Source organism: Pogona vitticeps, chromosome 3 (genome assembly GCF_051106095.1).
Source record: "Pogona vitticeps strain Pit_001003342236 chromosome 3, PviZW2.1, whole genome shotgun sequence".
Classification (NCBI taxonomy): Eukaryota; Metazoa; Chordata; class Lepidosauria; order Squamata; family Agamidae; genus Pogona; species Pogona vitticeps.
In genome coordinates this window covers 91,140,790-91,429,147 of record NC_135785.1, presented here as the reverse complement: position 1 = coordinate 91,429,147, position 288,358 = coordinate 91,140,790, and the positions used below count along the sequence as shown (strand labels likewise).

The following is a 288,358-nucleotide window of genomic DNA, read 5'->3' as shown; positions in this document are numbered from 1 at the left end:
TGTTCCCAGCGGTGTTTTGTGGCTGGTTGTATCATTCCCCTCTAGCTGGATAGGGCTGATGAATTCGGTTGTTCTGGCTACTTGGAAGTTGCTGTTGTGGGTTATTTTTCACAATATGAATTTTGTGCCCAGAAGAAGGTGCTGGAATGTTGTTCTGGGGGCATTTTGTGGTTGGCTCCATCAGCCCTCTCTAGGTGGATGGGTCTGGTGAATTTGATTAGGCTGTCCTACTCCATTCCAGGCTGTTTTTCACATGATTGATTTTTTTTTTTTTTTTTGCCCAGAATGGACAGGAATGTTGTTCCTTCAGGTGATTTGAGGCTTGTCGTCAATCTGTCTCATCTAGTCACATGTGTATTGTGAATTTGGTTGGGTTATCCTACTCAGAAGTTATAGTTCCAGGCTACTGTGTTCTTTCCCGGTGGGTTTGGGGGCCAATAAAGGGTTAATGAACAAACAATATTCATTGGGTCTGAGGTATAAAATATTGTTTTGATGTTTGTCCAGCACATCCCACTGTGTCTGGCATTAATTTTTATCAAGAGGACCCCATTCCGGCCTCTTCCATTCCAACTTTTAACTAGTCCTGTTTTATTTGAAGAAGTTGAACGAGTTTAAATTAAAAGGCATTACAAGCTATAATATTCAATGTTACTGCAAGAGAGAGGATCGCTTGCCATGTTCTGGATGGTTATCTACATGTATATTAGCTCAGTAGCAAGTAGAGGTGGATAGGAATGTCGTTTCAGCTCATTTTTATTTTTTAAAAAATCAGACAAATGTGCAAATTCATTCATGCTCAAAATGGAAATAATTTGAGAAATTTAACTGGTGAGAATGGGAGAAAGAGAAATAATCAGATTGATCCTTCCAGGCCCAAAGATTTGAATGATTCATTCTTTGAAGGCTGGGTTTCTCTGGTCAGCAGGTACAATATGGCCCATTTCCATGATGAATTTAGCTGCACTTTTTGAACCTATCCTGTCCCAATTGGGGAAGAATTTTCTTTCTACACATTTGAAGAACTTGAAACTTGAAACAAAATGTACACTAAGGTTAAAAAGACTGCGAGGTTAAAAAATAAAAATAAAACCCTGAATGTAAGAGAAAACAAAACTGACACCCTATAACAGGAGTAGCAGCATACTGTAACACTGAAATTGCCACTGAAATTGCAACTGCCACTGTCTAAGATGAAATTTGGGTTATATTTGGAGGAGAAATATCTGTAGAAATGCCAGAGATTTTAATGAAATACCAATACAATTCCTAATTGATTTTAACTACATTTAAAAATTATAAACATGAAGGGATTACAATAAAATTGATGGTACCCAGTGTTGTACAATGGACACAGTGACAGACTAGGATTCTTGAGGCCAGGGTTTGAATTCGCTTTTGGCCATGGAAACTCACTGGGCAAGTGAAACTGGTAAAAAGACTCCTTTAAATATCTCACTTGAAAGCCCTATTATGGTCACTATGAATCAGTTCCAACTTGATGGCACATAACTAACTGCTATAATAAAATTAACAGTGGTTGTTGTGGGTTTTCTGGGCTGTTTGGCCGTGTTCTTAAGGTTTTTCTTCCTAACGTTTTGCCAGTCTCTGTGGCCGGCATCTTCAGAGGATAGGAGTTAGAACTCTCTGCTCTGACTCCTGCCTCTGAAGATGCCGGCCACAGAGACTGCCGAAACGTTAGGAAGAAAAACCTTAAGAAAACATCCAAACAGCCCGGAAAACCCACAACAACCATCAGATCCTGGACGTGAAAGCCTTCGAGAATACAAAATTAACGGTATTTCTCACCATGCAGAGGAAAGGGACTGAGTATTGCCAATTGCCACTAATTTTCATCTAAGCAAAATTTCAAGAAGTATTTTGGCCATTATGTTCAGGGAACACATCTGTACAAATTTTAAAGGAAGTTGTTTTAAAGTAAGATATTTGTATGTTTCAAACATCTCTTGCCTATATATTAGTGGAGGTTGATCCGTTTGGGAAAAAGTGGGTTGCTACTTCACCTCAACACCAGGTGGCTCTCAGCCAATCCCCAACCCCCATTCTGTCTCCTTCCCAGAGAGAGAGGGTCACAGCTGCACCCTGTGTGTCCTTCCTGCTGTGGCTAAATGTTTGCTTGTCTGTATGTGTATGCACGTGTGTGTGACTTATTTGCCCCTAGCTCTGCCTCTCACTGTTGGCTGTGCTCACATGCTCAAAAAAGGCCCCATCCATCACTGCTTCGTGACTTCTTCTGCATCTATGCTCTGGACTATGCAAATTACAACCAGACTCTAGATTGCATCCTGGTAACCACCTCTTAAGATTCAAGAAATAAGGGCTGACCCAGGTGTTTCACTAGGCTGCTTCTGGGACATTTTAGAACCATTCTGGCATTGTCGTTTTCATGTGTGATGCAATGTGACACAGCATGACTGCCGAAGCTGATGGATACCAGCCAGCTTTCACCTTTTCCAGCAATAACAGATGCTGCCACAGCCAGGTACGATCAATTACTTGGGAGTCAGGACATGCTACATAGCCTGTGAAATCACAGATCAGGAAGGGGGAGGTTGGGTGGGAGGAGAAAACATGCAAACAAAGAAAAACTATTGAACTTTTTTCCACACAACACTGTCATGAAATGTATGTTATTCTGCTTGCACCCTACTCTCCCTCTACGAAACGCAGGGCAAACTTCCATGAGTTGCTCTGCCAGATTCTTACCCAAGGAAAAGCATTATGTGAAGCAGTTGAATGATCGGGCTGTTGTTCACATGTCCTACACCTTCATATGTAAAGCAAGTGGGGCCTTGCTTGAACAGGCGAAGTTCATCCAAGAAGGTTTGGTTTGAAAAATTCCTTTCTGTACTACAACACCCAGAATGAGTTGTAATTTTAAAAAAAGTCACTTTATTGTGTTCTGAGAGAGGGTGCCCACTGCTCTCCATGATTTTTATTTTCATAAGTACTCCAGGTACTTTCCTCTCTTCTCAGATCTGAGGGGAAAAACTAAGGGGAGTTAAATCATAAGAAGGCAAAGTTTGTCGATTTTTCCTACTTAATTTTCCATTTATTTATTTATTTATTTATTTATTTATTTACTTACTTACTTACTTACTTACTTACTTACTTACTTACTTACTTACTTACTTACTTACTTACTTATATTTCACTATTACAGATCTCATACTTCACTCCTTTTTTGTATGTGGAAAAACACATGGCCCAGTCAATTCTACTTCAGCTTTTAACTTTAACAAATTCATTCTTATTTTATTATTTCAAAGCACAAAAAAAGGTAAATGTTAGGCTATGGACAGGGGAAAGGGAGGGGCACCTCTCCCATAAACCTTTTTGGGAGTCTTCTTCCATCTGGTTATGAGCTAGCAATGAAAACAGAGGAAGAAGATGAGTTTGACAATACCTAAAGGAAGATGAATCAGCATAAAAAGCCATCGAGTTGGTAATAACTTTGAAGATCATCTAGTTTAGCCCTGCTAGTGCAGGAAATGTACTGCTACAACATCTTTGATCAGGTCTGGCCCAAGAAGTATTGCAGTCAGAGGCAAAGGACCACATTCAACCACCTCTTATCCATTACATGCATGCACAGAACAAGCTGCTCTGGCAGTAGAGTGTTACTTTAATGATGATAATGGGGCAGTGTCCTCCATTACGCCTGAGGGCAGTAGGTTAGCTTAGGGGGCCAGGCCAGAGCACATAGCACACACAACTCTGCCTCAGTCCATAGCTCTTCCCCCCAGTGAGGGTTCAGGAGGAAGCTGCTCTCCCATTACCTGCCACACTCAGCAGCTGCTTCACTGTGCTTAATGGTAAGGCCAGCCAGCCCTGTTCAATACAAGCCCTTTGTTTAAAAACCTGTGATGAAGAATAATCCATCACCACTCAAGGAAATTTGTTCCCTTCCTGAACAATTCATGCCATCAGGAAATTCTTCCTGGTATTTAGTCAAAATCCAGTGTCTTATGATTTGATCCCCTTGCTATAGGTTCTAACGTTTGGAGCAAAATAGAACAAATTTGCTCCATTACCTGCACATCTACCACCTCAGTTTGAAGATGACTGTCATACTGTGTCTTAACTATCTGTTGTGCAGACCAAATATACCCAGGGATTATCTTGATGGGCAATAGCTCCACTCTGGCTGAAAGCTGTTGGTCATGGTTCTTACTGGGGATTACCGAGGTTTGTAGCTTCACTGTATTATAGAAGGCACATTTTTAAAAACACTTATTTCTAGAAGAAGCATTCATACATCTTTATATGTCAAGTTTCCTAGTGGAGATTAACTTGGTGTAAAGAGCTAATTAAGGTAGCCTCTGATTGGTAGCCTCTGATAGAGAAATGAATTTCCCTTGGAAAGTGTCATAGTACTATACAGTATCTCCCCAACCATCCTAAACCAGCCTTTCAGCTGGAAATAAGAAAGCATGGAGAAGCAGGGGAAAGGCACTGATCATTCTGGATCAGGGCATTGTGTCACGTGGATGAAAAGTTTAATACTAAAACCAATCGAGCAGAACCCAGTTCTTTCAGAGCAGCTTTTGTCCTGTGTTTATATGTTCTTAATTTCTTTCAACCTCAGTTTCTTTTTGCATACAGGGTTTAATCTCCATGTTTGGATAAGAATGACCTTCCTTTCCTGGTGTTTACACTGGGCTGAAGAGTGTTCTTTCTCTTCTCCCTTTAGCTGTAGGACAGATGACAGAGTTAGTCCTGAGAGAGCAACTGATGTAATAGGAAAGGATCCCCAGACATGAATCCCAATCTCAATCCCCATCCCTACTTTGACACCTGTAACAGGAACATAGAAACCAGTATGGTCTGGATGTGTACATTCATTATGAAAATGCTTCTATTGATCTTCTCAACCTACTTGGACAATATTCACCTCATGTGCCAAAAAATAATAATTAATTAATTAAAATTGCAGGGAGCTTCAGAGTAGTTTTAGTATCACCTGAGAAAATGCTTGGCAAACCATTGGAAAACATTCTTTCTTTTTGTTGGCAAACCCAACAATGTTGGTCTCATTGCTGTCTTACAGGTAGTGTTGTAATGCGCTTGTATGCTAGACGTCAAGACTGATAATGAAAAGACACACTACCACCACTACTGATGTTTGACTGTGTAGGTGAGCCTCAAAGCATAACAAGAACAGATGGTTTTCTTGGCAATGCTCATCGTTATCCTCAGAACAGGGAGAAGCGGATCAAAAAGAATGAGGAGAGGAAGAAAGACTACACAAGCACACACAAAAATCTCAAGATTGAAAGAAAGTGAGGGAATATTAGGGAAAGTGAGGCAAATACTTCAGGCCAGCAAATCTGATGAAAAATGGCCCTCCAGCCTTTCCATTTGAGCCCCCAAATTTTCCCAGAGTCCCCCCCCCCAATCTTTATCAAGCATGCAGCTGTGCCACTGGAAAAACATTTGCACAGTGTTGGAAATTGATATTGACTCAAAAGAAATTGGATCTAATAGTAAGGCATCAGGGTTTATCTATCAGTTTCAACTGCACAGACCTTTTCCCCCAACTGCATTATTTAAAAAAACAGCTTTTTTGGAAGACAAGAGGTGTGCCTGTCCAGTTTGCTAGGATTCAAAGAGTTGCAAAAATATTTCCTTATTGAAGGACAATCTAAGTTACTGTGCTTCTTGGCTAGAAACCATTCCTGAATCCGGACTTTGGGCTGTTTCAAAATGAAAGTAGTGTTCTGAACCTGTACACAAAGCCAATTTTTCTGTTTCATGAACATAGAATAGGTCCTTGTTGCTGACTCTCCAAAATGCAGTGTCCATTTCAGCCACTTGGCAGCAGCTAGCAAACCCTGGGTATATAGTTTCCTTCTTCTAGAGACCTTTCATGCCAACAACTTTCCTAAAATTGTACATACTAAACAGGATGCTTCTAGCAAGGCTGGCTGCACTTCTCATCAGAAAGCATCAATGACTGAGTATGTCACAAGCAGACAATGACACTGGAGAGTGCTTTGCTTTCTTTCTGCCGGACGGACCATGCCGAAACATCTGTTTATCCTCTTAAACACATTTGTAATTGTCTTCAAGAAAGGAGGGCCAAAAAAGGCATCTCTAAATTAAGTTAATGCTGATATTCACCTCTTGGAAGAGGGAATTGCCTAGGAATATAAAAGAAAAGCCAGACTTAAGTTTTCCATTTAGAAACTGACTTGTCGTTTCTAAATGTTGCTGGTGCAGCAGCAACAGCAACAATTGACTGGATACTAGTTTATGCTTGCAGATATTTCTTTATATCCATCAAAAAAATCCAGCTGATGGTAAAGACACAGCTGGATAACCCTGGGCAATTTTTAGCTGATGAAGTGTAAACATGGATAATTTCAATGATTCGTCGTATGGGCTTTCCCCCCTGCAGCTGATCTTAATGAAAACTAACATTCAACACTTTTCTGACATCTTTCACATTTTACCAACCATCTTCCTGGATAAGAAGACATTCTCAACATGGGTTGTAGCCAGATTGTTACAGGATCATGACATGGAGGTGAGAATAGGAGCATTTTTTTTTTGTTGTAAGCTGCTCAAAGTAATGGCAGGCCTCTAAGTGGGCAGGGTAGATATTTAAAAAATAAAGAAATAAACATATCGGTCAGTGTCTTGTTTGATTTGCCACAGAAAGAACAGAAATGGTGCTAGTTGTTTTCTCCATTGTTCATGGTGTGCCCAGATGTGTACTGGTTGTACAACTGATTTTGGAGAAGACGCTTTCGAGTCAGCAGATCGTTCTCACCTTAGCTGAATTCACCAAAGCATCTGGAAGGGGGAACTTCTCCATACAGTGCCTGATTGCCATCCTCAACAATACCCATTATATCCCTCTCATTCCAAACCACCTGATGTGAAGTTGTTCTGCCAGGCTGAGATGCCAACCCTAACAGGAACTCACTACATACTTCCCTGTCCAGTAAATGTTGCTGTGGCCAAACATCTGTACCAGTTTGACTGGACCTGCAAGCAAACCAGAAGGAACACTAGCACAGAATCATGCTACACCAGATCCCTCCTGACGTACTTTAGTGAAGAGTGCCACCTCCCCGCTGCTTGCACTCTTTCCGGTGAAAACCCCACCTCCTCTGCCGCTGCAGCTGCCTCAATCCCTAAGGAATGAATTGCAAATTCCTTAGCCAGCAGCCCCATTCTTTTCAACCCTGCCCTCAAGAGAGCAGTGAATTGTAAACAGGATAGTGAAATCCTATTCTCATGAATAAAAAGGAAGTGCCCACCAGCCAGGCGGACCTGCAAAAATGTCTCCGTAGCTTGGACTGGGCTCGACATCTGGTTAGTTGCCCTGCCTGAACACCGAAAATGGTCCATCTTTGACTTGCAGAGGAGTACTCTCATATGGTCCTCCACAGGGAAACATCCTGCACCTATAAAGCCCTAGTTGTTCCTCTCACTCCATTTTGAGTTTACAACCACCTCAGTCACCTTCAACACCCCAAAGTATCAAAAGGTGAAAACCACCTTAGAAAGGAATGCTTCAAAAGCTCTCCTCAAGGACTCTGAATGACTCCACCGAATAATGTATCTGTAATGGGTCTGCAGTGATCAGCCATAAACTCTGCATTCGTGATCTTTCTTATATTACAAAAACAATTAGCTGAAACCAAACCCTTTAAAAACATGGATTTGTGCCTTCTACATAAAGAACAGAGAAGCAGATGAAGCTCTAGGTTAGCTGGGAAAGCAAGATTTTGGAGCATTGCCCTACTCCAAAGTACATGGGTGTCACTCTGGATTGTACCCTGACCTTAAAAAAAAATTGTCTGAACTCCAGAAATAACATGCTTAGGAAACTCGCTGGGTCAGACTGAGGTGGAAACCCACAAACAATAAGAGTAATAGCTTTGTCCCTGTGCTACTCCACAGCAGAATATGCTAGAGCCGTATGGTATAACTCAGCACATGTCAAACAAGTGGATGAAGCTCTTAATGATTCATGCAGAATTATTACTGGCTGCCGGAAACCTACACCCATTGAAAAAGCCTATTATTTGGTTGATACTGCCCACCCAGAAGTACATTGTGAGATGCTAACAAATAATAACTGAAATAAGCTAATACATCACCAAGCCATCCACTTCATGGGCACTCCCTAGACAGCAGCTGAAGTCAATGAAAAGTTTTCTGCACACATCTCAAGCTCTAAATATGAAGAGGCTCAGCTAAACCTATGGAGAACAAAAACAACACATGTTGCTGAATGGATGAATACTGAAGAGTGCTCCCCATCAGGACAAGACTCTAGCTGGGCCATCTGAAAGTCACTTAATAGCCTTTGAAGTGAAGTAAGAAGATCAAAGAATAATCAAATAAAATGGGGCTACAAATACAGGACAAATTTTCTACGACTATGGAGAACTTGAATCAATTCAGCACTTGTGTGCATGCAATTTATGTCCCATCATGTGTACAAAAGAAGATCTAGCAAATGGCTGAGATAATGCTATTGAAGTAACCCAGTTCTGATCAAAAATAGTTGAATTATCTTTAATTTAATTAATTAATTAATTTAAATTAAATTTCTTTAAAATTTTACCTATACTTCATATACATTTAGAATATTCCATTGTGCAATACTCTGATAAGAAAGAAAGAAGAGAGAGAGAGAGAGAGAGAGAGAGAAAGAAAGAAAGAAAGAAAGAAAGAAAGAAAGAAAGAAAGAAAGAAAGAAAGAAAGAAAGAAAGAAAGAAAGAAAGAAAGAAAGAAAGAAAGAAAGAAAGAAAGAAAGAAAGAAAGAAAGAAAGAAAGAAAAACATGTATGGAGAAATACATTACCAGCCTTCCAAAACATTTTGCTTCCTGTGTGAGCAAAATGTTTGCTGGTTTACCACCTGGTTGTCACACTGGAACAAAACCTGCTTATCCCTAAAGTCCTCTGTCTAAATAGATATTACCACCAAGATGCTAAAGAATTCAAGAATGTCAAGTAAAGCAAAGTGTGCTGCTTATATACCGCCCCATAGTGCTTCAAACACTCTCTGGGCGGTTTACAAGTTAATTATGCAGGCTACACATTGCCCCCCCCCCCCAGCAAGCTGGGTACTCATTTTACCGACCTCGGAAGGATGGAAGGCTGAGTCAACCTTGAGCCGGCTACCTGGGATTGAACCCCAGGTCATGAGCACAGTTTTGGCTGCAGTACAGCAGTTTAACCACTCGCCATGAGGCGTGTCCAAATTCACCCATTCTGTGGTGGCACAATAAAACTTGCTCTACAAAACTGCTACAGAACTTCAGCGTAGGTTTTGATGAGATACAAAAGTTTGGGTCTGTAGCAAACACGTTTCTGGAAATACCGTGGCTTCAAAAATGTACCACAGAACTATATCTCAGACAATCTGAGGCAACTCAGAGCTTCTTCACATGGTGTGAAGCACCAGAAGCAAGGCAGTGTTTTTCATACCATGTTTAATGTGGGAAACAGAAAATGTGGAGGGTAAACATGCAGTCACTCAGGGAGCATACACTAGGCTGACATACTTCTCTTCACATTTTACTTGGCCATTTCAACAGGAGTCAGTGAAACAGGAGCATATCTACAGTGGCACATAAAGTGTGACTTAGCCCTGGGAATCATGAGCTTCCAGTTACACACCACATTGCTGACTGAGTAGATAGTACAAGGGATGGGGAGGGAGCAGGGAGAACACCTAGGCTTAACAGATACGAGTTCTGATGATATATTCAGGCCAAATCTGTTTGCAGCCACAGGTTGGTGAACAATCTGAAAACCATTTTACTTTGACCTCAGAAAAATCAGCCAGCATTTGCAACATCATTGGTCAGGAAGTATATATAACAGGAGTCTTCGTTAAGCATTAAACCAGGCTTGTCCAACCTGTGGCCCGAGGTCCGCATGCGGCCCAGGTCAGCTCGTAATGCGGCCCAGTGCAATTTTTTATTTTTAAAGAAATTCCAACGTTTCAAGTTATACACTGCCGGCGCTTGCGGCCGGAATGTGGTCGGGGCATGTCACAACAGTAGAGGGGGAGAGAGGGAGGGAGGGAGGGAGGGAAGGAAGGAAGGAAGGAAGGAGTGGGAGGGGAGGGGAGGGGAGGGGAGGGGAAAAGGGGTTGCGTGACTGCATTGCGCCGTTCTCCCGGCCCCATAAAGCTGCTGGAGTTGAAGCTGGCAGCCTCTGCTGTCTGAGATTGCAGCTGTCGGTAAGCGTGCTTGGAGCGGGGCTGCAGAGGACAGCTAGGGCTGCCCCCCCCATGTGGCCCAAACCAAATTTTCATCTTCTAATGTGGCCCAGGGAAGGTGAAAGGTTGGACACCCCTGCGTTAAACAGAGAGGGATAATATGTGGCCAATGAGTCACATGTGGCCCTCCAGAACCCCTGCCCCCAACACCCTAAACTTCCTACTGATTTTTTTAATGGCTCAAAACATTTCCTTGTGCCTTTGAGGTGATGTGGGAGATTTCTAGTATAAATTTGTTTGTTTTGTTTATTTGATTACTACCACTGGGACTCCCCATACACTCAAATTTTATTGTTTTAAAATATTATTGGCCACTAGAGGGCGCAAGGAAGTTTTTTCAGCTAAAAAAAAAATCATTTTTGTGAGAAAGAAATTCAGAATAAGGATGGTGGAAGCAACCCTCCAAGGTCCAGGGATGGGTGTGTGGGCCTGATGTCTGGAGACTGACCTCTCTGAGCTAGATTCACAACAGTAATCCATAGCTGTTACTGCCTTGCTTCTTTAGTCAGTCAGATACTAGATAAAGCCAATACACACTCAAATCTTTTTTGAAGTGCATGTGAATTTGACATACATTGAACTATGGAGAAGCTGAAGCATTGTTGAGCAAATATTATTGCATATTCCAATTTATTTGGGTCATTTTTCTTTTGATCCCTCAAGAAGCAATCTTGCAGGCAGCACTTAACCCACTGGCCATTCTAGCAGGAAGGGGGGTTGTGCTTGTGAACCCCAGTTCAAGTCTAGCCCATTTAAAAGAACGCACAAGTCTTAGCAAAGTTCATGTTCATAAACAATCTTTTTTTTATCAGCATATATCTTCATTTCAATTTTTCCCTGACATTTCGAGGAAAAAAGCAATTTCCTCACTCAGGGGTATAGCAGAGTTTGTCTTGCCTTGCCTTAAATATCACAGGTTATTTGTTTGCTTTGCTGAAGCTATCACTCCACAGCAGAAAAGTTTTCCTTCCCCAGTGGGGGGAAAAAGTAGCATTCTGGATTGTGTAGAGAGCTTCCATGCCTTCAGGAGGTCCTCCACTTTGGATTGCTACTCTCCATGTAAGGAGAACAGTAGTGGAAGGGCAGGGCTATGTAACACACACACACACTCTCACACACACACCCTTGTCTTTACTTCTACTTGATTAAAATGCCTCAAGAGAGACCCAGAGTCTCTAGGGAATAAGGTATAGAAATCAAGTTAATCAAAAGCTCTTTACTTAAAAGGGATGTCACTCCGAGCGCATCCAGACTGACAGCGCAAACCCCCCAGTGCTGCTGCTTAATATAATAATTCCTGGCTTGTAAACACAAACCTCAACAGCTCATAATATTTGCTTGAATTCAGAGACAACATTATGACCTCCAAACTCTTCTCATGTTAAGGTTGTTCTCCCTATGTCTTCCTCCGACTCTTACCTATTCATTTACCCACCCACCCCTACACCTCACACAGTTCTGGCACTTGACTAGTGCTGTCGCTGTGGACCAGGCACCAGAAGCACTAGGATGTACTGTATATAACAATTGCAGCCATTGTACTGCTGATCATCAGTAGCACACAGGAAAAGACATCTCCCAGGGCTCCAGGGGCCTGGTTCACAGGTATAGTAATATACTATGCACTGAATGGTGGTGTTTCAAGGGTCCTTGTCTCCTTCTTCCATTCCCCTGACACCACCACCAGAAAAGGGGATGAGAGGCAGTTTGAAGGGAGTCAATCAAGTAGCTGAGAGTGAATGAGTTTGGGGACTGACAGTGAGAGTGGTGAGATCAAACACCATCCTGCTTCTGATTAGGGCTTGAGCAAGTACTTTTTTTCAAAAGCAGTTCATTTCTCTTATTGTTATAGTGTTTGGAAAGTTAACTTCTGTCCTTCCTCATTACCATGATGAAAAATTAATTTGTTGCATTACTTATTGCACTCTTTTTTCCTTTGTTGTTCTTTTTTGTTACTTTTTGAGTAGTTTAGGATCGGGGGAAAAGAGGGCATGGGCCTTGAAAAATTATTCTCAAAGTGCCTCTAAGAAGGCTTTTCAATACATTTTCAAGATAACTTTCTGAAAACAACTGAGGGTGCAGCCGTGCAGTGAGAAAGGATCGGAAACAATCCCTCTTAAAGCAGCCTTTCCGTTTCCAGAGAAATCACTCCAGCCTCCAAAAAAGAGTAGCTGAAGAGTAGCTTGAGCACAGATCAGGGTCAAGCTGAAGCGCTATTGTCTGTACGTCATGTGGTTACAGGTAAAATCGCTCACATTGGACCGCAACACAAGGAATCCGAATCGCAACCAATTTCTCTGATCACACCCTGAGAAACATGATTTCATTCCACCCTACTCATTATTCTTGCTTTTTTGAAATGTTTCTGGTGGCACCATCAGGCTGAAATGGTGAGGTGGGGCTGGCCATGGAGGGATTTGGAATTTGGTTATTCCCCCCTTTTTTTAGTGCAAAGAAAATTATGGCAAGATCTCTCTACCCTCCCTCCCTTGGAAAAGGAAAAGAGACCAGTCACTCTAGATGGGTGCAGCACTGCCCTGATTAAAAGGCTGGGGGAAAATCTTGTCACTTCAAGCCTTCCTTCTTTTAAAGATATGGTGTGGAGCTACATCTCTGGACATCTATCTCTAGAGAGCAGAAAATGGAGGAGGGAGGGAAACTAAGAGAAGAAGAACAGGGAGGAAGTAGAGGCCTCAATTGCCCCAAGGCACGGGGAAGAAGTAGCAGGTATGGGGCATGCTGTGTGCAGACACCGATGGTTAAAAGGTATATTTTTATTTTCCAATGGCTTGAGGCTATTAGAGGGAGAACTAGGAAGGGTAGGGTACTGCTTGCCTCCCCACGCAACAGGCCCTGTCACCCACTAATGCTGTTACGGCTGTCACCTGCTGTTCCTAACTGTCAGTGGTGGTACTGGCCTTATGTAGGCCTCCTGACTGAAAGTCAGATCATTCTGGCATGATGTAGGAGATGGGATGGGTGAGTTAATGCAGCAGGAGATCATCCCTAATGAAACTTTACTATTCTCATTATTCATTGGAGAAAATGGGGATTTATCTGATAAAGAGTCGGTGGTGATCCTTGTAGGACCTGCAAGAACTGAAATTGCCCAAATTTGTGGAAACACCCAAGAAGTTTCTTTCTGAAGATACTTGGATAGGATTTGGGCAATAGCACTGATGGAAAAACTGACTACTCATGTTAGACTGCTTCAAAGAGAAATAAATGAAGATAATTTCATTAAAACTGGGCACCCTTTGTTGTTTTGTTTGTTTGTTTTCCCTAGAATTAAATAGAAAGGATGCCATTTTGAGATGTCGGCTGTAATACTGGTCTTCTGCCTTTTAAGCTTGATAGAATGTAAAGGACTATAGAAATGGATTGTATAATTCATAGAGATAAATTTGTTGCTGTGTATGTGATTGTATGGGTAATTGGGTTATGGGTCTTGTATTATAATCCCTATTATTGTTTGTGTTATTTCAAAAAAGTTTTTTTTTAAAATGAGGGTGTTGGCCAGGCAGCAACATTTTTCCAAGGGGACACATGGACCACAACTTGTTTGAGGGAGGTGGCTCCGTTTTCCAGGCCCACTGTTGAGCCTGATTGCATCAGCAACATTAACAAAAATGGTACACATTTGACTGCCACATATTTCACGACTTCCCACTATATATACTTCGCTTCCAGATTGTTTCAGCAAAAGCTTGTGTTTTGCAAAACAAGCACACAGCATCCTACAAATGGTCTCAAACAAAGATTCAAGCCTATTTGTGGATAGCACTCCTCCTCTCTCACAGAGTTTTGTCGAAGTTCTTAAATGTCAGGGAGAATTAGTGTCGTAGTGTCGACATACTTATTACTTGTTCTGCTAAGTTGTTTTAAACTAGTCCCTTAGCCTGGGATCAGACAACATCTTGCTTCAGTTTCAAGCTGTGTACCTCATGTATTTTAATGTTTATTAAGAGGTGATATTGGAATTTACTGGGCCCAGACCATAGTTCTGAGAGGAGAAAACACAGAGAAATGGCAATGATAGAAAGGCTGGACAAAGGACCCAGGGAGGAAAAAAACAATGAAAAGGAAAATGCTTGCTTCAACCTTAAGCTGAAGTTTTAGAAGGTGTACAAAATAAAAAGGCTGCTATTAACAAAGATAGCTCAGTCATAATACCTAGCATTTATAGAGCATTTTTCCTGAATTACTTGAGTTATTTTGGGTAGGATCCATGTGTGATTTTTCCAATAGAAGAGTTTTTTCTGTAGAAGACTGTTCCGCTACTGGAGAAAGACTCTTTGTACCCAATCTATTATTTTACTATTATTTTTGCTTTCCACACTGTGACTTCATAGCTTGGAGAGTTATATTTTAACCTTTCTAGTTAATTGTTGCAGAGATAAAAAGTAATTTATAGTTTCTTGTTGGGAGGTCTAAAAAATAACGTACAGCATTGCCCCTAAGGTTAGTCATTACTCCTCTGTGGGTTTTTTTGGGGTGTGTGTGCTTTATTTTGATGAAAAAGCGATGGATCTGAATACATTCATTCAAACTGAATGAAGTAGATTTGAAATATCTTTGAAAGGAGCACTGTAGATACAAGGGCTTGTCTATATAGCTGAGGGGGCAATTACATTGGCCATTTACCCTTCCAATTTGCATCAGATCGGACTCCTGTGAATTCCAATTAAAACCCAATGATTGCATGACATAAAGCTCTATGTGGGGAAGCTCATTGTGGAATTGTGCCTTTTTAGTGGGTGATTTGAATGTGCTCTGATCAGGTTCAGATCGCCTTTTCCCACTTTCTGCCCAGTGTGATCACCTGAACCAAAGACAAAGGGGCATTCCCAGAGCTATGAATTCCTCTCATCTGAGCAACTCTTGTTCACAAATAAGCTTTCTTAGGGAGGCAGGGGAGCTTTAAAGGCAATACTGGAATATCATATTGCTAGATTGTTATATGGCTTTTATTATATTATTTCTTATTATGATTGTGCATTTTAATGTGAACTGCCCAAAGTAATGCTGTGGCACTAAAGGGAGTGGTAAGTAAGGAAGTAAGGAAGGAAGGAAGGAAGGAAGGAAGGAAGGAAGGAAGGAAGGAAATTCAGAAAAAGTAAATAAAAAGGAGGTGAAAATTGCCAATGAGCACCTTGTCAAAGGCACCTTCTGCTATGCAAACACAGTTCTCTGCCCCCTCCCCCTGCTAATTTCTGCAAATTGTTTGATATCTGGATGGCTACAGCAAAGTCATCTGTGTCATTTGAGGGGGATGAGACTGCATCAGAGTGGATCCAATCATTATCTTTCCCGCTATGTCACTCTGCCCTGACACTTATACCAGAAACTCTCAAGCTCATTGTATACTTGGTTAGCTACAGTGCAACACTAGTTCTATAAAGTCCTTCTCAACCAGCCTTTTACCACTTGGTGGTTTGTAGCCTGAATGAGGGGAAGACTTCCCTTCACCATTTTGGTCATGAATTTGGTCTAAAGTGCCTATGACTTGAGCACACAGTGCTGAAACAGTGATCTGCCATTCTTGTGTGTCATGCCTTCTGTTCTGTACAGACCACTATTCTTTCTTTCTCTTCCAGCCTGCTACACTCTAATTTTTGACTTCTTCAGGTTCCAGTGACATCTTCTATTCCATCTTGATCCAAGTTATACCTGCAGTTGCAGCTTCCTCTTTAACCTACTGTGAGGTTCAAGCAGATGGCCTGGATATGCCAGAGTGGGAGGAACCTTTTGTATAAAAATTGCTCATCCAGAAATTGACTTTAATTTTAAAAGTCCTCAATATTTGTATGAGGGAACATCATATAATGCTGGGCAATTAAAAGGGTAGTGCTCAGTTTCATCACACAAAAGAAAGAAACCACTCAAGACTTCTCTTCTTTCTTCTTTGCTTTAGAGAGTGTCACAACAACAGCTAAGATGATCCCTGGAATTTCTCCAACACCTGGAGAAACCAAGAAACAAAAAGGTACCCAGGGCTTTACATTGCTTCTCTCCTCCAGGAAGAGTTAAGAAGAAAAGAGTTTCTATCTAATGCATCCCTTCCCTTCTTGTGTAATTGAATTATCCCCATATCTCATTACCCATGAAATGCATTAGACATTTTGTCAACAATGGAAGAGAAAATATACTGCATTGCATAACTAAGTAGTCTGTGCCATAGAGGACACACAAGAATTGCTGCAACTCTGTAGGTCACAACAAAGACGTTGGCTTTATTTTTTTTTTCCTCTTTCAATTTTGGCATTAGAAAAATGTCTAATTTTAGTTCTAGAAGGATCTGAGAGGCCATTCTCTACCCCACCTTCCTGCTCATTGTAGGAGTTTCACAAACACACTGTCTCTGGCAGACATCTCGCCAGTCCCTGCTTAAATATTTTCAAGAGAGCCCATGGACTCCCAAGGTAATCTGTTTAATTGCTGTTCATTAGGCATCCTTCAGTCTCGAAAGACTATGGTAACGTGCTCTGTATGGAGGACTTGGAACAGCGTCTGGTGTGGCTGAGAAGTCCAATTCGAGAGTGACAATCCCTTCCACACTGAAGACAAATCCAATCTGTTCCCTATCCTTGCAATTTCCACCAGTTAGGTCTGGTCCAGCTTTCTGGAGCAATAGAATACATGCCTGCTTGATTATCTAAAAGCACCTCTTCAGATATTTGAAGATGATCATGAAGTTTCCTCTTAAATGTCTCTACTTCAGGATAAAGAAACCCAATTCCTTCAACCATTCCTTGCAAGACTTGTAGTTTCTAAGCAATAGCTGTGTTAGTCTGGGCAAGGATATCGGGGGGGGGGACAAAACGATATAAAAACAAACAAGCCAATGTGCCACAATCTCTCTCTCTCTCTCTCTCTCTCTCTCTCTCTTTCAGGTGTCACAAGACTTGGTTTCTAGACCCATTATGGTCTTGCTCATCCTTCTGGACACACTCCTCTTTAGTGATGTCCATCTTAAAACATGACATCCCAGAACTACACTCAGCATGTAGAGGACAGTTGCTCATGATTTGCTGGTCACCACATTTCTGTGACTGAAACCTAAGATTTAATTAGCTTCTTTAGCATCCACATTGCACTGCTGACTCATAATCAACCATGATGCCTACGCAAAGAATTAGCTAGTGTGAGAAATTGTGGATACTGATGAAAAGTGTTTGTAAATCCCTTTCATTAGAATCATGTTTTTAAAACAATGTGTATATTGGATCTTACTGAAACAATGCTTTATGGCAAGATTTTTCAGCATTACTGAGTTGAAGGAATTTAGAGCTTTTCCAAATGGAATATTTGTTCTCCATGATGTGTCTGAGATGTCCCTGATGAGATCTGTTTTCCTCCAACTGTCCATATGGTATAAAGTTTGGCTCACTAACAACAATGACATGATCCTTGGCCTTCTGTGCTTTTTGCATCTCCTAAGACGGCATGGTTTATTTTTTATTTTGGTTCATTTTGGGGGAGAGGGAGGGTTTAGCACTATGGAGCTTCCCAAGAGAAGTTCTTTTCCCAGCCACAGAACCCAGGTCAGAAGCTTTCATTAATTTTATTGTAAATATTCTGCCCTTCTTCCCCCTGCCAAAAACAAAATAAATACTCTAGAAGGGATGTGCCAGCAGAAATAGCCCATGTGTGGCAGGGAAGAGTGAAATGATCATGGGATGCTGAGGTCTGTTCATGGGAAGGAAGAATGAAAAGAAGAGAACAGGAGAGTAAGATAGGTAGAGAATTGTAGTGAGCCCTACAAAGAAAGAACAACAAGAAAGTGAGGCAGGACCTGTAGACAGGTAAAAAGCAGTGGCATCCAGCAGAGAAGACAGGAAGCCAACAAAAGCAGCTGGGAACAAGCAAATCCCAATAAATCCCAGAATTCCTTGACATGAAGGACAAACCGTGGCTGACATCCTATTGCATAGTTATACGTACTTATCTCGACATTACACACACAGTAACTCCAATTACACCAAGGCAGAAGTGCTGTTCATGAAGTGCTTCCACAGGTGTATTGTGCAATTGGCCACAATAGGAATTGTGTGACCAATTGCACAATTGAACTGTGCAATCCTTTTTGCTGGACACAGCACCTGGCACATTGACACAGGCATGACATTACATTGCACCCAGGATTCTAGCCTGGGAGAAAAGTGTGAAGAACTTCAACCCATCTAGAAGAGCTTTAATAGAAGTGTGTGACATGTAGGTTCTCATTATTTACCCACCACTTTCAGACAAGAATTAGCTGCAGCAACAGCAGCATAATCGTTACCTCACCTTTGCAGGAGTATGAATTAAGCCAACAGACAGTTTGAGATTGAGAGTGGGGAGACAGATATTGAGAGAGAATGAATCAAAGTTAAGTTTTGTATTGATTGGGGATGTATAAATCTGGCCTTCAGTCCTCACAGAGAGCTTTTCTAACTAAATAAATCCATTCCTGGTTAATCACAGGAGTATCTCAGGTTTTTCTCAAAATGCAGTAATTGTGAAAAGGTGACTAGGACAACAAGATACATTACAGGGTATCCTATCTCTTGTGACCTTCTTATTGAAGGACACCATTCTGTATGGTTATTGGTTTATTACCCTTTGTAGTGACTAAAGCTGATACAAACAGGAGCTGGAAATGATGAATCATTGTTTGAATGCTCTGAGTCCAGAAAGCAAGAGGAGGAATCCTCCTCATTCTTCCCACTTGAACGGCGGCTCCTTGAACAAGCAGACAGACCGTTTCTGAGCTTGCACAAGGAGGTACTAGTGAATAAGTCCTTGTGCAATCCGGGACACTATCCAACAACTGCCGCAATAGCCAAAGTGCAAGCAGAAGAAAAGGACTGTGCCCTAGGTGCTTAATTAATCCAGCAGAATCTCAGTGAATGAAAGTTGTTAGCAATAAACATCTTAAGATAGATAACTTTTCCCAAATACTGATATATATACACTAACAGGTTACAGTCAGTTCACACTCAGCTCAGCCCTCATTATGTGGGTGGTTTGGCTCCCCATAAGGTTTTTTCCTCCTAAATTTTAATTTCTGTGACCTTGGAATTTGCCTAAATCTTTCAGTAATTCCACATTATGTAGAGGTGGTGCTGTTTTGGGGTACAAGATTTACACCAGGCAAATAAGTGTATTTATTTATTTACTTACAGTATTTTTTTAGCCGCACCATTACCAGTGGCTTCTGGGCGGCCAGAAGTTTACCAGTGCTTTCAGTTGAACTGCATATACGATACAAATATAATATGTTGTGTTTTTACAAAGCATTACAGGGGTGTTCTTTCTCTCCAAATGGTAACAGCAACAACAGGAATAAACCATGCACAACATTCCATGACTGCTGAGCATGCTCAGTTCTTGATGGATTGTTTGGGGAGATTTGCCTCCTCAGTTTGTTTTTTATGGGCTGGGAGACATAGTTTAGAAAAGTAAATTCTTGGACTATAGTTCCCCAAATCCCCAGCTAAGATGGCACATTATTATCCAGAAATATTAATTATTTCAAGCTTTCAAAATTCAGGTATCTCCCTCTTGTTCTACACCTCACTTTGCTTTCATTGGCATGGCCTACGTGCACAATTGAAAGGAGTAATTGTAACAATCTGACTTTGTCTTCTACTGTGCTGTTCGTTTGACCCTTTTTAGTATTTGTATTCTTACTGTTTTTAGCTTTTAATATTGTATTTTAATGATGTAGGCTTCCTTGGATCATTCTTAAGGAGAAAAATGGGGTAAAAATGTTTTAAATAAAAATAAATAAATTACAAGCAAGATACTGAAAGGCTGTCAAGTAGTAGCTCTGCCATCTTGCTGCCTTTGTACTTTTAAAAAAATAGGCACCAACTTCCTTTCAAGTCAACAGTTAAGGTAGACAGGGAGAGATTTTAGGCTTTTCAGAACTATATAATCCTATGATCCTCCAATGGGAGCCAGCGCCAAAACAGGAGCTTAACAATTGAGCCAGATGCAATAAACTGATTGGGGGCAAAGGGGAACAGCTCTTGCACTCCATGAGTTCTCCACAGGGATGGCCTGCATGTGCAACAAGCTCAGGAAAGGTCTGAGATTCTAGATGTTGCTGGACTGCAGTTCCCATCATCCATAGGAGGTGGCTATGCTGGCGAGGGTTGATAACAGTTGCAATCCAAGATGGTACGGAAGGCCCTGTATATAAAAGTACACACAGCCGAATCGCTACAGATGAGGGATTCTTGAATTAGAAGGAAAGATATAAACTGCTTTGGTGTAGACAGTTCCTTGCTGATATACTGCAATTCATCTAGACATTCACCGGCAGCTCCCAATCAACCTCCTTTCCACTCTTGATTGAAGGCCAACACACACATTATGCGGGCAAGCCTAGATTTGCCACTGCGTTAGTAAAGAGCCATAACCAGTCTCTCTTCTCTTTCCTCTGTGCCCAAATGACACAAAACTGTAGTATGTGACCTTTGCCCATTACACTCTAGCACATTCCAGGCAACATATGTAAACTGCCCTTAGACGTTCCTTTTATCAGATCTCTTCTTAATGCTATAGTACTTAGTTTCTTGAAGTGGAATTGAGGGAGGTTTATGACAAACTGGTGCATCATCTTTTTACGAGCGGTATCTACAGCTAAGTAACTTTCCACTGCTTTCAGTGGCCATGCCTTGCATATGGATTCGCCTGCCACCCTGCATCTCCATTTGGCAAACCCGGGAACACCTATGAAGCTGAGCTTCTTCACAGAAAGCTAGCATGGAGAGAAAGCTACAGTCTCAAATGTGCTGTGCTTGTGGGCATTTTATCTGCACTTTGGCACTCCTTGCCAAAAAAAAGAAGGCAGCAGACTTTGTCAAATAAGGCAGTTCAAAAGAATCAGGGCATGCTTCTCTCGCAACTCAGTTTATTAGTCAGGCGAGGAGAAATGATGTTGTGGATGTACAAAACAGCACTTCCCCCTGGTCCATCTTAGCTTTCTTCTCTGCAAAAAGGTTTTGTTTTTTTAAAAAAAGTCTAAACAAGTGCTTTTGAAAAAAAATCATTTGGGTGAAATCAAACAGGCATTTTGGTGTACATACATCTTGTCCTTCATATTATAGAAAGTGATGGAAGAGAGAGGAGGGTCCGTGGGTTATAATTACTGTAAGGGTAGTAATTTTGATATCTTTTATTATCAGGGTGCCCAGATGTAAAATGGAACTCTGTAATATTTATAGTATGTCATTTCTTATAATAAGCAGTCTGATGTGACAAATGGAGAGAGGATCAAAGGTTTCAATTAAGGGAGGCATGCCATACTCTGTTTTTAATCCTCCGCCACTACAGGGCACATTGAAGTTAGCTCTTTGTCATATTTGCCATGTTTAGCTAATTTCTGTAAGATATTTAACAAGCACACAGGTGAAATCCATCTACTGAGCTATTGTTAAGTTATTAATAGGGATGTGCACTAGCACCACAACTCTTATTCAGAAATCTGATGCAGAATTTTGAATTAACAGTGTGAGACCTTGTTACTTGACAGAGCGTCTCTCCCTCAGATTGTCTACCCAGGCCACAGATAAACATAAACATAAACAAACATAAACAGATGTTCTCTTTGCGGGTAGCCACCCTGAGAGAGGCTCGGAAAACGACCACCAGGTCGTTACGCTATGGAATGTGTTGCTTCCAGATACACACAAGCCCCCTCCCTCTTGTCCTTCCAAAAACCATACTGTTCAAAGAGGCCTTTGGAAACACCTTATCCCTGTAACATCTTCATGGCCCATGTACTGAGCTGATATTGATTTCGATTTGCTGTCCAGGTTTCCATCTTTCGGGGGGAGACACCTTGGGTTTTTAATATTTCTTGGATCTCTATGTCTTTGTTTATTTGTTTGGAAGCCGCCTAGAGTGGTTGCAAGACCAGATAGGTGGGATATAAATAAAATAAATAAAATTTGTGGGTAGTATTGGGTTGTGGGATTTTAATTGTTGTTAGCCACCCAGAGTGGTGCCCCAGCACTAGATGGGCACAATATAGTTGTTCTGAATTCTAAATTTGAAGTCCTATTAATTAATTAATTAATTATTAATTAATTAATAGCCCTTCAAATTCAGAATTCAGAACTTTAAACATTTGGAATGTTGAGACATTTGGAACTCTGTTACAGTGAATATTATATGGTAATTATTTTCCCCTTTAAAAAGGCGTAAACAAATAAACCACTTTTAAAGGATTTCCCTCTGTCCTTTGACACCTTCCTAGTAATTGTGCCAAACTAAACGAGTCCACGCCAATGTGCCTAGGTATTAGGAAATGTTTGTAACAGGCATACTGATTGAACCCTGAAGAGAGAGAATGCCAGCAGGAAATGCCAGCCACATTGGGGAAGCAGAGCCACATCGGCAAATACACAGTTTCCAACACCACCACCCTGCTGCTCCAGTCTGCCTGTTGGAGTGCATGTTCCTAACAAGGATTGCTAACTAAAAATCACTACTAGTTCCAGTAATTGGTGAGCCAAGTGCAGCTGGAGGGACAGGAGTATCCCATGCTTCTGAAATGGTGCCCACCTGAGTCCCCTCAGTCTCCTCCTCCTTTGCGTCGAAGGAGTTGATTCCCACCAATCATTATGCTGTTATGCACAGGAAATATTTGCTGGGAATGGGGGCTGAGGATATGCCCTTCTTTGAATCTGATGAAACTGCATGGCATTGATATGAAAGGAAATATCTGGTGCTCTTAATAAATCTCTTTACTCACAAAAGCAGCAGAATTATTGTGTCCAAGCGGAGAATGGCAGTCTGAGTGCTGATGCCATCTTTGTCCTTCTCTGGCCCATCAACTCTTTCGGAAAAAAATCTGCCTTCTTCACCACCATTTTTCTGGGACCTTGTCTTGGCTTCCCTGGCCAAATTGCACAAAGATGTCACTGGAACATGTCTGAGTTTCACACCAATGTGTTCCATCTTGAATCAGAGGCTTCTCTGCCACCTCCTTGGCAGATACACACATACCTTGTATTGCCGCCTGCTGCTCTTTCATAGTGCCAGTGCTGATCAAGGCAGCTGGGTGACAGATTTTGCTTTGGGGGACTTATCATAGCAGTTGTGGGCTTTCCCGCTCTTCTCAATAGAAGCTGCCGCAGTGGGTGCAGGCAGCATCCCTGCAGTCTTCCCCAAGTGCCTACTTTTTCTGCCACACCCACGTTGCATACTGCCTGCAGAATCTACCCCAAGAGGAACAAAATCTGATTTTGCTGCAGCGGCATAAACACAAACATTTCCAAAGAAAATCACACATGCACATACAGAGACACAAAATCTATTAACTTGATATAAAACTAATAATAAATAAACAAACTTAATATATCTCTTTAAGTTTCATTTCTCAAGAAATCATTCCAGGATGGTTGAGAAGCAGGTTTCAGTTTCACTTCTTCCTCTAACAAGCAGAAACCAAGCCTTTTGCTTTCTTACCTATAGAAGTAAATGGGATTCTGAATACTGTATTAGGAATTATTGTTGCAGATATTCAGAACTATCAAATTCTGAACCACTGCAAAAGCTTTCCAGTTTGTGTGCCTGTTGAGTCTGCTGAGTCACCTGACCACTATCTTCCCACTCATGTGAAAGGCATTGTAATTCTGATTTTAAATCATTTCTAATTTGGCACATTTACATATAGATCAGGACAACCAGTGTGCTATAGTGGAGAAAGAGAGATGGACTAGGACTCAGGAGTTCTTAGATGCTGTCTTGTCATCTCTGACTTATGGGGAAGCTATGAATGAGTGACTTCCAAAAGGTCGTTTTTTCCGTGTTATCTTCCTTGATTGGGTTCAAATCTGCTTCTCTTGGCTATGGAAACTCACTGAGAAAACCATTCCTTCAATGTCCCACATGCTTTGAAAACCCTATTAGGGCTGTCATATGCCAGATTCAACTTGACGGCACATCACAACAATGTATAAATTAGTATATACTGATTAACATGCAGGAATAAGGCCTTTGATATGGGAAATCTGTCATTCTTCCATCAGCTCTGGACTCAGGGAAGAGTCTCTGGCAAAATTATAGTTCTGTTTTAAAATAGAAATAAATACCCTAACTCATAGGAATGTCATGCAGACAAATACAATCTATATGTTACTCATTAGAAAGATCCCTTATTAGCTGCCCACTTTCAAAATTCATTCTAGGAGAGTAAGCACTTTTGTTAATATGGTACTGTGTGTAGGCAGTCAGACTGACAACACATCCCAAAATGATCAGCAATCTGAGCACTGAGTAAAGGGTTTCAATGACTTTGGCTGATAATTCACTACAACACAGGCTAGAATCATCCTGCCACCAATATCCAGTTTCATCAAATACATGATGCCGTAGGAATCAATGGTAACAAAACAGAACTTTGTGGTAGATGTTGTAGGTTTGTGCTCAAAAAAGACAACCGAGTCTTTCAGAATAATCAATGGGTATTCACTGATACAGCTACACACACCAGGTTGCTTGGCACCCACGAAATACAGAAATGTGAGCTATTAATTTGGTATTACTAGTGTGCTGACAGTCTTGTCGAAAGACTCCATAGGAAAGAATCTTTCAACTCCTTGGATGAAGTTGGCAAAACTTTGAACTAGAATGGTGTGTGTGTGTGTGTGTGTGTGTGTGTGTGTGTGTGTGTGTGTGTGTGTGTGTGTGTGTGTGTGTGTGTGTGTGTGTGTGTGTGTGTGCGCGCGCGCGCGCGTGCATGTGTGTGTGTCTGTGTTTGTATGGGAATAAAAAAAGGCATTGGCTCTTTTTGTTGTTGTTTAGTCGTTAAGTCGTGTCCGACTCTTCGTGACCCCATGGACCAGAGCACGCCAGGCCCGCCTGTCTTCCACTGCCTCCCGGAGTTGTGTCAAATTCATGTTGGTAGCTTCCATGACACTGTCCAGCCATCTCATCCTCTGTCGTCCCCTTCCCCAAATGGAAAATATGTAATACCTTAATAATGTCCACTTGGAGAATCAGAATATGGCACATAGACTCAAAGGAGAAACACACTTGTGGGTTAGATTACCAAAAAGAATATATTTACAAACAACATTTTTCGATGGCTGGCCCTCCTTTATTAATTACAACCATAATCAAACCGTTTTCCCCCAATGGATTCATGCAACTATCTTTGCTGCGATGTTTCTATCAGCGGTGCTCATCCTTACAATGTATGCATTCTGATTTGTCCATGTATTGTTGTCAATAACACTTTGTTTTGATGGATTGTTAGTTTGCACAATTCAGTACAATAATTATTTATGATTTTACTTTTTAATATTTCCTTTTTAAAGGACGGGGAAATGTGTGGCCATCCTGATGTTATTGCACTCAACCATCATTCCTCACAGTTGTTTTTACTGGCTAGGCCTGATAAGATTTGCAGTCCAACAACTTCCAGAGAATTGAACTGGGGTGACTCATTAATGCTTTGTGATTTATTAGAGGTGTGCAGGAGTACAGGACCAATCAAAAATAACATTCCATAAACCACGATTCAGGACCATATTTGGCAAAGTGATTGCAGACAGTACGTATGGGCTTGGTCCCTGCCAAACTGAGAGAAGATCAGACAAGATCTAATTTCTGACTTTAAAAGCATTCTTACCATCACGCTCATGAACATGTTTTGCTACAGTTTCTGTAGCAGTTTGATAGTTATTTTTCAAATTCCTTCCATTGCTTCCTCAAAAGAAAATGATTCCTACTACAATGTTTTCTGTTTAAATTTCAACTTGGTCCATCCTATCATTTAGAAGATATGCAACCTTAAAGACGCTTATTTTACACAGAACATTCTTCACAAAATCTGACTACATATGCAAAATCCGAAGCATGTCATTGGCCACACTTCTTACCAGTACTTCAGGAAATTAAAGAGTCTCATTGAAGTGAATAAGGCTTACTTCTGGGGAAAATGGTAGGTTGGGACTTCAGTCTTTCCAGATGCACTAGTGCCTTTGAACAAATAAACACAGAAAGTGCAGCCATGGAGTGGGGAGGGAAGGAGAAGAGGAGTGGTAGAAAGATATAAAGGAGGCAGGGAGAGAAAGGGAGAGATGGCACAGAGAGATGTGACAGGGTGGTGCCAGAGAGAGAGAGAGAGAGCAGTGAGGATGGAGAGAAGCTGTAGAAATGCAAAAAAGAGATGTGACAGAGAGAGAGCGAGAACCCATGTAGCAGGGAGAGGAAACACAGAGAGGGAAAGTGGGGGGAAAGAGATCCCATGGTAAGAAGAGAGGAGGGAGAAAGAGGAACCTCCTTCTCTCAGCTGAGTACTAGTATCGCCAGAACTTGGCTTGGTAGCTGCTGCTCTGTTCTCAGTTTTGAATCTGAAAAGCCACCAATGAGCCAAACACGAGGTGATGATTCATAAATTTCTGTATATTGGAGGAGATTAGGGGCATGTTTCACATTACTTGCTGCTCCATGAGTCCTGTCATGGAACAGTAAATAGGGACTCAGAAAGGTGAGTCCACTTAAGGCATCAAAGTTGTACCCTTTACATTCAGAAAGGCGCAGAGGGTGCAATTTTGACACCTTAAGTGGTCATAAATTCTGCCACTCCACTCCCAAAGGTCCAAGTAATGTCCCAGTAGATATACATTTGCAAAGAAAGACCTACAATGCACATTTCCAAGTGATTATAAACAAACATTCATATCTCTTCCCCCTCCCTGCCAAACTAGATGTCTTGTGCCCCACTGTTCTGTATAAAGGAACATTTGACCAGAATACTACAGGAAAGAGGAACAGTACAGTGTGGAGGACAGAATGTCAGAGTAAGAATCGGGTGACCTGGTTTCAAATCCCTACTTGGTGAGGGAAACTCATAGAGAGGCTGCAGTAATAAACCACCCCTTGAGCATCTCTTATCCCTGGAAAACTCTACTGGGTTGCCGTAAGTGATTTAATGACACATGACAACAGCACTGCTACAAGAAATGAACCTGACTCGTACATCCCTGTCTTCTGATACCTGAAACTACCATGCCCTGGGTTGCGTGGGATGGAAATACTTGGAATTGATGCTGCCTCTTAAGGGAATAGCAATTCTGTCCACCACCAAAGGCATGCATTTGAGTGCACACACTCTAACTGAAAGCCACATCTTTTCTAGTCATGTGGATAGTTTCGTGCCCCAAGCAATAAATAGCTAGAGCGCTGTTGAAAAATTGTTGCTTGTGAAAAGTGGTTAACTGATGAAAAAAGGAGTCAGGTTTTGCAATTTTTTTTTGTTCAGTGGCTGTAAATGGCAGTGAGCACAAGAGGGGATCCTGCAGACTATCCTGATTATTAACATTGGTGTCATTAATATTCAGGCTTAGCCTTTTTTCTGCTGGCCATATGGGCTTGATATTGCAAGGCAATGTCAGGCCATTTCCTTAAGTTTTGAATTGTGGATACAGAAACAATATCCCACATTCACAAATTGGAGTCATTTTTGTTTTGTTTTGTTTTGGAAGGGGTGAGTACAATGCAGAAGCCAATCCCCTCCTAGGTGAGAGAGAAACAGAAACAATTCATGTATGACCGGGAACTGGGGGAATGGGGGTGGGGGAATTAAGACTGAGACTGGAGTCTTCAGAATGGACCACACATTTCACATGCAAAAGATACATGGCCCAAGCTCCCCCATCTTCAGTTAGTTCCAAAAAATATTCCCACTTGAAGCCCAAGAGTCTCTGCCTCTTGGGAGCCCGAATCCAACTGATATTCATGGAAGGCTTGCTGAAGCTAATTGTAGCTAAACAATAAGGTGTGATATTTGTGCAACTAAATGATAAGTTGCAACATTTCAGTTCTACAATTAGCTGCATAACCAGTCTGTGTCTCTGTCACATGCCTGGTTAGGCAACTAATTGTGCAACTGAAGTGTGTTCTAGCATGTTGTTGGTTACATGCAATCTGCTGCAGCAAGTTACACAAGCCCCAACAGGATTCTGACTAGCGTGGAAAGGGAACCTCTTGCCTTTAGTATAAGGTAATTCCCTATGTCACTAAAATGGCACCAACTACCTGTAACTTTTTAAAGAAAAGATATTGTCCAGTATCCTGTGATATGACTCCAAATGCACAACAGGGGTGACATCAGGGCAGATTGCTGCTATGTAAATAGCTCCTTTTTATTTTGGGATGCATGTAACTATCACTGCACACTAATCCCTTGTATCTCAAAACTGTAAGAGGGACTCTTTAACTAGCAACAGTCTGCCTTGGCCAGAGACTTACTCCCATTGTTCAAGTAGAGCTATGCAACAGGATTCTGGCCATTGTTAATAACAAACATTTTAAACTATCAGTTGCACGATTAATCAGAGGCAGCTGATTAATAAAGTAATAAATTAAAGTATTTCCCATTTAATTAAATAAACGTTGCAGATCGAAAACAAATAAATTTTTCAATCAGTGGGCCAAAGTTCAACCGGTGGGGGCGGGGTTCTCATGTTTACAATAGTATCCAGTTATTCCAATCAGTTAAAATGCTGAGATGAACATAGAGGTGGGGGGCAAGCTAAGCACAGAAGAGGGAAGAGAGAATTCAAAATGTATTCTCTACCTCTCCCCACATACCTCTTGCACTGTGTGTGTGTGTGTGTCTGAGTGAGAGACAGAAAGACAGAGTGACAGAGAGAGAGAGACCCAGATATATCTACATTGTTGATTTCAAAAGAAGTAAAGATTTTGTTCCAAAATGCTTGGTGAATTCTTCTTCCTGTTCAAAGCTTCCTTAGACCCAAACATTAAACGGTCTGTTAGAGATTTGCTGGCACTTTTCAAGCTCTGACAGCCCTGTTTTTATTTCAATTGCCTTTAAGCCACTTCATGAGATTTTCATATATAAATATGGAAATATGCAAAGTCTTTAGATTTATAGGATCTGACATTGTGGTTAAAATGAATCCCAAATGATTTGGTCTCTTCCTTACTTATTCATTCCCTTTCCCTTCCACGGGGCATCCCTATTCTTCACTCAATAGCAACCCCTGCTGGTGGCTAAGGAACAGAACGTCCCACTAAGATTCCCCCTCCCCTTTGATTTGTCATTTATTCTACTGGAGAATTTATTCCAAATAAGTCTTGTTGATGGCATGCTGCATTTGACCTACCAGTATTTGACAAAGAAATCTCAGCACTGGAACTATGCAGGGAATTTTACATATGCTAAAAAAATTAGCATCGGAATTAGCATCGAAGCTACCAACATGAATTTGACCAAACTCCGGGAACCAGTGGAAGACAGGAGGGCCTGGTGTGCTCTGTCCATGGGGTCACAAAGAGTCAGGCACGACTTAACAACTAAATAACAACAACAAGGAAATTAGTCATCCAGTCCATTTTTTAAAAATTTCCTTTACCATTTTCTTCCATCTCTTGTTCTGCATGCCTGCCACAAAGTGTTGGACGGGGAAATAATTGCACAGATTCTTCTTCTTCTTCTTTTTCTCCATGGAGTGGCCTTCATTCTATGTCCATATACATTTTTTGCTTTTGTATAATTCTGATTCCACGAAGAGTTAACAGAAACATACATGATGTCATTCCATGACACTAGTCCATAATGTTGTTCCATGATGTTTACCCAAGAAGACTCTGAGGTAGACTTGACCCTGGCAAGCTGCTCTGTGTCAGGATAGCAGCAGATGCTAGCAGCAGAAATGAAATGTTAAAGAACAGATCTACACGGCATATTGTGTATCTTCAGAAATATGCACCCATCTCCCTGAGTAGTGGAAGATACTGCACCATTTGCAACAGTGAAGCAAGGTCCAATTTTCACTCAGATAGACTTTTTTTAGGCAGAACAGTAGAAGGCTAGCATTTTATCATTCACCTCAGGCAGCAAAATATCTTGGGTAGGTGTTATAACTTGTTCAAGTAGCTTTGACAAACCCAGATGGTGTCCTCAGGATGGGATAAGAACAGTATTGGGGCAAATTATTTTGAAAAGGCAAACCAGACTCAGTCAGAGATAAGAAACATTTGAGGTTTTTTTGAACCTGAGAAAAACCTACATGTTTCCAATCTGTGGCCTTGGCTCAGTTGTTTTACTTAGTCCACCAAGCTGGGGTTGTAATCCAGATATGTTATAGTCCCCCACAACTGGAGCTCAATAGGGTAGGACAGGCTGAACTAACCAATCCAACTCAATAATATTATTGACTTCATTATATGTTGAATCAATCACTTGAGGGGGAAAACCCATCCATGCCCACCCCATATCATCACCACAAAACTGGCTCTGCTAATGTTCTGTTTGTGGGGCGCATGTTTTTGGCAGGCATGTATTTAGACAGCCCAAGGGCACTGACCCTTCCCTGGGGCTTGTGCTTCAGCTTACATTGTGCTCCCTTGTCCTTCCCACCCTCCCTGGAGTCATGTGAGACCCTCTTTATTGAAATATCTTCTAGAATGGAATTGACAGCAGTGAAAGAGAAGCTGCAGGTGCCATCAAAGGCAAGGGCAGGCTGACATTGGTCACCCAGACCAGCTTTATAAAAAGAGAGAGAGAGAGAGAGAGAGAGGTGAATACTTTTCATGGGGAAGGTGTTCAGTGTGCTACATGAGAGGATGAAGCTGTAGAGTGGTAAATTCCCAATGACACAAATATGCAGCACTCTTGTAAGTTCAGATTTGGGAAGTCAAAATGTCCTCTGTCCTTTTTAGTCACTCATTGTCATCCAGCTCAAATAAAAACATGCACACAGAGCTCCTCTTGGTTCCCAAAGGTGCTTTTCATCTTGTTGAACTTGCCGTAACCCCAATCCCCTCAGTGTCTTCCCCTCCATTTATAGGTTGGAGTGGAGGTTCCGTCAACACAGCTGACAGTCAACATTTCCAGAAACTCAGACAGAACAGACCCAGCATCCATCTCGAGTACGAAAAAGCCACATGTTGGTGTGAAGTGCATACCTGTGTCAAGCAGAATGGTAGCAGTTACTATATTTTCCGGTGAGTCATCTCTTCTCTTGATATGTCCAAAGTATGTCAGCATCACTCTAGTTATTTTAGCTTCTAGTGAGAGTTTAGGACCACTTATACCCTTTTTCCCCGAAAATAAGACCTAACCTGAGAATAAGCTTTAATAGGATTTTTCAGGATGCTCGTAATATAAGCCTTACCCCCAAAATAAGCCCTAGTTAAGTGAAACCCCACCCTCCACCATTGTGCTGCAACCAGAAGAAGATGACATGATTGAATAAATGTAGATTGTTGTAAATGAAAAAAAATCTAATGAAAATAAGCTCTACAGCATTTTTTGGAGCAAAAATTAATCTAAGACCCTGTCTTATTTTTAGGGAAACATGGTATCACATTCTGTTTCAAATGACTCAATGTTTTTCTTGTCACAGCGAACATGTTCTTTTATTTTTCATTTTGAGTTCATTCAGGACGTGCCTCTTTTATTTTTACATTACTGATGTACTGGTCCTCTTGGTTTACGTAAAACAGAAAGTCTCTTTCAGGCTTCCCATTTGTGTTTTCCCATTCAGGTTTTCTGTTTTCCCTTAAAAACTGCTCCAAAAAAGCAGAGACAAGGCAACAGAGAATCAATCTACTCTAAAAGTAGGTAATAGTACATGAGAATGCAAAATCATAACAAAATCTCTGCAGGCACCTGTTTATACAGAAAATCTCTGGCAATGCTCACCTCCACACCAGCACTGACCAACACCAGCAGCCACACAAAGTTGCTCGTCCAGCCAAGATACTCAACCACCCCAAATCCTACATAAAAAGCAAAAAATATTTCACTCATCCATCAATCAGTTCAAAAAGCAGTAGCAAAAGTAATCCAACAAAGAAAAGGAGCAACAATAACAAAAACATACACACAAAAAACACACAAAAACCAAAGGGGAGGTCAAAAACACAATCCCAATTAAGCATGCTGATACAGGCAGGCTGCCTGGCAGCAACAAAACTAATCCAAAGAAATTTAGGGGAAGGGAATCCTCCAAAAATCCAGAACAAGAGCAAAAGACAAAAAGGGAAAAGATCCAAGATGGAGGCACAGCAGGAAAGCAGCAATCCAAAATAAAAATAAAAAATCTCAATAAATTGATAGACAAAAGATGAAGCACTAAAAGTTACAGAAAAGAGGAAGCATGGAAAAAAGAGGAACTTTCATGTATCCCCTTACAAAATTATGAGTCATTTGTGTTTAAGAGGCTGTTTTCAAGCAAGCACAAAAAGAACAAAAATTATGAAGACCAAAAAGATGTAATTTAGACATGAAAGGCAGATTCCTATTCCTAGATCAGTCAAATGATTGATGGCCACCATAAATCATAGTGAGTAGAACTGACTGTAGGATAACATCAGTGTGGAACAAAGCCAATTCAAAGTGAGGTCAATGCTTTCATCAGTTACAGGGATAACACCAGACAACCCTGGATCAAATTGCAAATCCGGCGATGTCCCAGTGCAACCATATTTTTTCTGCGGGACAATATCACTGACAACAAAATATATGAATGCACAGAGAAGCAGTTCGCTTCCAAAGCCTTTTGAAGTCATGCCCACATGAAAAGTGGATGTGGCATGTGTCTCATTGTGCTAGACAGCACCATAAAAGAGAACCTTCAGTTTGGCCATTCCAAAACAATCCAGGTTTCTCATTTTCCTTCTGTGTTGGCTTCATCCTGGATTGACAGGAACACGGTATTAAATTGCAACTAAGTTGCACCTTAAATATCAGAAAACAAACAAGTCTGCATCTTTAATATTTTCTCAAAATCACACATGGATATCTTCTTCTCTTTGCCTCACTTCTCCCTTAATCCGTTTACCCCAATATTACCACTTGCTTTTCTGATTAATTTTGTCTGAATTAGGGTAGAGGATTGATGGTGCTTTAAAAAACACCAAGGTGGAACAAGTTACAGCTGCATACTCTTTTGCAGTTGCACAGCTGTTCATGACAGAGATATGACAGAGATTGACACCTGACAGCCCTCCAGGATGCCCTGATTTCAAGGAGTCCAAAAATGAAAGTAGTGCGGAAGTACAGGGAATATATAGGGGAAGAGCAGAGGTTGCTACTTGTACATATATGAAGTGCATTAAACCTCTGTTCCTCCTTCCTCTTTGACCACAGATCTACTGGACATATCTACTCAATTTCAGATAATCACACACTAGACCTCAACCCTGTACACTCTGGCTTCATTACTGTACTGGGCAGGACTGTGAAAAACCATCTGGCTTAGAAATGTGATACAGACAACACTGAGCTAGAGGGACCGATAGTCAATAGTTCAAGGTAGCTTTTGGTGTCCCAAAAAGAGCCATTAAAATGATAAAGGAATAAGACACCTTCCTTATGAGGCCAGGCTACTGTTCTGACGATATTTTGTTTGGGGGAAAATGACAGCCAAGAGAACTTTTAAAATTATAAATAGTGTGGGGAGCAACATTTTTCTTTCAAGAGACAGAAGGCTCTCATTAGTTATACACACACAACTGTAAAATCTCTTCTAGATAAGGACAAACTGGCCAAGAGTGTTTTGCATTCTACCTCATAGCCCTCCCACATAGCACCAGTTGTCCCATGATGTTGATTTACAGTTGGTTCAGGAAATTTTAAAAAAGAAAGCACTTTTCCACACAACACGTCATCGCCTATGAAATGCGACACTAGACAAGGTGTTGATGTTCACCAGCTTAGATATAAATGGAATGAGCCTGATGCATGGAGGTACACTGGTTGACTGCTAGGGATATCCATGTAAACAGAACTCCATGGATACAGAGGAACAAGATACTTCAAGATACAAGTTGCATTATCTGGGGATTTTTTTTCTTTCTTTCATCCATCTCGAACTTATTGAAAATTGACTTCATTAGCTTGAGGCTGAGGTGGTCGCGGATGATGGAGAACAAGAGACACTATTGGTTCACTTGTCCTTATCTATTCTGATGCATTTGACTCTTATAAATATAATTAATAGGTCCCTCTTGTCTTTAAGAAAGAGCTATTCCTGAGCTATCAGTTTGGGTCCTATTGGTTCCTCTTAATAGAGTCACAAAGCGTGTGCTCTGTTAACACACTGTATTCTGCAAGATATGCGTCCACGGCACTTGCTCCCCACCTCTTCTCCATTTCCTTCCAACCTTTTACGCCATTTCTTCTTCCACTTTATTCCTCAACATGAATCATTCTATTATTAACTTGTGACACCATTAGCTTCTGCTGTCACCGGAGCTGACAGTTCAAAGGCCCCTGAGAGCTCTCTGCAAAGACACAATAAATGAGATCTCTTAATTAACACCTCCCTTAACTAAATAAATTAATTTTATGCAGCTGATATGTCATCTTCACAATTTGAGGGTGACTGAGTACGCTGTCTGGCTTCAGGTTCCTCTACCTCACCGCACACTGTCGCTTGTAAGCATATCACAGGCTTTTGGGTTGGCCAGGTTTCAAACACAAAGGATGGCTGGGCTGGGCTGCTCTACCCTATGGCAGCCCTTCTCCTTAGCCTCCTTGAAAGTGGGAAGCACTTTGTCTGAAGCATTCCCTCTGAACAGCAGCTGCTGTTTTCTTCACTGTCACTCTACTTGCATTTCAGTTTGAGAGGCTGAGTAATGTAGTATAGAACTACCCAGGGAAAATCATTCACTCAACATAGAGAACTGCTATGAGAAATGGGGAGAGAGGCAAGAGAAGAGCCATCATAAGAATAAGTTCATTGACAATTAAGAGACAAGGGTGGGTGGTACTGATGATGATGATGGTGATGGTAATGATGGTGATGCACCATCCAGTCAATTCTGACTTATGGTGACCCCTTTCAGGGTTTCCTATGTACAAAGTGCTCTGAACGTCTACCATTTCTTTCTTCTGGAGCTGCCTTGGAATTGTGCAGCTTGCCCAAGGCAACAGAGCCTGGCTGTTCTCCTGAGAGGCTACACAACTCAAATCTTAGAGACAGAAGGTGTCTGTTGGTTCATATGGGGGGGGGGGAGGGAGGACTTCATCACACTGGGCAACACAGAGCAGAGAGTGATGGGTAGGCCAGGTTGCTTTGTTTAAAGCAAGTTCCAAAAGGGGGCAGCAGAGTTAGCTCAGACAGAATATGCTTGTGAGGGTTATGAGTATGGTTTTTAAATGGATTGTTGACTGCCTTTTGGTGTTCCTTATGTTTTTTGTGTGGCGTTTCCTTGGTCTTTTTCAATATTTGTATACTCAGTGTTGTTAGCTTAAATACAGTATTGTCTTTGAATAATGCAAGCTGCCTTGGGTCCTTTTACGGTGAATGGCAGGATAAAAATATTTTAAATAAATAATGAAATATATTATTTTGTTCTCCAGATGTAGCTGGACTTCAAATTCCTTTGTCTCTGATAATCAATTGCACTGGCTCAGGGTGATAAGGACTGTAGATCAGTGACACTGTAGGACACAAGGTTAGGAAAGATTGGTTTTCTTAGGTATATGTAACATCACTGTCTTTAACATTGGGTTTTCTGTGTGCAGGTAAGTGTGGGATGAAACAGTTTAGTAACATAAGCTATGGAAGTGACTATAATGGGGAAAGGGGCAAGAAATACTATGGGTTTTGGGTAGGATGACTTGCATTTGTTTCAACTGACCACATGATACAAAGGTAAATCGGTACAGAGTTCCTCCCCCCTCATCCATAGTTTTTTCTTCCACCCCTGGAGCTTCTATTTAAAACAAACAAAAAAAGCATATCCATCCAATCAGGTATGTGATTGTGTGAGCCACAAGCTGCAAACAAGGCTTTCCTTTCTCTCCTAGTGTGGTCAGTTACCTAAATTCACTGGTGCGACTTCACAGTGAATGAATGCAAGTGAATTCACATTTCCCTCACTTCCTAGTTGCATCCTCAGTAGATGACCTCTCTGCTTGAGATGTGTTTTTGTTTTGTTCATTTTTTCATAAACTGACTACAGTTTTTTTTGTTCTCTCTCAGTATGAATCCTAATAAATCTAGGTGCAAACAACAGTTTCTTAACTAAATTCCATGTTTTATTTCCAAGAGCTTTATGAGATACCTTTTGTCCAGGAAGACAGTTCCAGTGTTTAGGCTCTATTTTGGCATAGTATTGTAAAGGTGAAATGAAAGGCAACAAGTGTATAAAAAACACAACAAATGTAAACTGCAACAAGAATGTGCAAAGCCTATGACGTATCAACTAAGCATAATGCAGTCTGCTTTTCACAATGACCAACCAAGACTCCTGAAACTTTAACAAGGTAAGAAAGATAGAAATCACCCCTCGCCATTGCTTGCCCTTAGAATGAGGATGGCTCATGGAACATGCAAGGGGTGTGCATCATTCCATCCTTTTAAAGGAACGGTCCCTTCCTCTGATCATGAGCCATCTATGCTCTGGCATCTAGAATTCAAACTTCTTGCACTTAAATAGAGAGGATGTAGAATGCACACTTTACTTTCAGAAGGCTCCAGGTTTAACCTCAGGTATTCCTGGGGGGTTATTACCAATATGCCCAGATGAAGTGGCCATCATACAGCCTTGTTCTCAACTTGCTGAGACAGCAAGTGTTGCTAAGTGAAATATTGTAATCCTGCATAGCTAGCTATGGCTCTTTGCTGTTGGACTTTACTTTGCCCCACTGACCCCAGGTTCAACCCTAGACATTTCTCGGGGGTTGTTACTCTGTTGGACTTGGCTGTGCCATTGCCCTTCTGGTATATAACACTGCTTTGGACTGTCCTTCTTGAGATTAATTTGATTTTTAATTCCACCCTGGATACTGCTGGTTTTGGCTCTCAGTTAATCGAATGGGGCCATCAACAGAAATACATGCCTCGGCACCTAGAAGGATCCAGAACTAGTTTTCTAAGGAGGAGCCCTAAAACATGGCACATATTTAGCAGATATAATGTTTGCAGTTCATTTCCTCTTTTTTTTTTCTTTTCTGTCTGAAAAACCTGAGGAAACATATCAGAGAATGAATCTTGCATGACATCTTCGGAGGTGTGCTTCCAGCCAAAGACTTATTTCTACTGTGCCCCAGCCCCATATTATGAGATATTCCGGAAGATTTTTCAGCTAAAGAAAAATATAGGATGATTTTTTTAAAAAAAAAATTGACATGGCTTTCTACAGACAGTACAAGTCAATGATTAACAGAATAATTAAAATTGTGACTGACATTTTGAAAAGCTGATAGAAAACAACAAAATAAATGCAATCTAAAATGGACAGTTCAAAGTTACATTTATTTAAAAACCCCTTTCTTCTAATTTTTACAGTGAACTATATCATCATTTAAAATGGTAATGGTCAAAATTCTACTGGGATTTTACACTGGCATAATGCAGCTCATAAAAATATCAGTCGCAAATTGTTAAGAAATTTGTGTGGGCATTTTACTGGTGTGTACCAAGTTACTTGACTTGGCATGCAACTGCAGATGCCTATACTAATGTCTTATCCTGTGGCAATTCACTGCTGAAATTTACACCAATTGCTTTATGCTCGAGTGATAACTATATTAGGACCCTCTTATCCATGGGATCAGTTTCCACTGATTCATTTATCCATGATCTGAAAATATTAAAAATATTAAAAGAAAAATTCCATAAAGAAAAATTCCATATATATATATATATATAATATATTTGGCTCCTTGAACTCTTACTGACATTTCCAAGCTTGATAGAAGAGAATACAAGGCCTTGGCTATCGTTTTATATCTTTATATATATATTATAAAATATTAAAAATATTAAAAGAAAAATTCCATATATATATCTCCACGGGGTGTTTGTGCTTTGAACTGATTCTCCCACAGATAAGAAGGTCCAATTGGAATAGGATTTGGGTCACCAATGATAACACTATAGTGTCAGTGCAAGAAAAGAAAGACCGTGTGAAGGTTTCTATGCATTAGATTTCTTTGCTCTGTGTGATCAGAACAGCAGACAATGTTATTGATTATGAGGAGGTTGAGTCCCCTTAAATACATTCAGAGCAAACACAGATAGAATTCTGCTCCCCCATGGGACAGGGAGAACATGTTCTGTCTTGAGGCTGGCACACTACCATTGTTCAGGAGCCACATGTCAGTTACTGGGGTTGCCAGTAACATGTTACATGATCCTCCCATTCACACAGCTCCATCCACACATTCCCAACCATTCACACCCACTCCTCCATAAGAACACCAGGGCGTAAGGAGAAAAAGATCAGTGAGGATGAAGAAGATAGTGGTGAGGCAGGGAATAGAAGAAGAAAAACAGCTGAAAGAAAGAGAAAGAGGACTGGGATGGGTGGGGATAAGGGGGTTTCTAACTCTCATGCAGTTTCCGTACTTTTAGTTAAACATAATTGCCAACTTTTTTGGTATGTTTTAGAACACCTCCAACTTCCTTCCCCATATCCCCTCCTTTTTCTGCTCTTTCTATATCAGTTATTTGTTGACCAATCATCTGTTGATCTCCTGAAGAAGGAACACATGGGGGGGAATTGATAGCGGTTTGTATTCTACAAAGGAGCAACCAACTTTGGGATGTTTGTATGTCAAAATCACCTTCAAAATACTGAGCAAGAGGGTTGGGGAAGGTCAGTTTGCAGCTCATTCTTTGAAGCTTCTATTGGCTCCTTGAACTCTTACTGACATTTCCAAGCTTGATAGAAGAGAATACAAGGCCTTGGCCTATCTTTTTCTAAGCTGACTTAAAGAGGGAGCCTTGAAAAGTTAACTAATAAACCCTATCAGAAAGCCATGGATCTAAAATAATGGCGACACAAGCACTTTTGAATGTGCTTCCATTTGAAAATACTGTAAATAAATAAACCAATGGGCCACATTTAAATGTAGCGCAATTATAAACCTTAACTTTTTTTTTTTAAAAAAGGGCAATTGAGTTTAAATCGAAGCCTCTCTAAAAAATGAATCAATTTTCCCTTTTTTGTTGTTTTTAAAAGTGAGAGCCTCTCTGCGTCATGTCTTCCTAAGCAGAAGTGCCCAAGGGCATGAAATAAATAGAAAATTGGTAAGATCTGCCACTGCCAGCTCTACTGTTTGGAGGAGCCTTAAGGAAGAGTAAAATTATTTGAAGTCTCCCTCCAGAATTCCATACTAGTAAATTAGGGCACAGATCCAGCTCAAATTCAGCATAGGTCTTGTAACCTGGTGGTTTCAAAGGGGTAATTAAGCACATTGCTGCTTAACTGCAGCTGACCCATGCCCTCCTTAGTGAAACGAACTACACGTACAGTGTTGTTATTTTCCATAAAGCTAGGTTAGACAGTTGCTACTCATGTGCTTTTGAATGGGAAGGGACTCAGGAAATAAGGAAAACCTGTTTTGATACAAACGTTTTCAAATTGGGTTCCTGCTGGTTTCCGTGGGTGACATTGCCACAACCATCCAAGCACAAACAATTACAGTATTGTGTTGCAGGAGTCAGCAGGGGCAGAAGCAGAAAGCTGTGAATGCATTTTCTATCCCAAATGACTTCACCTGCATTTACATCATGACTACCCTGTCCAATCTCAAGTGCCTTTCTATGGAAGATGCTGCCAGAGGGAACTGCCACTTTCACAGGTGTGCTTAGTTGGGACATAGGGGAGGGCCTTCTCTGTTGCTACTCCCAGACTCTGGAACTCCCTTCCACAGGAAGCCAGGCTGTCCTGCGAGCAGGCAAAGATCTTTCTCTTCAGGCAGGTTTTCCCTTAATAACTGGTGGTCTGAGAGGGGTTTTAAATGGATTGTTGCGCTCTCTTGTTTTAAATGTGTTTTAGCATTGATTTAATTACCATTTGTAATGTAATACTTGTTTAATTATTTTTTAAATATGTGTATACCTACTGTTCTTAGCTTTTAGATATTATCTTTTTAATGATATAAGCCGCCTTGAGGATTTTTTTAAAGGAGAAAGGCAGGGTAAAAGTATTTAAAATACATAAATGAATGACTACATATTGGTAGGGATCCAATATGGTGAGGATCCTGTTCAACATGTACTTGTGCATGGAGCTGCAGCAGTAGAAGCTGGCTGAGTGATCTGATGAGGTGTTAACCAACCATTCCCACCAACAGCACCCATTTCCTTTGCCTCTTTTTAACTTTTTTTTAATTTTTCCCCAAGTGACATTGCACTGATCTGTTGCAGCACTACTCTTGGAATGCATATTAAAAAGGGAGAAAAACACTGTGGGGAGATGACAGGCACTCAGTTGGGGGAGACTGATATGCCCGCAGGTGCCTCTTTGCATTGGATCAGGGAGTCCCACAGGGCAGAAAACAAAGAAAAGCAGTTGCAATGAATTGGAGCAAAACTAAACTGCATCCACTAGCTGAACAAAAAGAAGGGAATTCCCCACTGGTCTTCCCCACACTTAGCTTTATGTCATGTAGTCACCAATGTTTAATTTGATTTCATCTGTGCCAAATCCAACATATATTATGGGGTGAATGGCTAACATAGTCACCCCATCAGCCTCCAAGATTCAGTTTGAGATTGAACTTCTTAAATTGCAATCTTATGCGCCTACTAGGAACAAGACCAACTGAATTCAGCACAGCTTCCTCATGTATAGGAACAGAGGAGATTTTGTTTGGTTTTATTTCTAATGTTAATCTACCTTATACAGACCTCCTGAACCTCAATAACAAATGAAACTCAGAGCATGACCAGACAGGCATTAGTCCTGTATTTCTTGTGATTCATTTTGGTAAGAACGAGGTTCGCAGCTTGGGCGTCTGTCTGGACCCAGATCTCACCATGGAAACTCAGGTGACCTCTGTGGTCCGGGCAGCCCATTTCCATCTTCAGAGGATTGCGCAGCTGCATCCCTATCTAGATGTGCGGACACTCACAATGCTGATTCATGCCCTCATAATCTCAAGAATAACTACTGCAGTGCTCTCTACGTGGGGCTACCTTTGAGGTTGATGTGGAGACTACAACTGGTTCAGAATTTGGTGGCCAGATTAATAGCAGGGGTGAAGAAATTTCAGCACATCTCCCCCATTCTGGCCGCGCTTCATCAGCTGCAAGTTCGTTTCTGCACCAACTTCAAAGTTATGATGATAACATTCAAAGCCCTAAACGATTTAGGACCTCTGTATCTATCAGAATGCCTGCTCCCAGCCAGATCTGTCCCTAATGCCCATTCTTCACAGGCAGGGTGATTGAGGGCCTTGACCCCGAAGGAGGCCCAGAGGGAAAGAACAAGAAGCCGGGGCCTTCTCAGTGGTCGCCCCTCACCTGTAGAACAATCTGCCCATGGAGATATTCCTGGCACCCTCATTGGACGGGTTTAAGCGAGCATTGAAAACGTGGCTCTTCCGTCAGGCTTTCCCTGAGCCTTAAGTTCCTGATATATCTGCTTCCCTTTTATCATCCTTTTTGCCATCATTTCATCATCCTTTCTACATCTTTATAGCCATATGTTTTAATTTATCCTATTAGTTATTGTTGATTGTTTGTATTATTTTATTCTTAATGTATTTTAATATTGTGTTGTTTGTCTTGTTGTTGTTAGCCGCCAAGAGTGGCCTGACTGTCAGATGGTGCAGGGTATAAACAAACAAACAAACAAACAAACAAACAAACAAAAAAGAAAGAAAGAAAGAAAGAAAGAAAGAAAGAAAGAAAGAAAGAAAGAAAGAAAGAAAGAAAGAAAGAAAGAAAGAAAGAAAGAAAGAAAGAAAGAAAGAAAGAAAGAACATAAGAATGTAACATAATAACATAAGAAGAGCCCTGCTGGATCAGGCCAAGGGCCAATCTAGTCCAGTTTCCTGTATCTCACAGTGGCCCCACCAGATGCCTCTTGGAGCACACGGGACAACTAGATACCTGTCTCCTGATACCACTCCCCTGCATCTGGCATTTTGAAGAACCTTCCTGTTAAGCCTGGAGATTATACATCCCCATCATGGCTTGTAACCTACGATGGATCTTTCCTCCAGAAATTTGTTCAATCCTCTTTTCAAGGCATCTAGGCCAGATGCCATCACCATATCCTGTGACAAGACGTTCCACAGACTAACAACACACTGGGTAAAGAAATTTTATACATCTCAGTCATGTCCCCCTCAGGTGCCTTTTGTCTAGACTAAAGAGCCCCAAATGCTGTAGCCTTTCCTCATAAGGGAGGTGCCCCAGCCCAGTCATCATTTTAGTCGCCCTCTTCTTTCCAGTTCCACTATGACCTTTTTGATGTGCGGCAACCATAACTGGATGCAGTACTCCAGGTGCAGTCTTACTGGTGTGTTGTCTCATGATCAAACAAGTAAATCTAATCATTTTATTTGAGTAACTGCTGCATTTTGTTAACTTGTCATTGTGCCTTTCTTGTTGCTGGTTTTCCTCTCATTTTTTTAAAAGCTCAAAATTCTATTGTGTGAATCATTTTTAGTCCTTGAAGAATATTGTTTGGCATGTCTTGGGAACATAGATCAAAACATATACAATGTGATACAGTGTTAAATAAAAGCATTATTAAAACAGATTAAAATGCATATGAATATCTATCTATCTATCTATCTATCTATCTATCTATCTATCTATCTATCTATCTATCTATCTATCTATCTATCTATCTATCTATCTATCTATCTATCTATCTATCTATCTATCTATCTGGGAAAGTATGTAATAATTAAATGTATGTGTCCATGAAAATACCATATAGAAGTACATTATGGGAATATTGCTTGAAAAATTACATACAAAACTGCATATATCAGAAGACCCATGAATGAAAATGTAATTTTAAAAAAATGCAAAATTAAGTGGAACCAAGATGAAATGAACTTGCAAGTGGAAAAAAACGAGAGACTGAAAAGAATCAAAATTAACAGAACGAAAAAGGAAAGGGTCAGTGTGGTCCTGAAGATTACACAAATGTAAGAGTAGGCAATATCCATGAAGGGGATGTGCTTAAAGCCTGAGGAAGTGGATTTCATCCCCTTCAGCTTGTTCTTTGTTTTCTTTTTCATGGTCCAATGAAAAGTATCACCTACTCTTGTGCTGGTGCAAAATTAACAGGTTCATTTCTCTCCACTTCTGCATAGCTATGCACACGATTGTACTCTTTATTCCATTTCACAACCATGTAAAAATGGGGAAGCCTGGATTCCTCTCCTTCCTCTTTCAGTCTCACTTTTATTCACTGAAAGATTATTTACTCTCTCTATTCACTGTATATTTTTGAGACATCAGCCTATTTCAGTGATGGGAGAAGTGGAGGACGTGACAGTATATGTTTGCGCTAAATTAATACACCTTTGCTAAATCAAACACAACTCATCCACCCACCCCAAAAATAAGCCCCACAGCATGGCTTGTTAAGTTTTAATACCACACAGTGCAATTAAATACTAAGCACATGCCATCTGCTTCACTCTGTGAAAATGAACCAGGAGCAGCACACCTCGGATAGCCTTTGTTTCTATGGAACCGCTTTAAGACTATTTCTTTGTTTTCCTGCCAGTAAAGGATGAAGAACAGGAACGTGGGTTGCTAAAAGGCCTGGCTTCCACCTGACTGTCGGCAAAACATCTTGTGTGGTGTGCCGACCTGAAGCTCCAGAGAACAGGGAGCTTGTTCTTGTCCGTTAGCCTGCAGTCATGTGAAAAAGCCATGCTATATGGGCAGCTTTTTGCCTGCACATGCTGCTGTTCTTGTCCAACCACTGCCAAGCAGAGAAGCCCTTCAAGCTGGAAACAAAAATGTAGAGAGACCGTGAAGCGTGAAGACAGATGCATATTGGAAAAGCAGCCATCTTTGTACAACACACCCCATCACTGAGGCTTATGCCATTGGGAGTCTTTTCCATGGAAAGGAAAATGGTTTGCTTTCTTTCCAAGGTCGTCTTCTGTGAGGTTTCCTTTCCCCAGAGAACTGCAGTATCTAAAGAATCTTGTCTACAAATAATCTTCATAGTAACAGTTGCATGCCTGTCCAGTTGGTGGCTTGCTGTTCTCTTCCCCTGGGAATTTTCTGGGACCACCACACAGCTTGCCCAAGGCTCCATGGGCTGGGTCTTCTGACAGGTGCTCCAACCTACTGAGCTCTCTAACCAGTAGAAATCACACATATGGGGGGTTATAAAACAAGGTTTTCCATATCCCAGTTCTACAGTTTGCATATTATGCAAATATACACATTATGCAATTTGTGCGTAATGTCATTTGCCTGCTATGCAAATTAAGCACAGGAATTGTTGCACTGTTTTCTACCACTAGTTTTCATCCTTGGCACCACTTAGAGAGATAAAAGAGTATAGTCCAACGGTTAGAGTACTGATCGGGGAAACCCAAGGCCAAATCCTTGCTCAGTCAGTCACAAAGCTTGTCATGTGACCTTAGGCCAACCGCTGCCTCTCTGCAACTGCATCAGCAAAGTGCATGGCAGCTTTACATCACCCCCGCTCTCCACTGATCCAGAATCTTATGAGTGACTAAACAGGAGATAAACTACCTTCCTAGATCACTGTAAAGATCAACGGGGACTCTCATGATGCAGAACATTTCAACACAGGTATTCTCTTCCGTGGACTGTGCTCTTTTTTGACATTGATTTTTGTTGACGGGGGGGGGGGGAGAGACAGAGCAATAAAGACCCCATGAGTGACACAATGTACATCTGATTTCCAAGAGAAATGCCGGAGCAAGTGTAGGCAAACAGCAGGACTCTGAAGAAGAAGAAACAATGCTCAGTTTCCTTCTGAGACAGAGAGTAAATATTTTATTATAACTAAAAAACTTGCTTTGACTTGAGCCTTCATGAAGATTCTGATTTTGTTGACACAGACTCATATGGCTGCTCTCCCCACAAAAAAATGTTTGAGAAGCATCCCTTTGCGTAACTATATATACAGACACTCAAAACACTGTCTCAAAATGAGGACCCATCCAATGTGGCAGACCAGGCCTTCCCCTAATATGCTGTTTCCACTGCTATTCAGTTTAAATTCTTTATACAATCTCACTAGTTGCTAGGTGGTTTTTTTTTTTTTTTTTTTTTTTGTGCTGCTAAGGGTTGCACTGCCCTGAATGGGGAGGCAACAGGATTATAGATTTTTTTAGAATGGAAAAGTTACTTTTTTCACTATAGCACCCACAATTTCCCAGCCAGCATGGCCAGTGGCCATGCTTGTTGGAGATTCTAGTACTTGTAGTCCAATAAAGAAACTTTTTCTGGACCCCCATATCTGAGGGGGGAGTAGTTCCAACCCCACCATGGATGCTGAAAAATGCAGATTATAGCAAATGCTATTTTAATAGCGAACACTATTACACAATACAGTCTCAGATTTCCTCTAGGGGCCAGGTCTGGTAACTTCATCTTTAAAAATACATACAGTATTTCTAGGATTTTTCTTTTAATGTTTTTAATATTTTCAGACTATAGCTAAATGAATTAGCAGATACTGATCCCATGGATAAGGGCATTCCAATTAACAGAAAAGTCCTTTACACGTTCAAGAGTATCTCTTGTAAGAACTTAACAGAACAGAATACCTGACTAACCAATACAAAGAGCCATAGCGGGCAAGTAAATGAGGAATTGGTCCTTCCAAAAGGATGCTAAGATTTACTTATTGTTTCTAGAAGCCTAGCATTCACAGCAAGCAGAAGCTAAATCAACTCAGCAAGTGCCTAACTATCGTAAGCATCCCAAGCTCCCAGAAATCTATTGGATATAAAATCAAACTTCTTTTTTTCTGGAAGCGTTGGGACAACAGAAAGAGGTGTATATTAGGATACCTAAGAAACAAGATGCATAATAAGAGAACTGAGAAAAGCAATGGGAAGCAATGATTATGACAGCTCTTGGTGCTGGCATAGAAAATCTTCCTCTCTCTTTTTTTTTTAATTTTTAATAACCCGGAATAGCATAAACAACGATCCCAAACCCATCCACACCTTTCTTATACACCCGAACAATAACCCTTTGGGGGTAATAAGTGGGGTTGACACTACAGCATATAGTACAGATCTTAAAAGGTCAAATCAGATACAGAAGAGAGAAAAGGTGGGGTCAGAGGGCTTATGGCAGGTGACTACTAGATAGCAGCTTTCATATTTAGAAATGGTTTCATATTCAGAAATAAATGGGAAGGGTTTTCTTCTCCGTTACAAGGCTTGCACCAGCAGGATCTTGTACGTACCACAGCTCTCCAAGATGGCAGATGGGATTACCCTGCCCCTTCGGTAGTTGCTTAGACGGGGGGGGGGGGGGGGAGACAAAATAGAATAACTCTACAGATGTTGTGGGACTGCAGCTCTTAGCATTCCCCACTGCTTGGTATGCTGGTCAGGGCCAAAGGAGGTTGCACTCCAACATCCTCTGTGACGTCAGTGTCTCTCCACTCTTTGCGAAGATGAATCCCTTCAACAATATCGAGTCAACAAAAAGTATACCCATCAGGCAACAGAAATAGAAAAGTTGCCCATTTTATTGTCTTATGGGGGAAAAAACACACACACATTGGCTTACAAAGAATGAAAGACAAGATTCATAATCAGAAGTTCCCTTTCAACTTCCACCTGAATTTTCCACGGTCTGATGAAACTTCTAGATGATGGTGATGAGAATGATATTATCTGTGTAAATTCAGCTGAACAGATGAAATAGTCGCCTTGTCTGGAAGGGCTTCCCATCTAACAGTAACACTTTTAATCATCTGTTCTTTGGTTTCAATAATTCTGAGGACAATTGTAGAGATGGGTGAGAATACAGTTTGATTTTTGTTTTTGATGAAACCTATCTAACAGTTACAAACATCTTCATAAATTTGATTTCCACAAACCTCTGAGTATGGGAGAAAACAGAAATGGAAATTTCCTATACCCAGGCAGCCAAGAGTTTTAAGTGTTTTGCTCTTAAGAGTGAGACTTTGAATTCCTAGATATTGAACCATATTGGCAAGGTTGAATTATGGCTACCTTTCATCACTTTAACAGCTATACAGCAGACAGATGCAACATGATCCCCTTCATGCTGTGAATAGATGTACCTGTTGGATTTGATCAATACAAACCATGTAGGATTTCTTTGGGTTCACTTTGACTTTATCATTCCCAGATTTGCAGATGTCTTTATACAATTGAGGACAATAACTTAAGGGTTTTTTCCCCCCAAAACAAACAGGCAAACAAAAGAATGTGGAAAAAGTGAAAGTGAAATGGACAGTTTCTTTCATCCCTAGAGAATCCAAATATTTTCCTAAAAAAGTAGAAATTTGAGATGGGAACCTCAAGAGATGTGGCTGCATAGAGAGACTTTGGGTGGCCATTGGAGGCATAAAGAGGAAATGAAGAGAATTGGTTCTGAACTTAGAAGATATTTGGACAGAATGATTCTAAGGGACAAACAATGCATGAAAACAACAAAGCTCCTCAATCCAGATAGGGGCCACTCTGGCATGAAAAAGTCGTAGCATTTTTCCCACAGTAACTTTATCCTGACAAAACTGGCATATCTGATGCTACTGTGTGCTATTGTGTAAAAGAGAGAGAAAACACATTAATACAGTATGTGTGTTTTTAACTTCCAGGAATTATAACAGACCATTCAGGGCAGCGATTTTCATGAATAAAATGTGTTCGACAAGGGAAGATTAAACCCCCTCCTTCTATGACACAGGACTCTGATTTTGACTTGTGAAGTACATTTTTCTTGTGTAAACCCTATACAAATGTATTTAATTAAATAGCTATTAGTTGACTAAAATTCAGAAACTGATATCAGCTGAGACTTTTAATGGAGTGACATTAATGTAGTATATTAACTCTATTGATGAATTATTGATGGGGCAGAGAATGCCAACACGTACAAAAAACCAAAACAGTGATCCACAGACCAGGAACATGCAGTATAAATCCCAATCCGAAAGAAAAGAGACAGTAAAGGTTGCAGCAAGGAATATTGAAGGAATATTGCATTAATTTTCCATGCAAGGAAACTGGAATTCAAAGTATTACGGCAAGGCTCTGTACATATATGTAGCAAGAAATGCCAGTTACCAAAATGGGATTCAGAAAAGAAGAGGAATGAGAGATCATGTTCCAAATATGCATTAGATACTGGAGCATGCCAAAGAATTTCCGACGAATATCTGAGGAAGTGGACTTGGAAATGTATGAGGAATGGACTTGTCCATGAAAGCTAACATTAGAATATAGTAGTCAGCCTTTACAGCGCCATGTTTTTGCCTTTTTTGTTTTTTATTTTTCTCTTGTTTTTGTCTGAGAAGAAAATCAGTTTTTTTAATAACTTTAAACAACGTTAGAACTGCAGAGCTGGAAGGGACCCTGTGGATCTCTGAGTCCAGCCCCTGTCAAGGAGGTAGAGTGGGAAATGGAACTGTCTAAATCACTGAGCTATCCAGCAGTTTTTTTAAGGTTACTGTATAGTAAAAGCTTTGACTGAACTCATAGATGGATGAAAAGTTATGGATCATTCTTTTAAAAGGGTGTGTACCACAATATTTGATGGTGCCAATGTGCAACCATTAATCTGGACAAGACACTACTATTAGGGCAGGAGATGGAGAAACAAGATGGCTTCCAAAAGGCAAAAGTGCTGTATCAGACAAGGATGTGTTTTGTCCCTCTATCCATTCCCTCTATTCACAAAACATATGTTGTCATTGTTCCAACATATTTACCACTCCACAGCACTAGAGGATTCTCTGGATGGTTTACAACATAATTATGCAAACAACAACTTGTCCCCCAGCAAGTATTTCACGAACCTCAGAAGAATGGAAGGCCAAGTCAACCATGAACAAATTAGAAAACAAATGAAAAACTAGCAACTACTTCAGCATAATTAAATCAAAGAATTTAAATTATAATTATTACAAAACAATACAAACACAATTATTATAATATTTAAATACAATGATAGTAATTGATAATTGATTATAATAAATTGATAATTTATTATTATTAATTTGTTATGAAAGGTTTAATGACAAGATTTTTGCAGCACATCCCATAAGTTAGAGATCTAGAGGTCTCAAAAGTGCAAACATTTTTTATGTGTGAACTTTGGGTTGGTCTCATAAAAATATTATTCTGATAGGGATTTGGCATTTTTCTGTAGCCAATGCTTTTCATCCTTGCAATGCACAAGATGAAGGTAATAATACTTCTGATTTATATTATGTTTTCAATAACAGGTGAGCTTCTGCATGCTGGTAGCCATGCTTCAGTTTGGTCAATGGCTCAAAGACCATATCCAAAGAGGCAAGATGAGGGTGGGGTGAAAACCAGCAGAACCCCCCCCCCGCCCCGATGATTTAAGATGTCACCACATTACTGCCTGAAAATAGCAATGACTTGAAATGACCACTGGTGGTTACAAAACAAAGTGTAAAATCAGGATTACATCTGAACAGAAGACAAAAATCACATCTATGGAGTAGTTACATAAATGTTATGTTGACAATGAAGGAATCAAAATTGTTCGGGAATTTTCTGTCCCTTGGTTTAATTGTCAGTCCAGGTGGAGACTGCAGTCAAAATATTTGAAGAAGATTAATAATTAGAAGGGCAGCTATGCAAGAACTGGAGAAGGTCCTCTAGGGTAAAGATGTGCCACAAGAAATCAAGTCTAAGATTTGTTGCAGAGTTTTAAATTTCTGGTTAAATTCCATTAGCTGCATGGCAGAAGTGCAGAGGCCCATAGAGTAGAATAGCTTTAAGTTCCCCAGATTAGTCCACCCAGTCTTCTCATGAACTGGCACTTACAGCCTCAATAACTCACTCTGAGGCATTTGTAAGAAGAAAGAATAAAAGTTTCCATTACTTACAACTGAACAGATCAAACACCAAACTGACAAACATGACTGCTTTCAACAGACAGACCTCGACAAACTATTGCTTCCAACAGATTAAAGAGAGGGGGAAAGGCAGGGCAGAGAGGCTGGGCTCTCTTTGAATTAAGAGGCAAGGAAGGAACAATTGCTTTGTGCTGAATAGACTGACAGCCCAGAAAGGTCTCTCCCAGCCAAACCTACTAAAGGCAGCACACAAGGTTGCAAAAACTCAAGATTAATATGCATATCTATGAAAGCAGCCCTTTCATGGATTGCTGACTTGTTGTAGCAAAGGGGCTTGAGTAATTCAGGGAAGCTATGGGCTATGCCATGTAGGGACATCAAAGACGGACAGGTCATAGTGGAGAGTTCTGACTAAACGCAATCCACCTGGAATAGGAACTGGCAATGCCACTCCAGTATCTTTGCCAAGAAAACTCAATGGACAGAAACAAAAGGCTAAAAGATATGATGCTAGAGGATGGGCCCCTCAGGTTGGAAGGCGTCCAACATGCTACTGAGGAAGTGCGGAGGACAAGGACAAGTAGCTCCACAGCTAATGAAGTGGCTGGGCCAAAGCCAAAAGGATGCTCAGCGGTGGACATGCCTGGAAGTGAAAGGAAAGTCCAATGCTGCAAAGAAAAATACTTCATAGGAACCTGGAATGTAAGATCTATGAATCTCAGGAAGCTGGGTGTGGTCAAACGGAAGATGGCAAGAATAAACATTGACATCCTGGGCGTCAGTGAACTAAAGTGGACGGGAATAGGTGAATTCAGTTCAGATGATTATCGTATCTACTATTGTGGGCAAGAATCCCATAGAAAAAATGGAGTAGCCCTTATAGTAAAGAAAAGAGTGGGAAAAGTTGTACTGGCATATAATCTCAAAAAAGATAGAATGATTTCAATACGAATCCAAGGCAGACCTTTCAACATCACAGTAATCCAAGTTTATGCACCAACCACCAATGCTGAAGAGGCTGAAATAGACCAATTCTATGAAGACCTACAACACCTTCTAGAACTGACACCAAAGAAAGATGCTCTTCTCATGCTAGGGGACTGGAATGCTAAAGTGGGGAGCCAAGAGATAAAAGGAACAATAGGGAAGTTTGGCCTTGGAGTTCAGAACGAAGCAGGGCAAAGGCTAATAGAGTTTTGTCAAGAGAACAAGCTGGTCATCACAAACACTCTTTTCCAACAACATGAGGCAACTCTGCACATGGACATCACCAGATAGGCAATACCGAGATCTGTTCAAGAAAATTGGAGATATTAAAGGAAGATTTTGTGCAAAGATGGACATGATAAAGGACAAAAATGGAAGAGACCTAACAAAAGCAAAAGGCATCAAGAAGATGTGGCAAGAATACACAGAGGAGTTATACCAGAAAGATCTGGATGTCCCAGACAACCCAGATAGTGTGGTTTCTGACTTTGAGCCAGACATTTTGGAAAGTGAAGTCAAATGGGCCTTAGAAAGCATGGCTAACAACAAGGCCAGTGGAGGTGATGGCATTCCAGTTGAACTCTTTAAAATCTTAAAAGATGATGCTGTTAAGGTGCTACACTCAATATACCATCATGTTTGGAAACAGTGGCCAGAGGATTGGAAAAGATCAGTCTACATCCCAATCCCAAAGAAGGGCAGTGCCAAAGAATGCTCCAACTACCATACAATTGCACTCATTTCACACGCTAGTAAGGTTATTCTCAAAATCCTACAAGGTAGGCTTCAGCAGTATGTGGACCGAGAACTCCTAGAAGTACAAGCTGGGTTTCGAAGGGACAGAAGAACTAGAGACCAAATTACCAACATGTGCTGGATTATAGAGAAAGCCAGAGAGTTCCAGAAAAACATTTACTTCTGCTTCATTGACTGTGCAAAAGCCTTTGATTGTGTCGACCACAACAAACTATGGCAAATTCTAAAGAAATGGGAGGGCCTGACCACCTTATCTACCTCCTGAGAAATGTATATGTGGGACAGGAAGCAACAGTTAGAACTGGATATGGAACAACTGATTGGTTCAAAATCAGGAAAGAAGTACAACAAGGTTGTATATTGTCTCCCTGCTTATTTAATTTATATGCAGAATTCATCATGCAAAAGACAAGACTGGAGGAATTCCAAGCCGGAATTAAGATTGCCAGAAGAAATATCAACAACCTCAGATATGCAGAAGATACCACTCTGATGTCAGAAAGTGAAGAGGAATTTAAAACCTCTTAATGAGGGTGGAAGAGGAGACACAAAAATGGTCTGAAGCTCAACATCAAAAAAATTAAGATCATGGCCACTGGCCCCATCAACTCCTGGCAAATAGAAGGAGAAGATATGGAGGCAGTGACAGAGTTTACCTTCTTGGGCTCCATGATCACTGCAGATGATGACAGCAGTCACAAAATTAAAAGATGCCTGCTTCTTGGGAGGAAAGTGACAAGAAACCTAGACAGCATCTTAAAAAGCAGAGACATCACCTTGCCAACAAAGGTCTGCATAGGCAAAGCTATCGTTTTTCCAGTAGTGATGTATGGAAGTGAAAGCTGGACCATAAAGAAGGCTGGTCGCCAAAGAATTGGTGCTTTTTAGTTGTGGTGCTGGAGGAGACTCTTGAGAGTCCCCTGGACTGCAAGGAGAACAAACCTATCCGTTCTGAAGAAAACTGACCCTGAGTGCTCACTGGAAGGACAGATCATGAAGCTGAGGCTCCAATACTTTGGCCATCTCATGAGAAGAGAAGACTCCCTGGAAAAGACCCTGATGTTGGGAAAGAGTGAAGGCGAGAGGAGAAGGGGGCGACAAAGGATGAGATGGTTGGACAATGTCATTGAAGCGACCAACATGAATTTGACCCAACTCCAGGAGGCAGTGGAATACAGGAGGGCTTGTCATGCTCTGGTCCATGGGGTCACGAAGAGTTGGACACAACTAAGCAACAACAACAAAAATGAAAGCAGAGCAGTGACAAAAGTTCACAGGGGGGGAAATCGATTCATTCAATATCTCAAAAGAGAGCTTAAAGCAAACCATGGACTGCCAGAAAGACAAATAAATGGGTTCAAGATCAAATCGAGTCTGGATTCTCACTTGAAGGTAAAGTGACCAAACTGAGGTTGTCATAATTTAGAATGAAGCACTCAGAAGAAAAAGAATGACTCACAGGGCTGCCAGAGTGGCTGCATTCCATTCCTTGAGAATGTGAAGGCCAAAACCTGAGACTTGGATAGACCATTGCAATGTCACAAAGGCAAGATAGGCCAGGGTTGGGAAGGGAAGTTCTTTGCCTCCCAGACTTTGCACCACTGCTGGTATAGCGTTTGTAGCAAGAAGGCTGGTGAGTCACAAAGCTGCCACTTCTCTCCCTGTCTCGCTCCTGATGACACAATGCACCCCAAAAGACAAAGCAGTGTGGTGTAACGGGGGGGGGGGAGAAAACTAATGAGTGCATTGGGATCCTCTTTCAGGTCCATGGGGCTTTATTTTTAATTGAGTTTTGAGGACACAATGAATTTTGCAAAGACTAGACTTTTTAAATGAGGTAACAAAAGTAACCATAATAGGAATACAATACACAGCTCACACTACAGTTCCATGCACCCATGAAATGACATAGCATGAGTCGCTTGTGGAAAAATCCTACAGAGTTAGTTTAATTCCAACATCAAGGCATTCTTGTCTCCCAGAGTCTTCTTTTGTACGTAAAATGATCCAGGGCACAAAAAAATGTAGTGTCAGGAAGAAGGAAAGAAGAACCAACAGGCTAAAATAAAATCCAGAAATTGCTACAATTACCCAAGGCCAGGAGAAGGAATTTACCTCTCCTGTGTAAAGTCGGTGAGCAGAAGGTGGAGAAAGCCCAGAATTTCCCAGGCAGCCTGGCCACCAGGCTTCACAGCTCTAGTGAGAACTGAGCCATAGGCTGTTCAAGATGGGTTTTTAATGTTGAGATTTTGATAAGAATATGTATTAAATATAAATGTTGTATAGTTGAAAGTAAAGGGGCTGATTTTACCTGAGTCATTGCACTGATTGTATTCAGGTGTGCTTACCAAGGTTCGAGACTTAATGTTGTACAGCTGTGGTATATGATGAAACTTTGTGTAACTGGAAAATGAAGTAATGTATTTTCTGATTGGTCCCAGAACCATACACAAGTCATGTGTAGAGGGGACATTTTATGTGCTGTAAGTTAGATCTTTTTTTTCTTATGCTATGTGTTGTATCATGTCATGTTGTGCTGCCAGATAAATGTCTATTCTCTCTGTAGATATATTAATAGACTAAGTTGATATTTTACTCTCTCAGCATCATAGTGTCTATGCAAACTAATATCTCCTTACTCTGCTAATGTTATGAAAATACACATTTAACCAAAATTCTCAACATTTAAAACTTCAGTATAAACATTACAGACCATTAATGGTGACTTCCCCCTTCCCGTTTGTTTCCCATTTCATTGGAATGTGGGCATCCTATCAGTTTTTAAATAATCTGGTCATAAATCTTACATTTGTAATTTAAAGCTATACATTGGGACTGCACTTTTCTACCAACGGCACGTGGGGGGGATGCACCCTTCAGTGACATCTTATTCACTGAGCAATTTCAGAAACAGATTGTTTGCTTCGTATTCAAACACACAGACAAGTGAACATAATTGTGTAGCACTCATTCCTTCCCCAGCTATTTAATTTAGTGCATGAGGCGAGACTATGGGGGCCACTCACCCCAGAAATAATGGATGCATCTTTCTCTGGAGGCAGCTCTCTATGGGGAACCTATCACAGTGCCTGGCTGTGGTTATTCATTAATATAAGATGCCCTGGTTAAGAAATTTCAGCCTACGAAAGAATCACTGAAGGACTTCCTCAGGAATCATAAGTAGGTCTCCCATCTAAAGCATTTATTTGAAAAATGATGAACTGGTAGTTTTGTTCTAGGTGAGAAAATCACAGAACATAGGGCTGCATAAATACGTTCAAAGTCCAAAAGAACGCATTCCACGTTTTTACTGTTAAAACTCACTCATTTCCCCACATGGTTCTTAATTCACAGAAATCAGTTGGAAATGTGAATAGCTGTTGCTATCCATACTGAAAACTACAAGAACAATACACTTCTTAAAATACTGCTATAATAGCACTAGTCGTGATAGTAGTAGGGACGTGGTAGCGCTGTGGGTTAAATCGCAGAAGCCTCTGTGCTGCAAGGTCAAAAGACCAGCCGTCGTACGATCAAATCCACGCAACTGAGTGAGCCCCCGTCACCTGTTCCAGCTCCTGACAACCTAGCAGTTCGAAAGCATGTAAAAAATGTGAGTAGATAAATAGGTACCACCTCAGTGGAAAGGTAAACGGCATTCCATGTCTAGTTGCGCTGGCCACGTGACCACAGAAACTGTCTTGGGTCAAACACTGGCTCTATGGCTTGGAAACGGGGATGAGCATCGCCCCCTAGAGTCAGACATGACTTGACTAAATGTCAAGGGGAACCTTTACCTTTACCTAGTGATAGTAGTAATAAGAAACAAGAAGAACTACATGCCATCATGTTGTAGTTCTGGAGGACGTAGCCGTGTTATTCTGTGCAAGCATTTCAGGCAAAATCCAAAAAAGACAAAACCATGTGGCACCTTAAAGACTATTACATCAAGTTGATTCTGACTTATGGCAAGCCTTAGAACATCTAGAAATTGTGGCATTTTGGGACTATGCAGCTTGCCCAAGGCTCCGCATGCTGGATCTCCTCCTGAAAGGCACAATAGGGTTGGGGATCAAACTCTGCATCCAACTACCAATTCACTGAACTATTCAGCCTAAACAACTAATTAAAAAACAGAATAAAGAAGCTTTATTTGCCACAGGCAGCAAAATGCCCTGGGCTGCCTGTGGCAAATCAGCAAGCAGATGTGGCTGACTTTGAATACTGTGCACCTTAATGGAAGGGGAGAGCCATCCAGGTGCATAGTATCCAAAGCAAGTCAAGTTTTGTTTCTTTTCTTTTTTTACTATGTAGCAAAAAAATTCCTTAAGCACATCCCTTACATCAAAATTACAATTAAAAAAAGTACGTATCAATTTCCTGCCCTTTCAGGGCCCCCAAAATCTGTTGCCTAAACCAGCATCCTCATTATGTCTTATGGCAGGGCCAATCCCAGCCAGCTCTCCTCTGTGTAGAAAAACAAGGTGCAGTTACTGTACATCTTACTTCTATTGGCAGTGCATGCAAAGGTACACACATGGAGGGAGAAATGCATGGAAAATAGAGGTGTGCGCTCTAAAGCACTGTATAGTGTACAGTGGTTAATACAGTATAGTCCCGTTATATTTTCTTAGCATATCTTTGCATAGAAAACAGGATTTTTAAAAACTATGAACTAGTAGTGGTTAGTTCACAGAAGAGAGTAAATGAATAAAGCTGATAGCAGGCAGATTGCCCAAGCCCCTCCTAATTGGCGAGATGTGTGAGGGTGGCCATTTCTCCTTCTTTACAGGGGATCATCCTCTGTTTGAAGGTGCCTTTTCTTTGAAAGGCTGGCCTTTCCAGTCTAGTTTAAAGACAAGGAACCTCATTATGCAAGCAGACAAGGATCCTTGCAGTTTTCCATCCATAGTTACCTGTCATTGGCACCCTACAGCCTGACTGGGGGGCAGTACTTTACCCTGCCCTTTTGGGTGAGATGCCCCCTTTGGCACAGATGCCAGGTGCCCTTCCCACCTGGGCAGTAGACTGAGCAAGCACATAGTTCTCCTGGTTACGACATGATGCTGATATGAACTGTGTTTCTATTCACATTATTGTAATTATTTTTTTAAGCTCACATTCTATATGTACAAAACTGCAGAGAATAGATGAAAAACAATGTGTCTGTGTGCCCTACCTTTCTTCTAATAATCATCTGCTTGAAGACAGCTACTGTTTATAGCTATAATTTCTGAAGTTGTGTTACACTTTTACATTAGTCCATGCAAATGTTATGAAAATCCACATCCTCTTTTGTCCTCTTTTGTGGCAATTTTGAAGTGGCCCATGATTAAAAGGAAAGCACTGGATGAAAATGAGAACAAACATTTTTCTTCTACAGTTTCTCTATCAGCGTGGTAGAGCCCTCCCAATGATCGGAGTTGTATGCCCATGACCAACTCCAGAAAATTATCGACTGCATAGTCTCTGCTATCTCTCCTCAAGAGTGCGGGAGATAAAGTTAGCTCAGTTCCAAGCAAAGGGTTGGGAAAGTGGCAGAACATATTGCTGAATTGAATTATGTGTGGCTTTGGAATCCTTTTAAACAAATCCCACCTAGCTGCCCTCACTGAAAAGAAACAGACAGATGCAAGGGACTTTTATGAAAGTCTTCGTTTGCATAATAACACTTGGAGGAAGAGGAAATCATGCTTCTTTCAAAACCAGAAGCTTTTGGCACCCTCTTGCAGATGCTGCTAAAAGATTTTTTTTTTAAAAAGCCATTTAGGCAGAGATTAGCACCACAATCTCCTACAGCCGGGATGGTCACCTCGGCCTCTGCCTGAACTCAAACTGTTTATTCACAGCAGTAGCTCCGGAGAAGTGGCAGCAAAAGAGGCAATAAAAGGTGCTGAAAATGAAGTTTTGCTTTCTCAAGAAAGGGAAATTCGAAAATGGCTGAGCACTGATCAATACCCCCGGCACTGCTAAACTTCAAAGATGCAGGGCTGGCTGTGGAAAGTTTTGTCCTATTATAGAATCAATACCGAAAGCTCTAAGAGAAGAGGTGTGGGGCTGGAGTGGTCGCGATGGTTTTCTAACTCTCCTCCCTTATCATTTGGCCTCTTCAATGAGCAAAGACATAAACTGGGAAAAGTGCAGAGATGTTGGCAAGTATTTGGGTCTGAGTCCCAAGCCTCCACAGAAAAAAGAGAGGAGTGGGTGGGTTGCATCCAAGTCACCAGGAAAAAAAAACAGAGTCAGGTCCAAGTCCATTCACAGGTGCAATTTAAAGTCTGACTTGTCAGTGAGTCCCTGAAAATCTGAACTCCAGATGGTACTAGGCCTACTATTTGGCCCAGTGTGAGAGGAAACCACAACAGCAGATCTCAAGTACCGCAAACTGGCAACAAATCATTGGTTATTAACTTAATTTCTAATTTCTTTTCTTTTTTAACTGCTAGGGAATGGGAAATGGAAGTTTTTAGTTTCCTATGTGCACCAAAAAGCTTGGAGGGCCTTAGAAAGAACTTGGGAATGTTACTTTTTTAGACTACAACTCCCACCCAGCATGGACTGTGAGTATTCTAGCCTACAAAACTAACTTATCTGAATGCTTGCTTTGGGCACTACACATCCTGTCTTGGCAGGAGAAGGGGGCACAGTACCCTTGGGTGCTCTACCTCCGGCAGTAAAAATTCTGTGTTTATGGCATTTGGTGCCTCGAAAGCTTAAACTGACACACAAGCTAGAATGGCTGGTTGTTAGTTAAAGGTAAAGGTGAAGGTTCACCTTGACGTATTCGCAAAGGCTTTCACAGCTGGGATCTAATGGTTGTTGTGGGTTTTTCGGGCTCTTTGGCTGTGTTCTGAAGGGAAGAACAACCTTCAGAACACAGACAAAGAGCCCGAAAAACCCACAACAACCGTTCCCCTTGACATTTAGTCCAGTCATGTCCGACTCTAGGGCGCGGTGCTCATCCCTGTTTCCAAGCCACAGAGCCAGCGTTTGTCCGTAGACAGTTTCCGTGGTCACGTGGCCAGCGTGACTAGACACGGAACACCATTTCCTTACCACCGAGGTGGTACCTATTTATCTACTCGTATTTGCATGATTTCGAACTGCTAGGTTGGCAGGAGCTGGGACAAGCGGCGGGAGCTCACTCTGTCACGTGGATTCGATCTTACGACTTCAGGTCTTCTTGATACGGGAGGATATTGAAACCAAGTTTTAACAGGGCCAGACATGCTATTGCCATTATATGCACCAATATAATACATTTCTCTATGTGTATTTCTCTATGTACCAATATAGGTCATGCATTTCTCTTGTATTTCTTTATACATATGTAATCAACACGACTCTCTAGTATTTCTCTGACATTTTATTCCATTGATGTATTTTCTTATTGCTCACATTTCTTACACTCTCCAGATGCCTTAAACATTTGATTCTGTTTCAACTTTGCCTCAACCCAGACCCAGGAACAACAAAGACCATTCACACCTAGAGAGATAGCAATATCTGAGAGCATTTATGGCCCATCCATAGCCCAGCCAAGAAAACAAAGGGACTCCTTATTCAACCCAAACCTGCCATTTGCCAGTAATGGATGACTCAGATGGCTTGGCATTGGAATGTTGAGGGCAGGAAGGCCGAAGATAAAGGTTGTAACAAGTACCCATGAAACACCCTCCTTGAACGGCATTCTGAAACCCAGGAAGAAACATACATAAACATATCAATAAGATAACAGAATAGCTACCCTTATTCCCAGACTTTAAGGCGCATCCCTGGTATGAGATCAAAGCATAAAATGTATATTTTCCTTTAGCCAATGGGTCAACTAGATGGATATCTCAAATCCAATCAGGGTCATGATCCAAAAGTTGGGGTACTGATGACCAATAGAAATTTAGTGTTTTATTGCTCTTTGTTTGTATCATTATAAAATGTACATACATACATATCATCGGAATCATTCTCTGATTTTAAGGGAAGACCCAGCTGATATTTCCTCTTAATAAATTGGCTTCTGGATCAGCTGCGTGCATCTTAGCCTGTTGTCCTCCCTGGAAATTTAGAACCCAAAATTACCAGGTAACATTCTCAACTTGCAGCACAGAGGCTTCTGCGGTTGAACCCGCAGCAGCACCACGTCCCAATTGAGTTGTTAGTTTCGGTGGCACAAAGGCTAGGTTTCTGCATATTTGGTCAATGTGTCCATCTATTTTGAAATTAGGCACAGATCATTAAAATGATGGAAAAATATAACGAGGGTAGAAGTACCAGCACAGTTAGTGATGATATTGTTAGGGAACATAGAATCTAGGTCCAGTGTGGTGCAACAGGTAGAGTATGAGACTAGAACTCAGGAGACCTGGGTTCAGAGGCAGCACCTGGACGAGGCAGGGCAGGGAAACTGTGTGTGTGTGTGTGTTCTGAGTGGGCCCCTCCCAGTGGAGGTGGGCCTGGGAGTCACCAAACACCTGTTTTTCTGAAAGATGAACTGACATGAACCACTGAATCAGTGGTTTGTGCACATCTCAAGAGTTTACACAGAGAACACGGATTGTTTCCACAAGTCCACACTGGTCCCTCAATTCAATACATTTTGATCTGCACCACAGCCAACAGCCCCCCTTCCTTTGATCCCACTCTCTACTGATATCCAGCTCTCCTTTTATAGTTCATTATAAAGCCAGAGGCCTATTTAAAGTATTGTACAGCACTAGGGGGAAAAGAGAGAATTCCAAAGTTCTCCATAATATATAAACACATACACACATACCGCAGAAACATATTAATCTGCTATAGTTAGAGTGTTTCTATTTCACATTGACTTTATCTCTTTTTTCCATGCAGAGGTGGTTTAGCACTAAACTAATACATTAGTAAGTTGATCCAGCACAAAACTTTGCAATTAAAAAATAATAATATGCTTTGGGGCAACCAGTGAGAAAGATTGAAAGGGCAGGTGTTCCCACTGTCCAAAACATTGTACCCAATTTATGTCACCAGAACACCACAGTCCTTATGGAGAACTGTTTCCCATGGGGAAAACACTGTCTGAATCACTCTGGCTTGAAAAAAAGCAAAAGCCCCCAAAGGCAGTGGAAAAAAAACTTTGCTTCGGAATCCAAAATGGCCAGGCTGGTTTGCATTAGCCTTTGCAGCATGCTATGAGTTTTTAAAAATTCAAATGCAACCCGAAAAACCCACAACAACCATTAGATCCCGGCCGTGAAAGCCTTCGTGAATACATCAAATGCAACCGTTTGACTCCCACAACATATCCTGTACTGTTCACCCATGTAGCTGTCTGAATCACTCTGGCTTGAAAAAAAGCAAAAGCCCCCAAAGGCAGTGGAAAAAAAACTTTGCTTCGGAATCCAAAATGGCCAGGCTGGTTTGCATTAGCCTTTGCAGCATGCTATGAGTTTTTAAAAATTCAAATGCAACCCGAAAAACCCACAACAACCATTAGATCCCGGCCGTGAAAGCCTTCGCGAATACATCAAATGCAACCGTTTGACTCCCACAACATATCCTGTACTGTTCACCCATGTAGCTGCAGCATTAGACACCACCAGTCTCATCGTCTTCCAAAGCGTCTTTGATTGCCTTAAGCAAAAGAGCAAGAATGCAAGGAGGTTCACTTCTCTCCAAAGTTTACCATGAAAATTAACATGGCATCTCTTCCCCTTCAAGCAAGAAAATGCAGGTGATGCTGAATGAAGAGAAGGAAAGGGGCCTTTGGCTGAAGGAGCAGGATTTCATCCTGGTTTGAAGTAATCCAGATTGGAAACATTGCAGATCAAAGCAGCAAGTGTGCTTTTGGAGGGCCTGCCTTCCTCTCCCACCTCACCCCCACAAAGACCAGAGACAGGTCTTCAAAATGCAATGCTGTTGATGAAATGGCCTCTTGTGCTTTTCCCCCATGGGAGCGGTTGGAAAGGCTGCGAAGCCCCACTCAAGAGTCCCAAAGGTGAGGCTACAGAATACTTTCTGACAGAGAAAAGGCTCCAAACTGTGACTTTTCCCCTGTCAGTCTCGCCTCCACATGATCACATTTATATTTAGCCGTGTTATGAAGTACTTTAAGATGGGTAGGGCAAAGGTGACAGAAGGGAGAGTGTGAAAAGGAAGATACATGCACAGAGTACAGCTCAGGTTCTCAGACTGCCAATTTGAGGAGAAAAGAGAGCTGTGTTACTTTTTTGTCTTCCCTTCTGTCACTCTGGAAGAACAAAGGCTGCATCCTGGCTCCTGGGTATAATTTTTCAGCTTGAGAAAACAGGCACACAGGAGCACCTCACTCATCAGAAGCAACTGGTTCTTATTTCAAAGTGGGCAACGAATCCGCCACTCCAGATATTAGTCTGACCTTTCTAGGAACTATCCACGGTGCTGAACCTATTTCAAGGATAGAGTACGGTTCAGATGTAAACCTGGAATAGCTTCACCATCTTTATAGATGGTGATTGTCATTATCAGCACCTGTATAGCAGCACTCAATGTACAGTATATTGAGGGTCACCACTTAGACATGATAGGGTTGAATTCAGACTTAATCAATGTCGGATAGACTCAATGAAATCAATGAGACTTACTTTATTAATCTTTAATCCAAATTTAAAATAATTATTACTAAGACTGGATGAAACCCATATTGCATTTTGGATAGTATAGCATTCTACAGAAATGAAATGTGAGGGGGTGCAGGTGTGCACTTTGAGCTAGCCATCTGGCACCAGCAAGCAGGAAGAGTGTGAGTTGCCTCAGGATCAGGCCAGCTGGTGGGAGTCCTTGGAGCTACAGGAGAGACAGCATCCTGAAGAGAGAGCTGGAGGAGGCAGGGTCAAAGGGAGTAAAGGAGCAGAACTGGGAAAGAAAGGGGTCACTGCCTTTCTGGAAAGAAGAGGACATGGGAGAGGATAACAGAACCTGTCTACCCTTCCCAGTTTTATTGGTTTGTGACAGAACCCAGGCACTAAGGCTATATTGACCTGGACACTGCTGCAGCTCTGGAAAAGTAAATGAGGGAAGGGACCAGGAGAGGCAAGCTGCAGAGATTGAGTTCTTGTGGTCATTTATACAAGTCTTCTCTTTAAAAAGAAGAGTGTCCTCTATCTATGATCTCCCCCCTTCCTGCTTTTTAGGTGTGTGTGGGGGGGTTGGATTCCAGTGAGATTAACTGGGTTCCCAAATTGACAAGTAGTTCAGAGACTGTAACTTGACCCTATGGGACTGAGGGGGAAAAAGCAGAGGGAACTGCTGCTATAACTCTAATAAAAACTGATACGAGTGAAGAAGATGAGCTGGCGTCCATGTATGTAGTTATTAACAGGGAACCCTGGCTCTGCCAGTTGAGGTTGTTGTGCTTCTCTTTTTTTTAAAAAAAAAAGAATGTACCACTATGTATAAAGAAACAAAAGCAGTAAAGGAAAATATATATTCTCTCTCTCTCATTCTGTCATCAGGTCACATCTGACTGATGCCAAACCTATGAATTCGTGACTTCCAAAACATCCTGTCATTAACTGCCTTACCCAGTTTTTGAGAAGTAAAGGCCATGGCTTTACTGAGTCTACCCATCTTATTTTAGGTCTTCCACTTTTCCTGATACCTTCAGCTTTTTGTAACATTCTTGTCTTCATGAAGGAATCAGAAGACATTCTTAAGAGTAAGGATGATGAAAGTTTTGATCTTGGTTTAATGTTGACCTTGACTACATGGAGGAAATCAGTTGACTTGAAATATGGTGCTAGAGGAGAGTTTGGGATGCCAATGGGACAAGTAAGCAGGTCTACCTGCCCCACTGTATTCTTTTAAGTATTTCCTTTTTTATTATAATAGTTTGAATATATTTATTATCTTTTAATGGTTTTTAGGGTGGCATTGGTTTGTTGATTTTATGATTTCATAGTTCGATCTGCTTTTTTTTTAAAAAAAACAGGTTTTCAAGCTATCTTGATTGCTATTTTTTAAAATGAAAAACTAAAGAAATGTAAAGAAATAATAACAGTCATACTCAATCAAGCCTAAGCTCTCATTCCACAATGAAATGACTAAGACTATCGCACACTGAGGCTCCAGTACTTTGGCCATCTCATGAGAAGAAAAGACTCCTTGGAAAAAAACTTCATGTTAGGAAAGTGTGAAGGCAAGATGAGAAGGGGATGACAGAGGACGAGATGGTTGGATAGTATCATTGAAGCTACCAACATGAATTTGACACAACTCAGGGAGGCAGTGGAAGATAGGCGGGCCTGGCGTGCTCTGGTCCATGGGGTCACGAAGAGTCGGACACGACTAAACGACTAAACGAACGAACGAAACGATCGTACACTGGGCATTTTATATAACAGGACTCTTTCAATATTGAGATATATATATAAGCATTCCATTCTGTATGCTTCTTTATTTATTTGCTTTTCCACTGCTATTTTCTGAATGCACACTTTCCTCTTCTCTTCGATCATCTGCTTGGTTCTGCATCTCGCTCAGCTGCACTCGAGAATTTACCCTGAAGTCACTCATAGACTGAACACTCAACAGCCATTCAAATTCACGAAGCCCTTGATATTTCTGTGCTGTAAATTCAAGCTCAAAATTATTTCCAGGTGTACATGTTCTGTGATCACTCATGAAAGAGCAGACATTCTTTCTGTTAAGCACCTCCACCCATTTCAACTCTGTTATTTTAAATTGCAATCAACCAAGTGGAGGCACAGGGGAATGCCTCCTTCTGAGTCTATATACCCCATTGCTCTTTCACGGTGCTGGGAGAAATTTGCATGATCACGATGTACCAAAGAAGGCTCATGGATCGTTCACTGAAGGCAGGGCAACTAAATGTACAAGCCCAGAACTTGGGGAAGTTTCTTTTTCAGGATGGCAGCCCCCAGAATCCCCCAGCCACATTGGCCAGTAATTTTTCCAAGGCCTGACTTTGCTTCATTTTTGTTCATTTAGGTGAATATTTTTCAAACTAGCTTTTCTGTTTCAAATTCCTTTCCTGCCTCCTTTTCCCACTGGAAACAGCAGGTCTTCCCGTCCCTGTCTGCCACTCCCCTTGGCATATATCATCACTCTCATTGAATTCATTAAGGAAACATATTGTTTGCCATCAAATGCCATGATCTGCAAAACACACAGAGAGAGGGAGGGAGGGAGAGGGGGGGGGAGAGAGAGGCCACATTACCAACAAAAGGACAATAGTGCAAATCCACATAAAATTTCCTAGACAGACAGACAGAGAGAGAGAGAGAGAGAGAGAGAGAGACAGACAGACAGACAGTCAGACAGGCTGTTTGTTCCCCACTTTCTCCAGATAAACCATTCATCCCTCATGACTTTGTTTCACTATGATAAGAAATAAATCAACAGCTGCAGGGATGTTTTGAAAAAAAATTCATGAGTTCTCTATAAAAGACTACCCTTTGGAAGATCTGCCCTTTGTGCCTTTGAGATATAAAGTAGTATATGGGAAAGTATTGATATTGAAGCAGCACACTGGATTGAAGGGTACCATCCTGCCTATTGAAAAATCTATATTCTATTTCTCAGCTTGGCTGGTTGTATGTAGATGCAATATGTTTGTTTGTTTACATTTTTAAAGCTCCTCCATCCTGCTCTTCTATTGCCTAGGTACTACTGAAAGAGGCTTCCAAAAATTTCATAGCACACAAACAAGCATACAAATAGCACAGTTAAATGCAATAAAAATACAGCAGAAGCAGAGACCACACACACACACATACACTTTTCAATAAAACCTGAGGACTTAGGGAGGTAAAACCCTACTGCAAAAGAAAGCCAACAATGCTTCATACAGCAAGATCTTCCAAACTGCTGATTTGTTGTTATGTGCTATCCACTTCCAACATATGGTAATGGAATGAGTTAGTGACTTCCAAAAGGTCCTCTTAGTAACAGCCCTGCTCTGGTCTTGCAAACTAACAGCCATGGTTTCCTTTACTGAGTCAATCCATACAGTCTTGATACAGCCACAGCAAAGGACCTGCCTCTCGTCATCATCAGCTGCACTTCCACATTGTGTGGGGCACAGAGAAGGACCTGCTCCTCTCATCTTAGGGATGGGGCAGGTTGGTATGAGAAGGAGCAAATTATAGATCCCTGATTCTGAAGGGAACTACATTGCATGGAGACCCTCCATAGGAAGAAGCTCTTCTCTTCAGAGCTTTGACCTCAACAGGGGAAAGAGAACAAGAGTGTGGATCAAAGTACAGTATTCATTCATATCCTCCTTCCGTGTGTGTGCTCAGACAAATTTGAAAGAACAGCAAGTATTATCCTCCAAGTCTCTGAATCACAACTCTGAAATGCGCCATCCCATCCCTGCTCTACATATTCTCACATCTCAAAGTGTAGGCACACCTCCACTGAGTTCTGACTCTGGGATCTTGTATAGCAATGGGGAAAGTCACATTCTGGAATATGAGGAATTTTGAAAGAGCTCACTTTGGAGTTCTATGTACTTTTGTTGGCTAGTTAGCAATCTTGATGTAAATTTCAAGGTATGGGAGGAAGGGCCTGTGACAAACCCAGACCTACTGGAGGATGCCACAGTTTTACTAAGCTGCCACCAACCATTCCCTATAAGAAGTCACACAGACCAGGGATGGATTTTTAACAAATAAAAGAACAAGGTTTATTTACATAACACACAGGGAAAATAAAATGATCAAATGAATAAGATACAGTAACGTGGCTTAGTCTCAATCATACATACACTAGTTTGGTTCACACAGAACGCATTTAACTAAAGCACAGACCCTGAACCTATCAGTTCTGGCTAACCCTACAGACACCTGAACCTATCAGGTTGGTACTGACTGACACACAGTAGTACCCTGTCTGACACACAGACTCCCACTCAAGCTTCTTCTCTCAGCTCTTCTCCCAGCTTCTCTTGAACTTCTCCACACAAGCTTCACATATATATACAGTACAGCCCCTCCTCCTGATGTCCCGCCTTCCACTCCCCATAGGCTGGAACTTTCCCTCCAAACCCATGACAGACAGGTAACATCAGTGCTGTATGTAACACCTCCCCTCTTTATAAGTTGTTTTGTAGGGGGAAAGCTAAGGTGCTTTTCACCAAAAAACAACCTGGTTAAAACACACAAAAACAGTTATACAATACAATACCATACTTACTTATACTTACACTCTAGGTTCCACATCTTAATTAGGCATTTAAACATGAACATCTACAATACATCAAGTTACCTTTATTCATACAAACCAATCATGTTTAATAAACACGTACATTTAACTTTTTGTCATCAAAATATATACATAGTCCATGTTTCTTTCGCCGTCTTCATTCTTCAGGTCTTCTTGACAAGGCGTCAGCAACACAGTTCACTGACCCTCTGACCACCTTCACTTCAAAGTCATAGTCTTGCAGGTTTAAAGCCCACCTCATAAGTTTACTATTGTGGGTTTTCATTGTCTTTAACCATTGCAGTGGTGAATGGTCAGTGCACAGAATAAAATGTCTTCCCCAGATGTAAGGCTTGGCCTTCTGGATCGCATAGACTATGGCCAGGCACTCCTTTTCCACGGTTGCCAAATGTCTCTCACCTTTTTGAAGTTTCCTACTCAGGTAGGACACTGGATGCTGGTCACCATTTTCATCCTCCTGGCAAAGAACTGCTCCTACCCCGCTGTTAGACGCATCGGTGTAGATGATGAACTCCCGGTCGAAGTCTGGAGCACGCAGCACTGGATAGTTGATGAGGGCCTCCTTCAACCTCTGGAACGCCTCCTCACAGTCGCTGGTCCACGGGATGCGGTCATCAGTCTTCTTCCTCGTCAGATCGGTCAGCGGAGCCGCAATCTCGCTAAACCTCGGGATGAACTTCCTGTAGTAGCCCACCAACCCAAGAAATGATTTGACCTTTTTCTTGGTGTTGGGTCTGGGCCAATCACGAACTGCTTCTATCTTGGCCTCTAGGGGTTTTATCACTCCTCCCCTTACTATGTGACCCAAGTATTTTATTTCTGGGCTACCCAGCTGCAGTTTGTTCTCTTTGCAGGGCCTGGGCCAAAGCACTCCCTCCCCTGGGTTAAAGTGCCTCTCCCTGCCTTCCTGGTCATCCCAAGCTTTCTTTCTGACCTTTTGAGCTTGCAGGGTCTCTGCTGCTAGCTCTAGGTTTCTCTTTAGGTCATTCCTTAAAGAGTCTATATATGTCACCACATCTTGTGGGTCATCCTGGGTGATCTGCTCCCAATTTTGTTTGATCAAATCAAGTGGACCTTTCACCCTTCTCCCAAACAAAAGTTCAAATGGACTGAACCCGGTACTGGCTTGTGGCACTGATCGATAAGCAAACAAAAGGGATTGCAGCTTCTGGTCCCAATTGTTTGGATTCTCTGCCAAGTAAGCCCTAATCATGCGCATCAGAGTCCCATTGAACTTCTCCGTTAACCCATTACTTTCAGGGTGATAGGCAGTGGTTTCCTTGTGTTTAATTCCACAGATTTGCTATAACCGTTTCATGAGCTTCGATGTAAACGACGCGCCCAAATCTGTGATTATTTCTGAGGCGAATCCCATCCTGGACATATACCCCACCAAGGCATCTGCCACTGTGTTAGTTTCAATGTTAGTCAAGGGTATGGCTTCAGGGTACCTCGTGGCATGGTCCACAATGGTGAGAATGAACCTGTTCCCCCTCTTTGTGGCCTTGGGCAAAGGTCCCACAATATCCACCCCTATGCATTTGAACGGAGTGTCAATCACAGGCAAAGGGCACAACTTTGCTTTGGTCCTGTCACGGTTATTCCCCTGCCTCTGACACACATCACATTGTTTACAGAACTCCTTGATCTGCTTCCCTATTTCAGGCCAGTAAAAATTCTGTGTGATTCTCTGCTGTGTTTTGTTCACCCCTAAGTGCGCAGCAAACATGTCAGAGTGCCCTCTTTGTAAGATCATGGGGCGATACTTTTCAGGTACCACTAGCTGACTTCTGACCCCATCTCCCCCTTTTGAGATATTCCTCAGGGTCTCTCTATATAAAATTCCCTTTTTCTCTCGAAATCTCACTGGGGTTTCAGGTGTTAGCTGGGCGTCTGTCACCTGTTCAAAACACTTTTGGAGAGTGGCGTCTGCCTTTTGCTCTTGGCCAAATCTGCTGTCCGTGGTCAAGGTTTCCACTACAGCCTCGGAACTCCCCTCTGCTTCCGTCTCGGGCTCTCCAATACCCCCCTGAACTGTCCCCGTGGTAGCTTGTGAGCGTGTAATCACTAGCACCCGTTTCACATGTTCAGCCAGGTCATTTCCCACGAGCACGGCTGCTGGCAGAGTCGATGAAATCGCTAGCCGCCAAACTCCCCTCCAGCCTTGGAAGTTCACAGGTACCTCAGCTACTGGCAGTGAGATCACCTGCCCCTCAATTCCTGCCACCTTCAGGCTCTCATTTGGGATTATATACTTCCCAGGAATAATGTCTGGATGGCACAGGGTCACCTGGGAACAAGTATCCCTTAGCCCCCTATACTGATGGTCACGTATTCCTACGTCCACCCCTGCGGTTTCAAACAACTGCGAATCTGTTCTCACTAGTAAGCAGCGCTTGACCTCCACAAGAGGACCATTTTCCCCAGCCTGATCAGCAGATGTAACTGTTCCAGATTGAGTAGCCATGGCAACAGGCTCCCTCAGTGACAAGGAGCTTTGCTCTTTCTGGACACAGAACACAGCTTTTGGCTTGGTTCCACTCAAATCATGAGGCACATTTCCTTTTAGCTGCTTTAATTTCTCACACTCTGAGATTAGATGGCCCTTTCCCTGACAGAAATAACATTTTCTGCTGTACTTGGAGTCTTTCTCCTCTGGTTTTGGTTTTCCCTCCAAAATCTGGTTCCTGGACTGGCTCTGCCCAGAGGTTTTATCAACAAAATGGCCGCCCATTTTTGGCGGGCTCTGAACTAACCCTTTGGAGTACTTAGGGTCCCATGTTTCCCTCATGTTTTCTTCAGAATAATTCAGGTTTTGATGTTGTGCCTTAACCTGTGTGCCTTCTTTTGGTTTCTTTTCTAGCTGCAATTTCTTCTCTTTTATTCTCAAATCCAGCTCCTTTTGCTTAGCCTCAAACTCAGCCCTGATCTGTAAAATTTCTTCCTCAGCCCTAGCTTTTATCTCTTTTACTTTTTCTTCAGTCTTATCTCTGATTTCTTTTAATTTAATGTCTTTTTGCTGATTATATTTTTCAAGATCTTGCTCACTTTGTCTGACCTGAGCCTCATACTTTTCTCTTTCCGAAATTTCTTCAACTGATAAATTGTTATTTTTCTTATTTAGGAATGTTAATTTTAATTGTGCCATTCTAATTCTGTGTTTCAGTTCCATCTCTTTCATCCTCATGGCCATTCCCCTTTCCTTGGCATCTGCCTCTGCCTGACTGATTTCAGATCTTTCTCTTAAGTCTAATTCCCTCATCCTCAGTTCATGCTGTTGGGCTAGGAGCATTTTTCTGAGTTCTGAGGTCAGTTCTCCCGTGCTCTCATCTTGCACCGAGCCAAATTCCTCCTCAGAACCTTGGTCTACCTGTGGGTCTCTTACTTCACCCATTTCTGCCATTTGGCTTCGAGTCAAGGGCATAATCCCCCCCCAGAACAGGCTGCCTTCAAAAGTCAAGCCTCAAAATAAAGCGACCACTTTTTTTTTCTTTTGCCTCAGAACCAGCCTTCTATAGATTGCTGCTGTTCTTCAGCACTAACTTGCAACTGTTGCCAGCCAGAGTCTACCCCCCTCTGCTAGGCCTCTCAGCAGACAAGCTAGATCACTGCTGCTTCCCTCAGCTTTGCCTCAGCGTTTTCCCGCCAAAACAGGCTGCCTCAGAGCTCCCTAATCTAGTCCCCAATCTGAGTTGGCACGTTCTTCTACTAGCGTACCTCCCCGTGAGGTAAGCCTAGAAGATTACCTACGCGCTCTCAGATTGTCCCTGACTAGACCCCCCTTGCTCTGGGCACATTTGCCAAGGCTTTGCTGTACCACTGGACAACTGGACCATTCGTATCCCACCGCTGCCACCAATCAATGTGACAAACCCAGACCTACTGGAGGATGCCACAGTTTTACTAAGCTGCCACCAACCATTCCCTATAAGAAGTCACACAGACCAGGGATGGATTTTTAACAAATAAAAGGACAAGGTTTATTTACATAACACACAGGGAAAATAAAATGATCGAATGAATAAGATACAGTAACGTGGCTTAGTCTCAATCATACATACACTAGTTTGGTTCACACAGAACGCATTTAACTAAAGCACAGACCCTGAACCTATCAGTTCTGGCTAACCCTACAGACACCTGAACCTATCAGGTTGGTACTGACTGACACACAGTAGTACCCTGTCTGACACACAGACTCCCACTCAAGCTTCTTCTCTCAGCTCTTCTCCCAGCTTCTCTTGAACTTCTCCACACAAGCTTCACATATATATACAGTACAGCCCCTCCTCCTGATGTCCCGCCTTCCACTCCCCATAGGCTGGAACTTTCCCTCCAAACCCATGACAGACAGGTAACATCAGTGCTGTATGTAACAGGGCCTACGTCACAGACTAACTTGTTTGCTTGCTTGTTTGCATGCTAATTAATCAGAGGGATTTGTTGTTGCCGTGCTAGATAAACTCCACCCTTGCTTCTTCCCTCCTCCTCCTCCCCACGTGTTTTGAGAGACTCCATTTTTGTCCCAGACCCTTTTTCACCTTGATGCTAGATCTCCAGGCTGGATCTCTGAACCCTGGAGATCCTCCCAGCCACATGGGCTGCGGAAACAAACCTTGTTTTTACTATTTTCCTTTCTATCAACTTTAAGCCTAATGAGTGCCTGCTTTAGAAAAGGATGTTTATGTAAGTAAAATACACAGACCTTTTATACTTAAAGATCACCTCCTGAGTCTTATTTTCTAAAGTGCTAGGCTTTGGTGAGGGTGGATACCAAGAACAATTGGGTAAAGAAGGGGACTTCTACAGCTACAGTGGTGCCCCGCTTGACGCTTACCCCGCATGACTTTGAAATCACTTTATGATGATTTTTTTGCGATCGCTATTGCGGTCGCAAAACAATGGTTCCAATGGGGTGTTTTCGCTTGACGTCGATTAGGAGTCTGCTTCGCGAACCATTTAGGTCTTCCACTTTTCCTAAACAACGATTTTTTCAGTTCTGCAAAATGGCTTCCCTTCGTAAAATGGCTTCCCTCCCTTCCCAAAATGGCTGTTTTCTGGACTCCTGCTTCGGAAGACAGTGATTTTAAACAGCTGATCGGTGGTTCTCTATGGGCAATCTTCGCTGGACGATGAAGTATTTCCCCATTGGAACGCATTGACCGGTTTTCAATGCATTCCAATGTTTGTTTGTTTTTCGCTTGACAATGATTTCGCTTAACAGCGATTTTCCTGGAACGGATTATTGTCGTCAAGTGGGGCACCACTGTAATTATAACCTAAAGGAGCTGGCCTTTTACTGTGCATTTTACTGGAACTTAAGCAAGTTCCCAGAATTCTCAATACATTTCATATGACTTAGTGTAAGCAAGTTTAAGTGGGGAGTGCTCATTTGTGCCCTTATTGGAATAAATTCCTCTATACAACAGGTGTTTGTTCCCCTGTTTCTCTCTCTCTCTCTTTCCATCTCCTTACAGCTTCCATACATTTCCATTCTATTACCAATGAACTGTTCTGCCATATGACCGCCAATGGCTGAAATATGGTTGCCATAACTTAAACATTTCTGACTTTTCTCAGAGTCTTGAGGCTCCCGGTTAATCCCTTTTATTATCAGGAACTTGTGGAGCCATGGGACCAGAAGAGGAAGTCTTTAATTACCAAAAATGACTGTCACTGCTACAAACAATCCTGAGCTAGACTGGTCAATAGCATCATCTTGAGCCATTAGATGCTAGGTAGACTGGTAGAACCCCTTACCTCTGAACTGAGGTCTACCCGTTAGTTCTACCAACAAAATCAAAGGTGGGAAAAACAAAGAAAGTTACCTGAGTCACATAACTAGTTGTCCATCTACTAAATACTTTCTTTAATGCAAACAGTGGTGAGCAAAATCATCAGCAAGCCAAACAAAAAGCCACCTTAGAGTTAAAATCTGTTCAAAGTTGTGTTTGGGAAAAGGAGAAAACCTGACAGTTCTCCTTGGTCCTGGTGAATCTTATTTCAAAGCAATCTGCGTAGTGATTTGTGGAAGAGCTGTTGCTAATAACAACAACAAAAGGGGTTGTCATGTTGGTTTTGAGACAACAAAGATGCTCTGTAATTTTTCTTCTCTGCATTTCTTTTCCTAAAGTGAGCAATTTGTGTTAGAGAGTGTGACGGAACACACAAGCATGCAGAGCATCAGGTACGGAAAACTCTAAAAGTAATTGTAACAGGCTTCACGAGAAAATGGAAGACGCTCTATGGAAACAAACCTTTTACCCAGAGAAAACTTATTAACAGCAATTGTGAAAATACAGAGGCCTGTGCTAGTGTAATATTTTCTATTAAATAAGACAGTTTGTCATTACAAGCTGTTTGATTCTCTTCTGAATTGTAAGTAGGAGGAGGCTGTCCATTCAGTTTTGTTCTTTCACAATGAGTGCAATGCCAGTGCAAGCAATCCACTAGAGGGAAGGGACTAGTTGACAAACACTGCCCTTAAACGGGCCAGGCTTATATGGGCATGAAGGGCAGGGCTGGCATGCCACAGGGCTCCCTCAACCTTCCCTTCCTTTGATCCCCAAGGATCTTCTCGGGGGAGGTAAAGGCTGAATTCAATCATGAATCTCCTGCTGGCTTTGGTAAAGGGGGAAGCAAAGATGGATGGCCTGCCTGGGGTGGCAGAGGGACACATTAAAAATGGGAACTATGATTTCCTGGGTGATTGATTTAGCTAATTAGTGTGAGTCTTTAAGTTGAATACAGAGTGACAGTATGGGGGCTGGGAGAAAGACAAGTACCTGGCTTTTTTGTGTATGCATGTGGGGTTTTTTTTTAAAGGCATGAAATGTTACTAGAGGACATTTTATAGTGGTTTCACCTCATTTCCTTTCTCCTAGATGTTGCACTCCTTTACTACTCAGGCTGCGACTACATGGTCAAATACTGCGGGATTTGCTCTTACAAAGAACGTGAATTTGAAGTATTTTTTTTACTGACCACATGATGGAAAGTCTGATTCGAATGGATCCAACTGTTTTTGCTCCCAAAGCAGCATTTTTATTTTGTGGAGGGGGGGGGGGGCTTCTACTTTTGCAAGCCAGGACAATTCAAATAGACTTTGTCCCCCGTGTGGTTTGTTGTGGCATGTTCTTATGGAAATGGGGGGAAAGTGTGTGGGTGGTTTTCAATAATGTACGCAGTTGGTGCATGATGTTCACACTCAGGGAAACATCCCCCTACCTTCTTCCCTCTGCCCCAATTGTCATGTGATTTTTTAAAAAAAAATCAAAAATTTACTACATATGTGAGATGAGTGCTAGATGATCCTATCATCTTATTGGTAGGTCATCATCATTATTATTTCCCATATTTACTCCCCCGTCAATTCCCCATCAGACTGGATAGCCTCACTGGCTCATTGCTTGGTTTTGGCCAAGGCTACATACACGAAGTAATCATCCTGACTTTCTGGGATGAGGCTTCAGGCAGACTCTGGAAAGCTACATCAACTGCATTCTCCTGCTCCGGTACTCATGTCGCAGTAGACTAATGGCCAATATATGCCCCTGCAGAGCCCACCAGGCCCAAGGAGCTTGTCCTGGGGGTCCTTCAAGCAGCATAGGCTGAGCCGGGGACACACCACACCTTATCACTTCAAGGTGAGGCATCCACAGCCACTTAGACAAAGCACCAGACCTCAGAGCCAGACCTTGTTGGCAGAGTACACTGAGAGGTCACCTGTTCTGCCAACATTTCAGCCTGGATACCTCTGGCGAGAGCAGCCGCCACCACTTTGTACTACTTTCTGCAGGGACAGCGGGGGCCATAATCCTGGGGCTGCTCACCTCTCATTCAAAGGCATCAGGAGAGCTCAAGGTGCAGCCAAAGATACTGAAAGTGAAAGTTGAAGCTACCGGAAACCTGTGGTTCTTTGTCCAATAATTCAGCTGCTTTTCCTGGCAGGGAAAGTAAAGCCGCTCCGTCTCACTCACACTTTGCTATATCTTGAAGTCAGGTCTTTTCAATATATAGGACAGGTTGCGTTTGCTTTGCCACCAAATCAGCTACATTCTTCACTTTGATGGCAAATAAATAGGCACTTGGCTTAATATGACAGCATTTCTCTTGTGAACTCCCTACTCACATCCCCCACATCAGCTGGAAGCCTGCAGGGGCTGGCATTCTCTCGGAAAAAACACACAGTTGGCTATTTTTCATCTTGGCATATTACCACTCCAAGCCCAATCCACTAGTTTTTAGCTTCTGAAATGATATGTGCTTATAATTGGGGCCTATATGTAGGTCAACACCAACTCTTGGGTCCCGGGAGCAAGGGGGAATGTTGCTTGAGCAATAAAGCACTCCACCAACCTCTGCTACCCCTCCCCTGCCCAATCTTCCCCAGCTTCACGTTGACAACCTGTTTGGATTCAGCAGCGCAATTGTGATGCAGGGACAACGTTTTCCAGCCTGGCATCTGCAAGGCTGTGAAACCCTCCAAACTGCACAGGTTTGTTTGTCAGACAGAAGCATAAAAACAGCAGCAGTCTGTCTTGCTGATTTTTTTGAGTGTTGTTGTTATTGTTGTTTAATGAGGGGAAGATGAAATTGTTTCTCCAGTTTTACCAGGGAGTCCAAAACAACTTGCCTCAAAGTTATGCCGAGGTAGTACTTCAATTGTGAGTCATGATTTTATAGGAAACTCACCCTCCCCAAAATGCAACAACAACAAAAAAATCCACACACACAGACACACACACACACACACAAAACAAAAAAACAAAACAAAACCACAGACTCAAAAAAAAAAAGCTTTGCAAAATTAAGAGTGGCCTGCTGCAGTAGATGAAAAGGGCTCCATCTTTCTTTGGAATTGTTAGAGTTTCCTGAACTCCTTCCTGACTAGATTTTTATTCGAATATATTTACACGGGTTGACCTGCATCTCCTTATCTTGTACTGTAGGAGCACGTCCTGTGCAGCAGTTCTAGAATAACTCTTTATCCATCTAAATGGAAATATCCAGCCATAACCACTTACGTAAGCATCCACCAAAAAAAGGAGAGGAATTTAATAGTCAAAATAGAGGACAAATGAGAATACAGATCTATACACCGCTTGGATGTTCATTGGCATGTGTAGATTCAAACTCAGGAGTAATTATTATAATGTACAGAGAAATGCGGTATATCGAACACTGGCGATGAAAACTGACCACATAGCAGAAGTGCATTCCTCTGCTCTTCAGGTGCTAAATTATTGCTAAGCAACTCCAAGCTCTGCTCTTCCTTTCTTCATATAGGTCTTTTTAAAACTAAACTGCACTTCAAATATAAGTACTCACACATATGGTGGGGGGCATGTGTGTAAGTATGTATAATACTGTATATGTATATAGCATGGTACACACATATAGAAACATATATACACACTTATAAGCATGAACAACAAACAGAAGTATTTAAACAAAATGTTTCAGCTTCTGCCATCTTCAGCTGTTCTAATAAAAGTACCGACATACACATACAATTGTACATAGTTACCAGAGCAACTGAAGGTGGCGGCTGAAATGTTTTGCTTCTGTTTGTTAGTCACTCATATATCCTCAGTATATGATTTTCATATCTGTGCTCTGAAGATCTAAAATGATCATGCATTCATTTTCAGTTGCTTAGGATGCTATTTGAAAAATCACGGTTATTGGTGGAAAACCTTCAGAATACTACATTTGAGGGGGAAAGTTCAAGATACGGGAGAAAAGTAAGTAGACCAACATAATATTCCCATACTGGGTTCTTCCCCCATTCTCCAGACTATGTAAAACATTATTTTGTCAATGCTTCATGTGATTTCCCAGCTGCACTAGTTACAGCTGACATTCTGAACCAGTAGATCTGAAACACACAACTTGATAATGAGATCACAAGATGGAATAAGTACTGCTACTCAATGGCAGAAGAAAGCAAGGAGGTGAAGATACTCAACAAAATCATTTTCAGTAGCATTCCCATGCTGCTAAAGTGTATTGTTTGTCTATAAGAGTAAGAAGGCTGCTTAAACCAGGTTGCCATTTGGAACCAAACTGTTGTGCTCTTAGAATAATTCTGGAAGTTAAATGCTCTAGCCGTAAAGATTTTGGACCTTCTTTGATCCCATGTAAAAAGAACTATTATTAATGAATGAAAACATGTACTGCCAAATACATCTTCCTCATGCTACTTGCCACGTCTAACCTAAGACATGTGGCTGCTTTGAGACCAAAGGTAAGATGCCATTGCATCTGTTTCATAGATAGAAGGCAACTGGAGGGGTGGATGAATGTTATTTCTACACTAGTGATGGGATAGAGACCTAGAGTACAGATGAAGGCAGACTAATTCAAGGGTGGTCTGTGCTCTGTCCTCCAAGAGAGGAGGGGGGACAATGAGAAGAACAGCATGGTGTTCCCATTGCTGCCCATGTCCCCGTCCCCACCCCCAAGCATCCACCATCTGAGATACTCTTCCTAATGGTAGGACTGGCCCTGCCTCCTGCAGGCCTGTTCTTATGATCCAAGATATTTATGATGATGGTGCTGGAACTGCTGGACCAGCTGCTGCTCACCACTCCTAAATTAAAAGGATGGCTTGTTTCTCTCGAAGCTTTTTAAAAGGACTTTCATCTTGTTTTCCCAGCAGTTGTTGTTTGGGTGTGATCCAAAGCAGAACATAGACTTGAGCAACTGTGCTTTCAGCATCTCAGTTCTTTTCGACATTGTAAACCTGTCTTGTAAAAAGAAAATTAAAGGCCCGAGTGCCAATCCTGAAATTCTTGTTCTGGACAGCTTTTCAACTACGAACAGATCACAAAGCAGGCAGAGAAGAAGGGGGGGAGAGGGAGGACAGCCAGCACTGAATTCCTTTATATAAATCTGTTGATGGCATTTTATCATTTCCTGACAGTCTTCTATAAAAACCACTCAGCTGCATTTACAAATTATAAAATTAGTTTTATGAGAAAGATCCAGCTAATGGTGTAACTAAATCTAGTGAGCAGCGAGATTAGATGCTTCTTCCATCCACAGTAAGAAATTTATTAGGTAACCTGCCGGGGAAGGCAAAGAAGAGTGGCGAGGGAGGCAAAGAAACAAAGAAGTCATTCCTTGTTTAGAGCCTTCTGGCACTTCTCCAAGGGACTCAGCAATGTGCCAGCCAGCGACTGGAAACCTTCTTTGCAGTGATGATGCATGACTGGATGGCTTAGGAATGCTGTTGTTGTTTAGTTATTAAGTCATGTCTGACTCTTCGTGACCCCAAGGACCAGAGCACACCAGGCCCTCCTGTCTTCCACTGCCTCACGGAGTTGGGTCAAATTCATGTTGGTTGCTTTGATGACACTGTCCCAGCATCTCGTCCTCTGTCATCCCCTTTTCCTCTTGCCTTCACATTTTCCCAACATTAGGGTCTTCTCCAGGGAGTCTTCTCTTCTCATGAGATGGTCAAAGTATTGGAGCCTCAGCTTCAGGATCTGTCCTTCCAGTCAGCACTCAGGGTTGATTTCCTTCAGAATGGATAAGTTTAATCTCTTTGCAGTCCAGGGGACTCTCAAGAGTCTCCTCCAGCACCACAATTGAAAAACATCAATTCTTTGGCAGTCAGACTTCTTTATGGTCCAGCCCTCACTCCATATTTTTAAAAATTTCTTGTCTTTTGACTGAGTGAGATATTTCCTGCCACTCTTGACAAGAGGTGTTGCATGTATGTATGTAATTTCATTTTAATACTGTCCATCTGGCTGAAGGCCACTGTGGGTGGTTTACAATAAATACAAACAACATAATTAAAATACAATTTAATTATAATACATACAATGTAATATCATCCATCCATCCATCCATCCATCCATCCATCCATCCATCCATCCATCCATCCATCCATCCATCCATCCATCCATCCATCCATCCATCCATCCATCCATCCATCCATCCATCCATCCATCCATACATCCATACATACATACATACATACATACATACATAAGGTAAAGGTTCCCCTTGACATTTAGTCCAGTCATGTCCAACTCTAGGGAGTGGTGGTCATCCCCGTTTCCAAGCCATAGAGCCAGCATTTGTCCAAAGACAGTTTCCGTGGTCACGTGGCCAGCATGACTAGACACAGAATGCCGTTACCTTCCCACCGAGGTGATATCTATTTATCTACTCACATTTTTACATGCTTTCAAACTGCTAGGTTGGCAGGAGCTGGGACAAGTTTAATTTCCATTGTTAATATAGATAGTGTATACCAGTGGTCCTCAACCTTGGGCCTCCAGATGTTTTTGGACTTCAACTCCCAGAAATCCTGGCCAGAAGAGGTGGTGGTGAAGGCTTCTGGGAGTTGTAGTCCAAGAACATCTGGAGGCCCAAGGTTGGGGACCACTGGTGTATACTATTATAATACAGTATGCCTGTTTGTATGCATTTGTTACAAATTAGGACTTCGGTGGCACACACACCCCTTTCCAAACCACCACCACCACCTGGACACATGCCCACAGATCTCAGCAAGTTTCTGGTATTTCATTTCCAATGGCAGACCCCCAACTCAGCTCTGATTCTCTTCTGCCTACCCTATAGGCTTCCGGGTCTCAATATTCTCTCCATCTTCTCAGTCCATTCACAAGGTTTCCCCACCTGACCCCTTTGGCAAAGACAACTTTCCATGCTAAAAAAAAAGCTAGGCAAGAGAACAGGGCTGAGAAACCATTAACCAGTCTTGACCTTCAACTCGCAAATAATCCAGCCAGCACAGCCTGGCCAAAGTGCTAAGGTAGTGCTAAGGTAGTCGGAGTCTGGGAGTCTGAAAGTCCTACACACTGCTCATAGAGGCTTATGAAAGGGCATATGCAGAGCTGATGTTCCATCTCTGCTCACTTGGCATGGAGCTTCAGTTCCAAGAGAATAAAACTGGAGCCACATCTTTCCCTTTGTGCAGCACTGCAGAGCCTTTCTAGAATAAGGGCCTAAAACTCACAAAGGTAGCCTCCACCTCCAGATTACATTCCAAGGCAGCCATTGTTCCAGAGAGAACTCTCTCCATGGTGGCAAAGAACCCAACTGACAGAGTGGATCTGGATGGGTGCTTGGAAAAAAGAAACAGGAATATGAGAGCTCCTGCTGAACAACACACTTTTTTGGGGACTGGGAAAAACAATACGGAGAACACCCTTATGAAAGCAAAATAGGATATGCTTATTTCTTTGTTCCATCAAAGCTTGGTCTTTTCAGTAGCATTTTTCTCATGGTTACTTTAGGATGGAGGTGGAAAAATAAAACTGTGTAATGCATCAAGGCCTTAAGAGGCTGATAAGCAGCAGACAGCTAGGTACAGGAGAGAGCTTCTCCTGATTTAATTAAAGTCTTAAAAGATATACCAAAAAAACCAAAATATATTCAACCCATCAGTGTGATTTAAAAGAGAGGGAGGGAGCGAGAGAGAGACTGCAAGTTTCCATCTACTCACCTGCCTGCCTCATGAATCTCCGTGCTGGAAAAAGGGAGAGCAAAGATGTGGCCTCCTTTCATTTAATTCTTCAAACCAGCAATTTTCTTGCAAGCACTACAGTTTTACTGCTCCCTGGAAACGTTAATGGGAGCGATGCCTGAGCAGCGAGAGGAGGAAATGCTTCAAAGCCATGCCAAGGCCAAGGTGCAGCAAAGCCCAGAGAGGTAACTGAAGACACGCTGTTCATCAGAGGACAAGGTTTGTGTTCTGATCTAAAGCTTCAGAGATGGAAGAGATTATGGGAAAGCGCTTTGTTCACTCCGGCATGACTTGGGAGTGGAGACATACAAGTTCTAGCCCAGTCTGAAGTGCGAGATTGAGGCAGAAGCTTTTCAAATAAATCCCTTCTAAACATTTGTTTGGCTAGATGTCTCGTTCAGCAGTTCAGTCTTCAGGCTTGAAAGATGCTGGCTCTCTTAACGCTCACATGGGAACAAATAATTGCATAAGACAAATGATGAAAAAGTTGGAAGAGGAAGAGATCCCCCCCTGGCCCCGCTTTTGTAATCCCAAAAGGCAACAGACACTACGATGTGAATTATAGATGCAGTGCTGAGCATACTTAGAAGAAATTGGGTGATACTTTAATCACAGAAAGCCGTGATATCTCTGCATCTTGCATTTAGTGTACTTTAGATTTTGATTGGCCTTTCGAAGGTAAACAAAGGCTTAATTTGCAAGTCTAACTAGTGAAGCATGCACCTCTGAGAAGGTCTTATGGGAAAGAAGATGGGTTAATTGTAGGTAATGTTCTATTCTTCTTAACGTCCAATTTGTTTGACTGCCATGAAGTCTATAATGCAGAAGCTCTTTCTTGTCTAGTTTTCAGCATAAAATAAAATTCAATGGGAAGGCAAGTAGGTCAGGTAATCCAAAGTGTCTGTGTGCCTTCTATGTGAACAAGTGTCAACAGTGTTGTATCTATAAGCTGGCTGGATAGCTCAGTGGTTTAGCTATCTGGCTGCAGAACCAAAGGTTCAGAATTCGATTCCCCATTGTACCTCCTGCAATAGCAGCCAGCTTGTGTAATTATGGCTGCACAGTCTCAGGGCACCCCCAGTGGAAGGGAATGATCAGCCACTTCTGTATATTCTCTACCTCAAAAACCATGGAACGTGTTGTCATAACTTGGAACTGACTTTATTACATGCAATACGCACATGTATTTGTGTCAGTTCAAAATTCAAATGATTTGAACTTTGATGAGATTCATGAACAGCAAATGACTGATTAGGGCTATAGGAATTGGCCACATTACAGGACTGACTCAAGGTTGGTTTGTTGGTTGGTTTGTGCTTCCTCAGGTGTCCGTTCCTTTCCATGTACAGAAGCTGACAAGGCAGGCCGTTGAATCTTTCTACAACACTGGCCATTGGACATTGCCTCTGTTACTTACAAGGGCAACAGATTAGTTGAGGAGGCCAGGGCAAACCACAGAGCGCATAGAGTCCCGCACGCCAACATCCAGATGCCTCCATTTTTTCACACAGTGTCACTCTGCCTAATGGTGGAGCCAAGACAGCCCTACTTGGTTCCTGATGAATTCTTTTTTTAAAAAAAGTAAAGAAAGGAACAGAGCTTGTCATGTGTCTCACAGACTACTGCCAACCACCCACAATACCTATATTGCTGGACATTTCTTTGTTTGTTTGTTTGTCTGTTTGTTTGTTTCACTTCTACCTGCCCATATAGACCAAAGGTCTACTCTTGTGCTAGCCTTAATTTAAATAGCATTTCCATGTATCTCTGTGTGCTTATATACTAAAGTAAGCTGGGGTGGGTGGACCACAATAGTACTAGTAATTTAAGTCACTATTTGGCAGGATATGCAAAGAGATTCATATAAGCTAATTTTTAAAGCATTGCCTGACCATTTGGAGATAAAATTTCATTGCAAAAGATCACAAGACACCTGCAATCAATTCATAAATAGCTAAGTAAATTATTCAGTGCAAATTGTTCACTCAGTCTTAACACGGTTTGTTTACCTTTTTGTTTTCAAACAAGTGGCTTTTTTCCCCCATATCTGTAGAGGTGTAAGTGGGACAGGTCAGGATGTGTTAAATATTATTTATTTCTCTTCTATGACTCCCAAGCCCGTTTTTATGCAAAAGCAAGTTCCCTGAGTCATAATTACTCCCCAGATAGGTGCATTCCAGGCCAACCCTAGGATTATTTACACTGACATGAATCCCACAGAGCTGAATTAGATTTACTCCATAGTGGCAGTGCAGCCTTATAGCCCAAACTTCTGCATGTTTATACAAAAGTAAAGACTTACGTGTTTTACCTACACTTTTCTTTCTTTAGATCAATGTCATCCCCTCTGGTGTCCTGAAGAAAGATCAGCTCACAGCTCCAGTCTGCCCTGATCAGTAAGCCCTTTGCTACACTGGCCAGGGATGATGGAAAGTGTAGTACAACACATTTGGAAGGCACCAGGCTTGGAAAGCCTGTTTCAGACAAATCTAGAAGTGCTCATTTTGACTTTTTGCAATATTCTCACATGTTCTTTAAACTGTTATGATTGTTTCCCTCAAACTACTCAAAGTCTAAACTCAACCTAATCTCTAAAGCCATAGGTATTTGAAAGACCCTTTCTTTTCATTTCCCTCCTCTCTTACCCTTCTCTCTGCTCTGTAATTCTATCCAAGTAGGAAAATGCAATGTGTAAAAGAACCCTCCAGCACTATACAATTATAAAATCCATCTGCAATGCAGTCATTATCACAAATCTGTTTATAGCATGCTTTTAGGTGTCAATTTGGGTAACAAAATGAATCACACTCTATTTCATGTCACTGCAATATGGTGGGGCCCTAGCAGTTTTAATCACAAGGAGGAAAAATGGCTTTGATTTTGCAAGACCCCAGCAGGGAACTGGACAAGAAAGGAGATTCTCCTCTTTCGGTTTGGATTCATTGTGCCCTGTATGCAGTGTTGGAGAACAACCATTTACTTCTCTACACACAGCAGTTAATACATCCACCACAGAGCTTTTCCAGCACCAGCTCTATAAATTGTTGGCCGATCTCTTGCTCTCTGTTGGAAGGACATGGCCCTTGCACCAGCTGGGAAGGACAAAATCTGCCTTGGTCTGAGGCTTGCTGCCACCTAGGGGTCAAACTGAGAGAACTAGGCCTGTACTGTATCAATTAACAGACAAAATTGGAGACCATAACCGAGATCAGAAGAACTCAGCGGGAGTCAAATTACATTATGTGGTGGTTGTGGCCACATGTCTCCTCTGGGAGAGGGAACTCTCCTCTCATTTTTTTACAAAGTCCATAAATGGTGTAATGATAGCAGCAGTAACCTTAAGAAGCTGAGAAGGAAGAGGATTGGCTGTAGCGACTACAGCAGTACTATACAAATATCAGTACCATCACCTCTTCTGCCAGAGGTTGGGCATCATCATGGCTTAACTCTTTTGGTATGTGGCGGGTTTATTAAGTGACAGGGTGTTGTATCAAAACTGGTCCCCCAAGGCATTTCAAGCCAGCAGGTTCTTCTCCTTCCTGCGCTTATTGCCTATTTATTTTTACATTGAATGATCTGTATTTTTCATTTTGCACTATGTGACCTAAGTACAGTATTTTATTTTTCTGCATTTTCTGAGCTTTATGAGTTTCAGGTTTTTGTTTATTCATATATTCCACCACACATTTATTGATCTATCTATATCATAATGTGTAAAGGAATATTATAGCAGTCGTGGTAATCCAGAATCTAGACAGGCTGACTGAGATATTTTCAGAGCTGTAGTCCAATAAAATAAAATATAATAAATTGCCCTAAGCTCTGATTCTTCTAAGGTCACTGTGAGCTGGGATAGACTGAGGAATTTCCAGCCGCCACTTTGAACCAGGGCACATCCACTATGGCTGCACTTCAGGACTGAAGAGCCCCACAGCCCAGACCCCTCACTGAACATCCACAGAGTAGCAACTTATGCCTGCAGTGACAAGCAGGCCCCACTTCATCGCCTTCTAGGGTCCACCAGACCTGGCTGTTCACAGGAAGGAAGGAAGGAAGGAAGGAAGGAAGGAAGGAAGGAAGGAAGGAAGGAAGGAAGGAAGGAAGGAAGGAAGGAAGGAAGGAAGGAAGGAAGGAAGGAAGGAAAGGCAGCTGTTACAATTCCTTGCCTCCTTTTGCTGCTGGTTTCAAGGGGATCTCATTTGTTTCAGGGCTTCAGCAACCTCAAAAACTACACTTCCCATCATGCCTTGCTTCTCGGGACCTCCACTTAAGATCAGCAATCAAAGAAGAGTGAGGTGCTTAGTGAGTAGAGTGGCTGCCTTTCTTTTCTCTCTTGTGGTGCATGCTGCTGGAGATTTTCCTTTCCTTTTTGAGAATCCAGAGGTTTGCAGTGAAGGTGGTTGATCATGGATCGGGGATGGGGTGGGGGATGCTACAGGGCACTTTACGTCCTGAGGCAGATGGGTGAGCTTGGACTGTGTGGTTGGCTGCCTTTATCTCAACCCTTTAAAGGAGGATCAGCAGAGGACAGGGCAATCGCTGTGATTTGCCTGCTAAATTTGCCACATGCTGAAATGTTTTTGAGTTGGTCTGAAAGATAAGGCAAGATCAAAAGAAGGATAGAATGGATAAGAGGTTAGAAGCACTCCATGGCCAGTAACTGCAAATTAGAGAGGCTGAAGTTCACGTACTGATTTGATATGACAAGTTAGATCTGTGTCTGTATAGTTATAACACAGATATAAAGCATTGTATCACTAAAACTGGAAGAACTATTATAATAACCATTGGAGAGAAACAGAAGAAAACCGCAGCAACAAGGAAAAACAAGAGATCCATGTGATTCAAGAAATCAAAGGGAAATTCAGAGTAAGGATGCTGAAAGAACAATAGCCAAAAATATGATCTGATCAGAAAAAAAATAAAGATGGGAACAATGTGTTGAAGACCTTTACAAAAGAGATACAAGGACGACAGATTCCTTTGAAGAAGAATCCCTTGATGAAGGAACTGTAATTTTAGAATGTGAACTGAAAGCTGCTCTCAAGAAATTGGAGGAAATAAATGTTAAGGAATAGATGGAATACCGATAGAGATATTCCAAGCTGCAGGGACTGAGGGTGTAAAGAGATGGACATTAACAGAAAAGGAAGGTAAATGCTACTTTTGCAAATCCCTGCAAGGACAGGATGATTGAGTAAATGGTCATGGTAAAATAATCAATATATACTCTTTGTTAATAATTTAGCTGGCATAAGGAATTTAGAGAAGTCTTGAGAAATTATAAAATGGAAGTACAAATAAAGAAGGTACCCTATTGTACTGACAAAAATATTGAGTAGGCCTAGATAATAATGAAGAAACTTTATGGGTCAGTTAGAATGACTGAAGGGAGGTTAAGGAAAGGGAACATATACCAAATAAGGATAGAAATGAATAAGAGTCTGGGGTCTAGGTAAAGAGAGGAATGGGAGATGGAAACAGGAGCAAGACTTCACATGATCAATTTAGGCACACTGGATAGGCTGTACACCTTAGACTACCTACCAATGAGGAAACAAAGGAGGGACCATATGGCTAGGAATAGAGAATAAATATCATGCTACCTGTATTGATGGGTGTGCCTGTTCATTTAAGTCACCCACTATTGCAAAATGTTTTTAATAAATAAGAGCTGCTTGTATTCATGGTCGTCTGGTTGCTGCATTAGGTAACAAGGGTGTGAGGATTTCTCATAGCATTTAACCCACTGTTTGTTCCACTGCAGGAAAAAGCTGGTTCATACCTTTCTCTGGCAACCACACAATGTAATCATTGGGACAAATGAAACAATTGCAAGAACATTCCTACCATAACTTTCTTGGGCCATGTTCAAGGCCTTCTATGGCATCTTGGTTAATTTCCAGCACATGTGATCATTGGAAATGTACCAAAGTGAGCCTTGTGGTTGTCAAATTCCCTGCTGCTGTCAATTTGCTATATTGTGAAGTGGCTTAAGAAGAGAGCTACTTCAATATATTGGCAAATTAAACATTTCCTTTGCACCTCGACAGAGGAAGTGAAAACTTTTTTAAAGAATGTAATAGAGCACTGCTGCAACACTTATATATTTTTTAAAAAAATAGAAAAAATAGAAAAGTTCCTCCCAAAAGTGGAAGGAGACAGCAGGGGGGCAACCAGGGGCATTCCACACACACACCCCATTTTTCCCCACTTGCCTTTAAGGTCCAGTTGAGAACCTGTCCACCGACCAATCCAAACAACTCCAATTGAGCCCTGAATCTATTAAAATCCTAACAAGAATATGCCAAACACTGTTGGGGGGGTGGGAATGGGCATTCACTGTATACACCAATCTCACAGAAATGTAGTGCCAATGACTGCAAATTACATGACCATCATATTAATTTCTCATGTAAGCAAAGTGGCATTCAAGATTTTACAACAAATAGTTTTATCAATGGTTGTTGTAGCCTGAAACAACCTGAAAAACCATCGGATCCTGGCTGTGAAAGCCTTCAAGAATACATTAAAATGAGAAATGTTAAATCATCTGTATTATAGTATTCCCAATTACTGGTTGAAATTCTGTTGCACATGAGTAATGGGGATGACTTCAGCAGCACATTCCACTGATTAAAGGCAATTTCTGGGTGCACACAACTTGTCCACAATACAGCAAAGTCACATGTACTCCAATATCACTGCTGTTGGCACATCTCCATTACACATGATCACTTATACAACAAGATTTTAGCCACATTGTTGAAAGCTAGACAATGAAGAATATGACAGGAGAAGGATCGATTCATTTGAAATATATTGCTAGAGTAGAGTTTTGCAGATACCATGGACTGCCAGACTGCCTTAAAGATGAATAAGTGGTTCTAAATCAAATCAAGCCTGAACTCTTAGAAGCTAAAATTACAAAACGGAGCCTGTTCTACTTTGGGCATAATCATGAGAAGACACTGGAAAAGACAGTAATGGCAGAAAAGTAGAAGGAACAAGAGGAGGACCTAAAATGGGATGTACTGACTCAGTACAGGAAACATAGCACTTAGTTTACAAGACCTGAACAATGCTATTCATGATATGATTTTTGATGGTCATTAATTCCTAGCGTATGCATAAATTTATCCAGCTGGCTAGATAGTTCAGTGGTTTAGGGCAGGGAGTTCAATTCCCCACTGTGCCTCCTAGGAGAAGAGCCAGCCTATGTGGCCTTGGGCAAGCTGAATAGTCCCAGGGTGCCCCCAGAAGAAGAGAATGGTAAACCACTTCTGTACCATACCTGGAAAACCCTGTAAAGGGTCACCATAAGTCAGAATTGATTTGACAGCACATGGTGATGGTGGTGATTATGCATAAGTTTGAAGCAGCTGGACAGCACGTAACAACAACTTAACATCAACATTCATTATAAAAGTTTTGTATCAGGGGAAGATTAAGCTGAAAAGCCTGGAAAGAGTCACTGGCTGGAATAAGGTAGTAGGGATTTCAAATCTTGAAGGACACCATACTTTAAAGTAGGCTGCTACCTTCCCCGTATGAGCAAAGACCTACAAGAAGAAATTCTACAAGAATACATTTTCCATTTAATTCAGTGTTTGGCACCATATCCTATAGGATGTATGGCTCTTCAAATGTCACTGTCTAGCATAATACTAGGAAATATCCAGGGCACTGCTCAGCAGAATAAGCAGAAGGATCCCAAGAAGCAGTGGGGCTAACTTATAGCACCGTGAAGTAAGGGAGATAATAACACACGTGGTCATCTAAAGTAGACATTCTCCTGCCAACTAGAATGTAGAGCAAAAGTGCTGTATTTATTGAAGGTGTAACTTTAAAAAAAATCCATCCAAGTGGATGGGAGGACCAATTTTGCCAGTTTCCTCAGCAACTTGTCCCAAAGCAAAATGCTTATTCTGCTTAGTTCACAAATCTACAGACAACTTGGTGGGGGGAGGGCTATATTTTTAATGTTAACATCTAAATAAAATATATTAAGGGCCGAGTCCCAAATCTCTCTGCTCTTAATCCACTCTTTCCCCTTGCAAATAGTGTAGAGATATAGATGGGGCCCTATATAGAATCCATGCTTTGCCTTTCTAGACGCATTTTTAAGTTACTGCCTCCTTTTTGTTAATCCTACTTTAAATAAAGCTGGTGTGTAATCCCCTGGTAGCCAGGTGCATCAAACAGCACAATGGATTATGATGCAGCAAAATGTGAACCACAGAGATAACTGCCACCGTTAATTTTCCGGCTTCTCTGTGCAAACCTCACACTTGACCCTTCTGTTCACAATGATGACTATTTCCTGTGCTTCTGTGTGCTCAAGCAATTAGAATGCTGTCTGCCCAAGAGGAAATTATTTGGGGGTTGAACAGAAGAGACCCCAAAGTAAGTCTATAGAGTAATGCACGTCTTTACTTCTGGCTTTGCAGAAGATCTACAACAGGAAAGATGGCTCTGCATTTCCCATGCCACTAGTCCCCTCCATATACTTTGCATTCCAGAGACTCTCTTTTAAACAGGGAATTTGTTCCATTTTAGATCTTGTTGAATACCAGAGGAAAGGGGGGGGAGTGGGGCCTTCTACATAAATTATTCAGTGAAAAGTTGTCATTTCCTCCCCCTTGAGGAACAGACGGGATGAATAAGATTTGATCCATCTTACAAGCAGCTTGAACGCTACAAACATTTCTTTCTCTCCCTCAAACACATTATTTGACAAATCTCAACATCGCTCATCCAATAATGTATTCACAGAATACAGTTTGACCTGCTCTGTTCTGCATCAGAATTAGACTGTGAGGTTTTCACAAGCCCCTGTGAATAAATACCCTGAACTACCTTCCATGTTTCCCTTGTGACCCAGTTTTTTTTAAAAGCCAATTATAAATTGTGAAGTTACAACAGAATACCTGCAGCTGCTGGGCCTTCCACAACGACAGTGACTGTATAGTAGGAGAGGGGGAATAATAGGGAGGAGCCCCTTTGTCCTTTATTCTGTACTTGAGAACACAAAAAAGGAAAGAGAATGATACCTGGCATTTCTCTTCTAAATATGCACACAGAAGAGTCCAAACCCATAGCTGTCCTGCCACACAGAACCATGGAAAGCGATGCATTGCAGCCCTTTATGGACTGAACCCACCCCTTCAAACTAAAGGTGCTGATATGCTTCTCAACAGAGGTTCCATGCATGCAGAAATCTAGCACACAAGTGCAATGAGTTCTAGCTTAGCAGTTCCCCTGCCATGTTACTTTTTTGCCTATGTGATTTGAAGAAAGAGGTGCTTTTTAAATATATGTTTGTTTTCGAAATACAATTTCCTTGAGTGAACAGTTCCAGAGCTTCATGACCTTGCTGAGCATATACATGATCATTATGATTCCTTGTCATAATAATCTGTGCCAAGAATGTGCTTGTCCTTGAAGAGAAAAATGAATATGCATAATGGGAGGAGTTTTAAAGTAATGCTGATACCATGCCAGCCTGTGGCATGATATAGCTGAGACAGGGCCCAGGGCTAGCCAACATGTTGTCAGAAGCACCTTCATTGCCTTAATGAAGACACCGTGGCCTCTCTCTTGTTGCTGAACAATCCCTTACCATCAGCCATGTTGGCTAGAAGATCTGGGAGATGAAGTCCAAAACATCTGGAGGAGTACATTTGCCACCTCTGGTTTATGTTTTGGTTGAGAAAATAGGTTCTAACTAACATTCCCTCATGAGGGATGTGGTAGCACTGCGGGTTAAACCGCAGAAGCTTCTGTGTTGCAAGGTCAGAAAACCAGCCGTCATAAGATTGAATCCACATGACGAAGTGATCTCCTGTCGCTTGTCCCAGCTCCTGCCAACCTAGCAGTTCGAAAGCATGTAAATACGAATAGGTAAATAGGTACCACCTCAATGGAAAGGTAACGGCATTCCATGTCTAGTTACCATTCCATGTCTAGCCGCGTGACCATGGAAACTGTCTACACACAAACGCTGGCTCTACGGCTTGAAGATGGGGATGAGCACCGTGCCCTAGAGTCGGACACGACTGGACTAAATGTCAAGGGGAACCTTTACCTGTACCTAACATTCCCTCTAATTTTCAGCCTTAGTGGGTTGGGGCTCTGCCCCTTGCACACACATTTTCACCCCCGCACGATTTCATCTTTGCTCACACACAACTCTGACCTCCCGCACCGGGTTCTGTCGCAACTAGAACCAAAGGGACTGGAAATGATAGCTGTTCACAGAGGAGGAATCATAGAATCCTCATAGGGTTGGAAGGGACCTTGGAGGTATTCTAGTCCAACCCCCTGCCCAAGGCAGGAAACCTCATACCATCCCGGACCTCATATCAGGAGGAACTCTGTGCAGAGGGAGGCCGAGATGCAGGCATGCACCTTAGAGGGAACCTTGTTTCTAACATATCCTGCACAGCAAAAAGAGTTTTGAGACTTATGACTTCGCCTGTGGGAGCAGTGCTAGGACAGAAAGGGAATGGAATAATCTGTCTTATGAAAACAGGGATACAAGAAATGCTTTTCTCTTTTACAGGGCCTTATTGATATTCATATGAGATTTTAAAAGTATTTCGCTCTCTACAATAGCTTTTCATTGTCCATCATTTAATATAAGTGTGTGCTCTCAAGTCAATTCTGATCAAGTCAATTCTAGGAAGAGAGTACTCAGAAATGGTTACCCTTCCTTTCTTTTGGGGGATACTGAACCTGTGCAGCTTGCCCGAGGCCACACAGGCTGGCTCTTCTGGGATGCACAGTGGGGACTGAACTCTGCAGCCATAAACCTAACTCACTGAGTCTCCTATTGCTGCACTCACAACTTTTTTGTTTCCTTCCCCCCCCCCCCCAGAAAAGCTGAAGCAGCATCATTAAAGATAAAACATCTCTATAAAATCTGCTCACATTTGAAATTTCTCACATTTTTCTATGCATATTTTTCAAATGTGCAGATCCCCACCCCCATGAATTTCCAGCTGTTCATGAATGCGTGAGAAATGCAAAGTGTAAACTACATTTACAATCCATCCTACAGGCAGTCCTGGAAATGTGAATTGAGGTGAGCCTGTTGAATCTCAGGGCCAAAGTATACATTCAGAGAATTCTGTTTCTAGAAGGAATGTTCTCTCAAGAGGTGAAAAAGAAGTAATTGTGAAAATTCATTTTTTTTTTTAAAGGAGAAGCATTTGTGTGACCTGAATTATTTCTGGAACGTAGAAGGTAGCAGAAATCCTGCTCGTGCTAGTTCCATGTAGTGTCAAAAGAACTTACAAGAACACTGCAGAACTTACATAACCAGAAGGATTTAAGCCCATTACGACTTCCAGTTCTCTAATTCTAGTCATATACAACAAAGCAACTTGCCAAGGAGAAAACATAACAACAGAAGAGAGACATTCCTCTGAACATGCAGCTTGGCCCTCAGACTCAATTTGGATTCCTCACACAGCCCCAATCATCCTCAGCTTTACTGTTGTTGCACACATGCACGCACACGCACACACATCACTTCATCAGGTGGAGTGGAGTTGTAGGAGGAGAGTGACTCTCCTTTAATTTCCTTTCAGAGCTATGCTGCTGGTGGCCTTTTTACCAAAACACTATTGGCTTTCTAATTTCACTGTTAGGATTTGGATCTGGCCGCTGTGCCAGCAACAGAGTCTGAGGGCCAAACTATCATTTGGTGAATGAAACTGACAGTAGTAGTTCATTAGGCTCCATAGAGGGTGCCTCTCGAAAAACAAACACACAAACAAAACTAGCAGTCTCCTAGTGCACTGGTTCTTAACCTTGGGTTACTCAGGAGTTTTGGACTGCAACTCCCAGAAGCCTTCACCACCAGCTGTCCTGATTGGGGTTTCTGGGAGTTGCAGTTCAAAAGCATCCGAGTAACAAAGGTTAAGAACCACTGTCCTAGTGCTTTGCAGTTGCCATGGAGCTTAGAAAGCTCCACCAAGGTCCTTCTCCATGCTCTAGCTACAAACAACAGGTGAGGATCCTGAAACTCCTCTGGTAAGTTGGATTTGTCAGCTAAAGCTACCAGAATTCAAGCTGAGGAAACTCCTGTAGAATTTTGGAAGCTGTTGTGTAGAAAACCCTGAAAATTCCATGCCTACCAATTACTCTGTGTGTCCTCACAAAAGCCTATAGAGCTAGCTTCCATACTGTATTTGCACTTTATAAACCTTTGTCCTGCTGCACCACCTATAAATGGATTGTTACTCTGTTTAGAGAAGCTGACAGAGGGAAAATATAAAGCAGGAAGTGACCTCAGAGGAAGAGAGAAGAATGAGACCTAAGAGGACCAGTTTGCACATGCAACTATAAAGGACAAAGGGAGGACACTCAGTTCTCTGTTGATCCACATCACCCTGCCACCTTCCTTTCAAGGTTCTTGGCACATGTATCGGTGCCAATACATTAGGCTTAGGAGAAAGGAGAGGATGGAATGACACTATTCCATTCGGAACAGAAATCAGCGAGCTCCCTGCCAAAGGAACAGGGGTGGATCTCTTCCTATTTCATGTAGGTTTCCCATACATTCATCCATATCTCTGCTGCATCCCAATTAATCTGCAATTTGTTTGTCTACATGAAACACCCATCATGTGGAAATCTGTCATCTAAATACGTACCTGTTTCTGAAAGCATTTTTCTCACAGAGTTTGCTTTTCTCAAATTATGCATATATGAGTGCATTTCTTCTTGAATTATGCCCTTTATAAACATACCGTCACATTTTCTTGTGCTCAGAGTACTTTGCAACATTTAGAGAACTGCAAAAGAAGGTGTATCTTTTTATTAGAGGTGAAAATCAGGTTGCTTCGTTTTGAGATGTGGACCAAGAAAGTCCTCATATCATGCCTACACTGAATCATACTAGGAGAAGAATAATTATTTATATGACGTTTTCCCTAAATGCTTCTGACACTTCTCACTAAGTTATGATCATTCATATATCCCAACCCTACACATTTATGCAAAATTTAGCCTCTCTGCACTTCGCTCTAAAAGACCAGCGAACAAAGTGTATCCTTTCCAATCCTGTTGGACTGCAACACCCAGCAGCCCTAGCCAGCGCAGCCAATAGTGAAGAATGCATGTGGTTGCAATCCAAACACATCTGCAAATTTGTACTTTACTGACCCAAGTGTAAGATGAATCAGGATTGTGATCCAACAACAACGTCCCGCGCCCCCCCACACCCAAAATTAAGCCATACTTAACAAATGGTTAATCGTTTGAATAGCTCGCAATACACGGGTGACAAAAATGCTGAAAATCAGCTACATGTACATGTGCATGTATATGTATACGTATATGTATATGTACATGTACATATACATATACATATAAATATACATATACATATACATATACATATACATATACATATACATATGCATATATAGGTTGCATTTGGAACTATCTGTGCAGCTGGGAGTCCAGAGGAGAGAGTTAGCAAAACAACCGTGGCGATTAAGAAGGCTTTCGTCAACATGCGGGGGAGAGAAAGTGCTGTTAAAAAGGCTTTGCAGAACTCTACCCAGCCCAAGCCTGGCTATGGTTTATTAAGATTCAATGAGCCAAGGGTTTATTAAGCAACATGTTCAATCTCTGAATCTACAAGCATCATCAAATTTCATTGGAACAAAATATCACCGGCAGATGCCAAGGGCACATTACAGTTTTGAGCAACGTCTTTAGGTTCCAAATTAACCTTTTCACAGCTGCCAGGCAACGGCAGAGAGGCTGTTTTTTAGTGGCTCACATTTGCCTCCTGTGCGCTTCTGTGCGCAAGGACCCTTGAAAATAGCTGTGAGTCTGCGGCAGCGGCTTTCACAGCAATTGTTCACAAGTTTCTGGCTGACCAGAGATTGATTTTACTGCTCTGGGCTAGGCTTAGGAGAAAGGAGAGGATGGAATGACATGGGGTATCAAGGCATTCTCTGGGATCTTTTGCTCTTGAGTGACAAATTGACACGTCCAGTTGACAGGTCCATCAGTGACTAGCAGTGGCCTGCAGGTATGGAGCTTCAGTGCAGCTGCTGTGACAGTGTCCACACCAAGCTTCTAAACTGTACAAACCAAGTTATGGGAAGTTAAGCTGGTAACATTGTCCCAACACAGTCACCTTCCTTCTAAGCTGTTGCTTTTTATAGTGGTCCTATCAAAAAGAACACACACACACACACACACAACACACACACACACACACACACACACACACACATATCCATTGCATTTTGTGTGCTTTTGTGTGTTTTTAAATTTTTCAAGGAGTGTCTCCTTTTGTGGGATTTGATTAAACACCCTGCCTGAAGAAGTGTTCTAGAAAGCATGAAAGCTTGCTGATAGCTTTGTAATATTTTGGTTAATCCTGATTGGGAATGTCCTATCATTTAGTGGGCTTGGGTCTTTCTTTTTTCTTAGAAAAGCACAGCTACCTTTTTCCCCCCAATGCCTTGGAACATGAACACAGAAACATAAGAAATGCCTTGCCAGAAGAGACCGAAGACCAACCTAGACCAACATTCTGTTTGCACAGTTGCCAGACAATTGCCTATAGGAAGCTGACCAGCAGTTTGTTGTGTGTGGTTCAAAGCACTTCCAGCTTATGATGACACTATGAATTAATGACTCCCAAAAGGTCCAATAATTAACAGGTCTGCCCAGTTTTTGTAAACTAAGGTCATGATTTCCTTTACTGGGTCAATCCATTCCATGTTAGGACTTCCTCTTTTCCTATTTCTTTCCAGTTTTGCTAGTATTATTGTCTTTTCCAGCGGGTCTAGCTTTCTCATAGTATATTCAAAGGACGATAACCTTAATGTAATTATTTTAGCTTCTATGGACAGGCGAGGATTGGTAGGTCTAAAACCCATTTGTTTGTCTTTCTGGTGGTCGACTGTATCCATAAAGCATTTGTCTGACTACTTTGCCTACTGGAAACCATTTGTTTTTCCATAATTTATCTTAAGCTCAAGCTTTCTGTCTAGAGTACAAGTTGTACACCCAGGCAATCAAATATTGTAGCAAGTCCATTTCTATTAGAATGACCCAACACTTTTCATCATATACACGGTCAAAGAGGTTGCTGTAATTTATAAAGTAGTTTATAAAGCACAGATAGATTTCCTTCTGAAATGATTTGGTATGCATTGGTAGCTCATTTGGATTTGCAATATGATATCTAGTAGCTCTTGGTTTTTTGATTCCATCTCTCATACCACATACAATAAATATTGTTAAATTTTGAACATCAGTTTCCTTCCATGCACAATTAATGTGATAGATCTCTAGTTACTGCAGAGTTTGCTCTCTTTTCTTTGGGACTGGAAAGTATAGTGAGTTTTTCCAATCTGTGGACAATTATTCTGTTTTTCCATTTCCTGTGTTACTGTATTTCCATATTTGTCCACCAGCAGAACATATGCGCAACAAACACTCTCCCACCCGTGCTTTTCACTGGTAGAGTTTCAGAGGGATACTGCTTTCAATCCTAGAGGTGCTGTGTATTAAACATGACTAGTAGTCATTAATGATCTTATCCTTCACTAGAATTTTTATTATTGTTTAAGTTGGTAGCCATGTGTTGCCTGAAGTCTCTCACTGTTCATCTTGGGTGGATGACCCTAGGATGAGAGAGGGAAGAAAACATCTCCTTTCATTACCACATGCATAATCTTATATATCCCTGTGATATATCCCTTACTCTACTGTCCCTCTCAAGCAACACATTGCAACCATTCCTTGCCAGGGCTCACTGTAGTCCTGCTTTTTGTTTTTCTGAGGTATGGTGCCAATAGCTAAGGTGCAGCTTCACCATCAACAGCTAGATCACATTATCCAAATATAGGTGCGCTGCCGAAAATGAGTTCTCATTTTTGCTAGCATAAAGACTGCCATGTTGCTTGCTTCCATCGCCCAGGCAATCAATATAGTTTTACTAGGCCTCACAACTGAACCGATTAACTACAACAAGATTGTATTTCAACTTTTTTGTCTGTGGAGATAATCTGTTACTGTTAGGGTTCCCCTCTCCTCAGTGTCTCTAAGTGAAGCCTACACTCTGCCTTGCTCCTAGAGAGATCGGTCCAGTTAAGTCCCTCCACCTCCCCACACATTCCTTTTAAAGAATACCTGTGAATTGGGGACAACAGATTATGCCACACCACCTTTTCTGCAGAGTTCCCCCATCTGTTTTGCTCTATACAGTGGGGTCTTGACTTGAGAACTTAATCCGTATTGGAAGGCGGTTCTCAAGTCAAAAAGTTCTCAAGTCAAATCTGCATTTCCCATAGGAATGCATTGAGAACCATTTGATCCGTATCTGCTCTTTTCCGTCCATAGAAACTAATGGGAAGCTTCTATTCCGCCTTCGACCACTAGAGGGGGATATTTTGTTTCTTTTTTTCTTAGGTCAAGAAAGGTTCAGGGAAGGCAGGGAAAATACAGTCCAGGCAGTACAGTACCAGGGAGTCTGAAGACTGTCTCCCAATCCACTCTCTAAACACTGGGAGGAGTGAGGAAGCAGACAGGCACCCTTTTCACTGGCCAACAGTGAACTGAAAGTTCACTTTTTGCACTTTCCCTGCCTCCCACGTGGGTTTTTTTCAGTTCTTAACTCAAATCTAAGTACTTAAGTCAAGTCAATATTTTCCTATGAGAGCGGTTCTTAAGTCAAAATGTTCTTAACTCAAGCCGTTCTTAAGTCAAGACCCCATTGTATTCAGCCTGAGAAAGAGTTGTGAAGAACCCCAAATCTTGGTTACAACCATGGACATTTGCTTCAGTATGAGATTTCCATTTGCTCGGACACATCATTACAATTTGGTGGCATTTTTGTTGATTCTGAAAAAAGATAACCTAATAGTGACTTATTTATTTATTTAATTTTTGCATCTTCTATGATGATAATAATCACGTGCCATCAAGTCAGTTTTGATGTGATGACTCTTTTCAGGGTTTTACAGGTAAAGAATACTCAGAAGTGGTTTACCATTCCCTTCTTCTGAGGGCGCCTTGGAACTGTGCAGCTTGCCCAAGGCCACACAGGCTGGCTCTGCTCACAAGAGGCACAGTGTAGAACCATTGTCTCCACAGCTAGATAACTGAACCACTCAGCAACCAGCCAGAGATCTTCTATGATAGTGTATTTAAAATGTTGATTAAAATATTGCTCCAGCCTCAGATCTGTCATCTAATTCATTGGGGTACTTTTTCAACTGATTCAGAGATTTTTTTTTTCATCAATTAATCTGACTGATTAATAGATGAAATATCAGGGACTGAGAAGCTGGCTGCAGAAAATTTCAGGACAGCATTACAGGGTTTTGTGGGAAATTTTAGCCACCAAGGGAAGCAGGAAAAAAAAAAAACAAATTAAAGCTGGCTCGCCAAAGGGATCTTATGTTCTGTTGAAGCTTCAGTGAATGTGTACCAAATCCAGCAGACACCTCTGTATACAAGCTACTTCCTCCCCTGCCATCTATGGAGTACCAAGACCTATATTAAAAACAAAACAAAACAAGGCCTCTCAGGTACCTTCCTTGGTGCTATCCCACATTTAATTGCTTTTTTCCCAGAGCTCAGGAACTCATAATATATTTTATCTTCCCTCGAACAATATTGTGTTTTCCTTTTCTGCCTTCTCTTCCCTATGTGCTTCCTGAACTAACTCTGCTCCCTTTCCTCAGAAAACAAAAACCAATCTACAGATAATGTGAAACATAAATATTTCCTCTCCTGACATCTCTCCAGCATTCAGAAGCAATAAGAATTTGTTCACTTCCTCTGCAGAAAGAGGAAACATCACAATTCCCGGGTTTCAGTTGCTCAAAGTCAAACACAGCTTCCCATATGATTCTACTGTATAATCAACTGTAGGTCACTTTCATCTAAGTAAATAAAATATGGGGAGTAGGTATTAAATACACCTTGATATATGACAGTTAACATTTTTCTTCACTTTGTAGTGACACAGCAGGATGTTCCTGTCCTCTTGAACCATTTATTTATTTGCCTGTTAAACATTATATAGCTCTTTGCTTTGTGCTCTTTTTAAGAACAATGTTTTGTTTTAATCAATGTTATTTGCATTTAAGATATTTTATGATTTTTTAAAAAAAAAGATTATTAATCTTGTGCACCTCTGTAGGCAGAGCTACCTAATAGATATTAAAATGAGAACGAAAATCAAAATATATTCCCTGAAGATAGGAAGTTTGCCTGGGATCACTCCAAGAAAAGCAATATGTGGGTCAGGAAGGGGCCTTCCTGATGTTTCTAGACTGCTGTTCCCAGCATTCCTCACCATTGGCAATGCTGGCTAGGATTGATGGAAGTTGTAGTCCAACTGTATCTGAAGACCACATATCTGATCCTCATCTCCCTACATAACTGAAGACACATACATGTAGAAAGCCAATTTTCCTTGAACTTTTTAAATTATTATTCTTAACATATGTGGAAGCCAGCTATGTCAGATATACAGGCATGGATTTATTATTAATAATGCTCAGGGTCTAACCTATACTACATTAATCCCAATAAATAGAGCACAGGGGACCAATATAAACGCGTAACACTACCTAGATAAGAGCAAGCATTGTCTGCCTTATGCCAGACTTTGGAAAGTTACATTTAAAAACAAATCAGTAACAATTAAAATTGCAAGATCACCAAAGTAATTAGTTCCATTTCCTATTTTTACATGCCATTGTACTATGGATTTCTGGTTCTTGATTTGTTATTTATCATACATATTCATAGATCATAAGAGAGAAATCTGGCTCTCCCCTCTCTTGGCATATGTACAGTGTGACTCCACACTTCCTTTGTGCTTTTTACCATCATTCCCTGTGCTCAGTAAATATATATATTATAGTCCAAGGCTGGCATGCTTCTGCAGAGTTTTTCTCCTCTTCTGACAAACAAATCACTGGGTGACTGAAATGACCACTTGAGTATCCTTTCACAAAAACAAATGGTCTAGCAGACAGTAATCAATTCTGTGTCTCCATGTTATTACAGCTAGAACTGACCCCTGGAAATTAACCTGTCTTTTGGGAAATGTCCTTCAGCTAGAAGTAAGCAAGACTTGCAAGAGCAGAAAATTTGACCCTACGCAGTTCAAAACAGGATCGTAAATACTCTCCAACCTCACAAAATGAAGATCTGATCTTTTAGCGTTTAGCCATATGGTCGAGACTTGCCTACGATATTTGCTGCCAGAGGCAGAACAAGAAATGCTGCTACCACCACCGTCTCCAAGTTAAGAAGGGTAGGATCCAAGGCAACCCAATTATTTGTGCCCCTGAAGTGAAATATCCCCTTCTTTCTAGGCAGTAAAACCAAACTAATTAAGAACTGGTTATCATTTCAGGACACTCTTACAACTGTGGCCTGCTCAATACCTGTCTGTAGGCTTAATGACCAAGGTGGGCCTGTGCACAGTACGTGAATACACATCTTGCTCCATAGATTTCCAAGCTTCTGAATAAACATGTCTGAATCTGAAATGGCAGGAAGAGATGCAACTCAGTGAAATGTCCCTGCTTGTATTCTGAATGCAACATATTCAAGTCCCTGACATTGCCAGATGTATCTGACTACACTTCAGAATGAGTGTGCCTAAAAATTTAAAGAGTTGCTAAGGATGAGGTGATATGATGCTAGGACTGTCTTTTCCAATCTGAAGCCCTCCATCTCTAAACGGTTTAGGACCTCGATACTTGGTGGAACGCCTTCTCCCACCAAGATCTACCCGTGTCACTCGTGCGAGCCAGGAGGTGAGGCTGAGGGGCCTGACGCCGAGAGAGGCCCGGAAGGAAAAGACCAGAAATCGGGCCTTCTCGGCGGTGGCTCCTCGCCTCTGGAACAACTTACCTCCTGAGATTCGCGCGGCTCCCTCGCTGGGCATTTTTAAGAAACAATTTAAAACATTGATGTATAGGCAGGCCTTCCCAACAGATAACCCCTGACGATCTTCTCTTTCTTTATATCTTTCTTTGATTTTTACCTTTGTCTAGCTGTAATGTTTTTAAAATTATACTGTTGTTTTTTATTGTAAGCCGCCTAGAGTGGTCTAATAAGACCAGATAGGCGGGATAGAAATTAAATTAAATAAATAAATAAATAAATAAATAAATAAATAAATAAATAAATAAATAAATAAATAAATAAATAAATAAATAGTTTCAAACTACATCTCTCCCCTTCCTTACTGTGGCTAAGCTGCCTGAGGAAGATGGAGGTTGTAGCAAAAGTAACTCCGAGAATTGTTTTGAATTAAAACTGGACGACAATTTCAGTTTACAGTCCATAAGATGACATGGTGTGTTAGCATCTTAATAACAATTGTTTACTTCAAATACTTAATCTTTGCCCAAATATGTTGAACATTTTGGGAATGCAAACTGGTTTTTATTCCTCCCAGTGTATTATGATTGTCTATGTAGTTTAATGACTGCTTTTCTATTGGGAAAGAAAGAAGGCTCCAGAATTCTTTTAAAAAATGATTTCTTTAAAATGCAGGTGGAATTTATAAAGTGAAATGCTCAAAGCCCTCCATTCAGATTGTCAGTAATCTTTACAACCCTACAGGATTAAGCCACTACTTTTAATGCCATTTTACAGATAAGAGGCTGAAGTCAATGAGTCTAGAAGACCTCCCAGTGAGTTCAAGGCCTGGGTGAGGTTTGAGCCAGGAATTTCTGAGCTAAGACTAGGCCACTTGTTTTTCCTCCAGACAGGAACACAGAAGTCTGCCTTACACCAATCCACATTCTATGTTAAGATCTGCATGTTTCCATTTCTGAAAATATATTGTACCGGCCCCAAGAGATCTGTTCTTTCTGTCATGCCTGAATGGCATCTGTCTACCTTCCACTAGGTCCATCTTCCTTAGTAAAGAAATCTAAAGCACCTTCCCAGAAACAGGGAGCCTGAAAGCAGGTGGATCAACTTCACACATGATGGCAATGAACACAAGCATTGCAGCTTGATGGATCCCTGTTAGCTGCATCCTTCTGCCTAGCAGAACAATCAGAATTTGTGTTCTTTTGGATTTACTCATTTATTCCCTTTAAATAATAAACTAGCAGTGAGGCAGAGGAAACAGATCTATTTATGTCATTTACTGTCAAAAATATTTATGCGGCTAACACATAACCTTTTGAGAATCTCAGCACTGCTTTTATGTGGATCCAGCAAAAACTGACAGATTGATTTCTCCTTCCCCAAAAGATCATTAGAAATGAGACATCTCAGTTTTACTAGTCTTTAAAAACAGAGTAAGCTTGAATTTCAGAAAAACACAGCTTGCGAAATGTATGTGATGTTTGCTGTTCCTAACTTCCACCACCTACACTTTCATCCACAAAGCTTCACAGCTATGAAAAACCTTGGGAAGTTACCACCAATTCAGCTGTTTCAAACATAAGAAATAAACTTGTTTGCTTCTTTGATATTTTCACTTCTGTACTATCTCATTGGTGTTACCACTGCCCAGGCAGTTCATAACATACAATGAAATCCTACAATGAAAGACCATGGAATAAATGCGATAAAAATATAATAAATCCAATCATAAGCTAAAGCAATGAACCTACCTGTAAATATACAAATTAAAGCCCAATTGTGTATATCAGGTCAATAGTAATACTAATAAAAGGTAGCTTTATCTAATTCTGTCATAAAAACAGAGAGGGTTAGTGCCTGGTGAATCTCTGTAGCGTGTTTATTCCAGAGGGAAAGGGCCATATCCAAGAAAGCTTGGTTCATAGTATTGGCATTTTTGGCCTCCTTGAGTGTTATAATACTTAATGTCAAGGACTGTGAGAAGTGTGTTTAACAGATAGCTATTCTGTGGGAGAGCCATTCTACCAATTATCTAGGTCCTAAACTGTTAAGGGATGTGGTGGCGCTGTGAGTTAAACCGCAGAAGCCTCTGTGCTGCAAGGTCAGAAGATCAGCAGTCATAAGATCGAATCCATGCGATGGAGTGAGCTCCCATCGCTTGTCCCAGCTCCTGCCAACCTAGCAGTTTGAAAGCATGTAAAAATGCAAGTAGATAAATAGGTACCACCATGGTGGGAAGGTAATGGTGTTCTGTGTCTAGTCGCACTGGCCATGTGACCACAGAAACTGTCTACATACAAATGCTGGCTCTATGACTTGGAAATGGGGATGTGCACCACCCCTAGAGTCGGACACGACTGGACTAAATGTCAAGGGGAACCTTTACCTTTACCTAAACTGTTAAGGGTTTTATAGGTTATGACCAGCACCTTAAACTGAGCAGGGAAACTAACAGGGAGCCAACGAAGGCATTCCAAGACTGGGGATATACGTTCAGATCTGCTGGTATCTGTCAATCTGGCTACTGCATTTTGAACCTGCTGAAGTTTCTGTTCTGACTTCGAGGGTAGCCCTACATAGAGAGCATTACAGCAGTCTATTTTAGAAATTACTAAGGCATGACCCTCTGTGGTTGTTAGGCATTTCTTATCCAAGCAGGGGCACAGCTGGAAAATCAATCAAAGTTGATAGAAGGCACTCTTGGCCACAGCAGATATTTCCACCTTCGTAGAGAGAACTGGGTTCAAGAGTACCTCCAAGCTGCAAACTGGATCTATCAGCAAGACTGTAACCCCATCAAGGCCATGTAAATATCCCTCTAACTGATCTGATGACCCTACTTACAGTTGGATCTCCATCTTACTTGTATTCAGTTTCAGTTTATTGGCCCTCACACAGTCCATTATTGACACCATGCAGTACTCAAAGACCTGCACAGCATTACCCACAGAGGAAAAGGAGATATAGAATTGTGTGCCAATAGCGTATCAATGGCAACAAAACTCCAGATCTCCGTATAACTTCTCCCAGTAGCTTCAAATAAGTATTAAAAAGCATTGGGGAAACAGCTGATCCCTGCAGGACCCCAGAACACAAGAAGGGCTGGACACACCTCCCTGAGTTGTACCATTTGGGATCTGTTCTCAAGGAAGGACTCTGCCCACCTAAAAGTTGAACCTCCAAATTCTTAAATCCTCTTCTAGAAAGAACCCTGATATTATCTCAGTGTTTAATCTGGTATTTGCACATCAAAGTAGGTTTGTCTGGTCAGTGGTGAAAAACTTTAGTAATACAGTTTAAAAAGTAGAATTCAACTGATGTTAAAAGAACTCAGAGTTAAATGGCGCTGATATGCAACACATCTCAAATGGGCTAAAAGCCCCAAAACATGAAAATATGGGGAAAATATTCAAATACATGTGTATAGCTACACATTTAGGTGATAATGCTACCATTTAAATAGAATTTTTCTTTGAAGAAGACTAAGTGTAGAAGGGAGCATAGGGAGTACATGACCAATGGGGCTGTTCTATTCATTGCCTGGGTGCCAAATTTGGACAAGCAACTTCAAGGCTCCTACTGTTCCCTCCTTCTTGCGGTTTTGGTCAGGGGATGTTTGAAAATAGTGCAAGACATTATATCTACGGCTACAAGTGAAGAGCCTCGTGGCGCAGTGGTTAAAACGCTGTACTGCAGCTAAAACTGTGCTCACGAGCTGGGGTTCAAATCCCAGGTAGCTGGCTCAAGGTTGACTCAGCCTTCCATCCTTCCGAGGTCGGTAAAATGAGTACCCAACTTGCTGGGGGGGGGCAATGTGTAGCCTGTATAATTAAATTGTAAACCGCCCGGAGAGTGCTTGTAGCGCTATGGTGTGGTATATAAGTCCAATAAATAAATAAATAAATAAATAAATAAATAAATAAATAAATAAATAAATAAATAAATAAATAAATAAATAAATAAATAAATAAATAAGAAGGTATTTGCAGAAATTGCCCTAATGGGTGGAAGAGCTCATAGGAGCCTTCTGGAACCCTTCTTGTAACATTTAGTTAAGACATCCTAGTTTTCTTGAGAAGGTACAAACTGGCTAAGGAAACAGAAGCCACCATATTTTCCTGCTGCACTTTGGCCCTTTCTCTGACTGTGGTCCTCACAAAGGCATTATATTGATGAGGCCCCTTCCTTAGCTTGTGAATGGGTCTCAAAATGTCGTGTGTATGAAATTCCAGCGCATGTGGCTAAAACAAGGCCGACTGAATGTTTCTTTCAATGGCACCATGGTTTTCTTTTTCTCCCTTGTTTTTCATGGGGATTAAATGGAAATCTGGGCAAGGAGAGAAGGTGCCCTCCCGTTCAATCCTAGAATTCCTTGCTCTGAAGATACTTTTGCTCTGCCATCTTTTGCCTGCAGCGATGATAAAGACACTGATTAAATTTTTAAAAGAAAATGTCTTTGAACTAGCCAAGAGATGGAACTGTGGGGGAATACATTATTTAAAGGAGTAAGGCTGTATGATTTCCAGATTTGCAGTAGTCCTGTGAGTCTGTGTCTGTACAATATACCTCACAATAATCAAGGAACCAAGATGAGCCCCATGCTCTACTACATATGCTGGAAAAAGCCATTTATTGCATCCCCTAATTGTAGATTTAACTACAGCCCCCCTTTTCACTGCAAAGCAAGAAATTCTGCAGGAAAATGTGTTTATCTTACCCCATTCATCCCAGGCCTGAATAGACTTCCAGTATAAAAATGTATATAACACAGTGCAAGTAAAATGATGCAGCTGCAAATGGCCAAACATCAGCTCAACAGCCTGAGACAGAGGCTTTGTGTGGGGAAGTGGCTGACAATGATAGATTCCTGTACCTGTTTGTGCAACTCTTTGTTTGAATGTTAGACTTCTGATTGACATTCCATCTCCCGGTAGGTGTTGCACAAGTAATTTGGGTTGTATAACCCGGTAAATCAAAGGAAAGTGAATCTTGATGTGTTTTAAATGGTTGATAAACCAGGCCAGGATCTAACCAATGTGGACAAGGACAACTACTCACACATCTTCAAAACAGACAGCGAAACAAGGTATTAACTTCTACAAATCGGGCATATACTGATTTGTAAATATAGGCAAAGGTAATTGTGCTGATGAAACTGACATGGGCTGAAATCCAGTAGTAAGCTGCAACTAGAAATGGACATGAACTGCCAGTTCAGTGGTTCATGTCAGTTTGTCCTTCTGATAAACAGGTGTTTGGTGCTTCCCAGGCCCACCTCCTCCTGCGGGTGCCTAATTGGAAACAGAGTGCTGGCTTCCCTGCCTCGCCTCCTCCAGGCACTGCCCCTGATTGGGTGCCTGCCAGAGGAGGTGGGGCTGGGAAGTGCCGAACACCTGTTCATTTAAAGGACAAACCAGCACTGAATTGGTGGGTTCATGCCCATCTCTAGTCACTAGAATAAGCCTATTGAATTGGTGGGGATTTGGTGAATTAAACACTTGCACAACTTCTATTGATTCAGTGAGCCTTCTCTAGTTATGACTTACTACTGGATTTCAGCCTCTTGCCAGTGAAAGCATATTACAAGCAATCACACACTCATATTGACCCAATCACAACCCTTAGGTATGTTCTGGGGGTCTGGAAAGCCCTCTGGAGAAAGAGTATGAAGGAATGCAGGCGCAGGGTGGAGGAGAGACAGTTTTGTAGCATTAGGAGTTGAAGACTGGCACACAGTTGGATGGTGATACAGACTTAGAAATAATTACTAGGGCTGTGCGGCACACACACACCACCTCCAGTTCAGTTCAGAACCTAATTCAGGGCTTCAGAATGAATCCCAATTTCATCCAGAGCAATTTGTGTCCCATCCATTTGTTTTGTGCCCTGGTTTGAATCCGAACTGCCTGCCTGATTCATCTTCTGTCCAGATGCTCTTGCTGCTGTTGCTGCTGCTATCTGCTGTCAAAGACACTTCTGACTTATGGTGACCCTATGAATGAGTGATTTCCAGAATGTCCTGTCCTTACCTGCCCTGCTCAGCTCCTGTAAACTCAAGCCTATGGCTTCCTGGGGGGCGGGGGGAGTCAGTTCATCTACTATTTGGTCTTCCTCTTTTCCTGCTGCCTTCAACCTTTGACAGCATTATTCTGCATTATTCTTACTCTCTGCCAAATTTGGGGCAGTTTGGGCAAAGGGTTTTTGATTTTTAAAATGTAAAATTGTTTTCCCTCCATGGAGAATCACACAAACTTTAAACATCCTCTGATTTAAATCAGATCAAATAACTTCACACTTGTCGAAAACAGTCCTGGCAATTGCTTTGTGTTTTGGTGAGAAGTCATTCCATTGCTTGGTGTCACTTTATGAATGGAAGTGAGCAAAAGGTGTGGACCATTGTGACTGCTGCCATTGGTGTTGTCAATATTCAGACTGCCCTTTGTTATGTAAAGCTTGGCATCCTTTTTCCTGCTGGCAATGCAGGCACAATATTGTGGAAGCAATATCCAGCCATTTCCTGGTGTTTTGAATTATGAATATAGAAGCACAATATCCCACATTTATAAACTGGGTTTTTAAAATAATGACTATCTGTCAAGGCTGAAAGCCCCTAAGGCATATTGCCCTGCAGACTGGAATTTAATTCCTCACTTGATTCATCCTCACATAGTAAAAAAGAAACCTTCAGAAAAGTTTTCCTCAGTAGACATTGTCTTGAGATGCTCAGTTCTCTTTTCCTCTGCTTCCAAAGAAAATTTGCACTCAACTCCTGCCTGCAGGCCAGTGTCCCTTGAGGACTTTCAGCCTTGACATATAGCCACACTATAGTGACCACACAACTCAGTTGTCAAAGGACATGACCTTTTCTTCCTTTTTTTCCTTCCTTTTTGGCATATTTCTGTAAAACACTCAGGACTGGAAAATGCAGTAACGGCCACTTTGCTACACAAATTCACAGAAGTACTAATGTTGGATGGGTTGATTTTATCCTTGAGCTTGATCATCTTGTTGGGTTTGCTTTGAGTCTGCACTTAGCTTCAGAAGAAGGGGAAAGATGCTAGAAACTGGAACTTTATGTAAATTACATTTTATGCAAATTTAAAACATGCAAATTTGCACCACAGTCTCACTCAAGAAGCAAGACCTCTCAGGGAGGTGGGCAGTAGTTGAGAACCTGCACAGGGTTATAATCTTGCCAATGGCCAGGTTTCATCACATCCTTAGCCTGCAGATGATTGATGTAGATTTAAGTCTCTCCACTAAAGCAAAGCGTGCGGCTTATATGCCGCCCCATAGTGCTTCAAGCACTCTCTGGGCGGTTTATAAGTTAATTACGCAGGCTACACATTGCCCCCCCACCAGCGAGCTGGGTATCATTTTACCAACCTCAGAAGGACAGAAGGCTGAGTCAACCTTGAGCCGCTACCTGGGATTGAACCCCAGGTCGTGAGCACAGTTTTGGCTGCAGTACAGCAATTTAACCACTGCGCCACTACAAGGAAGGAAGTACTTGCTTGTTGCCTGATACTCATTTGAAAATGCTTTGCAACTTTTTCTGGGAAGTAAGTTGTCACCAGAGAACTCAGATTCACTGCTATTTCTATGTTTATTAGAAACCCCAATGTCTCTGGAAAAGATAACACATGAAAGATTGGAGAGCCAACTGCTGAGACAAATAATCATAAGATGTCTTCCTTTGGTGCAGAACAGATGGGTTACTGAAACTCCGTCATTGCCTGCCTTCAGCTCTGTTGTCTGTGCTTTTGCACATCCCTAACAGAGTGTACTTAGAGGGCTAGCATTCTGCTGCATCTGTACTTCCTGGAGAATTAAACCCATATGACCAGCATTCCAGCGCAGAAGGAAACTTCCTGGATGAGACCTCGTCCTTGAAGAATTAAATAATTCTCTTTTTTAAAATGCTGGTTTAACAAACAGAAACAATATTTGCAACCCAACTTGTGTGTGTGTGTGTGTGTGTGTGTGTGTGTGTGTGTGTGTGTCTTTATAAGCCGCACAGCCACTTCTTGTATGCCCATAGAAAATGGTCAGCTTTCCTCCTCCTAATAAAATGTGGCTATTTGGCTTCCTGCATTCTCCCCTCCACTTCTTAGCCAACCATCGTCCCCTTTTGGGAACAAACACATGCCCTGTCTGTCTCTCTGTTTGGCCCTTTCTTCCCTTCTATATCCAGGATATTTCTGTCTGTCTCTCTGTTTGGCCCTTTCTTCCCTTCTATATCCAGGGTATTTCCCAGAATTAACTAACTAGTTGCTGGTCTGCTTCATGGTTTACATATCTAACTATCTTTCCAATATTTCTCAAAGATAGCGTTTCTCAACCTTGCGTCCCCAGACATTTTTGGAGTACAGCCCCCAGAAATCCTGGCCAAAACAGCTAGTAGTGAAGGCATCTGGGAGTTTTAGTTCAAGAACATCTGAGGACCCATGGTTGGAAACCATTGCTCTAAAGAAATGCATACAATGGTGCCTCGCGTTACGATTGCTTCGTTTAACGACGAAATCGCATTACAATGAACTTTTAAACGATGTTTCCTATGGGGGAATTACGCTTTGCAATGATCGGTTCCCTGCTTCGGGAACCAATTCATCACAAAACAGCGATTTTCCAACAGCTGATCGGCGGTTTCAAAATGGCCACCGCGTAAATAAAATGGCTCCCCGCTGTGTTTAGGGATGGATTCCTCGCAAGACAGGCAGCGAAAATGGCCGCCCTATGGAGGATCTTCAATGGACAGTGAGTTTTAAGCCCATTGAAACGCATTAAACAGGTTTTAATGCGTTTCTATGGACTTTTTAATTTCGCTTTACGATGTTATCGTTCTACAGCGATTTCACTGGAATGAATTAACATCGTAATGCGAGGCACCACTGTATCTGGCTATTCTTATACAGTACTTGGATCTTGGCTTGCCAGAAATTTCCAGTTGTAGAGAAGGAGCCCAAGGCCATACGTAATGCTTATTCTCCACTGTAACTAATCTTGTTTATAGGTCAGGGACTGTCAACAAATATTGTTTATCTCTGTACAGAGCTTGGAAATAACTACTTATAATTAGTATAGTTATCTGTAAACCTTTTTTTGGAACAAGGGTGTAACTAAGTTATGTTTTTACTGTAAAGTAACATGTGGTTACCCAGTTGCTTTTTGGTGTAATCAAGAACATCAAGTTAATTTCAAAAGTTACTTTTAAACAACATTTAAGACATTTTGAATGTATTTTGACAGGGGTTTTTTTTTTCAGTTTTATGCTATTTTCTTGTCCTAAGTGGCAAAAGAGGCATTATTTTCTTTAATGTTCTATATTGCAAAAGTTGTTTTAACAGGATTGGCCACAAGTGTGAAAGGGGGAACATTTCCATGTGTGCAACTTTTCATTTAGGTTTGGTTTCAGTTTTAAAAGATGACAACAACCTGGCTGCGTCATAGAAATGACTACCACAATAGGTTCCTGCTTTAAAATAGTACATTATGATCCCTATATCCACAGGGTTTTGGTTCCAAGTCCTCCCCCCCCCCCCCGGTGGATACCAAAATCTACAGATGATAGCAAACTCTCTATATGGCCTAGTCTGTTGGGCCCAGGACTCTAGCTGTACCTGTAAGGATAATAACTGAGGTGGCTGGGGGGTGGTGACACTCTGCAAAGGAGAGGGAGTCACCTCAAAAAGGTAGGAGACTATTTATTTATTTATTTAAAATATTTTTAAGGGCCCCCTTAAACTTTCTGCTCTAACCATTTGCCATCGGGTCAGTCAGAGATACCAGGACGTTTACTCAGCCCTTCATAGATTGCTGCATCTGGCCAGGGGCAGCATTCAGTTTTGTCAGTCACCAGTTGTGCAGGTCAGTGTAAAACTGTATGTAGAATAAATTCCTATGAAAAGGTATAGGAAGGAGTTTGTTGTTGTTGTTGTTGTTGTTGTTGGTGGTGGTGGTGGTGGTGGTGATGGTGGTTTTTAAAGAGGAAATCAATAAGTCTCCATGGGTTAGCAGCACTAGTGCATTCGCCTCTTCTTCTATGTCCTCATTTCAGACTTTAACTTTCAATTCAGAGCCAGAAAGGCACTTCATAAATTAGTGTCACCTTGATTATTTTCAAACTTTAAAAGAACATCTACAAAACAGCAGGGTGCTGTTATCATTCCTCCAGAGCCGCTCCTCAGTGCAACCTCTACTAATTTTTGTTCAGAGTTTCTGAATATGCTTTTCATTCCCATAAATCGGATTGGGTTGAAATGGCAGGATACAAAAAGTACAGTGGACTTATTAAAATGCCACTGGCAGCTAAAGGAATGTATTATTTATACATGTGCGAGCGCGCGGAGAAGGGTTCAATACATATACTAGGTGTTTGCCTCATATTCCTTTTTCTGAAGTTATGTTAAAGTGGGAAAAAAAACATTTTTATGGGCAACCCAAACTGCGTTAATAATAATAATAATAATAATAATAATAATAATAATAATAATAATAATAATAATAATAATAATAATAATAATAATAATAATAATAATAATAATAATAATAATAATGCATTATTGCATTTGTAAAGCTAGGGACAAAAAGCTGTGGGTTGTGCTTTAGACAGGGTTAATTACTTGGTGGTGGGTGGGATTTATTGCTTTCTATGGAAGAATGTATTGCTTTGAAAAGACATAGATAGCCATGTTGTCGCAACTGAGGATCAAACTGTACATTACCAAAAAAGAGAGACCCACTGCTAATAACTGCACACCATCAAGTGAATTCTGACTTATGACTATTCCTTCTCAAGATTTTCTAGTACTCAGAGGGTTGGTTTTTTTTTTCTTTACCAATCCTTTCTTCTATGGCTGCTCTGGGCCTCTGTAGTCCACACAGTCCACAAGTCCACACAGGCTGGCCCTTTTCCCAGAAGGCACACTGGAGAATTGAACTCCTGGCCCCTGGCTCCCTAGCCAGGTGCTCCAACTCTCTACACATAGCGATTGCAGCAGGCTGGATTGGGCTATATAGGGTCACTAGGAAGACCAGTATGCCATTTGGAGAGATCCTCGCATCCAAATGGCATATGGACCTCAAGTGATCTTATTTGGTCCACAGTAGCCTGCTGTTGATTTGCCAACATCAGCTGAAGTGAAGAGAGCCACTTTACAATAATGGCAAATTAAACACTTCCACAGCTCTGTGGAGGGCTCTGTGGAGCGGCTGAGGAAGTGGGAAGGGAGGGAAACTTAAGTGTGTATGAGAGCAGCAAATATGGGCTTCACCACTAATAACTGTGCTCAGTTTGCTGTCCTCTGAAGATGCCGGCCACAGAGATTGGTGAAACGTTAGGAAGAACCACCTTCAGAACACGGCCAAGAAGCCCGAAAAACCCACAACAACCATTAGATCCCGGCCGTGAAAGCCTTCGCGAATACAAGTTTCATTAGTTTTAAAGAAAATTGTATTTATGTATGTAATAATAATAATTTTTTAAAAAAACTAACCCAAGGGCAAAGTGATTGTGAGGGGGAAAGGACTCCCAGTAAGCTGGAAATGAAAACAGCTAAGCTACAAAGCCCAATGAAAGAACAGTTTATCTGATCAAAAACAAACATTCTACTTTCCAGGAAACAGGATTCAAAGGTGATAGACACAAGTCATATGCAGATTATGCCCCAAATTCTGTTGGTGGAAACTGTGGGCAATTGTGCCAATGTTTGCACTTTCCCAGTGGCACAACTGGTCTTATGATCAATTGCACAGTCAGGGGAGAAACCATTGCCTGCTGTAAGCCAACTCCCACCACGTGCAGAGTTGCCCTTACATGATCACGCAAGTCAGTATGATTCTGGCCAATATGTTTAAGGAGGATTTCTTCCTCCCCCCCTCTTCTTTGATGAGAACACCACCCAAAAGACCTAATGTGGAGAACACAGGTAGGCACCTTGTCATCTTGCAGATGCTGAGTGTCTAAAACTCCCATCATCTACAATCACTGACTAAAGCTGATTGGAGCCAAAGTCCCACAACCTCCGGAAGGCCATTGGTTCCCTTGGTTGTTATGTGCCATAAGTTGAAACTGACTTATAGTGGCCTTAATAGGGCTTTCAAGGTAAGTGAGATATTCAAGGAATGGTTTTGCCAGTTTCACTCCTCCTGTGAGTTTCCATGGCTGAGCAGGGATTCGAACCAAGGCCTCCTGAGTCCTAGCCTGTCACTCTAACCCATTATAACACATTGGGTATCCCTATTGGTTCCCTGTGCTGGTACAAAATAAGCAGCCCTATCCACGAAGCAGCATTAACAGGGAGAGCCCTGGCACCAAGACTATAGACACTACAGATTGAGTTGGTTTGCCTCTCTGGCTGGACATTTGTGTTTCCATTCTCTTCCATCCCACCATCTAATCAATGTCACTTCAAAGACTCATCTTGCAGTTTCCACTCCCCCACCCCTCCACTCCCAAAGGGTTCTTCTGAGTTTTGTGACCTTCCATGTCAAGAATTAGAAATGTGCCACTCACCGGCTCTCTGTTCGGAAAATAAACAAGTTGTGTGCCTGCCTGCTTCTCACCCGCTCCGGTGGGTGAGCACATCTGACTTCTCAGGTGACCTCAGGGGACACCCTGCTGGCCTGTGACATCCCAACGGAGAGCTTCAATCTCCTTTCCACCAAAAGCATCCTCCACTTCAGAAACACACAAAAGTAGATCTCTAAACCTGGAGGGGCAACCAAGTCTGGAACATGTCACAATCTTCTCCATAAATGTGACACAAAGCAACTTGCGGGCAAAATTAGCACAACTGGGAGAATTTCGCTCTGTCTCGTCAGTGTAATGAAATGTGATATGTGCTGCCAAATGCTGTGGCTTGGATAAGTTTGGACCAGGCGGCAGCAGCCGTACCCTTTAGACAAGTGACTTTCCTTTCCACATTTTAAAATAACCTTTGGATGAAGTTATGCCTGATAAAAGGAAAGAGGCTGAATCTCCATCTCTGAAAATGAATGTATTTTTCTCTTCTTTCTCTCCGCACTGTTTCCATTGCCAATCAATAAAATTAAATGTGCTCAAAGCCATTTACAGTCTACCATTAACATACATGGTTTACAGCAAATCAGAACACAAGGTATAAGAGCAGCAGCAATGTAACAGGACTAGGATGATGTTCCTGTGTTTTGAATCTGGACTTGTTCTTTGGGGCAAGAGAGGCTGAACTATTCCCAGGGGAACCATCAGACTTTTCTATCCATTTTGCTACCCCTGTTTTATCAAGTTACTGTTACTACAACGCCACCTTTCTCTTTCTAATTATCTGTCTCAATGAAACATACTTGTTGTGTTTGAAAATCAGAAATCACACCACAGTACTATAGTAAATAGTATTGCCCTGTACATTCAACATGGGGGGAGGGAATTAAGTCAGTCCAAAGTGAAGAGCAATGCTTTCTTGGTCATTCACATAAATGAGTGCAATGTAACGAACTGAATAGTGTCACAACACTGGGCAACAAGTAAGATTTAGCTACATACTAATATGATGGAAACTGCTGGGGGGCATCCCCTGCTCAGGTCACATTCTACTTAAGGTGATACTGATTTTCACCTTACAACTATGTTGTGTAAGATTATTGTTTGTGTTAGGAACAATTGAGTGCTATGTAAATGGTAGGTTACATTATTAAATTCAACTAGTACAAAGAGGCAGCATTTTGAAATATACCAAAGACCATGAAACAAAAGCATAAGACAATGAGAAAAGCCATCATCGATCAAACTGAAGACCCATCTAGGTCAGCATTCTGTTCCCATAATGGCCAACCAAATATGAATGGAAAGCCCACACACAGCACATAAGTACAACTGCACACTCTCATTCATGTTTTCCAACGAGTGCTATACAGAGACATATTGCTTTCAACAATGGAGGTAATACATTACAGTCATTCTGACTGGTAGAAATGTATCTATACTACCATGATAGTTTTGATACCACTTCAACGGCCAGTGGTTTCATGCCATAATATTTCAGTGTGTATTTTGATGAGATACTTGGAAGGCAGTTTTAGTGCTGAACTACATCACTAACGCTCTCTGACAATTTCCAGTAATTTCACGAACTACGAATCCCCATAATGCAGTAGAATGCAGCCATGACAGTTAAAATGGCTGTAGCGGACTGCTGTGTCTGTGCAGTGTAGCTATACACTAGTAGTTGTTGATAACCTTATTCTCCATAATTTATTTAATAAGGCTGCAGCTGCAAATACAGTGCAAACTATTTTGTGCTAAAAACTAGAATCAGTTAAAAGCATAGCAGACCAACTGTCTGTTAGTATTGAAAAGTGGAGGCAATCGAATGCATCTACTCTGAAGTAAGTCCCATTCATTTCATTGGTGATTATCCCCAGTAGCTTAACATGACCACTATGCAGGTTGCAGGTGTTTTTCTGTTCAAATATAACATCTGTATTCATTCTGAGGCATCCACTTAAACACTGTCGAACAGCCTCACCACCTAGAATGCAATTAAATGTGCATTGAGTGGAAAGATCTGAAGAGGTCTCTGCAGACACACTCAGATGATCATGATTACAGAGTTCATCTGGAGCCCAACCCTATCATGATCCCCACTCACAGGAGATGGGTAAGAGCATTCAGCAGAACATGATCACAAAGTCCTCTTCAGACCTTTGCATTGGATGAGTCAAAATCTGACTGGCTCCAAAGAGGCAGGAATGATTGGGGATGGGGCTGATGCTCATCCTCACTTCGAATCTGGCCTTACACAAATTCAAGCCAATATCTGAATAGGGCTATTTGTACACATTACAACACCCTGACATGCCTCTTTCGGGAAGGAATTGTAGTGTGATTATGCCACTACTGGGGGTGGGGACTCACTCTAACCACTTTGACCTTTGACATCATAAGGGGACTATGACGATCGCCCCATGTCACACATGCCATTCATAGTCATGAGCTGATTTGCATGAGTCTATGAGGGGGTAGGAGAAGTAGAGTCAGCAGCTATATGAAGGTTTGGCAGGAGAAGAAGGAGTCAGATAGAGATTGGGATGAGATCCAGATAGAGATAGGAACTGGTTAGTCAGAGAGAGAAGGAACAGATACTAAGAGAGATAAAGCTGGTTAAGAAAGTAGGTAGAGAAGGTGGTAATATTGCAAGAGAAAAGTATTACTGAGAGGGAACAAATACTAAGAGTGATACTAACAGATACAAATGGATGGAACGTGAGAAAGTCACCTCTCTAGATCAAATGAAAAATGTGACTGGGTTAGAACAATTTTATTCTATTTTGCCTGGGGAATTGCGTTATTTAGTTAAAGGAAAAGCTCGTAAAATTTATTAAAAGCAAGTAAATATGCAGATTGCATCAGCAAGATAAGAGACCCCAAGTTTTCTGAGGTAAAAATTGGTAGAAAAGTGTGGGACGACAGGAGGAGAGGGGCCGCACCCAGTAGAGATTACCTCAGAAGTGCCCAAGCTTCTGGAAGCCATTTTGGAGACAGACCCTCATATCCAGAGCACTATCATCTGAAATCTAATATTCCTGAGGGAAAAGTTAATAAGGCCCTTTGTTTTGAACCCAAGGCCAGTAAACAGTGTTATATGTGTGGCGAGAAAGGTCATTTTTGGGCTCAGTGTGAGACTCAAAAAACTAGGGATTGTAATCAGCATAAAGGTGGAGATTCTAGTCCCCCTAAGAAGGTGTTTGTGTACAGCATCATGGAACAGCTAAGAATGCAGCTGTTGAAGCTAGTGGAGCTGTTGCCATAGCAACACAAGTAACAGAAGTGTCAGAGAGCCATGATCTTCCTTTGGCTAGGGTTGTCCAGTGCTTTCTTGTAGAAAGAAAATCTACGCAGCTCAGGATATGTTATTTATGTTGATAATAATAAGTATCTAGCACTCAAAGATTCTTGTTCACAAGTTACAGTATGTCACCCTGATATAGTCCCTAAGGAAAATATGCTAGACAATGAAAATATTTCTATTAAAGGGGTTGGTTTTGAAGTAGTGGTGCTGCCCATGGCAAAAATACCAATGAGATATAAGGGATGGTCAGGAATTTGGAAGATGGCCATATCTGATCAGATTCCTGCCTCATGTTTAATAGGCCAGGATTTAGCAGAGCGTGTACGGAGTGTTTTTGTGACAACTTGCTCTCAGGAAAGGCAAATTGAAGCCACTGAGGAAAATGATGGAAATCTTCTTGAAATAAGAGAAGAGAGAGAAACAGCTGATCTGGTTACTATGAGAAACCCTAATAATCCATCTTTCATACAAGAAGAACAAAAGGAAGATTGTACCTTAAGTGAATACTTTGCGCAAGTTAAGGAAATTCCACTGACCCCTGAAAATCTGGAACGATGTCCCAGTTCAGAGGAAAACCCTGAGACAGCAGAAATGGTTGAGGTGGTCATATTGGAGAATCGTAATAATACTTCCCGTACTGATGAGCAGAAGGAAGATAGTACTTTAAATGATTGTATTACAAAAGCTAATGAGAGTCCCATTCCACTGACTCCTGAACACCCAGAGAAGTTTATAGGTGTTAACCTGATATATAGAGAGGTTTTATCAACACCTCATAGAAGTGGTGATGGACATCACAAACAATTGTCCCTGTAGAATATAGGGAAGAGGCCTTAGAGGTAACAGAGCCAAGCTTTGGGGGTACTCAGGGAAAGGAGAAAGGCTTGTGTGAGGAAAAGGCCCAAGAAAAAGCATTCTGTCCTGAGGACAAAGTGGTGTGGCTGAGACCCATAGAGGGGAGTAAATTGCTTTTGGCAGGGTCAGAACCTATAGATTTGTTTCAGCAGAAAAGGAGGGCCAAGGAGTCTAGTCGCTCTGCAGCTGCAATAGCACTTAAAACCCTGCAATGCAAACCCCTACCTAAGAAACAAAATATTAAAGATATAGAACACGATTATGAAAATCTCATTGCATCTAAAATAAACCAAGTGTTTGAGATTGCACTTGAAAGAAACATGCGTGTGGATTTGGGGGTGACCCATGATAGTGGTCCCCCACATATGGAGAACTTCGCACCAGATGTACCTGTGGGTGAATTTGTTGTTGAGAAGGTGTAAGCTGTTTGTATTCAGAAGACAAGTGTTCTGACAAACGTGATTTATACTGTGGATTGAGGTGCCACTGGTGGCAGCGAGAGAAAAAAGCGATAGGAGCCATTGTGAGGGCAAAACACGCAGATGCCACAAGGGTGAACACCACAGGGACATAATCCAGAGCACAGATGATGCCAATGTTCCTTACATTTAGCAGATGATGCCAATGTTCCTTACATTTCTCATGTTTTAGCACCAACATTTCAAATATTATGCTGAACTTCTTCATGCACACCTTCAGGAAAAACTCAGCACAAAATTCTTTTATGCAAACTTCCTTTGATGTCTGCTGGCTATTAGCCCTATTCAGGGGTTACAGTTTCCTGACTCTTCCCCTTTGTCATTATTTTGTTCACACTTCCAATATTAAGTCTCAACAGCACAGCCGCCTCCTTATCAACCCTTGGTATCATCTGGGTTCCTGCTAACATATAAACCTTCCACAAAGGGCTATATTTTGGACTCTGCATATCCCAGTTTAAGTAGGCATGCAGGAAAGGGAACATGCTAGCCCTATCCTCCTGCATCATCCATTTCATCATAGAAGTTGGCAACCAAGAGCCAGTATGGATCTAGGTTTTCCATGTAATCAATTTGTCCATTGTACATTTAGCTATTTTATTTATGTATCATCCATCTAAACAATGGTTACTCTAGGCAGTTTACAACAATTGTAGACATAAAATAATATCATCAATGCATTAACTAATCAAGAACCCTGAGAGTTGGGCTAGCATGTTCCTCTCTTTGCATGTTTATTTAATCTTGAATAGATCGTACCTAAATAGACATCTTTACTGTTTAAAGAGGGTTGCTGATCTATCTATCTATCTATCTATCTATCTATCTATCTATCTATCTATCTATCTATCTATCTATCTATCTATCTATCTATCTATCTATCTATCTATCTATCTATCTATCTATCTATCTATCTATCTATCTATCTATCTATCTATCTATCATAATATTTTGTAGAAAAACTAGTCCACAATGCCTGAATGAAGACTTTGAAGCAAAGCTACCTAAGAAAAATATGTTCTAATCCACTGGTTCTTAACCTTGGGTTACTCAGGAGTTTTGGACTGCAACTCCCAGAAGCTGTCACCCCCAGCTGTCCTGACTAGGGTTTCTGGGAGTAGTAGTTCAAAAGCATCCGAGTAACAAAGGTTAAGAACCACTGTTCTAATCAATTTGCTTTGGGACCATGTCGTCTTTACCAAAGACTGAATTTCCCCTAAAGTTGGAGGGCGAAAGAGCACTTTGCCGTGCGATTGAAAGTCACGCTGTGCTATGCGGGAGAAACCACAGCCATAAACCATGGGGCTTGATTCACATATTTTGGGGTATAGGGTTCTACATTATTGCAAGCATTTATTCACTGTGGGACAGTTCTGAATGTGAACAGAGCAACGCAAAATTTTGAGATCTAACCAGAACTGAGGTAAGGTTAAAGGAGACAGTTTGAAGATATACATGTACACCCTGGCAGCAAACTTCATATTTATGTCATGAGGGGGGACATCATGAGGCAAGAATCCACAAAAGACATTGTTAATATGATCTCATAAAAGTCTTTCTTAAGGAAGCTGTCTTTGCAAATATCTTGGACTAGCTGAAGGATTTGCGTGGCTCAGCTTCAGGGGACTTTGGGAGCATAATTAAAATGAAATGTTGATGCCTGTGTTTGCACATTGAAGTACTGATATATAGGTACATAAATCATTATATGAATGCACAGTTCCGTACGATGATTTACTGTTCCCAAATGCTGCGTGTTCGGTAATAGGGCTGTGCAGTCAAAAGACCGATAGTCTTCTATCACTGTGAAACAAGGGAGTGGAATGAGGATGAATTACAACCAACAAATGCACAGGGAATGTTGCATCTTGTATTTGGTGCTGCATGTCTTCCTCTTTATTGGTGCTTCCAAGGAATAATGGTCAACGTTTGTTCATATCCCTGACCCTTATGGTCTGGACATTCCCACTGTTTTTTATGTTGCTCTCATTACAGCTAAGGATTGTTGGAACCCATTCTTTCATCTGCCTAAGTAAGGCTAGATATAACATTGTCCTTGAGTCACAAACAGCTCCTGCTGAGTTTTGAGGTCCCAGCTCCCCCACGCTGCCCACACATTTTGGACAGAGTTGAAGAGCCACACCTCTTTAAAAGATGGTGTGCAGAATCATGTGCCTTGCATTTTTCGCAGAAGTTACACTTAATTGATTAATTAAATTGATTAATTGATTAATTAATCAATCAATTTGATTTATGAACCACCCATCTGGCTGAAGCATGATTTAGCTTAAAAAGTACTGTAATGTGTGTCCTTGTGCACAAGGATGGATACTTTAAGGTACAGAGGGCTGCTGTTGTCATGACTGCAACAGGAAATTCAGTAGCATGGATGGAAACCATATGGCATTACTGCAGCATATAGGGTAGAGCATCTGGTTGGTTTGGTCAACAGCAATGCATGGCCCTTATCCCAGGATGGAGACCAAAAATGCACTTTGGACAAAAGTCAGTAAGTGGGTGCATTTGAAGCAATATTGTTTGGCTCTTGGACCAAAGCTTGTGGTACAACCACTTGGAAGGAGGGGTGGACTCTTGAAGACAACAGTATGTTATCTCTATCTCCCTCTGAACCTTTTGGATTAAACCCCATTGAAAATACCAACAGGATACGTATGTCTTATTACACGGTAACAAGAGGAAAACAATCTCCCTGCAATGAAGCATCTAAAGTAGTGGCGTTATGCAAGCTGGGGCATCCCAGGGATTCATGTTCCAGGTCTTTAGCATTTTCGGAACCCTCTGGAAGTCCCTGCAATTTTATGAGTCCTAGTTGCCTTCTGAAAACATACGTATCTCCACTACCAGCCAAGGTGCTGGAGAAGCCGCTAGCAAACATGAAAGTTAGCAGCGTCCCTACTGTGGTCTCTCTATAGATAGAGGTCAGGAACTTTCCTTTGGTATTAGGCCTGAATTCCCATTTGGGAGAGGTTTGTGGGGATGCATACCAACAGTAGGTGGTGCTAAGGGGAGAGACAGGACCAAAGCAAAAGAGAGTGGAGTTAGATGATTATTTTCCCAGCAATCAATTACAGTTGACTATATGCATATGTACTCAGGAGTAAGATGCAGTGTAACATCTTCCCAGATTATAAGCAACACCTTCTATGAACATCTTCCCTGGTGATGAACTACTATTCCATGTCTGGGCTTTCAGTAACATTTAATCTCCGATCCCTGATTGTAGGCAACAGCAGAAGAAGCTGCAAGCTAGATGGAGGCTCTTTGTAAGCCAGACTTTCCCCATATCTTCTCTCTCTCTTATTCTTTGTTGACTGGCAGGAGATGGGCACAAATCAGATTTGGCCCAGCATCCTCTTATTGCTCTATAATAAAGAAAAATAGATCAATTCAGAGAAACCATAGAGGGAAAAACTGTTATTCATCTATCAGAAGGGAGAATTTTAAAAGCTTGATCTTCTTCTCCCATGGAACTATAGTGGAATAGAAAAGTGTGTACTTTAGTTGTTCTTACTGAACCTGGCAAACCTGGTTACAAGGAAAAGATCAAAGACACAATTCCTTCCTAACCTAAAAGAAATGTCGTAGTCTCTCATGTTATCACTGAAAATGATTTGGAAAATAAAGGTATGGAGAACCAAGTAGGGGCACATAAGCAGCCAGTGGCAGGCATGACAGAGAGAGGAAATAATACCCCCATTCTCACACAATTTTTTTGTTAATTGGGCATTAGCCCAGTGCAGGACTCAGGCAAAAAAAAATGTAACATCTGATAATAGAGGAGACAAGAGAACATTCACAAGAACCTTAATTGCCTCATTAAAACGCAACCTGAGCTGGTTGTACAGAAGTAACTGAAGGAATCCTCATCCTAAATTTCAAACTCTGAAAGAGATGCAAAGCAGACAATACAGAGTTGTTCCTATGGGACAGAAATTCAGAACTTTTCCATTCTCAATTAGCTGCAGAACTGCAGAAGCCTCTGTGCTGCAAGGTCAGAAGACCAGCAGTCATAAGATCCAATCCATGTGACAGAGTGAGTCCCCATCACTTGTCCCAGCTCATGCCGACCTAGCAGTTCGAAAACATGTAAGCATGCAAGTAGATAAATAGGTACCACGTCGATGGGAAGGTAACTGGGTGCCTAACTGTTGATTAGGTAATGTGTCTAGTCACGCTGGCCACGTTATATTCAACCGAAATCTGGCTTCCTTTAACTTGAGCCCATTGTTGCGTGTCCTGCATTCTGGGATGATCGAGAACAAATCCTGCCCCTCCTCTGTATGACAGCCTTTCAAGTATTTGAAAAGTGGTACTGTATCTCCCCTCAGTCTTCTTTTCTCAAGGCTAAACATGCCCAATTCTTTCTGTCTTTCCCAATAAGGCTTGGTTTCCAGCCCCCTGATCATCTTTGTTGCTCTCCTCTGAAACTGTTCCAATTTGTTGGCATCCTTCTTGAAGTGTGATGTCCAGAACTGGACACAGTACTCAAGATGAGGCCTAACCAGTGCTGAATAGAGGGGTGCTAGTTGTTGTTGTTGTTTAGTCATTAAGTTGTGACCGACTCTTCGTGACCCCATGGACCAGGCCCTCCTGTCTTCCACTGCCTCCTGGAGTTTGGTCAAATTCATGTTGGTAGCTTCGATGACACTGTCCAACCATCTCATCCTCTGTCGTCCCCTTCTCCTCTTGCCTTCACACTTTCCCAATATCAGCGTCTTTTCCAGGGAGTCTTTTCTTCTCATGAGATGGCCAAAGTATTGGAGCCTCAGCTTCAGGATCTGTCCTTCCAATGAGCACTCGGGCTTGATTTCCTTCAAAATGGATAGGTTTGTTCTCCTTCCAGTCCAGGGGACTCTCAAGAGTCTCCTCCAGTACCACAATTGAAAAGCACCAATTCTTTGGTCGTCAGCCTTCTTTATGGTCCATCTCTCACTTCCAAACATCACTACTGGAAAAACCATAGCTTTGACTATGCGGACCTTTGTCAGCAAGGTGATGTATCTGGTTTTTAAGATGGTGTCTAGGTTTGTCATCGCTTTCCTCCCAAGAAACAGGCGTCTTTTAATTTCTTGGCTGCTGTCCCCATCTGCAGTGATCATGGAGCCCAAGAAAGTAAAATCTGTGACTGCCCCCATATCTTCCCCTTCTATTTGCCAGGAGGTGATGGGACCAGTGACCATGATCTTAGTTTTTTTTATGTTGAGCTTCAGACCATTTTTTGCTCCCTCCTCTTTCACCCTCATTAAGAGGTTCTTTAATTCCTCCTCTCTGCTACCAGAGTGGTATCATCTGCATAACAGCAATCTTAATTCCAGCTTGGGTATCATCCAGTCCAGCATGATGCATTCTGCATATAAGTTAAATAAGCAGGGAGACAATATACAGCCTTATCTGTTGATGTAAGTTAGCAGAGTTTTGTCCCAGTCCAGGCAGTCCAGTTGAATCACACAGACAAAGACAGCTTCTTCCTTCACCAAGTGTATTTTCAATATATACAGTACAGAAGTACAGCAGTACAAACCAGCAGCATGACAGCATGACATTCATAGAAGAGATTTGTACATCTTCTCCACAGTCCACGCAGTTATACACATGCACAGCCAATCAGTGTGGACATTGCATCATCCCAGACTGCATGATTCAGCATTTTGCACACCTGTAAAGTATGGCTGCTGATTACCATAGGCCTTGCTCTGCCTCAGTGTGAAAATATCCTTGACACCCCTCCTAATTTACAAGCAGAACGTACTCCTGACTCCTCAGTTAGTTCTTTGTGTCTTTGCCTCAGCAGTGGATGTGGCAGCGGAACTTTGCTTCCTTGATTTCCATCCCACCAATGTCTCAGCAAACTTTATTGTGAAACTGAAATTGATTTCCTGTCAGCTATCACTATCTACATAAGCCTTTAATTTTAATTCACTAGCGAGTTGTATTACCAAACATGTGTCAAGAGTACCTATATTCCCAATTGACTTGTATTTTTCTTTTGTAGACCCATTTGCTCTCAATTGTTTTGTGTTCTGGTGGCAATGTGCTTTCTGTAAATACTCCATGGTTATCCATGGATTGTAACTCTTTTTTCATGGCTTGTTGGCATTTCAGTTTGTCTGTCTCAGGCAGAAGCAACATCTCTTCATAATTCTTAGATTCATGGAACACGTAACAAACTCTTATTTCCCCCACACCAAACCTCGATGGAGGTACTCCTTTGTTCGATCTTTCTAACCTTTTGGGAATCTCTGGTTCTTCTTTACCAGGCTGACTCTCTGCCTCACTACATTAACCATCCACCTCCTCTGAGCTGCTGGGACTTGAGCTTCCTTCAGCCTCTTGCTTTGGAACCACCTCGATTTCCTGATATTTTTCACCATTGTTTATGGGTATGAACACTTCTGAGTTTGCATGAACCTTGTCCCAATTTTTGTGTTCACAGAAATTGGCTGATCTGGAAATAACCACATTCCTATTTCCATCTAAGGATCTATATGATTTAGACCAGTGGTCAGGGAACAGGGGTAAGTTACCCCAAATAGGGTAAAAATGAAAATCCTGGAGGTAATGAGCAGAGCGCTACCCCCCCCTACCCTCTGCAGCCAAACCTCGAACTGGAAGCCACCTCTCCCTCCTTAATTGGTTGCGGCACTTGTGGCATTGTAAATCTTCGGTTCTTTTAGAGATCAGAGATAAGGCTGCTTGATTGGTTACAACTGTAGAAGGAAAGTTTCTGGAGTTACCAGATCAAAGCCCATGTCATCTGGATGGTGGGAAAGTACCAAACACATTGTAGAACCCAGTATTTTCACCATTATTTTTGCCATGTCTGGAAGAGGCATTGTATTCTTTGTGACACTATCCTATGTATTGGGCTCCAGAAGAAGGTCTGGTTCATGCCAAAAGGTTTGCAAAAACTCCACATTCATGCCAGGGAACCAGGCATTTATGTGCACTTTAAATATATTATTAAATAACCCAAAAATCAAAAGATGAAAGGGCATAACTTGCTAGATCTTTTTCCACTGAACAATACAAAGTTATTAGTAACACAGCGAAGGGATTTGCTTTCTAAAACATGTATTGATTGTTTACCTCAGGCCTATCCCTTTAAAAAGCATTTCACATACCATTACAGCAAAATGTCTTCAGAAACCACCTAGATTTACTATTTAATCAGAAAGAAATAACAGCAGAAGAAGTCTGTGGGAAATTAAACATACCCAAACATTAAGACAGACAGTAAGTGATGTATATTGCCCAATGAAACTTTACAGTTTGTGACGGATAGCTGTAGCTAGATGTGTGATTTACAAGTCTGCATTAAGAGGCTGAATCTCCATCTAAATCCTATAAATAATGTGCATTGGTAACGCTAAGGAACATTTTTCTGCCAGCTTCTAAGCACATTAGGTAAATATTTTGTGGCAAAATAAATATAACCTGGGAGAAGGGCCGGCTGAAGACAGCTCGCAGCTTGAGATGGAACAGCAAATGGCACCCCCTGGGCTCCCAAGTCAAGGTGCATAGCGCTCAATGCCAGCCAAGTTACTTTGGCACATGAAGCAGGAAATCTCTCAAGCACTTTTCTCCATCTCTGACATACATATAGAAAATTAAATCGCTAGCAATTATTGTCCTTTCATGACACTGGAAGGAGCCACCTCTTTCTACCTAATGGAAGATCAATTCAGCACTCTGCCTGGGTTTGGAGATGCTATGTAAGGAAAGGAGGTGGTTTAACAATATTACGCTTGGCTCAAGAAAGAAACGAGAGACAGTGTGATGTAGTCGATAAAGTGCCACAATAAGACTCAGGATTCAAATCCCTGTTCAGCCAACTTGTTAGTGGGTGGCAATGGTGAATCACTCCTTGAGCATGTACAGAGATCAAAACTTACATTAGGACCATCATTAGTTAGAAGTTACTTAGCAGCTGGTAACAAGAAGGAAGAAACTGGTAATGGCCTGGTACTGAGAAACAGAAAACAAAGAGCAGTGGAACACAAGTAAAAGCTTTGCCATTCCTGTGATAGACTCTTCATGGGACAGAACCAGGAAAAATTATTTTTTCATAGAAATGCCTGCTGGTTGAAATGCCCTTTAGTTGATGTTGGCACTGTTGTCCAAGAAAAGTAACTTTTATGCACTCCGGATAAGATGGAGAACTATCCTAGCAAGCCAGATAAGAAATGGTATGTACGTGCCAACTGTGCTTATTTACTTATGAGGAACAATCCCTATTTTCTGCTCTGTCTCTGGTAAATCAGTGTCTCTATTTCTGCTATTTAGTGATGACAAAAAATGGAATATGGGAAGCTGTCTTGTATTGAGTCAGACAAGTTGTATGTGCAGCTGACTATTGCCCGAAATGAGAAGCCTTACAGAAATATTTTAATAAATAATATAAATAATAATACAATAACTGGCAGTGCCTCTCCAAGGCTGCACATATTCCTACAAAAATAAGCATTGCCAGGAGAGTTGCATGCAAAACATGCATATCAGGGAAAATATATTCAAAAATGCATTTGTTAGAAAGAGCAGAATATGAAAATAAATGAATTTGCAGACTGATGCAGAAATTGGAGGAAATGGATTTATGATCGAATTATGTGCAAAGCTGACATAAACCAGATACAGACAATGTTGCCTCTGCCTGGTTACAACATACCATGCAGGTTTACTCAGAAGTAAGTACCATTGTGTTCAGTACAGCTTACTACCAAGCCCCGCTGGACCCCACTATGGGCTGCATGAGCAGCCATACCCTGGACTTCAAAATCCTCATTAGGAATTTCTTGGCTTGAGTCTTGTTTCTGCTGTTACTTCCCTTGGTGGCCTCAGACAAGTCATCCTATCATGGAATCAGGGCTGCCACCTGTGGTGTGGAAATAATCTTATCCTATCTTAGATTTTCCAGTGGCACAAATGTCTGGTCAGACCAACCCCGTGCCGAAATCCAAAGTGAAACTTTTGACCTGAGTAGCTGCCAGGGGCTGATGCTGGACACTAGTTCTACCAGTGAAAGATATTCCATCCCTTCTGGTCTACCTTTGTGCTCTTTTTCTTCCTTTCCAGTCAGAAAATGCCTAATTTGGGTTGCTCTCTTCTTCTTCTTCTTCTTCTTCTTCTTCTTCTTCTTCTTCTTCTTCTTCTTCTTCTTCTTCTCACCTCTTACCCCTTTATAGTGAGGGTAGCAGAAACCCAGTGCATGCGAATAAAACACGCCTAGTTCAAACCCTAACAGTATTTTGAATTGGGGATGCTTTGTTACATAGTTTGATGTTCAGTAACAAAACATGTTGCACAGGAAAATATGTTTGCCCAGGATATGCCAGCAACAGTCACGCCATTTTGATTCTTGATCTGGATTCCTGCACTGAGCAGAGGGTTGGGCTCAATGGCCTTATAGACCCCTTCGGAGTGTATGATTCTATGATTTAAACAAAGGGGGAGGATTTGTTGTTGTCAGCAACTCATGCTGGTATCTGAGAGAAGTAAAATATCTTACCCAAGAAAAAAAGAAACTGCTTTCAGATGAACTTGGATTTTTACTATATTTCATTGTAGAAATGTGAAATCTCCAGAATTCTTCAAGAATTCTCCAGGTAGAATCCTGGGAGTTGCAATGCAAAAGCCTGATACTGTTGTACATGTAGTCCATATTTAACATTTATGTCAAAAATTGACAGGCTGTGTCAATATTGATGTTGTTGGACTACAACTTCCATCCTTTCCTATTGCTGGATGAAAACAATGTCGAATTTGCTAAAGATCCTACAGAACATATTAACCAGGCTTGACTGCTGCCTCTCCCTGCTGGTTGGAGAAAACTAGAATAGTCAGCCACCTGGTGACTGAAGATATTACTGCAGGCTATAAATGTATAATACGTAATTGCTTTACATTAATTAATCAATTTTTTTAAAAAAACTAAATAACCTTAAGGTGCAGGCTCCAGAGTCCCCTCAATATCCATGTCAACTTTCAAATATTGTAGTTCCATGCACATGGAACTACACATTTTTAAAAGTCAGACTTCAGTAGTTACCATGAGAAGGAAGACTGCTGTGTTTGTTTGTCTACAGACACAGTAATGACATGTTCGTTGCAATAAGAAACCCTTTCCCACCTCAGGGGTCCTCTGGATTTTCTACTTCACAGTTCTTGCAGTTGTGCACTGCTGGTAAACCCAACTTCCACAGCCACTTTCACAAGGTGCTGTGAGATGTCAAATCTCTCCTCCTCCTTGAAATTCAAGGAGGAGAAATTCAATAGGATGCACTGAATTTCAAGGAGGAGGAGAGATTTGACATCTCACAGCACCTTTGTGCCATTATGTCCCCAGTCTTATATATATGTAGTCTTATATATAAGACTGGGGTGGCAGTGGAAACAAGGAGAAGGGGATATATACATCTATGAATGATCCTGTCCTGCACTGAAAGCATTTGCTGCAAATGAGCCTTAAGGTCTAGGAGTTATATCCCAAGTGGGTTCTGCTAAACAAGTGGAGAAGTCGATTTTTACTCTGGGAAACCAGTAATTCACATATCAATGAATATTGATCTTCTTTCTTGTCCTAGGAGGACATTCTCCAATTACTTACAAAAGAGGTGAACCATACATTATTTATCCACCACCTAAAAGGTTTGTTGTCCATTTCCTTCCTGAAGCTATGCACAGAAGCTATGTTGAAATCAATGAGATTTAAGTTACCCATGACTGAACTCCTATTGATTTCAGTGGATATATCATACCTTTAAGTAAATCTGGATCCAATTCACAGAGATGGGCACGAATCTCAGTTCCCTTCCCATGCCTCCCATTTACCAGCCAGCATGCATTCCTCTACTTCTCCTCTTCAGTCGTTCAACCAGTGTCGGGCAGCAGCATGGGCTTCCCACCTCCTTGGCTGATCACCTAAACAGACAAGGAGGCAGAACAGGCAACCCCATGTTCCTGCTAGAGATGAGTTGAGCAGCCAAAGTGAAAGAGAAGAGGAGTATGTTTCAACTGGTGAGTGGGTCATCGACAGGGGAGAAAGCCTACATCCACGCCATCCAAAAGTAAGGCAGACCTTGGTGTGTTGTGTCATGAGATGTACAGAGGTTGTAAGTGCATTTACCTCAATGTATTGGCAGCTTTCCCATGATGAAACCTGATAAATTGAAAGTGAATTCACCTAAGAGGCCTCGGCAGATCTCTGCTCTGAATGCCTTATTCATAGATGTTTCAGTCTGTACCCTTAACATGATTTGAGCTCTCCAATAGGAAGCTATAGTCTTCCTATTGAAAAGTCAAACTGTCCTTTATCTTCTTCAACCAAGTCCTTGTTTTCTTCTGTTATACAGCCAAACCCCTTCCAATGCTTCCTTAGAACAAACATCTGATAGGAAGCAAAACAGAAGCACATTCAAATTTTTCACTCCCAGCTGGAAATGTAGAGGAGATTCCTAGACTACTACTACTACTACTACTACTACTACTACTACTACTACTACTACTACTACTACTACTACTACTACTACTACTACTACTATTATTATTATTATTATTATTATTATTATTATTATTATTATTATTATTATTATTATTATTATTATTATTATTATTATTATTATTATTTATTGTATTAATACCCCACCTATCTACCCTATTGCCATATATTATTCCCTTTCTGGTTTTGGAATCAGAGAGCTAATGAAGATGGATAAACCCACCCACACAGTTGGCCTCTTGGTGCTAATGAAAAGTATTTAATGGTCAGGTGCTGTCATTAGGACAAGTGATTAATTAGCAAAGGAAGGACTCCGATGACATCATTTACTAATGGCAGAAATTCAAACAAGCCGGGTAGCCTATGTATACAAAGTGATATAGCTTCAGAACTCACCTTCCGCTCCAGCAGGAGATGCCACCCTTAAACAGACATTACTGGCCCTTCTTTGAAAGGGATGTGTATCCAAAACAAATTTCTGCCTTCATTGATATTAAGTTGAGCCTTTGGTCTGGAGAACCATATGGTGAGAAATCTGACCAAAAAATCTAAGAAAGATAGAAGGGCCTCAAGAAGACTTGGCAGTGGATGTGAGCAAACCACTGTGGAAGAGGTGTGTGGTTTCAGATGAGCCTTTCTAGCATATTTGCTTTTGTGATAGAATCATAGAATCATAGAGTTGGAAGGGGCCTATAAGGCCATCAAGTCCAATATCCTGCTCAATGCAGGAATACAAATCAAAGCCAATCTGTCTGATTGTTATCTAGTTTTCTCTTGAATGCCTTCAGTACTGGAGCACTCACCTCCTGCCGTGGTAATTCATTCCATTATTGTATTGCTCTAACAGTTAGGGATTTGTTCATGATATTCTGTCTATATCTGGCTTTCTGTAGCCTGAGCCCATTATTATGTGTCCTTGTCATGAGTTCTGCCGAAGAAGATCTGGAATCTGAGGGGTTAATTACAACTGAGAAGAATGCTAGGCAATCAGAATCACAGGCAGCTGAATCACCACCAGATTCTCCTCCCCCAGTAGCCAGAGTAAGGGACAAGCTTCAGCAAGAACCCATGACACGGAGATCCGAAGCCTTCATGAATGCTTCGCATAAGAACATCAGGTTGACCAGCCCTGAGTATTAGCAGGATGAGGTGTTTAGATGGATGCTGGTTGCTATAAAATCTGCACCCAGACACTGGCAAGCTTGTGGAAGCAACAAGTCAAATCTTTGGCTCGCATCCATGCTCCTGACTACCTTGAACCTTGTTCTCTGGATCCTTGGCTTTTGACTCTGACTCTGGACTATGTTGTGTGATTTGGCTTTGGACCCTGACCTTGGATTATGGTTTGTGATTTGGCATTTTGATATTGGCTCTGCATTCTCTGAACCTCTGATATTGGACTGGCTTATCAGACTCTGCTGTTGAAACCCCCGGGAACATGACAGTCCTGTACGCGGAGATGTTTGAAAACAGATCCTGCCCTTCCTCTGTATGACTACCTTTCAGGTTTTTGAAGAGTGTTCTCATATCTCCCCTCAGCCTTCTTTTCTCAAGGTTAAACATGCCCAGTTCTTTCAGTCTATCCTTATGGCTTTTGGTTTCCAGTCTCCTGATCATCCTTGTTGCCCTCCTCTGAACTTGTTCCAATTTGTTGGCATCCTTTTTAAAGTCTGGTGCCCAGAACTGGACACAGGATGGAAAACACAATATGAAAGTAAAAAAGGGATGGCAGAGCTTGGACAAACTGAATTTGTTTTTTTAAACTACAACTCTCAAGAATCCCCAAGTCAGCCATGCTGGCTAGAGACTTCTGGGCACTACAGCCCACAAGGTAACTTTCCCAAGCATTGAGAGAAGTTGTTTTCAAGTCAAAAGTACATGGGAGATTTGGATTATTCCTCGAGGTAGTACACTTCTCCCTGGGCAATTCCAAATGGTTGCAATGCAACCCACAGGTTATTAATTTTCCTGGAGTGAAAACATGTAGAAGTGTGCCATGGGTTGCAGCCAAAGACATCAGTTCAGAACACTGCATGGATAACAGTTCTGAAAACTGGCTTGCTTAAAACATGTCATTTTATGATGGTTCATCAATGTCTCAGCTGATTTCTCACTAAACTGCATTTTAATTGGATGGGTGTTGTCATTTCCTAGTGATGTGTTTTTAATCTAATGTTTTTATTCCTTTGCGTGTTCAGTCTATTAATTTTAGTGAGACATTGTCGTATTATCTATATTTTATTGTTGGCTGCCTTGAGCATTGTTTGTACTCAAAAGGTAGGACATAAATTTAATTAATAAATAAGGATGAATCATTGGGGAATTGCCTGTTGTCTTCAGAAGAGGTAAACTGGAGGAATGAAACATTAAATCAGGAGTAGAGGAACCTTTTGTCTCTCCAGATGTTTTGCATTTCAACTCCCAGAAACTCCCTCCAGCACAGAGAGTGTTGGGGGTTTCTGACAGATACAGTCCAAGATGTCTAAAGGGACAAAAGTTTTCTGTTGAGGTAGTGGACAGCAGCACCTCAAAATTCCTTCTGATGCACTACAGGTACCATACATATTTGACACAGTCAACATAAATGGAACCAGGCACTAGAAAGCCACTTATTGGCTGCAGTTGTGGCTCAGGTGCAGTCCATTGGGATACACGGACAACCACGTCTCCCTTTCACATTCCACACATTTGCCAGAGCGAAATGCCTGCAGATCTGTGGTTCTATATAAAGCATAAACTAGTCTCATACTTGGTGTTCACTAGAACTTGGAAATGTTCCTTTCTGGAATATAACTCCAATTTCATGGGGAAAGTGGATCTCCTCCTGGTTTTCATTCCTAATGTTATCTGAGCTCTCCAAGGTTCTGAACCCTCAATAGATTCAACAACTTGGATAGTCTCCTCCTTTAAAGTTTGGAGAAAAACCCTGAGCCAATTCAATTTCCCTGTGACATTGGGCTCACCACCTTCCCTGCCAGCATAGCCACATAAAGAAAAGGGGAGGCCTCCCATCACTGTGACAGATTCACAGAGAAAGAATTTCAGAAGATGCAGCTTGCATGATAATAATAGTGAATTCTAGCCAGCAGTCATGGGAGGAAGGCTGGTAGTTGAACGGGTACTATCAGAAAATCCAGTGATTTTTTTAAACAGCTGCTTTCTTGATATTTAAAGGAAGCCTCAAGTACAATTGGAAAGAGCTCTCTCCTGAGTAATCAAGCAAACACAAAATAAAATCCAGAATCCATATGGACTTACTGAAAGGTTTACTGTTCTGCTGAACTGCTGGCTTTTAAAGTGCTGGTGATGCATATCTTATTAAAAACCACTGTTTAAGACTTTTAAGGTGGCGTTGGCCCCAGCATATCCGGCCAATGGCTTGCTTCCCCCCCCCCCCATGAATGATGCTACTATTCTATAAATCAAGTTGGGCATTTTTGGCCTCTGGGTATTTGTGGCTTGCAGCTCTTATAAATCTTAGTGTAGCCACTAACAAGGGGTAATGGGAATTGTAATCTACCAATATCTGGTGGACTACAACTTTCTACTTTGCTATACGTACTCACCTGAGATCAAGGAAATTTAATTCTGTCAGTTTCAGTTTCTTTGGCAGTCAAATAACACATTAAGGGAAATGCATATTCCCCATCGTGATGCTTCCTGTTTAGCTTTTTCTGCATCACACAATTTCTTCAGAGCCCCATGTCTGAGCAATCAGACTTGCAAATGAGGCCCACATTTGCCTCCTGATAACCAATCACAAAACCAATGATCAGAATTCTACTAGTGTTCACATAATAAATGAATAACTTGCTAGAGCTAATTGCAGCTAATTGAGGAGATACTGGGATGACTCTCAGTTGTACAGTCAGGCATGTGACCAGACATGTATGTGAGGCATCCTCCAGCACCTCATAGATTATGGTACATTTACCATTGTAAATTAACCAGCCGCAAGTGGACTGAGGTAAGCTCATGCTAGGGAAAAAAAACAGAATGTGCTGACAGTAGTGTCCAGTTTAAGCTTTGCTCTCTCTTGCTCTCTCTCGCTCTCTTTTTTAATGTAAAGTCATTTTATCCAAAATGAGATATTTTTTTTTCCAAGTACAAAGTTAGGTTCTTTCCCAGAGAATATTCCATGGCTATTAACTGTGGTAGGGAAAAGCCATTGTCAGAGTCAATGGATCTAAACCTGATTTGTACCCCCAGGTGGGCCCAATCCAGACCCACCCACCATGTTGCCTGTGGAGGTGGTGTAGTTTACTCATAAACACACAGACACATGGATTCCCCCAGATTGTTCCCCTTCTGCAGCTCAAACTGCAGAGCTGGTTTGGAGTGGTGGGCATCTCTTCCCATTCTCCAGACAGCCCTGCTCAGGAATCACCTGGTTTTGAATGAGTGGGAGAATATTGATCATTATTACCAACCTTGGGGTGTTTCAGATTATGCTAATTAACCACACTTTATTTTGTTAAGAAGTGCAATAACAGGAAGTTTTGCAATGATTCACTGATGTGTATTGTTGATGTGCATTATGTGCTTGCATGAAATGATGATAACATTTACCATATGACAAATACTTTCCAGGATTCAAAGCAATTCTCCTTAGTTATCTGACTGACATTTCCTTGTAACAGTTCTATCAGTCTTATAACGGTATTATTTCACTATTGCAAAAGAGTTGGTTTGTCTAAACCTACTACTGTATGCTTATGGCTCAAGGGGGATCTAAGCCAACGATCTAACTCACTGACAACTCAGTTTTTTTGGCTGCTGTTGTGCCCCTCTTTTCCTGAGAGTAATTTGAGGAAGGAAGGAAGTTTAAAACTTCTTAAACACACTTATGTTGAGACCAAATATATAGCAGATTGTTCTATTACTAGGGTGCCACTGCAGTGAAGGCCATCAGAAAGCAATCTATAAGGCGTGGTCTGGACAACAGTGCCTCCAACAGGACCAATGAATACAGTACAATTGACTTCTTGGTTAGAGCATCATAAAACTGCACAGTCAGAGCCAAACTTAATATCATGCAAGAGTCCTTTAATTCAGATCTCCTGTGTTTAGCTTTGGTTTGCTTGAAAGAATCCTCAGCAATGAAGGAGAGTGGTGTAGACAAATAAGATCAAGTCTTGGGAAGCTGGGAAGGATAATTAAATCACACACACACAGACACTTCCTCCAGTTACATGGTTGCAAGTGGGCTGGTTTGTCTAAACAGAACCTACTATATTTATGGCCCAAGAGGGAACCCAAAGCTTATACTAAGTCTGAATTTTAAAAAGTTACTTTTTTTTGGACTATAACTTCCAGAATTCCCTCTACCCAATTTGAGAATTATAGCTCAAAAGGTATTTTTAGAAGCTCTTTTGTTTACCCCTTAAGGGCGACACAGATATCAAATGGGTGCCTACAAACAACATTTGCTTTAAAATAACAATTTTCGGGGATGTATTCTTTGACCTCAGAACTCAGTAAAGGGAGACAGTTTTAACCTACTGTTTTCACAGTACTGTACTATATGCCCACTGTAATTAGTATCATGATCCAATTTGGGAGGGAGCCAACTTCAGCTGTAATTAAGTATATTATTTTAATGCATGCAAACTGACAAAGTTGTTGAAATTTAGTAGTAAAGTGACAACTAGAGAAGGCCCATTGAATCAGTGGGGATTTGGTAAGAACTCCTCCTTAATGTTCACTGATTCAATCAATCTCTTTTAGTTGCAAGTTACTACTGGTTTTCAGCTATTGTGTTGCAGTGGTGCATGCCATGAGCATGAAGTATACAAATATTTTACTGTGTAGCTTTGCTCCCTTCCCCATCCACTGGAAAAATTCCGGCAATGCCCTTAGCTAAGATTAAAATTTTGTTTCTGTTTTAATTATGCCTCGTATCCTAATTCTGGCTCCCTTCCATAACATAGCTTGTCAGCTAGATTTGATTTGTTGCTTGTTTGACTACGCAACAGTCGTGGGACACACAGCCCCAGTGCGAATAATTGACTTCAATTACTGTGATGCACCTCTGCTGGATTCTCCTTGGTCTTGGATTGGCAAACAGTAAACCAGGAATAGGGAACAGATGCTGTTGGACTATAGTTCCTAATGTCCCTCACAATGCTGTGCACAGTACAGCTGATGGGACTTATAGTCCAACAAAATTTGGAGGGCCATGTGATCCCCACCTCTCAGTAAACACTGGGAAGTATTTTCCCTCCCCTCTGCTTTTTTGTATATTGGTTTTTCTTCCCCTCTAGGGAACTGAATCTTGTTCATCCTGCTTATGAAACAAACCTTTCTGCAAATGGTATATAATTTACAGAGCTTGTGCAAGGAGATCTCCAGGCACTCCTTGCACAAGCAGAATCTCCAGTGGCTTCAACCAGCATGCTTGCAATCTGTGTCTGCACAATGGAGAGTGGGTAAAGAAATGCTAGCAGACCTTTACCTTCTGCTGATGGCCCTCTGGACTCCACTCAATATCTGTACAAAGAGAGAGAGAGAGAGAGAGACTTAAAAAGGGTTTAGACACCCCTATGTTCTTCTTCATTGAAGGATACTTCCTTCTTGGTTGAAGGACTAGATAACATGGATTCAATGCTTGGGTGAACATTTTGCAGAGAACTTTGAGCCCATTACTTTTTTGGCTGAAATGCCCTTTTACATAACATTGCAACAGCCTGACATCTCACACCATCTTTACTGCAGGAGTTACATGGTGTCATAGCCAGACCACAGTGTTTCTGGGCTATTCACAGCAGGCAGGTAGAACCTCGAAGACACTGAGTGCTGAGCAAATCAGAGCATCGCACAGCCTATTCTTACCTACTGGGCTCAGAATCAAGGTAGCTCATTCATATGTTTGTCCATGCTTTTGCAAGTATACTTTCTGCCAGTCACCAAATTTGTTTCGCCTTCAAGGGCCTGTAGTATGTTTTGGGGAGACGCTGATGCTTCTAGAGTACATACTTGTTCGTTTCATAATGACAAAGTAGACTCAAGTGTCTCACTAAACAAGGCTGATACTATCATTAGTCAGAATGAGGGCAGAACTGCATATTATAGGTAGTATATCATTTCAGCTGGAATCATGTGAATGTCCAAAAACATGACTCCAGCAAACTGTTGTGTCTCAGAAAGTAAACTTGTAAGCAAAACCATGCTTCCTTGCTGAAGGCCAGTCACAAAGTGAAACAAGCTAATTTGCAAATTAGAGGAGGTGTGGACACTTGCTGTAACAATCAGACATCTTTCTGCATGCAGGGAAATCCCTCTTGTAATGCTATGTTCTCTGTAATGTATAGTTTGACCTTCCAGCAATAGCCTTGGGCAGCAAATGATGGGGCCAAAGGTAGTAGGCCCCGGCTGTTCTTCCTGAGCCCCCTGACTAAGAATGTCCACATGATCTTTTGGGGTGGGAGAGGGCTGCATAGTTGTGTGTTAGCATAAATTGCATGCACAGTACATACCACTACAGCACAATGGTCCTGCCACTGTCCATTAAAATAATAAGATTGCAGCTCCTGGGAAAGGCATCTCTGCACCCCTCCCACCAGCAGACACCCATGTCCCTGGCTGTTCCCTCTTGGAAGACGGACCTATGTGTGCTCTGAAGGATGTCCACCAGCCTTTAAATTAGCCAACCTCTCTTAGGTGGGTAGAGGAATCTGCCCTATTTCCAGCAATGACCTTTCAAACACAACTCTAGTCAGCTTCTGTACATGAAGTGGAGAATCACTAGAAAAATTCTGATATTTTTTCCAAAAGGCAACTTGCATATATATGATCTTTGAATGAGAACTTCTGTTTCTTCATTCTATTTTTCCTTCAGGCCAAAAACACTTTGATTTCAGAAAATAATAAGAAATCAGATTTATAAGATACTTATCCAAGAATGTTATGAACCCCCTTCAATTGCTGAAGTTTATTATCTTTCTGATTGCTGGACAGATAAGCTAGTAGATATTTAATAGATAAGGCAAACAATATATCATGACATCAATTCAACACCCAACACTGTGAATACTTTGATGAAGGGCCTGGGCTATGAAAACAGGTTGTCATCCAAAAGCAACTTTTTGTGCTGTCGTTTCACTTCAGATTCCTAGGTGAGTTAATAACACTGAACATCAATTTTATAGTTTACCTTTTTATTTGAAAACTCTCTGTGACTAATGGTAGCCAGCCCATACTCATTGACAGATCGCCCCCCAATCTTAAAGAACTATTAACACATGGCAGGCCACACAGCACCAAAATGAAGAAAGGAACAAGACCCTTCTAAATACCCAGATGCCAACTACATTTGCTCATCTACTCTGGCAGCAGTGTTAAAGGCCACAACAAAGTCACCCACAACAACTCAATGGCTCACTTACATCTTCCTCTCCTAATGTGTTTTATGCCATCTTTTGCCAGCAGTGCCCCTCAGCATTCCATAGCAGTGAAACAGGTGAACCTCTGTGCAAGCAAATCATCATTAGAGATGGGCACAAACCTTCAGTTCAGTGCCACACCCATACAGGTGTTGTGCAGTGGCCACATACTTCCCTCTCCTGCCTCCTCTGTGCACTTGCCCATTCCCCAGGTGATGCACACTTCCTTCCTTGCCTCCTCTGGGTGATGCCCATTCACCATTAGCAGCTGTGCTTCCCTTCTCCGCCTCTTCCAACACTCAGACAAGGAGGCAGGGCAGGGATCCCGGCAGCACTGCCTTGGAGATAGCAGCTACTGGAGGAAGCAGAGGAGGGAAACATGGCCTTGAGCGGTGAGTGGGCAGTCGTGTGGAGGAGGAAGGGAGGGAAGCACATATCACCCAGGGAATGGGCGAGCGTGCAGAGGAGGCAAGAGGGAGAAGTGCATGGCGCCCACACAACACCTGTATGGGCATGGTGCTGAACCATCTCTAATTATTATTATTATCATCTTAGAAATGTAGAGCTGGAAGGGACCCTATGGATCATTGGGTCCAGCCCATAAAGGAGGCACAGTGGGGAATCAAACCCTGGCCTACTAATCTGATGCCAAAAATATAAGTCACAGAAGCCAGTTCCAGAACATTGTAATCTCCCAGAATACTGTGTTACAGAATTCAACATAACTGTTGTAGTGAAAAGAAATTAAAAAGAGTTGATGGGTTAGTGTGGTCAATATTTCTATATTTTATGTTTCTTGTTGTAAACTGCCCAGAATAGTGGCCTTCAATAAGATGGGCAGTGTTACATACAGCACTGATGGTACCTGTCTGTCATGGGTTTGGAGGGAAAGTTCCATCCTATGGGGAGTGGAAGGCGGGACATCAGGGGGAGGAGCTGTACTGTATATATACTTGGAGCTTGTGTGGAGAGTGAGGAGTTGGAGTCTGTGTGTCAGACTGAGTACAACTGTGTGTCAGTTAGTACATACCTGATAGGTTCAGGTTTCTTTATAGGCAGCCAGAACTGATAGGTTCAGGGTCTGTGCTTTACTTTAAAGTGTTCTGTGTGAACCAAACTGTTATATGTATATGGTTGGGACTATGCCACGTTACATTATCTTATTTACCTGATCATTTTATTTACCCTGTTTGTTATTTAAATAAACCTTGTTCTTTTGTTTGTTAAAATCCATTCCTGGTCTGTGTGACTTCTTATAGGGAATGGTTGGTGGCAGCATAATTATAAGGTGGCACACTCCAGTAGGTCTGGGGTTGCCACATTGATTGGTGTCCAGCGTGTGGGATATGACTGGTCCAGTTGTCCAGTGGTCCAGCAAAACCTTGGCAAGTGTGCCCAGAGCAAGGGGGGTCTAGTCAGGGACAATCTGAGAGCGCGTAGGTAATCTTCTAGGCTTACCTCACGGGGAGGTACGCTAGTGGAAGAACGTGCCAACTCAGATTGGGGAGACTAGATTAGGGAGCTCTGAGGCAACCCGTTTTGGCGGGAAAAGGCTGAGGCAAAGCTGTGTGAAGTAACAGTGATCTAGCCTGTCTGCTGAGAGGCCTAGCAGAGGGGGTGGATTCTGCCTGGCAACAGTAGCAAGTTAGTGCTGAAGGAACAGCAGCAATCTATAGAAGGCTGTTCCTGAGGCAAAAGGAAAAAAGTCGTCGCTTTATTTTGAGGCTTGACTTTTGAAGGCAGCCTGTTCTGGGGGGATTATGCCCTTGACTCGAAGCCAAATGGCAGAAATGGGGGAAGTAAGGGACCCACAGGTAGACCAAGGTTCTGAGGAGGAATTTGGCTCAGTGCAGGATGAGAGCACGGGAGAACAGAACCCAGAACTCAGAAAAATGGTCCTAGCCCAACAGCATGAACTGAGGATGAGGGAAATAGAAAGGGAAGAGAAACAAAGGCAATTTGAAATGGAGGAAAGGGAAAGGGAGAGGCAAAGACAATTTGAATTGGAGAGAGAGAAAATGGCGTTTGAGCTGAAGAAGCTGGAGATAATGAGTAGAAATAGTAATAACAATAATAATGAGGGGAACCCAGGGAATGGGGAAGGCGGCCTGTCTAAAACTGACCTGAAGAAATTCCCTGTGTACCACAAGGGAGATTGCCCTGAGGTGTTCTTTTCCCTCGTGGAAAGAGCGTTTGTGGACTTCTCAGTAAGGGAAACTGAGAAGATGACTATTATGCGATCTTTGATCAGTGGCAGCCTGGCAGAAGTCTATGCAGAGATGCCAGTGGAGCTGTTGAAGGATTTCGCTGAGTTTAAAAAACTGGTGTTTGCCAGACATGGGATAAATGCGGAACAGCTGAGGCAAAGATTCAGGTCACTCACAAAGAAACCAGAGCAGACTTTTACCCAAGTGGGGGCCCAACTGGTGAGGTTGCTAGAGAAATGGCTGTCTCAGGAGGGGACAGAGACCTTCCAGCAGCTCAAAGACCTGATAGCGCTGGAACAGTTTTATTCAGTCCTGCATGGGGAACTGAAGTTCCAGGTGAGGGAGAGGAAACCGAAATCTGTGACGGAAGCGGCAGAGATCGCAGATTTTATTTACCAAATAAGAAAGCCCTTAGGTGCTGAGGGGAAATCTGTAGGTAAACCCAAAGAAACCTACAGCAAGTACTCTCAGGGACCAGGGAAAAACCAGCAAGGGGGAGGGGCCCATGTTGAAGGGAAGCCCTCAGACATGAAACCACAAAGACCTCAGATTTTGGAGGGAAAACCAAAACCAGATGAGAAAGACTCAAAATACAGCAGAAAATGTTATTTCTGTCAAGGAAAGGGCCATCTAATCTCAGAGTGTGAGAAATTAAAACAGCTAAAGGGAAATTTGCCTCATGATTTGAGTGGAACCAAGCCAAAAGCTGTGTTCTGTGTCCAGAAAGAGCAAAGCTCCTTGCCACTGAGGGAGCCTGTTGCCATGGCTACTCAATCTGGAACAGTTACATCTGCTGATCAGGCTGGGGAAAATGGTCCTCTTGTGGAGGTCAAGCGCTGCTTACTAGTGAGAACAGATTCACAATTGTTTGAGACCGCAGGGGTGGACGTAGGAATACTTGACCATCAGTATAGGGGGCTGAGGGATACTTGTTCCCAGGTGACCCTAGGCCATCCAGACATTATTCCTAGGGAGTATATAATCCCAAATGAGAGCTTGAAGGTGGCAGGGATTGAGGGACAGGTGATCTCACTGCCAGTAGCTGAGGTACCTGTGAACTTTCAAGGCTGGAGGGGAGTTTGGCGGCTAGCGATTTCATCGACTCTGCCAGCAGCCGTGCTCGTGGGAAATGACCTGGCTGAACATGTGAAACGGGTGCTAGTGATTACACGCTCACAAGCTACCACGGGGACAGTTCAGGGGGGTACTGACGAGCCCAAGGCTGGAGCAGATGAGGATAGTCCCGAAGCTGTGGTAGAAACCTTAACCACAGACAGCAAATTTGGCCAAGAGCAAAAGGCAGACGCCACTCTCCGAAAGTGTTTTGAAAAGGTGACAGACACCCCGCTAACACCTGAAACCCCAGCGAGATTTCGCGAGAAAAAGGGAATTTTATATAGAGAGACCCTGAGGAATATCTCAAAAGGGGGAGATGGGATCAGAAGTCAGCTAGTGGTACCTGAAAAGTATCGCCCCATGATCTTACAAAGGGGGCACTCTGACATGTTTGCTGCGCACTTAGGGGTGAACAAAACACAGCAGAGAATCACACAAAATTTTTACTGGCCCGAAATAGGGAAGCAGATCAAGGAGTTCTGTAAACAATGTGATGTGTGTCAGAGGCAGGGGAATAACCGTGACAGGACCAAAGCGAAGTTGTGCCCTTTGCCTGTGATTGACACCCCGTTCAAATGTATAGGAGTGGATATTGTGGGACCTTTGCCCAAGGCCACAAAGAGGGGGAACAGGTTCATTCTCACCATTGTGGACCATGCCACGAGGTACCCCGAAGCCATTCCCTTGACTAACATTGAAACTAACACAGTGGCAGATGCCTTGGTGGGGTATATGTCCAGGATGGGATTTGCCTCAGAAATAATCACAGATTTGGGCACATCGTTTACATCAAAGCTCATGAAACGGTTATGGCAAATCTGTGGAATTAAACACAAGGAAACCACTGCCTATCACCCCGAAAGTAATGGGTTAACGGAGAAGTTCAATGGGACTCTGATGCGCATGATTAGGGCTTACTTGGCAGAGAATCCAAACAATTGGGACCAGAAGCTGCAATCCCTTTTGTTTGCTTATCGATCAGTGCCACAAGCCAGTACCGGGTTCAGTCCATTTGAACTTTTGTTTGGGAGAAGGGTGAAAGGTCCACTTGATTTAATCAAACAAAATTGGGAACAGATCACCCAGGATGACCCACAAGAGGTTGTGACATATATAGACACTTTAATGACTGACCTGAAGAGAAACCTAGAGCTAGCAGCAGAGAACCTGCAAGCTCAGAAGGTTAGACAGAAAACCTGGTATGACCAGAAAACCAGGGAGAGGCACTTTAACCCAGGGGAGGAAGTGCTTTGGCCTAGGCCCTGCAAAGAGAACAAACTGCAGCTGGGTAGCCCAGAAATAAAATGCTTGGGTCACATAGTAGGGGGAGGAGTGATCAAACCCCTAGAGGCCAAGATAGAAGCCGTTCGTGATTGGCCCAGACCCAACACCAAGAAAAAAGTCAAATCATTTCTTGGGTTGGTGGGCTACTACAGAAAGTTCATCCAGAGGTTTAGCGAGATGGCGACTCCGCTGACCGATCTGATGCGGAAGAAGACTGATGACCGCATCCCGTGGACCAGCGACTGTGAGGAGGCGTTCCGGAGGTTGAAGGAGGCGCTCATCAATTATCCAGTGCTGCGTGCTCCCGACTTCGACCGGGAGTTCATCATCTACACCGATGCGTCTAACAGCGGGGTAGGAGCAGTTCTTTGCCAGGAAGATGAAAATGGTGACCAGCATCCAGTGTCCTACCTGAGTAGGAAACTCCAGAAAGGTGAGAGACATTTGGCAACCGTGGAGAAGGAGTGCTTGGCCATAGTATACGCGATTCAGAAGGCCAAACCTTACATCTGGGGAAGACATTTTGTTCTGTGTACTGACCACTCACCACTGCAGTGGTTAAAGACAATGAAAACCCACAATAGTAAACTTATGAGGTGGGCTTTAAACCTGCAAGATTTTGACTTTGAAGTGAAGGTGGTCAGAGGGTCAATGAACTGTGTTGCTGACGCCTTGTCAAGAAGACCCGAAGAGTGAAGACGGCGAAGAAATATGGACTATGTATATTTTGGTGACCAAAAGTTAATTGTACCTGTTTATTGATCAGTCTTGGTTTGTATTAATAAAGGTAACTTAATGTATTGTAAATATGAATGTTTAAATGTATAAATGATATGTTTAACCTAGAGTGTAAGTATGGGATTGTGTTATTGTATAACTGTTTTTGTGTGTTTTGATCCTGGTTGTTTTTTGGAGAAAAGCACTTTAGCTTTTCCCCTGCAAAACAACTTATAAAGAGGGGAGGTGTTACATACAGCACTGATGGTACCTGTCTGTCATGGGTTTGGAGGGAAAGTTCCATCCTATGGGGAGTGGAAGGCGGGACATCAGGGGGAGGAGCTGTACTGTATATATACTTGGAGCTTGTGTGGAGAGTGAGGAGTTGGAGTCTGTGTGTCAGACTGAGTACAACTGTGTGTCAGTTAGTACATACCTGATAGGTTCAGGTTTCTTGATAGGTAGCCAGAACTGATAGGTTCAGGGTCTGTGCTTTACTTTAAAGTGTTCTGTGTGAACCAAACTGTTATATGTATATGGTTGGGACTATGCCACGTTACATTATCTTATTTACCTGATCATTTTATTTACCCTGTTTGTTATTTAAATAAACCTTGTTCTTTTGTTTGTTAAAATCCATTCCTGGTCTGTGTGACTTCTTATAGGGAATGGTTGGTGGCAGCATAATTATAAGGTGGCACACTCCAGTAGGTCTGGGGTTGCCACAGGCAGTATAGTGATCTATAAATAAATAAACAAATAAACAAACATTCAAGAGAGAGATACGAAGTGGCTATACCACAAATTCTAGTGTACACCAAAAGGACTAAATAAGGACTAAAGTTTCTCAGCACACAATGGTTGAAATACTGTTTCTTGGTGCAGTGTTGCACTAGAAGAGGTCCACTGAATCAGTGGGAATTCATTGAGTCAATTGATCACAGTTACAGTAGGCCCATTTGAATCAATGGAACTTACGGAGGAGTTTACTCACCAAATCACTACTGACACAATGGGTCTATTCCAGCGTGATTTACTACTCTAAGCAACAGGGTTTTGGTCAATATATATTAATACAGTATTCTAAATTTATTCTACAGTTTTGGGTAGAGCTATAACTATAAAGTTATTTTTCTCTAATAAAACTGTAACCTCAGCACTCTTCCTGCAAACCATTTGTTTGCCGATAACAAAGCGTCTGTTTAATCAGCAGTTTGACTGATCACTCCTGGTGTTAACAATCCAACTGTCATTTTGAAATTCCATTACCAACATACTCTCTTCTCTCCATCTCACATGGTTCCCCATTCTTCTATCATGTTCTCTGTGTATCTCATCTTGTGACCTAACACCTACGTTCAAATTGTGTGAGGAAATGGATTGAAATCCACAAAAGCTCGCCCTGAAATAACTCTGTTGAGATTCCACTTTTTTGTTGTTTTTTGTTTTATCTCTGAATTATACCTATGAATCCACAATTGACAAATTTTCCCACAGCTATTTCCTGACCTCTGGTGGCAGAAGGAAAGCATGGCAATGTTGAACATCAATGGTGGAGGCAAGTCTGTTCAGCTTGTCATCCATCAAGCCAAATATAGCCTAACCGAAGATTAGGAAACATTGCTTTTGTTGTTGTTGTTGTTGTTGTTGTTGTTGTTGTTGTTGTTGTTGTTGTTGTTGTTGTTGTTGTTGTTGTTGTTGTTGTTGTTGTTGTTGTTGTTGTTACTAAACTTCAAAGAATTTTCCACACAAGGTATCTGCTGGATGGTGATCAAGCACTGGGTCTACCGTTCTTGATTACCACCAGTCCACTCCTACAACCTCAGAAGTAGCAAAATCAAGAAGACTTTAGTCCTAGACAATGGGCTGCACTCGCCATAGCAAGCTGGGGTGACAAAATCTGGAGACATGCGATGGAGAATCCCATTTATTCCATATTGGAGGGCTTGCTTCATATGTAACATTCTAATAAGTCCACTGACCATGTTTTGCATAAACATATATTACATATAACTACATCTGTGTCACATGCAACGCATCCTACATAATATAATATAAAAACTGGACTGCACACCTTTTAGAAAACTAAGACATTGGGGTTGGCTGGGTGTTCCAAACATTTCACAGCTAGTAAACCAAACCAGATAGGTGGGGTATTAAATAAATAAATAAATAAATAAATAAATAAATAAATAAATAAATAAATAAATAAATAAATAAATAAATAAATAAATAAATAAATAAACCAAACCAAACCAAACCAAACCAAACCAAACCAAACCAAACCAAACCAAACCAAAAAACTAAGATTTAAAATATTGATTCACACTTCATCAGGTTTGTGGGGTTTTTTATCATGTTGGGCACAAAATATACATGTGGAAACAAGGGTATCCTGGGAAGGGGGTATGGAAGAATCTGGATAAACACATCCAGTCATGAGTGTATTTATTATTTTAATGTGTTCGGACACATGTACTGTGTTGTAGGGACATGGTAGCACTGCAGGTTAAACCGCAGAAGCCTCTGTGCTGCAAGGTCAGAAGACCAGCAGTTGTAAGATCAAATCCATGAGTGAGCTCCCATCACTTGTCCCAGCTCCTGCCAAACTAGCAGTTCGAAAGCATGTAAAAATACGAGTAGATAGATAGGTACCACCTCGGTGGGAAGGTAACAGCGTTCCATGTCTAGTTACGCTGGTCATGTGACCACGGAAACTGTCTACAGACAAACGCTGGCTCTACGACTTGGAGATGGGGATGAACCCTAGAGTCAGACACGACTGGACTAAATGTCAAGGGGAACCTTTACCTTTACCTTACTGCATTGTAGTGGTGCACAACAATGTAGTGGGAAGCATGCTACCCAAGCACTAGGTAGCCCTCCGACTGCCCCCAAAACTTCCTGCAGACATTCTTGGCTGGAAAGCTGACAGATGTGCAATTAGAGAGGGGGCCTAGATAGAGTCCGCATGGATCGTGACAATGGATTTTTAAACCCCATTAGTGTGCAGAAATTCTTGCAAGCATTTGAGAATGATTGTGAACAAGGGTGGGGCGGACAGTGTTTGAGATGTACCAGTTTTGAAAGCATGAGTTTGATGGAACAGGACTGTTTGGTAGAGAACAACTGCTCACTTCAGTGGAAAAAGTGCTGCTGCTATAAGGTCCAAATAAGAAACAAAACATCTTCTGCATTCTTTTCCTTTTTTTCTCCTTTTGTTCAGTTCCCCCCCTCCTTCCAGTGTGGAATATTTCAGGGGCATTTGTGCAGTGACCGTTTAAAAACTTGTATTTCCCAATTCACTCGCTGGGTAACTTCAAGCCTTTGTACTTACTGTAAATTAAGATCATTACTTTGGCCAAACTGGATAATCTGTCTTGCTGAGGCAGTTCCACAATGTTTTTTTCCACAAATGTACAACTACATAAATTATGTTCCTGTAATCAACACAGGCCAGCGGGAAGTCTGGCCGTAAAATACCACTGTTGTGTTTTGTCTAAACGGCGGAAAAGGAATAAGAAAAGAAAAGAAAATACATTCTATTAAGAAATAATTTAGAGGTCATTTGGGTTTGTTCATTTGTTCATTTGGGTTTATATGTCAGGATATGAGCTCCACTACCTCAGACGAAAATGAGGTAGACAAATCACATCTTCTGATCTGAATCTCATTCTTCCAATGCTCACTCCTGAAGTTCCCACACTGTGATTTTAACAATACCTTAAATTCTGGTGGTTGGTGGCTGCAGGACTGTTTTGGTGGGTCACCTGGTAAGGTTTAACAGGTTTTAGTGAATCAAAAAGGGGTGAAGTGGGGTCAAAAGTGGGGGTGGAATTAACATACATGACCAATTCCTAATAGCTATTCAGACACATGATATTTAATCAGGAGCCAAATTACCAAATGTGTAGATAAAATATCTCACCGTTGGTTTAAGGGTGGCCATGAGTCCTCATTTCCATATGCTTATCGTCTTTTTGAAGGATTGTCTAAAGACAGTACTCTAGTTGAAGGTGTTTGTTATTTGGAGTGCTGTCAAGTCCAAATCAAAGTTTGAAGACTTTGATTTCCAGTTTGGCATGCATACATATATGGGACCATAACTTCATCCTCTTTTGTCCTCTTTTCTCCCCAACAATGGGTCTAAGACCAGCCAAGTGGGGACCTTTATTGCTGGCCAAGTCCTGTTCAGCCCATCACTTTCTACCACATCCCTGGTCTCCAAAAGGCCACCAACCCAATCCTGCTTTATATACTGCCACCTCCCTTTTCTATAGCATTCCTATCTCAACACCAGGTGCTTCGCAGTTCTCTGTACTATGTTCATACAGTGTGAACTTATACATTGCAGACTCATTACATAAAAGTAAATCCCATGCTGTTTGGTAGGCTTCACTTATCCGAGAGCGTACAAAGGATTATAGCTTTAACCTTTACTTTGGTCCTTGCCTCTACTCAAGATTTATGTACATTCTCTAGAATGACTTATTTCCTTTCTCTTAAAAAACAAGTGAGGTAAAAACATAAAAAATTACTACTATTCTCCAGAGCTGTTACAACAGACTATACATCCTAGGCTATATTTTCAATGTCAAATTCTTGTAAGAGTAGACAGGTGAATTTTGGCTATTATCACAAAGGCAATAGGCCAGGAAAAGAGATGTCATTTTCTTTTATCCCATCATGCATACTGTTAATTTAAGAGCTTAACTTAATCTGAGATTGCTGCCATTGTAAAATAGTAGCTCTTACTTTTTTAAACTTTCTAACGTTTTAACCTTCCTTCCTTTTCTTTCTTTCAAAATAAATTTAAGAGTAACAATTGTGCTAACTTCAGCATTCAACTACATACCCAGAATCTGTGCTAGATGCTGAAGATCAAACATATGCATAGCACATTTTTAGAAGAAGTGCTCCCCCAAGCTGTGAAGGGTTTGTTTGTTATAGTAAGATATTTTTCTACCTGTATGTCCTGAATGTGTTGCAACTTTGGAAAGAGGTGTCAAAATGGAAGCCAAGCAGGAATATTTGCAAGTTGCTGGGGGAGACTGGAGGTGGTTCAAGAACCCCCAGTTGCAAAAGGGCCAGTTAGAGATCCCCTACAAATCACTGGTGTCAGTATATGAGCTCAACTAAATAAATCATTGTTTTGGTGACATTTGGGAGGTTAAAAATCCTGACATTTGAACAACCCCCCCCAAAAAAATTTAGTGCCATTTGTTGTAGCAAAAGAAGATAGTACCAGATAGCTGGTGTGCCAATGAAAGACAAACTACTGTATTACACATCCAGACATGGCAAGAGGATGGTGGTACCTCATGTTTAGAATGGTGCAATCTAGAATGTCTTTGTTTTTTTCCAGTGGATAACTGACTCTCTTGTATGGGCTGTCAAAATACAGCTAGGGACTATTTTTGTGGTTCCATTTAAAAAATCCCTTTAAAAAATTAATTTCTGTTAATTTTCATGCCCGCTGTTAATCTTTATTTGAAGAGCCATTTTTCTTTACTGTGGGCATTTGTGCGTATTTCAGATCAGGTGGGTACTAAACATGCAGCACTCTGATTTTGGGAAGGCAGTGAGTGGACACAGTGGGATCGATTAGGCTACTGAATGGAGACACTAAAGGCACATCATCCCAAGCCCCAACATTTTTTTCCATGAGCATTGCTCAGAAGAAAGGACAGAGCAAAGGTAGGAATCCTGCTTACAAACTTCATTCACAAAGTTAATGATTCTGCATCATGTCCCCCATTCCAAGTCAGAGCCCTTCCCCTTCTCCTCCCATCCAATTTTAGAGTCATTCAAAGGTAAACAAGGGCTTACTTTCCAAGTCTGATTGGTGAGGCACGTACCTCTGAGGAAATCCCTCTGTGATGGGGAAACAGGTTTGTCACAGGTAATATCTACTGCCCTTAAAGTCTCTGAAATTCTCTTTTGGATGGTACTCTGCCCAAAACAGCCCCAATTTGCTAACATTCAGTAGAGTTCTAAGGTATCCCAGCCATTGGCCAAGCATAAGCCACTTCTCAGGGTCAGAGAACCATCTCTGAAAAAACATACAAATGCACAGAATCTATTGGGCAATTACATCACTATCAAATTGACTTTTGCTGAAACCTGGCAACAACTGAGGTCCTAGTAAGCCCTTGTTTACCTTTGAATCACAAAGCAAAGCACAAAGCACAGAATGCCTCCTTCTGACTAGATCTGCGCATCCTATAAGAACTTCCCAGGCTTGGAATCTTGACCCCGAGAGACGCCCAGAAAACGATGACCAGAAACTGGGCCTTCTTGGTGGTCGCCCCACAAATATGGAACAACCTCCTGCCCAAAATTCGCCTGGCCCCTTCATTAGGAACATTCAAAAGATCACTAAAAACACAGCTATTCAGACAGGCCTCCCAGGACTTTAGACCACCTTGACACAGTGATACTCTTAATAATTATACACTCAGTCCTTCTCTATGCTCTCTTTGTTTTATTTTTTTACTGTATTTTATTTATTGTCTTTACATTGTTTCAGTTGCTGTTGATGGTTTGTATATTATTGTTTTATATTTTGTAATTGTAAACCACCCAGAGTGCCCTGAGTAGCCAGATGGGTGGTATAAAAATTGAATGAATGAATGAATGAATGAATGAATGAATGAATGAATGAATGAATGAATGAATGAATGAATGAATGAATGAAAAATACTCAGTAGTAATTAGGAAGGAAGCTATGAGGACCAAGAACGAAGGCAAGTCCAATTACTATCCCTAAATACAACAGACTTATAAATGGAACTTACATAAATGCTGAATTACTGAAGTGTTGAATTTTATGGGGATCAGACAACCTACAGGAGATTACAAACCAGACTGACCCTGCCCTGTGCCTAAGCTGGATCTTTTTGGTCCAGCAGCTGGACTACTCTTGGGGGGAGGGGGGCTGGGCTGGAGAGATTCATAGATGGATTAAACAGTTGCTTTAAGAGAGATCACCCTCAGCAAAGTAATATGTTCCAATGTGATCAGACATGATCTTTTATCGCCATATAACCATACCCTGAGTTATCTCCTGGAGCCCACCAAAACATTTTGTCCCTAAATTGTATTTACTAATAGAAAATTAATTATCCCAGTGTACACAGTCAAAGTTGTGTTCTCCATGAATGAGAGGGAGCCTTACTGCTGAGCAAACATCTGTGGATCACACTGTTGGAACCTACCCTTATGTTGATATCCATTTGGACCAGGTCTAGGTCTTTACATGTCCTGATAGGTCTTTACAAGAGCCAGCCAGCAATGTCTTGTTTCTCAGATGTTCAGACTTCAGAAAAATTCCTTTGAAAACAGAATCACTGAACTTTCTGCTTATTCTGATGAGTAGAGTCTGGACTTTTGCAAGGTGGAACCATGAAGTTGCACCTTGAATACATGGTTACCATGCTTCACTTCGTTGTTGTATATTACAACAACAATAATAATGATAAGTTAGACATAATTTAACATAATAATTTAACATAATAGGATAAACACTGAAATAAGTAGTTCAAAGAGCTATACTATACTCCCAAGATGAATTGGATTTTTTTCCTCAAAGGGACATATTATTATCATTCTTTGAACCCTCTTTCTCAAAACGTATGACTCACAGAAACCATAAGATCAATAAATTGACAACAAGCAGATGTTTCTAACCTTCTCCTCTCTTATTTTTTCTAACCTTCTTCTTTCAAACAACCATCTAGCTAAGCTCCCAGCTTGGGGGATACAAAATTGAACCTGATTGGTGTTTTTTTATATATATACAAAATCCAGTAAAATGCATAATATCAGAGTTCATTTCTGAACTACCGCTGTCATAATCCCCTGGCCAACATGGTCCATCCCCTTGGTATTAGAAAGCTTTCAGTATTCCTTGCTTTATAGTAAATCCTGCACAGCAGAAATTTGGTAAGCCATTAAGGCATGATGGGGAACCTTCAGCCCCAATGTCTTAGACTGGTAATTCCCACAATCATTTAACACTGGCCATGTGGACTAAAGAGAAATCAAGAGCACCGCACTCCTATCATAGAGTCTGGCAATATGGCTTCTATGTATATCCAACAATATTCTCTCCTTAGCCATCACTTGTATGAACCACAATTTATATGATCCATTTTGTCTTTGTGCAAAAATTATAATTATGTGCCACCAAGTCAATTCCAACTCATGGTGACCCTTTTCAGGGTTTTCTACATAGAGATAACTTCAGAAGTGGCTTACAATTCCCTCCTTCTGGGGGCACCCTGGGACTACGCAGCTTATCCAAGGTCATATAGGCCAGCTCTTCTTCTGAAGGCACGGTGGGGAACTGAATTCCCCACCTTTGACTCAGCAGCCAGATACCTGAACCACTGAGCTATCCAGACAGCTTTGTCTTTATTTAATCCCACAGTCTTACATATAGTGAGTCTGAAGATTTAAACAACACACTGAGTTGAGCATGTGGCCTCTAAGGACAAAATGAACATTGATTCTTGAAGTTCTCAGTACTAGGGAGTAACATCATTGAAATGCACCATTGATTTTGTAATTGTTGGAGTTTTTAAAGTCCTGCTTTTTAAAGTCCTGCAACACAGGTAAAAAAAAATTACCAGCAAAGATCTAAATGGAATGTTGCGCTGATTCCTGCCTCGTAGTGCAACTAGAAAAAATGCTTAGGGCTTGTAGAGAAATGGAATGATAAAGCAACATCCCATTGAGCCAATCAATGAAGTGAAATGGCAAGATAAGAAGTACATGATGTATGGAATATGACGGACATGATTTTGAAAAATAATAAGCATTTATGTGGTACTTTATGCTTTTCAAAGTCAGGGGTGGCCTGAAATATTTGCTGCTTAAGGCAAAGAATAAAAGGATCTTCCCCCTCCAATTTCATGGACAGTAGCTGTTGAATTTGTGTTTGATACTGGCTATTGGACAACATCCTCCACTGTACCTGAAGGCAGCAAGTTAACTTGGGGGTACAGCCAGGGCTGGTGGTGAGGCATGTAGGTCTTGCTTCCAAATGTTTCAGCCCCTCCAGGATCTTCCACTTGAGGCCACTGCCTCACTTTGGTACAGGCAGTCCTAGCAGAGACCAAGAGAACTTCTGACAGTTCTATCCCAATTTACCTGGTTTTCCCGAACCTTTTTTTTTACTCACTTCACACAAATTCCAGACTCTCACTGACTTTGGCTAAGTAACACAGCAAGGCAGAGGCTTGTACAGGGAAAATTAAACCTCATCAAGAATTCATCCCTGTTTATCTGGCTCTTTAAGTCAGTGGAAAGGTTGCCACAAATCCTCTAATTCCAAAACACTAAACAAGGCTCCTAATTAAACCTTTTGCAGCAGTGATGACATAATAAATACTGATGGAGCGGGATGGAGCTACACTGTACGACCCTGCCATCAGAACCTGGCAGGACACAGATGCCTCTCACAGACAAGTGAGGGGGAAGAGCGTAGCTTCGCCGCCCAAGTGAGCGCTTAATCCACCCAGCTTTGAAACTGCTATTCTTAGCTTGATAATTTCAACATCTTCATCTAGAATTATGCATATGCACACACAGACATGCTGTTCTTTGAAATCACAGTCTCTTTAATTACATTTCTCATAATTAAGGAACCTACTTTGTGCTGCTATCTCTCCACCATTCCAAACCCCCCCCCCCATCGTCCTTATTATGGGAGTTCAAATGCAGTCTGTCTCTTCCTTTAGGTTAATGGAAGATAATGCATTACAGTCTGGACCACAGCACAGAAAAGTTACTTCTGAGGAGATATGACTCCCTCCTGATCCTGCTGGCTGGAGGAATTCAGGGAAATCTAGTCTGAAATAGTAACTTTTCCAAGCTCTGGGGTGCCTTTGTGCCAGAAAATGCCAGAATACTGGAAATATTTATTATTTATTTATTTATTTATTTCATTTATACCCCGCCTATCTAGTCAATTGTGACCACTCTAGGCGGAAATAAGGAAATCACTCTTTCCTTGAGAAATTGGAAGCAAGTTATCAGAGAACGAAGAGTTTTAATGGCCACATGTGACTCTCTACCGAGCTAGATTTGAGCTGAACAAGATTATTATTAGGAACTCTCAATGTAGCCTCAGATAAGAGATGAAACGGATATGAGAGGGCCATTTAATATTTGTCAACAGTGCAATCCTACGTGTTTACCCAACCTAGAAATGCAACTGAGTTCAACAGAGCTTAATTCTTGGTAGATATGTCTGTGATTGCAAAATAATAACAGTATTATTTTTGTTCACATACTTTGCACAATGCCATTAGTGACCAAACCCCTAAGTCAAGGTTGGGGAAATCTGTTTGCCTCCAAATGTTATGGCACTACAAGTCCCATCACCCATGGATTATGTTGCTAGATGATAATTCTCCAAATTCTCTACTAGAGATTCTGCCTCAAGTTGTTGAGCTGTATCTAGTGACTGAAAAACCTGTTGTGCAGTTTCATGTGTGCACCAGGAAAGATATCATCAGCCATGGCAAAATCTAAGCTAATTAAAGCAACTGGCAGTTTTGGGGTGCATGCAACTTCATCATATGCAAGTTATGTGCACTCTAAAATCAGCAGAAGAAGACTTTAATTGGTGGTGATTTGCGGTGGCTGATGACATCATTCCTTTTGCAGACCTGAAGCTGTGGCAGAATTTCAGTTAGTGTGACTCTGACAACAAATCAGAAGCAATGGCACCATCCCTCAATGGTGCCTATAGTATCTTACTGCTCCTAAAACACAAGACCTGAACATAGTGATGGAGATCATGTGCCCCTTGCAAGTGTTACTGGACTACAGCTCCTATGATCCCTCGCTACTAGCAATGCTGGCTTGGACTGATGGGACAACAACTGGTGAGCCATATGTCCCCTGTCCCCATTTTAAGTACTGTTCAGAGTTCTGATACAACAAACAAGTGATGTAAGGAATTGCTGTTTTTGTAGTGAGAAAATCTGTTCAGTCTCTTGAACACAGTATGGATCTTCCAATAGCTTAATTAATTACTTGTGCAAAGCATCTTTTCCAATGCCAAATCCACATACATGCCTTTCCTGTCATATTTTTTTTCACTTTGTTTTAAATAATGGAAGTCTGTTTTAACATATTGCTGGCGAATGGTACCTGAAGTTGACCACATCTTATTGAAAAGTTGACCAATAACATATCGTAGAGCTTTTGTTTTTTTCAACTCAGCACCTCTCTTGCACTGATCATTCCAACCACGAAAATTCATGCTAATAAACATATTTGTGGCATATTTCACACTTGTCAAAAAAAACAGCCACAATTGCTTTGTGTTTGGGTGAGAAGTGGCTACTTGATGAAGAAAGGAGTCAGCTTCTGAAACTTTCCCTCATGTGGGGTCACTTTGTGAATGGCAGTGAGCAGAAGGGGGTATCCTGTAGACCATCTTGACTGTTGACATTGGTGTTGTCAACATTCAGTCTGCCCTTTGCTGTGTAAAGTCTGGCATCCTTTTTCCTGCTGGCAATGTGGGCACAATATTGTGTAGCAATATCAGGGCATTTCCTGGCATTTTGAATTGCAGATACCAAAGCAAAATATCCCATACAGTGGGGTCTCTACTTAAGAACTTAATCCGTATTGGAAGGTGGTTCTCAAGTTGAAAAGTTCTTATGTTGAATCTGCATTTCCCATAGGAATGCACTGAAAACCATTTAATCCGTATCTGCTCTTTTCCGTCCATAGAAACTACAGTGGAACCTCTACTTAAGAACTTAATCCGTTTTCGAATGGTGTTCTTAAGTTGAAACGTTCTTAAGTTGAAGCAAAATTTCCCATAGGAATGGACTGAAAACCAATTAATCCATTCTGGCTGTTTTTTTGTTATGTAGAGGTGCGTTTGTACATTGAAGCATTAGTTCCCATAGGAACTAATGCAAAGCTGGTTAATACGTACTCTACCACTAGGGGGAGAATTTTTTTAACCTAAGATGACCTAAGGTTAAAAAAAGAGCAGGAAAGTTTTTTTTCCTGTTCTTATCTTGGATTTCTGTTCTCAAGTAGAAGCAAAATTTAGCAAATGGAGCTGTTCTTAAGTTGGATTGTTCTTAAGTAGGGACGTTCTTAAGTAGAGACCCCACTGTATTCATAAATTGGAGGGGGTTCGGTTGAAGAATTTGATTCATCTTTTTTATATACTGTACAGGCAAACCATGGCTTGCAGGCCACAGTAAACTCTCTACTGCTACCCAGCTGCCCCCAGATCTTCTGATACCACTGACTAGGAAGACAATACACAGACACTATCATATGCCTTCGTACTTGTCCAGGCAGACTGTACTCTTTCCAGTTCCCACAAAACAGTTTCTTGTCTTCTACCCCTTTCAGCTCTGGGAGAGAGAACCTCTGAAAGCCAGGCGAGTGCTGTCTATTTTCAACATGAACCTGCTTTTAAAGCAGGATCATGATTTTAAACCTTTCTATTCTGCATCCTGAAATGGGGTGTGTTTATGTCCAGTGCACATTTTATATCCAAATGAAGTAGACTCCAGTGGATTACCCTTCACAGAATATGGTAGGATTAATATCTGAATAAACATTCCTATGAAAAAGCTGAAAAAATCTAATCCAACATAAATTTGTTAGGAACCAAACATAAATTTGTTAGGAACCAAACTCACTGAAATTGCTTATTTCTGAGAAAGCATGATTAGGATGTAAGGATTTTTTGTTTTTTATTTGTTTGTTTGTTTGAGATGCTAGAGCAACTGTAAATTGCACCAAATGCAATAGAACTTTGTTCTAAATATATTCAGAATTGAATTCTGTGAACTACAATAAGCAAAGCAGGCTTGTTTTTAAGCATACATTAAGCCTGGATTATGCACTATAATCCTGCGTATGTTTGCACAGCATCAAGTCCAAATGTGTTAGGATTGAAGCCAGGATCTTGTTTGAGTGGAGTCCTCTTATATGCAAGATTCCTGAGAACTAAGCTTCATCAGAATTAAGACCAACTGAGTCCAAAGAGATTTATTTTTTTAGAGGAGGGGGCAGTGGTACAATGATAAATTTAAAAGATAACATAATAATCATTACAGACCACAGAACCACCCTGCCTTGAAAGGAGACTCCAAACATCCAGACAGCTGAGTCTGCCAAATCAGTACATGAGAAGCAGGTCTTTTGTAAAACTGATGGCTCTTAATTGCCCATTCAAGACCAAATGGCCTTTAAATACTTTGCATTACAACCAAGATAGCTCACAACAACCTTTTCCTTATCTCTCCCAGCTACTATAAGGATTGCAGTGTAGCCTGGGGGGATGATATCATCATCTCTGCAACTTGGGAAGAAATTTGATCCTGTGATTCTTGGCTCCACTGCACCATTGACAGAAAGGATAGAAGGGACAGTGGAATTTGCAGCCCATGTAGAGTAAGTATATTTCGATCTCCAGTGTCACTGCTTTAGAACGGCCTTCCTACTCACAAAGCAGCCTCTTTGCAATAAACAGTCCTCAGCTGACAATTCAGCCATTAAATCACATAGTCAGAAGCTACATTCCCAAATGAAACCATTTCCAAGGGGGTAGTCTTGTTATTTTGTTGCAGCAAAAAGACCAAAAAGACCTCTGGCACCCTAAAGACTAACCAACTTATTATAGCACAACTGTTCATGCTCCAGACTCCATTTTATCAGACATACCTAGTGTTACCCAGTAATTCATTCATCAGGTGGGCAGGCACTTGTTCAATGGTTTTATGCATCGGACTCCACTTAATCAGAGGCAGTGTTATCCATAATGTGTATGTTTTAATAATTACGGTTGAATTGTGGTTGAAGAATCCCTGGACCAGAGCATCCTTTTGCACTTGTGTTTTTTATTCTCTTCTATGATATTTGATGTCAGCTGGCTGGATAGCTTAGCCTTAGTGGTTTATTTATTTATTTATTTATTTATTTATTTATTGGACTTATATACCGCCCCATAGCGCTACAAGCACTCTCCGGGCGGTTTACAATTTTAATTATAAAGGCTACACATTGCCCCCCCAGCAATGTTTAGGTGTCTGGCTGCGGAGCCAGAGGTTGGGTGTTCAATTCCACTCTGTGCCTCCCGCCAGGAGCCAGCCCGGGTGGCCTTGGGCAAGCTGCACAGCCCCAGCGGGCCTTCAGAAAAAGAGAAAAAAAGACAATGGCAAACCACTCTCTACCTAGAAAACCTTGGAAAGGGTCACCGTGTACCAGAATTGACTTGGCGGCACATCATGATGATAACATTTCAAGACACCCTGAGCACATCCGAAGTGGAAAGTGACAGTAGAAAAGCAGTTAGGAACAACGGGAACATACACCTTACAAAAATGGGCCTTTTGGTACTACAACTCCCAGAATCCCCACGACACCTGTGCTGCGATTCTGGATGCTGTAACCCAACAACAACGTCACGGTTACAAGCTCTGGTGACAAACACGCGGGTTCAGGAGGTGGGACCGGCGGCAGCTGAAGCCAGAGGGAATGGAAACGCGGGAAGACTTGACAAGCCGCAGTTCTGCTGCTGCGCGCTGGTCAGTCGCGACATGGCTCCCCGCCATGCTTCCCCAGCTGTTTCGTCCCCCTCCCCGTCTCTCTGCCTCAGCTCTGCCTCTGTTGTTCAGGCTACCCCTGGGGAGAGAGAGACGAAAAGACGGTCCGTCATCTCCAGGCGGGCCCCGCTTCCCGGGCTTTGGTTAATCATTCCAAAGGCTACTGCCGCCGCCGCTGGCCCTGGGTGGCTCCTTTCTGACAACGGGTCCGCCCTCTTCCGTCCGCGCCGCGCCAGGGCCCTCCCGTCCGAAGCGCGGAGGCGCAGGCGGGGGCGGGGGAAGGTGGGCGCCGTCCGGGGCTTGCGCGACCTGTGGCGAGTCGGGCTGGTTGGCAGCGAAAAGGCGGCGAAGACATGGTGAGTTGAGAGACCCCCACCCCACCCCGGGCGCTTTCTTCTTCAGAGGGCCTGACGCTGACGAGAGAAAGTTGAACCCGTGCTCATCGGGCGCCAAAGGCGAGGCATTGAGGACTGGGAAATTACTCGTTAATCCTTAATCTGGATTAAGTGCAGTACCTTGCTCAAGGAGAAGGCGCCACGGAATGGCTCGGGAGGTTGGGACTTGGGTGGGTGTGTTAAAATATGGGGTTCCTCCAATTTATTAAATCTAATGTTAGGCTCCGTTTCTCAAGCTGCCATTATTTAGGACTGGTGGGTTTACGTTCAGCAAGACATATATGGTACCCAGTGTAAGGTCTACCCATTGGGTAGAGGGTCGGACCAGGGCTCAGAGACCTGGTTCGTATCCTTTTTTTCGGCCATGGAAGCTCGTGGAGCTGGGGTAAGAATTGTAAAACCACTCACTAAATATCTCACATACTTTGAAAAACTCTATTACGGTTGCAAAAAGTTAAATATGACTTGATGGCAAGCAGTGTCCACATATATGTTGAGCAGATACTTCAGCTGTCTATCAGAGTCACACTAACTGAAAGCAGGTAGCCAGCCAGTCCTGACATATCATGGTTTGGAGAGTATAAACAAACCAGGTTTGAAAGCAAGAATTTTCATTATGGTTTAGTATATATAGGATGGATGAAGGTGGCCCTTCAACCATGTTGTGCTGGTATCTTTCTTGCTCCCTTTGCCATCCCCAGCTGCGGTCTGAAAGCGTGTTACTGTGTGAGGAGTGTTTTTCCACATAAGATCTCTTCATGTGTATGCTTGAAGTACTCATTTCTGCATCTTTTGTTTGTAATCGGGGTTCTGAAAGTAAGAAAACAACAGCTTTTTTTCTGTTGAAGGTTTCCCTTAAAGTATTTTCTGCAGTTTGCTATAATGGGAAGCATGTGGGGTTTTTTTTAAAGGTCTCTGGAAAGCATGTGAAAAACATTAATTCCCTGTCTGTGAGGCTTAAAAAGCGGGCATCCAGCTAGGATTTATGGGCCAAAGCTACTAGAGGGAGGTGAGTGTGGAAAATGTACACTGCTAAACTGGCAGAGAAAAGAGATTTGATTGTGGCCATCAGGAGGAGGTACCTTTCCTGTGAGCTTGAAAACTGAAAATGCCATGTGAGGATTGACCTTTCTTTCCCTTTGTTTAGACCACTGATGTGTTGTTGCTCAAATGAAGTTGACTAGATTTTGGGTCCAAACTAGATATTAGAGGGGGATGTATATTCCCTACCCATTAACCCATTTCCCTTCCCCAAATGGGAATTCCTGTGGCATATGGCCTCAAGAATCAGATGCACATATTAAGCCTGTGTATACCTCCCAGTGACCAATGACAAAAAAGCTGGGATCCAAGATATAGAAGTGATATAGACGTACCTGCTTTCCAAGATGATTAGCTACAAACGCTACAGTATCTGCTTTCCAAGATGCATAAGCTACAGAGGTATTGTCTAACTGGGTTTTGGTGTAGGGATATCATGGGTGTCCTCAGGGAGGCAAAAGATCCTGCGTTCCTGAATCCTATATTTATTGATAAAGAGACATATTTTATAACTTGAGAGAATACCTATTTTGGATAGATAAGAATTATGTTGGTGTTGACATGAAGTATACATAACTTGTTGTGGCTAATTGTGGCTAATTGATGAGCTTGGTGGTCTCAGCCACATGTCTGGTCATGTGCTTACTTTTACAGTTAAAATGTGCCTGACAAGCAAGTTGTAAATAAAGCTGCAGCAGCCACAGCAAGTGGTTAACATTAAATAAACCATACATAAACACAAATAGAATTTTGGCTAATAAGTCCTAAATGTGTTGTGTTGTTTGTCTCTTTAGTCCCAAACAGCAATGGGCTTATCTTTGCATAACTTAAGAACATTAGAAGAGCCCTGCTGGATCAGGCCAAGGGCCTATCTAGTCCAGCTCCCTGTATCTCACAGTGGCCCCACCAGATGCCTCCTGATACCCCTCCCCTGCATCTCACATTTGGAGGTACCTTCCTTTTAAGCCTGGAGATTGTACATCCTCATCATGGCTTGTAACCAGAGATGGACTTTTCATCCAGAAATCTGTCCAATCCACAGAAATCTGTCCATCACCACATCCTCTGGCAAGGAGTTCCACAGACTAACAACACTCCTCGTAAATAAATATTTTCTTTTGTCTGTTCTCACTCTCCCAACACTCAATTTGAGTAGATGTCCCCTAGTTGTGGTATTGCATGAAGGGAGAAAGAGCTTCCCTCTATCCACTTTATGCATCCCCTGTATAATTTTATACTTCTCAGTCATGTCCGCCCTCGGGCGCCTTTTCTTTAGACTAAAGAGCCCCAAATGCTGTAGACTGCCCCAGCCCAGTAATCATTTTAGTCGCTCTCTTCTACACCTTTTCCAGTTCCACTATGTCTTTTTTTGAGGTGCGGCGACCAGCGTTTTGCACAATGACATTATAATGTTGGCTATTTTATTTTCAAGCCCCTTTTTCATGATACCTAGCATGGAATTGGCTTTCTTCACTGCACAATGGATTGACACTTCCATTGAGCTGTCCACCAGGACACCAAGATCTCTTCCATGATTCATCACGGATCTTGAACTTGTACAATAGTCTAGGGTGTTTGCCTGTTAGGGCTGGGGTGGAATGTTGAGGGGGGGGCAACTCATCTTCCAGAAACTCTCTTATAAGCTAAATGAAAGTCTATTGGGGGGGGGGAACTGCCTTCATGTGCCCCAATGGGAGCATTGTGAGATGGGCAGAGACACCTGGACCCATATTTCGCTGTAGGATTGTGCTCGCTGCTTGCACCTGGGATGGGCTCACTTTGTCTGCTTTGTGCCTTCCCCTGTTGGAGGGAATGCCAGGCAGCCCAAGCTTATCCTTGTCCTCTCCCATCATTAACTGGAGATGACAGTATGAATGCCTTCCCTCATTCTTAGGAATATATAGGGGATTGTACCGCCTGGGGAGAGGAAGGGCTATAGGAGTGGGCCCTTCTTAGACCAGATAGAAAACATCTGTGTTCTGAATTAGGCTTATGAGGGAATGGATGTTTGCTCTGGGAGGCTCTCCTTTCTAACTAAGTGTCATCAGGACTGTTCCAAGATACTTTGCTGCCTGGAGAGAAGGACAAAAGGGTATCTCCTAATTCCAAATTCCTTGCCAAGCTGGCCCTTGGATCTCAATCAACAAAGCACTCTACACGACACCCAAAGTTCCTTAATGCAGACAAGCCAGGCTGCATATCATAGTCAGTTGTGTTCTGTGGATATCTCCCTGCCCTTCACTATTTGCTTTCTCATTTTGCCTAAAGGTAGGGCTGGCCGTAACTGCCTCACATACTGTGCCTCTGTGAGTAGGAGAAGGGAACAACTCTTTGGTATGACTTTTCACTCCTAAGGTCTTTGCTTTCATGCTAAATATATGGTTTTCCATAGTTTCACATAGTCTGTGACTTTAGGAGCAAGCTAACCTGCACAAGCTTGATAAAATGATAAAATGATAAAATGAACTTAACCTCAACTCCCATGAAGTGAAAAATACTGAATTTCTATTCTGTAAGTCAGGTTGATTTTAAATGACTAAGGAGCATGGGAGGAAGAAGGTTGTCAACCTTAGCTAATACAAACATTGTCCTTCTTTGAGGGCAGAAACCAAGTTTAGAATGCAAACAATAGAAGTGAACATTCCTAGAAAAATACACTGGGGTTTTTTTTCCTGAAAGTACTCCTCCTGCCAAAGTTAACATTTTAATCTATTAATTGTCAGTTTAAAATCTCATTTTTGCAATGCATGGAAAAGCTGCATTAAGAAGGTTCTCTCTTGTGCAGTTTGTAAGGCAAAGTGAGCAAATAGTTGCTTTCCACATACTTTGGGCAACCTTTCCCACTTTCCTTTATTACTGGCTTTTTGTTTTAGACTGCAGCTCCAGCTGTTTCTCACTATTGGCTGCCCAGATGTTTCAGAAAAAAACTCCCACCGTTGGTTAGGCTGGCTGGAGCTCCTAGGAGTCCAAAGCCACAAACTTTGGAGGGCCACAGATCACCCATTCTTGCTATAAAGGTGGAAGAGTTTTATCACCTTCCCTGCCCCCTCCCCCCATGACAGGAAGGGATGGAGGACAATTTTCATAGGAGTGAAGCAGAACCAATGTAAATCCCTGCTTAGTCATCACTGCCTTATCGTTTGTTCATCATCATTACAAGAGTCATGATGAAATTCTGTTCTTGGACTTAACCTTTCAGGAGCAGAGGGCCTGTGTTTGCAGCAGCCTTACAGAAAAATTAAACTAATAATAAAAATCTTCAGATGAAAGGTACAACCCTGTTCAAGGAATCAGACTCGTGTGTGAAGAATCACATGGAGAATGCCTGGAGAGCACAGGCATACACTGGATGCACCATCTGAATGTGCATTTATAAGATGGAGGTGAAACCTCCATTTTCTTAAGTTAAATGCTGTCTCATTTCTGGCTGTGCAGTCATGGCAGATGAGGGCAGAGTGGCTGACTGTGGTCTCATAATAAGCCTGTCCGCCTCTTCCCCGCCTTATCCAAGTTGCTAAGATACCCTGAGCAAGCTTATCAGCTGATCACCCTAAAAAAGGGGAACGACTGAGGTTTTATTGTGCTGAGCAGTGTTTACCCAGTTCACTTTATTGAACTGCTCAGTGGAGTTTACCCCATGATGATGAAAGTCAGATTCAACAATGGAAGCAGGAGGCAGTCCCCGACTCCCTCAGTAGGACGCAAAGTACAGTAGATTAAAGTGGGCAGTGAATTGCCTGCCCCCAGATGTACAACACCCTTACGCCCCAGTCAGCAAAGCTAATGGTCAGTATGGATGGGATCATGAACCAGAATATCTAGAGGACAATTGCAGGTCATGTAAATCAGAAGGTAGTGGTTTTAACGTTCCGTGCTCCTTGTTAGAGTTGTCTGAACTTGCTGATTTAAGCCAAGTGATGTACAGGGATGCTGTCCCTGTGTAGGTCTCCAGATACAGTAGTTTCGTCTGCTGACATCATTTGGAAGAAATGTTCAAAAACCATCCCATGAAGTAGCAGAGTCACATTATCTTGTGGGGAGGGGAGCTAGGGGATGAACGGTAAGATCCATTGTCCATCTCATGGACAATAATATTCTTAATTGATGAGAAACACATTTCCAATGTTTTATGGTATAATCCACCAGAAGTCCATTGCTTGTTTGTTTGTTTATTTCTATGCTGGGGGGGGGGGGGGATAGAAAAAAAAGTAACTTTTCCAAGTTCAGCTAATGTGGTAAGTAGGGCAGCACTGGGTCCTGAATCTGCTGACCTTCTCAAACAATGTGCAGAGGTATAAAGGTATGGCTTTGCAAGGTCTAGGCAGGATGTTTACTCCATGTAGCAAGAGTCAGTGCCTTGCAGAAATGACCCTGCCCTTTGAGTGTGGATTTCGAAGCTCAATCCAAATGCAACTTGTTTTACTCCCTCCTTCTGCCTCCTCCACCTCTCTAAGCAATTAGAGAGGTGTTAGAGAAATTAGTCTCCCATGTTGTGGTGTAATAACAAATTTTCAAAAGAAAATTTGAATGGTTAACTTGTACAAATTGCCTCCAGAAGTACTTGAGGAATGGAAAGTAGCAAGACTCCTGCAGCATGTTCTGATTTGTCACTCTCCGTTCCTCCCATTTTCCATGAGACAGTGATGCAACAGACTTTAACCACTAACAAAGGAATAAGCTGGTTAATATAAAACAGGCTCTCCCCATTCAGATGAACACTGGTGCCTCTGTTTCTTAACTGTTTCTCTGGGGAAGAGCAGTGTGCTTCAAGAAAAGACTACAGTGCCACTTATAAAGTGAATGCAACTCAAGACTGTCATATGCAATTGAATATGGGGGTTGTGGTACTGTGTAAGAAAATGGATGTGCTACAAGGTACCACATTCCCAGCTAGGAAACAGTGGTAATAGGGAAGACCAGGAGTTGCAGCCCAGGACATCTTTACGGAAAGTTTAGTAAGTTCCAGACACCTTAGTCAGAACATGAGTAGTGAGAAACATCCATTCCTTGCCATTAACTCTCACAAATGAGGGGACGAGCCATTTTGAAAATCGCTGCATGGGAGCAAAAGGCAAAGCATTCACAGTTCCACAGGGGAACTGTGCTTAACTACTATAGCAGTTGATGTTGACCTGCAACTACTGTATAGCAAAGCAGTGTGGTGTTGAGGTTAGAGCACTGGCTTAGGATTTAAGAGATTAGGTTTCAAGTCTTCGCTCAGTTACAAAATCTCATTAGATAAACTTGGTCCAGTCTCATTTTCTTTCAGCCTCACCTATCTCACAGGGATTGTCATGGGGATAAATGGGGAGGAATATCATGTATGTGGCTTAGAGATAATTGCTGGGAAGGTGGGATGTAAACATAGCAAATAAGGAAAGTGAGCTTCTCACTGTGTAATGCTTCTCTTTATTTGCATATGAAATATATATACTGCCTAAAGTATTATCTCGGTGAACATTGAAACATAGTCAATATAGTGGAGACAATTGGACATCTTGCTTGAGATGCATGCTGAAAATGTGCCTTCTGTGTAATTGTGCCTGTGAACCTTCTGAAGATGAACCTTCACACTGTTGTGGCCCTTGTTGCTTCTATGGTTTCTCTTTTCCTAGGCAGCAAAAGCTCACAGATTGAGTGGAGAAGAAAGAGAACAACTGCTACCAACTCTCCGGGCTGTAGGATGGAATGAGGTGGAAGGCAGAGATGCCATTTACAAGGAGTTCCACTTCAAAGACTTCAACCGGGTACATTGATGAGTTTTTACTGCTGGCCTGCATTTTGTTCTAGGCAGTTGACAATCATACATGAGGCAGCCATGTTGCCAGCTGTGCATCAACGTAACCACCCAGAAAACCTAGTTTGTTGTTGATTAATTGGAAGCTCAGCTGGGACCCAGGCTGCCCTGTTCACTGGGAGAGGGAAGAACATGTCTGCCCATCTCCAGGAAGATACTGAACGTTGCATATTGTAGTTCTGTGATCTTCAAGCAGAATAGGCAAAGCTTAGAACAGAGCTGGGGCCATGGAGGATAATTTTTTGACTCCAGTGCTAGTGGCCATGCTGGCTGAGAGATTCTGGGAGTTGTGGTCTTAAAAAATAACTCCTTCAGGCTCAAGGTGTGGCTTTAATGGGTGACTGTGAGAGTAATTCATTGCTACTGCAGTAGAGCACAGGAATCACAGCTGCAAGCAAATGTACAGCAGCTGCTTCCCAACACCTGTTAGTTGCGCGCAGACTTAGCCATGCTACCAGGGCATTTTGGGTAGTTGTAGATCAAAAATATAAATTCTCACACCTCTGTTAGAAATATTTTAGGAACATCTGTTTTGATCTTTATCCCTGCACACTACCTAAATGCTACAGTTTCCATTTCTTATTTTACTATATGAAGAAGAGCCTTGGGGCCAAAATGCCCCTACAACAGTTTTCTGATGTTAATGCTGTAATTGAGCCACAGCAGGCGACTTGCAGCTGTCTAGCTGTTGTTCAACCACAGCTGGGATCCTCCCTAGCCATCCCAGCCAATGGTAAGGCATGGTGGGAGTTCTAAGGAATACAGAAACCTGAGTTTCACAAAGAATGGTATAGTGAGATGTATTGTTGGAACAGGTTCGGCAATGTGAAGCCCACAGGCCATATGTTCCCCCCAAGTTCTAAAAACATTTTTAAACAAAGATTTTGTTCAAAGTTCTTTGTACCTGCTAGGGGCTGTGGGAGCAATTTTCCTATTTTTTGGAGGGGGCCTCAGTATCATCCACATTCATTAAAAAACACAAAGTAAAAAGCCACAAAAAAACCCCCTACTCTGTAGGTTTTTTTGTTCAGACAGTATTATGGCAGCATAGTGAAAAGCTACCCTATGCTATTGTAACCTCCTACAGGTGCTTTTTAGTGAATAGGAAACTAAAGGAACTGTTTTGTGAACAATGAGGGGAACATAAGTGTGGCCCTACAAGTGGAAAGGGACCACCTGTTTTGAACTATATTGATGGTTAATGACTGGCTATAGTATAGGTAAAAGCAAAGCCCAGCAGATGGTTCTAATGAGTGTCATCATTTGAAGAATGAAGCTTACCATGCTTTCCTAAACTATCCGTTGCATCTTACAAGCAGGCCTTTGGATTTATGACCCGAGTGGCTCTACAGGCAGAAAAACTGGACCACCACCCTGAATGGTTTAATGTCTACAACAAGGTAAGGAAGAAGAGCTGGTGGTTCAAGTTTAGCTAAAGGGCTCTTGCATGACTAGGCTTGGAATGGGGTGTGAGGTGTGTAACTACTCTTTGTCCATTTCAACCCACTCACCCGCCACCTGCTTTTTAACCATGTTAACTACCTAAGTCCTACTTTTGCCTGATAGTTTGGTGATGCTTTGAATTGTGGGCAGGAATGAAAGGAGCAGGAGTGGGCTGATGAAGGTAGTAAAGGATTCCCTCTCTTGCTCTTTCTCCTTTTTGCAGTGCAAGGAAAGGAGAAGAGTCCACAGGAAATGTGTTACCTCTGCTTGTAATATAATGTGTAGTCTGGCTCTTGGTCAATTTGAAAAGCTGATCTCCTGTGCCAGGCCTCTGTAGTGCTTTTGCAGTGAAGGATTAAGGTTTCAACTGCAAGTAGTACTAGAAATCTTCAAAATTTTCTGAGATGAAATCTGTCTTCTAATACTTGTGACGTGAACCATGGCTAAAATCCTGTTGGCTGACACAGTTGTGTTAAAGGCAATGATGGGAGCAATGGGGACTGTCTTCCCAGCTGCCTGTCTAATGAGCCAGGTCTTTTTCTCTGGTTCTGCAACCAGTTTTGTGGTGGGGCAACCCAAAGAACACAAGAACAGAGTTTGCGAGTTCCATTATGCACATGGAAAACTGAAACAACTTTCCTGCCCTAATCTAAAATTGCACTGATGAATGCTGGGGATAGCAGGGTAAAACCTTTAAAACAGTTGGTGGCTCCTGTGATGCTATTTGAACATGTCATAATTCTTTGGGATATCTGTAGTCTTGAAGGTTGTTCGCTGTACTTCCATAAACATTGCAGTTGCGCTAATGAGACACTTCTTGTGTTTCAGGTTCATATCACCTTAAGCACACATGAGTGTGCAGGCTTATCTGAGCGGGACATCAACTTGGCCAGTTTCATAGAGCAAGTTGCAAGCACACTATCCTAAAGGCAGCCATCTGCTGTCCTCCCCCTCTCTGCAAATACAGTGCCCAAGCAGACAAGTCTACTGTACTGGCAGAAGACATCATGTGATAATCCAGCATCAATGGTTTTATGGAGTTAACAAGATTTACACCTTTCAGTGCAGCCACCCTATTAATTTGTGGTTTGATGGTTACACAGAGGTACGAGTGTCAGTGTTTAGCAACTACATTAGCCTTCCGTCTTGCAGCAAGCTACAGTATCTCCCTATCCAGTGTTGTTGTTACCCTGTAGTTTTTTGTTCAGACAGTATTATGGCAGCACAGTGGAAAGCTACTCTATGCTGCTGTTATTCACAATAAAGCTGGTTTGTGTGTTATATAGACAAAAGCCGTTTACAATGTTTCTTCTTGGTCTTGTTACTCGAGTTTTACTTTCTTTCTGTTAACAAGCCTGTGCTAGAATACGCCAAAGCTGGGCAGACTTCCAGCTTGTCACATCTATAGTCGATCCATTGGACACAAAATGCATATGTTTAAAATTAAGGAACAGGGTGCTTTAGGGTGCATTCTGGGCCAAGAGATTTGTTATGTTCAGTACAGCAACCAAACCAGTCCTTTCCACAAGTCCACTCTTGGTTACCCCTAGCAGTTTTTATTGCAGTAGCCTTATTTAGATGGTAAAATCACTGTCTCGCTATTGGTGAACAGCTGGGGGCCACAACACTCTTGCCAGACCGAGGCAGAGTACCTACCTTACCAGCTACCAGTAGACATTCATGGCGCTTCTGCCCAGGCCCATCTGCTACAGGAGTCAAACACAGGTCTGGATTTTTTTCTGACTGACTGCCATAAAAGTTTGCGTGCACTCAAAAGAAAAGCTAGGCAGAGACATTAAGGTAAAATGTTCCATGTAATTTTCTTCAAGGTCTGAGTGGCATCTAATGAAAATGGAACACAGTATTTACATTTCTGAAACAAAGTTAAAGACCTTCATTTGTAATAACACTTGATGATCCGTGAAAGACCAGATAGTTCTTCAAGAACGAAGGCCACAGTGGCTGAGTACAAACTCTTCCACCTCTTAATGTGCAAACACGCTGGTGATGGCAGTTTTATGTTTCTGATGTAACCTTGCACAGAAATTGTTCGACGATATTTTAAAAGTAAATATTTCCTTCCTAATTTTATTTTTTTTTCTTTTAAACCTGAAAGTGTACACATGATGCATAACAAAGTAAACAGGGATATTGCTGAAAATAAAGTACTACTGAGGTTGTGTCCTACTGACACAGTAGTACACATACAGGACTTGATTTCCTGATTTACAAAGCTCAACCCAAATCCAATAGGAAGTGAATCGAGCTTTGTTGTACCCTACAACATAAATGGGGGAAAACACACACACACCTGGCTTCAGGAGTGAAATTATACACATGGTTAAGAAATGACAAATATTTCCCTTTCTTAAATAATATAGTGCAGTGCTATGGAAACCGTACCTGTGCATTGGCTGAAACATACAGTAATTCTATCTGTTCATACAGATATCTCAAGCGGTAGCACTGAAGTTGCTTTGTGTCCCCTTCTTTCACAATTAAAAAAGAAAGACAGCTGGGAAAGGGCAACGCTATTATTCCCATAATTCACAACAGTGAAAAAGTTCAACTTTTGTTTCCAGCACGAATACGTTAAGAACCACGTAGCACTAGCTGGGAGAAAAAGCACTCATTTCACATGTCTACCTTGCTGTGAATTCACTGCTATGCTTCCCTGATGGAAGTACTGATACACAAAGGTAATGAAAACTTAATGTGATCTACTGACAGAAATGGCTCAAGATCTGACTAGCAACTGTATTCCATGGCACATCCTCATGCCTTGGAATAAGCTAGTGGTGTCTGCCCTTAAGTCACAGGAATTTCAATCAGGAACAACCGCTATATTCTAGAAGCAATCTGAACCATAAGATAGAGTCAGTACACAATTAAGAACACTCCACTGGGCAACACAGGCTAGCCATGTCACAGTTCTAAAGGGCTGTGTTCTCTGCTAAAATACACTTGGCTCAGACAACATGACACATTGAAGGTGGAATGTATTATACCCTGAGGCTGCTTTTCCAATGAGGTCATTTTCAGTGTAGTCCTGCTGGAGAGCTAAGGACCTGTTAACCAATAGAGTCTTCTGCCCACTTTTCTGGCTTCCCAGGAGGAATGCTCTGAGTGTTAAGACAAATCTACAAGCTCCCACTCAACAATGTGCCTTACAGTCAAAGTAGCAGAAGAGATAAAACCGGGGCAGAGATATCCCTTTTCGGTCACAAGTACATTTTGAAACTTAATGTTGGCGCCACACTTCTGTAAAAGCACTCAAGACAAATTGCATGGTCAATAAGTGAAGCAACTTGAGTATCTGGGTGTCTTCGCCAATTCTGGTGCCAGAACCCAAGAATCGCCAGTACCTCTCTAACTCTGTTGTCAGAGTGCAGCTTCCGAAGCTGGAGCAAATGGAAGAACTATTTTGCCCTCAGTGCCTCCACAGGATACATACAACTCGCAAAGATGGTGGGTGGCATTTTAAGAATTTCAGGGAGAAAAGGAAAGCAGTAAGAATACAATATGGTGGACACGGGAAATAAAGCAATAGTCTTCCTCAAGCCTCCTTCCCCTCATCTGTTTGGAATGATCCAACGGTCCAAACCCCAGACCACACACTTCCAGTTTTTACCCCAAAATCTGGGGAGAGTGTTAGTAGCCAAATGTCTTGAAAGGCTTGCTGTCTGACACAAAAAACGTGTCAACGAAGCAAAAGTAAGGAATTAATAGATTTCCAACACCTGAGCACAAAGGCTGATGGGATAGACTTGTGTTGGCATGAGTATGGCTATCCCTTTGAGGGTTACCAGCATCAGTGAGCTAGCATGTAAAGGAATACAGATAGTTTTAAAAGAGAGAGATGACTTGTGAGAATATACAGATATAAATTGCCCAGGAAAGTTTGGGAAGCCTGTGTCCACCATAAAGGGGGGGGGGGAGAGGGGCTATGAAAGAGATGATCAAGCTGCCACGTGACCTGCACCTGCAGGATGATGTTTGTCTTCCCCTAGAAATCTTTACTATGCCACCCAGCAGTAAAGGCACAAATGGCTTCAGAATTATTGATGGCCCAAAGAACCATTCATGTGTGCATCAGCTGGAGGAGGAACATCTGTGCTGTAAAGGCAGTCCAAGTAAGCACCGGCAATCTCTGAAATCATGTTCCTGTCAGGTATAGCTTGTGCCATGCCGTAGATAGCACCCTAGAAATTCAAACACAAGAAAAACATGAAGACTAATAAATAGGAGTGCATTTTCAATCCCAAGCTTTTAAACATTTTTTTTCCAAATGCATTTGCTACATTTAAACCATTTCTTTCCTTGGCACTGAAAACATCTAGAAGCCACTAACAATAAAATCCAGTACATTATTAAAAAAATCAAACATAAAATGCTAAGAACATAACAAACAGATAAAATATGATTAAGTTAAAAAAAATCTATTGCAGATGAAAGCACAGAATGATAGAGAAAAGTGGACCAGATTGAAGACTTAAGTGCCTCTTTAAATAAAAAGGGACTTGACTGCTGATGAAAGGCCATTAACAAGGGGCTAGATGAGCATCCTTTACTATTGAATGTACAAATCTGGGTCACGAAGAACACTCTTAAGCTCCTGCCAAACACACAACCATGTTTTGCTGTAAGAAAGAGAAGGCCCCGGCTAAATTTCACCACCCAGGGAGGCTCAGACAGAAGAAGTAAATCCTTCTGGCAGCCTGATCCCATGCTATAAAGGAGCTAAATGCAGCCACTGTGGTAAGATTGGAATCACATGCTCCCCTATAATTAATTAGCATTGGCTCTATAGCCCCGTGGCAACATTTTGAACCATGTCCAGTTTCTGAACAGTACTAAATGGCTGTCCCACGTAACAGAGGGCAGAATCTGTAGACTGGTGATCTTGGACAACTCCCCCCAGAATCTACCAGGTGGCATGGCCAGCAACCATGCTGCCTGGAGAATTTAGAGCACACCTCCGCACAGAGCCAATAATTTAAATAGGATTTAAATAAAATAAATAATAGTATAATGCAGAATTAACTAAGATAGCTGTCAGACATCTTCAGCAATGGGTTTCATTGCTGCACAATCTTCAGCTAGGCAGAAACAAGAGGCATCCAGGTATAAGTGTGTATGTAGGAGTACCCCCCGCAATACCCCTGGATTTTGCAAGTACTCTGCAAGCTTTTCAACATTTGGGTTTGTGGCATATAGATACCAATGCCTTACGGATTTAAATTAAGACTTTGGAGTATCTTATTACAGCTCATGCATGCAGGCCTCCCCTTAACTGCAGCCTTTCTGCCTTTAAATCTGTACATTATTTTAATCATGTTTCTTATGTGGGCTTTGTTATGGTTTCCTTGCAAGATAAGTGCTCGGATAAAGGAGTCTGAACCTTCAATTGCTTTCATCCAGCTCACTCCTGACACCAGATCTCATAAATTCAATTCAATTATCTCAATGAAAACACTGGTCTCCTTACCATGCCAGTGGTTTTGGCTTTGGGGTCCTTCATGATCTCATCGACACACTCTCTAATATCCTTCAACAGAAGTTGTGCCACTCCAGGCTTTGTGTGCAGTAGTGTTAAGCAAATATGAATGCTAGGAAAGAGATGGTAGAAGATCATACACCGGTTTTCTCCACAATAAGGCACAACCACTTGTTTAATAACAGTGGCCCAAATCCTGTTACTTAACATAGTAAGTTGCACTAGAATAGCTCCATTGAATCAATGGGGATTTGGTGTGTCAGCTCTGGGAGTGAATTAACTCCATTTGATTCAAATTGGACTAACTGCAATTCACTATGCCAAAGTAAGTCACAACTAGAGTAGCCCATTAGTGTTTATGGAGGAATTGGCTCATGAAATCCCAACTGATTCAATTGGCGCAATTTGCATGTAATTTCCTTCTTGAAAACCCCTGGGAAAATAAGTATCTTGTTTTTCTCCACTACTTATATGTCGAACTTGCTTATGGAATACACTAATTATGTTGCTTTCAAGTACAGATTGGTTCTAGCTGTTAATATGTGTGAATGTAACAGTTAAGTACCGGCTATGCTTTTTTTCTCCCACTTGTTCAATTACTTAAGCCACTCCTGAGGAAGAAGCTATTTCTTACAAGCTCTTCCACCTACAGTGAAATATCCATGTTCTGTAATGGTGCCTTCCACATTCTAACACTGAAATATAAGAGGCTACAATGTGACTTTTTTTCTTCCATTGCAACAAAATTCTCGTTTGTACCTATAATGTCAGCTACTTTTTCTGGTGGCTGGGGTGGAGAAGCCAGCTTATTAAGCACCGCCATCATCCCCTTTGGAGTTCCAATGGGAACAATATGGGGCAGTGTAGCAAATGGTTTTAGCTATACAATGCAGTGAGAACTACAAGTAGGTATGTATGTGTAAAAAGAAGGAGGAATTAAGTATATTCATAGTGATACAATTAATCCATATGCCCTATGCTGGAGCAGGAAATCAAGCAGGAAGAGAATTACAGGAAGACAGAAAAAGTGGAGCCCCAAAAAGAACTTGAATTATTCAAATGAATAGGCATGAACAAAAATGCTGAGGTACATGGAAGGACGTGGCAACTATATTGCCTGGCAGTTCAGAGGAAAGAAAACGAAGGGCATTATTGCTCTGCTGAAGCTTTGGTCTACCCAGTGTCTTCCTGCTATGATGCCTACCCAGTCAGACACTATACTAGTCAGACAGGAGGGCACAACAAAACAGCACTGCCTACTTTATGACAGAACCTGGGAGGCAGAGGTGACCCATCAGGCTTTCTAAGACATGGAGAACATCAAGGCTTTCTTACATAGCCCAAGCAATGGAGCTGGAGAAGTCTGTAGAGCACAGGTGTCAAAAGCAAGGCCCGCGGGCCATATCCGGCCCCCCAGACCTCGACTGATGGCCCGCGGAGCCGCCGCCAGCCTTGCAGCCTCCCCCCCCCTTTTTTTTCAATGAATTTACTCCGTGCCTGCACGGAGTAAATTCATTGAAAAAATGGCTCAAGTTAACAAGGCTACGTCCTCCTTCCGATTGGCTGTGGCGCTGTCACTCCTTTCCTCTCCCTCCGCCCCCCGCTCCCCCTCCCTCCCTCCCTCCCGTGCCTGTTCTTCGCTCGCTCTCGGCCTGAGGCGAGAGCCGTTCCCAAGGCCGCGCGAGGAGGGGGCTCCGCGCCGCCTCTGTCGCCCCCGAGGGGAAGGGAAGGGAAGGGGAGCGGTGGGAGTTCCTGGCCAGGCTCCGAAGCGGAGGGAGGAGATGCTGGGGGAACATGGGAGGCAGCGGCCAGCGCGGCCCTGAGGAGAGGGAGAGAAGAGGGAACGCGGAGCGATGCGCCGGCCCGGTTGGGTAACGTCGGAGGCGGCCATTCGACCCAGCCGCGGAGAGAAGGGAGGGAGGGCTGGCTGGTTGCTCCCTTCCCTTCCCTTCCCTGACGTTCCGTTCTCTCTTGCTCGATTGGAATGCCTGAGGATTTGAAAGGACCGAAGAATGCGTTTTTTTTGCGAGATCCAAGCAGAGTTGCATATACTAAATAACTCTCTCTCTCTCTCTCTCTCTCTCTCTCTCACACACACACACACACACACACACACACACACACACACACACACACACACACACACACACACACACACACACACACAGAGAGACCCCGGCACTTTCCCTTCCTTCACACACACATACGCATTCTCTTCCTTCCTGTAACTCTCTCTCTCTCTTTCTGTCTCACACACACAGAACCCGGCACTTTCTCTTCCTTCACACACACACACACAAACACACACGTTCTCTTCCTTCCTGTATCTCTCTCACACACAGAAACACACACACACACAGAGACCCCGGCACTTTCTCTTCCTTCTCTCTCTCTCTCTCTCTCACACACACACACACACACACACACACACACACACACACACACACACACACACGGTCTCTTCCTGTATCTCTCTTTCTCACACACACACACACACAGGCATTTTCTCTTCCTTCACACACACACACACACACACACACACACACACACACACACACACACACACACACACACACGTTCTCTTCCTGTATCTCTCTTTCTCACACACACACACACAGAGGCACTTTCTCTTCCTTCACACACACACACACACTTTCTCTTCCTTCCTTTTCCCACCAAGTCGGATGGGGTCCTTGCAAGGCCATCAGTACAGATACAACCGGCCCTTTGATGGGGACCAAACTGCTGATGCGGCCCCCGATGAATTTGAGTTTGACACCCCTGCTGTAGAGGAAGTATTTCTTCTTCTGTTTATTATTAAGTCAGCTGATTTAATCTTAACATGTTACCCACACAGTGGCTGAAATCCAGTAACAGGAAATGATGCTGCATAAGCCCAATTATGTCATTAGCTGTATTTTGTTAATTAAAAGTTTCTTATTCCCCACCCAGCCACTGCCAAGAGTCCTAGGCTTCCCTGTGATCCATATTTGTTAATCCTTTTAAAGTTATCAGCTAGTAATCCTTTTGCCAGTCAGGGAGCATAATTTCTCCACTGGCACAGCATTCAGTGCAATCTCTGCATACCCTGGAGACTGCCCTGTTCATTTGCACAAGCGGTTTGTGAATCCTGACACACACACACACCTCAAGCACAAGAGGCAGCGAAAGAGATCCTTCATGCAGAAAGGGTCATTTTGCACAAGGTTTGGAACAAAAGGATTCTGGGCTATTTATTTATTATTTCCACAAGCACGCTTCATGACATTTACTGCCAACACACAGTGGTGAAACTATATCCCACAAAGCTATTTAATGAGTTTGGAAGAATTTTGTGAAATGGTTCTGCTGGTGCTGGAAATACCGAGCCCACTCTCATAAAACTACAATTTCCAGAATCCTTTTGAGCCGGCTGTACTTCCAAAATGTTTTTGAAAAATGTGGCACAACTACAGTCTTTGTTGCAGCAGTTGCAGACCTCACTCCACTGAATACCTCACTTAATTTTTTGCATGCCAATTTATTTACTGCAGAAATAGGGTGTGAGATAAGTACTGATGGAGCCACTGAGAAGCCATCCTAGTTGGTTGGCTTATGAAATTAAGCTTATGAAATGTTTTCCTGGCAGCAATAGGACATTACCTGGTTCTGAGAAAGAGCTGCCTAAGGACAGCTCACAGCTGTGAGGCAACTGGGTTTAGCAGAATACAAAAAAGGCAGAAGAACAAAGCAAACAGTGCCAGAATGTGCGCTGTTCACAAATTCCACCTTAAAAAAACTTGCTATGTTCCAGCACAAATTAATGCATTTGTGATACATCTACAACCATGTGTGAAAACTCATTCTCATCTCTGACACTTGTGTTGACACCATACAGGTGCTCAATGCAGAATCTGTACCGTTATTTTTAAAAAGTAACACATTAACACAAGTCTGCCTTTCCAGGGGTGGGGTGACACGTTGCTCATTATTTAAAGAGTGCCACATTGCTAACACTTTTTTTCCTATTTGAAAGTATGCCAAACAAAGTAACTAAAATTCCCCCAAATTATCTTTTACAAGTAGCAAAAAAGGTTGCATTTTTAAAAAGTAATCTTACCAGCTATTCTATTTCTTTACCAAAAATAAAATGGTGCCCTTCTTATCCCCCAAAGTAATGTGTTATAGGTAGTGCCAGTACTTGTAATATGCTGCTTTGAAGTTCTAGTTTTGTGCTACATCATCATCATTTTTTTAAAAAAAGCAAACTTGACAATCCTGACTTTAGAAAGTAACTTCTTTGAAAGAATTTCAATCAAACACTTCCTGTGCCTGTTTGGAGATAACATTATTTCATATAAAACACATTTACATCTCCTAGTCATTGTTGCTTAGTTTATACAATGATTTCATATGCAACAAATGTTACACTGAGGATTAACTTTCTTTTCTGTCAACACAAGTCACCACAACTTAACTAAAATGCATAAATTGGGGTTTACTTTTGCTATTACAGTGTAAGCTTCAGAATACAGAAATGGAAGTAATCTTCATATAGTGCATAATTAAAATGATTATTAAACTGTAATCCTGCCCCAAAACTTGGATAGCTTCAGAAAGGGACTGGATAAATACAAGGAGGATACGATTACTGTATTATCATTAGCATCATCACCATTATCTTAGAACTGCAGAGGTGGATGGGACCCTATGGATCATCAAGTCCAGCCCTTGTCAAAAAGGCACAATGGGGAATCAAACTCCCCAAATCTTGGCTCCAAAGCCAGATGCCTAAATCATTGAGCTGTCCATCAGTTCTTCAATGGCTATTAACCATGCTGCCTATCTACTACCCTCAAAGATCACAAGTCTCATGGCTTATTAACATCAGTTGCTGGAAAAACAGAAAATGACAACTACCCTCACATCCCAGTTGTAGGTTTCGGACATAGACATCTGCTTAGCTCCGTGAGAAGCAGGACACCGGACCACATGGATGACACAAGCCATTGTTTTAGTCCTCCAGCTATGCCCAGCATCCTAGTGAACTCACCTTGGTGGGAACTGCAAAACATTCAGGTTCCATCCTCTAGATATCAGTAGATTTGACAACCGATATATGTCAAATATGTCAGACCCCAAAGCAAGAACCGATACTTCAGGTTTCCCAAAGAGGAAGATGTTGTCAATTTCCCGCAGCCTTAAAAAGATAAAAGGTTTGGAAATATGTTTCATCCTTTCTCTTTATAGTGGCAAAAGGCAGAATGTGCATGGACCCTAAATACATTTATTTCTGACAATGGGTAGATCAGGACTTCCCCCTAGGAAGAAGGGAAAAAAAACTGCTACAAAGATCCAAGATGGTGAACAAACATACAGGTTCAGAATTCATACTGCATTGGTTCTTTCTGAAGAAAAGGGAGAATGGAGTCTTCCATAATTCAGTGGTGGCCAATTTGGGGCACTATGATGTGCTGTAAATGCAGCCTTCTGAGGTAATACAATTCCAGTGTTGACTGTAGAAGACATTAGGGTATCATTCTGCTACTAATCTTATCTCCTAAATCCCAATCCAATACTCTGACCACTACACCACACCAGCTTTTTACTTCCTCATAACATATTTTTGTACTTTTGTTTATTGTTCTGAAAGGGACAGTCCTGGGACAGGAAAGGGAAGAATTTAACAGGACAAAAGTTGAAATCTGCTACATACCCTGATTCCAGGAACCGTGCTGTTGAAATTATTTTCCGAGTGGCCTCGACATAACCATCTTCTCCCATGTGTATCATTGTGGCCCAACAGGCTGCAATAAGTCCACCAGGCCTGGAACCAGCTATGGTAGGGGAGGCATAGATCCCTCCTTGCCAATCAGGAGCAATAAAGAACTGGTACTGGCGATATTTCGTGTCCCTGTACAATATCACAGAGGAGCCCTTTGGAGCGTAGCCGTACTGCAAAGGAGGAGGAAGGCATTGGAGCTGCAGGATCAACATAGTTGTTTGTATCAACCCCTTCCACCCCCCAAGTCCTGTGAAGGATGAATTTGACCGATGGGTTCAAACCTCATCAACTGGGAGCCACTAGGCAGAACTGCCAAATGACTAATTCCACACTCAAAGACTGAAACATCACATTGGTTACAGAGCCTTCAAACTGTTGATGTTCAGAATTTCTCTTTCAAAGAGAGAATGTGTATCAAATTCACAGATGTCAACTTGCTCAAAGGATGGAAGATCACATACACTCCCCAGTGCCAAACAATCTAACCTCTGAAAGAGAATGCAAGCAGTGTTTCTATTCATGCCCATTCCCTTCCTTCTTGTACTATTAGTTTCATGGGAAAATCTACTATGAACTACCTATCTTTATCCTTATACACTGATCCTAAACATGTTCATTCCGAATCTGTTCCCAGCCATTTCCCTGATGTCCGCTTTGAAGTACACAGGTTGAGGATTATAGTTTTCTCAATGCCAATCACAATATCTGGGGTTGCAGGTTTAATTATAACACCATGTACTGTTTCCATATTTTACAGAGAATTAGCACAAAGAGATCTTGCCTGGAAGCAGAATTAAAGAAAGCGACATATCTGGTCCAGCTTAGAGAGTGCATAAATTCAAAGTGCCAAACAGATTTGTTTCAACTCACCTTGTGGGTATCTGCAGAAATGCTTGTGACACCCTTCACTTGGAAATCAAACGGGTGTTGGAGAGGGAACCCTGCTTTCTCCATAAAGACGGTAAGAAAGCCTCCTAGACAGGCATCAACGTGGAAGGGAATATTGTATTTCACTGCCAGCTATGTCAAGAGAAGAAATAAACTTGTTTAATTTCTTAAGCTAAATCAAAGCACCACTTGCAGAGTCTGAGTTTCAAACCATCAAACATACTTTGGATTTCATCTGTGGAAACATCCAAGCATTCTCCCATAAAAACAATCCATCAATGTTTTTTGAAATCCATCATCTCTAACTGTGGGCTACAAGTGAAGAAGTTCCACCCAAGTTGGTCATGCTTTTTACATCTTTTTCTCTGTAAATTCTAAACACTCATGCACTAAAATATTATTGAGGTCAACTAGAAGTTGTACGTCAATAATGGGCTGCTTCAAGTCCAGAACAGGCTTATAAGAAAATATTCAAGGATTTCCCTTCTTTTGTTGGCAAAGTCCAGACCACTCCTTCTGCAACCTAATGTACGGATTTCCCAGATACAATAGTCCAGCTAGAGGACACTTAAACTAGCATGGAACATCAGAAACTTCCTTATGCCAAGCTGAACTGAATTAGTTTGTTCTGCCTTGTCTGCAAAAGGGATGGGAACAAAAATGGAGAATGTCAGATTCTCCACCACAACACTTATGGGCCAAGTGACATTAAAAACAAACACTGAAAGCAGTAAAGTTTGGGCAGTTGTCTCTCTTCTGACCAGAAGTGGGTAACAACAGGAATTTCTCCACCATCACCCTGCCTTTCCCTGACCTACAGGGGGACGGGCTGGGGGAAGGGGTGGAGGAACAGATGACCCAGGATTCTCCACAAGATGGATTCTACCTCTCTGTGGGCCACCCTTCTCCCTCACACTCCACTCTACACCCCAGGTCTACACTGACAGGCACAGCCTCTAGGGCTTCTGCAGCGCTCCTTGGAGATGAAATAGATCCAGTCCAGGACTTCTTCCAGGCTATCGCCTAATGACATCCATGCCTTGGGCAGGACCAATCTGACATGACAATTAAGGCCTCTCAAATTCCTAGATCAGTGCCAGAGAATGACAGCAGGAGGAGGTGAGAATACATTTAACGTATACATCTGTGCGCCCAAACAGAAACCTGCATATCTTTTCGAAATTTATTTCTAAGAGACAATCATAAATTATAACATTCTTTGTTCTGCGTTGGGCACAGAACGCCCTACCATAGCTGGTTCCAGGCCTCATTGGCTCAACTGCAACCCTATGGGGGCATAACGATTTTGGCAGGGAGTTAGTCAACACAGGATTCCCAGTATGTTATAGTGCAGGGGTCCCCAATCTTTTCAGAACTGCGGACTGGTTGGGGGGGTGGCCTGTGCGCGGGGGGGCAGGAGCACCCCCGTGCTCACAGGTGGGTGTGACACATTCGCGGATGGGCATGGCACATTCTTGGATGGGTGTGGCATGCTCGTGCGCATGGGCGTGGCACGCTTGCAGGTGAGTGGGGCACGTGAGTGCACCACGCCCACCCACAAACGCGTCACGCCCACCTGCGAATGCAACTGCTCAGCCACGCATGTGCGTGACGGCACCACACCCACCATGCAAGGGGGGGCAGAAGATCTGTCTCCGCGGCCCGGTCCTGCAAAGTCCATGGACCGGCACCAGGTCATGGACCGGGAGTTGGGGACCCTTGTTGTAGTTGATAGTGACTGACTAGGGCCCTGAAGAACAACGTTCAAATCCCTGCTTGGCCATGGAAACTTACTGGGGGAGTGGAACTGGGAAAACTACTCCTTAAATATCCCACTTACCTTGAAAGTCCTATTAGGGTCCCTATAAGTTGGTTCTGACTTGAGGGCACAGAACACAAGAGTCAAAACCCAAATCACAGCAAGAACAAACAGTTCCAATGTACAAAACCGTCTTTCCCCAATAAAGACTGTAATTACTTTTTTTTTCAACTCAGAAATCTTCCCTTGTGTAGACAAGGCAAATTAACACAGAACTCCGCATTTTCTTCTTAAGGCCACATATTTATTGAATATCTGCTGCAGTACAAGAGATGAGACTGTGTCCATATTCCTGGGCTGTCCTTTTATAGGCTACAGAAGGAGCTAAAAACCTTGTGTGCTTACAGAGCTTTCCTTCTTGCAACCAACAACGAGGATCTCAAAAATATGTGCTCTCCAGGACTGCAAGCCAAGTGTTTATAATTACTTGAGTAAACTTCATAAGGGGGAAAAACCAAGAAAGTTACCTTTGCTACCTCCTCAACTGGATCCATAACCCCATGTGGAAACTGGGGTGCTGAGCAGACCAACATAGCTGTGTTTTTAGAAATGGCCCTCTTCATTGCCTAGAAAATGTAAGAGAAAATTACTGGGTACTCAAGATTTTCTGCATCTCAGTCTTCAGAACTCAAAAGGATTTTTTAAAGACACTGCTGAAAATTATTTTCTAACCACTTATTTTCTTGTTGTCAAAATGACGTTCCATAATTATATCCACTATTTGATTACTGCTAGATGTCTGCAAAACACAAGAATGGGTACCTTAACATCCACTTGCATCGTTTTGGTCAAGGGAATGTGCACAATCTTCATCCCAAAATAATGGGCAGCCTTATCAAACGCCGCATGTGCACTTTGGGGAACCAACCTGGGAAGGAAAACAGAAAGCAGTCCATTTCAGAAAATGATCTGTGGGTGCCTCTAATGAATGAATGAATGAATGAATGAATGAATGAATGAATGAATGAATGAATGTATGTATGTATGTATGTATGTATGTATGTATGTATGTATGTATGTATGTACAGTATGTATGTACAGTATGTATGTACAGTATGTATGTATGTATGTATGTATGTATGTATGTATGTATGTATGTATGTATGTATGTATCTTATATGCTGCCCACACTACCCAATGGTCTCTGGGCAGCTTACAACAATTAAAATACAGAAAAAAAGATAAAACAATTAAAATACAATTAAAATATATACTCTAAAAATTGCCATCAGGACCCACAGTTGATACTATTTCAATTAAAAGCCTTCTGGAATAGGAAGGTTTTGATCTGGCACCAAAACATCATTAACGTCGGCGCCAGACGAATCTCCTTCGGGATGGTGTTCCATAGTCTGGGGGCAGCTGCCAAAAAGGCCCTTTTTATACACACATATTATACAGTGGGGTCTTGACTTGAGAACTTAATCCGTATTGGAAGGCGGTTCTCAATTCAAAAAGTCTGTAGGTCAAGTCTCCATTGACCTACAGTGCATTGAAAACCGATTAATCCCGTAACAGGCCGTTTTTGTACCATTTTGGGTTTTTTCTGGTCTGTAAGTCAAATCTAAGTCTGCAAGTCAAACCTAAATTTTGCAGCTAGAGAAGTCTGTAACTCAAAAAGTCTGTAAGTCAAGCCGTCTGTAAGTCAAGGGTCCACTGTACACACATATCATGCCATCCTGCTATCGCTTCCTCTTTCCTGTACAAAATTAAATGGGGAAAAAACTAAAACAAAACATGGCCCTAAAAAAAAAATTATGTTCACCCAGTGAACTATCTTTTAAGTTTTATTTGTTACATTTATATCTCAGCTTTCTTCTTAAGAATTTAAGGCAACATCGGTGCCCCCCTCCTGTCTGGTTTTTCACAAAACCAAAAACAGTGATGAATGATTTCTAGCCGAGAGAGTGACATGCCCAACATAACATAGCTTCATGTTCACCCAGTGGTCAAGTAAGGGTTTCTTGAACTCTACCATAAGGGAGGGGTGTGTGTGTCCATGGTAAAATGAGCCAGTGTATTCAATCCTTCCTTTAACCCCATTAGCAGCACAGCAAAGGAATAACTGCTATCCAGATCTCTCTGCAGATGCCAAACAGGAATTTTGACTTCTTCCCATGTAATTTCTGCATCTTGCATGAAAGGCAGCTTTTTTAACACAGGGGCACCATCAAAAGGGAGATGCCTCTAAGTGTTAGAGTACATCCAGAGGAGCATCCAGCATTTTCTTTTTCTTTTTAATCTCAGCCACTCAGTCTTGAGTTGCTTGAAAAAGGACAACAACCACCTGTTACAAAGATTTAAACGAACAGAAAATAAATGCATCCAGTACCACCCAAAATGTATCTCTGTCCTTGTCCTGTTCTACAACTCAAAACAGTAGATAAACAGAAAATAAAATAAAATAACACAGCACAACAAAACATGCAGCTTATAAAATATCCAGTAGAGGGCAGTGGCTGAAATCTGTGTTAAAATAGTAGAACTATCAGTAATATTAAAGCATGCACCATTAAAAGATTCTATCTCAACGTTGTTTCTCCATTGAGTAACATGTGAAAAGTATATTTGTTCCTAAATTATACACACATATCACGATACAATTAGGGGTCCTGCAATCGCTTGTGAATATAATCAAGTGACTATATCTTTGGTGGCTACAGAAGAATTCAACTAACTAAAATAAGAAGCTGACTGAACTTTGTTTCAAATGCTACACTATTATCGCTAAAAATAAAGTTTAAAACAAAGGGAAGTTTGTTCTAAAGAACTTCTTTTTATTCAGAAGAACTCTGGACCTAGGCTTTTTAAGACAGTAGTCCTCAAGCTGAGAGACAAATCAGTTTGGGGTAGGGAAGAGGGTATTCATAGTAATTCTTAATGCTAAAAACCTAGATTCTTCAGCATGATATATAGTAAGCAGTTTTCTGGATCCTAACTATGCCCATTAATATTCAGGCTTGTACAACAGTGTACAACAGACAGCTTTTGTTCCCATATCCTTCAGCATATGTCTTGTCTCTGCAACAGGACAGGTGGTAACTGGACACGGGCGAAAAGGAAAGGTAACATGGCCCCACTGAGGCTTGTTATTAATCATGGGAGGGCGGTTGCAATTTATATACAGACAGGAAAAGGGGTGGCAGGTATCATGGTACAAATGAGTCTCCTCCACGCACACACTAGAGACTGACTGCTCACAATGTAACCCTCTTCATCTTAGCACAGACATGTGGACATCTGAAAGTTTTACTTTCCTTTTAGATAAACTTCAGTTCAGGGTGTTGTCTGAACCCTAAACTGTAGCTCATTTGAACTATAATTTGTTGGGGCAAACCCACCTCTTGCTCAACATACAGTTTGATGTTGGATTGTTTCAGGCAAGCCATGGTTGACACAAACCAAGATCTGCCAGCTTCAAGTGTCATGCAAGCTGCAGCTCATAAAACATGGAACCCATGTTTATGACACAGCCTTGTTAGAGTGCAAGTGGGAAGACATTACAGTAGTTATGGAACTGGCCAGGCTTGTTTCTCCCACATCAAACCCTTGTGACATACATGTACAACCAGTAAAAATGTGAGCGAGCAAGACAAGAGGTACGTACATTTCTGGGCAGTTGATCCCCTTCTCATATGCCATGCTTCTGTAGGCTTTGCAGGCCAGCAAGATGCTTTCAGTCCCACCAGAGGTCATCTGTCGAGCAGAAATGAAAAAAACATACATACTCTTGAATGGCTGCATAAGAATGCAGAAATATACAAGCAAGTTAGTTTTGGCCACTACTTCTCAGAAACCTCTGATCTGAAAAAGCAAATAAGCAGGCCAGCTGTTTTAGAAGACTCTACAGACTGAAGTTGGTATGTGTGGGCATGTGCACACATGAGCTGACATGCCAGCACTGGCAACCTGCTGCACTCCAGATACTTTTGGACTGCCATCAGTCCTAGCCAGTCAACCCAATGGTCAATAGTGAAGGGAGGTGAAGTACAACAATATCTGGAGGGCTACAGGTTGCCCACCCGATATTATCAATAGTTACGCCCTGCCAGGTTGATTCCAATTTACAATTATCCTCTTAGGGTTTTCTACTCAGGAATGGATTGCTGGTCTCTTCTTCTAGGGACGTTGTGAGGCCATGAAACTTGCCTAAAGCAATGGTCCCCAACCTTGGGCCTCCAGATGTTCTCAGACTTCAACTCCCAGAAGCCTTCACCACCACCTCTGCTGGCCAGGATTTCTGGGAGTTGAAGTCCAAGAACATCTGGAGGCCCAAGGTTGGGGACCACTGGCCTAAAGGATGTAACCCCACCAATTTGCATGCATTCTGAGTGATCTGGACCAATCCCTCTCATAGGAGGCACAATAGAATTTTTGAGTTCCTGGACTCAGCTCCACATCCAGGCACTCCCACCCAAAAAAAACTATGCCAGCTCTGGACAGATGCACAGGATAAAACACACCCTCCAGGATTAAAGTGTCACAGCAATCCCAGAACGAGTCTAAGCAGATGTCATTTTCAGTCCTTAAAGGCAAGAAAAGTTCCAAAGCAACATCTACATGCCATGGATCACTTGCACAACAGATAGAAAAGGGCTCTTAGTTGTCTCATCATGAGAAAACTATAAAAACTTTTTTAAAAGTTTCTGCTTCTTTTCTTCTCACGATCTATGTGGTTCCTGATTTTTGGAAAAGTTTTCTAATAAAGAGAAATTGAGAAGCTGTTGCAAGACCAATTTCTATCCAGTCAAGAATCAGCTGTTTTACATTTCAGGAACAAACTTGTTAGTTCTCAGAAACACACAGGAATATTACAGTAAACTGAGAAAGACAGGCTGAGCTTTATTTGAATAGTCAAATTGGGTATTTGTTAAGGAACAAATGGCCTGACATTATGGATCCAAGCAAATGCTTCTATTTTTTCATTAGAAATTCTCCAGAGTTTGACTGTAACTAGCTACAAACAACGTGGTGACTTGGGACTAGTTTTTTTTTGAGGTTATTGTGGATATAGCTGAATTATGTTTCAAAACTAACACAACAAGTAATTACATACTTACTTTTAATATATTGTTATGTCCCATCAAGTCAGAACTGACCCTAACAGGGCTTTCAAAGTGAGATATTTTAGTGGCTTTACTAGTTTCACACTCCCAGTTTGTTTCCATGGCTAAATGAGGATTTAAACCCAGGCCTCCTGAGTTCTAGTCCGTTACTCTGTCCACTACCCCACACTGGGTATCTACTTCTGATATAGTAGATACCCAGTGTGGGGTAATGAATTATACTTGACAATATTTTCTAGTTATTTTAAAGCATTTTACAAGCATATTGATAGGCACTTTGCATGTTTTATGCAATTCTCTTATCAGTTCTAAGTGGCATGGCATGGATTGCATTGTTCCGTAATCAGTATGTTGAAGATACAGTATCAAAATTGGCTACTAGGCAGTGGTCCCCAACCTTGGGCCTCCAGATGTTCTTGGACTTCAACTCCCAGAAATCCTGGCCAGCAGAGGTGGTGGTGAAGGCTTCTGGGAGCTGTAGTCTAAGAACATCTGGAGGGCCAAGATTGGACACCACTGTACTAGAGGGTATGGGTATTTCCCAGTACTTTACTATGAATGTGGCAGGTTGTTTTATTGATATTAAATAAGTAAAGAACAAGTTCCTTCAATATATATATATACTATAATAATGTTACAAGTTTTGAGTTTGGGCCACCTAGTGCAGATACAAACTGTACAGCTGAAAGGGCAGAGGTTTGTACAGTCGTGCCCCGCTTTACGATTACCCCACATTACGACAAATCCGCTTCACGACGACGTTTTTGCGAATGCTAAATAGGGTTTTTTTTTGCTTTGTGATGATCGGTTCCCTGCTTCGGGAACCGATTTTTCGCAAAACGATTGTTTTTAACAGCTGATCGGCAGTTTCAAAATGGCCACCGGGTAATTAAAATGGCTCCCCGCTGTGTTTAGGGACGGATTCCTCGCTATACAGGCACTGAAAATGGCTTCCGTATGGAGGATCTTCGCTCAACAGTTTTCAATGCGTTTCAATTGGCTTTTTATTTTCGCTTTATGACGTTTTCGCTTAACAGCAATTTTCCTGGAACAGATTATCGCCGTAAAGCGAGGCACCACTGTATTATAAAACGTGACTATTGAGACTACTGAGAAATTAAGAACAGCAGAAAAGTGTATGAGAGAGAAATCCCTTGCTTAAGATTCCTCTGTCAAACTCAGCTGGGTTTCTCATACATTTGGCCATGTCAACTTCTAAGCAACAGTGTGGGCACAATTCTAAGTAAAGCAAATCACAGAACAGGAGTCCCTTACAGGATTCAATCAACCTCTTCTTTCATATTTGTACTTCACATCAGCCTATAGTGTTGGGTCCTGTTTTCTAGTACAGACCATCCTTCATTTGCCATTATATGAATCACTGTCATGGGACATTCCCTCTGGCTTTGACAACATACTGTGCTGCTGAGCTACATCAGGTGACTCACCAGCAGCTGACAAGCTTTCAGACACTGTGTGTCAGCTCCTTTTAACCCACCAGCAAGAGGACAGCTTAGGATAGGACAAGCAAAATACAAGACAGGCGCTGTTTAGTGGTAGTGCTCTTACACTGTGCATCAAAACGAAAGCCATTGTGCATCTCAAGGATGAGAGGCTATGGCCCTTCAGTTGCTGATGAACTATTGCTCACAGGCAGATGACAATCGGAGTTTAACATCTGGAGAGTCACTTGTTCCCTAGGTGGGTTTAATATGCAATCTCAAGAAACACATTACTTTAAGCGACAATATCCCTTGTCCTCCCCTTGTATATCCGCCACATTCCAACAGTAACTGGAAAGAAAATAATGCTAGAGCACAAAACAATCCTACTGTTCATCATTCCCTCACTGTCTTTCCAGACTGCAAAGGTCTGTGGTGATAATTCCAACCCCCATCAAATCATTCTGCAAGTTTCCAATTCATGAAGTATAATAACTCCTTTATCATTCTGGTACAAACATATTTTGATACAAACTGCTACTAAAGTAATATGTTCATTTGCAATTCTAACAGTCCCGTTGATCCAAAATCCTAAACCCACAGGCAGATAACATCTTTCTTAGGATCAGCTATAAACATATAGAACTATGCAAGCTTTCACATCCTTATATTTCCAGAACAGGGGACCCCCACCATGCTTTCTTCTCTGCCAGATGGCCTGCATACCCATCAATGACTCATCAAACCTGCAAACTCCACATTGGAACTTAGTATGTTTGCAGATCTCAATGACTTACTACATCTTTGAACTTCCATGCTCCTCTTCCCACCCCCCCTTTTTTTAACATTTAGGCTGCTAAAGTGCTCTAGGAAACTTAAATCATGTGGTTATTATAGGTCCTCTTAATAAGGGTATTGTCACCTTTGGAATCTGGATTTGTTCTAATATATTTCCTGATGAACCTTCAACAGTGGCTACTCCTGTATAACTTTCAAGAACCACCGGCCCAGTGCATTAAATGAGTCAAAATTATTTGGAGACTACATGTTATGGCAGTTGAGCGAGACAGATAACAATTTCACTTGCTACTGTTCATTTGTTTAGTTCAGTGATTCCCAAAGGTAGGTGACCCAAATGTTCTTGGACTGCAACTCCCAGAAACCCCAGCAAACACAGCTGGTGTCAAAGACTTCTGGGAATTACAGTCCAAAAACACCTGGGCTACCCAAGGTTAGGAACCACGGTTTAGCTAATACACTAAATAAATTTTCTTCAGTGGCTACTATTTTTTTTCTTTTCCTTTTTAATAAAATGCATAAAATCCTATCAAGGCATTGGATAGATTTCTGTGTATAGAGAAAACCTAGGTACTTATTTCTGGTGCCCCTGACAGTTTTCGCAAACTACTGGGTTTTGAAGCAAGAAGATGTGTGTGGAGATGGTGACAGTGAAAATGGCGTGCATGTAGCATGAAGATGTAACCCTTCCTAAAAGGCACAGCCGCAGGGAAGGGCTGCATGCCAGGAAGTGGCGAGAACAGTCTTGAGTGAGCTCAATCGCTTCTCTCACGCCTCTGTCTTCCTTGGGTTTCCTCATCTCAAGGTGGAAAGCAATGGAGAGTAGGGAGACTACCGGAGAAAAAGGACAGGGGCAGCTGGGAAGCTAAAGCTCTATCGTCAGCTATTTAAGTAGTTTGCTTCTGGTCAGAAATAGTCCACTTAAAAATTTAAATTGTTTTTAAATGATGTCAAGTGAAATTATGTGGACTTTAAACATTCCTGAAGGCATTGCACAGGAAGCGGCAAACAGGTTGTGCCACATGCATGTAAAGGAGGACCAGAGTTATAATTTTGGCATTATAATACACCTAAGGTCATGAATCAGGCATGTTTTTTAAGGTTCAAAACACACCTGTGCTGTGTTTAAACAAAGAGGGCCATGGCCTTGAAACTCATCAAGGTTAAATGGTGGAACACCTACCAAGCCATTCAAAAAACAGAACATGGGGCTTGCTCTCTCCATGTATTATCAGTCTACCCTAAAACAAGGACACTCAAAATTCTGAAAGTACAAATTATAACAAATACGGGTGCCAGAGGAAGCATTCAATTCACAAACACTGTAACCATTTAAAAAATAACTGCAATGGCAAGTGAACCTTTTTTTTTCTCCATCACTTCAGACCAGAATGACCTGGACAGCCATTACCTACAGCCAAAGGACAGGCCAAAAAACCCAGCACTGATGTGTAACTCCAAAAATAAAGGATGCACTGCTTGTGAGTCCCCTTTATGGAGATTTCAGAGAAACAGCATTTCAACTGGTTGTTGTGGGTTTTTCAGGCTCTTTGGCCATGTTCTGAAGGTTGTTCTTCCTAACATTTCGCCAGTCTCTGTGGCCGGCATCTTCAGAGGACAGGAGTAGCTCTCTGTACTCTGGTGCAGTTTGTTTGGGAGTTGAGTATTTATAGCTGTTGGATCAGCTTTTGTCCTTTTTGGAGATGAGTGATTATGGTGATCAGTGTGTTTTTGTTGTGTGTGTATTGTTGTGATAAGGAAGAGAGATTATCTGTCACTGTGATTGATAGTTGTCCTTAGCTGGTCTTTTGTGTGTAGGGATCACTGGTCCTTGTGGCTGGGTAGTTCATTGACCTTTTGCAGATCCCAGTCTTGAAAGCCTTCAGGAATACATAATTTAAATTGTTTTAAATCAAATCCATTCTTTGCATACGCACTCATGCAAAGCATTACTCTAAGTGTTTGCAAATGCAGCCTTCAAAACTTAGACTGGTTCTAATTTGCTTTGGAGATGAGTGAAGAAGATGGGTACAATTGCCAGTAACAGATCTTTTAATATAAACATGAATTTCCAGATGCTGCAAAGTACTGTACATATATACTTATTACAGCTAACAGAGAGATATACAGGCAGGACCACATTGTGAGAGTATGCTGTGTAACTTACCGTTCCACAAGAGCTGGGCCCACCATGGAAGAGAGAACAAGCCATTCTTACTACCTCTGCTTCCATCTTCCTCAAACCTGGGAATACATCTGGATGAAGAGGATTAGTCCATGCAAACTCCTCATAAACCTTACAGGAGGGGAAAAAACAGATGATTAAAATTAGGATTCCATTGCACTATGTTAGTGTCTGAACAGCTCACATAACCTTTACACACAGGAGACTGTTGCCTAATTTCCCTTCTACTAGGAATGTCTGAGTTACTAAAAGTCATCTGAGGGCATCCTATAGACCTCTTCTATATTTATTTTTTCTAGAACACTGTTCAGATCCTAACCTAATGCCCCAACTGCTAACTTTGCACAAACAGATTACTGCTCATGCAACAGACATTCTCCTTCGCCTCCTCTCTCCTGCAGTCCATCATACAGCCCAACCTACTACACAGAGTTCCCACGGCTGATTTTGAAGGTGGCTGGAATGGAGCACAGAACAGAAATCCACCTTCTCTTCACTCCACCCATGGAACGGGAAATGGTGAACGGGATAAACCCATCAGACCTTGCTGTTGGTTGCAATAAAATAAAAGGGATTAACAGGACTATACTGGGCCATGTTTTGTAAACCAAACAGAGTGAAACAGAGCACTCCTCTTTTGAAAATGGTATTTATTTCTTTTTCTTTTTTTTTCCTCTCCCTAAAATTTCTCTCTTCTTCGAAGGAAAACTTTTGGCTGGTTTGACCACATTTGCTGCCCACCACAGATAGATAGTGGGATACAATGATAAATACAGTATTTGAAAAAAACATTTCTAACTGAAGAATGATATATACATTCCAGGAACAGGCACGAAGAAACCAAGGGCTAAAACCAATGTTAGAGCAACCCCATTTAGAGGCAGACCCACTGAAATTGAGTATACCTGTAAACCTGGTTTTGACAGGTATACACTTATTTCTTTCCATGTCTGAGCAAAATTCATGTTGTGTGTTCCCATGACCATCACCTTTCCAGTAGTGTAAAAAACTATCTGCCTGCCTGATTCATACCCGCTTGCAGATTTTCTTCCCAGCTAAAAATGATAAGCAGAGTCCTGCCTAATCGGACTATCTAGTACAACATTCTGCTGCACAGTAACCAGCCAGGTGCCTGTGAAAAGCCCATAGACACTTGCTTCCCCTTTCACGTTCTCACCATCCTCACCCTGACCTCCCCACCCCAACCTGGCCTGAACCATCACTCTGAAGTATTAAAATACACAAAGTGAGTATGAAAAGTTCAGAAACACATTTTATAATGACTTTATACTTTTTTTAAAAAAGAGAGAAGGTCTGATTGGGTCAATTTGCATTGCAGAAGCAAATGAGGATGCTTAATCCTCTCTCCCCCTGCTGTTTCTCCTCCAGGCCTAAAGACAGAATAGAGATCTGCCACCCCATGGCAAACAGCATGCTTATCCCTGCAAGCATGCATGAAGAAATCCACGGTTCAGGGAACCTCTTATCAGAGGGGAACTTAAATCCAGGAACAGAAAACTGGTCTGTGGGATGTCTTGTACCAAAACGTCTACACAGGAAGACACACCTGTTGTTCTAGTTATGCTTCTGCGTTTTTGCAAATATCATCCGGATTCTTCTAGGACAAACAAAGGCACAATTTGCATTTCCAGGGCCCCAGAAGGATGCATGTTCAGGCCAAATGTTAGAATACTTCATTTTTCTAGGTCAGAACTAGAGAATCGGGACCCTTCTACATAATGTTGGACTACAACTCCCACCAACCCTCACCACTGGCCATGCTGTTGGAGGCTGATGGGAGTCTGAATCTAACACTATTGGGAAGGCCACCATTTCTCCACCTCCAATCTAAATTACACTCAGACCCCTACTCTATCCTACCAGGGATCCCCATTTTACAGGAACCTTCATTTTAACCATCTTTATGTGTAACATTGTGTGCCTGCTGTCAAGTCAGAACCTATTGACCCTAATAGGGCTCCCAAAGTGAGAGAGATATTTAAGGAATGGTTTTAGCAATTCCATACTCCCATTAAGCTTCCATGGCTGAGTGGAGATAGTTAAATACCCAGTGTGGTATTTAACTATCGTATCCTAACCTTATTCTAAGAGAGAATAAAATAGGTGGTGAGTTTCTCGTTTCACTGGGGGCAGGTGGAGTGGTGGCTGCCATTTTTGGCAGCAGTTCTTCTTCCCAGGACACACCGCATTATAGACCATTGTTCCCACCTGGGACTTAAATCAGCCAAGGGGAATAGTTCACATGTGGTAGCATTTTCCAAGGCAGACCAGTCAACTGTTTGCTGGTCATTCCAAAGATCTCTTTTGTTCTTGAGCTTCTTCCACCCACCTTGTGTTGTTTGGGGGGAGTTGCTGCACATGTGGGAAACAAGCGGGTACTGGAAAGCAGGCGGTTCATCCACAATGAGTTGGAATATTTTATTTAGAATCATGTCACAGCTTTGTTGGGGGTGTTTTGGAAGCATGTGGACAGAAGCAAGTGATTGTGGTTGGGGCACCGTGGGTGAGGGACGACCTCCATGGTTGAGGCCCTTTAATGGGGCAGGGTGGTCGCGTGCATGCCCAGCTCAGGAGCTTTTGCATGCCTCCACTCCTTGGGGGCAGGCAGAGCCACACTGTGGCCTACCCCCATGTGGTTAAACCTATATTTATCTCCTTGGTCTGCATCAGACATTAGGTGGGATGGGTGATGAGAATCCATCCCCTATGCTAGCGCCAGGGGCTACTGGCTGTTGTAATCAATGAAGTTGTGGCCAAATTTTATACAAAAATAGGTTTTGTATAAGTGGTTATCTGCACTCCAGACCACAATTGGGCTCTCTGATAACTCGACCTCTGGTTAAATGAATGGACGGGAAACGGTATATGACCTAAATTGAATAGATGGGCAGGTCCAATAACAAAGTGGCTAGTTTATGTTGCAGCATCATGTAAAGAATGAAAACGCAAAGAGTGAAAATGCTAACCATTCAGTATCCCTACTTCAGGATGCTCTTCTCTAGAACAGAATCCAGAATCTCCCCTAGAATCAAATATAGATTCCAGATACCTTCCCCATATAATTATATGCTTGCACTACCCCGTTTCCCCGAAAATAAGCTCTAACGTGAAAATAAACCGTAGTATGATTTTTCAGGATGCTCGTAATATAAGCCCTACCCCAAATAGATGACATGACTGTAAAATAAAACATCCCCTGAAAATAAGCCCTAATGCGTTTTTTGGAGCAAAAATTACTATAAGACCCTGTCTTATTTTCAGGGAAACGCGGTATAAGTCTCAATACAACACCATGTATTTTCAGGACATAATCACAGTGATCATCAAACTTATCTCTTTCAAACAGAAAGAACTATGACCTAAGCAGATATCTTTTTTAACCTCTAACACAGATAATACAAGAGCTTTGAACAACTACTGCAAGAAGGAAAATAACACAAAGTTGAGTAACGTACTGGTATTTTCATAGCTCATGAGGGGACACCAAATGGTGATTTGCTGAGACTGAGTTTAAGAAGAACATCTTAGTGTGAATTGCAAGCAGAGTGAGTTGCTTGTATCTTCCAAGCAAAATTTAGTTGAAAAGAAGGCGCGAAAACATAAGAGGTGGTGCAGACTGGTATCACAAATGAGGGCAGGGGAAACAGAGAAATAGAACAAAACCACCCATATAGAAATATACATGACAGAAAAGGGCATTCCACTTGTTCCTGAGAATAATGGGAAGGAAAAGAGTATGGAGATGGAAAAGGGCTGGTGAAGAAAACAAACAATAACCACATGCCAGCTCACCAGCTTCTCAATATAAAGCTTTTCCTCCAAAGTGCTTAAGAAGATTTTATAGGAGGGCAGTTATGCCAACATTTTGAGACAGGACAGGGAAAATCCCAGGCACCTAGAAATAAGAAATATTTTACCAACTTTGCTAGGTCTTTAGGTAAGAATAGCCATCCCACATGGTTATATATTCTCCCTCAGTAAGGAACAAAGGAATGGAACAACTATCTAGGGGCTACTATATTATAGTACTGGCCAAGAATGTTCACCCTTGTCATCATTCTCAGTTCTAACTACACTCGATACACAACTGCAGCAGTTTGATACAAGTTTAACCGTCATGGCTCCATTACAGTATATGGAAATCTGATGAGATACCTAGAATTTTCTACTGCAATGTTTTGAACATCTGCAAAGAATTTTAAGTACCCCCACCAAAAAAAGAAACCGGGATTGTATGCAATGGCACATTAAAGCACATACAATAGGTCACCTATCACCACTATAGCTATTCAGGTTTACACACACAAATGTATGTAGCTTTCATGGCTACCATGACAAGAGTCTAGTCATTATGTTTTAACCTGTAAAGGCCTTTGAAGACATTTGTACCTAAAATCAGCCTAAAAGTATAAACATAAACAAACAGCTGTGTTTGTAATAAAGCTTAAGATTTATATAAGTAACCGAGGCCACGTGCATTGAACTGCTCATAGAGGTGCTCAAAACAGCAAACTGTAAAGTGGTGTCCTCTGACCTACACCTTTCCCCAGGTAAGTGACCAATTTCTCCAGCTACTTATCTACAAAGACACTGTAGGACTACTGTCTTCAAGCAGTGGCCAATGCACTCCCTGATCTTTTCAGAGGAATTTCTTCCTTGTGCCATGATGACTATACCCAGAGAACCCGTGCTGTGAAGCCAGGATCACAATCCAGCCAGTATACAGACTGGTCTGTAAATGGAAAGGAGCAACAATGCAAAGCCTGTGAAAAACTTGAAACTTCTGCTGCTCCCTAAAAGACAAACTGAGATTTTGGATGCCCTAGGAGATGTTACTGTACAAGATGTACAACTTTACATGTGCACCATGCCCGCAATAACTAGAATTAATCAGAAATGTATAATGGACTTTCTTGCACAATCTTGTTATTGTCGTTCAACTGTGAAAAAAAAACATATGGTACTTAATTTATTATGCATGTTGCTGGTGTCATTGGTTACCCACACATAACAAAGCAATGCAATTTATACCACAGGGCACCTGTCGTAAGAGAAGATTTTTTAAAAATATCAAGTGAAGGGACGTGGGGAGGGGCAAACAAAATGAAAAGCTTCTCAGTGTAAGCAACTGTCGTCAAAATGGGGAATTTCTAAATAGTACTTAGGAATTTCATTATCCTACTAATTAGAATGAGACACACTATGTACACACATCGTCTTCATATTTCTAGGGCCATGTCAGGCACTATTTATTTCTTCAGGAGTCATCTCTTGGGGGGGGGGGAATTTGACCTCAGGAGAAGCAAGCTCTTGTTTATTGTTCATGAGATTAATGAACACAAAGGGAAGGTAAAACAGGTGATGTTCTGTTAGCCTTGGTTTGATTCTACTTTCTTTGTGTTTACATCATAAGCAGAATACACCAATACAGGAAATCCCCTCTCAAGAAACCATACATCTAATGGCTGTTGTGGGTTTTTCGGGCTCTTTGGCCCGAAAGAGCCCGAAAAACCCACAACAACCATTAGATCCCGGCCGTGAAAGCCTTCGCGAATATATTGAAAACCATGCATCTGTTGGCAATAAAAAATGGGTGAGGGGGGCACACCATATACAACACCTTAAGCACTAGCATGACAGCAATAAATTTTAGTTTGTTATCAATTAGTAGAGTCTCTTATAAAACCTTAACAATAGCAACCCCAGGTTTACAATTGAAACAGATTAGCATCACTTTTGTGCCTCATGTTACCAGCTTCAAGTGCAGAAAATTCCCAGGAAGTCACAGTCAGTGTGGTCTTTACCTCATGTCACACTTCTTCCTTCATCAACGTATTTTACCTTATCTTCTCCTGAACATGTAGAGCAACACCCTGATGTTGCCCCTTGCAGAACTCTATTTTACCTCTCAGTTATTTCCTCAAGACCTTTCTTTCAACAACCTTCTGCAGTGACTTTCAATTCAACAAGCCTTGTTTCCTTTTGCTGCGGGTCACTGCTTCTGATGGCCGAAATCCTGCTGCAGAGCTCTTTGTGTGCCATGATGATGATACGACCACCAACAGCGAATCACTACTGATTAAAGGTGATTTCAGAGGACACACAATTACATCCCAAAATCCTCAAAGGAAGTCTTTCTTCAGCAGTGATTTGCTGATGGTGGTGATGAAATCATCACTATTGAAGACATGGAGCTGCGCAACAGGATTTCAGCCAATGACACGCACACATGCATCAGACTTAACAGCTATTATAACGCTGCATTACCTTAACAAGCAGATTAGTGATGTTCTCTTCCCCACTGTACACTGTCCCAGACACTTTGCCATCTTCCCAATGTATATCGCCTGAAAACACAGTGACATCCATCACACATAAAAGCATGAGACAAATCAAAATCAAATTGTTCACATTATCTTGCCTGTCAATAGCTAGACAGTTTGCCACACTTCTATCTTTAAAACACATCATATACTAATACAACAGATTTAGGATAAATAATTCTAGTAAGACATGAAGGTTTTAAATCTAACAACTTAAAATATGTTGACCATCTGGATAAGGGAACACAATGCCCAACTCATCAGCGGTGCTCAGATTTTCCCCAAGATTTATGTGGCATTAAAAAAAAAAGCCTATTCAAAAAATGATTCAGCTGATGTGAAAGTGGTCCTGATTTCTTAACCACGTGGTTAACCATGCAGTATTTAGGCATGTTACAGCTGGCAGCAAAAATTCATACTTGAGAAAGAATTGACTGGGGACAGAACACATGATCCTGCAGTGCATGTCCAACTGTTTAATTACTTTTATGCATCCAGCAGACACTCTTCACTGATGTACACACCTTAACTGATGGAAAAAAGTGGGAGTACTGTAGAAGTTATAAATGTTTGTATCCCAAAGCCTCTGAAATATAAAATTATTACTTTAGTATTTATAGCTTATTACATTCTTTCTGAATGCACAGCCCAGTTTTCTAAAATCAAGTTAAGGTTAACTTGATGCCATTATTACAAGACAATAATAGGATGCTTTTTCATCTTCTCTGTTACGTCTATTATTCTTCTAACTTTGGAACCAAGATGGTAAGGATTCCATAATGTAAAACATTTATTTTCTTAAAAACAATGGGGGTTATTAGTTACTGACAATCACTTCCTGTAACTTAAAAGTTAACATCACCCCTTCCCCCATTCACTCAGAAGCAAATCATGACACTGACTGTGAAACAGGTTTACACGTGCCAATATTCATTCAAACCCATACCCATCGTGCTATATTCCTTCATCATCTTTAACACCTCGGGTTGGCTCAAGCCTTTTGCTGGCAGGGTTTTGATATAACCCTTTTTGTCTTTCAAGAATGACAGCCCAGAAGCCATATCTTCTAAAGTCTTGTTCATTTGGTTCTGTATCTGTAAGAAAAGCAGTGAATAGCACCATTAAGATATCTATCTCAGGACAGACTTTCTGAATTTTAATTCCTTCAAATCTCACTGTTTGCAATCTCCACCAACATAAGCATGTACTGTACATATCTGTACACTTGAGGAAACACTTCATGCATCTAACGTAGTGGACCTCGTCCATGAAAGCTTATGCTGAATCCTCAAGACACTTAGACATGCAAGATGTTATTGTTTTTATTGCAACAGACTAATACAGCTATAATTCCAGATGTGGTGATGGTACAGTGAATATTTTTCTGATCATGTGAGATCACTTAAACACAACCTACTGCATATATTACGTACATGCAATAAGTATGAATTGTACCTATTGCTGTCCAGGGTTGTTTGTTTATGCATGCTGAAGTGCAATCTAGTAACTGACTTCTTTATTACACCTTCAAATGTTTTTTACACTAACCAACTGCAATGTCGCAATACAACTTAGTTATACTAGCTTTCATATGCTTGTTCAGACCCTGCTTTTTGCTTACTTTCTCATCATGTAGAAAATTCTATGTACTAGGAGATCCTTCTTTAAAAGTTGAAGCGTCAGTTTTAGTTTTGAAAAAAAGGCTCCCACAGGGCTTAAAATTGATTAGGGGGACTAACCCCTGAGCAAAATGGCTAACTGTGCCCAGTTTTATTGCTATGTGTGCTACCCTTGAAGAAAGTTTAGAAGCTTTAACAAGTGCAAAATGCAGCAGCCAGGATGGTCCCAGGAACATAAAAATTTGACCATATTTCACCTGTTCTGCCCCTTCTGCACTGGCTACCAGTATATTTTCAAGCCAAGTTCAAGTTGCTAATGTTAACATATAATATAAAGCCCCATACAGTTTAGGACCTTGCTACATGACAGAGCACCTGTCCATCAGATCAACCTCCCATCCCACCCATATCTCCCAATCCTTGATGCTGTGGGTAGCCACACCAAGGGATGCTCCGAAATCACCAGCTAGAAACTGGGCCTTCTCAGTAGGGGCCACCTCACTGTGGTTTTTGTTTGCTGATTTAATTTTATTTATTATTTAGTCATGTTTATTCCTTTTGCAGCCACCTAAAGTAGTGGCTTGCCACCAGAGGGGCAGGGCATAAGTCAAATACATACATACATACATACATACATACATACAGACAGACAGACAGACAGACAGACAGACAGACAGACAGACAGACAGACAGACAGACAGACAGACAGACTCAGTCTATCATGTCAAAGTAATACATGTTTGAGATTTTTCTCTACAAATACTAGTATGGCCAATTTTTGCACTCTAATAAAATATTCCTTTTTCCAACTATGATGTTAACAGCTGTCAACTCCCATCCCTCTAGTTTTGCCAACTCATAAAACCAAGGTATATAACATCTTGGAACAAAAAGTGCAAAGAGTGATGAATTTATGGCCTTTCACATGTTTTGGGCCAACAACACCCATCATTTGGACCCAGCCTACTAAATGGGGGCTACAGTCCACAAACATCTGGAAAGCCACAAACTGCCTACCCTGTCCTATGACAAAGCAGATTGTGGTTCCATAGCTAATATTTGGTGCAATTTTAATTAATGTTTTAATAACATGAAGACATCTATACTTCAAAGTTTAATTAACAGTACTGTTTTATACACTTCACATTCTTAAAAATGTTTGATAGCAAAATAACTATGGCATATGTTTCAGTTTTCCACCAAATTAGTACAGTATTTTAATTCTAGAGGGGAAAAAAGTGATAAAACACAGTTTCATTTCATGCTTCAAGATTTTCATCTTCCATGCCCTATGGTAATAATGTTAAAATGCAGTAAGATGCAACCAATTTTATTTCACTGCTGATGAATTAAGGAGATAATAACTAAATGAATTTCTGCGGAACCCCTAGCTCTAATAAAATCCACACTTTCACTCTATTGCAGATTTACACAGTAATTACATTTTGGGTTTCTCACAGTTGAGAAGACTCATTTAGTTCATAACTTGCTTCATACGATTCTCTACTGGGAAAGAATATATTATTGCAAGGTGTTTAGCATTTGCTGCATGTTGGTTTAACTAGATGCGGTATCAACAAGCTTTTTGCCTGTGATTGCAACTCCTTCATTCATCAAGCAATAAGACCAGTAAGTCTCTAATTAATGAGAGTTTCCCCATTCTGTCTGATCCAGGAAACAACATTTACAATTTCTGAACTACAGCTATAGTCAGATATCCTGGCTCTTTAACTAGCAACAACGGTATCACAATTCAGACAAAACAAGACATAAAAGTTTTATCAGTTTACTTCCTACCAACTCAAACAGAGGAATGAAGGGGCATGCATGGTGAAAAGGCCCATTCATATGATAGCTCAATTAGCCAAGATACTGTTGTCTGTACTGGGACAAAAAAAACTGCTCTGTGTTTAATTATCAATCTGAAAGTTTGTTCCTTGCATCCATTTTCTCCAAATACAGTAAGTGGTGAGTCACTCTGGAGGTCTGCTTGATCTACTTTTGCAAATCCATAGCTATCTGTGAATCGTTTTATCAAACTGAGTTGTGTCCAAGAAATAATGCACCCTAAGGTCTGTGGCAGTGCTCCTGCACACTCAAACACACTGGTTCAAAATTCTTATTACAAGGACACCACCCAAAAGAAACAGACCTGGAAAACATAGTTTGGATTTTTTTTTCTATAGGTTTTCCCCACACATCCCTTTGGAAGGTTCCCATATGGACCTCCCCAGATAATGGCTGGAAGTATCTTACTCATGTTTTGGGTCTTGGTGTTGTTTTTTTACTTTAACTACTTCTGCAAGGAATGGAAAAGGAAAAAATGGTGCATTGGGTTTGGTTGGTTTTAAATTAGCCATAGGTTGATTTAAACAGTCATACTCAACCTTACAGCCCTCACAACACTGGAGGAGTGAAAATCTCTACTTGTCCCATTGCACTGAGACAGAACTATATCACTGCACACACAGTGGTGCAGGGTCATGCAACACAAATTGTATGGGATGACACCCTTGGACTACTGCAACTGATAGCATAATAGCCTTGCATTAGAAGAATGCTATTTTCATGTGCTGGGTTTAAAATGGAATGCTGTTGAATGTAAATGTTCATTCCTTTGCTCTTTGTTTTATCTGAGAATCGTAGGCAGAAACACAAGGAATAAAAAGCTATAAACATACAGACCTTCTGTGACAAACCCAGACCTACTGGGATCTGCCACACAGTTACTAAGCTGCCACCAACCATTCCCTATAATAAGTCACACAGACCAGGGATGGATTTTTAAACAACAAAAAGAATAAAGTTTATTTTAAATACACACAGGGAAAAATAAGCAATCAGGTGAATAAAATAAAGTAACGTGGCTTATTTTCACACACACCAGCATACAGTTTGGTTCACCTAGAACCTTTAACTTAAAGCACAGACCCTGAACCCATCAGTTCTGGCTAACCAACAGACCCCTGAACCTTTCAGGTTGGTACTCTGACACACAGTAGTACCCTGTCAGACACACAGACTCCCACAACAGCTTCTTCTTCCCCAGCTGCTGCTTCGTCCCTCCCAGTGTCTCACAGTCTGTCTCAGCATCCCCTCTTCACCACACAGGCATCACATATTTATACAGTACAGCCCCTCCTCCTGATGTCCCGCCTTCCACTCCCCATAGGATGGAACTTTCCCTCCAAACCCATGACAGACAGGTAACATCAGTGCTGTTATGTAACACCTCCCCTCTTTATAAGTTGTTTTGTAGGGGGAAAGCTAAAAGTGCTTTTCACCAAAAAACAACCTGAATAAAATACACAAAAACAGTTATACATACCATATTATACTTCCTTATACTTACATTCTAAGTTAAACCATAGCAAATAGGCATTTAAACATTTACCATATACATTACATCAATTTTTCCTTTATTCATACAAACCAAATTCTAAACCAGGTACATTTTACTTTTTATCATCAATATATACACATAGTCCATGTTCTTTCGCCGTCTTCATTCTTCAGGTCTTCTTGATAAGGCGTCAGCAACACAGTTCACTGACCCTCTGACCACCTTCACTTCAAAGTCATAGTCCTGTAAGTTCAAAGCCCACCTCATAAGTTTGCTATTGTGGGTTTTCATCGTCTTTAACCATTGCAATGGTGAATGGTCAGTACACAGAATAAAATGTCTTCCCCAGATGTAAGGCTTGGCCTTCTGGATCGCGTAGACTATGGCCAAACACTCCTTCTCCACGGTTGCCAAATGTTTCTCACCTTTTTGAAGTTTCCTACTCAGGTAGGATACTGGATGCTGGTCACCATTCTCATCCTCCTGGCACAGAACTGCTCCTACCCCGCTGTTAGACGCATCGGTGTAGATGATGAACTCCCGGTCGAAGTCTGGAGCGCGCAGGACAGGATAGTTGATTAACGCCTCCTTCAACCTCTGGAACGCCGCCTCGCAGTCGCTGGCCCACGGGATGCGGTCATCAGCCTTCTTCCTCGTCAGATCGGTCAGCGGAGCCGCAATCTCGCTAAACCTCGGGATGAACTTTCTGTAGTAGCCCACCAACCCAAGAAATGATTTGACTTTTTTCTTGGTGTTGGGTCTAGGCCAATCACGAACAGCTTCTATTTTGGCCTCCAGGGGTTTTATCACTCCTCCCCCTACCATGTGACCCAAGTATTTTATTTCTGGGCTACCCAGCTGACACTTGCTGGCCTTTACTGTTAGCCCTGCTGCACTTAACCTCTGCAGCACTAACTCCAGGTGTATCAGGTGATCTTCCCAGGTATTACTGAAGATCCCTATGTCGTCAATGTAGGCCACTGTAAAGTCACTGAGCCCTGCCAAGGTCTGGTCCATCAGCCTTTGGAATGTGGCTGGTGCATTTCTGAGACCAAAGCTCAGGACTCGAAACTCATAGAGACCAAAAGGGCTGCAAAAGGCAGTCTTTTCTTGATCCCTGGGATCAATTCTTAATTGCCAATATCCCTTTACCAGGTCCAATGATGAGATGAACCGACAACCCCCTATGGTTTCAATCAGGTTGTCTAGCCTGGGCATTGGGTAGGCATCAGGAGTGGTTACACGGTTTAATTTCCTGTAATCAACACAAAACCTAATGCTCCCATCAGGCTTGTCCACAAGGACTATCGGAGAGGACCAAGGACTAGAAGAGGGGACGATTATGTTCTCCCTCAGCATCTCGTCCAGCTCCTTCCGCACCTTGTCTCTATAGGGTCCCGTTACTCGGTATGGGGATACTGCCTGCGGGGGTGCATCCCCTGTGTGGATCCGATGCATCACTCCCTTCACTATCCCCGGCTTGTTGGAAAACACCTGTTGATATCTACTAAGCAGCATTTTTAGTTCTTGCTGCTGGTCTTGGGTGAGTGCAGGACTGATCCTTACCTCCTCTGGGTTGTATTTTACTTCCCCTCTACCCTCCCAGAAGGGTAATTCCGCTTCCTCACTCTCAGCTGCTTTTATCGCGAATAAAACCCTCTGTTCCCCTCTGTAGTAGGGTTTTAGGGCATTCACATGAACCACCCTCCTTGCTTGGTTCTCCTCCTGCTCTATTAGGTAGTTCAGGTCTGACATCTTGGAAATGACCCTATATGGTCCTGCCCATTTGAGCTGCAGTTTGTTCTCTCTGCAGGGCCTAAGCCAAAGCACTTCCTCCCCTGGGTCAAAGTGCCTCTCTCTAGCTTTGTGGTCATACCATGTTTTCTGTCTGACCTTCTGAGCTTGCAGGTTTTCTGCTGCCAGCTCTAGATTTCTCCTTAGGTCATTCATCAAGGGGTCTATGTATGTCACAACGTCTTGTGGGTCATCCTGGGTGATTCTCTGCTGTGTTTTGTTCACCCCTAAGTGTGCAGCAAACATGTCAGAGTGCCCCCTTTGTAAGATCATGGGGCGATACTTTTCAGGTACCACCAGCTGACTTCTGATCCCATCTCCCCCTTTTGAGATATCCCTCAGGGTCTCTCTATATAAAATCCCCTTTTTCTCCAGAAATCTCACTGGGGTTTCAGGTGTTAGCTGGGCGTCAGTCACCTGTTCAAAACACTTTTGGAGAGTGGCGTCTGCCTTTTGCTCCTGTCCAAATCTGCTGTCTGTGGTTAAGGTTTCCACCACAGCTTCTGAACTCCCCTCTGCTTCCGCCTCTGGCTCATCATTACCCCCCTGAACTGTCCCCGTGGTGGCTTGTGAGCGTGTAATCACTAGCACCCTTTTCACATGTTCAGCCAGGTCATTTCCCACGAGCACGGCTGCTGGCAGAGTAGATGAAATCGCTATCCGCCAATCTCCCCTCCAGCCTTGAAAGTTGACAGGTACCTCTGCTACTGGCAGAGAGATTACCTGCCCCTCAATACCTGCTACCTTTATGCTCTCATTTGGGATTATAAACTCCCGGGGAATGATATCGGGATGGCACAGGGTTACCTGGGAACAAGTGTCCCGCAGCCCCCTATACTGACGGTCAAGTATTCCTACGTCCACCCCGGCTGTCTCAAACAACTGAGAATCTGTTTTTATCAGCAAGCAGCGCTTTACCTCCACAAGAGGACCATTTTCCTCAGCCTGCTCAGCATAGGTAGCTGTTCCAGACTGAGTGGCCATGGCAACAGGCTCCCTCTGTGACACTGAGCCTTGCTCTTGCTGGACACAGAACACAGCTTTTGGCTTGGTCCCACTAGAATTCTGAGGCACCATTCCTTTTAGCTGCTTCAATTTCTCACACTCTGAGATCAGATGACCCTTTCCCTGACAGAAATAGCATTTTCTGGTGTATTTTGATTCTCTCTCCTCTTGTTTGGGTTTTCCCTCCAAATTCTGAGGGCTTGGTTTCATGCCTGAGGGCTTCCCTTCACCATGGGCCCCTCCCCCTTGCTGGCTTTTCCCTGGTCCCTGAGAGTACTTGCTGTAGGTTTCTTTGGGTTTACCTACAGATTTCCCCTCACCCAAGGGCTTTCTTATTTGGGAGATAAAATCCGCGATTTCTGCGGCTGCTGCCACAGATTTCGGTTTCCTTTCCCTCACCTGGAATTTCAATTCCCCATGCAGAACTGAATAGAACTGTTCCAGGGCTATCAAGTCTTTAAGCTGTTCATAGGTCTCTGTTCCCTCCTGCGACAGCCATTTCTCAAGCAGCCTCACCAATTGGGCCCCCACTTGGGTAAAAGTCTGTTCTGGCTTCTTGGTGAGGGACCTGAACCTTTGTCTCAGCTGCTCTGCATTTATCCCATGTCTTGCAAACACCAGTTTTTTAAACTCTGCGAAATCTTTCATCCGTTCCTCAGGCATCTCGGCATAAACCTCAGCCAGGCTACCACTGATTAAAGACCGCATGATGGTCATCTTCTCAGTTTCCCTCACTGAGAAGTCCACAAACGCTCTTTCCACTAAGGAAAAGAACACCTCGGGACAATCTCCCTTGTGGTACACAGGGAATTTCTTCAGGTCAGCCTTAGACAGTTGGCCCCCCTCAGAATCCCTATTATTATTATTGTTCTGGTTCATCAGTTCCAATCTCTTTAATTCAAACGCCATTCTCTCTCTCTCTAATTCAAATTGCCGCTGTTTCTCTCTTTCCCTTTCCTCCATTTCCCTCACCCTCAGTTCATGCTGTTGGGCTATGAGTATTTTTCTGAGTTCTGGGTCTTGCTCTCCTGTGCTGTCACCTTGCACTGAGCCAAATTCATCCTCAGAACCTTGGTCAATCTGGGGGTCTTTCACTTCACTCATGTCTGCTATCTTGCTTCGAGTCAAGGGCATAATCCCCCCTCAGAACAGGCTGCTTTAAAAAGTCAAGCCTCAAAATAAAACGACCACTTTTTTCCTTCTTGCCTCAGAACCAGCTCTCCCTAGAGATTGCTGCTGTTCTTCAGCACTACTTGCAACAGTATCGAGTCAGAGCCTACCCCCCTCTGCTGGGCCTCTCAGCTGGCAAGCTAGCTCGCTGTTGCTACGCAGTTTTGCCTCAGCGTTTTCCCGCCAAAATCAGGCTGCCTCAGAGCACCTTAATCTAAGTCTCCCCAGTTGGCACGTTCTTCTACTAGCGCACCTCCCCGTGAGGTACACCTAGAAGATTACCTACGCGCCTCAGACTGTCCCTGACTAGACCCCCCTTGCTCTGGGCACACTTGCCAAGGCTTTGCTGGACCGCTGGACAACTGGACCAGTCGTATCCCACACGCTGGACACCAATCAATGTGACAAACCCAGACCTACTGGGATCTGCCACACAGTTACTAAGCTGCCACCAACCATTCCCTATAATAAGTCACACAGACCAGGGATGGATTTTTAAACAACAAAAAGAATAAAGTTTATTTTAAATACACACAGGGAAAAATAAGCAATCAGGTGAATAAAATAAAGTAACGTGGCTTATTTTCACACACACCAGCATACAGTTTGGTTCACCTAGAACCTTTAACTTAAAGCACAGACCCTGAACCCATCAGTTCTGGCTAACCAACAGACCCCTGAACCTTTCAGGTTGGTACTCTGACACACAGTAGTACCCTGTCAGACACACAGACTCCCACAACAGCTTCTTCTTCCCCAGCTGCTGCTTCGTCCCTCCCAGTGTCTCACAGTCTGTCTCAGCATCCCCTCTTCACCACACAGGCATCACATATTTATACAGTACAGCCCCTCCTCCTGATGTCCCGCCTTCCACTCCCCATAGGATGGAACTTTCCCTCCAAACCCATGACAGACAGGTAACATCAGTGCTGTTATGTAACACCTTCTGCTACCAAAGTGACCCAATAAATTTACAGGCTTCTTTCTTGCTAGCAAGCCAACGAGCTAAATATCTCATTGCTTTAAAACTTACCATAGTACCAATGACAGGCAGTTTGCGTAAAACTCGGAAGAACCGCTTTTTACAGCGTGATGTTAAACCTAGGAAGGAAACGTTTTACAAGTATTAACACTCCACTGTTGACAAATATACCACTGAATTGTATTTGGAGCATTTCTGCTCTGCAGAAAAGAGAGCAGAATTCCCCAGGCAACACCTCCCAGAACTAGACTGCAACTCCCAGAGGTCGCCAAGAATTCCCCAAGCAGAATTCTGGAAGCTGAAGTTCCCAAACCCAAAAACATTCCATAAGCATACCAACTAGTTGCCTGGGAAATGTCCCAAGGTTGAATAAAATATAACTGTATATTTTTTAATCAATGTCTCTTTTCTCTCCTGAGTTATGCACACACAGGTAACCACACACAGTTACAATCGTAATACCTTCAAAATATAACAAATCCAGAGTGTTTGCAGTACTGAGATCACTGCCAGTAACACCTCTGAGATGGAAGGGTCATAATTAACCTGTAAATGTGCCACATTTAATTATAACATGCAAATATTATTTCCATGAGCCCTGTCAATATGAAACTACATTTGTTGGACACATTCGTTGGACTCCTTTTCGCATTTGCATAAGGTTCGTGTAACCTGTCACAGGGTAACTGCAGCTGTATCTAATTTTCAAGTTAGAACCACTTGTTGGGAACTCCCAATACAAATGGCTAAAAGAAATGTAAAGCTAAAACTTGGGATTCCTTTGCTTTCCTCTCTCCACTCTGGCAGGGCTATGAGGAATCTGAAAGTTTTTACTTCTTAAATCAGCAATCACCTTCCCAGTCATGTGAACCCAAGATAATAATGGTCTCAACTGTGACTAACAGAAACAAACCGACGTCAAATCAGTTTATAAACCTGGCTTGTTTTCAATGACTGCAGTAAGAGTAACCACAATATCAAGTTTGGATGACACAATATATTGTTATTAATCTAAACAGCAGAACCTTCCAATCTCTATGTTACAATTAGGTCGGAAGAGGAGAGACAAGAGAAGCACATGAGTCTACTTGGCCACATCACTGTGGAATGTGTTGCCTGTTGATGTATGCCAGCCTCCCTCCCTTTCGACCTTCAGGAAATGTGTGAAAGCTGAGCTTTTGAAAGAGGCCTTTAGTAACATCCTCCCTCTTTGATACTCTCGTGGACCCACATGTTTTGAGCTTCCCTCGCTGTTGCCTTAAGTGTTTTCTTTTTCATTGGTTTTTTATGAAGTGTGGGTTTACGTTGTGGATGGGTTATTATTTTCATTCTCTTTATTGATGGTAGCCACCCACAAGAATACTCTGTCACTAGACAGATGGGATTAAAATGCAATAAATAATTAAATAATAAATAATAAAGTCAAGCAGAGTTTATTGTGACCTTTTAACCCAATTGTTTTCCAATCCTCTGAATGTCTGCTGTAACATTTTTTCAGGGATCTCTTTGCTATCATGAGGGTTAGCAGCTTATTTCAGAAATGAGAATCTAGGCCGTACTAAACCTTTATAGGTCATTTTTGCCCTACCTCTTCAGATAAATCTTTATTAATTCCTGCCACTGAATTTCAACCAAATGCTTATTTATATCATAATGCAGGAACTTTTTTTGAAGAGCACAATTACAATACCATCCGGTTATACAACAGCATTATTCTGCTTCTTATTCCTCACATCCGATATACAGTACAGGATACTTACTTTCTGACTGAAAGAGGAACATGTGTAGCCACATCACCAGAAGGGTAGCCGCAACCGTGGATGTTATCAGCTGCCAAGGCTCAACCTCAGCACACTTTTCATTCACAGCATTTCTAATGGTATTTAAATATTGCAGGAGGATTTCTTTGTACACGGCCAGAGCATCCTAGAAATAAAAACAGATAAACCATGAGAAAGAGAGTAAGGGCAATATAAATGCAATGCGATAAAAACTGCATAAGGAACGTAGCCTGGGAAACAGCCTGCAACCAGAAGGGGACCAGGCACTGGGAAAGGAAAAAAAGAGAAGGGATGCATACCTAAATAAAGGAAATAGGCTCAGTTAGAAATCCACTCAGCAACTGGGAAGTTGCTTCTCGATAAGAGATACTGGTGGCATTACAGAGGGGTGGGAATCTGAGCCCTCCAGGTGTTGATTAATTCTCATTCTAAATCATCCTTGTAACAACACAGCAAAGGATGATGGGCACAACAGTTCATCAACATCTGAAGTCAAAGGTTTTCCCTCTCACTATACGAAACTTCATCTCGGAGAAACAAACGTGTCTCCCGTTCCAGGTTTAGAACTCCGTTCCTTCTTAAGGTGAGTATCCGTAAAAGAAATAATTACACTAACAAATAAAGGGTGCAATCTGGCAAGCAGATGAGAGAGGAAAGAATATTTGATGGAAACCTCTTGGAAGAACTTCAGAGAGAGAATCTGCAAGCAGTTCAAGAAACTATAATGGTCCTCCCCATTTTCTCAGGACCAAGATTTCTGTGTAAATCAAGAGGACGAGGAAAATGCTCAGAGAGTAAATTAATAGTTAAACTTAAGCAAAGACAACCTTATTTAAAGAGACTAAACAAAACAATATGTCATTCTCTTCAACTGCAATATAGTCTTTTGCACAGTTTGAAGGTGTATTCATATGAAGGGAATTCTCCTTGAAAATACTAATCTACAATCATTGCTGGTGGTTCTGCTCATACATTGTATTACACATTAAGCTACAGTTTACATTCGAAACAGTTTGTTGCTCTCAACCATGAACAGCTGGCCCTGGATTTCCTCAGTGTGATGTTTCTTTTTTGTATCTTGCCTCTTTTGTCAGCATCTGTTTCAAGACTGGCAACCGGAGAAACAAATCATGGTTCTGGGTTTTGACACAATGACAGGCCATGATTTAAACTACCTTGGTAAGCCAATGCACAGCCATGGCTTTTGTTCTATCTGTGGTTTGCAAACAACATCCTGTTTATGGGAATGCATTTCAACACAAGTAGCCAATGTGCAACAAACCTTGGTCACTAGCACATGAGCACTACTACCAATGCCATCTTCAGTTGCCTGGATTTCCTCAAGAATAACTGGCTGCATCTACCCGTCCAAATTTAAAATTATAGTCCAACAGCAATGGGCCATCATCCAGCGTTTGCCTCTCACTCATTTTCCAGAGAGTTGCACCATTTGATCTCATTGGCATTAATGCACAACACAAGATGTTTTGCTGTAATATTTCGAAGTTCCAGAACTGCAGTGTCACAAGTAGCAACTCCAGAAAGTTACTCTGCTAAACTACAAGGTTGTGTTCTACCATTTTTCACTGCAAGCAAGGCGAAACAGACAGGGCTCTACTGTAAAAACTGTGCTAAATGAAGATTCTTTCCAGTCTCGATTTCCACACTTCCCAAGGTTTGCAATTGTAATAGTCTACCATTTTTGAAAATTTCCTCCCATGGGTAACTAATAACCCATTCCCTGTAACAAACCCTTACATTTCAAAATCATAAGGTCTCCATTTGTTGCATCTGACAAAGCATGCTGCTGTCCAAAAAGGATTATGCCAAAGTTAACATGTTTAAGATGCCACAAGATTCTTTCTTGAGTTTGCTGCAACAGTCTAGCAGTTAACCCCCCCCCCTTCACTGATCAAGCTGTTCTGCTCAGCCCTCAATAGAGCTGTGCTACAAAGGCATAAAATGGCCCTGTCACACTTCTTAGACCTGTTCTTCAACTTCCATAAATTCATTCCAAAAAAAAGGCTCTCCTGTCCAGGTGTGGTGCTTTGCTTTAATTGAGACATGACACGTGAATATGCCATACTGCACACTGAATAAAATCACCCATATTGCATAAACTCAGTGCCTGAATGTTATTAGCTTGCATACCTCCACAAGCAAAGAAGACTAGGAGTGACCATTTCTTCCAGCTGATGAGACAGCATCACAGCTACCTTATTATAAGGAGTCACAGGAAGTTTCTCTGCCAAACCAGATGCAGACAGAAAATAATTTCAACACTGGGCAGAGAATGGGCAGCTACTGCCCATGTGTCTAATTATGGTCAACTACTACTAGACAAAACAGAAAGAAGAAAACACAAAGTTTTCTAACATTCATTGACACCCTACTTTCTGTCTCACTCTTGTTTACAAGCAGAGGTACCAATATTACATTTACATATGGATTAGCAAATGCCAGTTTATCAAAGTTCAGCTTCATTTCTGAGAACAGAATCAATCATCAAAAGATTTAACCAGCAAGTCTCTAAAGCATAAAAGCATCAATTTATTGAGTATCAACTGGGAAATGAAATCTAATTTGAAAGCTCTTTAAAATTTTGGAATTTACCTTAATTTGTTTCAAAATGTTGCTTTGGAATCCCCCCCTTTCTAAAAATACAAATTTTAAATGTGGACACTGCTTCTGTCAGCAATAGATCAGTCTATTAGCTATAAAAACCAGAACTTTATAATGATGATAGCCCACTTTTCTTGTTCTTACATGTTCCTAGCAAGCGTTGTCACTTATGTGAACACTAAATATTTTAGTGAAAACATTTAAGATAATGTGAAAACAACAAAGATAAATTAAATCAAATCCTGATTTTTTGCTTACACTTCAAGGAAATAGCTTGAATCAAGTTCAAAGGAAGGACAATAACTGAGTGGCAGAAGACGTAATCTGGATGAGCAAAGTCCCTGGGCACCATATCCTTGGCATCTTAAGATACGATTGGAAAATACCCTCCTCCAAAGCCCTAGACAGCCACTGGCAGTGATAAAAGACAATGTTGAGTTAGATGGACCTGTATAAGATCCCTGCTTCCATCACTAATGTGCCCAGATCTGGTTTATCAACAACTCCCCACTTCCACAGTTACTCCTTTTCAATCCCTAAAAATCTGTTTACCTGCAACTACCTATCTAACCTGAGTAATTTAAATTTCTAAAACTAAGGTTCAACTTTTGACCCTGCAGAAGTTTTGGTGTACAGCTTCCATAATCTCTTATCTTTGCTTGCCCTGGCTAGAAATTCTGGGAGTTAAAGTACAAAATGCACAAAGGGTCAAAAGGTTACTTGTTGTATCATAAATCTTCCTTCTAACAATACATGTTAGGCATGTCTTGTTTGACAGCAGTAAATGAAGTTGCACAGTTTTCATTCTTTAAGCTCCACTTTCAAAGACCATACCAAAAAAAAGATGACTAACAAATCCTTGTTTGTCTTATGTATAGATGCTATTTATCTAAGAGAGGATCACATTCCCTTCTTTACAAAAGATCAAAGTTCAGCAATGAACTACATAATCTCTGTTTATTAGGATATTTATATGACCTCCTGATTAAAGCAAGTTAAATCCATGTCTTCAACCAGAATATAAAAGATAAAAAAGTCTGCCTTGAACTCTCTGATACACCAATTTATTGCTGATTCTCCTGAACAGCAGCATTGCACAATGGAACTGCTGATCACACAGGCAGAAAGAGGCAAGCCATTCCTACCTGTCACAAAACAGCCCCTAGAACTACTGTATCTCCATGTTCTTGCCAGCCAGCAATCAAGAATCAATTCCAATATAAGAGAGGGGATCCTGTGAAAGGCATGGCAAGAATGCTTCCTACCTTCCATGGTGGCAACAGGGAGGTTTACTCTTGTGCTACTCTGATATACAACCAGTTTGACTAAGCTGGTAGAAAAATGACTACATGTGGACTTAGAACATGTGTTTCCAGTCTTCTGATACAGATACATTGTCTGGTCTCGGATAAATCTCTGGGTTGTAGCTCTAAAACAGGAATAATACTTGGCCCAATTCATACAGTTACTATGATCTAAAAAATTACTGACAGTAAAAAGGAATTGTTAAATGTTTATGCCAATGCAACTTTCGTTCTTCTACCAAGATTCACATTTGACATACAGGGTTAGAAGTACATCTGGTTTAGAGGCAACTATGGGTAATAGTGGTTGAGTACAGTGGTGCCTCGCATAACGAGCGCACCATTTAACGACGAATTCGCATAGCGATCCATTTTTTGGGATCGCCAATGCAATCGCATACCGATGCCTAGATAGGCAAAAACTCGCTTTGCGACAATCGGTAAGCGTTTCGCTTACTGATCTTCGCATAGCGTTTTTTTAAAATCGGCTGATCGGCGGTTCCAAAATGGCCGCCGGAAGACCCAAAATGGCCACGCGCAGCGTTTTCGCGCCCTGCCCTTGCTTACCGAGGGTGCGAAAATGCATGCGCTATGGAGGAACATCGCATAACGGTGAGTTTTGGGCCCATTTGGAACACATTAAATGAAGTTTAATGCGTTCCAATGGGCTTTTTTGTTCCGTATAGCGATGTTTCCCCATAGCGATGGTTAATCCGGAACGGGGCACCACTGTACATAAATAATGTGGCGTCAAGTCTATTCTGATGTATGGCAACCCTTTTCAGGGTTTTCTAGGTAGAGACTACTCAGAAGTGGTTTACCATTCCTTTCTTCTGGGGGCACCCTGGGACTGTGCAGTTTGCCCAAGGCCACCCAGGCTGGCTCTACAGTTGGTCACATGGTTGAGGCACAGTGGGGAATCGAACTCCCAACCTCTAGCTTCACAGCCAAATACCTAAACCACTGAGCTGTCCAGCCAGCAATAGTGGTTAAGGGGGAGAGAAAATTTGTGTAAGATGGAAAAATCTGTCGGGGGGAGCACACTGCCCCATGGACCTGAGAGAGCAAAAGAGCCTGAATTGAGTATTATATCACTGATGCTCGTTCTGCCAGTCTATAATGCATATTATTATACCTGTATAATAACGGTCTCAAATTGACAACTTTAGCTGAGCAAAGGATTGGATGATGATCCCTGGAGTTTCTTCCAGCTTTGTAATTCTGTGATTTTTTTAAAATCATGTTTCATACATCAACCACAAAGAGAGATACAAATGACCACCTAGAACCTGATGTTGGAAAAGGCGTGCTAGCGAGTAGACTGCCATTTCGCAATGCAGAAGTTTGATGTTGTGAACTACACACAAACTACCTAGTTGGCCTTGCTTTGCCCCCCAAAAACCTTTTCCTCTGCTCACCCCAAAGGAAACATATTTTTACTCAGTTCTGTCCATGGGATGTCCACATTACCAAAGAAATCCTGAAATTTTAAAGAGTTCTAGGGTAGCATAAACAAACTACATGCCACAAAGATAAAATCATAAGGATAAATCATAAGGATAAGGCTACAGCAAAATAATTTGGCAGATGATAGGATGTCCAGACAGCACTATCTATCACAAAACAATTCAAACAACTGGTCTAGGCCATGGCATATAGCAGGACTGTAGGTAGCAGATATCAAATTACAACAGTCAAAAACATCACTTCATATAAGATACATGTATAATTTAATTAGGAGACTAACAAATGTCCTAATTTTCTAATTCCTCTCTTACTCTTCATTTGGCCCTCTCCTGGAAGCAAAGTTTAAAGTATTAGGGTGGTCCACAGCCATGATCCTGTATCTTCCTTCCTAGCAATGTTGAACTCTAATAATATTTGTAGTAGTGTGGCTAGTAACATACACAATAGTTTTATAGCCAGAAGCTTAGGCTGTAGTAATTGCACTGCTACCTTTCAATTAAGTACCATCTGAAAGGAAAGGAGACCAGTGTCTAGGAAAGGTTTTAAAATGAGACAGTTTGCATTGGTTGCTTCAAAATCTGTTTCCGTAATGCTACTGTAATGGTCAACTTTAGACCATGACTTGGAAGATCCAGGTGCAAATGCCCAGAGAAGCGTGAAACTCACCTGGCCATTTCTTAGTCTAGCTTACCTCACCTGGTTGTTGTGATTATAAAATGGAAGTGAGGACAGCCATGCAGCTCAACGTGAGCTCTCTTCAACTGTGGGGCTCCCTCTTTTCTTGTCAGGATGAGTCCAAGCTTGAAAAGCTTCAGCAAGGCAGTCCAAACTGAATGGTCTCACAAGCTTTCATTTTTAAAAATCTGTTTTAACCTCTCCGAATGGTATTTTATATTGCTTTGGAGATTGCGGTGTGCAGAAAATAAAACAATAAAAACTAAGATAGATATGGCAATAATAGGCTTGTACATTAAAAGGGGATTTAAAATCCTATAAGAAATATTTGATAATAACATCAGTGGTGATCATGTCCATTCATTGCCTATGATGCACCAATTCTTCAGACTCCTTAATTGAACACTTATAGGTAGAGCCGAAGCTCAGAAGGCTACATTTTAAAACAGTTATTTCCAACTCTACATTCCCAGATATTATTGTACTACAACTCCCAGAAATCCTGGCCAGGACAGCTAATGGTGAAGGCTTCTGGGAGTTTTAGTCCAAAAACATTTGGGAACCTAAGATTAGGAACTGTTGTTTTAAAAGAAACTCACTGCATTTCTCATTACCTCTCTGCAGCCAGCTACAATCATTACTCTTATGATAAATGCAAAAGTAATTTGCTATATTGTGCATCATTAACAAGTTATGCTGCTGCTACCAACAGGCCAGAAAAATACACACAAATACCCTGATTCCCCGCAGTAGCCCATTAAAACATTCAAAAAAACACAAAAGGAAAAAACAAACAATAATTCCCTTGGTTGTTCTGGGTTTTTCGGGCTCTTTGGCCGTGTTCTGAACAATAATTCCCTTGCCACTGAGGACTCATAAAGCAAACATCCTTCTTTTAAAACGCTTCTCAAAATGCCTAAAAATGCAAAATTCCATCAAAAATAAGCTTCAGAATTAACTGGCTGATACTTGTTACATTTGAAAACTAACTCTGTGATATGTTACATTGCTCATTATTGCAAAAGTAGTTAAATGTAACTGCACAATTTATAACTAATTGCTTTCAGACTTAGCTCCTTGATCCTTCTAGAAGCAACTGCTTTTACATAAAGCAGGTTAAAGAAAACGCCCAAACTAAAAAACAATCGCAAAATCAAAATCATAAGCAGATGATCAGGCACTTCTGATTTTGATTTTTAAAAAAAAAAAAAAACACCCTTTTTTGAGATTTTGGGGCTTCTTGTGCCCCCTCTCATGGGTTCAGGGGGCTTTAACCCCTACTCCCATCAAAGTTGCTCATTCCTGTTCTACACCTATGGCACTTTCAGCCTCCCAGCACAACACAAAACAAAAGGTATCTTCAACTCTTATCGTAACTGGTGTAATAAAACCGAATCCAAATTCAACACAAGGCATTCTGTAGTTCAGAAAACGGAATTTCTGGGCTGGAAAAACCATCTTAGAAGCAACAATGTATTCTGAGAATTCAGGACAGAGCAATTTTAAAGAGACACACATTCTGGAAACCAGACTAAAGTCCACTGTCCCTCCGCACAAGTCCTTCCAGCTTTTACTCTCTCAAGCTATGATCCTACGTTCACCAAAGCCGTGTAAACTAGCTGTCTGGGCTTTTCCATTCCCCCACACAACAGAATACAGTAATTTGAAACCAGAGAGAGGGCAAGATTTATGAAGATGACATTGCACTGAACCCTCCTCCCTGATACTGATCATTTTCTACATCCAGCGTTTTTATTTCGGTTTTTTATAAGGAGGAATCTTCAATTACATGAGCTTCAGTCTGTAATCTCTGTAAACGCAGGTAACACATCCCAGATATAAGTCTGTTTCTATGAGAACAGCTAGAGAAATCACACTAGATAAGTTTTAGACATGAATATTTTATTGCTTTATCTCTGTTATTCATCCTAAGGGACCTTAGTGTGCGAGTGCCCTTGCTATTATGTTCCATCAAGTCAGAACTAACTTACAATAATCCTAATGGGGCTTTCAACGTAAGTGAGATATTCAAAGAGTGGCTTTACCAGTTCCACACCCTCAGCAAGTTTCTATATTGACTAGGAATCTGAACCCAAGCCTCCTGAGTACTAGCCTGTTGCTCTATCCACTAGACCACATTGGGTGTCTCAATCACTGCTGTAGTGCTGTTAAAATTGACCCAGACTGGTCAGACTGGTAGAGTTTGCAGAGAAAGAATGTTGCAAATCTGTCATTTAACAACAAACCATCAGATAAACAGGTAGTCATCCTGAATACAGGCCTCCAAGTCTAAATTACATGTTTAAATGTTCCTGAGTAGATGAACACATTGTAAAAATTAACAACAAAGCAGTGCGAGAACTTAAAAGAAACTGTCTGAAATAAGGGAAACCTCTCAAAATATGTTGCACACATGAATCTTTATACTTTAGAAATGAAAATCACTGCAAAGGAGGACTAAACAAAGAGTACAATTGTACCTCCGTTTATGAACACCTCGGTTAACGTAATTTTCGGTTTACGAAGCAAAATCCATTGAAAATAATGCCACAGTTTATGGGGTTTTTTCAGAGTATGAAGAAAGTTTTCCCAGGATGCATTGTGCCTGGAGGTTTATAGTGCCACCCATGTTAATCCGTGCAGAAAAAAATCGCTGCTAAGCGATAACATCGCTAAGCGAAAATAAAAAGCCCATAGAAAACGCATTAAAACGCGATTAATGCGTTCCTATGGGCTAAAACCTTTAAGCGAAGATCCTCCATAGGGGCGGCCATTTTCGGTGCCTCTTAAGCGAGAAAACACAGCGGGTGGCCATTTTGTTTACCCGGCGGCCATTTCGAAACCGCCGATCAGCTGGCCAAAAATGAAGGCTTTGCGATGATCGCTTCCCTGCGATCATTGCAAAGCGAAATTTCCCTATAGGGACCATCACAAAGCAATCACTTTTGCGATGGCAAAAAGTCCATCGCAAAGTGATTTCATCGCTATACGGAGCGATCGCTATGCAAGGCACCACTGTACTACAGTAAAGAAAAATGTGCATTTAGACTGGGTGGTTGGGGGAGTAAAAGGACTCGGTCTAGGCACAATTACAGTATACAGATGCAGGTCCTACCGATGTTAATGCTGCTTAAAACAGCAACTATGTTTCACAAAAACTTTTGGGAAGTGCTACACCTTTGGATGTTCAAGTTCTTCACTGGCTAGTAAACACACGGGCACTGGGGGAGACTGAGGTCCACACATGAAAGCACTCTGAGGGGCATGGGGAGAGCCAGGTTAGTCTGCTGCAGCAAAACCAACAGTCTAGTGGCACTTCAAAGGGGAACACATTTTGTTTGGAATAGGCTTCCATGGACCACAGCCCACTTCCTCAGATGTGGAAGCTCTATTCCACTCTTCTCATTTCTGGACTGCATCCCACTTCATCTGATGCTCTCGATTCACTGGAGAGCAGTCCATGAAAATATATGTCAAAGAAAACAAAGATACATGCTTCTGTACACGCAACCATCACAGATGCTCATCTGGAGTCACGTCACAATGTTCATCTATGGCCCACTGAATGGGTCCGCTGCATCTTTTGGAAAAGATATGTCTCCCACAGCTGCTAGTGGCCTATTCTGAATTTTGACTAGTCCTTCCAGACGTTGTTGGACTTCAAGTTGGCTCTGTCATTCTGGCTAGATGTGGGCTATTCATATCCATATCCCTGGGGGTACAAATATGAATCATGGCACCACAGGTGCCACAGAGGCCCATTCCCTCCCCCCAGAACCAGCCAGTCCACTCACCAGTCACTGTGCAGTGCTCAGGTCCTTCGCAATCATCATCACGCCAATCCAGGAAGGAGCCCAGCCAATGCTTCCCCACCTCCCTGCACAGCCAACCACTCCAGCGAGGACGTAGGACAGAGTCTCCCCACTCAGCTGATTAGTGGTCAGCTGTGCGGGGAGGCAGGGAAGAGCCATCTGGGCTCCATCCCAGATTGGTGTGATGACAACAACAAATGACCTGAGCACCACATGTGAGTGGACCCACCAGTTCTAAGGGGAGGGAATGGGCTTAGGTGCCACAATACATATTTGTATCCCCAGAAATACCAATTCATATCCCCCAGGGATATGAATATGAATAGCCTTTGTCTAATCCTGGCCAATGGTGAGGGAGGGAGGAGTAGGAATTAATCAACAGATGGATGGTTCCATCTACTCGACCCCTAAGAGTATCTCTACAAATGGAAACCATTAGGGAAAATGGATGATGACCATAATTTAAATAATAGCCATATAACATATGAATAACATTTCCACTGAAGCAACTGTTCACAACTACCAACTTTTCAGTGTGGATTGATACCATCACTCCTTATCTAGAATATCTTCCTGCTGTAATCCAGAACATGTTAGACTGCATTTTCAGAAGTAGCATTTGGGCAGACAGTGAACCAATTATCATTTTCACATCACAATTTTCCAATACAGATCTCATATCAATTATTTTTTTTAAAAAAATTATGTGGGCACATCCACACAATAATGGCTATTACAGAGCTAATGTAGTATAGCAGTTAGGATTTTAAATGAGGTCTAAGGAAATTTGGGCTCAAATCCACAATCAATTATGAAGTTCATTGGGTCATCTTGGGCTACCTAGTATCTATCTCTCAGTCTACCCTATCTCATAGAGTAGTTAGGAGCTGCCAATGGACATCACCTTGACTCTCCCTAAAGAAAAAAGCAGGATATAAATGCAATCAATAATAACTATATAAATATTCCCTCCTACACATTTAGGAGAAACCTCCGTGTCTAAGTCGCACTGGCCATGTGACCACAGAAGATTGTCTTTGGACAAACGCTGGCTCTATGACTTGGAAACGGGGATGAGCACCGCCCCCTAGGGTCGAACACGACTGGACAAAAATTGTCAAGGGGAACCTTTACCTTTAGCTTTTACCTTGCAACTTTCTACACAAAGATTCAGACCTGCAGCATTGAGGAGCAACTGGCCCGATGACTCTGTCCACTTTGTTGAGTATACTGTCATTCTGGGATACTCAGTGAACTTAAAATACAACACTGCTGTGTAAAAGAGTAGTAGTAGTACAGAAGCTCATTCTCCAATTATTTCTGTAATCATGTCAGTATTTTGGGAATGCTGACATAAGCAGGTTGAATTGAAAATGTCTCACTATGGTGTCATTTCAAGCCATTATGTTTCTTTGTTATTACTGGGGAGATGGGAATTGGAAGCTTCCTCCTAATTCATACACCTATTTCATTGCTGGGCATAATAGCTGACTTTCTGTGGTCTGTGAACACCAATTGCAATAACTGTCCCCATCAGTCTTTTCAAGATTGTTTCAAAGTAGCTTTTAGAATAAAGCAAGTCAACGAGCTTGTAGACTACATGATTATATTATGGGACAACTCTTTTTAAAAATATGAACATACAGGATTATGCTTTTATGAAGTATTTTGTGATGTACACTTTTCCCTACTCATGTGCCCACTTCCCTGTTTTTGTGCACTCTGCTGATGGTGCAATTTCATCCTTTGTCAGGCGTTTTGCAGGGTGCCCTGTCTACGCTGTCTTGTCACTTCCTTGTCTAGTCACTTTCTTATCAGTGTGGGCGTGGGATGAGTTGGGATTACAAAGAAAAATAACAAAGAAGGAGGAGAAAGCAGTGATATAGACAGTGTAAAAGCACAAACTCATGAAGAAGATGAGGGATCTCAAATCTGCGAGTTGAATGTGTACAGTACTCTAAGATTAATAGAAACTGTTGGAGACATATATAGGATATAGGGAACAAGTTCTCATGCTGTGGAGACACGCACACACCCATTTGCTGTAAAGCTAGAGAGGAAGACTAGATCTGGGGATAGCCTGAGTTTTCGCCCCACTATCAACCACAATAAATGGCCTAAACACTGTCTAATCTATTTGGGAGAGGCACTATCCCACTACTGTCTCATCATCACAACTTCATGTGGGAAGCGCAGCTGCTGCTTTGCTTTTCACTGCTCTTCCTCGTGGGCTGAGAACATCAACGATGCCTTGGGCCACCAGGACCCCCCACCACCACCTTATAGACCCAATCTCCCCCCCCCATTAACCTGGGCTGCATCCGAGGTTAATTCTGGGGGGGGGGGGGGGGATGGGTCCATAAGCGCGCACGGAGGCATCGACCCACCGTCTCCTTTCACTGAGCAGACCACGAGTGCCAGGTTTGGAAGGAAGGAAGGAAAGAAAGAGTAGGGCCGGGGGCGGGGACGCTGAGCTTTTAAAAAGTTTGGGAAAACTGAAGTCGGGATGGAGACGACTCGCTAGCCCCTCCGCGGTCTCTCCTGGACATCCGCCCCCCCCCAAAAAAAATGCAAGCTCAGACCCTCCTGGGAAGGGGTCTCACCATGATTCGCCCGGAGCCTCTCGGCCGCTTTGCCTCCGCGGGGTGAGCGAGGGACGTTGTTGTTGTTGCTGCTGTTGTTGTTGTTCCGCTCCGAGACGGCGGGCGGCCTGAGTTTCTCCTCGCCGACTCTGAGCTACCTTCGCAACCAGCCCGCCTGCCTACTTGCCTGGCTTCCTCGGCTCCGGAGCCAGGGGGAGGAGGAGGAGGTGGTGGTGGCGATGGTTACCCAAGGGTGCCACCCCCCTGCTCCCTTGGGCGCGTGACCGGCCGGGCAGGGAGCGAGCGGGAGACGGCGGAACCCGGGTTGGCCTCTCTAGCCCAGCCGAGATTGCAACCACAAAGCAATTCCTCCTCTTTCTCGCCCGAAACCCGCCCGGAAACAGGGCCACGCATCCTTCCAGCCCGGAGGAGGCCGCTTCGGGCCAGCCTGCACTGACAGCGCCCTCTGCTGCAGGCCTCTGGCCCACAGGCCTGGGTCCCTTGGCCTTCCCCGAAACCAGAGCAAAAGCGGGGGCAGGAACCTTGCGCAGCAGCAGCAGCTGGAGAGGCAGCTGCAAGGGGAGGCCCTGCTCATGCGGAGGAAAGAGGAGGTGTTGGGGAAGGACTGACGACCCTGCGTACAACAATAAGTGTAAAGGAAAAAAGCCTTCCTATGTGGCCACACTTTATAGGGACTCCACACACCTCACAAAGATGGAAACAGAGAGTATTATGACACCCTAAGGACTGATTGGTTCAAAATTGGGAAAGGAGTACAACAAGGCTGTATATTGTCTCCCTGCTTATTTAACTTTTATGCAGACTACATCATGCGGAAGGCTGGACTGGAGGAATCCCAAACTGGAATTAAGATTGCCGAAAGAAATATCAACAACCTCCGATATGCCGATGATACCACTCTGACGGCAGAAAGTGAGGAGGAATTAAAGAAACCTCTTAACGAGGGTGAAAGAGGAGAGTGCAAAAAATGGTCTGAAGCTTAACATCAAAAACACTAAGATCATGACCACTGGTCGCATCACCTCCTGGCAAATAGAAGGGGAAGACCTGGAGGCAGTTACAGGTTTTACTTTCTTGGGCTCCATGATCACTGCAGATGGAGACAGCAGCCACGAAATTAAAAGACGCCTGCTTCTCGGGAGGAAAGCAATGACAAACCTTGACAGCGTCTTAAAAAGAAGAGACATCACCTTGCCAACAAAGGTCCGCATAGTCAAATTTATGGTTTTTCCTGTAGTGACGTATGGAAGTGAGAGCTGGACCATAAAGAAAGCTGACTGCTGAAGAATTGATGCCTTTGAATTGTGGTGCTGGAGGAGGCTGAGTCCCCTGGACTGCAAGGAGAACAAACCTATCCATTCTGAAGGATATCAACCCTGAGTGCTCACTGGAAGGAGAGATCCTGAAGCTGAGGCTCCAGTACTTTGGTCATCTCATGAGAAGAGAAGACTCCCTGGAAAAGACCCTGATGTTAGGAAAGTGTGAGGGCAAGAGAAGAATGGGATGACAGAGGACGATATGGTTGGACAGTGTCACCAAAGCTACCAACATGAATTTGACCACTCTGGGAGGCAGTGGAAGACAGGAGGGCCTGGTGTGCTCTGGTTCATGGGGTAATGAAGAGTCGAACATGATTTAACAACTAAACAACAAAAAAGTCTAACAGATTTATTCCAGTGTGAGCTTTTGTTGGTCACAGCTCACTTGTTCAGACTCCTGGAGTGAAATTTTGAGCCACAAGCTTAATATACAATATAGACAGTTGGGGTGAGGTCACAGTAGCAAGCAATCTTGTCATTATGTGTCATAACACTGTTTCTGACACATGGTGACCCTATGACCTTCAAAAAGTCATGGCATTATCTCAACTCCGGAAAAATGAAGGCTATGGCTTCCTTTATGGAGTCAATCCAGCTCGTACTTGATCTTCCTCTTTTCCTACTACCTTTCACACTTCCTAGCATTGTTGTCTTCCCATTGCCATCTCATTATGTGCCTGAAGTACAACAGTTTTCATTTTGTAACTTTAGGTTCTGAGAGGAGTTCAGGCTTGGGTGGAATAGCTACAAACACACAAAGTGAAATTACCATATATTAATGCAATTAATGAACTCTGTGAGTCATGTACGAGTTTTCTCGAAGGCTTTCTGTGAGTCGTGATTGAAACATCATGGCCATAGCTACAGTTATTAATCATTTGCCACATAAGCATAGACTGTACTCTTGAAGTGCAAAAATGTTGATATAGAAAATGTTGTTTTTTTCCCCTAAATCAGTGTCTGATTCTGAAGTGAAATAAATTATTTATACACATGACTAGAGAAGGCTGCCTATTAATATGTATACTGAAGTAAAGTGTTTTGGAAATGGCTTTTGTGGATTGCTTTTTCTGATTTTAGGTTTGTGTGTACAGTACTTATTTCTTTGGGCAGAGACTCTTCCATTTGCCCCATGTAGAAGGCACAAAGCACTCCATTTAGATTCTTTTAGCAGATGGAGAAGGAAATGAATGCCTGATGTTGTGGGTAACAAAGTTGAGTCTTGTAATGGTGCCGCCAAAGTAGATGTGGGGACATACATTAGTTTGAATTCCCACCTCTACTACATATACAGTATCATATATAAACCTGCAGCTAAATATTTCACACCTTGTGTCTGGAGAAATAGGTTGTGATCCACAAAAGCTCTCACAGAAATGAATGTATTAATCTTTAAAGTACGAAGTACCCCTTTGTCTTTCCGTTATTTGCTTGGTTGCACATGCTGAAACAGACCAACAGAGTTACCGCTTTGGAAGCAACTGACAAAATAGGTTCTGGCCTGCAAAGTTTTATGCCAAAATTAATCAGCTGCAAATTAAGAAACTGACCCTTCACGCTTTGTTGATTTTGGACCACAGACTAATATGACTACCATTCTGAAATGTATCCTTAAGTACCAGAGATAACTCCAATATTACAATTCCACTCCCTTTTGCCACTTCAGGGTTATCCAGGTACCATCTTCAAACAGACCACTGTTTCTTCCAGCCAGACAGAAGAGGGGTTTTGTTTGAGTGATAATCACCTTCTGTCTGGTTTTTTTTTTTTTTTTTTGCTCTGCTTCCAAAGAAATACAGTTCTCTGTGAAGAAGAACTGACGAGCATAGTAAACATTTAAAGCATAAGTGTGCATTTAAGTAAACCCAGAGAATGTAGGTAATACATTCCAGCAGTAACTTCACTGTCAGCTACAGAACTAGCTTCCACCTCTGAATTCAGTAAACAATGATAATATCACCAGTACTGATGTAATATTATACCTTGCCCCAGGATGTGATCTGATGCTGCTTATAAAGACGTTACTGGAGTCAGCATGGAAACAAAAAAATACAAGGGTGTCTGAAGATCTAATCATGCAACAACATGATGGGATACTGGTTCTCCAGTTACACTTCCTCCACAAAGCAGGCATCTCTCCTGAGCAAGCCCATTAAGCAAACTGACTTTCTTCTAAAAAAACATTTAATTCTTTATTTGAATACTTTGCTGATTTAACTTTTAATATTGTGTCTTTTTTGACACAAGGCAACTTTGGTCCTTTTTTGGGAGAAAGGTGGAGTAAGAATATTTAAAATAAATGAATACTTAACATTGTTTGAGTCAGAATGTTTGAAAGCTAGTAGCTAATGCATTTGCTTGCTGCAGAGACAGTTAAACAGACCATGGATTTGCATCCATGTTTTGTTTAATGTGAGGTTTGAGCTCATTAGGAGTTGATGTTCTGGCTTGTTTCTCCTATAGAAGCCAGAGAAAGAGGCCATGGCTTGTTTTCGGCTTGTTTTTCCCCAATATTCCTGGGTTGTTGTGATGTTCAAAGCCAAGTCATAAAGCATCATCAATGAAGAGTCTCATGTCATGTTAAAAAACAAATTGATTACAGCACTGTGTTTTTTTAATTATAACTAACTTCTTTATCCATCTAAGACTTTTTAATATCACTTTTTATTTTTAAAAATCCCGAACCATTGTTAAAACCAGAAGATAGAATAAAACCAGGCACTAGAACAATAAAATGTTGGAATTGCCAGGGACAGGTAGATAATAATATACTAATCATGTGCCACCAAGTCAGTTCTCACTTATGGCAACCTTTTCTAGGATTTTCTAGGTAGAGAATACTCAGAAGTGGTTTATCATTCTCTTCTTCTGGGGACTTCTTAGCACTGTGCAGCTTGCCCAAGGCCACACAGGCTGACTCTTCTGGGATGCACAATGAGGAATTGAACTCCCAACCTCTGGCTCCAGAGACAGATGCCTAGCTCACTGAGCTATGGTGATCAGAAAAATGTGTGGACAAACACATGGCTTCTGTGGCATCAGAAAAACCATTATTAATCCATCGTATGTCCATACTCAATGCATTTGTTTTCAGGGTGCCATGAAACACAATGTTATTTCCACTGCAGCAGATTAATAAAGTCACCTTCTGTAAATTATATTGTATAATCCTGTGTTTGTCGCCGTTGGGAATCAACTTTATTTTTGTTTTCATCTCATTAAACTTGGACTGTATCATGGGTCATCAGAACAGTCCCATCCTGAGAAAATAGCATGGTTTCCCTTTCCAAGACATTGCCATCCAGAAGTAATAATTACTTAGGGTACAAAACAGCGTAGAAAATGGCTTAATCTCCCAGTTGTGATTAGCGAAGGAGAAAAATTTGGAGAAAACAATTCAAAGTAATTCTGCAAACTAAAATTTGCCTTTAATCAAAAGAAAGCCAGAAGTTCACTTTGGAGCTGTCGGGGTAGCTGTAATGGGGCACAGCAATGAACAGAGGAAAAGAAAATGGAGGAGATGAAGGGGGGGTGGATGCTGGGCTGTAGTCGAGAGAAAGTGTTACCTAGCAACTTTGACAGCATGAGGAACAAAGTAGGCAGAGCTCTGTTATGTACCGAAGTGAGATTATTCTGCAATCTGCAGCCTTTCGCCAGACAGTGAAGAAAATAGGCACCTCACCCCAAATGGCTGTGGCGACAATTTAAATGGTGAGTAGCTCCTTTATAAATATTGAATAAGAGACACATCTGGCATTTGTTACTTTCTCTCTTCAAAGGCCATGGCGGCCGGCCAAATTATCCCATCAGATCCTTTAAAAACAACAGCTCTCTGAGGAGTGGATATTTGAAGAAAGAAAGCAAGAAAAGTCCACTTCCTATATCAAGATTAAATAAAATGAACAAATATTCATGAACACAGTTGGAAAACTTGACTGTTTATTTTCTCTGCACTTTGTTCTACGCATTTTAATTAACTGCACAATACAAAATGGCTGCTGACAAAAAAGAGATCTTGATTCCCAGATATCTGTGCTCTCGCTTCCTCTATGCCTGGGTTCTGGTAGATCAAAAGCCATCATCACCCTTCAATCCTTAGTCCTTCTTATGAGACTGTATATTTATTTGATTGCAACACATGTTATTAATAAGTAAGACATTTTCACCAACATTCCAAAGTTCAGAGTGCTTTTAAAAATATACAATTACATGTTTATTATTTTCGGTAAGTGAAACGGTGGTTTCTATTATGCAGAGATGAATTTCACTTGATTAGAAGCTACTTCCAATCTGGTCTTGTCATTTTCTCTGTTCCCTTGATTTGAGGAAGCAGTTAAGATTCAGGAAAATGGAGTGTATAGACTCCCTGTCCCAATTATTTTAAAAATGCATCAGATTACTAAAATTGGATAAAGTCCACAGGACTGCTAAGGGGAGAATTATATTTGATGTTTGTTGGCTTGTTTCTTTGTTTCTTTTTCTTTCTTTATATGCCACCTTTCTCCCCATAGAGCAGTGTTCCCCAACCTTGGGCCTCCAGATGTTCTTGGACTACAACTCCCAGAAGCCTTCACCACCACCTCTACTGGCCAGGATTTCTGGGAGATGAAGCCCAAGAACATCTGGAGGCCCAAGGTTGGGGACCACTGCCATAGAGGATCCAAGACTAAAACTATACAACAAACAACAATTTTAAAATACCATATAAATATATTAAAAACAATTAAACATACAGTGGTGCCTCGCTAGATGATGATAATCCGTTCCACTGAAATTGCTGTTTAGCGAAATCATCATCTAGCGAAAAGCATTTCCCCATTGGAATGCATTGAAACCTGTTTAATGTGTTCCAATGGGGAAGAATCGTCGTCGTCTAGCAAAGATCGGCCATAGGAAAGCCGCTTTGCGAACAGCCGATCAGCTGTTTAAATAGCTGTCTTGTGAAGCTTAGGTCCTGAAAACACCCGTTTTGTGAGCACGGAGGGAGGTGTCAAAATCGTTGTCTAGCGAAAATTGGTTTGTGAAGCAGGGACCAAACATTGTCCAGCGAAATCCCCCCATAGGAATCACTGTTTCTGAATTGCTATAGTGATCGCAAAAAGTCAATGTCTAACGAAAAAACTGTCATGCGGGGTAACTGTCTAGCGAGGCACCACTGTATATCAAGTTTAAAACTAAGATTAAAAATAAATGTAAACCTATTTATTTATTTATTTATTTATTTATTTATTTATTTATTTATTTATTTATTTATTTATTTATTTATTTATTTATTAAGTGAGTGAGTGAGTGAGTGAGTGAGTTAGTGAGTTAGTTAGTTAGTTAGTTAGTTAGTTAGTTAGTTAGTTAATATCCCGCCTATCTAGACCAAAGTCTACTCTGGGCGGTTAACAATAATAGATAAAATAAAACAATATAATAAAATTTTAAAAAACAGTAGTAATATAGTTCAAGATGGGAAAAATATTCAAGTGATGACAGGAGGCAAAGCCTGCCTAAAGAGCCAGGTCTTAAGTTTTCTCTTGAAATGATTTAAAACCATTTAAACATCTCTAAGTTTAATAAACATAGGATTCGTGAGACACTTAATGGCCTTAAAAACCTGCCTGAAAAGGAAGGTCTTTGCCTGTCATCGGAAAGACAAGAGGCCCAGCCTGGCTTCTTGGGGCAGCGCTTTCCAAAGTCGGAGAGCAGCCACTGGGGAGGCCCTCTCTTGCGTCCTCACTAAATATATATGTGTGGGACCAAAGGCTAATGTATAGGGCTGGTGAGAATCAGTTTCTAAAAACAGTCAGGAGTCACAAATCCACTGCTAATTATACGGAATCCTATCAGTGGACCTGTTCTGTCCACCTTTACTGAACAGCACCTAATTACACACAATCAATAGTTAAATAAATATTAGAATAGTTCTAGCAATTGACTGGTAGCATTTAAGCATGTATTTTATTCCCATTTTTGGTTATGTTGACTGATTATAATTATACTGTTCCATTTATTATTTTGAGATTTGAGAAAATGTTCAGAGTGCTATACAGATAATCTGACATGTTGTGCCATTCTTTTCTTGCATTTTTTTCTAAAACAGAGGGAGACATCCCTTGGATTTCTACAAGCAGCTGCTACTGAAAGTTTCTGACAGGACAGATACATTGAGATAGTACATTAAAGGGTTGTGGAATATTAATCTTCTGTCTTGTATTTGTAGTGCTACTGCAATATAAGATGAAATAAGTAAGAAAGGCTCTCATTTTTTTACTGATACAAAAATCAGAAAATTTTCTCAGAAGCATAGGATCTCAGTCCATGGTTTTAACAGATTCAAGTCCTACTTCTCATATGTAAGTGACAACAGCCCAGGAACATAACAAAGAAAACAGTACTGTATAGTTCTCCCCTTAAAGAAACCATCTCAGGGCTCTTCCAGACACAGGATTTGATCCACCTTAAAGATCATGTTATGTACTGATCTTAATTGAAATATCTGTGACATCCAGATTATGTTCCTTTTAACTTGTTTTTTCTCCCATTACAGTATTTTCCACAAGGTCCCAAAACCAAGCTGCATTTTTAAATACTGTACTGTACTGAGGAGAAACATTTGGTGTTGTGGGTCTTCCTAGGCTGTCATGCTATTACACCTTGGTAGTATATTTCATGATGCTGAAATCTGACATATTCCAGACTTTGTCTACAAATTGGACTTTTGCTATACACTGGCCACCTACTGGCCAGCCTATGTACAGCTCCTAACTCCCCAGCACATCTCAGCAAGTGGCTCAAAAGGGGGAAGACAAATGGTGGAGATATGAGAGTCTTATCTTTTCTCCACTGTGCACACTGACTTTCATGCCAAAGCTCAACCCAAACCAACAACTCCATCTTCCAGGAGCCACTTTCTTTCTCCAGTTGTGTTTTGGCCACTGCAATGCATCTTCCCCACAAGAGTGAAGTAAGGCACTTTTTCATTAGAATTGGAGTCCTGATAAATCCTGTATTCTTATGGAACTAGATCAAGTTCTAGGAAACCATGGCTTCCTTGGACATGTCCCAACATGTTAACGGCCCCACCCATATGGGCAGTCACATGCTAGACCTGGTATTCTCCACTGAGCAGCGTGAGTGTGGCCCGATGGTGACTAACCTTGTGTCAGTCCCCTTGACATGGTTGGACCACCACCTAATAAAAACCAACCTCACAATGGCTCTCACTCCCCATGGGGAGCAGGGACCTATTTTAATGGTCCGCCCTTGTAGGCTACTGGATCCTATAGGATTCCAGAATTCCATGCAAGGGATTCCAATTAATCTGGCTGGCGCTCCTGTCAAGGCTCTAGTTGATGGCTGGTTCACTGCCGCCACCAGGGCTGTTGACACGATTGCTCCTAAATGCCCACTCCAACACAGAACTCGACCAGCGCCTTGGTTTGAGCAAGAGTTGCAAGCTATGAAGTGGAACAGGAGAAGGCTGGAGAGCATTTGGAGGCAAATAATCTAAAAGCTGCCAGGATCACATCTAACTTTTACCTTGCTGAGGTGAAGGCTGCAAGGAAAGCTTACTTTGCTGTCCGGATAAGCGAAGCTTCCAATCAGCAGGCGGAACTCTTCCGTATATTACATGATCTATCTGGAATTGGTCATAATGATTGGCCTCCCCTTACTATCTCACCCGACCAATTTGCAGCATTCTTTAAATATAAACTGGAGGCCATCCGCCGGGACCTAACCCCTTATTTGAAAACAGTAGATCGAGCCGAGACATCCAGCGCACCGTCTTGTCCAATGAGAATTACTCAGATTCAGCTGGTGACATCAGTAGAGGTGGACAAAGTTCTTGATCACTGTCGTGCCACTGCCATTTCCCTTGACCCTTGCCCGGCCCGGCTAATCAAAGCAGCCAGGCCTGTGACAACCGAATGGGCCACTGAAATTAATGGATCTCTCCAGGGGGGCAAGTTTCCCCTTGCCCTCAAGGAGACACTCATTAGGCCCATTAGGGAAAAAAACAAGCTTGTTTGGTGGACAACACTGGCAATTATAGGCCTGTCGCCAATGTTTCTTTCCTTAGCAAGGTAGTAGAGAGGGTGGTGGCCGACCAGCTTCAGGCCCTTCTGGATGAAACCAACACTCTGGATCTGTTCCAGTCGGGCTTCAGGCCGTGCCATAGTATGGAAATGGCATTGGTCGCCTTGCTGGATGACCTACTGAGGGAAGCCAATAGGGCAAAATGTCCTCCTTGGTTCTCCTTGACATCTCAGCTGCCTTTGATAACGTTGACCACAGTATCCTCCTGGGGAGGCTTTCTGAGTTGGGGATCAGTGGTCTGGCTCTTTCCTGGCTTTGGTCCTTCTTGGAGGACCATTGTCAGAGAGTTCAGCTTGGGGAGAACGTATCAGTCCCATGGCTCCTCAACTGTGGGGTCCCACAGGGTTCAATTATCTCTCCAATGCTGTTTAATATCTACATGAGGCCACTGGGGGGTGTCATCCAGGGGTGTGGTGCCTCGTGTCATCAGTATGCTGATGACACACAGCTCTACATCTCCTTTTTTCCATCAGCAGTGGATGCCGTTATGTCTCTTGAGCGCTGCCTGGGGGCTGTTCTGCAATGGATGCAGGAGAACAGACTGAGGCCGAACCTGGATAAGATGGAGGTCCAGAGGGTGGGTGCCCCTGTCATCAGTGGTTTGGGAAGCTCCCTCTATTTTGGCAGAGTGACTCGCACCACAAACAGTGTGGTCCGCAGCTTAGGGATCCATCTTGACCCGGCGCTTGCCATGGAATCCCAGGTTACGTCTGTGGTCCACACCACCCATTAACATCTTTGGCAGATTCCCCAGCTGCGCTCCTATCTTGATGTTGAGGCACTCACCACACTTGTCCATGTGCTTGTAGTCTCAAGATTAGACTACTGTAGTGCACTCTATGTGGGGCTTCCCCTGAGATTGATGCAGAAACTTCAAATGGTCCAGAACACGGCGGCAAGATTACTAAATGGTGTGAAAAAATACCATCATATTTCCCCCACTCGGGCTGCCTTACACTGGTTACCCATTAGATTCTGCATCGATTTCAAGATGCTAATGATTACATATAAAGCCCTAAATGGTTTAGGACCTTGATACCTGTCAGAGCGCCTTCTTCCATCTAGTTCTACCTGTGTCACTCATTCTAGCCAGGCTGAGTGGTTGAGGCGCTTAACTCCAAGAGAGGTCCAGAAGGAAAAAACTAGAAACCAGGCCTTCACGGCAGTGGCCCCTCACCTTTGGAACATTCTCTCTCCTGAGATCTGCCTGGCTCCCTCACTGGGAGTTTTTAAGAATAAACTGAAGACCTGACTCTTCAGGCAGGCCTTCCCTCCTGACATTACTTAATTTCTTCCCCTGGCTTTTCCATCTTGGATTATGTTTGCTTGTTTTATTGATGTCTTTACTTTTATTGCTTTTTTGGATTGTAAACTGCCTAGAGTAGATTTATCTAGATGGGCAGTATAAAAGCCAAATAAATAAATAAATAAATAAATAAATAAATAAATAAATACATACATACATACATACATACATACATACATACATACATACATACATACATACATACATACATACATACATACATACATACATACATACATACATACATACATAAATAAATAAATAACCATTCTTCCTTCCCTATCCTGAGCCATGAGAAGTCCCAACACTCACCTTCTCCAGTGACAGCATGCTGGCTTTGTTCAGCAAACAAAATTTTAAACCAAATCACCCTAATGTATCTATTTGCTGACTTTCTCACAGTACACGTTGCTACACATACAGGGCAACAACATTGACCTTCAAGTTAAGCTACGCTCTGCGTTCCAAATGACATAGCTTATTCTTCACGCAATGCTTCTGAAATACAAGCTTCGTTTTGAACATTGCCTACGTAAATGGTAATGTTCACATTAAACATTAGAGGTAAGCATGGAACAAATGATGCTCAGAAATGATGCTTCGATACACTCTCATAATAATATCTCTGTTATTTACGCTGACAGTGCAGTGTTCTTCCTGAGGAACAATTAAGCAAACAAGTCTCTGAGAGAAAATATTTCATGAATCACCAGAATATGACCTAAGTGGTCTCGCCAAGACGCCTACTCACCTGTCAAGAAGGGCCCAGGAGAAAGTTCTTAAATAGCCAACTCTTGGTTTTGAGTTAACCTTTAGCAACAATTCTGTGGTTTATATGTCAAAATTTCCTTATGTATGCACTGCAAACCCCTATGATATAAAACCATTAGAACAGACCTACATGAAATTGCTTGTGCCATACTTTTTTGGAAACAGTGTTTCACTTCATAGCAGCCTTTCAGGTAAGTTCAAGATTGTTCTCTTCTTTGCAAGGGGGGGGGGGAAGACCTAAAAGCAACAGTATCTATCAGCCTCGTTGGGTCTTCTGGAATATAGAAAATGGCACAAAACAATTAGAAATAACTACAGAGGAAATTCAAGCTCTTTTCAAGCTCATTGGGTTTAATGGAAACAAACAAAGGACACCCTAACTAACTGATGGACCAGGATTTTGCCTTTTTTGGGGGGGGGAATAGGGTACTGTATATGTATTTCAAGCATTGGTAGTATTCCAAGGGGTAAATTTGTTCTTGTAAATTCAAGTAGACACACTGAATCAGTGAGGTTTACATAAGTGTTCACTCACAATTCAACAATTGATTTAATGGGTCCCCTCTGAGTAAAAGTAGCTTACTTGATTTAGGTTAACATTTTGCCATCTGGATATAGTGTAGCGGTTACAGTATTTGCCTCCAGTGTGGGAAATGCAGGTTTAAGCCACTGAAATTGCTACTCCCCCCACTCCAGCTTTACCTGTTCCATGGTAGGAGGACAGCACTCTGTGCTCGGTGGAGGAAAGGTATGAATGAAATGTAACTAATTGCTATTGTTGTTGTTGTTGTTGTTGTTGTTGTTGTTGTTGTTGTTGTTGTTGTTGTTGTTGTTGTTGTTGTTGTTGTTGTTTATTGTCATTGTCATTGTCATTGTTATTGTTATTGTTGTTTTTTAAAAAATATTTTTTTATTTTAAATATATATATATTGGTGTTTTTTTTACAATCTAGAACCAAGGACGTGTACTGAAGGGGAAATGGAGAAGATGAAAAGCACAGGGACTGCTCCCTTTAAAGGCAAAGATATCACAGCATTAGCTGGGAAGCTTAAACAGATGGCTCTGAACACCCCACTCCAGTTCAGCATTCAGGCCTTAAGACCTCATTCAAAGAGTGCTGCTCGGTTTGGCAGCCTCAGCCATCATTCTTTCTTCTCACGCCACAACCCCCACCCTCAACGAGTGACTCATATCCAAGGTAAGCCCTTAAAGTTGAACTATGCACATTTACCTGGGAGTAACACTCCCTGGTTGCTGCGAAGCAACCAACATGAACCTGACACAACTCCGGGAGGCAGTAGAAGACAGGAGGGCCTGGCGTGCTCTGGTCCATGGGGTCACGAAGAGTCGGACACGACTAAACGACTAAACACACACAACACTCCCTGGCCTGTTTCTCACTGCTAGACCCACTGAGATTTACATAAATGTTTCCTCACTATTCAGTAATTGGCTCCAGTTGAGACGGGCTGTTGGACTTAAGCCACTGAATATAGTGATACTCAGTCTGAGAAAACATGCTTATGATGATCATAGGGTCAGACCTACCATCTGACAGAATGAGCCAGTTGCTTTAGAGAGCCATAAAAGTGCAGAAAATTGCAAATTATTTGATGGTTATTGTACGTTTACTTCCAGGGAGGGACTCTTCTAAGATTTTTCTCTCTCAGATGCCAATATAATTTGGCCAGATTTCAATAGTATGCAGGCTGTCTTGCTGACACCATTTGCTTCTTTGTCTCTGGCAAGCAAATGTCTTAACTCAGGGTACAATCAGGCGGGCATTTAGCCTGCTGTTTGGACCAGTATAAGGATGAGTTGGTTTGCTTTTTTTGACTGCAATCACACGACTCAATCACTGGAGTGAACCAAATTGTCCCCAGAGTGTTCCTACTCATACCTTTCTAGCTCCTGTCAGGGATTTCTACTTTTTTGCTGTGGGTGGGATCACGCCGGTTTCGTCTATTTCCAGTGTTTGTGATCCCTGGAGCAAAAGCGATCCTTCCTCTAATCTGCCAATATCGTGAAACAGCTTAGGAAGAGAACCACACCAGGATACTGGCAGATTAAACCACTTCCTTGGCTCTGCAAAGGGGTCGTAGGAGTGGGAAAAAAGAGGATTTTTGAAGTTTGTATGAAGGCAGCAAATATTCGCTGCATTACTTTAAAGACCTAAAAGAATTATGGAACACAAATATGTATTAGGACAGCATAGCAGGGCCTGCTGTCAATTTGCCTGATGTCAAAATAGCCCTTATACACACTTTAAAACATGTTGTTCACTTTCTTGGCCTTTCCATTGAGCTGAGGAAGGGATTAATTTGCCAATATCCTGATGTAGGTTTCTTCTTAAGCCACTTCACAATATTGGAAAATTGACAGCAGGCTGCTGCAGACCAAACAGGGTTACTTGAAGTATACATGCCATTTGGGTGTGAGGATCATTCCAAAGGGCATATCAGACCTCCTAGCAACTCAGTTTAGATTTGTGTAACGTGTAGACAAGCCCTTAGCTGGAAGACAGGAAAACACATGGGTACTTCTCTTTTTATGTTGTTGGGTTTTTTTGTTAAGGAAAGGGGGGGGGGAATGTCCAGCCATGGAATATCTCACATGTAATTATCACTACTTGACTTTATGTAAATCAAAAAGCAACTAATAAAGGAAGAGTGAAAAGAATCGTGACTTTTTGCACAAATTTGCACCCCAGCATTGCTGTTCATAGGTGTAGGTTGTAACGGAATATTTGTGAGCCTGTGAGATATTGCCATGGAACAATTCAGAGGGTAATAGCTCCAGACTGAAGAGCTGTTTTCCTAAAGTTGCCTCTTCTCTCCCAGAAATCTGGGATCATAACTTGCAGAGCAGTGAAAGCCCATCAGATCAAACAAGTTAAGACTCCATTAGGGAGTGAACTACAACAGCAACACGCAGTGATATAACAATGAACTAGATCGTGAAATGGAGGTGCAGTAGGTCATTGAAATACATGTAAACAGACCGCTACCATACAGTCAAAATACAGCTGATCTTCCTCTTTATTAGTTAACTAGTTGAGTACCCACCAAATGGGATGGCTAGAGATTGGAAGGCCTGGGGGGAAAATCCCCAGAAAATAGGGGCAAAAATGGGGTTTTTTTGAAGCACATTTTTTTCAGAAATTTAAAAAACAAAATGAAGTGTGGAATATGTTATTTTACAATGATAAATAATACTGTATGTCTCTGACATGGTATTCAAACTATGTAACATGAAGACCTTAATGACAGGCCTCTGAGGCTTTATATATTTAAGTTCTCTGAGAACTTAATCCTGGATAGCACATGGTATTCTATAGCAGTCATTCTTAAACTTTTTTCGGTCACAGCCATAAACACAGTGTGAAAGAAATACAGGCTGAATCAGGATTGTATAAGTCACATAATGAACCTTATAAGGTGGTGTGTGAAGAATTGTTTCCAGTCTGTGGCCCCCTTCAAATGTGCCAAATTGTTCTGTATCTCCTTCATATAATTATCTTTAAATAGTGTACTCGTCTTCTTTGTAATTTGGATCCCTAAATATTGAATTCTCTTTTCCTCTTGGAAGTTTGTCTTATTTACTAACTTCTGCCGTTCTTGTTCTCTTATATTTTTAATAAGTAGTTTTGTTTCCTTTTGGTTTATTCTCATTCCTGCCATATCACCAAAGTTTTTCAACGTTGCCATCAGGTCTTCTATTGAATGCACTGGATCTTCCAGTATAATGACTAAGTCGTCTGCAAAAGCCTGAAGTTTATAGATTTGGCCTTTTACTTTCAATCCTTTTAATTCCTTTTTATCTCTGATTTGTTCGGTTGATATTTCTAGAGTCAAAATAAATAGTAGTGGAGAGAGTGGACACCCCTGTCTGGTACCTTTCTGTATTTGTATTTCTTTTGACAGCTCGCCATTAATTCTCACTTTGCCTTTTGTTGAGTGTATATTGCTTTAATTAGCTTCAAAAATCTTTCTCCAACTTGTAGTGTTTCCAGCAAATATAACATAAAATTCCAATCGAGATTATCGAAGGCTTTCTCCGCATCCAAGAATATCATGGCCATCTGTTTCTCTGGGTGTGCTTCATAATATTCCAGGGAGTTTAGAACTATCCTTACATTATTTTTCATCTGCCTTTTTGGAAGAAACTCAGACCGATCTTGATGTATTAACTGAATTAAAATTCTTTTCATTCTGGTTGCCAGGATGGTCACATGTATTTTATAATCCCCATTCAACAATGAAATCAGTCTATAATTTTGAATTTCTTTACCCTCCATATTTTCCTTGTGGATGAGAGAGATTATCGCTTCAGTCCATGTTGACAGCATTTTCTAAAACCCACCAAAAATACCAGAAGAACTTATAGGTTTGCTCTGCTCTCCCCACCATTATTTCCTCTCTTCATTCCTTGTTGTACTCACTTATCCATGCCAAATCTTCACCTTTGTCTTTATTTTTAATTTTCCCTTGTGCACTATGGTGAAAAAAATAACCTGTAAAATAATAATAAAACATGTAATAACATGTGAAAAAATAAATAAAATGCAGAAGACTGCAACAACTAAACAAGAAGGCATGGAGGTGGAAACAGACCAGTAGAAAAATGTGCGTAAGTAAATGTCATCAAATGACACATATACATAAAGTACACAGGTCAGCGTGCATCAACTGGGGTTCACACAAGCAGATCCTGCACTGGAGCAAATCAGAATAAAACAGCAGCAGCACCAGGAAAGAAACTGGAAAGTAGGATCTATATTTTTTTGTTCATATCTGTTATGTAAATATCTCTTTCTATTGCAGGTCTGAATGGTGCTCCCGTTTGCACAGTTAATGATGAGTGGTCTGAGCAGAATGTTCTTCCCTCTCATTCAATGATAAAAAGCCCATTTCGTTCTTCTGTTTTGCGGGTTCCTGGGGTTCAAGTACCCATTGGAGATCCACCGCCTTTTCCAGTACCCAGACTTTCAGTAGGTTAGTAGTGCAACCTATACTAATTAATAAGTCTTCTCAGCTCTTTGTAAGTCACAAGGTTGCTTATCAGGATGATCTGCTTAGGGCTGGCTTGCAGTAAAAAGTGGATGTGCCCTCCCACTTCCCTTTTGTCCCTTAGGAAGTTTTAATTGTGTTTTCAATCTGTTTTAATTTTTAATGATTATATTTACTGTATTTGGTTTTTTCACTGTTACGTTGCAACTGGACAGCCAAATTGTTCCAGGCTTTGAGGCCATTTGGGGACAGGAAAACACACCTCATCTGAAGCAACCCTATTTAGCCTATCCTCTCTTTAAAGGGGGGGGGGAGGTAAAAATATCCCCCTCCATGCCCCTTTCTTCCTTCCCTTAAATGGTCATTGTGGATCATTGTGTTTTTTAGTAATATATTGTTATGATTTTAAACTGTAATTTGTTATATGATATGCTGTTACCTGCCCAGAGTAGTCTGTATGACTAGATGGGCGGGCTATAAATGTAATAAATAAATAAATAAAATCCCCCTCTATGTGGGAGTAGAAGAAATCTGCATTTTTTAAAAAAAATTAAGTGGCACAGCACTGAATTGGCTTGACACTCAACTAGCTCATTTTTAAAGAATCCGACATCCTCTTCTTCCCTTCCTTCCATGGAGAGAGCAGGAGGAAGGTTTAAATTTGATAATAACTGTCATCATTTCCACCTGCATGAAGGTTAGATCCTGAAGCAAGTGCAGTAACAAGTAAGTGATCCATTTTCTTTTTATGCTGGCAATCACACATGCTGGAACTGAATAAAAATGGAGCGATCCTACCAGCATTAAAAACAAAACAAAACCCAGTAGCCCCTGCAAGGGAACAAAAAAAAGTGCACTTAGGAATGGATAAGAGTTGTAATGGTTCATGTTTGTCTGTAGTCACTAGAAGGTGGAGCAAAACAGCCCATTCCCAAAGTGGACCAAACCGTAAGACAAAGCACCATCTCTGACCACACCCTTAGTCATCCTGAGTGCCAAGAGCACCCATTTCATACAGCCATGAACAGTGTCAGCCAGTAACACTGATCTCTGCCTATAGTGTGTAGTTCTTATGCAGGAATCTCTCCATGTTTTCCAGGAGTCATAAAAAAAGTAACAGACCCAAAGTTATTTCCGATTCAGTACCAATACAAGTCTCAGAAGGATGAAGCTTTTTTCTCCCAGTTGGAACCAAGATGTGAACATGATCTCTCAAAATACTTTGACCCATCTTGGTAGACAGAGGAAACAGGTTTCAGAACTTGGAAATGTTAATGTTAGTATATTTATTTGAACTATGACTCTGTAGCCATTCTGGCTGGAGGATTTTAATCACTTTGTTCTGGAAAGAAGGAAACTTTTTCACGTTCTGGATCCGACCCCTGATTGGAGTCTTACATACCAAGGTCCTGTCTCAGAAAGGACAACATAGCTTCATCCAAGTGCCACTTTTTAATCCTTGTTAACCAGAAAAGTCCATGTAATTAAGTCATAGACTGTAAGATGAAGTATCAACAAGATAAATAGTCCTCCCAAGAGCACTGTAATCAACAGCATCTTGGATAAATCAGAGGAAGAGTGACTGCTAGGCAATACATCTTTTCTTCAGAAGAAGTCAGCAGAGTGTGTTTTAGCTTTGGGCTATTTCTAATTCTGCTATGAAATTATGGCCAAAGGTTCAACAATGATTACTAGGCATAGGCACTGCCCTCCCCCCCACCCCTGGCCCCTGCCCTGGTCCACACCTAAGGAAGGAGACACAGATTGGTGTCTCACCACTCTGCCCTTTTGGAGACATTCCAACCCAATACTTTTGTGAGCCTGTGCTGGTAGTACTGTATTTGTGAACTTTCTCAGGGGCACCACCATACCAAGAAGAAAAGGGAAACCAAATTAGAACATAGAAAGACAGATCATGGTGTCCTAAAGTGCCCTATTCAGAATTAGAGATGGGGAATGTGTCTTCATACATCTACGGTGTGAAACAGGGCATTCCAATGACTGATATATCACACAAACCTCTTCTCTGCCTATTTTTAATGTCAGTGCATTTCATGATTGAACAGCAAATTTGGATTATCATGACAGAGCCATGAATTGTTAACTGTTCACTTTCCTGTTTTCCCTAACAGGGATGGTGGATTTGTGGGATTTCTGCCACACGTCCTAGTTGGTTTTGGTACTACACACCTTGAATAAAGGGGAGGAGGAGCTGAATTTGCTGCTCTGCCTCAGGCTGTATAATGCCTTAGGCTGCCTCTGGTCTGTAGAGGCAAGGGTTGACTTACCAATTGTAACCCTCCACTGAATGGGTCAAACTTTGGGTAGATCAATTTTACTTTCATCCTCTCTTTCCCCTCTTCCACACATAGGTTCTTTGTCAGATGCCTGGCGAGAAGAACTGAAGGAACTGGCTGCTCGAGTGACAGCTGCCTCTTCTATTGAGGTGGAGAAAAAGGAGACAGTGAGTAGAGAATGGGGCCCATTGTGACTGTGGGTCAGGGGACTGTTTTGCTAAGGAATATGATGGATCCAGTACCAGGAACAGTGATAGTGCTGCAAGGGATAACTGGCCCTGAGAACTGGAACTTATTTTTGTTGTAGATTATGTCAGGAGATCCTAACGTATTGCTTTGTATGCACTGGAATAAGTCATTTGATTTTTTTAAAAAAAAAATACACAAAGTGAGCAGCTGGGTGTACAACATACACATAATGGCCGCAGCCCAGTGTAGAACTGTTGCTCTTAGTTGATACCCTGCCTTTCTTCCCAATATACTCCAGGCTCTCCTCCCAGCTTTGTCCTTGCAAAAACTCTATGAGTTAGGTCAGGCTGAGAGTACGGGTGCCTACCAAGGTCACCCCATGAATGTCATGGCTGTATAAGAATGTGAATCCAGACTTTGTAGTTCTATATTCTAAGACACTGCCAACTGTTGTGGACAGTTCTCTTGCACTGAAACCAGGTGGTGATTCAGTAGGCTTGGCACCTATAGGTAGAGACTGACATGGCAAGGTCTAAGGAGCCTCGAGATATATGTCTTGTGGTTCAGTGGTTCAACTGCAGTGCTGCAGTCAAGACTCTGCTCATGACCTGCATTAGATCAGGCAGCCAGCTTGAGGCTGACTCAGCCTTCCACCTTTCCAAGGTTAGTAAATTGAGTACCCAGCTCTCTGGGGATGGATGTAAAGTGTAGTCTGCAGAACTAAATTGTGAGTCATCCACAGAGTTCTTTAAATGCTATGGGATGGTGTATAAGCAGCACACTTTGCTTTGATTCCACTTATTGCTATGAAATTTGAGACTAAGCATGGTCCAATTCAAGAGGTAAGGGTTCTGCATACGGGCAAAATGTCTACTTATTAGCTGACTAGTTGTTTAAATGAAGGCTCCAACTGATATTTTATTGTAGCAGAAATTATTCTCAGTTAAATCTTTGTATATATAACTCTCCCAAGCTTATAAAATGGTCTTCTCTTCCCAAAGGAGCTTGCCATTATGATAGAATGATTTCTGCTTTACCTATAGCTGAGGTTTGTGGGCCATCTACTGGTGATGTAACATTAGAGACTAAGGGGAATATATTTAATCAGAGGCTATCTTTCCTTAGTTTAAAACCTCAGCTCAGTGATTCCACTTAGTCTCTGCTGTTACGTCACCAGTAGATGGCCCACAAACCTCAGCTATAGGTAAAGCAGAAATCATTCTATCATAATAGCAAGCTCCTTTGGGAAGAGAAGACCATTTTATAAGCTTGGAAGAGTTATTTTGAACTGCAGCTTCCAAAAATGGCCCAGCAAGGATGACCACAAAGGATTCTACAAACTGTAGACCAAAATCATTTTGCACCCTCTGATCATTTATTGTGTGTCCATTTGGAACAGTACAGAAATTTATTTCAAACAGAAGCATGCATCCCAGATTCTTGAGAAAGGCGTGTCTCCTTATAGTCAACTGTGGGGTCCTAGGTGTTTGTTCAACTCAAAGTTTCCATCCACGTGGCATCACAATAGCACCTTCTGTACTGAGAGTAATTGTAATTCTCTGGCTACCAGCCTTGAAGTACTCAAAATGGTGCCATGCTGTTACAAAGAAAGGCATCGGTAGGCTGCCAGGGGAACCTCAAAGTCTGAAGTGAAAAGAAAAAGAAAAAAGAATGGCATGGGGGGGGGACCCTAATAAGAGGAACTCCTAGAATCAATATAAGGATTGTGCATGCTTGGCTAGCATTGAATTATTACTGTTATGATGTGGAAACAAAAAACAAAGGTGTGGGGGGGAAATGGACCAGCTTTCCTAATTTTAACATGTATTTAGATTGGTATGCTGGATTACACCATCCCCAACTAACATATCCCTTGGTGGAAGTTGTAGTTAAAACATGAAAAACCTATTTTTCCAGGCAATGACACTCAGAAACCTATGGTGTCTGAGAATTCTTTAATCCAAAAAGACTTGACTTCTCCAAGATGTGGTTGTAGTCCACCAGATCTAGAAGATGTCACTGAGGAAAGCTTGAATGGTGCATCTGGAATCCTGGATCAAAACATTCCATGCTGGCTCTCTGGAGGGGAGATGCATGCTTGCATTCAGACAGCTGCCCAACCAGATGAGATTGCACCAATAGACTTTAGAATAGAAGCATTGACATAGGAACTAGACCATGTAACAAACCCATATGCCAACTTTGTCTCTGGAGCTACACAGCAGCCACTATTAAAGGACCAAATAATGTAATCCACCATATCAACGGGTTCATATGCCTGCTTATTTTCCAATGTCATATTCACCATCTTTTGTCAACAAAACTTTGCAGGCAACCCACACTCTACACTTATATCTCACTTGTCACTCTCAGTACAATTTCTGGTTCCCCTAATTCCACTGTGACTTGTTGTTTTTAAAGACAGAGACGTCTGGGAGGGAGACAAAATATTCGGAAGAAACAGGGCGTCTTGTTCCACCTCCCTCCCGAGCCACAACTCGCCATTCCTCCCGCCGCCTGCATAAGAACAACGCCAAGAACAATGGCAAAGGTGTTACCACATTCTTCCAAGACCAAGAACTGATAGTAAGCAAAGAATTCATGCAGTTCTTATTGTCTTTATGATAGCAACGTACTAGTTTTTAAGTTAGGCTGTATTTCATAGCCAGGGAAATGAGGAGACAGCAGAGAGAGGGGAGAAAATTACCATAGCCTTGTTTACAGATTGTTAACCATTTGAATTCCCTTCTCCCTACACTTGGTACCCAGGTCTGCCTGTTCCCTCTTCCTTTCCTGTTCTGTTTCTCTCTCTCTTTTCTTTTAAAAGCTTGTTATCCAAGTGCTAGGGCAGCTTAGGAGAGAGAGAGAGAGAGAAGGAAGGAAGGAAGTAATCAATGGAGAGAGATTGGAGGAAGTTTTCACTTCAGCCTTGTTTCCAGCTTGTTAAGAAGGAAGTTTTAAGGTAGCTCTGCTGTCTCCATCCACATTTCCAGAAGGCAATGCTAGAGCAGAGCTACCTTAAAATTTTCTCCTTTCTACTGAGTCCTCACTCTTTTTAACGCTTTGATTGGCCAACTCCCCTAGAACTATATTATCAAGACTTTTTTAAAAAAAAAGGGAAATGAAAATGAAAGCAGATGTGGGCAGCAGGTGTGAGAAGAGGATTTAAATGGCAGCCAGTTTTCCTGCCTCACCTCTCTCAGGTGGAATAGCTTCAAATACAACAGCTACAAACAATCATACCACCTGAACCAATACAAATAGATTCAATTCCTCTTCCCCCCCCCCAAAAAAAGAGTAGAAGTTGAAGCAGTGGAGGAAGAAACTATGGATTAGAGCAGAAAACCCCCAGACTGATTCACATTGACTTTTTCATTATGTGATCTATAGAGAAAAATGTGAATCACACAGTCCCAATCCTGGAGCATTTTCCACATTATTTGTCACTGTAGTTGCACTCTGAGACAGTAGGTCAGAGCTGCTAATACAGGGTTGGATGGACCAATGGTCTGACTCATTAGAAGGCAGCCTCCTGATAATGGTGCACCATCTTCTGCAACACTTGAAGGCAACAGACTAGGTCAGGAGCCTTGTGGCGCAGTGGTTAAATCGCTGTACTGCAGCTAAAACTGTGCTCATGACCTGGGGTTCAAATCCCAGGTAGCCGGCTCAAAGTTGACTCAGCCTTCTATCCTTCCAAAGTCAGAAAAATGAGTACCCAGCTCGCTGGGGGGGGGGGGGGCAATGTGTAGCCTGCATAATTAACTTGTAAACCGCCCAGAGAGTGCTTGAAGCGCTATGGGGCGGTATATAAGCAGCGCGCTTTGGTTTGTTTGTTTGTTTGTTTGTTTGTTTGTTTTTTGCTTTGTTAGGGGTGGAGAGCACACACCTTGCTTCTGGCCCTTAGCAGTTGAAGTGAATGCCTCTGAGGCTGGCCCAAGGGGTTTTGTTGCCTCAGGCAGAGCAGCCTATAGAGCTTTTTACCTTACCCAAACTGAGCTACCATATTTTTCCATGTATAAGATGCTACTTTTTCCTAAAATCGTTAGACTAAAATTTGAGGGTCGTCTTATACTGTACACAGAAGTAAGCCAAGAAGAGAACAAAATGGCCCATACCTTGCCTCTGTAAACAGGCGTTCTTCAGTCCCAAGGCTCAGCTGCCTCCAATCATTAGGCTTAGCTTCCTACAGGCAAGAGACTTAGCTTCCTCCAATCATGAGCCTTATGTAACTGATGTCAGCTGATGCTGAACAAACCAATTGCAACAGTGCTCAGATGCAACAGGGACTCCTAACGTCCGAGCATTCTGATCTCAGAGCATGACTAAAGTTAAAGTGTGATACATAATATGACAGTACAGGTATGTAAATGTTACCTAATTACTAAATAAAAATGTGTTCTGTTTTATCTTTAAAATATTGATTTCTTAGTAATTTTGGGTTAGCAAAGTGGTGGTGATCTTATACATGGGGGTGTTTTATATAGTTGACCCTCGACTTACGGAATTAATCCATATTGGAATGGTGGCTGCAGGTCGAAAAGTCTGTAGGTCGAGGCTCCATTGACCTACAATGCGTTGGAAACCGATTAATCCGTAACCAGCCGTTTTCCATTTTGGTTTTTTTTTCTGGTCCGTAGGTCGATTCTCCGGCTGCAAGTCGAACCTAATTTTTGCGGCCAGAGAAGTCTGTAACTCGAAAAGTCTGTAAGTGGAGCCGTCTGTAAGTCGAGGGTCCACTGTATACAGAAAAATACAATAACTTATTCTGGCAATGGGGGCAAAACACACACACATACACACAAAGAAAAACCTACAGAGAAATGAACCTCAGTTGCTTTTGCCCATTGCTGTCAGACCCTCAGACACACTTTGTATTTCAGAACTACTTTAAAGGCAAAGTTCGATTTCTCTTCATTGCATTGAAATGTAATTGCTCTTCTGATCCTGCAAGTGTTCCCAGTCTCACACAGGCTCATTGTTCATAGAAATTTTAATGCCCCAATTCATTTGGACCCTAACCAAGCTGCTGTGGTGTTTCCCATACCCTAGTATCAGCAATTATAATGACTTACTGCCAACATCATTCTATCACTGATCATGCAAGTCAGTTGATCAGTAATCTTAGTGCCCACTTCAGTTTACCAGTGTTTGAGACAAGCATAGGAAGTGGCCATTTTCTGCCTTTCTGTTTGCAGCTTTGAGCCCAGGGTCTCACAAGGGATGCTGAAAAAAGAGAAAACCCCCCAAAAAAACTCTCTTTTTTTTCATTTTTCTGTGATGGCCTCCAGTGGGTGGGCATGTTTCATTTAGAGTCTGTCTGTCTGTCTGACTGTCTGACTGTCTGTCTGTCTGTCTCTCAACAGAAATCACTTTATGCCTAATAACAGTAAGTCCCACTGCTTCATATTCATTCTTAAGAAAACATGTATAAGATTTTGGCTCCTCAGATGAATAAAGGTTGTACTTTCTTTCTGTTGTCTCACACCTTTTCCTGATTTTTTCTTGTTGAGGAGAGGACAAATAACTTTTTTTCTTTTTTTTACCACATTCACCATTTCCATTAAATACTTTCTTTTTGAAGTGCAGTGGGCATGTTAACACAGGAGTCAGCAAGTCCCTTAGTAGTTGCTTCCCTGTTCATGTTTTTTCCTGCCTATTCTTTAACAAAGCAAAAAAAAAAAAAAACCCACCTTTTTTAATAATCCAGGCTAGGGAAATACACTATAAATGAATATGGGGTCAGGGTTGAAATGAGAGAATAAAACATGAAAGGATAAACTAATTGTCCAGCTTGGCTTTTGCCTGTCACTCCCCAACTCCATCCACCAGAGGTTACTGTGCCTTTTACTCCACCAACCACAACGGACACCAACTGCGACCACATAGGGCTGCAATAGGGTGTGGGGAGATTCCATCAGAAATGCATCCAGTGGCAAGTTAAGACAAAGTCCACTGCAGTAGAAGTACTTAGATAAGCCTGGCATCTCTGTATATATGCCCTCTTGATCCTCTGTTTGCCTGACTTTCAGGGTCACTGTGCCCTGATCAAGCTGACATATTTTCACTCTGCTCTTCTGTCAACAGATTTTGGAACTGCTCTGTCAGATCCTGCAGACAGACTCCTTGACAGCTATTCAGCAGTGGCTTCTCACATCCAGCCAGAGGGGTAAGGAAAAGCCAGCGAGGTGACGAACATGCCATGTTTTGTTCCCAAAGTTTTGGCTGCCTTGACCTTGTGATCAAAGCCATCTTCTTTTAGCTTGATAAAGGGTAGTTCAATGCACCAGAAAACGTATGACAGGTAGGGTGATTAGAATGCCATCTCTAAGCTGAGAGGTAAAAAGTAGAGCCCTTTCTTTGTGGTATGTGGCAGCCTCGTGGAGCTGTACTGCAGCCAAAACTGTGCTCACGACCTGGGGTTCAATCCCAGGTAGCCAGCTCAAGGTTGACTCAGCCTTCTATCCTTCCAAGGTCAGTAAAATGAGTATCCAGCTTTCTGGGAGGAGGGGGCAATGTGTAGTCTACATAATTAACTTGAAAACCGCCCAGAGAGTGCTTGAAGCACTATGGGGCGGTATATAAGCAGCACGCTTTATATATAAGCAGCACACTTTGCAATCCCAGATGAGCAACCAAGGACACATTCAGTAAGATATTACAGCCAACTTTGGAAGAGGGTTTGAAAACAACAACAAATGGGCCTTCTGAGATTTCCTGAAAGCATGTAATAATACAATAGAAGAAATCCCAAATGCCAAACCATTCCTGAACTATTTATTTATTTATTTATTTATTTATTGGACTTGTATACCGCCCCATAGCGCTACAAGCACTCTCCGGGCGGTTTACAATTTTTAATTATACAGGCTACACATTGCCTATTGGGTGTACCTGTCTATATATTGCATATTATTTCTCTCCAGGCACATTCAGCTAAACCCAATAATTTGTCCCAGCTACAGTAGACCTACTGAATCAAAGGAGCTTATGCAAAGGTTGATTTAGCAAAGGCCCATTAAGTCAATGGGTCTAATCTAGTTGGAACTAACCATTGCATTTAGTGCATTTTACCTTATTTCCCCACACTGCATTTGTAGCTATATGTATGCCCAGAAAGGAAAGGGATGAATAATTCCTTGGTCGAGCTTGCAAACTGATCATTGTATGGGAATGATAAATGTTAGGGTAATTCTGTGCAGATATGAAAATGCTGACAAAATAAATGAAATAAGGTGAACCAAAGCTAGTTAATTTATTTATTTATTTTTAAAAAAATTAGTTGCATCGTTACCAATGGTCTCTGAGCAGCGTACAACAATATTAAAACTTTAGAAAACAATAAAACCACTAAAAATAGGGAATATTATTATAATGACCTATATTAGAACAGTCAATTTAACATTAATAAATTCTGCTGCTCATACGGCCAGCTAAAGGATATTATTTAATGAAAATGCTGGCTAAACAGAAAGGTCTTTGCCTGGCGCAGAAAAGCCCAAAATGTTGGAGCCAGGTGGATATCTATAGGGAGGGTGTTCCAAGGTTGGGGGGAGCAACAGCCGAGAAGGCCCTATTTCGACATGCCACCCCCCTCACCTCTTTCAGGGATGGCACCTTCAGAAAGGCCTCTTAAGAGTACGTACGGGGAGGCTCATATGGAATAAGTTGTTCACTATGAAAACAGTAGGAAGACTGATAATGTGTTTGATTTTCCCACGGCAGACAAAGACCTTGTGATGGGGCTGTTGCAGATTGCCACGGCCCACCTTCATCTGGAGACTCGGGACCTGACCACAAGCGTGGAAGAGAGGCTTCCATCACAGTTGTCCCAACACACTGCAGGCTTTGCCTCGAGATTATACACTCTATACAGTCTCAGGCGAAACCATTCAATCAGGTGATCTCTTTAAAGTCCTTTGTTATGGAAAACAACAGTTGATAGGACTGGGGCGGGGCAGGCAGAATTCCAGTCCCTGGCTTGGAAGGTGGCTTAAGAAGAGTTTGGCATTTGGGCACCTGAGCATTTCTTTCTAGGAGACAAAGCTAGTGAATAATGTTCTTACTTGTTTGTTTTATTCTTATCTGACTCATATTTGTTGGCGTGTAAATAGCTCTTTCATAAGTAAAGACAGGTGAGTTTATTCACTGTTTCAGTATTGCATAAAAACAGAACATTTATGTGGGATAATTGCCCAATAGTACTCCTGTCAATGCATACTTTAATTTTGTAATGCACAAATGTATCTGAGTTTTAAACCCTAGTTGAATTAATTGTTCATTTATACCAGCTTCATGGCTTTATAGTATTTGGGAGGGGTTGTTTTTATTTACAGCTGGGGGGGTTATTTATTTATTTTATTTTATTATTTAATTTATATGCCGCCCACACTACCCAGAGGTCTCTGGGCGGCTTACCTCAGGTTCTGTGGCCTGAGGGTTAAGCCACAAGCGTACCAAGGATTGTGACTGACTGACGGCATTGTTCGGGTGCCTGCTAGGATGACTTCAGTGGAAGTGTGCAAAATAAACAATATAATGTGTGGATATTTGGGCTACAGTCCTTCTCGGAGTCACTCAGGGCTCCTTTCATGGGCATCACTAGTGCTTTTGCTGCATTTAAAGGGCTACATCACAGATGGAGAAGAAGAAGTGACTCTCCAGATGTTCTTTGACTGCAGCTCCAATCATCCTTCAGCATTGACTGAGCTGGGCAGAGTCGATGGGAGCTGCAGTTCACCAAATCTGGAACCCACACATTCACCGCCACCGCCCCCCATGTGATGTTAATGATAAAGACTGGTACATGGCCGCTCAAGGGCAGAATAGCAAATGATGGCAAAACAGCCAGTTCTGTATTCTCCTGACCTTTCTGTTGCTCCAAACGTAGACCTTTGCTGGTGCATCTTTTTTTTTTCAAATGTTGACATTGTGTGTGTTTGTGTTTGTGTGTGTTTCCCTATCACAGAGTATCTGTAATAAATCAGAAACAGGAAGCTATCCAAGAAGAAGAGAAGCCAGGTAAAAATACTGTTGAAAGTACTATCCTGTAAATGGGTTTTAAAAGGGTGTGTGTGTGTATGTGTGTTGTGATGCCATTAAGGCCTTAAGATGAGTCCTTGTGGATCAGATTGAAGTCTAGCATTCTCTTTACTCTGTGACCACCCAGGTGCTCAGGAATCCTATAAGCATAACTATTGCAGCAGCAGCATCCTGACCATGTTCCCAAGCAGCTGGTAATTTGGAGGCACTGCTTCCTTTTGACTCTGGAGGCTAACTTTCATAATTAGAAGCCACTGCCTTTCCTGCAGCCGTCTGCAGAAATAATCTGATCATTTGATTAATGGTATTTCACCATCTTCAGTAGGAAATACATTTCTGAAAAGGTTTCATTTGGGGTCCTTGTCATGCAAGCCGGCCAGGGATCTAAACCAGCAATGCCACATTATAGAACTCAGCATCCAAAATATAGACAAGTAGATCCTGTGAACTCTGATCAAACTGTCTTAGAACTTCATATAAGAACATAGTTTTCAATGGACAGAAACAGCTGAGAGGACGATCCACTGCAACCAGGGCATTCAGCGATATTTGTGCTTGGGGTGAAGATACTTGCTGATCTGAGATCAGATCAAAGGCAGTCAGGTTGTGCCATGCCTCAAAAAACAGTGCAGGTGGAGGGAACACATGGCGTGCCTGGACTTGGTCCTGGCCAGAGCATAACCTCATCCGTCCTGCCTCTTCCCTGCTATGCTGCTGCCTTTTCTTTAGCTTCATAAACCAACTACCCTAAGATAGAAACATATTACCTACTATAATCAGAGCTTGGAAAAGTTATATTTTGGAATTACAGTCCTTTGCATTGCCTAGAGAACCTACCTATTAACCATGCCTGTTAGAGTATTCTGGAAAGTGTAGTCCAAATGGTAAGTCTTCCAAAATTTTGGTTTTAAAAGCAGACATGTTCTACACTCAGTGCCTGACCTTTGACCCAATTGAAAAAAAATGTTGTCTATCCCTATTTTCTGTGTATGGCCCAATCATATCAACTGGGTGCAAATAGAACACTCAGGCATTAGCATGCCAGCCTTGTAATGGTAGGCAGGGCTGGTCCTACCATTAGACAGAATAAGGCAACTGCCTTGGGCACCAGGTTTGGTGTGTTATAAAAGAGTGGTGAATTGCCATCTATTTACTGTGTTGTTGTAGGGGTTTTATTGCCATTGTCTTTTTATAAATTATACATTACAAATTAGTACAATAATTGGGGATGTGTATATATATATTCCAAATATATATACAGTGGTGCCTCGCTTAACGGGCGCCCCGTTTAACGACGAAATCGCATAGCAATTAACTTTTTGTGATCGCTTTTGGGATCGCTTTGCGATGTTCCCTATGGGGAAAAATCGCTTTGCGATGATCGGTACCCTGTTTCGTTTACCGATCATCGCAAAGCGATGATTTTTTAACAGCTGATTGGCAGTTCCAAAATGGACAGCAGGTTAAAAAAATGGCCGCCCGCTGTTTTCTGGGACGGATTCCTCGCTTACCGGGCAGCGAAAATGGCCGCCGTATGGAGGATTTTCGCTTAAAGGTGAGTCTGAAGCCCATAGGAATGCACTGAAGGGGTTTCAATGCATTCCTATGGTCTTTTTAATATCGCATAGCGACGAAATCGCTTTGCAGCGATTTTTGCTACACCGATTATCGTTGCTATGCGAGGCACCACTGTATTCCAAACAATTAAAAACACAAAAGGGACAATATCTTATATCCAGAAAACCCCTCCACCCTCACAATACAGTGGTGCCTCGCACAACGATGTTAATTGGTTCCAAAAAATTCATTGTTGTGTGAATCATCGTTCTGCGAAACACCATTTCCCATAGGAATGCATTGAAAACCGGTTAATCCGTTCCAATTGGAACGGATTGCCGTCCTTAAGCGAAAATCCCCATAGGAAACATCGTTGTGTGAAACAATGTTTCCTCCATTCAAATGCATTGCAGCCTTTCCAATGCATTTTAATGGTTTAGCGAAGTCAATTTTTGCAAATTTAAGTGTCATAAAAGGGTCAAAAACGGTTTTAAATGCTTGGAATAGCTTCTGCACCTTCTAAAATGGGTGCAAACTTAATTTGGCTTTGATCTCACTTTTTGTTAATTTTTGCTGAATTTTTCCCCCCACCAACTTTTGACAGCTGTCAAAATCTGACAGCTCCATTGTTTCCTATGGGGCACAAAAATATTCACCATAAATTAACGAAGACTCAGATCAAAGCCAAATCAGGTTTGCACCTGTATTAGAAGGTGCTTCAATGATCCCAAGCATTTAAAACTGTTAACAGCCACCTTTCCTGCTCTTTTTTGCAAACATCGTTCAGTGAAACAGGGGACCCAAAACGCAATCGTTGTGTGAAGCATGGTCCCAAAATCGTTGTACGAAAATTCCCCATAGGAAACATCGTTGTGTGAGGTGGCAAATTTTTCAGAAAAAGCCATCGTTGTGTGAATTCATCGTTGTGTGAGGCATTCGTTGTGCGAGGCACCACTGTATATCTATTTTTATTGGTTTTAAACTTTAGTTTATTTGTTAATTTCTTTCTAATCCACATGCCCTGTTTCTCTAAAAAAAAATAGTCATATTTTTACTGACAGCAATGGGAAAAAGCAATTGAGGTTCATTTGTCTTTTCATTTTGTGTTTGTGTTTTGCCCCCATTGTCAGAATAAGTTAGCTCAGTTTGGGTAAGGTAAAAGGCTGTATAGGCTGCTCTGCCTGAGGCGGCAAAACCCCTTGGGCCAGCCTCAGAGGCATTCACTTCAGCTGCTAAGGGCCAAAAGCTAGGTGTGGGAGAAAACTGTGCACCCCTCACCCTGCTCTGCAGCCCCTGACCTAGCCTGTTGCCTTCAGGTGTTGCAGAAGGTGGTGCACCATTCTCAGCCAGTAAGAAAGATTCATTTGCTAGTCCGCTCTGGGATTTCTGTGCCCGGAACAGGAGGGAGCACCCCCTGGTTGCCTCAGGCAGGAAAACATCATGGGCCAGCCATGCCTCTAGGCTTTTCCCATGCACACTGAAATGCTACTTTTGCAGCCAGTCCCAGATTAAAACATTGCACAAAACCTGGGATTTCTCCAGTTGCTGGATTTGTGAGGCTGCCCAGTTGAAGAGGACAGAGCTGCAATAAAGCCCTGGTTATTTAGAGCTACAGTTACTCCACACACATCAGTGGGATTTCTAATTACAAAATTAGTAATGGGAGCATATTCTAGATTTCCAGAAAAGAAAATCTCATAACCAGACGTTTGCATGAAGACAAGCTTTTAGTGCACCCAAAGTAAAAAAAGATACGTCCTGCCGCTTCAGGATTATTCAAGTGATCTTTGACATGAACAAGTTTCTATTTGCTTTCTTCTGTCTTGGCACTCTTCCTGGTCAGGAACAACAATGTATGTCCACATAGCGATTGACTTAATCTTTCATAATTACCAGTTTGGAAAGGAAATTAACCACATAGCTTCCGACTGGAGAGGAGTGAGTCAGTGTGGTCACTTGATTTTTCCCCAAACACCTGATAAACTCCAATTCGACATATTGTAGATGAGATGTACTGTTGCTGATCCATGCTTACATCCAGAAAATTCTGTTAGGCTTGGTGCCAAATTGCCACTTGCTCATAGGTGTTGGTTGTATCCCTCGGTACCTTCCCAATCACATAATCAGACACATAGCTAATTGCACAACCAGGCACACAGCCAGCACTTCATTAATAAATGCCAATTTGCTACCAGGTCTTGTGCGATTTCCCTTATGCAAGCTCAAGTCAGCAAACAAGATTCTGCCCATTTAAAAATAACTGCTTTTCTCAATGGGGATATGGTACTTTATTATTATTCTGTGTCTAATTAATCTAGGATCTGTGAATCCAGCAGCAGACAATCTGGGATCTGTGGATCTAGCAGACTCACACTGGATCTCTCCCCTGCATTTTCTGCTTGCCAGTAGAACTGGAACTAGTCATGAACCACAATAGATAAGAGTATTGAAGAAAGCCCGATGGCTCCCCAAGAAGAGACAGAAGAAGTGGTAGACCCCTCAGGCAGGGCCCATCCAAAACATCTGGCTATGTAAGGCAAGATGGGAACAGCATCAGCACCACCCCAACTCCTTCTACTAAAGTTGACCAGACTAGTTGGCAACTTAACAGTGTCTTTAACCACACCTAAAGGCAGCAAGCTGACTGATAGGGCAATTGAGCAGCCAACCTGAGAAACAGGAATTGTTGTAGAAACAAATAGCACTCCCTTTTCATCATCTGGCACATGACACAGCTGCCTCAGTCCTTCTAATGCCGTGGTCAGGGAACAGGGGTAAATTACCCCAAATGGGATAAAAATGAAAATCATGGGGGTAATGAGGACGCGACCCTAACTCCCTTCCCTCCTCCTCCTCCAATTCTTCCTCTTCTGCCCGGAGGGGGGGTCCCTGGCTGCCCAATCACCCCCTTCCCCCCTTCTCCAGCCCGGCTGCAACCGAGCCATGGGGCCGGCTATGGCGGAGGGCGAGGCCAGGGCAAGTGGACGGAGTGCCCTGGCACTCGACTGGCCATGTGTGACCAAGAGACGCGTGACCGAGAACCTTCCTTTCAAATTAAGGGATAATATTGGTGTATATAAATTTGGGGGGGGGGGGTAAAAGGTAAAAAAGTTCCCTGACCCCTGTTCTAATGGTACAAGCAGCTCTGCTTGCAGGTGGTGACATTTGTGTCTCCTAGCCAATGCATTCTTAAAGGAACTAAAACTTCATCCATGCTGATTTGTGCTTGAATAATGCTACCAAACTTTTCTGCCAATTACTGTACTTGTCCTCTGAAAAACGCTGTATATTCCTAATAACTGTGTGTTTCAGCTTTCAGAGGGCAAAATACAGCTCTAGTATTCAGCAGGGAGGGGTAACCAGCATCATCTATTTCTGCTTGGTTTGTGGACACCGTTTAAAGACAGCATTTTAACAATTAATGTTTAGATGGGCATAGACACATGCATAGAGACACACATATATGTATGAAAAACAGACTTGCACTCACGTTGGATATAGTGAAATCAAACATATACAGTCAAGCCTCAACTTATGAATGTCCTTCCGCAATGGATTAAGTTTGTAAGTCGAGGGTTGACTGTAGTCAAAAGTAGATACTGTATACTGAAAGCAAAGCCAAATCAAAATATATTGATGCCTAAGGTGGAAGATTACAAAATAGATAATGTCCCTTAGGTATCAAAGCATCATGAGAAAGAGAATATATGTGCTGTACAGTATATATGGAGGTGCAACCAAGCTATTACCAACCAGACAATGCCTCTCAATTCCCTAAAGTAGACAAGTGGCCTCTGATGTGATTCCCTGTTGTATTTAGGGTGATAAATGAACTATTGACCATGCCAGTTTGGGTTGCTGGGAGCTACAATCCAACAACATCCACATGGGCACAAGTTGTCGACCCCTGAAATAAATGCACATACTAATTGCAAATGTGTTTTCTATTTTCAGTGCACATCGGCACTGCAGAAGTTCTCCAGCTCCACTCAAATGTGAATGAAAAGCAAAATCAATCAGATCAGACCAATTAGAAAGATGTTCTTCCAGATGTTACAGTGCTTGATGTTCCAGCTGCACCTCCTGGTACTAACCCAGTGGCAACACTGGTAGTAAAAAAAGGGCTACCTTAGAAACTAGGTTTCAATCTCTCAGAGTCAACATCTGGTGTCAAAGGAATGATAATATTCAAGTGAATAATATTTCAAGATAGGCTTTAATGAGTCTCTGTACAATTAACAGGATGCTTCCAGACAGATAGCTCCTTGCACTATCAAAAGTAAGGACAAGACACCCTGTCTGTCTTGCTTTCTCCCATATTTGAAAGTATTTAACTTCAGGATCCTGAATACATGATTTATGAATATTGCTGGATTCTTCAATGAACAGCAACGAAATTCTCTCCCAGCCACAATGGCCAAATTCAATAGATCCTGCAATTTTAAACATTGAGACAACCATGCTGAACGCATCTGCAACTTTGTTATTAATATTGAGGACTGTCTCAGAAAAAGGAAACTGTAATTTAATATTAACATGACTGAATATGGAGACCAAACCCCAGATCATTATGAGTTCAGCACTCCCAATCTTCTGGTTAGAGTGGACATATCAGCTAGTTTTGATTCTTCCATATTCACTATGTTTAAATCCCAAGTTCTTTTCACTCTTAATATGACAACATTTGTGAATGTTGCTAAATTTTAATTAAAAACAGATTGAAATGAAATTCTCATCTATCCCTAAAGGTATTGTATAGCTATTCCATCTGGGAGGATGGGAAAAGTAGAAGCTGATATTGTATGGCTTCCCCACTAAAACTGAAGCAAAGTGATTGTTAGAAAACTTATCTAGAGACATTTTGAGATTGTTAAGAACAGTTATAATATGGAGCTTTGCATGAAAGACAACAAAAATGTCTTGTACATGAGGTATAGTAGAAGTAATTTTGATGACATAGTCCCCATCAGGGGATGATTCAGATCTAATCATCATCATCATCCTAGAACTGCAGAGCTGGAAGGGATCCAATGGATCATTGCATCCAGCTCCTGTCAAGGAGGCACAGTGGGGAACTGAACTCCAGACATTTTTCTCCACAGCCAAAGACCTACACACCTCTGAGCTATCTCGCTTAGAGAATAAATGTCTGCAGCATTTTACTACACCTTTAACGGTAGGTTCTTAGTCTTTTCAGTATGTAGTCTTTTAGGTGAGGATCTGAGGATCAGATTACAGTATGATTATGTTCCCATCATTTTGATGGACTGATAGGCCTCTAAGAGAAATAAACGGATCTGGATGTATGTAGTTGAAGCCACAGGGTCTAAGCCTGTGTTGCTTTTTAGACTAGAAGTTCCAGAATCCCAAGTGAAGTCTAAATTGTAACTTTACCAAGCCCTGGATCTCAGTTAGATCCGTGTGTGTTTGGTATGTAGCAGGTAGCTAGCAGAATTAAATAAGGCAATCTGCGGTAGAGAATAGGAAGAAGAATAGCACACAGAGTAGTTAAAATTTTGGACAGAGACTGAGAGGACCAAAGCACAAATTCCCACTCAGTGAACCCTGAAGCTTCCTGGGCTGTATAAGGCCAACCTCTACCTCTCAGTCCAAACTTATCACCACAGGGTTGTTACAAGGATAACATGAAGGGAGGACCATGCACACACCACTGGTACTCTGAAGAAAAGTTGGAATTATATCAAAATATGAAATAAATATAAAAAAGCAGACTAAAACCAAGATTTTCTTTGTGTGTTTACATGGCTTTTCTTATGCATATACTGTACTTGTTAACAGCAATAACACATCTTTGCTCTTTTTAGTTCTAAAGGCATCATAGCATGTTGCACTGTGATAAAATATTCCTTATTTAAAACTGCTCCCATCTCCAAAGGCCTTCGTGTCAGTGATCCCTTCAGAGTATTTTATTCATAGCAGAGTCTGAGCAGCTAATGCTCCATTAAGGATGGGCCAAATGAAAAGATTCTCAGTTCTCAAGATTTGTGGATATTTTAATAATAATATAATTTATTGTCATTGTAAGTATATACACAGTATACCATACAACGAAATTCACAGACACCCAGAGACCAGACACATGCACACACATAACATTCCCCAAACACTCCCCACCCATTTCTTTCAAGTTCTCTCAGTGCACACAACCTGACCCTTTGTTCAGGAATGAGCTCTCTTCATTTTGTGTTGGAGGAAGATTTGGCCTCCTGGGGGGGGGGGGAATCCCGCATGGCAAGAGCAGTCAAACTCTGTGACATTCATATGCTTCCACCCCACATGGTCTAGTTATGGGGAATCACACCATTCACATTAGCTGCTACAGACCAGGATTAATGATATGACCCAATAGGAGGAGGGTTTAGCCTAGGAGAATTGTAATCAACTGATTGCCACACATTTTTCTCCTATCACTTTAAATACATTTTATTACCTATTCACTTTTATCAGAGGGAACCAAGTTGGAGTCGTTGAAGCCCGAAATCATTTCCTTTGGAATGAAGTGCAACAAGCTGTATGTTCTGCAGTGTATTTATATACTAAATTTCTGGCACACACAGCAAGTACATGAATTTGAGAAAGGTGGAAACAGAATTTTGTGGGAGAAGTTCTCAGAAGATGAGTTTTCCACAGTTCTCAGCCAGCATATTCATGGCCAGGAAAAAAAACAGGGAGAGACGGAGAATTCCATTGCCCTCTAATGAGAATTCCCATCTCTATGCCTCATCTAGTCCCAGAGCATCATCCTCCCAGTACTCACCTGTAGAAGGCTGCAGCATATCTTTGTAGTCATTCTTCTTGACAGTAACTTCCTCCAAGGCAATAATTCTCAATAGAGATATACTATTCCTTCTGTCCATGACAGGGAGTCAGCAAAGTATGAGACTGCATGAATAAAGTGGTCTTGTAAAGTGAAGACTTAATTCTGGAGCTCGCATGCATCCTGGCAGTTTAGAGAGGGTGCATGCATTTTTTTTTATTCCACTCTGCTGTGGGCTGCAGCCTTGCAATGAATAGAGGGGTATTTTCCCCTTTTAAAAAAAAATCAGAAATGAAATTCAGATGTAAATTGTTTTTTGGGGGGAAACCCAAAATATCCATTTAATAAATTAAGGTCTTGAGCCTTGCTTCAGAAGTTGATCATTATTTGGAGGCTTCTGGGGCCAACAATGCTCCTTATTTTAATCACTGTTTCCCCATTGTTTGGCTATTTGGGGTCAGTCCTGATACCACAAAATGTGTGAAGGCCAACTGCAGTCCATGTGATGCCTACCCTTGTTCCAGAGAGCCGTGAACTAAACTGTCATGAAAACACATATTACAGTACCTGTCAGATGCCAGCTAATTCCACACAACATATAGGTATCTCTTTTTTTTACCCCACTCATTATATCCAGCAGCAGTGAAAAAGTAAAGATGATATGGATGAAAGTATATTGAAGTATGCTATTATCCTCCACTTTGAGCACCTATATAAATTTAAAGACATCCTGTGTGTATTTTTTTTTAAAGCAAAGTGAATAAAAAGTCCCCCAGGCACATATTTTCCAAATTATCTAACACATTGCAAAGAAAATGTGAAGACACACAATAAGGCTGATAAGAAACTTCCCCAGGGCACCCTGCTCATCACAGAAGGGGATTATTTTTCCTTCTGTATTCGGAAAACACCTAGACTTTCTATTGTCAATTAGTGAGCAGTTAAGACCTTCCGGATTCATGAGATTAAAAGCACTGCCTGTTTCCGTCTGTGTCAACCAACGTGTGGAAAGATTTCACATTTGTCCCCCAAGCCTCACAGCCTGTTGCCCGGAATGGTTTCCTCCTTAAGCTATTCAGTCCATGGGCACAGGAGCCTAAGAGGGCACAAAGTGAAACACCGCCTAGAGTGGTCGTAATTGACCAGATAGGCGGGATATAAATGGAATAGTAAATAAATAAATAAACAAATACATTTTCTCTGCCCTTCCTCACTCAGGAGGAAGCTCCTTCACAAGGCCCTGTTTTTTTCCTTTCCTCCAGCTGCCTCTTCAAGTAACCTGATCCTCAGAAGGCTGAAAACACTGAGCCTTTAAGTGAAAACTGCTAAAAGAGAGGAGAAGGAGGGAGGAGCAGGAGGCATGAAATTTACACAAGCAAGCAAACTCCCAAGATCAGCTTCAAAATATTATCTGGAACAACATTATTCTGTCCTCAGGGCTTTAGGAAATGTCAGGTAGACATTCCAGCCTTTTGAATACTCTTTCTCCCTCTCTCTCCTGCTGATTAATCATTTGCTTTCCCTGTGATGTGTAATCTGGGGATAGGAAGCAAGTCAGGGCTGCCCACATGATCCTGTGAATCTCTCTGCACAAGGGGCTTTGTTTAGTTTCTTTGCACCCTCCCAGCTGGATTGTCCATCCCTCCATGCATTTCGATTTTGCCCACCCAAGTCACACCATGAAGTCTCAGGCCGCTTCAAGCTGCTGTTGGCTGCTTTTCTTTCTCTTTCCTATTGCGGCAAAAGGTAAGAGATCCGCAGAGGAGGAAACTGCATGGGGCTGACTGATCTGTTTGTAATGTAACTTTTGCACGAAATCCTCAAATCCAAGGGGTTTATTTGACATTCCAGGACTCTTAAGAGCTGTGCTTAGCGAGCAGAACCCAAGGAGGGATGGGCTAAGAAAGCTCACATTCCTGGTCCCTTTTATGTACGCTATATTGGCATGGCAACGGATGACAAACGAACCTCTGGAAGCAGCTCTTTAGTGCCTCTTGTTTCAGATTATGGGGTTTAGAACTTGGTCTCTGATGGATTTCTCTGTAAACAACTCTGTGATCATAAGAAATGCAACATTAAATAGCAGGGAAACAAATTAAACATCACTTAATTTTCATAGTCACAAAATGACTGGTGCAAATCAATTTTTTTTAATTGTTTAACCATGTTTGGATCAAAATGTGGACTTTTGGCAGAATTATAAACCCGAATCCCTAATTCGGAGGGGTTATGAATTTTAACTATTAGATTGCTAGGAGCATTCAAACCGGTCTTGTTACACAAAACAACAGACCTGTTTAATAACCCAACGTATTGGAACATCGCATTCTGGCCCAGGGTTTTGTTTCTGTCAGTTTTTGATAAGAATTTTCAAAACATGTAAATGTCTTCTTACTCCTTTTGAAATTAACATCAGAACTGTAAGTGTCAGATGTGTGGGGAAAGTGTTACCACAGCCTGGGGATGAGGCTCCTGGTATCCTGTGCGCCCTACAAACCCACCTCATGTTTTTCATGTGGCATAGCTGCTGTAATTCAGTAGCTTATTGAAATGTTTTCAAATGATGTCAACATAGAATTCTTTTACAGAAACCCTGGAAACTCCTTCTTTCCAGTCAGGAATCCTATATCAATACCGGTACACACTGGATGGCCATATAAATTATCTGTCAAGGTTGCCTTTGGGAGGAAGCAAGTTCAAGGCCGAAGCATCGGTTGATGTGCACCTCTTGTGGAGGAATCCCACCAAGCCAACACAGCAGTTTCTTCAAATCCAAGTCAGTGGTGCTTTGGGCCTGTCCAGGTTTTAAGCTCTTGGGGAAGAAAATGGCATCCCCACATTGACAAACACTGTGGGTTACTTTAATCAAATCATACATCTCATTATCCCAAAGCTTCTATAGGTATATCAGTGGTTCAGCCGACCTTTTGTCTTTGCTCTGTTATTTTCAGGAGACCCACCTGGGATAGTCACTCTATGGCCAGCCTTATTAGGTAAAGCAAAACAGCTGACTTGGACAGCAGATGCTGAGGAGCAATAATGGCAAGCCTTGGCTGTTCCTCTTGAGCCTCTGGCTGCTTCCATCGGATGATGGAACTGTGTATCTCACCCATGGCTTGTACCCTCTAAATTAGATGCAAATGCAGATGCTAGCCTGCCACCAGTGTCAATGTAAGATTCAACTGCCAGTCCAAGCTGACTTCTCTACATGGAATGGGCAAGGCAGCACCATCTTGTTCTTCAGCAGAGTTATAGAACAAATAAAGAGTATGAGACTGAATCTCTTTCTTCCTCCCTGCCTCTCTCTCTCCTTCTCTCTCTCTCTCTCTCTCTCTCTCTCTCTCTCTCTCTCTCTCTGTGTGTGTGTGTGTGTGTGTGTGTGTGTGTGTGTGTGTGTGTGTGTGTGTGTGAGAGAGAGAGAGAGAGAGAGTCCTGTTTCTTGATGTCATGCCCCCACCCCATTAGTTACCATGCCTTCTACTCCATAAGACGCAATGGGCCCAAATTTAGCTCTGTCAAGGTTGGGGAAAGTTCCTTTTTTGGACTATAACTCCCAGAATCCCTCTATTCTTTGAATGTTAGTTCAAAGAAGTAAATTTCCTCATGTGTATAGTTAAATATAATGAAAATGGATATATTATTGTCTCCTTCAGACCAATTCTTGAACAATGTTGACTTTAAACAGCTATAATCTGAGTAGGATTGAAACCTCCCTGTTTTCCTTTGCCTGTTTTGGGAATGTTAGATCCATGACCTACGAGGCCATAGTGATATGGAAGAAAAGAAGAGTCAAAATATTGATGAGTATCAATCTGTAAAACTGTCATTGAATGCCAGAGACGTGGAGCAGCCGATTTTCCTTCACTGGAATAAAGGGAAGGTATGTTAAGATTTTCTCACGCATGCTTATAAAGTTCTTTTCCATCCAGCTTCAGATTCATGCAAGGCTTTCAGCCTCCCTGTGCACAAGAATGTTTGAACACTACAATTTCTTATGGTCATTGCCAGTGCGCAAAGGAAGATGGAACTCCATCCAGAACCTGTAGTGGTAGGGTGGCCATATTATGTCCTCTGTCAGAGATGACAGTTCTCTGTTTGAAGAGTTGCCAGAGAACAAACCTTATTTTCGAGGTTCCCTCCATCCAAGTCACATTTAAAGATAAAAAGCCATAAGGAGGGACAACAGAGACCTGAAAGTTGGCCCTCCCCCAACATTTATCCTCTTTCACCCCCCCCTTTTTAAATTAGGTGTTTTCTCTCTTTTTTTTACATGTAAGCAGCCACCATAAGTATCAATGGTTGGCCCTTAATACAGGAGGAAACAGCTGCTTATGGGCCTCTGCTTGGCATCTGGCTGTAAACACAGTGTTCAACACGAGTAGAGACTAGTGGCCAAAAGAGTTCCTTGGTCTGCTCCACGTGTCTCTTCTTTTCCTCCTATACTGCTAGTACAGCACCAGTCATCTGTATCATCTAGTCAGTGAAAGCTCAGGAGGACAAAGATCAGAGTGATGACTGCACTTTTCTCTCCTGTACAATACAACAACCATCTAACAATCTCCTTTAATGCTATACATCAGATAAATTATTTTCAAGGACACCAGTGTTTTCAATCCTTATTACACATATAAAATTCAGTGAACAGCTTCATCCCACTTGGTGCCCTTCAGATGTGTTTGGTTACCACTCCCACTGTACTGCTGCTGCTTCTAAGCATGACTTCTCATCCTTGCTGGTAGCCATGGTGGCTGGGAGTTGTGGTCTGACACAACTGGAAGGCAGCCAATTGTGGAAGGTTGACACAGATAAGAAGTCTGTTCAGCAACATGAATAAGACTTCTTGCTTTTCCTAAAGCTTTTCCCTACCATTATAAAGGCATGTGCACTGCAACAAGGCATTGGTTAAGCACTCATGATATCCACAAGGGTGGTAAATAAATAAATATACAAATAAATATGCAAATAAGTATACAAATAAGTATACAGATAGATAGAGAGAGAGAGATTTCTTTTTGCAAGAGGCAAAATGAAATGCATGTTTCCTCCTATTAGAATGCTTCCCATCAGGTACCCAATTCCTTCAAAGCTCCATGACTCAGCCACCAGTCCCACTGACCAAGTGTAGAACAAATGCAAACTAATATGCAGTATGTAAAATGAAGCAACCTCATACTTCCATTTCTAATGAAGAACTAACTGTATTATCTAGTTTGATGCTTAGTTTCAAACACTTAAAACCCCAAACTAAGGAAAAGGAAGCTCACATGACTTAGACAGACATAAGCTTTATGTAATGTACCTCTTTCTTGTGCCCCTTGTTAACTCTTTCCTCAACTCCATGAGCATTCTCTTCCTTAAATATTTGCTTTTCCTTGCAGATTGAAGGCATCTATGGGGAAAAAACAGGAAACGCCTTAACTTTGGAGTTGAAGCGAGGCCTTATCAGCCTCTTCCAACTTCAGGCACACTCCGGGACAGTGACTGAGGTACAGTCAATGCCATGGTAGAGCCAAGGCCCAGAGAGCTTACAGGGCTGAAGCAGTGGGACTTCTTGATTGGACAGAATAAAAACTGTTATATCCAGCACAAGTATATAATTCTAGATGTAGAATGGGTAGCCGTTATTCTGTGCAAGTATTATAGGTGAAAACAAAAGGAAAGGGGGGGGGACATGTGGTGGTACCTTAAAAACTAACTTTTATACTTTTTAATGTACGGTAAGCTTTCATAGAGAAGTCTACTTCATCTTCTGTCTGTTGTTTTGATTTTTGATTTTTAATTCAATTAAAATTTAATTTCAATTATACAATTAATGGCTATGCTTGTTGAAATGCAAAGAATTTTGAATAGATAATTAAAACCTATTAGTTTTACAAAAGACCTGCTATCAATGGTGATCAAACCTGCTAGAATTTGTGAGTTGATCCAGACCAACACCCCTTATTTCATTTTTCAAAGCTTCCATTTGGTCTGATTATAAGATTGTCCAAATGATTCCCTGTACTTCAGAATTTACTACTATATTGCTAGGATACCATGCAGAGCTTCGTTAATTTTGGTAGGAAACGTTATAGCACCTGGAACCTTGGTATCCTTAGAAAGGTATAGTTATAAACCCAGTGCTTTTCATCTTTTCTTAAAATTATTTTACATATTGCACATAAAATATGACAATTAAAACTATTACTTTTTTATTTCAATAGCTAAAATCCTGTTGTTCAATATAGTAAATCATACTAGAACCAATAGGGATTTGGTGAGTCTGACTCCTTCATAGGTTTGATGGTTTCAAATGGGCCTACTCTAGCTGTGACTTACTTTAGCATAAGTCACCATCAGAGTAGGCCCATTTGAATCAATTGAATTTGTGGTGGAGCTGACTCACTAAACCCTTATTGATTCAATGGGTCTACTCTAGTGTGATTTACTTGCATACAATGGGATTTTTTTTAATTGGTAGGCTCTGATCAGATATATCCTCCATTTTCATTCTCTTAAAATTGTGAAGGAAGTATTTTAAAACCCGTGGTCAAAGTTGGGGAGGTGGGAAAGGATCTCCAGTTGAAATGGCAGGATGAGTGAAATTCTTCTGCACTCAGAAGAGCTGACACTCACATTTCCTCAAATCAATATACAGCACTTCTGTACTTCACATAAGAATAGTTAAAATTGGGAAACATTTGGAAGAACTTGGGATTGTAAAATAAATTCAGCCCACTAGAATCTCATTTTGGAACTGCAGCATACACACCCAGATTTATGCCTTGATATAGTATAGTTGGAATGCCTGAGGTAGAAAGCTATACAGGGTTAATGCTGCACCTATTGTTTGACTCATAATTTACCAATTTGTGTTTCTTAGGAGGACATTTCTGGAAGCTGTCAAGTTACATATACAGTATCTAAGAATTCTGCTCTGAAGACAAAAGACCTACACAGCTGCGTGGGACCAAAATTTGGATTCAGCGTCGTTAACAAAGCAAGTCAATATATGTGTATCTTCTCTTGTTTTTCATCTTGTCAATTAAAACATGCACACACACCTTAAAATCTATGTCTCCACTCTGAAAGCACTTGCTAAAAATCCAAGATTAATCAACTACAGTTGCTCCTGCTAATTTCTCACCTCACATAACAGAGTAAAACTAGAGTGGAAAGAATAGCATATTTTGATGTTTGAAGCTGAAATTATGACTTAGGGCACTTAGGCAAGCTAAAACCACAAGTAAGCTGTAAACCAAGGTTTCCTGCCTTGTATTATGATGTTTTCCTTTCCATATTTGTTAACGCCAGGTTCGTTGTTTGTTAACACCAGGAGGTTAATGGGCAACTTGTTTGCACTGCTTTTTAAAAAAATAATGCAAGAAAATATCCATTAGCCCTTCCAGGCCATTAACCTGCCATCTCCCAGACAAAAAAAATATAGGTACCACATCTTGATCACTGGTCCTTTAAAGAACCAGTCAACCATTCTGGACTGTGAAACGTCTTTCAACCAAATCCAGATACTGTACATTCACACCAGTCAGGAAAAAAACTTAGAACCATTTTATAACCTGTCCAGAAACAAGCACAACTATAATGTTCTTCCATGGAAACACCACCGTCAGAGCCAAAATTTAGCAGAGTAACATTTTGTTTCTTCCACAGATTTTTGGAGTCCTGTGGCAACCCACAAGTAAAATCCATTATGCTTTGGAAGGAAATCTCATCAAGTCTATCCTGTCTGAGGAAAACCACATCATCTCTCTTACCTTGAAATCGTCTACTGGAGTGAATATCGCATCTAGGTCAGTTCTGTGATGATTGATCCAGTAGGGAACAAATCTGTTTGCATTACTCTTTATAACATTAAATCTTTGTCTCTTTCTCTAACGAGGTATACATTTTTACATGTTGTCAATGCCAGTTTTTTGTGGGGGTTGGCTCCACATCTATTTTTCTTGCTTGGACTCGTTGTTGTCATGTGCCATCAACTCACCCCTGACTTATGGCAACCCGATGAACAAGCAATCTCCCGTATGTCCTGTTGTCAACAGCCCTGCTCAGCTCTTGCAGACTTAAGTCTGTGTCTTCCTTTAGGGAGTCAATCCATCTGATACCTTGACTAGTATTGCCTATCGCCTCGGAAGCAAGAATGGGTTGGAGACAAGGATGTAACCCCCTTTTTCAGTAACCAAATCAGTAACCTCCTTCTCTCTCCTCAGGCAGCATCTTGAATTCGTGACTCAAGTGCCTGGCCCCAAGGAATTATCTGGGAAGAATCTTGAGGATGTCCTGGCTGCAGTGTTGCAAAAACCTCAACCCATCAATATTGCCAATGACCCTGCCAAAAGGATCTGTACCCAATGCCCAACAGTGAGTGGAAATAACACTCCTGTATAGGATCTGGACAGCTTCCCTTACTCTTTCATCACCCAGATATGTTGGACTACAATATCCAACATATATTACACCAACCTAAAATGCTGAGAGTTGTAGGCCAACATACCTGGGGGGTTCCAGATTTGGCAAGGCTGATTTGGGTTAACCAAAATCCTAAATTAAACTGCAGGACAGAGATTCATCCCAAGAATTATCATAATGGGTGAAAAGATCTTGGTGAAAATCCAATTGAGAAAAATAATAATATCACAGTCGCATGGTGAGTTTTCCTTATCACTCAACTGATCACCTGATGATGCACAACTGGCTGTGCAATGCAGAGACTCTTGTACGGAGAACCCCTTTAGGCAATTGCTCTTATTAATTCTGGAAAAGAATGGGATTTGGGCTTGGAGTGATGAAAGCAAACAAAGGAACTGCAGTATTTGGAATGAGATCTTCCATTCCCTTTATCACCGTTTACACAAAGAATACAATGCTTTCAGAGCTGCAAATAATATGGTATAGCTATATTTTTATATAGAAGAATTAAAATAGGTTTTATCTTTCATTGGACCAGCTTCTTTCAATGTTGTCTCTTAGAAGATACCAAATTAATTTTTTTTATATCAGCTGTGGATGCTAAGGCATCTTAAGCATTTTGAATTATTCTGATAGATCTTACCCCATAATGCTTCCTTTACATATCTTGCAGTTTTGGAAAACGTGGTATAAATTAATCAGTATTATGAAGGACAGGTGTTGTATTAATATTGTCACTGCTATTCCCAGCTCAGAACATATTTGAAAACACATGCTAAAAAGAAGCTGAAAATCAATCTCTCCAGAGCATCAACGACATGGCATTTTTGTAAAGTTGTCCAGATGCTGCGTGATGCCAAGAAGAAGGACATTCTTCTGCTCTTAAAAGGAGCTCCAGAATCTATGATGTAAGTAAATTGACTGGGAAGATAATGGCTTTCTTCTTTTTAGACCCCATATATTCTTGACCATATAAGCACGTCCAGTTCATAACACGGTACGTGCTGTGATTCTAGCTCAGGACGCCATGCTGGTAACACTGGTGTAGTGTAGGTTGGCAGCACCCACAGCAAGTATTGCGGGGTACAAATCATGTGCCAGCTTTGTGATGCAATGCATAGGGGGGCATGTGGGGGGACACGTGGGCAGGGTGGGAGAAGCCCATGGGGTGGTGCCATGAAGTGGCCATGGAGCTGCTCAAGGTCCGTACTGGTGGCAGTGGCAGGCTCAGTGCCCCTGGTGGCTCAGACCTGGACTGCCAGGAGGGGGGGAAAGGAGAACTGGGAGCAGCTGCGGGAGTGCACCAAGTGGGGCAGCCCATGCACCCCTACGAATTTTGCACTCGGGGCAAACACCCCTGTAGCCCCTCACACGCTATGCCATTGGCTAGCAAGGGGATGGTGGGATGTGTAGATCAGGAAGCCACCAAGCTGAGGAAGCCCACAGAACTGCAAACTTTTCCTAACAGTCTCTGTAATGAATGTCAGCAAGGAAATGTCTGGCCCAAAACACAGTTCAGAAAACTGAACCAAATTGTTTGCTATCTTTACAATGAGAAGCAGAATTTCCTTAGATGCAAATGACATTAGCTTTCTCTATTAGACATGCCCTAATCATATTCCTCTCTCTGGTGTGTGTGGGGGGGCTGGACGCAGAGTCTCCCTGCTCAGCTGATCAGTGGTCAGCTGTGTGGGGAGGTGAGGAAAACTGGCTGGGCTTCTGCCATGATTGGCACACTGACAACAACAAAGGTTCCCAGTGCCACACAGACACCAGTGAGTGGGCCAGCCAGTTCTGGGGAAAGGGAATTGGGCCCCTGCGACACCCGGGGTACCACAGGTCATGTTTTTATCCCTGGAGATACAAATACGAATAGCCCATGTCTATTTTCTATCACAAGATTCCCCCAGCTGTGCATGTTTCAAACTAGCTTGTCTTTCTTTCAGGATGGGTCTGTGGGAGGTAGAAAACAGGCTTCATTTGCAGACTGATTGCACAGACATATAGACTTCAAGGAATGCATATCTGAAGTAATAAAAGTTTTGTCACCTTTTAATTGCAAAGTAGCTGCTTCATATAGCTTACCACTCTGTCCAATACCCATTCTGTGCTAGAGTTTATTTTCTTTCCATTCTAGATATGATGACCTATCAAACATAAGCATTTTTATTACAAAACTCTCCACTAGACTGTTTCCCTCTGATGTGTACTGGCTTCCCTCAGGTCTGTAAATGGCAACAGCCCTATAAGGTGGGCTTGGTGTGCAATACCACACACACAATCATAAGTGCTGTGTAGCTTTCATTTTTTCCCCCACCCCTCAAAGGTACTGTATAGATGAGACACCCAGTGTGGGGTAGTGGATAGAGTGATGGACTAGAACTCAGGAGGCCTGGGTTCAAATCCCCACTTGGCCATGGAAACGGATGAACTGAACTGGAGGAGTGGCCCTGAGTTGCTATAAGCTGGTTCAGACTTGAAGGCCCATAGGCCCATCACAACAGCTTATACCACTTATCCTTTTTCTTCCTCACTTCACCCCACTTCTAGCCCCTTCTATGTTGAAGCTGCAGTAGCTGCCCAGTCAACAGCCTGTTTGACAGCGCTGTCTGAATTTCTGGATTTTGGGAACAAAACGCAAGCGCCTTTGATAGAGAAGTTTCTCTATGCTGCTGCTTTGTCTCCTCGACCTTCAAAGGAGCTTCTGCATTTGGTGCTAGTAAGTAGAAACCACTTCTGTTTTCTTGTCATGTTTGGGTGTTCCTTTCAGCCTTATATCCCTTTTTATCAATGAATGAATGAATGAATGAATGAATGAATGAATGAAAGTTTTGGCTATGGGAAATCCAGCTTCAACCTACCTTATAGGGCTGTTGTGAAGTCGAAAGAGGAGAACCACATGATGCTGCTCTGAGGAAATAACAATGCAAGAGACGAGTCTGGCTTTTAATAGACTTGGAATACACATTAGGGATTTTCTAGGATTTGTTCACAAATGCACACACACCAGCTTAGTGCTAATCCCTCAGATGAATGCCCGAGGTAGCTCCAGCAAAACATTGCTGGCTGAGTGCTGGTGTTCAAACTCAACTCTCAAGCTGTAAGAAGGATCCATAGCCATGAATTAGGCAAGTCAGCATTCAGTGCCACAATCAAGAAATCCCGAATCTGCACCTGCAAGCCAGACTGCTCTCTTAGGCCAACGCCTCCACTCCCCATCAGCACCCCATCCTGCCAGCTGGAGGCACCACAAAGAATTTCAGAGTCAGAAGAAAACTTGGAGGTCAGATCTCTCCACAAAGCTGGCTCTGCAATGCAAGGTGGAATTACTCCACTCGTGACAGATAGTTGCCTGGCCTCTAAATACAATCCAGCCACCCATGAGCAAGGGCCTGCCATGTTTCCAGCTTGTGCCACTAGGAAGCTTCTAAAATGTAGTTGAAATATGTTTCCCTGTAGTTTTCACACATTGGTTCTACTTCGGCTTTCTAGGGAAACAGGACAAGCCTGCTTCAGGTTGCACATGAGAGCCCTTCAAATAAGAGATATAAGAATACCTCTTCTTACTCTCACCTTCTGCAGGACAAATATACTTAGCTCTTTCCACTGAAGGATCTGGTTTTTCTAAAGAGCCATTATAACGGCTATGGAAAAGTCTGTCAGTCAAACAGTCTACCACTTACTCACTCCCTGTCATATTCACGAACAGCAGAATGGATGTCAATCAGTCTGTTTTCAATCATGGTCTGTTCCATGCATGATCATTCACAAGCCTATATTATTTATATTAATTAACCTGTATTTTTAAAAAATGTATGGAAACTCACATTTAAAGATATATTTTTATTTATTTATTTTATTTATTTATTCGATTTATATCCCGCCTATCTAGTCGGTTAGGACCACTCTAGGCGGCTTACAACAAAAAAATACCACAATATAAATAAAAACAGTATCACATAAAGAAAAGCTTTCAACTTTCGACAACTAGAACAAACACAAAGGGAAAGGAGAGGAAGGAAAGATCAGGAGTTGATTGAGGGGAAGGCCTGCCGAAACATCAGTGTTTTTAGTTGGTTTTTGAAAATACCCAGCGAGGGAGCCGTGCGAATATCAGGGGGTAAATTATTCCAGAGGTGAGGAGCCACCGCCAAGAAAGCTTACTTTGCAAAATCTAAGAAGGATATATGTCCATGATAAAACCCAGGTTTCATCTCCTTCCGTTTCATCTCCTTCCAGGAAGTTACATTCTTCACAAATCGTACCTGATCTCTTTTGTCTCCATTTTTATCACTGAAAATCTGTACTTCTCAAATGCATGTTTTGGTTTTAGAACTGTATGACAAATTTTTCAGAGGTACAAAATCTGAAGGCTAATTACATATTCATTCATATGTCGGTGAAGAACAGATCATAGCAAAATCAGCTAAAGTGGAATTCCTCAAATGTCCTTCTCACTCACACACATATACATGCATGTTCACCTGTATTTACTTTTTCTATCACCAGTCTATCTGTTTATTTCAGGATAAACTAAATGAGAAGAAATTAGACTCGGCTATCTGGGAAACTGGAAATCTTGTTTCAGGCAGTCTCCTTGGCAAGTTATGTCGCCAGAAATTGTGCGAACTGCAGGTGAACCAAATTCCTCTGCTTCTGCTCATTGCACATCCCCCTTCTGTTCCTTCAGAGTTCAATTATGGCTCGTAGCACCTTTATTAAAATAGAGGCTTTTGGTAAAAGTAGCAAAGGGATTTAGAAACACTCATACACAGCCACTAACCCACGTCGCTATCGAAAACCAATACTATGTAGTCAGAGCAAAAGAGGCCCTCACTAAGTATTTGGAAAGATCAAAACAAGTTGTACAGTTCTTTTTGATTAGCACTGCTTGTGTAAATTCACAAAGAACTTACACAGGCAAAAACACATGTACCATAAGTTCAATGTAAATCCAAGAAGTTAATTTATTGTCCTTCTGCTGAGGTGTTTTTCCAGAAGATGCAACCTGTAGGATCTAACATGCTGAATTTGAATCAGAGAGAAAGAGGGAAGATAAAGGAGTGGGGAATTGTTTACACACCTTGGTGTTCCTGAACTAGGATAGACTCTCTGGTTTAACTCTTCCCTCTCCAGGACTGTTGTATGTGAGTTTTTGTAGTATTTGGTGTTATGTGCTGCCAAGTCAGAACAGACCTACAGTAACCCTAAAAAGGCTTTCAAGGTCAGTGAGGTATTTGTGGGCTAGTTTTACCAGTTCCACATCCCCAGTGAGCTTCCATGGCTGAACGGGAATTTGAACTCAGGCCTCTTGACTCTTAGTCTGTCACTCTATTTGCTGCACCACACTAGGTATCTTTTACAAAACAGCTGACAACATGAAAGCCCTTTTCTGTAGTTTGTTTTTTTTTCTTTTCTGAAATCAACCAGGAAGTCAGACTGAAAATGGAGACTATTCTGCGGAGGCTGAAAAGCACCAAGAAAGACTCAGAGAAGGTGATCTACCTGTTGTCCCTGAAAGCCACTCTCCTCCCAGAATCTATCCCCACTTTCCTCCATTACGCAGAGGAGGGCTCCGCCGCAGTCTCAGCGACAGCGCTCTCTGCTCTACAGAGGTACTCCGCAGAGCACATCTCAAGCACGGTATGAGACCCGCTGGCTACGCAAACACAAAAGAGCTTGCCCTTTAATGCAATCTTTTAATGAAACATTCTAGATGTTTCTGTGCCAGGAATTACAGGGGCTAGTGGGGTGCATTAACAATGCCTACCTTTTGAATGCATTTCCCACTTGATGGAAAAAAATGTCTGTGTATTTTTTTTGGTTGTGCATATTTTCTCACAATTTTTAAAAATTCCAGTGTGCTTTTGTTTATATTTTATTTTTTTCGGACACAACATTAGGCCTTTCTAAATGCACCAGTTTTCCAGGCAAGGCGTGCTTTGTCTTGCAGCCAGATGCCAGGAGGTGGAAAATGGAGAGAGTTGCTCCCCACAGGCAGTCCAGTTCCAAAATCAGAGATGTACCAGCTGTAGGGAGTATGGAATGGGCAGAACCTTCTTGGCCACACTGGTCTCAGAGAGCTACCAGCAGAACATGTGAGGAAGCTTTGATCAGCTAGCAAAAGAGCCAACCAACTGGGGAGTGGAGAAATGGTGGGCTGAGAGCCGAGTTACATCACACCCAAAGCTCCTCCAGCCCAGGGACCCAGCCCATATGCTGGCACAACAAGAGGTCAAGATGAGGATATTAAATTAAGTTAGGACTGTAGTCCTAATTTCCTTCCCATCCCTGGCCATGGCCTAAAGATTCCTGCTTCTTCTCCACCATCTTCAGCTCCTCTTGGTTGAACATGGATTATTACAAGGAGCCACTGTTTTGGGGGAAAAGCATTTGGCATAGTCCCAAGATTATGCAACTCAAAATACAGATGTTGGTATGACTGACTATTCTTTACTAAGTGGAAACCCTCTATACTAGCCTTCCCCAACCTGGTGCTCTCTTGATAGTTTGGGTTTCAACTCCCATCAGCTCCTGTCATTATGGTCATGAATGCTGGAAGTTGTAATCCTAACTAGCAGGAGGGCACTAGTCTGTCTCACATGTAAAACTTGCAATTCACAGTAAAAGTGTTTTGCCTTAGAATAATCTTTTGTTGATTTCTAATCTTAACTTAAATTAGTATTTCAAATGTGTGTTCAGTGTCTGTATTCTGGCTCCAGGTTAAAATGGCAATGAAACACATTTTCCATCAAACCCGAAGACAGTACCAGAAAACCTCAAGGCTGGCTGCTGCAGAAATCCTGCTGGAGAACAATCCCTCCCCAATGGACTTCATCAATGTTGTGTTGGCCACAAGAGAACTTGAACCAGAAATGTCAAGATTTCTATTGTCAAAAATTCAAGGCATTGTACACTCCCGTCATCATCCAACCAGGTAAAAATATCCTTGTCCTACATCGTCATCACAGTCAACACCATCACCATCATTGCCATCATCAGGACATCATACATTTACCTTTAAATGCTATCCAGTGTTACTTTGGTGTAGCTTCACATCTTCTCCTGCACAAATCTCCCAAAGAAAATGTTCTTTCCAAGTAATCTGATGTTACCTGTCTCATTTGATAGTAGTAACCAAAAATATAAGCATAAACTATACATCCTTCTAAAAGGAACATGGTGGCGCTGCAGGTTAAACCACAGAAGCCTCTGTGCTGCAAGGTCAGAAGACCAGCAGTTGTAAGATCGAATCCATGAGATGGAGTGAGCTCCCGTCACTTGTCCCAGCTCCCGCCAACCTAGCAGTTCAAAGGCATGTAAATGCAAGTAGATAAATAGGGACCACCTTGGTGGGAAGGTAACAGCATTCCGTGTCTAGTCGCGCTGGCCAAGTGACCACGGAAACTGTCTTTGGACAAACGCTGGCTCTACGGCTTGGAAACGGGGATGAGCACGGCGCCCTAGAGTCAGACATGTCTGGACAAATTGTCAAGCAGAACCTTTACCTATACACCCTTCTAAACTGTCTGATAGGATTAGCTCTTCATGACAGTAAGTTTAGTCTAAACTTGAGCCTTGTCATAAACAGTTTCTGAAAACAAATTCCATTTAAATCAGTGCTTAACATTGTTTTTAGCTTTATGTCCAGGAAATGCCTTGCAAACTCACTAGTTCTCTTCTCTCTTTTTCAGCTCGCACCCAGGGAAACCTTGGTTAGTTTTAGTTATGCATTTGCAAACAAGCCAGAATCATAAATCAGAGTTAGACCCTGTTCATTATCAAAAGTTCCCTGTTTTTAGAAGCAGAAGGGAGGGTTTCTGATTGCTCGTGACAAATGGAGCAGCTCCAAATACCAACAAATGGACACAAAATTTTGTTATACATTTAAAGGGGGATATGAGATTGGGGGTTTGTAGCTAAGATATCTAATAAGACTCCACAGCATTTGCTCTTAAGGTAGTTGTACTGGGGAGACAGAAGTGTTGGGCTACCCTTACATTCACTTCATTTTGTATATTTCTTCCTTTGCTTAATAATCTTAATAGTGTTAGAATTGCAGAGCTGGAAGGGACCCAATGGATCATCAAGTTCTGCCCCTGCCAAGGAGGCACAGCGGGGAATCCAACTCCCAGCCTCTGGCCCTGCAGCCACATGCCTAAGCCACTGAGCTATCCAGCAGTTCTTAATTAATTTATGTATTAATGTATGCTTTAATTTATGCTTTTGGTGTTTAGTTTATTCTTTTGTTATTGCCTTCATGGTAATCACATTGTAATTGCTTCCATTTGCATACTTTGGTTGATTATTATTAGCGTTATGACTGAACTGAATATGTGACTGAAATACTTGTGTTAGTAATATTGAATGGAATATGACAGAGGGGTTTAGACTAAATGGCCCTGGGGAATGCTTTCATCTCTACAATTCTATCAAGTGTAAGTTTCATTTATTTAGCCTGTTCATTCAGCGAAGGGGACAGCACACGTGCAAGCAGGCAACCTTCATCGCGATCTGCCTGCTCGTCACCTCTTCTGCCCTACAAACGGTGGCGAAGTCCTGAGGAGAGGCTCAGGAATCAGAAGATCTGACTACTAGGCACATGGCTTTAGTATGGTGACCGAGAGAACAAGGGTGCCAGGGAGGGAGAGAGGGAGGGAGGTCGTTGGATGATGCTAGCCACAAGAGGGTCTCTTTTCTCTGGTGTTCTCAACCTCTTTTTGTTCCTACTTTCCAGATGGTGTCCTGACATACTTTCTGAATTCAGAAAGGGATAAGGGTGGGGACAAGAGAACTGTGCCCCCTTCTCAGCATTTACTGTTTCTTAAAATGTGGAAATGAATCCTCTCAAAATGGCAGCCCTCCTTTCTCAGAGGAGCCAGCCTCACATGTCAGCGCAATCGGTCTGCATCCGTTTTCTGCTCCATTTCCATTTTGACATCATTCCCTCCTGTGTCCCCCACCCCCCAGGCAGCTTATCAAAGATGTTCTGAAAGATCCACAAATAAATAATTACTTCTTCCTCTCCTCTGAAGCTGGCAGCTCCATTTCCTTCTCTGGACCACTGGCAGGTAACTGTTGTTCATATGATCCTTTTAAATCTTCCCTTAGAAAAACTGAAGAACCCCTGGCCTTTTGTTTGACATCAGCTTTCAAGGACTGTGGCTCAGTCAGATATATCCTGGACTGCAGATATATTCAGATATATTCAAATATATCCTGGACTGCAGCCCACAAGAGCCGATGCCAAATAAAACCAGTTAGTGTTAAAAGGTGCCACAGGACTCATGTGTTATTTTTGTTGCAATTGACTGACATCGCTACTTTCCTGGAAAAATAAATGTATAGTCCTTTACACAGAAAAGGCTTCATTCGGCAATTGGGTATAAAGATATACTAGAGTATCTGAATACCACAGTTGTGTGTTGTTTAATCCCAGACACAGACGGACATAATTCAAATAATCCAATAAATGTCAGCCATCTTGATAGCCTTTCCTCCTAATTATTTAGAGATGCTGCTTGAAGACAAGGGCATCTTCAAGAATATCAGTATTTCTGGTCAGTTCTCCAGCACTGCACACTGAGGGATACTTAGGACTAAATCCTATTGCATAACTTGTGTTTGCTGAAGGGTGATGATGTCACCCAGCAGAGGGGCTTTTTTTTTTTTTTTGTTATGAAAGGCTTTCCATCCTGTTGCTTATCCAGCTTGCAGGTAACCTGTTTCAAATAAAGTATGGCTGAAATGGGGGATTAGAGGGAGAGTTGGTGATTCACTTTATATGGGATGATGATGATGGTGGTGATGTTCCATAAGCCACTACTCAGACTTGGTTTACCATTCCCTTCTTCTGGAGGTGCTGAGGCACTCTGCTGCTTGCTGAAAGTCACATAAGCTGCCTCTGCTCACATGAGGCATAAAATAGCTATATATACAGTAAAAAGAAAGCACAATAAATATTCTTAAAATATACTGCTTTTTTTTGGAAGATAATATCGGATTTAAGCAATAGCAGACCTTTAGAACTTGTGAATATTTCCGTCTACAAGCCTAAAGTGACTCATTTACAGTACTTGCTCTAGACATTAGTCCTGTTTGGGCATTACTGTAATCGCTGATTTCAGTGCATGATTGGGGTCACACCACATAATCTCACCCTCAGTGCCACATGCACCCCCTGCACCTTTGTATGTTGTGTGTCCACCTGGAAAGCAGTGGCCTAGACAGATATAGTTGTCCGCACATCAGCTTCCTCTTTGCAGACCGATGCACTGCATGCACAGCTGCTGTAGAGGGGGCAGCATCCCATGAACCTTATAGGGGTCTGACCCCTCTGCTAAGGGACTTGAGTAGAACTACTGTTGTTCAAGATCGCTCTTTAAAGTGAAGGGCTCCGAGGTACTAAGTGGTGGTGGTGGTGGGGTTACACATCGTGTTAATCGCTTGATGGCTGCAGCATCAAATATTGACTTCCATGAGAATGACCTATCACAGTCCAAACATGAAAGACAGGAAGATTGACTTCGCCTCTTTTTTCCTCTCAAACACAATGTTTTTCAATGAAGGTACAAGGTATTAGTAAAGATTCCCCTTGACATTTCATATTATTCATCTTCCAGAACAATTTCAGGCTATTCCTATATATTATCCTTTGTGTATGAAAGTGTTTAAAAATGAGTTCATTAATTTCTGTCCATGTATGTGTGTGTTTGTGTGTGTTTGTAAAGATACCTGATAGGCTTTCATACAGACGTCTCTTTTCTCTCTCCTTCAGTCACCAGTGACTCACTTTCTACATTTGGTCTGGAGCTGCTGTTCTCAGACGTGGGTATCCTGAGAAAAAGCACCACCAGCTTCAATATCCTAAGTCATGGCCACCAACTCCAAGCAGCTCAGGTCTTCACCTTTCTTCTCTTTATCTGCTTGTATTTTGTTCTCCTATTGTTGTCTAAGACCATTCTAAAGACTTTTTCCCAGCTTCTCTTTAGAGATAATTCCTGATAGCTACCATGAGCAACTTTAATTTGGCTTTAGAGATAATTCCTGATAGCTACTATGAGCAACTTTAATTTTCCTTTAAAGTAATCTCCATCTATTCCAAGATTCCATGAAATGGTCGACTCTTCCCACAAAGGTGGCTCTGAGATGTCCCCAAATGCCCTTGAATTGCTGTCAAAGATCCAACCGATAATGCAATGAACAGATACTCTAGGAGTCAGCTCTCATGTCAAAGGAAATGCATATTTCCTCCTCTCACAGTGTTTCCTCTCCAGATATACAAATCTTTCAAAACCAGAGATGTGATGAATCTGCATTGTTTAATGACTGAGGCAAGCTTGTATTTGAATAAACGGATAGTCTTTTACCTCTGATGGGAGCTGTACTTCTAATGATGTGTGAACTGTACTGTCAAGTTCAGCTCTAAATATCATCTAGCCAGCATTAAGGAGTTTAAAGCATGTGCTTAATTCTCCTGCTTAGATTAACAGAACATAAATCAGCTGCGACATTGTCTGGAATGAGCCCAGTGTGTATCTGCTCTTTTGGACTACAGAACGCAACAGTTCTATCTGGCACAGCCAGTGGTTCAGGATAATGGCGACTGTAGCCCAAAACCTCTGGAGGGGACCAGTTTGGAAGAAAGCTGTGTTTCTTTCCAAAAGCTATTTGGATGCACAAAGCAAGCTGTGTCCTTCTCCCTTTCCTGAGACAGAAGAATCTGCTGCTGGCAGTTTGGAAGTAGGATTTATACAAGGAGAAGAAAGTTACATGCAAAGAGCTAAATGTTCTGAAATGGTGGTCCACTGTTACAGAAGGAGGAAGGTAGCTTTGTGCATTACGTTGCCCTTATGTGTGTGTTCTAGGTAGCCATTGAAGCAAAGGGGTTTGAAGGTTTCATGGGAGGTAACCCAGGTGATGAGGAAGAGGACTTCATGGCTGGCATGTCCGCAGTTTTGCTTGATGTCCAGTTGCGGCCGGTGGCTTTCTTTGAAGGTTATGCAGACCTCATGTCAAAGGTCCTTATGAGCTCCTTAGAACCTACAAGTGTCATCAAAGGGAATGTGCTCCTGATGGATCATCAACAGGTAGGCCTCCTCCGTTAGCTATAGATGCTGATGGCATTGAGCAGAGCAACGAGATGATTTTGTGAGGGGTGTAAGCCAATTTTTGAGCCAAACATTGTTCCTCTTAAGGCTGTTGAACTATTATAACTGAAAATCTCAAAAATTGTAAAGTTGGCAAATTGAGACATTAGGGTGATTAGCGAGAGCAGCATGAGGCAGCATTCACTGACCTGGTGACCTTTCAACATACTGGACTACAGCTTCCCTAATCCATGAGCACTGAAATCCTCTAAGTCTAGAAGGCAATAAGTTGAGTGAGGCTGGTCTAGAAATATTGACTACATAGTCACCACGCTAGGGACATGGTGGCGCTGCGGGCTAAACCGCAGAAGCCTGTGCTGCAGGGTCAGAAGACCAAGCAGTCGTAAGATCGAATCCACACGATGGAGTGAGCTCCCGCCGCTTGTCCCAGCTCCCGCCAACCTAGCGGTTCGAAAGCATGCAAATGCAAGTAGATGAATACGGACCACCTCGGTGGGAAGGTAACAGCGTTCCGTGTCTAAGTCGCACTGGCCATGTGACCACGGAAGATTGTCTTCGGACAAACGCTGGCTCTATGGCTTGGAAACGGGGATGAGCACCGCCCCCTAGAGTCGAACACGACTGGACAAAAATTGTCAAGGGGACCCTTTACCCTTTACTAGTCACTTCTTGAATGGCAACAGGGTGTGGCTGAATAAACTTCCCAGTTGCCAGTGGGCACTGGGAATGCAATTTATAGGAACATTTTCTCCTTTATGAGCTTCTTTATGTTTGCTTTGTTATATGCCATCAAGTCACTTCTATGAATTCATGATGTTCAGAATGTCCTGTCATTAATAGACCTGTTTAGGTGTCACCCACCTTATGAAGTCAATCCATCTCATGTTCAAGTTTCTTCTTTTTCTACTACTTTCAACGTTCTTTGCATTGTTGTCTTTTCTAGCAGATCTTGTCTTCTTGTGATAACAATGGAAGTGCAATTACCTCAGTTTAGCCATTTTAAGTTCTAGTGAGAGGCTTTGCTGCTTACCCTTAAATATTTATCCTTGAATCAGTTTTCTGCGAGCTACCATATTTAGTGGCTATAAAGAGTAGGACATATTTTGTTGTAGATTCATATTGGTAGAACTTCCTGTCATAGGAGACTTGATTATTCTAGCCTCCTATTTTATTCTAAAAGTGGTGATGAATTTCCACTCTTGGAAGACATGCACTGTGTGACATATTATGTAATTTAATTGGGTTCTGTTGTTTAACTGGTATTTATTTGCTGTATTAAGAATGGAACCTGACCTATAAGGTTTAAAGTAGCCTTCCACAACCAAGTATCCTTCAGATGGGCTAGGCTACATCTCCCATCATCCCCAGCCAGCATGCCAACAGGTTGAGTAGGGATGATGGGACTAAAAGTTCAGCATAACAGAAGAGCACCCGATTGAGGGAGACAGATTTAACAGAAGACAAGTGATGAATGAAAAAGCAGTTTTAATTTTGTGTAATGAATAGTGCCATGGTCTATACAAATGGATTTTATGGAGAAAATGGGATTCCTGTACTCACTTGCCTTAAAGTAAGCCCCACTGAACTCAGGCAGAACTTGATTTGAATAAGAATGTGTAAGACCACACTATTCATAATATTCGTAGGTGTATTGTCAGGGTTAACTCTGAATAATTGATTATTACTGTGCCGTGTAGGCAATCCCACTTCAATCTGGTTTCCAAACCATAATTACTCTTCAAGGAGGGCTTGGCTTGGATGTTTCTGCTGATATCAATATGAATTTGTGGGAGCAGGAATTCAAAACAGGTATCAAAACAAGGTATGTGTCTCTATTTCCCTCCCTCAGTGAAAACAAAAAAAATATAAGCTAAAAATTGGATGATGGGAATTCTTGGAACAAAGGGAGAATGAACTAGTTTCAAGCTTGTTTTCTTAAAGGCAGCAGCTACATAAAAGCAACATAAAAAGTTTTTTCTTGTTTGTTTCCTAGTCTTTCAAATCTTGTTTTGTGCCAGTGCAGCAAGGATGGGGCAGGAAAGTTCTACCGGCATGCAAGCTTTGCTGTGTCACAGAGAACTTACAAGATGTGGCTAGTGGGAATTTGCCTTTGGTTTTAAAAAATGGAAGTCACACTTATCAGAGGTTTTTTTCTAACTTAGCATAGTTTTGTTTTATACGAACAGGAAAGAACATACGTGATACTGTGTTTTTCCTTCTCAGTTTCTCTTTTAAACAATGATCAATGCATTGAAATGCATTAATGGGGAATTTATTGAGGAAGGAATTTCAGGAGACAAGTTGGGAAATAATGAAAATGTTAGAATTTAATAGCAATCATTGTAATGATGGGTTAATGGGGAAAAATAATATTAAACTAGTGACAGAAGCACGGAATAAAAAAAGGGAATCTAAAACCTCTGATCTCATTTTGCAAAAGAAAAAAGCAAATCAAGACACACCCTGACACAAAAGGAAATAATATTAATATAATATGGTAATTAAAGTTCATACATACATACCTATCTGATTTCAAATACTTTATTTTCCTAACTAGGGGAAAGAAGGATGGATTCACTGGCTAGTCCTGCACAGTGAACAGATAGAAACACCAAACATACCCATAAACAAAGACACATCCCAAACACTAAGAAAGTAAAATGGTAGTAAAGATAAAGTTACAGTCATGAATAAAATAATTCAATGCTAGAAGATTGAGAAAGTTAGATTAAAAATATCTGAGAAGAAGAATGGGAAGGACACAGAAGTTGACACTGAAACACTTATTGCTTGATGTAGAAAACAGGTCGGTGGATGGCAAACCATGAGCTGCATGCAGCAAATGTTGCCCCTTAGTCCTGCTCTTCCCACCCCTCCCCGTCCTCTTACCCAGGAAATAATGTTAATTAAAACAACAACTATACCCCCGCCTTGTGCCTTTTAGGAAGTACATTCTGTTATTGGGGAGGGCGCTAACACTCTCTTTATTAAAACTTTTAATTAAAAATATGGACCAACGAAGACCATGATGGGGGGCATTTTTAGTAGGAAAAGAAAAAAGAATAGGGGAGGTCCTCTAGGGCAGTGGTCCCCAGCCTTGAGCCTCCAGATGTTCTTGGACTTCAACTCCCAGAAATCCTGGCCAGCAGAGGTGGTGGTGAAGGCTTCTGGGAGTTGTAGTCCAAGAACATCTGGAGGCCCAAGGTTGGGGAACACAGCTCTAGGGTACAGAGATGAGTACATGGGGCTCCACAAACTCTGGAAGTTGCCCACGTTTGCTGTAGAACACCTGAGCAAAAGGGGGAGGAAACAACTGTAATGATCTGAATCACAGACTTCCCCAAAGTACAGGAATTGGGGAGCCCATGGGGAACATGGGGCTAGAAGGCAGACCTATCAGTTACTCATCTCCGTCGCTCGCTCTCTCTTCCCCTCCTTCCTCAGTGGCTTCATGGAAACCAAATCTAAAAGACATGTCAGTGAGGTTTCATGTAGGATTCAGCTTCAGTCTGGGTCATTTTGAAGGGAAGCCTCACGAAGTATTGGAACCAGTCTAACGGAGGCCTGATTTGTCACAGACTTTGGATATTGCCCAAGTGTAATGAACATTTCAAATATACCACTGTCAGCCCTTTCTCCGTATCAGAAGGCTCTTTAACTCACCGGCTCAAAGAAGCCAGGAACAAGGCCTCCTTATGTTTCATTTTGGTTTTTTTTCCCCCCCTTTCATCCTGTATAATGAAATCAGAGTCCCTGAGTAATGCTGGCCACAGGCCACGAGGACATTTGTGTAGTTTCCTCTCTTGCCAAGGATGAGTGCTGTTTAACGACGGCCTTGCTTTGCTTTGCTTATTTGATTGCTCTTGGGGATCAGTTTTAACAAGAGAGAAATCTAATTCAACACCGAAAACATGCTGCAGAACAATGCAGCAGAACAAATTCAAGGTATTTGTGTGGAGGGGAAATCTTTGTTCAGTGTTTCAGTGGGGTCCAACCATTGAAAATAGGCCGTGTAAGCAGTGAAATAGGAGGGAAATGGTGGAAGGTGATGCGTGAGACTCAGCACTTATCAGAGGTTTGAAAAGTTACTCTGCAGTTTGGACTAGAGTTCCCAGAATCTCCCATGATAACTGTGGAATTCCGCAGACTATATTCCAAAAAAAAAAAAAAAAAAAGTAACCTTCCAAAGATCTGGCCCTTTGTTCCTCCACACCTCAGCTGTGTGTTCTGGGTCATAATATTGCTTCTGACGATAAATGGATTTTTTTTTTTGAGGCATGTGAATAGTTAGTAGTAATAGTTAGCCATCACTACCTCAAAGTCAGCTTCCATGGCTGAGTGGCAATTTGAACGCAGGACCTGAGTCTTAGCTCAACATTCTGTTTACTACACCATGCTAGCTCTCACACCTAGCTAGAATTAGAGCAACTTTCCACTAATATAGATAAACTAAAGCCAATCTATAGAGCTAGACATACCAGAGAGAAGATAAGTTTTTACCAAGCAATTTCAACCCTCTCACACAGAAAGAACTTAACATTCTGAGGATATCCATGACATTTCACCCTCTGCTATCAGACTGTCTTTTATAGCCAATTCAATGAATGGAATGGCAGGCACCTCACAAATGATCTAGAGATAATAAAGTTTAGCACTATTAATCACAACTAGGTTGGCAGGATGTCCAAATTAATGGATATTCTGCCCTTGTGTTGCCCTGGGTCTCATCTTACACAATTAGTATCCAACTCAAGTCACCTTAGCTTAACTTCTACCATCTCAGCATAGGGTTTTGCTGATTGGTAATCCTGGTGGCTGTAGGTCTCCAGACTCAGAGGCATTGTACCTCTGCCCTGGGAACACCCGTTGGTATGAAACAACCATGGGAGATGGCCGTTGTGCTCATTTCTTTCTTGGGGACTTCCTATAAGCATCTGCCAGCCACTGTCATATCTAGGATCCTAGACTAGCCATCATGGTTCTTCTCACACTCTTCAAGGAGAACACGTTGCCCAGCAAACCCCAAAGTCCCGTAGCAGCTATGGCGTAGCTCAGTGGTTCTTAACCTTTGTTACTCAGATGCCTTTGAACTGCAACTCCCAGAAACCCCAGTCAGGACAGCTGGTGGTGAAGGCTTCTGGGAGTTGTAGTCCAAAACTCCTGAGTAACCCAAGGTTAAGAACCAGTGGCGTAGCTGATCACGGCCAAGGATGCCCAGTCAACATTCTTGGAAAGCATCGCTGGTGTTTTTTCTTTATCCCATTACAGAGGTGCCTTGACCATTGATTTCCAAGCGGAATTGGACACCCCATTCTATCAAGCCACAGTGAAAAGCCAAACAGAGGCAGAAATGGCCACCAGTTTTAATACTGTTGCCAAATTTTTTGATAGTCCTGTGCTCATGTGTCTCCAGCTTACAGAGGATCAGGTCTCTTACAGGTAAGTGACAATTCTCAAGAACAACATCTTTCTTAGCTCTAGAATATAACCCAAGATTATCTTAAACATTCATAAGAATAACATTTCAGCAGCTTTTACAACTCATAGCTTTCTCATGACTCATCCTGGCTTGTACACAGGAGATCCTAGAATGAGTACTGTCTCCAACTATGGCCACACGCATGGGCCAGTTTTGCACCTTTAAGCATGCATGAACATCATAGCCATCACAATGTTATGCAGAAGAGCTATCACAGAACCAACACAGTGGAGAAGGAAATATAATTTAGTAATACAAAACTGCCTTTTTTGCTTGCTCACTGCAGTATACAGTTTGAAGCATACAATTGGTCATCCCTGGCTTAGTGCTACTTTTCAGATTTCATTGTCCCCGTTCCGCTTGGAGGATTGCAAGAGAAAGGAGCCCGTTATTCCATTGCTGAAATGCCTGGGCCGGAAAGGAGATCAGCCTCCCTGGCTCTGCCACACTGTGGTGGCAGCAAAGTGAAATCACTGCCATAGACTTGTGGCAAGATGGGGCACATCAGCTCAGCTGACACGTTTCCCCTTCCTCCTTCAAGGGGACTTATGAGGCCAACTTCACCTTAGCTTCTTCTCATGAAAAAGAGAATAAGAATGAAATGCCACCTTGGTGGTAAATATGTCTTCGAAAGAGCCTCCACAGCTTCATAAATAGCATTTGTTTTTAAGTGTACAGTAGGGCCCTCTTATGTGCAAGATCAGTATCCACTGATTCACTTATCCACAGTTTGGAAAATATTAAAAGTATTAAAAGACAAATCCTAGAAAAATATATTTCTAAAGATGAAGCTGCAACTAGAGGAAGCCAGAGATGACACTATGTATAGCACATCTTAGAGAAATTCATCTCCACAATGTCATTACCACAACTGGCAACTAGAGGGAAGCAAGGACCACGCTATGTATAGCATTCACTATTAAAATAGTGCTCACTATAACCCGCGTTTCTCAGTATCTGCAAGGAAGACTTGGAACCAATCCCCCATGTATACATCCTACTAAATACCTAACAATATTAGGCGTGCATTTCAATACACTGATGCTTGAAAACACATGTACCCACAGTTATTCTCACGAGACAGCTTGAACGGATTGCAGTTTGCCCTTGAGTGTGTGGTGCAGGGCTGGGCAACTGCCAGAGGCCTGGAGGCAGCGAGTGCCCATCCCTGGATCTTGGACAGCTCTCTCTGCTCCCATGTCCCCCCCCCTTATTTTTGTTCCAGTTTGTATAAACTGGAAATAATCCCTTGTGCCCTTGAGGAGCACACTTTCAAAAAAATGAGGCGGTCTGTGTGTTTCAGAACATGGGGAAATATAAGTCCCATCTTCAGAGAACACAAAGAGATTTTGTGAGCCAAATTTCTTACTTAAAAATAATTCTGTAAATGTTGAAGGGCAGGAAGGGTCTGGGAGTGTGGGGGGGCATGTTTGGGATTGGGAGGGTCTACATGCCACCCACAGACCACCAGTTATCCATCCGAATAGAGCGGGTGGAACACCTATATTCGTTTTTCTGTTTTATTATTGTTAACCATTATTTCGGAGAAAGTTGAGATGGAAGTCAAGTAAAACAAAACAACATTTTAAAAAGAATAAAATGACTGAGTTGGGCACACTGATGCCCCATCTGCACACTTTGTTTGCTGCTCTTAATGTTGTTAGGAGTAGAATCTGTCCCAAATCCTTGGGACCAATTTATGCTCTGATGGAATCCTAGCGGGAGTTCAGCATGGAATGCAAAAACAATGAGCAAAGTAATGCTAAAAGAACCTTTAACTTCAGAGAGACAATTATTTATCACCCTACTTGTTGGTAAATAAGAAGTAACAAATCCTTTGCCCACTGTCTGAACTCAAACAGGTGCTCTTAGAGCCACAGAAGGTCACCTGGAGGTTAATGGAAAGCTTTGGGCAACGCCAGCAAAGGACCATAAAAGGAGCCCCACTCACCACAACAAAAGGCCAGCTTATCTCTTGCAGTGCTATAGTGATAAATCCCTTTCTGTGGCACTGTAACGGCTGCATCTTGTGCCAAGATTGATTTCCCACTAGAGAGAACCTCATTGCTCCCTTGTGATTGTGCTGATAAATCTTTCATGGATGCCTCTTGACATAAATAGACCCAGAGCTGGTTTCTGTGTTTCTGCATGACATCAGAGGTTGATACCCTTGGCAGGGTTCCCAGGGCTAATTCAAGCTTAAAAGCAAGGGCCCTTTGCTGGGATGAAAGACAACCTTGTCCCCAGAGAAAGGCTTCCATGCACTTCAGGGATGCGAAACAAATATCACTTGCAGGTTGGGAACTGGCATGAGGGGGAAAGAGGGATTGGGTCCTTTCCCCCATCTCTTCTTTCAAAGCAAAAATTGGATTATTATTTTTTTAATTTGAAAAAGCTCCTCGCGCCTTCTAGTGACCACCAGTATTTTAATTTTCTTGCATGGGAGATGTGGGTCCCCAAGATTACTGGGGCTTCTTGAAATACTGTATGGCAAGATTGCCTGCCTTCCCCCTAGAGGGCATAAGGAGATTTTTCTGCAAAGAAGCAGAGGTTTTTGGTCTTTGGCTAAGCTGACACCATCCGACTGATTCTAAATGCCAGGCTTTCATATCTCTCTGTGTTTTGTTTTTCTTTTTAATCTTCCCGTCCTCTTCTGCCAGAGAGATCTTCACAGTATCTGAATCGTCTACAAACCATAGCCTGACTATTCGAAAAGGGAATCGGGCCACCATTCCTGGACGTGAGCTCCCTTTACACAAAGCCAACTCTGCCATGTGCAAGATCCTGCTTGCCCAGACAGTGGGACAATAAAAGCCGTATCACCGTGTCAGCAGCTTGACTTGTTTTTTTTCTTCTCCAGTGATGACTGACCTTGGGCAAAGTTTGAGGAGGAATAGCCCATGTTTTTCAGTCCTATCTTCCTCACATTTTTTTTAACTTTGATAACAGGCTGCCCAGACCCAGTGCCACAAAAGACTGGGTTGGAAATCCTTGGAACCCGCTATTCTAATCTTGAGAAATATTCCTTACAGCTCCACCATGTAGTTAAGGAAGAACCAGCCCCAGTGGTGAAAATATGACCTTCTGGAAGGCATGAGTGGCCCGAGCTCTTCAGCAGTTGCCTCTCCCCGTTGCTCGTGAAAAAAAAGGGAGGAAGCAGTGCCTTCCCGGTAGTCCAAAAATCAGAGAGAGAGAAAGACAAGGAGGAGGAGGGGAAGTCCCTTCTTCTGGAATGGGATACGGGTGTGGCAGTAGCCATGCTGCTGCACATTGGAGGGGAGGGGGAAAGAAACCTGGATAATGGTGGCAGACAATGACAATGGTGGTGGTGGTGGTGGTGATACCAGCCTCTCCAGAAACTTGTGCTCCTATCCAGCATTGTCTCCTTACAGTTGGATGCCGAACTGCGCGGGTTCTTGAAGAGTCCTGAACTGGTGATTTTCTAAGACACCTCCCCCACACTGACTGGCTTCAGGATGCCTTGCAGCTCAGTATTCATTTGCATGTGCCAAGAGATGGAGAGGTGCTGCACTAGCTGAGGCCTTTTTTTTAAAACCTCCTGCTGCCACTGCTGCCTCTTTATTCATTCCTCTTTGGATGGAAGAGGAAAAGGTGGCCCTTGTGGCCAAAGCTGTAAGCCAGCTGTGCAGAGCAGCAGCAGTTCTGTGAGGCAGCATGGACTCTGTAAGTGCAGGCTGGGGGGGGGGCGGGCTTAGCAAATCCAAAGACAGTGCCTGACTTTCTGAGGTAGCCCCCTCAGTCAGGCTAACAATAGGGCCATCTACCCCCAATGGCTTCAGCACCTGGGAGAGCTCCTTTGAAGCTCCAGCTAATACTCAGAGTAGATTCCCAACTTGAGAAAATATTTACAGCAATAATAAGGGAGAAATTTAAATACAGTGATTATATAATCAGTTTTGCTGTTTTCTGTGCTGGATATTATGGGGGCATTCTGTGGGCATATTAAATAATTAAACAACCAGTGTACCAGCATTCAACTCGGAGGTTTGCTACCAATTCCAGTCAGGCGGGGGTCTGCACACTGATGCAAACATACTGGATGAACACTTGCATTGTTTTTTAATTCTAAAGGACTCTGACAAAGCTTATATTTAACAGCATCCATTTTCAGGGAAGTAGACATGTATAATCAGAAATAAATAAGCAAGGTATTATGGTGTATTTAAGACTACAAACCGTACATGAGTTTATACTTCTGTAGATCACAACCCACTTCTTGAAACACACGGAGTAAACCAGAAATCTAGATTAATTTACACAGCATACCCGGTCACAGATTGAGGATCAAGTGAAATGGAATATAGAAGATGGCAGTCTTAAATAACTACTGGCACTATATGTCCAACATAGGGCAAACAGGAAAATCTTTTTGTAAATGAACACAAATCAGATTTTATACACAGAATCTAGTTATCCAAACACCTGCTGCAGAAAAATGGAATTTCAAAGGGAGTTCTGAGAGGGAGATGGGCGAACGACACCCATAACTTCCAGTGTACAGCTAGAAACTTAAACAGTGATTGGACTTGCTTAGCAGGCTACATATATTAAAGCTGGTTTCCACCAGTCATAGCTAGCAAAAATAAAATGTTTTATGTATTTGCGAAGGCTTTCACGGCTGGGATCTAATGGTTGTTGTGGGTTTTTCGGGCTCTTTGGCCGTGTTCTGAAGGTTGTTCTTCCTGATGTTTCGCCAGTCTCTGTGGCCGGCATCTTCAGAGGACTGGAGTAGGAACTCTGTCCATGCTCTGTTGCTGTTTGTTGGATAGTATTTATAGCTGTGGGAATGGCTTTTGTCTCCTAACACCAACAGAGCATGGACAGAGTTCCTACTCCTGTCCTCTGAAGATGCCGGCCGCAGAGACTGGCAAAACGTCAGGAAGAACAACCTTCAGAACATGGCCAAAGAGCCCAAAAAACCCACAACAACCATAAAATGTTTTCTCAGGCAAAATGTTGGCCTCAGCACAACCAACTTTTTCCTGAGAACAGAATGTGTTGCTTTGACGTTTCCAAGACAAAACACGTTTCTTGTGTATTGGCCTACAGTTGTTTGACATTAGCTCTGCCCTCTGCCTATTTCCAGAATGCATGTGTACACATCAATTTAAGAGTTCTTCATTTCTAGCAATGCAGTCATCTGTACCCCATTTCATGCTCTACTCCCACAAACATGTATATTGTAGATGTACATCTATGCCTTCAAAACTATATTCCATGTGTCTGACGAAGTTGCAATCCATAGAAGTTCACACTGAAGCAAGAGTTTGGCTACCCTGTTGAATAAAAATAAAAGTGATAAAAATAAAAGTGGATAGTAGGAAGGAAGAGTTCAGACTGCAGGATCTGGCACTTGGCACCCATTTCAGTAAACCTCGCAGAACCCCACAGACACTATTTACTCTGACAAAGGCATTCACACATGTCCAAAGGATTAAAAATGAATCACATTCATATTCAAGTTAAAATAAGAAACTGCTTCAGTTTTTTTTTAAACCCTCACTTTCTGACCAAAAAAACAGAGCATGCGTAGTTGTATCTCATATAAGTGGATATTTTAAAATCAATTTCAAATGTGCTAAACCCGACGCAAAACCAGGTGTATTGCTACGCGTGGCCAAGACCTAAATCTGTTAAGTTGCTGGAGGTTTTATTTCATTTTTGCTTTTGTTATATGCAGACCATCAGTGACCTCTAGTGATTTCAAAGTGTATATAACAGTAATATGTTCCTTTTAATACAGTAATAGGATCCCACATAAAGCTGTCAGATGGGTGATGGAAATCTCTTGGTAAAATCTCTACCTGAGAAATCACTGCCAGTGGGAGGGAATATATATATATAAAAGAAGCAAATAAACTGCTAGAGAGTGAAGGAGTCACGCAGGTGTAAATGATGTCTAACTCCTGCCCAAAATCTCCACCAGTATGCAGGAGATGGGAATCCAGTTTTAAAACTGGTGTCTAAATTCAAT

General features: G+C 41.8%; 4 protein-coding genes and 3 long non-coding RNA genes across 10 annotated transcripts; 4 read left to right on the top strand and 3 right to left on the bottom strand.

The window, feature by feature from the left end:
- Positions 1 to 10,510: 10,510 nt before the first annotated feature.
- LOC144588440 (uncharacterized) lies at positions 10,511 to 32,179 on the top strand. The gene is made up of 2 exons (XR_013544012.1): positions 10,511 to 12,513; positions 31,092 to 32,179. It is a non-coding gene; the product is annotated as an uncharacterized LOC144588440 (long non-coding RNA).
- LOC144588439 (uncharacterized) lies at positions 31,873 to 89,575 on the bottom strand. The gene is made up of 2 exons (XR_013544011.1): positions 80,474 to 89,575; positions 31,873 to 32,025 (listed from the first exon to the last, which is right to left on the bottom strand). It is a non-coding gene; the product is annotated as an uncharacterized LOC144588439 (long non-coding RNA).
- Positions 89,576 to 157,251: 67,676 nt separating this feature from the next.
- Positions 157,252 to 167,327, top strand: PCBD1 (pterin-4 alpha-carbinolamine dehydratase 1). The gene is made up of 4 exons (XM_072995234.2): positions 157,252 to 157,715; positions 164,411 to 164,542; positions 165,912 to 165,992; positions 166,864 to 167,327. Exons 1-4 carry the CDS (start codon positions 157,713 to 157,715, stop codon positions 166,960 to 166,962), a joined length of 315 nt encoding a protein of 104 aa, XP_072851335.1. The 5' UTR covers positions 157,252 to 157,712; the 3' UTR covers positions 166,963 to 167,327.
- Positions 167,328 to 168,094: 767 nt separating this feature from the next.
- SGPL1 (sphingosine-1-phosphate lyase 1) lies at positions 168,095 to 220,153 on the bottom strand. The gene is made up of 14 exons (XM_020783116.3): positions 220,016 to 220,153; positions 207,512 to 207,677; positions 205,803 to 205,870; positions 196,785 to 196,932; positions 195,783 to 195,862; positions 189,477 to 189,605; positions 183,611 to 183,699; positions 180,766 to 180,871; positions 180,471 to 180,569; positions 178,167 to 178,316; positions 177,228 to 177,466; positions 176,565 to 176,711; positions 171,524 to 171,644; positions 168,095 to 170,237 (listed from the first exon to the last, which is right to left on the bottom strand). Exons 1-14 carry the CDS (start codon positions 220,016 to 220,018, stop codon positions 170,094 to 170,096), a joined length of 1,689 nt encoding a protein of 562 aa, XP_020638775.3. The 5' UTR covers positions 220,019 to 220,153; the 3' UTR covers positions 168,095 to 170,093.
- Positions 173,857 to 174,169, bottom strand: LOC144588437 (uncharacterized). The gene is made up of 2 exons (XR_013544009.1): positions 174,075 to 174,169; positions 173,857 to 173,913 (listed from the first exon to the last, which is right to left on the bottom strand). It is a non-coding gene; the product is annotated as an uncharacterized LOC144588437 (long non-coding RNA).
- A 4,660-nt stretch (positions 220,154 to 224,813) lies between the features above and the next one.
- Positions 224,814 to 257,756, top strand: TBATA (thymus, brain and testes associated). Of its 4 annotated transcripts, none has more exons than XR_013544005.1 (10): positions 224,871 to 225,045; positions 232,449 to 232,694; positions 236,320 to 236,490; positions 238,878 to 238,969; positions 241,413 to 241,577; positions 245,079 to 245,160; positions 246,717 to 246,891; positions 247,960 to 248,012; positions 253,545 to 253,676; positions 257,631 to 257,756. XR_013544005.1 is itself a non-coding variant. In XM_078391373.1 (9 exons), exons 2-9 carry the CDS (start codon positions 232,475 to 232,477, stop codon positions 253,622 to 253,624), a joined length of 1,038 nt encoding a protein of 345 aa, XP_078247499.1. In that variant the 5' UTR covers positions 224,814 to 225,045; positions 232,449 to 232,474; the 3' UTR covers positions 253,625 to 255,328. The 4 variants fall into 4 exon arrangements, 2 of the variants coding, with proteins under 2 accessions (XP_078247499.1, XP_072851338.2); XR_013544004.1 differs by lacking the exon at positions 224,871 to 225,045 and adding an exon at positions 231,128 to 231,289; XM_078391373.1 differs by lacking the exon at positions 257,631 to 257,756 and having other exon boundaries at positions 224,814 to 225,045; positions 253,545 to 255,328.
- LOC110073674 (microsomal triglyceride transfer protein large subunit) lies at positions 257,738 to 285,190 on the top strand. Its single transcript, XM_072995235.2, has 18 exons — positions 257,738 to 258,114; positions 258,957 to 259,144; positions 260,114 to 260,248; positions 261,747 to 261,854; positions 263,231 to 263,347; positions 264,019 to 264,158; positions 264,576 to 264,726; positions 265,525 to 265,682; positions 267,325 to 267,493; positions 269,302 to 269,409; positions 270,205 to 270,417; positions 271,497 to 271,711; positions 273,745 to 273,845; positions 275,552 to 275,673; positions 276,642 to 276,863; positions 278,582 to 278,706; positions 282,153 to 282,323; positions 285,024 to 285,190. The coding sequence occupies exons 1-18, from the start codon at positions 258,015 to 258,017 to the stop codon at positions 285,172 to 285,174; spliced, it is 2,694 nt and encodes an 897-aa protein (XP_072851336.2). The 5' UTR covers positions 257,738 to 258,014; the 3' UTR covers positions 285,175 to 285,190.
- Positions 285,191 to 288,358: the final 3,168 nt, after the last annotated feature.

Bases quoted from the DNA above. Each gene is read 5' to 3' on its own strand.
- PCBD1 (XM_072995234.2), top strand. The intron at 164,543-165,911 runs GTACATTGATGA...TCTTACAAGCAG, and splicing joins ACTTCAAAGACTTCAACCGG to GCCTTTGGATTTATGACCCG. The intron at 165,993-166,863 runs GTAAGGAAGAAG...CTTGTGTTTCAG, and splicing joins GGTTTAATGTCTACAACAAG to GTTCATATCACCTTAAGCAC.
- SGPL1 (XM_020783116.3), bottom strand. The intron at 196,933-205,802 runs GTAAGTTTTAAA...CTTTTCTTACAG, and splicing joins TGCCTGTCATTGGTACTATG to ATACAGAACCAAATGAACAA. The intron at 177,467-178,166 runs GTGAGTTGAAAC...CCTCCTTTGCAG, and splicing joins TTTCTGCAGATACCCACAAG to TACGGCTACGCTCCAAAGGG.
- TBATA (XM_072995237.2), top strand. From the start codon at position 231,262: ATGGTAATGTTCACATTAAACATTAGAG. The intron at 241,578-245,078 runs GTAAGCAAAGAA...TTCTGTCAACAG, and splicing joins TCCAAGACCAAGAACTGATA to ATTTTGGAACTGCTCTGTCA. The intron at 248,013-253,544 runs GTAAAAATACTG...TTCTATTTTCAG, and splicing joins CCAAGAAGAAGAGAAGCCAG to TGCACATCGGCACTGCAGAA.
- LOC110073674 (XM_072995235.2), top strand. From the start codon at position 258,015: ATGCATTTCGATTTTGCCCACCCAAGTCACACCATGAAGTCTCAGGCC. The intron at 260,249-261,746 runs GTATGTTAAGAT...TTTTCCTTGCAG, and splicing joins TTCACTGGAATAAAGGGAAG to ATTGAAGGCATCTATGGGGA. The intron at 264,727-265,524 runs GTGAGTGGAAAT...TGCTATTCCCAG, and splicing joins TCTGTACCCAATGCCCAACA to CTCAGAACATATTTGAAAAC.